Source organism: Equus caballus, chromosome 21, assembly GCF_041296265.1.
Source record: "Equus caballus isolate H_3958 breed thoroughbred chromosome 21, TB-T2T, whole genome shotgun sequence".
NCBI classification, from domain to species: Eukaryota; Metazoa; Chordata; class Mammalia; order Perissodactyla; family Equidae; genus Equus; species Equus caballus.
In genome coordinates, this window is record NC_091704.1 from 52,696,812 (window position 1) to 52,985,169 (window position 288,358).

A 288,358-nucleotide genomic window follows, 5' to 3' on the forward strand; every position below is an offset into this window, starting at 1 on the left:
ATCCTGCATATAATGTATGCTCAATAAACATGAGCTACTACATTATTTTTAATATTCCCATGTTCACCTTTCACCCACTTAAGGCTATATCCTATTTTTAAAATATAAAATAAATTCTTTGCAAATGTCTTATTTATGAAAAGGGTGGTTTCCTTTTATTTGTCTTACGTTGGTTACTGTTGTAGTGAACATTTTTTTTCTTATTCTTGGAATTGACTTACTCTATACCTATTTCTCTAGGGACGGTAATTAAAAATGTTTATATGCTATGAATTTTAACCCTTTGCCTTTTATATTTTCTTGCAAATTTTTTCCTAGTTTCATATGTTAACTTTGTTGATTTTTTGTTTTTGTTGTATTTTCTTTATAGATTGTCAAATCTAACAATTATCCCTTGGTTTTACTTTTCGTTTTTGCAGGCAAGTGGAAATTTGTTGATGTTCTGTTTAGAAAGGGTTTACTGATTTTTAGTAGAGGTCAGAACACTATATTTTGCAATTTCATTAACTACGTTTAACTCTTTAAACTACTGTTCGTTTATGCACTTTATTTATTTATTTATTTGATGCTGGGTGCTTTGCACTGAATGTTTGTGTCCCCCCCAAAATTCATATGCTGAATCCCTAATCCCCATTTGCGAGTGAGGTCTTTGGGAGCTAATTTATTCATGATGGTGGAGCCCTCATGATGAGATTAGTGTTCTTAGAAGGAAAGACAGGAGAAAAATGATCTCTCTCTCCACCGTGTAAGGACACAGCGAGAAGGTGTCCACTCGCAAACCAGGAAGAGGGCTCTCACTAAACACCAAATTGGCTGGCACCTTGATGTTGGACTTCCCAGTCCCCAGAATTGTGAAAAATAAATGTTTGCTGTTTAAGCCACCCAGTTTATGGTCTTTGATATAGCGACCTGAGCTGACTAAGACACTGAGAAGTTTTAATATAAAATTTATGTTCCAAAGAGTCAATTTAACAAGAGCCACTTTTAAATAGTTATCTTTCCCTTATTTATTTATGATGATTCCTAAATTATATTAGCCTATCTATTCTATTCCATTGATGTCTCATAACTATTTTTAACAGTGCCACACTATTTTGATTCTGTCTTCTACATTTTTGAATTAGAGAGGACAAGGCTCATGATTTGTTCTCCTATTCTAAAACGTTTTAGCTATTATACTCATTTTTTCATAAGAATTTAAAATATATATGTATATATGCATAAAACATCATAACTGTTGTAATTCAATGTCAATATCTATTTTATGTCTTTTGATGTAAGGGTATTTGTATATTTTAGTGATTTTAGAGAAGAGGACATTTAAAATTTGTATTGGTAAAATTGAAATATTTCTTAAATATCTACAAATCTTTGAAAAAATATATAGTATGGCTAAAATTACTGGTTATCTGATTATCATATAACTCTCCATTTGAAGAACATATTTATAACATTATAGAAATTAGGCACTCAGAGAACAAAGCAGAGTACAAAACAAAGGTACAAAACTTGTACCTTTCAAGCAGTATTGTGAATACCCTGGGTTATATTTATAGTACGAAACTGTTAAAGGCCAACATGCCTTCTATCCAACTAGGAAGATGAGTAACTCCTTTAATTAGCCTTAGCGGAAGTGATAAAAGTAGGAAGAAAACTTCAAATTTAGTCAATCTGGAAAAAGAGGAGTGCAAAGTTTTGGCAAAAAAATTATTTTATCTGAGCTCTCCTAATATCATCTCAAAACCTCTAAATAATTATCCCTTATCCACTTTACCTAAGAATAAACATATATGAGAGCACTACATCAGACATAGATCATTTTAAGGTTATTCTTGGATCATCTTATCTACAATGTTTTAAAAAACATAATCAACAGATAAGACTTTTACTTCAATTAGTGTTAATTTCTCGCTGAGAAAATGTATAAAACAATTATCTCCATAATGTCACTAGTTTAATATATCATACCACTTAATGAGAAGAGTGTATTCACTCAACAGTCATGAAACACCAATATTCTTTTAATATTAATTAATGCCTTTTCAAATACACTAACCTAGTAACGGAAATATTAAACTTCCTTATTTATGTTATTTCAAAATACATATACTATGTACATCCAGTACTAACAATTAAAAACCATGATCATGCCATTATCTATAAGTGAAATAGATGAATTATTTATAAATGAAATATAAATAAACTAGAGGTGAGGTATGTTTCCTTCCAGAAATAAAATATACATATTCATCTACTTAGTGAAAATATTAAATTTTAATTTCATCTTTTCATGGGTTAAAAAACCTTAAGCCTATTTAACCCTGTACATAAAAATTTATTCCAGCAAATCAATGATCACTCAGCTGGAAAAATTAAATATGTCAGATGAACATACTTGAATGTACTCCAGACCTTTATTTTCATTTTTATTTTCTTGTCTGGATTATGAATCTGATTTTTTAGAGACAATGTTTAATTCTCTGTGTAACAATTTGCTAAACAAAATAATCATTCTCTATGAGTCTTAATATTACAGAACTCTACAACAATAGCCAAAATCATAGCTCACTGAATTTCTAGGATTATTGCTTTTAGAGTCAGTCTAGGGGTAATGTTATTTCCTTGCCCAAAATAAGGTTAACAGAGGAAACATACAGCTTTCTATAAAAATAACACAGTATACATTGTTCTTAGTTATGAAGTTTAGTTCTTATTGATTTCAAAAGTAACTTTCTTTACACATACAATGGCATAATTTGAATATATATGATAAATTTCACTGAATAATGGCAATATACATAACTTTCAATCAAGATTATGTGCTAAATCCACCTATCGAAGACAACCCCAAACACACACATACACACACACACATACACAGAGATATTCACATCATGATAATTTCAATTCATAACCCAAGATTTAGAAAAGAATTTGATGGATTCAACTATAACATAACCATTTACATAATCCACAATCAGAATTTAAACATAAATCAGACCATGGGGCTGAAGTCTCAAGCCTCCTGACCCTCAGCAGGCAGACAACAGACAGCAGAAGAAAGATTCCCTCTGTAAGACAAGTAAACCTTCCCATTTAAAGCATAGTAGCAAAACAAGGTTCCCTGCTCTGAAACAGGCATCAGGGATGAGAACCACTTGCTGAGAAGTGAATGGAAAAAGCTACTGCTTATCACTTCCTGAAGCTACAAATTATTCGGGGCTCCTGGGAGAGGTGGGGATTGAGACAAACCAGGAGATTGCTTGGTGATTGACTCTACAATATCCACTATCGCCAAGTGGCAGGATCCCCAAGCTGCTTTTGCACTGGTGGAATTGGAGTTAGTTGAAATCATTGCCAAAAGTTCTAGACAGAGAAAATAAAACACAGAGAAATAGAGATGCAAAATGGAAAATTAATTCACATCTAGAATCAGTCACAACTACAAAACATATAAACAAATACAATGCCATGAAAGAAAACCTAGTTGATAAAATTTACTCCAAATTAAGTAAAGACAAAAATTTGATTTTATTAAAGTATAAGTTTAGTCTTCAAAAGGAAATGGATGAATAATATTAAGAAAACATAATGTCAACAAAAATTATGTTATAAAACACAAACAGGAAGAAATTAAAGATATATAGATAATGTATATATGTATATAAAATGAATACAGAAGTCATGAGGTGTTATTGTGTATGTGTGTTCAAAAAAAATTCAGATCTCTAAGATAAATGTAACAAGAATTTGAAAGACTGGACAGTGGGAGTAGCAATATTTTAGCAGAAATGCCTACACAATTTTAGAATTAAGAAAATATATGAATCCTCAAATTGAAGGAACACTCTAACTCACTTTAATACACTCATATTCTATGAGCCCTAGACAGACTCAATGAGAAAACTTTAAAATTATTATTCAGAAATATCAAAATAGTGAGACCCAGACAAGTGTCCCAAGCTTCAAATTCTTTTCTGTAGTATAGAAGTAGATCAGATATCATAAAATATTTTTTAAATCACCGTCAGTACTATGTTGCAACCTTTTCTGCTGTCAGCTGAGCGCAGGGCATTCCATCTTCCCACGTTCAGAACAAAGAGGTTCTGAATACAGGAAACATTAGAATTCAATTTGTCAAAGACCATTGCATCTGAATATAGTTATCATTAGATAGTGAAAGTGAGACTATTAGTGGCCCTGCCAGTTGAAATTTATCCTGTTCAAGGAAGAGGAAAATGTAGATGGAAAAAAAAAGTTCAATCTGAAAGAAGAGAAATGCTCGTGGTAATTTGTCAGGCCACATACTTCACATATCTAAATTACTCTTTTTTATACTGTAACAATTTAGGCATACTTTAAGGCTTCAACCACTATTTAGGACAACTGGAGGGATATTTATAAAGACAGCAGTAACAAACTCAAGAGTAAATAATGCCCATGTGGCTGAAGGTGTTCATATAACTTCCCAAGGAAATTAACATCCCAGAAGACAGTACTTAAGGCTTTAAGAGCTCTGACTTTCCTTTCTATACTGATCATGGCCCCAAAAATGACAGTAATGTTACCGGTTACTTCATGTTACAGCTAGTTCAGATTATTTTGTTTTGGGCAAGGGGAGAAATAAGCAGAAAACACAACAAAGAATTTATGACTAGCTTAAAGCAATTTGTCTCAAATACTCAATGTGCCTCATAGCTCTCCTTCTTTGCATGGGTCTATTCCCTTTGGAGATATATGTTTTGGATACTGAAATTAAATTGAAGAAAAATTTTAAAGTATAAACAATTTTAAGATTATGCATTAGGATTGCAATCAATTATATTTAAGTGTGGGATATTTAACTCAATGGGAATAGAAAGGAGAATTTTTGAGAAATCCACAGCTATGTTCTTTCTGATAGTTAAACTGCTGACAAAGCCAATATGTACCTGGGAACATCACTTAGTACAGCTGGCAAAAGTCAAGGGAACAGATATTTAAGTGGTAAACAGTAGAAGGTCACACGCTAGTGATTACGCACACATATGCTGGTAAACCAGCAGGGCGTCAGGGGAAAATACAAAGTTCAGTCGAGCTGATACAACAAGAATCCATACACAAGCATATCATTTAGCCTAGATTATCAACACAAAACATGTCCTGGCCCCTGTCTTTAATTGATCTGTCCTCATAAGGAGTGAGAGAGAATGTAATAAAAGTGGCATTTCCCCTGTCTGATATTATTTGCAGTACACAAGGGTCACCTTGCACTGAAGCTGTACCCTTTTAACTTACTCTCTGTCATAGAGGGATATTTTTATATGTCAGTATTTACGTAATAATTGTGCTGTTTTAAATCCATTACTTTTCAACCTTTTTACTCAACCTGTGGAGGACACAGATTGCGTGTTCTTCCCTGTAAAACAATCAAACCTACAAACAAAAAGAGACAGAAAAAGGAGCAGAAGTGGGCAGAGTGAGAGCTGAGAAAACAGAGTAAAAAGTTACTGTGATGATGGTTCCCGGCATGGGGACAGAGTATAAATTCTGAAGGAAAGATGCTCAACAAACAATGTTCCAGCAAGGGTGTTTTGATAGACATGTCAAGAGCGTGAGTTACTTGTTCTTTACATAAAGAATCTCATATACCCAAATCTCATTTTGTATTTTGTATATAATATTCAGCATCCACTGACTATCATTTACACTGCTTTTCAAAGTCATGCAAAAAAATAGAATTATTTTAAACTGGTAGGCATAAATGACCTTCTCACCCTGAAGCAGAACCATTATCATCTCATGGGACCTACGTGCTACATTTATACTCCATCGCTGAGCAAAATCCTACTCTAGCTCAAATGAAGTAAATGGAAAGATCATTAAACAGTTGTCAGTAGCTCCTGATGGATGCCTGGCCCTCCTTGAGCAGAACACACGCACCTCCATGACTGAACTGACTCTCCCAGTCAATCCATTCCTCCAGTATATGTTGTTGCTGTGGCTCATTTACTAGATTAGCAGAGGAGGCTCTAGGACAAATCCCTACTGAGACTGTTTATGTTGTTACTGGTCTACATGGAAACGTATGAGCTCCATTGACAATCTAGGACTATCTCAAAGTGTGCTTTATTCTGGGCTTAAATGTGTTATTAACCTCAGCACTTTTGAATATCTGTTGAGTGGCAAATGATTAGCGAACATATTTGAGCTCCTTAAGTTCAGGATTAGGCTTCTTGCTGCACCTTTTATGTTTTCTCACACTTCTTGAATTTAGATCATGTTTACTCATTTTTCTTTTCATTGTTCTCTGTCCTTCCACATTTTCCCACGCAAACTCCACGCATTTTAAACTAGCAATGAACTTTAACAATAAATGAATCTGTGGTGATACGTCAGGGACCAGTGATGGCTTCATGGAAAATACTGGTCTTTGTTACTCTCCTTTCCTACAGACAATAGATGTGCATTTTAAGGAGGACTTTATAAGGCCTCGACCTTTGCTGTTTAACATACAGACATCATTTTAATGGCAGAGATATTGCTTTAAGTATTTGCAGTGGGAGGCGTTTCTGGATGTAGCTTCTTGTAATATTCCTATCTCCTCCTCCCATCCCAGGCCAGATCATACTATATTTATGGATGCATATTCTACTCCCACAAGAGATTATTAGTTTCAATTACCTGCCAACTAAAATATTACACACAAAATATGTCTAGAACAAAGGCTCCAGGTATATAGTTGAATGTTTATAAAAAAAATCTGTCATTTCCTTCAAAGCTGATTCAGTTGGTGGTCCTGTTCATTCATTCATTCATTTAATTCGAAAAGTGCATTTATTATTTGCTGGATGTTAAGTGTGGTTCTAAACACTAAGTATCATCTGGGAACAATCCTAGTCCCTTCTGCTAGGGATTTGTAACCTGTTGGGGGAGGGATTGTGGGGGTAGAGAAAAAGGCAGGGTCAAACAAATCAAAAGGAAATTTTAATAGTGTGGCGATTTCAGTGTTCCTAACTCAGTTCATAGCTCATAATCCATACTCCACCTGTTCAAAATTGCCTTTCGTTATGAGCACACACAGAAATTCTACTATGGCTGTATCCTATTAAATGGGTCAGAAAGCTTAGAATGACCTTTTCTCCCTTGCTTTCCACATATGATCAAATCACAAACTATAGCCAAGTCAAACTTCTGACTTTCTTTTTAATCTAGTTGACTTTTTCTCCAGAACCTTCACAGTAGTTCAAGTGCCCCAGATCAGGGCACTAGTGCACTAGCAAGGACTGTGCCTCCCAAGTCACTTCTAACTCTCCCCTACAAACAATTCTATGAGTAAGGAAAGGAGTGACACCGACTATCCACTCCTGCATTATCCAACCCGGGGAGGGAAGGGTCCTGAGGAATGAGGTCACTAATGGTACGTTGGCTACAGGCTTCTCTAGAACCGCTGATTCAGCCATACAAGTCCCCATTTATTTCTGTCCAAAGAAAATCACAGCTATTCATTTAGGTCTGGTAGTATTATATAAATTGTAGAAGCTCAAGTTTGTGAAAGTCAGAGTAGAACAATCACCCCAAAGCTTCTGTCCTGAAAAGGTGGTTATGTCAGAAGCCAGAGTCAGCATGTATTGGCTCATTTCCTTCTAAGTCCCAATCATAGAAACTGGAATTGAATTATATTGATGAAGTTACTAAATCAGCATCTTTTTCTGTTCAATATATGCAGAACCATACTGTGTTATTCTTGATTTATTTTACATTTTAAATTAAGGTATTTTCAATAATTAAACAAATTCACTAAAACAAGGGCTCTGTCAGAGCGGGGTATTTTTTTTTAATTTATTTACTTTTACATCCTTACCATCTAGAAAACTATCAGCCACATAATAGGTGCTTAATAAATATATGTGAAGTTGGGGCCGGCCCGGTTAAGCTCGGACATTCCACTTTGGCAGCCCGGGGTTCGCCGGTGCGGATCCCGATGTGGACAGGCACCGCTTGGCAAGCGATGCTGTGGCAAGCGTCCCACATAGGAACTGGAGGGAGATGGGCACTGATGATAGCTCAGGGCCAGTCTTCCTCAGCATAAGGAGGAGGATTGGCAGTAGATGTTAGCTCAGGGCTAATCTTCCTCAAAAACAAAAAAAAGGAAAAGAAAGAAAGAAAGAGAAAGAAAGAAAAATAAAAGTCTTCCTCTAATAAATGTATGTGAACAAATACATATAAGTACTTTCTTCTCCTTCTCCTTCCATAAGAGACAAACAACAGCATTCTGAAGAAAATTCTTTTGCAGATTTCTACTTTCTTTCATTTCTCCCCATTTGCCTCAAAATGAGAAAATTAAGAAGCACACTTTAGGAATCATGGGGTAAAATTACTACCACTATGGGTTTATAAAATCCAGATTGCTTAAGGACTCTTTCAGCTGTCAGTAACAAAAATCCAACTCAAAAGATTTAATAAGCAACTAAATTATTGTTTCACAAAGCTGACAAAAACCCAATGATATATTCTTCAGACATGGCTGAATAGATGCTCCTATTATGTCCTCTGGGATCTGACTCGTTTTTTTCTCTCTCTCAGTAGTGTTTTTCTTTCCATTGACTGTATTCTCAGGCAGACTTCTGCATATAAATTGAAGATGCCGGTGGCATCTCCAGACTTACATGACATTATAGCTTGAGTTTCTAGAGAAAGAGAAAGTATGTTTCTTGATACATCACTCTGATAAATGTCCAAGGAGAAATAAGATGGATTCAACATAGTTTACGTGTGCATCCCTAAACTAGCCAATGGACTGCTAAGCCTGGCTCTCCCTCTGATCTCTGGGCTGGCAGCAGAAAGTCGGGGTAATATTAGCTCCACCCGTGAGCCAGGTAGACAAAAAAACATTGTCAATCACTCATAGCCCACAAGACACTGCAAAACCTCACTCCTGCTTTCTTCTCTGGTCCTGTCTCACCTCACTTCCTTTCTTGTTCCTCATTCTCTATTCTCCAAATTTGTTGTTAGTGCTGTTGAGTTGATTCTGACTCCTAGCGACCCTGTGTACAGCATAGTGGATTTTTGCACCATCCTATCATCTTTTGGTCCTGTATCAGACAATACTCTGCTGCTAGTCATAGGGTTTTCATGGCCAGTTTTTTTTGGAAGTGGATGGCCAGGTCCTTCTTCCTAGCCTGTCTTGGTCTGGAAGCCCTACTGAAACCTGTCCACCACGGGTGACCCTGCTGGTATTTAAAATACCAGTGGCATAGCTTTCAGCATCACAGCAACACCCAGCCTCCATAGTATGACGACTGACAGATGGGTAGTGTGGTTCCCTGACTGGGAAATGAAACCCAGGCCACAGTGGTGAGAGCACCGAATCTTAACCGCTAGACCACCAGGGCTGGCCATCTTTCAAATATATCAACCGTGTTTTTTTCTTAAATGCATCAAAGTGTATTCACTCCTGAAAGTTTTTACACATGCTGCTTTATCTGGAAGAGTCCTCCTTCTCCCATCCTCTTCATCCTGACTAACTCATATTTACCTGGCAGCCCTCAATTTAGTGACTACTTTCTCATGGAAGTCATCAAGGGTTTTCTAGTGTAGGCGAAATCCCTTGACACACGCCCCCTGCTAAAAGATGTATATGCTTCTTTTCAGAACTTGTCATTATTGTAATTACTTATTTTCTAAATCTTTGTTGACCTTTCATCCTTTTACCCGCAGGAGGACAGCGCTTTAGACTGTCATCTTCCTCAGTGTTGCTCCAGCATGTGACACACTGGCACACTGTAGGCGCTAAAAATATTTATTAAGAGTCAAAGAAATGATTGGATTAATTAAATATTGAATAATGGGCTAGTCCAGCGGGAGAACAATTTTCTCCAGAAAGGCTTAGATAGTAACTATTTTAGGCTTTGCAGCCACATATCCTTTCTGTCCTATATTCTCCTTTGGATTTTGTTTGCTTGTTCATTTGTCTCTCTGTTTGCTTTTTTTTACAATCATTTAAAAACGTACAAAACATTCCTATCTTGCAAGCCGTTCCAAACAGATCACCGGCCAGATTTAGCCTGTGGGTCATCATTTGCCAATCTCTGCCTTAGTATTCCAGTAGTTATAATTCTTTCTGTAATTGCATGATTACAATGAGATTCTAACTGAAACTCTATCTTTCGCTTTTCTTTCTGAGATGCAATCTTAACTTTCTAACCTACATAAATACCACTTCTGTTCTCTGCACTCAATCCAGGATTATATTGTTTTTCAAAATTATTTGTTACCAACTTTTTCTCCCTATAAAATATCTGTGCATTTCTTCCAATCTCCTGCTGTCTGTGCCACACTGTGCCTCCTCCATTCTTTAGCCAACTGCACCTGCTGCCCTGGCTTCTTATTGCTGTTTCAAATTTTTATGCTGTATCATCATCCCTTCTGCTTTCTGCAATAGAGAGAGTAATATTTCAGGAGAAGGAGAAGTGGTTATTTAAAATAAACCGAGTAAAACAGACATTCTTAGATTCTGACACCAGGGAAATAGCATGCCATCTGCCCTCCATAAGGAGCTCTTTGCCTGAGGGACATAACCGTATCACCCAGGTATGCTCTTCTTAATGTATAAATTGTACTGAAACCTACAAATCATGGTTGTCATTCTAGACCTTCTGTCCTTTTGCTGCCCTCAGTTCTATAGTACATTTTTAATCCTTTTTTTTCTATTGTGTTTTCTTTGACATCTCTCCCCTTGGAATACAACAATGACTAGTCTTATGAATAGAAAACTTAAAACATCTCACTCATTATTTTCTTGGGTACAAGTTTCTCAGCGTGAATTGCAAAAATTTTTTTTTTTATTTTTAGGAAAAAATGGCACATTTCAAGTGCACTGTTACATAATTAGAGGGTAGTTAGGCAAAACTCAAAAAATATACATATATAGGTATTTTAAATACCATCCCTTGTGAATGCATGATTTATAAAAATAAGTGAGCATGCTACGTCTTACAAACTTCAAAAAAGGAATCTGTCATCAACTTGAAAAAGAATCAAATAAACTGTGGCAAAAATAAATTGTTTCCCAATATTTACCATAGATATCTATAAACCACACAGAGTTTAACAGCTCTTCAACCAATATGACAAATGTTATATTAAGATCAATTTTATATACAACAAACTGCAGAGAACTTAATTTGATGAGTTTCTATGAATGCAGACACCCATGTAAAGACCATCACAAGTAAGATAAAACACGTTTCCATCTCTCCAGAAAGTTCCTTAATGCCCACTTCCAACTAACACCCATCCACTCATAAGTAAACCCCATTCTTATTTCTATCTCCACAGAATTAGTTTTGCTTTTTCCTGAACTTCATATGAATTAAATCAGAGAGTATATATTATTTTGTTTCAGACTTTTTTTCACCATAATGTTTTGAGATTCAGTCATGTTTTGTGTGTTCCAAAGGTCCATTCCTTTCATTGCAAAGTATTCTTCCATGGTGGAACTAAAGGGTTATGAATATACCCTAATTAGTACATCCATTACCCTGTTGAAGGAATTTTGAGCTGTCAGTTTTCAAGCATTATTAATAGAGCTGCTATGAACACTCATAAACAGGTCTTTTTGGTGGACTTAGGTGCTTACTTCACTTGGTTAAATATCTAGAAGTATGTTTGCTGCATTGTAGGGTAGATGTACCTATAACTTTATAAAATATTGCCACTTTTCCAAAATTGTTGCACCATTTTATACTCCCATCGGCAATGTTTGTGAGATCCAGTTACTCCACTCCTCATAAAAATTTGATGCATACAGCATTTTTAATTTTACCCTTTTCATTAGGTGTGAGATAGTTTAATATGCATTTTTTTCTGGTGACTAATGATGTTGAGTACTCATTCAGTTGCCTATTGGCCTTTCATATAATTTCTTTTATGTTTTTGGAACAACTTTATTAGTAATAGTAGCAGTAGTTTATAGGAAGCCTTTATATGTCCTAAATATAAGTATCTGGCATACATAGTCTTCGCTTGTTTATTCATTTATTTAAGAATTCTGAAAAGCAGAGAAGATTTTTTAAGTATTTTTTTATTTTAGAACAATTTTAGTTATACAGAAAAATTGCAAAGATACTACAAGAATTCCCATACACTCCACATCCAGTTTCCCCCGTTAATAGCACCTTACATTCGTATGGTACCATTTGTTACAATTAATGAAGCAATCTCAATATGCTATTATCAGTTAAAGTCCATTCTTTTTCAGAGTTCCTTAGTTTTTGTCCGAATGTCTTTTTTCTGTTCCAGGATACCATATTCCATGTAGTAGCTGCGTCTCCTTAGGCCCCTCTTGGTTGTGATAGTTTCTCAAATGGTTTTGATGGCCTTGACTGTTTTGAGAAGTACTGGTCGAGGATTTTGTAGAATGTCCCTCGAGGAAGATTTGTCTACTATTTTTCTCATGATTAGACTGGAATTTTATATATTTGAGAGGAAGACCTTAAGATAAAGTTCCATTTTCATCACATCACAAAATATGTACTATCAGCCTGACTTGTTACTGTTGATGTTGACCTTGACGACCTGGCTGAGGTAATATTGTCAAGATTCTTCACTGTAAAGTTACTCACACCCTTTCCCCCTATTGATTCCTTACAGTATTCTTAAGAAGAGACTCACGCTACACAACCCAAACTTAAGGAGTGAGAAATTATGTACCGCCTTGAGGGCAGAGTAGCTACATAAATTGTTTGGAATTCTTTGGCACTGGAGATCTGTAACTTATACCCCATTATTTATTAATTCAATAATTTATTTTTCTCAGTATGGACTCATGGACATATATTTAATACTTTTGGTTATAATACAATAATAATTTATGTATTTTATAGCTCAAAATTTTCTAGCTTTGGCTATTGGGAGCTTTTTCAGTTGGCCTCTTTGTCCCTTTGACATACTCCCTCATTTTCTTGTTTGTATATGTGTGTGTCTGCAGTTTATTTATTTAAAAATAATAGAGTTTATTTTTGAACGGTTTTAGAATCACAGAAAAATTGAGCAGAAAGTATAGAGAATTCTTGTATTTCTCCTTCCCTCCCTTTCCCAGTCTCGCCTATTATTAACATTTTGCATTAGTGAGGTATATTGTTATGACTGATGAGCCAATCTTGGTAATTTGTTAACTAAAGCCCATAGTTTATAATAGAGGTCACTTTTTGTGTTGTACATTTTATGGGGTTTGACAAATGCCTAATGTCATATAGCCACCATTACAGTTTCATGCAGAATAGTTTTACTAGCCTAAATATCTCCCATGCTCCAACTATTTAGCCCTCCTACTATCTGCCCTGAACCCCTGGCAGATTGTTCTCCTGTCTCTACAATTTTTCCTTTTCTAGAATATCACATAGTTGGAATCATACAGTATGGAGCCTTTTCAGACTCTCTTCTTTCACTTAGCAAAATGCATTTAAGATTCCTCCATGTCTTTTGTGATTTGATAGTCATTTCTTTTTATGACTGAATAGCATTCCATTGTATGGATGTACCACAGTTTGTTTATCCATTCACTTGTTAAAGAACATCTTGGTTGCTTCTAATTTTTAGCAATTGTAAATAAATCTGTTATAAACTTTTTTTATGCAGGTTTTTGTGTGGACATATATTTTCAACTCAGTTGGGTAAATACCTAGAAGAATGATCCCTGTATCATATATTAAGCCTATATTTAGCTTTGTAAGGAACTGCAAACTCCTTCTCCAGTGGCTGTAACATTTTGCATTCTGACCAGCAATGAATGGGAATTCCTGTTCCTGCATATCCTTACCAGCATTTGGTGTTATAAGTGTTTTGGATTTTAGTCATTCTGATAGTTGTGTAGTGGTACTTCACTGTTGCTTTAGTTTGCAATTGCTAAATGATATGTGATGCTAATCATATTTTCATATGCATATATATATTTTTTGAGCACCTTCTCACTTTCTGGCATTATAGGATGTTTCAGGTTTATTGTACATATTTCCTGCCTCCGTTCTAGAATCAGCCATTTCTCCAGGGAACTCTGGTTATTTTTCATGGAGAACGTATTAGAAACCAAGATCTGGGTGTTAGATATGCTTGTCACTACTGGGATATCATTGTTTCTAAGCCACCTCAGCTGACAGAACAAAGAAATTTATATGTGTATACTAACCTGTGTAGATACACGTATCTATGTTTATTGCTATAAGCAAACTTCTGTAACTAACCTAAACATGATTTCATACTGATGTCTCCAACTCTAATACATGACCATGTGGATCATTCTGTCCTCTTAGCTTTGCTTGACTTTAACTTCCCTCTTCATCAGTAAGAAACCTGGCTTCCACAATCTGTCAACAATATACTTATTTGTTCAATTACAGTATACTGTAGAGGGGTATCAGAATTGCTACCCATTAAGCCCCTGTGAAACAACTTTATCAGCCAGAATACAATGCTCATGTACTCTTGTTTTTGCTGTTAGTCTTACAAAATCCACCCATTTCCAAAATTACTTAAGTCAGTGTTGTTTTTCCTGACTCCCTTCAGTGAGGTTGTTTCATATATCTGTAGTATAACTAGTCTTTCTGGTCAAGTCCAGATTTCATTCTCAGATGCCCAGACCTCCTAAATGATATTTTAAAATTTGCATGCATAAAGGTTTACTCTTTGTGCTATAAAGGTCTATGGGTTTTAACAAATGCATGGTGTCATATCCCCACCATTACAGTATCATACAGAATAGTTTCATTACGCTAAAAATATTCCCTATATTTTACTTATTCAACCCCACTTTCACTCCACATTCTCAGAAACCACTGTTCTTTTTACTATCTCTATAATGTTGCCTTTCTCAGAATGTCATATAATCAGAATCATACAGGCTAAATGTAGTCTTTGCAGACTGACATCTTTCACTTATCCACAGGCACTTACAACTCATCCAAGTCTTTTTGTGGCTTGATAGCTCATTTTTTATTGGAGATAATAGTCCATTGTATGAATGCACTACAGTTTGTTAAAAGAACACGTATTTTGCTGCTGTTGGATAGAATATTTTATAAATGTCAATTAAATCCAGTTGATTGATGGTGCTGTGTAGGTCAATTGTATTTTTATTGATGTTCTGTCTACTTTATTTATCAATTACTGGCAGAATGCTGTTCAAGTCTGATTATAATAGTAGTTTTTTTTTAAATTTCTCCTTCAGTTCTATCACTTTCGGCTTCGTGTATTTTGATACTTTGTTGTTAGTTGCATAGATGTTTAGGATTGTTATGCCATCTTGGAGAATGACTCTTCTATCATTACATAATGTCTTGTGTTTTTTTGACAATTTTCTTCCAAAGTCTGCTTTGTTTGAAATTAATACAGCTACTCTAGCTTTTTTATTTATTAGAGTTAACGTGGTACATTTTTCTCTATCCCATTACTTTAACTTGTCTATGTCTTTATATTTAAAATGGGTTACACAGACAACAAATGGTTGGGTCTTATTATTTTTTATGCACTTGGACAATTTGTCTTTTACTTCGTATATTTAGACAATTCAAATTTAAAATAATTATTGATACAGTGAGACTAATATTTATGATGTTGTAACTGTTTTCTACTCATTGTTTTGTTCTTTGTTTTTTTTTCTTCATCTTCTGCCTTCTCTGATTTTAATAGAGACTTTTATTGCCCCACTTGTCTCTGTCTTTGCATTACAATTATATTTCTTTAAAAAATAATTTATTACTTGCTCTAAAGTTTCCAATATACATTTTTAACTAATCTAAGTCTAATTTCAATTAGTACTATTCCACTTCATACATAGTACAGGTACCTTATAACAGAGTACTCTTAATTTCTTCCTCCAATCCCTTATCATATTATTGCCTTTTATATCACTTACATACACGCTGTAATCACCCAGTACTTTGTTACTGTTATTCCTTTAAACAAACATTTATCTTTTAGATAAGAATGAGAAAAATAAAATATTTAATTTTATCTTCCTTTATCCCTTCCCTAACATTCCTTCTTTCTTTATGAAAATTTGAGTTTTGACTTACTTTTCCTCCTGAAGAACTTCTTGTAACATTTCTTGCATGACAGTTCTACTCTCCATGAATTCTCTCAGTTTTTGTTTATCTGAGAAAGTCTATTTCTCCTTCAGTTTTGAAGGGAAATTTTTCTTGACATAGAATTCTAGATTGGAGTGTTTTTGGTTTCTGTTTTTGTTTTTCCAATAGTTTAAATATATTAACCCACTCTATTCTTGCTTGCATAGTCGTATAGTTTCTGAAGAGAAATCAATTGTACTTATCCTTGATCCTCTTTGGTAAGGTTTTGTTTTTCCCTGGATTTCGAGACTGGCTCTTTGTCATTGATTTTCTGCAGTTTGAATATAACATACTTAAGCACATTTTTTGTTTTATAATTTATTTTGCTTGATGTTCTCCAAGCTTCCTGAATCTGTACTTTGGTGTCTGTCTTAATTTTAGAATTCTTGGACAACATTATTTGAAATATTTCTCCTGCTCCACTATCTTTTTTCTCCTTTTAGTATGACGACTTCACATGCACTACACCTATTAAAATTGTCCCACATATTTTGGATGTTCTCTTCCGTTCTTCTTCTTTATTTTATTTTTCATTTTTTATTCTTCATTTCAGTTTGGGAAGTTCCCATTGATCTATCTTCAAACTCACTGATTCTTTCTTTGGCTATATCTGGTCTCTGATGAGTCCATCCAAAGCATTATTCAATCTGTTACAGTGTTTGTAACTTCTAGAATATCTTCTGATTATTTCTTAACTCCCATCTCTCTCTGCTTATATTATCCATCTATTGCATGTTTTATATTATTTCCATTATAATCCTTATCATATTAATCATAGTTACTTTAAATTCCAACATTTGCGTCATATCCAAGTCTGGCTCTGATACTTGTTCGTGTCTTCAGATTTTATTTTTTCTTGCCTTTTGGAATGTTTTCTACTATTTTTTGAAAGCCAGACATGTTTAATAGGTTCTAGAAACTCAGGTGAACAGACCCTTAGAATGAGGATTTGTGGTCTTATGGCTAGGAGTTAGACTATTTCATGTTTGCTATAGCTGTAGGTGCCAGAAGCTTCAAATCCCTCTAGCGTTCTTTTTTGTTGTCGACATCTTGACATTGGGACCCCCCTCAGTGCTTCTCCTCAGAGAGACTGAGCTTCTTGCCCCTCTTTCAGCTGCAATGCTCTATAATTTAGCTGGAGCCCTGTTGGTAATGGTGGTCAGGTGTGGGGGAAGGCAAGCATTCTAAAATCTTATGATCAAATTTCAGCCTTTTAGGGAAAGACTCTAGGTTGTGACTTTCACAAGTGTTTTCCAAGTGGTATAACTTTTTGCCCCTTATGTGAGTCTGGAGGTCTGCCGGGTTTGGAAAATGGAGGAAAGCTCTTCTCTTACTGGAATTTGGCTCCGGCAAAATATTTTTACCCTGGAGAGTAGGCCTTTGCAACAGGGAATACCCTAGGGATGTTTCACAATGATTAATCTTTACCCACTGCCAGAGCTATGAGGGCATCTTTGAGAATGTGGAGGGGTTTCTGAAGATAAAGTACAGAAACTTGTGGAGACTCTCCAAGACCACAGCTCCAACAGCTTCTCACTCTCAAGCTAATCCATATTCAAACTCCAAAAATTTGTCAAAAATACCTTTAAATATCCTTGAAGTTTGTGGCTCCCGTGGCTGTACTACAGGCAAGCAGATCTCACCTCTGAATTTCTGGATTGGCCTGTTATTCCAAATTTCAAAGTGCACGCTTTGCTTTGCGGCCTCAGTTCTCTCATGGGTCCAAAGAAAGTCATTTATTTTTAGTTTGTTAATTTACTTCTTGATGTAAATACAGAGATGATAACTTCCAAACTCTTTACATGCTAAGACTGAAACTCTGAATCTGAATATTTTAATTTTGATAAAATCAAATTTATAATTTTTTTCTTCTACTTTTTTTTCCTTTCTATTCTAAGAAATCTTTGGCTACTCCAAGGTCATGAAGATTCTTTCCTATATTTTCTTTCACAGGTTTTGTAGTTTTAATATTTATGTTTAGGTTTTCCATCTATGTCACGTTAATTGTTGCCTGTGGAATTAGGCAAGGGGATTTAGGATCACCTTTTTTCAACAATTATTTTGTTGATGCAGAACCATTTGTTGAAAAGACATTCTTTCATTCTGATCTTCCTGCACTTCTGTCAAAAATCAATTGTCTGCATAAATGTGGGCTATTTCTAGTTTCTGCCTTCTGCTTCATAGATCAAGTTTACAAACCTTAGGTCAATACCACAGTGTCTTACTACTGAATCTTTAAAATGTTTTGTTTGCTTTAAATAGTCATTTATTTTTAAAAGTAATTTAAAAGAAGCAAGGACTGTCTTTTATATTTTACCATATATTTACTTTTTTGGGTGTTCTTCATTTCATCCTATACATCCAAGTGTCTGTCTTGCGCAATTTCTCCTCTATTCTTAAAAATATTTTTTAGCATTGTTTGTAGTGCAGGAAGTCCCTCAACCTTTGTTTTCTCTAAATTTTGTTTATGTTCAGTTTTGAAGGATGGCTACTTTGGATATTAAATTCTGGGATGACTGCTACTTTTTTGTTTTGTTCTATTGTATACTGGTTTATTTCTGATAAAAAAATCAATGGTTGGGGCCGGCCCAGTGGCACAGTCGTTAAGTTCACACATTCCACTTCAGCAGCCTGGGGTTCAGTGGTTCGGATCCCAGGTATGGACATGGCACCGCTTGTCAAGCCATGCCGTGGCAGGCATCCCACATATAAAATAGAGGAAGATGGGCACGGATGTTAGCTCAGGGCCGGTCTTCCTCAGCAAAAGGAAGAGAATTGGTGGCACATGTTAGCTCAGGGCTAATTCTCCTCAAAAAAAAAAAAAAAATCTACTGTCTTTCCCGTCATTTTTTTCTGGTATATAATGTGCATTTTTTGGGAAGCTAATTTTCAAGAATTTTCCTAGTTTTGGTTTTCAGTGATTTGCTCATATGGGCCTTTATTCATCTGATATGAGTTTTGCTGAACTTCTTAGATTTCTAATATAACGTTTTCACCAAATTTGCAAGACTTTCAGTAATCATATTTTTTTAAAGATTTTATTTTTTTCCTTTTTCTCCCCAATGCTCCCCAGTACATAGTTGCATATTCTTCGTTGTGGGTCCTTCTAGTTGTGGCACGTGGGACGCTGCCTCAGCATGGTTTGATGAGCAGTGCCATGTCCGTGCCCAGGATTCGAACCGACGAAACACAGGGCCACCTGCAGCGGAGCACGCAAATTTAACCACTGGGCCACGGGGCCAGCCCCAGTAATCATTTTTTCAAATAAGTTTTTTCTTTCCCATTCTGTTTCTCTACTCCTTCTGTTACTCCACTCAGATATATGTTACTCCACTTGATAGGTCTCACAACTCATTGAGGTTCTGTTCCTTTTTATTTTTTGTTTTGGTTTGATTTTCTCTTTTATTTCGAACTGGATCTTCATTCAAGTCCAACATCCCTACTCTTGCTATCTCCAATCTGCTGTTGAGTCTATAGATTTTCTTTTCAATTTCACATATTATAGTTTTCATTTCCAGAATTTTCATTTTTTACTTTGGTATAGTTTCTGCTTCTTTTCTGAGATCATCTGTTAGCTTATTATGACCATGTTTTCAATCAAGTCCATGGACCTAAGAATTTATAATACTTGTTTTGTATTATTTTTCTATTGCTCCATAACAAATTATCACAAACTAGCTGCTTAAAATGACACCATTCATTATCTTACGGCTTTGTAGGCCACCAATCTGGGTGCACTATATTAGCTCCTTCTAGGTGCATAAGGTCTCACAAGGCTGAAATCAAGGTGTCAGCTGGGCTGGGCTTGAATCCGGCGGCTCTAGGAAAGAATCCACTTCCAAGTTCCTTCTTGTTTTGGTAGAATAAATTTATTTGTGGCTGTAGGACTGAGGTACCCATTGTCTTTCTAGCTCGCAGCCTAGGGATACTTTCAGCTTTTCAAGACCCTTCTCAGATCCTAGAAGCCACTCCAGTTCTAGCATCTCACCCCTCCATCTTAAAAGCCAGGACTGATGTGTCAAATCCTTCCTGTACTCCATATCAAGCAGGTAAGACTATCTGCGTTTAAGCAGAGAATTTGCTTAGAATAGGTCCAACCAATAGGGTGTATATATATATTGTGTATATATATATATATATATATATATATATATGTATACACACACATATACATACATGTGAAGAAATTTATCATAAAGAATTTTCTCCCACAATTATGGAGGCTAGCAAATCCAGTTCTGCAGTGTGAGGTGACAGTAGAGCTGATAATGCTGTTTGAGGCTGAAAGCCAGCAGCCTGTGAACCCAGGAGAGCCAATGATACACATGAAGTCTAAAGCCAGTCTGCTAGGGAATCCTTCCTTGCTCTGGAAACCTATCTTTTCATTCTATTCAGGCCTTCAACTGATTGTTTGAGGCCCACCTACATTATGGAGAGCAATCAGCTTTACTCAAAATTCACTGATTTAAATGTTAATCTCATCTAAACACACCCTCCAAGTTAATGGTATATATATATATATATACATATATATATATATGAAATTAATCAGCACAAGTACAAACCTTAGTTTTATCTGCTTAATCTCTTTTGCCATGTTTCACAATGCAATCATTATTGTAATGTCTCATCATATGACAATCCTGGTAATTAGGGCAGAATACCCTAGTGGGCCATTTTAGGATTCTACCTATCAGATGTTTTAAAGTTTTTGACTGTTCATTTTAACATCTATGTTATCTCAAGTTGTATTTATATTGACTGCTTTTTCTCTTGAACTTTGATCACATTTTCTGTCATTTCATGTCTCATTACTTTTCACTATAAACTGGATAGTGTCTATGATGGTGGGGAGAGACTCTGATTTGTCATCTTCTGTTATCTTCTTTGAAGATATGTTTATTTTTTGTTCTAGTAAGAAATTAAGTTACTAGCTGTCACCTTAAACTTATGGAAGTTTGATATCATGTTTTTTCTTTTTAGGGCAACTCTTTTAGTCCTACAGTGTAGTCTTAATTTTAAGGTGTGGCAATTCTAAGTCTTAAGTGATAAATCTGAAATGTTTATCATGTCCCTTCTTACGTTTTGGGATTTACACTCCATGCTTTGTCTTTCCTACAGCTTAGGAAATTTAGCTTTCCGGTGGTTACTTTCTGTAAGTAAAAAGACTTCTTGATGTCTCCCTTTTACATGTACAGGTCAGGGTCCCTTTGAGGATTTAAAAGGACTTGCATGCAAATTGTGGAGTTGCCCCTTTTGGATGGTTTCCTTCTTTACAGGATTTCCTTCCTCAATTTCTAGCCAATTTGTCAGCCCAGATCTATATCTTTTCATACCTAAATTAATAAGACTGCATCTTCACACTTGAGGTCTAGTCAGCTTATGCCCCAGGGACTGAGGATTTCACTCAGATTAAAGCATATAAGAATTTCACGTAGGGTGCTTCCTTTTTTTCAAAGTGCTGCATTTACTCAAATTTCTATCTGATTTTCTTTTCCTTCCAGTGCTTCCTTTTTAGTGATTTTCTGTTTCCTTCCTTCAAAAAGCTGAATTTTATTTATTACTTTGCTTAATTTTATATTTTGTCCACATGTTATCTCTCTGTTAGAGGATTTGTCGGATACCAGCTGATACTGAGCTGTGTTGCTATTACTGAACTGGAACTTCCCATTGACATTTTATTTAAAAAGCTAATATTTAGATGGAAATGATAACAATAGTAGTCATAACTCCTAATTGCAGTTTGTCCCTAAATTTGGAAATTCATTTTAAATTTATTTAATTTTGAATGCAGACTATACACACACATAAACTTGCATATGTATTCATACATATGTATACATAGATAAACAGACACATCTTTAGGAGAAATGGAATTTCATACAACTGCACTTGGAAGAAGATTGAAATCATTATATGCCATTTAATTTGCACTATTCAAAATAAGTACAGCTGGTCTTTGCCTAATCATGAATCCTCAACTGTTCAAATTGTTTATTCCTTGAAGATCCAATTCAATTTCTATCTGCCAAGTAAAGAATTTTTCAACCACTGTTAACACTCACTGATATTTAAAACATGATTTAGCACTATTTTTCATACTGATGTGGCTTTCTCACTTGTTGAGTCACATACATTACTCATGCCCCTCAACTTGAGCACAAAATTCTTGAAGATAAGTAAAAAGTGAAAGACTGCTTTTAAAGTGGTTCATGGTGAAATTGAAAGTTTAAGATCAGTCCTCAAATAGATATAAGTTGCAGTTCTGACCTAATGCTTGGCTGAGTGACTAAGACGTTTCCTAAATTTTCTGGCCTCAGTTTCCCCCTCCGAAAACTGTACTTGAAAGTGTTCTTTAGATAGTAAGTTGGTCTATGTTATCATTTTTCTAGAATCATATGTTAATGTTGCAAAGATATTTTGTTTCCAATAATCTTTGCTGATTGAGTGATTATCCTATCCTCTTATTTTTCCATGTGTGCTCTGAATACCAAAAACTAATTAGATCTGTGTGCCTCTGTTCATTGCAACAATTTCAACAACCAAAATTTAACACTTTTTGAATATTCTTACTAAATGATATATCCCTGATATCAACAATAAAGATTGCAAAGCTATTTTAAGAAATGCACAGGATATCAAATTGGACACACCACCATGGCTGCAAAATTTCAATGTGAAATGAGTAGGCTGGTGAGAAACAGAATTTCTAAAACTTTAAATTTGATTTGAAATGATACCAGGCTTTATGGGTTTTGTACATTTCCTCAACTACCTGCATGAAATGCCTCTCTTTTGGTAAACAGATTTAGCATTGGAAAATTTAGAAATTTTCCCTTGATTGGAGGAAAGAAAACCAGGTCTCTTTTTTCTTTCCAAAACATAATTACTTATTATGCAAACCTTTTAAATTGTGAAATTTATAATTATAATAATCAGATTAAAATCAGAGAAAAATGGGATGGTGCTTTATTTAGTTTAGCATAATAAATACATTTATATATGATACATTTTATCCTTGGATGCTGACTTCCCAGCATCTGAAAAGTAGGAAATGGTTTGTACAAACACCATACTACATTTAGCCTATGATTTAGATGAGAAGTTTAAAACATTCAATTGGTTTAGTTATGTTGTCGTAATATCCTCCTATATTTTTACCACAGCTCTCTGTTCACTGCAGTCATCTTATTGATCTTTTCTAGGTGAAAACAAATCTAGAAAAATCTGTAGGCCATCTTGACAATTATGACAAGATAAGGCAGATCTTTCATAGTCATGTTTGTGCTTATTGTAATGGGATGATGAAATTCTGTTTTTGGATTAGTACATTTTTAATTCTGTGAAATTCTAATCAAACACAGATTTGCAAGAATTTAGGATTAACTAAGTGAAAACTTCAGGAAGATATACTAGGTTTTGATCAGTGCATTTTTAATTGTTGAAAAATGTGGAGAGGATAATTGGCAGAGATAGAACAAGTTTTAATTGGAAGTTGTTAAATATGGAAAGTTTTAATTTTCTTTTTAAAGGAAAAAGACATATTTTGTTACTGAATATGAAAAATGACTCGTTTTTTTCGTCTCCTTACTTTTTGCTCCAATTTTTTCTTTTCTCTAAGCTCAGAAACAGCTTAGTGGATTTTTCTAAAAGTTATGATAAATGATTTTGTCAGTTAGTTATCAGTTTATTTGAAGAGTGCTACATTATACCGTGGTATCGGTAGGGAACTTAATGTAAATAAAGGGCCATTTTCCCTGTTGTTATTGTTCTATGGAAAATAGATTACTAAAGATACATTTGAAAAAGAAGGAAAATAAAAAAATGATGATATTAATAATGGAAGCAAACAAGCGATGTTATAATTATTTAAATTCCATTGTACATACGCTGACTTTTAATCTTTGGTTCTGTAATACAGATAATTTTCATATTTTGTGTATGGTAAAAATGGATTTACATGCTTTCCTTTTGTTTTCATTAATAGCCTTTTTCTCAGTATAAATTAATTCTTTTAATTCTCAAAACAGAGTGGTGACGTAGGGACTATTATGTTCCCCCGTTTTACAGAGGAGGAAAATGAGTGGTAGGAAGGACAAATGACTTTCTCAGCATCTCACAGCTCATTGATGACCAAGCCAATGTTTGGACACTGGGATTTTGACGGCAGGATCCATGTTTTTAACCCCTTCGCCACGCTTCCTATCAGTTAATGGGCCCTTCATAGAAAAGAGCTCCCAAAAGTACAGGCTGCTAAGTATGAATGGACAGGAAGCTGAATGCTGAAATGGCCATGATGTGTGGTTTTGAAGAACCCCTTGTTTAGTTCCATTAGTATCTGAGAGATTTCTCAGCTACTAAAGTGGTCAAAGGAAAATAAAGACTGTTATTTGATTCTTTCTATGGGTACGTGCGCGCCTAAACTGCTAACCCCAAGGATAGATACAGGGGTAATTTTTTTTTTTAACCTGGGATGGCCCTGTTAAGATGGGAAGATATATACAGTTTATATGATGAAGAAGGAAAAAGAAAGAGAAAATCCATTAGCAATACACTCAGCTAAAGGATGAAAAGATCTTTGGGGTTAGCGGGTAAGGAGGGCATGTGGGAGTAGCTGCAGAGTATGAGGGCAGTTCATGGCAGAGAAAGAAGAAACATAATTTAAGAAATATTTTTGTGGACTATGGGTGTAATTTAGTTTTGATACACATGTGTAAAAGAATAGAGTTGATAAATTATTTTGGATCTTATAGGTGCAATCTGATTTTGAACTGCATGAAGAACAACACTGACACACGCATTGAGAGCCAGACACCACTATCCTCCTGGCTTGACAAACCTCTATTTCTGCTTTAAGGCAACACTGGGGCATATATCTTAGCATTTTCCTGAATGAAACCCATTCTGTATGGCCTTACTGAAAACTGTTGATTTGAGTGAATGTGTTTTGGGTATACTGGGAGTGGAGTTCTCTTACTACACAGGAGACGATTTCCCATCTAAAATCCTGTTAGACATCTGCTTCATACCAGCTCTGTCTAGGGAGCTTTCCCCCAAAGAAATCAAAAGGAGAGTTCTTGCTTATATTTTTTTTCCATGCAGAGCAATTTAGGTCAACTTCCTCAGTTGTAGGCCCTAGGTGAACGACTAGATTGGAAGGCTATCTGAACTAGTTTACAGTGATAAGCATCCAACAAAATTAGCCCCCTCTCTGGAAGGACGTGAATTACTAACCACTGAAAAAAATTACATTTGGTTATATGGATATGTAAACATAATTTGAATACATAAGTAAATACATATAAATTATTTTCAAGGAAATATATACGTATATAGTATTTTTTAAGCTAAATAATTTAATCATAAATATTTAAGAGCTTTTCCCCTGAGAACTCTAAGAAACTGAGTTTTACAGTTATATATCCTTTAGTTAAATCTTTGATTTTATTTAAATGAAATAATTATTTCAAATAGCTCTAGATATCCTTCATAAAATGAAGGAAATCTAAAATCCTTTTTAAATACTAATGATAACTCATTTTCAATGATTAAAGTTATGTTTGATTTACTGATAGTTGGTCTTCATATAGACATTTTTAAGATCAAAAAGAGAAATATATGTGGTTTCAAAGATAACAATATACTAGCTTTTATTTGCAAGACTTTTTGAAATGAACATGAAGATATTTTTAAAGGAAGCCAAAATATTAGGAAAGTTTTACTTTTTCCATTGAAGCAGTTGATTTTCAAGAAGATTTTCAAGATTAGCAAGCACGGTATGAAAGCAGCACTGTTTTGCATTAATAGGGAAGGTTACATCGTTCCCATAAAACTTTTAATGATTTAGAATACGTTTTCAGGCTGTCATAATTTTTCAACTTGTATTTTATTGTGGTGAGAACACTTAATATGAGATCTACCCCCTTGACAAATTTTTCAGTGTATAATACATTATTGTCAACTACACGTCCAATGTTGTACAGCAGATCTCTAGAACTTATTCATCTTGTGTAACTGAAACTTTATGCCTGTTGATTAGAAATTCCTCACTTCCCCTCCCCTAACTCTTGGCATCCACCATCCCACATGTGATTCTATGAATCCGACTGCTCTGCGCACCTCACATACATGCTCTTCTTTCTGAGATTGGTTTATTTCACCTAGCACGGTGTCCTCCAGGTTCATCTATGTTGCTACACATTGCAGAATTTTCTTCTTTTTGAAGGTTGAATAATATTCCATTGTATGTAGATAGCACATTTTTTTCAATGCATTCACCTGTCAATGGACATTTAGGTTGTTTCCACATCTTCACTATTGTGAATAGTGCTGTAATGAATACGGGAACGCTGACACGTCTTCAGTATCCTGATTTCAATTCTTTTGGATGTACCCCAAAGGGGGTTGTGGGATCATGTGGTAGTTCTACTTTTAATTTTTTTGAGGAACCTCCATACTGTTGTCCATAGCAGCTGTTGCAAGTTTTTTTCTTGAGGAAGATTAGCCCTGAGCTAATATCTGCTGCCAATCCTCTTCTTTTTGTTGAGGAAGAGAGGCCCTGAGCTGACATCTGTGCCCATCTTCCTCTATTTTATATGTGGGACGCCTGCCACAACGTGGCTTGATAAGTGGTGCATAGGTCCACGCCCAGGATCAGAAACAGTGAACCCCAGGCTGCTGAATCAGAGCGCTCAAACTTAACCACTATGCCACCAGGCGGGCCCAAGCAGCCATTGTATTTTTAAAGTGTTAACAACACTGAAAGTAATATAGAAAGAGATGGGGGTATTTTTTCCTCTCCATTTTATAGATGAGAAAATGGAGTTTAAGTCACTTGCACAACGTCACATGGCCATTGAGTGACAGAGCCATAATACCAAGAAAAGACCTACTGCACACATTCTCTAATGTAAAGTAATACAATGAAATATTTCACCTGTTTTCACATCAACAAGATGAATTCTAATCACAACCATTGTATCACTATCACGACACCAAGATGAGAGAAGAAAAGAGACATTAAAAAAATAACTGACAGGGCTCTGCATTACATACTTAGCTCTACAAATATACTGAGGTTGATATCTTACCTCCCAATTAAACATATCTCAGTTTAGGCGTTATCGATTAAGCACCAAAGACACATACAAATACTTCATTTAGAACAGTTGTAAATGAAACCGTGCTTACTCCTCTGGACAGACCCAGTCAGTGTCTAAATTAAATCAAAATTTGCCTAACTCAGGACTAAAAGTCAGTGGAGTTTTCCCAAAGGCTTTCAAAAATATGATTTAACATTTAAAAAACAAGTTGACTGCATTTTTTAAAATTTCAAGTAGTTTCTATATTCCTTTGTTGATACAGCCACAAATATAAAAGCTGGTATATTTTAAAGCAGCAAAACATAACTTTATACTGCATAACATTTTATATGTACTGTGTTATTTTACATATTCTCTTCAGTCCCTAAAAGCGTCATGGAGTGAGCAAGTGACTCTTTAGCAGTTTCACACTTATAATTGACCAGTAATGAAACTGTAAATGAGGGAAAAAATATAAGATGTTGTCAGATGGTGATCAATTTATAGTAGACTTTTTCCATGTAATGTTCTAGAATTTCACAATATTTAGAAGGAATTACCTTAGAAGAAATTTTTCCTAAAGGCATGCACATGGAGCATTTTCCAAATTGGCTTTGTTAAAATTTTAGGGGAAACAAGCTATTTAAAATTTTATTAATATTAACCCTTCAAAACAATGAGTAGTACTTTTATTATATCATATTGAGTACACAAGCATCTAGAAATAACTTCATGCTTGAATATGGTGCTGCTATAAGAATATGGTACTGAATAATAGTTTCATGTCTCTTTAATTCTTAACTCTCTGTGGATTTTAAAAACTGAAACATAAGCAAAACAAACAAACAAACAAAAACAAACATCCCTAAGCCTCTAAGGCTTGAGTTAATAGTCTCCCACAGGTCTTCGTTATAGCTCCTACCCTCATTCAGTACCACACATTAGGGACTCTCAGAACCTAGATTTGGATGAGGTTTCTTAGGGAAGCTGGAAAAGTAAAGGAACTAGAATCAAAAAACCCTCGGCTGCTTTCCAGTTTATACATGAAAAACAAAGGCCACTGGCCTCTGAAACTCTTTATTTGCTTTTGTACTCGTTGTTTGTGTGTTTGTTTTTCTTAAAAAAAAATACTACCTTCAGCTAAAACTCTGTATTATTTTTGTTTCTTTTTGGGCTTATTATTCTGTGCTCTACTGTACTTTCTGTAGCTAATGAGATGAAAATTTCTTTGGGGAATTGAAACATACTCTCGACCAAAAATAACAATATTTCAAAACTCTACTTTACGGGAAAATTATCATGATGAAAGTTTCTTTTTAGTCTGCATTGACCCATGTGCCTTAACCTTTGTCAAGTAAGCTACAGCCCACAGAGCTGCAATAATTCTGCATCGTACATAAAAACTGGTGTTTCAATCAGTGAGGTCACTGTAAATCAAAAGAAAACAGCCCAGGTCGTTGCTTGTTTCCCACTGTCCCTTTAATTCCATCCATCAGCCATAGGTTGGTACCCTAACCTTGGAGAGTGATCTTGAAAATGTGAATACTTATTTTCTTAAATTTGAGGAATGGGGTAAGACAGTGTAAATGGAACTGTGCAAATAGATCGCCAATCTTTCATTGAAAAAAATGATAAAACAGCAAAGTCTACAAAGGGAGTTGATGAATAGTATCACTCAAAGCCTGTACATAAATGTTCATTATTTGCACACACAGGGGTTCTTGAAGATTTATTCCTCTACTTCACACATACAACTCCAAGTTAGCAAGTGCCTTAGATCCCAAAGGACATGTGATTTCATGGGCTCTAATTCTGTGACAGCAAGCATAAGAATAAATAAATGCTTAAGTATCCAGTTGTTTGACTGTCTCCATTTTGCTAAAAATTAGCATTTTAATATCCAGCAAGGATTAATATTTTTCTGACTCAGCTTATTCAACTCTCAAACAATGATTTTTGAGAGGCTTGCGCCCAAAGTTCCTACCACACCTAAGATTTTGTGATTTAGTGATTTAGTTAACAATCAATATATTACAAAGGAGGTCATATAATGTTGTCACAAACTAAAAGTTAGAAGAAAAGATAATCAGGCAGGAATCAAGAGAACACTGTCAAATATCACAATTAGTCCTTTCTCAAATGTTTGCTACAGGACATCAGAAAAATTTTGTTGAATTAAAGTGATATACAAATACTAAGACATAAAAATTAATGATTTAAGCTATAACTAAAAGCCTTGTAACAAATGTGTGGAATAAATTAAAATTAGTAACTTTGTGATTTAATTTGGTGAAAAAAATAAGACCTATATAGAACAATCATTAATTAAATATTTGGAAAGAAAAACTGAACATTTTTGTTTTGACATCACTATATTCTATGTGCAGGAAAAGAAAAATTTCTGTTGATTAATGATGATCTTAACACAGAAAAAATCATGGTCTCTCTTGCATAGCTATTTATCACATCCCACATTAATTTTTAAAAACAATGAGGTTAACAAAAGCTATCTGTATGGCTAAATTTTTAGATGAATTTATTAATTGGCAGAACAGTAATTTAATGGTATTATTTTCAAAATTCTTAATTTTATAGAATATCCATCTTTGTTTGTTTTCTGAGGAAGATCAGACCTGGGTTAACATCTGTTGCCAATCTTCCTCTTTTTGCTTGAGGAAGATTGTTACTGAGCTAACACTGTGCCAATCTTCCTCTATTTTGTACCTGAGATGCCACCAAAGCATGTCTTGATGAGCAGTGTGTAGGTCCACACCCAGGATCCAAACCTGTGAACTCTGGGTATCAAAGCGGAGCATGCGAACTTCACCACTATCCAAGGGGCTGGCCTCAGAATATTCGTCTTTTATTATGAAACAGAATGAAGTATTATTTTTAGTATAAATGCCATTTTATATTTAGACATAAATTAGTGAGCATATTTTATTATTATGTTATTAATTCAGTATCTAAGTCATGGCTTAACTGGTACTAATGTTTATTAGTAACTATTTACTAGAACATTCTTTTTTTCACCCATTTGGTACTTTTCACACTACGTACTTATAAGAATTCACCCAGTTGTCTATGCCTGCATGACAGCATCAAAGGTCAGTATTAACACAATGAATCTTGTACAAACGCAAATTAGCCCACAGAAAGCTCACATGCCCAGGCAGGGAAGAATATATGTTTCTTTTGCTTAAGAATTTCTAAGCTGTTGGTAATACTTCAGATATTCGGTGATAATCCATAAAATATATGATCAAAATAATTTCATTAGTTGCCATTAAAATTACTTCTCAAAAGATGATTTAATGGAGATTTATGCTGATCACTAAATGTTTAAAAATATTACTTTGCTATAATGTAGTAAGAGATATACACATTAAAGTTATATTAAACTAAATATTATTTTACGTACGATTTTAAAATTTACGCCTATATATTTAGATACTTCATATGGGTTTGGAGAGAGTTTATTATTGAGATCTACTTTTCAGCAAGATGACAATTATTATAAATGTTTTAACTAAAAAGAAGTTAACTTTGGCATTATTCTGATTAATTCACTTTTTAATTTAGTATTGAGTGTACAAACCTCAGCCTCCCCATACCTAGTACAATGTTTCTCTAATAAACAGTGCTGACAGTTTTGAATTAATGAAAACGAGAGTAGTTATTTTTTTTTTAAAAAAAAACTGCCCCTCTCCCGCCTTGATTTTTTTTTTTAAAGATTTTATTTTTTTCCTTTTTCTCCCCAAAGCCCCCCAGTACAAAGTTGTATATTTCTCGTTGTGGGTTCTTCTAGTTGTGGTATGTGGGACGCTGCCTCAGCGTGGTCTGATGAGCAGTGCCATGTCCGCGCCCAGGATTCGAACCAACGAAACACTGGGCCACCTGCAGCGGAGCACGCGAACTTAACCACTCGGCCACGGGGCCGGCCCCGAGAGTAGTTATTTTAATATTTGAAACCTATCACCTAATAGGCCCAACATGTTCATTCCCACCTAACATCACCTAGGAACCAACTGCCATTGCTGAGAAAATCAAAGAGAACTTTATAATACTGAAATCTCATCTCAATGAATTTGCATATGTCTTCAAAATATCATTCTTATTTAGATTTCCAAATTAGGTTTTATCTAAGAAAGCATTGACTAGAAACTACTCAAGTGAAAAATGTGTAGTTTGAAGGGTGGTTAGGAAGACAAGTAAGCAGAAAACACTGACGAGATGAACTTCAGAGTGAGCAGCACAGAAGGAGGGTGTCAAGCGTGAAAATACCCATGGTCTCTCCTTATTCTGGCATTTTTAAATTAATGAAAACAATAAAAGTCATGTGTGATGTTGCAGGCAGGTCAAAGACAGAACAAGTCAACATATGTGAGGTGTGGAAAGGTAAGAAATGTTTAAAAATCACTAAACAGACAAGTATTTTTGTTGGCCCCGAACCTATTTTTCCCTCAGTTCTCCATCTCAGTATGGAGACTCCATTTTGCAGTTGGAGTCATTCCCTTTTTCTTTTTTCTAACACTAATACCTAATCCAGTAGCAAATCCTGTTGTATTTATTTTCAAAATATATCCAAAATATAACTATTTCTCACCAATTCCTCCATGATGTCATCATCTCCTACTTGAACAAGTCTCTTTGTTGGTCTCCCGGCTAGACCACTCTATTCTTCCCTTCCTGCCATCTGTTCTCCATCAAGTGATCAAAATGACCCATTTTAAATCAAAATCAGGTGATGTGTTCCCTCTGACCACCCCCCCCCCCCCACACACACACACACCTGCAAAGGCTCCCTATGGCAATCAGGAAAAAATGCAATGATATAAGAGACCCAGCTGGCTCCCTGATGCCAGCATGCATTACTGAATCCTCCATCCTTGATTTACTGCTTTTCAACCCTGATGATCTATGCTATTCCTCAAACAATTGAGCATGTTTCTGCCTCAGGGCATTTGCACTTGCTATTGCCTCTGCCTAGAGAGTTCTTCCCACACGTATGCAGATAGCTGGCTTTGTCACTTCATTCAACTCTGCTCAAACATCACATCATCAAAGACACCTTCTCTAACAGGATTATGCAAAAAACATACTCACCAGTCAGTAATCTCTCTTGGTCTCCTGTATTAGTTTTCTATCACTGCTGTGACAAATTACCTCAAATTTGGTGGTTTAAACAACGAAAATTTATTATCTTACAGTTCTGTAGATCTGCTTTCTGACAAGGGTCTCCCTAGACTAGAATCAAGGTCTCGACAAGGGCTGCACTCCTTTCTAGGGGGGATCTGTTCCACAGCGTTTTCTAGCTTGTAGACACTGACTGTATCCATATGTCTTTTTTAAAGATTGGCACCTGAGCTAACATCTGTTGCCAATCTTCCTTTTTTTCTTCTTCTTCTTCTCCCCAAAGGTCCCCTAGTACATAGTTGTATATTCTCGTGAGTACCTCTGGTTGTGCTATGTGGGATTATGTGGGACACCACCTCAGCATGGCTTGACAAGCAGTGCCATGTCCGTGACCAGGATCCGAACCAGTGAAACTCTGGGCAACCGAAGCCGAGCGCGTGAATTCTCTCGGCCACGGGGCTGGCCCCATGGCTCATCCATCTTCAAAGTCAGTAGCAGTGGGTCAAGTCCTTATGCTGTCATGTTATCTCACTGGTTCCATTCCTCAGTTTTCACATTTCGTTTTGAGCTGAAAAATGTGCTCTGCTTTTAAAGACTCGTGTGATTATACTGAGTCGCCAGAATCATGCAGGATAAACTCTTCACCTCCAGATCCTTAACTTAAGTACATCTGCAAAGTCCCTTCTGCTACGTAAGGTAATACATTCACAAGTTTCAAGAACTGGGGCGTGGGCATTTTTGGGCTTCATTCTTCTGCCGACCACGTCTCCTTACCCTGCTTTATTGTCACCTAGAGCACTTAGCACCATCTGTGGTATTATATGCTTGTTCATTTGCTTACTGTCTTTCTCCCCTTATCTGAATGCAAGTTCCTCGAGAATAAAGACTTTTCTGCTCTATCCCCAAGACCTAGAATAGTACCTGGAATCTAGGAGGCATTAAAGAAATATTTGATTAATGAATAGATGTCAGGTGTATTTAATAACTACAACAGATATTTATGACCAGGACTAGTAGATTCAACATTGAAATTAAGAACTATTACTCAAGAAATTTGTGATTTAGTTTGATTACAAGAATAAAATTTGCAGGTGTAGTGAAATAATATATGTCATGTTTTCATTATATCAATTTGTCTGCAAACCACCACATGTTCCACGCCCATCCAAGGAGTGGTGGGTTAAGGAAAGGAAAACGAACAAATCTTGTGTAGAAATTTTATAACAATATGACATTTTCATTCTTTAGGAGAAGCGATACACACAATAGCATATTAGCAGTTAAGGTAGATCACTTCCCACAGATTCCAAACAGTATGTGGGTAGGGGGTGGAGGGTCACTGGAGAAAAGAAATGATGTCCATACCTTTCATCCTAAGAGCTTTTGCACACCAATGTCTTCTAATTGAAAAGTGTTGGGGCTGCCCCTGTGGCCAAGTGGTTAAGTTCGTGAGCTCCGCTGCAGGCGGCCCAATGTTTCGTTGGTTCGAATCCTGGACGCGGACATGGCACTGCTCATCAAACCACACTGAGGCAGCTTCCCACATGCCACAACTAGAAGGACCCACAATGAAGAATATACAACTATGTACTGGGGGGCTTTGGGGAGAAAAAGGGAAAAAATAAAAAAATCTTTAAAAAAAAAGAAAAATGTTAACACTCATTAAAATAATTATGATTTAAATTTATTTCCTTTGACTATGTTCATAAATCTATCCTGATTGTTAGCATTTAACTTTTGATTTTTTTTTTTTGAGGGATTTAGTATAAACAAAAATCTACATATTTATTTCTGTTGGCTTCAAAAATGGGCACATGTGATCTTGCCTGCACTATAGACTGAAAGCCAACAAGGAGAACAGAAAGCGTAAAAGGTAATAACATCATGATAAAGATTTCGAAAGCTCTAATAATTCATATCTGCAATCTACTTCCCTCTATGATATGACATAGCCATTTACGTATGACTGTATATGGCGCTAAAGTTAAATACATCCACATATTGCACAGCTCACATAACTGTGTCAATACTGTTAATACAATAAAGATTTAAATTCTCCCATCTCAATGTGTTTATCAATTTCATAAATCTTTCAATAACTTCTTTTCATGTATAGTTTTCTTCTTTGGGAAAAAAATATAAAAATTAATTAAATGACAGATTTTACTGATCAGACAGACAAAGACAGAGACGCTGAGGAATGTACGTAGACCTCTAACAGTGAATAGGGTATGAGTCATAAACTCGTATTTTAGCATAGTTCACTTTATCCTCCATCCTGGTTTTATGGAGGGTGTTGACTGAAAAAAAAGAGTCTAGGTAAATGTTAAAGGAAGGAGTTTGTTCAGATAATCTAAGTGAGGAGCTTGAGTCCCAGGAAACAGTACAACGGAGTAGTCTGAGGAACTCCTCGGGGGTCTACAGATCTGAGTGCAGTTTTTCTACTTTTTAACAATTCAGCATACATGCAGGAAAGGGCTTACACATCTAATATTCGTATACTTTAAACATAACGTGAACAAGAGCTTTTTGGTTATACATCAAGCAAGGCTTGAAGTGTTAGTGTTATCTATGTTTGGAGGGTGGCAAGGAGACAGGTCATTACTTTTTCCCTCAATCTCTAAGAAACTGTTGCTGGGAAATGAGAGAGCAAGGCACCCTTTATTTTTTCTGTTGGGGAGCTGTCCAGCTGGTGCCTTCAGTCGTGAAGTGTGGGGTTGCGACGTCATTCTAACACAAGCTTAGGATGGCCACATGGCTGCTTCACAGCACAGCCTGGATTTCTGTACTGACTTTAAGCCTTTGCAGCTTGCTTGCTAGATTCATCTGTTAGACCAAGGAGAGGGGCTGCAGTCTCATTCACAAGGAGAAACAGCCCATTATTGTGGTTACAACCACCTTACCCAAGCCAGGACCAGAAGCCTTCAGTGATGAGGTCAAGCGTGGAGGCCTCCCTCTCCTGGGGCTTTGATTCAAACTCAGTTCTTTCCCACTTCTTCTAGGTCATTGCATATCCTCCTCACTTCAGGTCTTCCCTCCTTGCTAGTATCTTCTCCCAAACCCAGTGCAAGATATAAGGAGCTGAAAACATCTAGATTGATTAACAATGGAGTGAGCATGAACTTACCAAAAAAATGTCAATTAGGTCTGGGAGACTTACAAAGGGAGGCAGGAGAGAGAGAGGAAGGCAATTTAGAATTAAGATAAGAAAGAGAATTCATTTGATTAAAAAAATAACAATATAAAGTTTAAACATACTTTGATGATTACGATGTTCTGAATATCACATCTATATAAACACATTAAAAAGTTTTAGAGTCATTATAATGTTATTTGATACGAGTTAACTCATATCATATGATTGACTGAAAGTCACTGATAGTTTTGTTTCTAAAATGTTTCCCTTTATTTGGAATTCTATATGTATGACTACTTATTTTGTTAAATGATGTTGTTCTCTTGTTTTTCTTAAATTTGATGATTTTCTTTTCACTTTGGAAAAAGACCATTTTACTATCCTAGAATGATGACAAATAAAAAATAAGGTTAATAAAGAACACAAAACATTTCCACTCCTGGAGCACTATTTACAGAAACCAGCTTAGGAGTTTCACAAATGATCATTCTTACGCTTTGATTTATTTTGTTTCCTAAATTTAAATTTAATATTTTAAACTAGGCAGTAATTGAACCGTTAATAGTTTGAACAAATCACCTAAAATTTGCTTTTGATTGTGCATTTTTTGCAGAGACTTTTAATCCATTTATATTAATTGAATTAGGATAAGAAATGCAAAATGTTAAGCAACTCTACTTAGCTTGAGATCTTGTATCTGGTTGAATAGTTATTGTATCAATTAAATGATGAAATTTATGAAATACAAATACTTAGCTAAAAATAAAACTCCTGTAATCAGAGTGCTTTTATTTTGTGTCTTGGTTTAACCATGGGCTGAATCATGTCATGATTAAAAAATCTAAATACTTGGTAAATCTTGGAGGCTTTTTAGCCAAAAGATATTTCGATGCAGGGACCATAGCATAAAAAAAAATCTCTACATAAAAATTAAACAATGGCATAGTTCACTATATAAATGAGTTGTTCCAACAAAATTTTTTTTCCCCAGGATTTTCCTAAAATATGGTCTGATACCAAAGAATTAACAAATGGTTCAATATTTGTTGTTGTTTTGCTAGTGCTAAAAAGCTGGCAAAGATGAAGTACTTTCACTGGGCTAGAGAGGTAAGCTTTAGCACATTGTAACAGTTGAAGTATGTTTTGCTCTAGTCCAATGACCTATAGCATGAGCAAGATGTTCTTCAAGCAACAAAAGGGATACATATGCACAATATGTCTGATAAATTAGGAATCTATTGTGGTGGTGGTTACAAATATCTGCAGTAATGGAACTGTTTGGTCAATTAGGTGCCAGGAGGGCAAGATTTGCGCTACCAGGCAACACAGAAAATGATTTCTTCTACTGGAGTGAAGGGCATTCTATCATGTTTCTAATTTCACCTCAAGCTCCACCTCGTCTAAGAAATTTCTCTGACCCCCTTTCTAGCCCCTCTCTCTACTTGCCCTCTAGTTGGGTCAAGACCCTTGTAAACTGCAATAGAATCAAGTGCCCTCTTTCAGAGCGCTTTTCATGGTGAATACTAAGACAATCTTTTGTGAGATTAAATAATTATTCTTTCCTCTTACTAGAGAGTGAGCTCTGTGGGGATGAGAATGGAGCGAGCTATTGATTGCCATCACATGCCCAGTGCTAAGCAAAATGTATGCCATATTGTAGCAGCTCAATAAGAAGCTGGAGAGTGAATAACTGAATACATGAATGAATGAAATTTTACCGACTGATTTCATCAAGGCCTTATGCAGTACCCTGACATTAGAGATCAAATGTTATAGAGTCAAGCCCAGCTTAACAGGAGTCAAGTATACTTTACTGTCCTTGTTTACTAACGACAAATAGATTTATCAATGTGTTTGTCTGTAAATGTCAACGTTGATTACTGTTCAAACACTCACCTGTGATGGGACCTTTTTAGTTCATGGGTGACACCATACTGCATCAGCATGAGCAGCGGTTACTGAACAGATCAGTGGCAAAAATCATGTGCCCCAGTGCAAAATGAAAATGTGGAGGCCCTTGTTTAAAAATTATTAAGAAATTCAAGAGTGCACCAGCAGTGCATTAAACCAAGAGTGGACCCCTTCTAAGGGTGGCACTGTGTGTGACTACACAGAATACGTACTCATAAAGCCAGCACTGTCAATCAGGGAGAAGACATTTTTGGTTTTCTTTAGTTTTGGAGTTGGATTTTATGAAATTCCTCTGATTTTATGAATTGCCTCTCACTGTTTCATTCTCTCTTCCTCATTCTCTTCCATAATGTCACATGAAGGATTACACAGCGTTGAGGGTGAGTGTAATCACAGAGGGACTGAGGTAAGGACAGACATTTGCATACAAAGCAAGCTACCATCATCAATGGAGATTATCAGAAAAGAGTTCAGAACTCCTCCTCTTTCTGGTCTATTCTCTTGGCAACTCTGGTGGGACTTTATTTAATCAACATGCTGCTAGGATGGAGCATCATGACCAGGCATTTTCACTGCCATCTACCCCCTAGCATGTTGAATGCTGAAATGAAAACCAAAGCTGACATTCATCACAGTTGCAATACTCTATTTCGAAAATTTGAGAGTAACTACTTCTTCATTCATCACACACTTGGCAAAATTCCCTTCTTTCTTCCCATTCATTTACTTTTGTGTATCACTTGTCTTCATTTCTGTCTCTCTCATTAGGTGGTTAAATCCTTATTTAGCCAGGACCATGGTTGTAGCTCTCTCCCACAGTCTCATAAATAGCATAATGTTTTGCAGTGTTTCTGCATATAATATGTATGTGTCAAAAATAATAAGTGATTGTATAAACAAATTTTATGCATTCATAAATCATGAGTTTTAAGTCAGGGTTTCTTTCTTTTCTAGATTGCTTTAACATAACTATAGGCCAGTGATTCTCACATTTTAGCTCTCAGAATCACGTTGAGACATTTAAAAACACAGAATGCTGAGCACTCCCATAGTTACTGATTCGGTAGGTCTGAGATGGGACTCAAGAATCTGCATTTATAACAAGGTCCCAAGTAATGCTAATGTTGTTGGCCTAGAGACTGCATTCTGAGAACCATTGTTCCAGACATTAAAGAAGAAATTATTCAGTGACACATGCTAAAGCACGGTAAGGAAGCTTATTCAAGGGGGCCATCATGATGGACATGGGGACCACTTCAGTGGGGTCTTGCAGTGGGGAGGAGAGATTGGGCTCAATTCTGAATACAGCATGGGCAAGTGGGAATTTGTAGTCAATGAACAGAGTGGGGGTCAGTGCACAGAAAACTACTAAGAGGAAATATCAGGGGCAAGAGGAGATTCTACCTAAAGTGACCTGACAGTATTCTTGCTGAAGGCAGAATAGGGTGATCTGACATCACTGGGGGCTGGTGGAGCATGAGGAATCTAATTAAAAATCAAAAGTGATCAGATACTGAAGGTGGGGATTCTGGTTAAACTGAATTAGCAGGATTCTCACTAAAATTGGACAATGCAGAGACGAGTCCAAAAGTCAAGTTTAGTTGAAAAGGAGTTCAGGGGAGCCTGAGTAAAGTTTCATCAATGAGAGAGTCTTTGTCACAGGCCATATAATTGGTCCTATAGGTAGAATACCCAGTCATCTGCAGAATTTTTCCTAAGGATTAGGGTAACCACATGCTGGGAATAGGTGAGTTTCATAGCCAATATTTCTCATTGGATCAATAAATAATAATCTTGTGAGATAATTTTCCATATGTCTCTCACATTTCTGCACTAACTTCTCTTTGCTTTAAACTATTGTTTTAAGTTCATTTGTATAGGAAGAGCCTTGGATGATGAGATATTGTCCCCATCAGAATTGAGGGATTTGCATATTGTACAACGAAATAATGATAATGTCTCCCTTCGGAGTAAAGTTCAGGCAGTTTTGCTCAGTCTATTATATAACAAATGGAGTTCCCTAAGCTTAGTGTCCTTCAGCTATGATACAAACCCACTTCATGTGCAACATCCTCCTGAGCCCATCTCCAGCATCGGCCAAATGAGAAGCGGGGGACAGAAAAAACTGACACAAATATGATGACCACACTGCTTCCTGTGCCTTTTGTCTCTGACTTGAGAGTCTCATGTCTTCTGTCAGCATCCATGAAACTGGTATGTTAATTTGATAGCTACAAGTCAGGTAAAATATCACAAAGTTAACGGCTATTGACAAATAATAAGGTGCGGAAGGAGGAGAAGGAATGAGATGATATTTTAAGAAAGAAAAAACAAAATAATAGTTGTGATGTGTCTACTCTTTTATTGTTATTAGTCCATTGAGTCGATCCTGACTCCTAGTGACCCTGTGTCCAGCAGAATGGAGCCCTCCCGGGTCTTTTTGCGCCATCCTCTCACCTTCGGCACTACATCAGACAATGCTCCGCTGATATTCACAGGGTTTTCATGGCCAGTTTTTCAGAAGTGGGTGGCCAGTTCCTTCTTCCTCGTCTGTCTTAGTCTGGAAGCTCTGCCGAAATCTGTCCACCATGGGTGACCCTGCTGGTATTTGGAATACCAGTGGCATAGCTTTCAGCATCACAGCAACATGCAGCCACCACAGTGTGACAACTGACAGATGGGTAGTGTGGTTCCCTGACCAGGAAACGAACCTGGCTGCAGAGATAAGAGCACCAAATTTTAACCACTAGACCACCAGGGCTGACCAGTGTTTTATAAGAAGATATTTAATATATTTAAAAATATTGCTTTTTCTTAAAAAGATTCTAAGAATTCTTAGAATGGCTTTTCAGAGTGATGATGTCAATTAAAATGCTGCTTCACCACTCAGATCTAGTCTCTGCATTAACAATACAGCTTAAAATAAAATATAAAAATAAAAGATTATACCTTAGTTTACTAAATACAATTGCAAACACATTATACTTATGATTTATTGTTTTCCACTACTTTTTTTTATTTGAAAGATTTTTCTTTCATTCACTTTCTCAGGCATAAAATTAAATCACAACCAGACAATGGAAAATTCATTCCTGATTACTTTCACTTCACCAATGTTTCAACATTTAAAATAGGCCACTAACCTTATTCGGGTATGGATGGAAGCAGTCAGACTGAGTAAGAATTTACTTTTCAGTCAACATGAGAATTATTCAATCTATTTTTTTCTGTCTTGCTAAGAAGATAGGATTCAATTTACTTGTAAATCTTTTCATATGTAACCAAAATTTTTACATTAAAAATAGTAGGTAAAAAAACTCAAGCAGTGTGATTCAGGTTTGATGTAAGAAAGTTAAGAAACTAGCCCTGACCTTTAGACCTAAAGCACACAGAAGACAGTGGCTTATAAAGAAAAGAAGAGTCCGAATAAATTTAAGATCATGTGTTCTCTCATTAACTCTTTTTTTTTTTTTAAAGATTGGCACCTGAGCTAACAACTGTTACCAATCTTTTTTATTTTTTTTTTGCTTTATCTCCCCAACCCCCCTCCCCCCTCCCCCTCCCCCCTCCCCCTCCCCCTCCCCCTCCCCCCCCTCCCCCTCCCCCCTCCCCCTCCCCCCTCCCCCCCCTCCCCCTCCCCCCTCCCCCTCCCCCTCCCCCTCTCCCCCTCTCCCCCTCCCCCTCCCCCCTCCGCCCCATACACAGTTGTATATCCTAGTTGCAGGTCCTTCTAGTTGTGGGATGTGGGATTCCGATTCAACATGGCCTGACGAGCAGTGCCACGTCCGCACCCAGGATCCGAACCCTGGGCTGCCGCAGCGGAGCACACGAACTTAACCACTCGGCCACGGAGCCGGCCCTCTCATTAACTCTTGATTGTCTTTCAAAATAATTACATTTAGAAACAAAACCAGCTGTTTGATACATTAATTTGTCCTGGCTCAATCCTTCATCTTCCCATTTCCAAGTTACGTGATCTAAGAAATGTGGAGATACGGTTAAACAATCACAGTGACAGAGCTTACTGTGACAGAAGATTCAGTAACCATTCAGTTGCAGGTAACAGAAACCACTCTAGCTACTTTAGGCAAAAACAATAATAATTATACTATTATTTCATTTTGAGTAGTAGACGGTAGTTTACAACATGAATAGAAAGAGAAGGACTGGGTGAATATTAAGAGCATTTCCAGCTGCCAGAATCACACATCCATCGCTGTGGTCCAGTGGCCAATACCACCTCAGGTAAGGCTGAACACAAAACCATGCTTCCTCAGCTACTGTCCTGGGTGGCCAAATCAACGCCTTCCACTTTGCCTTTCTCCATATTTAACTCAATTTCTACTTCAAGGATGAGGAAGACATCTAACAAACAGAATATGAATCCCCCCAACTCCCACAGCCACCCCAAACACTGGCTGCCAGGGGAATGTAATCTTTAATTTTCCAACCCCTATAGTCCAGTAAGACAGACTGGAAGGAGATTAGAAAAAATGTTGTGTCAAACAAACTATACAAAATTATTTTTCAGCCAATGTATTTGAGGGGAGTGAAGCAGTGTAGACATTCTCTACTCTTGTCTCATAGCCATAGAGAAAGAACTGGGTTGGATTCACTTCCTGTTATGGTGGAAATTGATATTATCTTGAATATCATTCAAAGGAACCCAGGAAAGGCAGCTGAGAAGCTATTGTTTTAAAACAAGTATGTATCTGCTTGTTTGTTTTTAAAACAAAACAAGTATGTATCTGTTTAGTAAGTGACACCTTAAGGGCTGATGCTTATTGTTTAGTGACGACAGCATGACAACTTTTAGGCACATAATTCCACATGGAATGGAAGGTGGTTTTATTTAACTGATTTTAACCAAATTAGGTCTTCTACATTTGCGATGAAGACAATCAGCCTTGAGAGGGTCCCATTGTTACAATGGTAGAATGCCCTTCAATTTCTTGAGTGTTTTATGATTATAGTAAGGCATTTTCTGTGCAATTTCACATTTAGTTTTAAAAGTGTAGAAATGCATTTTTAAATTTTAATTTCATCAGCTTTTATTTGCTAATAATGGACATATGGCCTCTCCTCACATAGAGAGACATTTTAGTGAGGCACTGACTCATTCATCCCATTCATATAGAGCTTACTGTCCATTTTTCTGACTTTTCGTGGGCCACCGTTTCTTAACATTGGTGACTATAGGGAAGTTTTATCTAACTAACAGAGCTAGTTTACATAGGATTTCCGAGAAAATGCAAAAGAAATAAACAAATTCACAGAATCTAAAATTAACCCATTTATAGAGTGAAATAAAGAAGAAATTGAAAAATGATATTGTTTAATAAAATAAAATTCATTATCAGAGGTTTTCATTTTTAGCCAATGTTGTTTTTCTTCATTATTTTATTATTATTATTTTTTACTAAAGATTATATTCAATAGGTTAGTATATGTATCTCTTTATAAGGAGAGCATTAAGGAAAATGGGATAAATTTTAATACATTCATTGTTCAAATGTTCTCTCTCTTTCTCATTTCTGTTTCTACATCTCCTGAATTTTGGAATGCATTGATGTCCTTTTTATCATTTATTAAATAATTACCTCATCATAAAACGGAAAATGTAATAACCAGCAGTACCATTGTTTCATACTTCAAAGTTTTAAAATATTATCAAAATGACTTTGCAAGGATACCATTCTCTAACATTATGACAAAATTTTAATTTTAAACAAGGACAAAATTTTGGTTTTTCCTCTAAAAAGCCATAAAATATGCTACTATATGATACATAGATATGATGGCTCTGCTGCTGCTTGTATCCAAAATTCTGCCATCTCCCTCTCTAACAGTATCCATTGCTTTAACTGGGCAAATAGCTTTCCAGAGTAAATACTACATTTCTAAGCCTCCCTTGCAACAATTCATGGTTAAGTGTCTCGTTTCCAGCCAAGGAAATCATAGAAGATTCTAATAGAAGGGAGCAGTCTTTCTTTTTTCATTTTGCCGCTGCTTCTAGACGGCAGATTTGGGGGTGACCTCTCTCGGATCAAATACATGAGTTCAACTCCTTGAAAGTGGTTAAGCATTAAGACAGAAGGAACCTGAATTTCTCACGATTACACAGAGCACAGTAATCATACCAACTCAGAAATTTATGTAAGAAATGAATAAACTTCTATCTGGTTAAAAAGCTATTATTTGGGGAACACATCATTGCAACATGTATTTTCGTTAATAAAATAGCATTTCACATCTGATCTCAGCCTTTGGTTATTTTCTCAACTGGACCCATTTAAATGAAATCCAAACAACTCCTCATATTATGCAGCCATTTACTCTGAAACTAATATCAAACAAACACACAAAAATGGTTAATCTAATAAGAGGCTATCATATGTGTGTGCACCTGATCTGCTGTACTTAATTAAACACGGTGTAATTTATATAGAGAGTATGAGATTCTAAAACTTTTGACAACCAACTTTAACATATCCATGGCAGTATTATATTGAACATATACATCTTATTAACACAAACACATCCCAGAAAAAAATGGAATACTTATTTTGACCTGACTCTAAAGTTAAGGCATTCTGTTGAAAAAAACTATGAGTAAGTGATCCAGAGATGAGTGTAAGAATTCCAGCTCTGTTATCACACAACTTTTAGTAGGGTCACTACAATTTTCCAGATCTTAATGGCCTCATATGTAAAATTAAGTGTTTCAAAAGTTGCTTTCTGCTATCAGTATCATTTTGTTGAATGGGAATATTTGGCATATTAAAAAAAACTTGTTGGTAGCATTAGTCATATAATAAACTTCTGGTACACTAAAAGTGTTTTGAAATCTTATCTAGAACCCCTACCCATCTTTTTCTCCCCAGATTGAGTTTCTTTCCTTTCCCATTATGCTGACTGTATAAGGGCCCTACTGATGCTGGAATAATCAAACATGTACCCAGGAGGTAGTATGACATCTCAGAAACAGTACTCAATTGGAATTATAAATATAAATGTTATATATTTATATAAATAAATATAAGTTATAAACTGTCATTGTTTTAACTTCGTCACTAGTTATCTCTGTGAACTTAAGCAAGTCATTTAACATTTCTGAGCCCTGTTATCTATTTTTAAAAAAAGTCACAGCTGGACAAGATTGTCATCCTAATTCCTCCTCTAGTTTTAAAATTATTTTTATAGTATACTATTTTATAGTATGTTTAAATAATTTATTTACTTTAAAAAGAAATTTACATGTAGCCAGAAAAATATAAAGGTGTTCATTATTTTGTGGAGCTATACTGACATCCTTTGGTAAGGTTTTGGTTGATTTCAACTCAATGTAGAGATAGATAAATAGATGGACAGTTAGAAGGTTGATAAATAAACATAACCATCCAGGTGGATTTACACTCTGTTTACACAAACATTTGGGCATGAAATGCAAAGTTTTGAGGAAAAAGTTAAAGAAAAAGGAGACTGCGTCGAGTCCAAAGTCTAAATAATGTAATAGCATTAATTGCATATTTAAATTATGAGTAAAACATTTTTATCTATAAACTATAAAAACGCAAAGCAGATAAGACTAAGCAGACAAGCCCGGCTCACGGACATTTCAAAACGATGAACAAGGTGTGTTCTCATATGACAATAAGCAACAAAAATAAGGAATTTGGAGAATCAAGAAAAGTTCACTGAAAGCAAAAATAAATAAAAATTTTAAACGGCAACAAAAATCACTCCGGTAACGGATCAGATTTGGTTGCAATTTGGCTCGGCACTCCGTCAATACGCGTATTTCGGTAGTCTGGCGTAAGAATGGTGCAGGAACATATATGTCAGAAGAAGTGTCTATTAAAAAGAATTGCAGGAAGCAGTCCTGTTGCTGAGATTGCGTTGCGGACACAGCCGGATTAGATTGGGCTGATTACCTTCGCCTTGAAACAGAGAGTCTTTCTGCCCTGCGGGGGAGGGGACGCCTTTCATCCACAGCCCTCCTCGCGGATGCGCCCTCCCCTCGCATTCACTTGCAAATCGCTGTGTGCTTGCAAAAGCCAGCGCTTCCCCAGTCTCTAACCTTCCCATGGCGAGCGCTGCAGCTCTATCAGCAGAACCTTTCTCTCCGTGTGAGGAAGGGCTTTTTTCCCCTCCTCCTTTCCCTTTTTTTTTCTTTCCCCTTAATCAGAAGCACTGAATGAAAGCCAATCAGAGAGAGCTCGCCCTCCGTTTTCTTCGGTTCCCTACCGTCCAGAGTTAAAAGTGATGCTGAGAGAAAGCTTGAGTTAGATTGAAGTAGAATCAGTGATAGAAAATAACAGGAGAAAACAAACAAAAAAGGAGACCTTGTGACAGTTTCTCCAGGATTATTTTGGCTGGAACCAACTTCCGTTACCCAGAAGCTGATAAAAAAGGTAGGAAGACTTCGTTTCTCTCTCTCTCTCCTTCTTCTTCTTTTTCTTTTTCTTTTTTAACTCCCTTAATGCTTTTATTTTCTTTCTCTTGGGGGAAAATATTTGTTTTTAAGTTGTATTTAATAATTACTTCCAAGTAATTATCTTTAATATATGCGTAAGTTAAGCATAAAACTCTGCATATTGGATTCTAGAAACAACTGCTTTGAATACCTATAGCGGTAATGTAAAACTGGATAAATTATATATTATGCTCAACAGTGGGTCATGATATTAAAGTTGTGAATGTATTCACTCTGAACAAATGCTAAAAATATATTATGGAGTGTAATTTATCATGCTCATACTTGCTCATCTTTATTTTAAAAATCAGTTGAAGAGAGAACATTGTTGCTGTGAACTCTTAACATGTAACATTACTTTGCATTCCATACGAATGGATTCACTCTGCACTTATTTGTAGTCATAGTTCATTGTATCTTCAATATAAAGAGAAATGACAGGCGGAAGACAGATTCCTTGAAACTGTCAATGGTCCCTAAGCATCTACATAAATAAAATAGATTGCCATTCATCAGAAATAGAATAGGCATAATTCCTATATTCACATTTTACGTCTCAGTCAGAAGTATGAGGGGGGAAAGATGAAGGGGGGAGATGAAATGCATGTAGTCAGCAAATGCAGCATTTATTGTCTCTGCTGCAATAAAATCCATATTTTATGTGGTGTTAAATTAATGCAGCACATTGCAAGTCTAAATGCCTGTCCCCAACAAGTAACTATTGATAGCACTCTAAGTATGGGCAAAAGCAGTAGTCTGAAAGTATTTTTATGCCACTACAGTAAAAACCTCCCATCTCCTTACCATTAAAAAGGGGAGTTTACAGGTACAGTCAAAACAAACATCATTTAAAAACTGACCTATCATCTTTTGCTTCCAAAAAACAGTATAACTGTGGGTCTTCATTCCAGTAAAAGATTCTAATATCCAAAACTGCCCAGCCATTACTTTAGCTGTTAAGAGATGCATTATTTTTTCTTCTTTTCTTGAAGGATCTGTATTAAAAATAATCTGCCCTCTGATGCTAACAACTGTTCTACTTCAGTGTGTATGTTACTAGACTCTCGCCCTCCACACCATGCCCCTCTCTATCCTTCTTTAAAACGTAGCTACAAGAGCCTCTCTGTGGTGAATACCACTTGGCAAGAGTGTGCTCATTTTTTAGGTCTGGTATGGTGAGGATTTTTAATTAGTAGAACTTTCATGAAAACGTTATGTCATCGACAAGAGCTCTAGGTTCATTTTTAGTTAAAGTGATGAAGAAAAAAGGAAGAGGTTGTGTCATAGATAAATAGGTAAATGATAGGTTGCATAGGTAATCTGCCTGGCGCCCTTTCCCAGAAGAGTAGTAAATGTGGCACATATGTATTCAATGCATAAGCAAATAGTGGTTTATCGGGGGGTGGGGGGGCACAGCCAAGGGATTAGAGAGTGCACAAATATAAGCAGAGTGTGTCTGTGGCTTAGGGACACATCAAATACAAATCCATTCTGATGGTAAAAACAAAGAAATGCTTCGTGCGTTTGTGTTCACTTTTTTTCTTTGGGCTGTGTTTTTAAAAGTATGAGTCAATGTCTGCTTTCATTAAATCAGATACTTCTTTACTTTCAAACGCTTGCTGCTAACAAATTGACTTCCCTGGTGAATACATGTGCCTTCCCTGACTCCAATCAAAGAAGAGAATTCCATACCCTTAGATGTCTAGAAAAGGAAAAGAAGAAGGGAAATAGGAAAGGAGCGAATAATCTGTATGACATCCACATACATATGCATTTCTGTGAGGTCAGTGGTTAAATTGCCTGGTCCTGGTCTGTGCTTCAGATGATGTTCCTAGATGTTTATAAAAACTAGCTGTTTATTGATAAGAACAGTACTACACAGCTATTCAATTTAATATGACACTGCTAGATTTTTTCCTACACTGAGATTTTCTTTAAAAAAAAAGGAATAAAGGGATGGAACACTGATTTTCTACCTAGAGAGAGATACATTTCTGGCACATTATTAGGAAAGTTAGTGTAATCTGAAAGAGGTATGATTATTTTTTCTTGTTGAAAAAGGGAATGTTTGAAAATGAAAAGGTTTGTTCCAAAATTTGTGGACCCTGTTCACACTCTAGGATGCGTTTCTTGATCTTCACTTAATTTCCCATTTAAGCAAATAAGTGAGGCAGAGTATATATTACCTGGGAGATTTCTGGACACATGACTTATTTCCTGTTTCTTAACCTACTTTGCAGCCGGTGATAACACTGGGTCCTCCTGGAATATGTCATTTTTATACCCAATCATTCCGCTAGGCTGCAGCACAAGAACAGCGTTAGCTCCCATGATGCTGATTCAGCAGCCAGGTGAACCACATTTTTAAGTGTTATTATCAGTAACGGCGTTGCATAGTTAGCAGTTAATACCAATGAGAGATATAAACCCAACTACCTCTAGTCTAGCCCTTGAGTTTCAAAAGCATTAGCCGTAATATCTTCTTATTTCTACTATGCAAATTACATTCTAATACTGTTGCCACGTTAGACATGCTTGTAAATTACTGAAACAAAGTGACAAAGTATTAAGTAAAGAAATCTAAAAATTATTTATGCCAACCATCAGTAATTTTATGCAGATATTTGATCTCCAAATTTCAAGTCTATGTTTGAAAACTTCTACTTTTGATTAACCTAGAATATTATCTGGATAGTATTTCAGAAAAGTCACTTTACTAACCAGATAATATTTAACAGTCATGTCTGAAATAGGCTGAAGTTGAAAACTAACTAGCAAGAAATGTGCCCTCATTCTTGTTAGGCTTTTACAGAGCAGTGGAGACATTGGTGAAGCATTGTACTAAGTATATATGGTCCGTATTATGCATATTTTGAAAAAAAATCAGTCCAAGTAATAGCATTATGAATACATGTTTGAGACGTGAAAGTTAACATAGGAAAATCGGTTTTCCTTTTCTTGACACTACTGAGGATGAGTTCATCAATAAAATTTCATTTTGGCATAAGTACAATAACCTGAAATATGCATGTAGAAAAAATGTCCTGTATTTAAACATTTTTCAATCGGCTTTCTTTTTTTCTAGTTAAAGCATTTGGATTATGTTTACAGAGCACTAATATAACATTCCTTGCTTTTATCCCAATAAGTTCAACACTCAAAATTACAGATTTTTTTTCATGCATAAGAATGAGAAAATTTCACAAGGAGTGCCTGTTTTCGAAGATAACAACCTCAGCTCAGGGTCACTTCTGTCCTCTTCTTCCTTTCATGCCCTACAGCAGCCTCACCTCACTTGACATTTTAGGATGAGACCTTGAGCTCTTTGAAAATCCAGTTGTGGTGTCTTTTGTAAGGGTATCTAAAGCATATGAGGCCATGTTTGCCTTTGCCATGTCTTCTTTGTCACTACTCAGTCCAACTAACTCAAGAGGCAAACATCGTGAGAAAAGCACATCTAGCACTTTAAAATTGTAGATTTCTGGGAATGCATTATCCTTAATGTAACGTGAACATCGATCCATTAAAATAATCTGACAGTTTTAAAAAATTGTTTCAGTATAACTTTTGCTTAACTCTTTATTATAAGTGCAACTTCTCACAAAAAGTAACGATTTTGTAAAGAATAAAGGTACTTTGATTTCACTAATGTCTTTATATTTTTATCCTATTTCTCTCTTGCAATACCTGTGATGTTCTGTCCTCTGTATTACTAAGAGACATTTGTTAAACATTACCGTGTTAGTCGTGGATGTAGAGAAAGGGAAAGCTGAAAACTGAGTAAGAATGAATAAAATAAAATTCCAGTTTATCTCATTTTAGAAAATAAAATGTAGCCTTCCTTGAAAATAATGACTACCTGTGGGAGGTTGAAATACCTTCATATGACAATCCCTGGTAGTAAAGGGATATCCATCCTTAGAGAGTTTGTCAGTAACATTATAAAGCACTTTACCAAACCATGTGATCTCAGTTTTCAATTCCCCCTCCCTTTTATAGAAAGCAACCTTGATTCTAAATATCAATATAATGCAGAAATATGAATTAAAGTTAAATAACGTTGTGAGCTTCAGGACAGGATTAAGCAATAGGCTATAAGGTATAATGCAACATCATTTCACAACAGGAAATTCAGCAGTAAATGACATGTCTAAACACTTCAGAGCCTGCTGATTCTCAGAAATTTAGCACTGCTCTCTCTCCCTCTCTTTCTGTCTCTCTCTTCCTCCCTTTCTCCCTCCCTCTTCCCCCATCCATCTCCCTCCCTCTTTTTCTTCCCCCCTCCCTCATTAATGACAATTACAAAAGTCCTTGATTGAATTTCCCATGTGCTTTTTTATATTACCCTATATGAAATAATATTTCTGCAAATCTTGTGATTTTTATGATCAGTATTCTATCATTTGCCACATTATAAACTGGATTTATTACATTATCCTTTGCATTATAGCACAAAGTATATGACAGTTCGGTTAACTAGAGCGTGTCTTTTAAAATGAAAGCGATTCTTATGGATATGATAACACCTAGGCTTTTAAGGAATTGAAATTGGCACCAATGTAGTTTACTGCACTAGCAAGCAAAATATGGGAAATTCAGCATCTATTAATGAAATGACTTCTCCAAAGTATCCGAATGTAGAATGCATAGACATGAGTTATTATAATCAGTGTGTCAGTTATTGATTGGGAATCTTTGTTGATTTACTGTAACAGAGGATATTGAAATAGTTTGACAGAGTCCTGATTTAAAAAATAAATTTAACGTAAATTGTGTGTTTCCAGAAAGCAGACTTTCATTAGACATGTTGATTCTTCTTTGTTGTAAGATACAGATATTATCAGTGTGTGATCTAGAAACGTACACTGATATATAAGGAGGAAATGTCTATTCTGGATAATGTAGAGTCATGAACTACCATTGCTCCTTCTTGTTTCCAGCTGGAAATGAGGGAAACATATACTGGAACAATAATCAAGTTCAGCAGAATGTGTGGGAACTTAAAATAATCAATAAACTGAATAAAGTAAATGTTTTAACTTGGGTTATTCTGGTAATTCTGTACAATGTTCACATAGTATTCAAAAATACAAGCGTTTAAGTTGAAATTTGACATAGTTATATGAATAGAGCAAAGGCAATCAACATATTTGCCTAGGTTATTGAGTACCTTTTATGCATAATCCTGCTAATATCATAAGTTTTTAAAATGTGACCGATTACCCTTTTTCATGTAAATCTACTCCCAATAAAATGAAGTTAAATCAATTCCATTTGAAAACTATGTAGCTTCTGGGACTTTTAAAAGTAATGAATTTTTCCATAATTCTTGAATCAGACTTCAAATTTAAATGAAGTACCGTAAGGTTTCTGGAAAATTTGACTTCTAGGCATCAGCTTTAAATTGATAGCCTTATATTTAGGTAGATTTGAAAATATTTGGACTATCTGAGGGACTTTAATGGTTTGGTGTTTACCGTGTAAATCTTCTACATGTTAAGTATATTCATTAGTTTTTTATTTAAAGTATTTGCTTTAAATAAACTAAAAAATTAAAATTTTATCACCTCTAACTCATTGGCTTAAATCTATTGCTAATAAAATAAAGAATCTGAATTACATGTACTTTTAATACCAACAGTGTGGTGGTTATTTGCTTTAACAAAGACATAAAGAAAAGAAACCACTGGAATAAAAGAAAGTCTATATTACCTTATTTAATCAAATGAGCAGAAATTGAGTACATGGTGATTAACCATTATCCTAGTTAAGTAGAAATTTCTTCTTCTTTTTTTCTCCTTTTTTTGTCTTCCTCCTAAAGCTTGATAACTTGGGGGTTATTCCTGCTCTGTAGTGTTGAACCATATTGTGTCCCTAGAGTGACTTTTCAATATGTAGTCTCTGGAGAGTGAAAACCACGAAGACGCACATTTATTCTGTCTGCATGTAGCTTCCTAAATTTGAAGAAAAGCCATTCCCCATGAACAAGAACCATGGAAAGTCTTTATTTTTTATGCCCTCCCTTCACCAAGGTTTCCGTTATTCTTTTGGAGATTTGCTCAAAATTTCATCTTAAGTACAGGCATGTACTTAGAAGCCCTTTTCCCTCTTTCTCCCCTTCTACTCTTTTTTCCTGTTGGAGTGAAGAGCAGGGATTTTCTGTAGAATTTCTACACTAAATAAATACTTTTTTTCCTACTGACGTAAAGCTTTTTAGAAGGGTGCAATTAAAAAAAATGAGAATGCTACATTTTTGTAACACTCTCTTCTCTTCCAGCTACTCTCACTTTTAAAATATATGCTCTAATTTTCCAACATTTAATAACTAAATGGTTTTACATATTCTTTTTTTTAAAGAGATATCTAGCCTGCTTTAAAAAAAAAAAAAAAAAGATTGGCACCTGAGCTAACAACTGTTGCCAATCTTCTTTTTTTTCTGCTTTTTCTCCTCAAATCCGCCCAGTATATAGTTGTATATTGTTTTAGTTGTGGGTCCTTCTAGTTGTGGCATGTGGGATGCCGCCTCACCATGGCCTGATGAGCAGCGCCATGTCCACGCCCAGGATCCAAACCGTTGAAACCCTGGGCTGCGGAATCAGAGTGCGCGACCTTAACCACTCGGCCAGGGGGCCAGCCCTACATATTCTTTTTTTATTAGTTTGTAAAACTGCATTATCTTTGAAATAAACACAAGTATTTATTTTCAATACTAAACAAAAGAAATACTTGGGAAGTGAAATATCTCTAAAGTCTAAGTTAAAAGAAGTAATTTCTTTACGAAACGTTTTTTTCTTGGAGTTGGATTATCCTCTGTCAGAATATGAAATCTGAACCAAGTGAGGGAAAAACATCTTTTCTTTTTTGGTACAAAGATCTGTGTTAGGTGTATACCATCTCTTGGGCATCCAGACCAATGGAGATGTCAAGTTAGAGAAATGGTAACCATAATCTTGACTTCAGAGCAAAGACATTCATTCACTTCACTTTATAGATAGGGGCTGCATCAAACCCATTTCTAGGTAAGTCCAAGATGAAAAACGTGTGGATGAGAAGAGCCTTGTCCTTTCTAGGAAGCAAATGAAGACATTGCGTATAAACCCTGTTCCCAAAAAAATCACTATGGAAATTTTCAATTTTTGATAGTGCTAACAGACCAAGTACTATGATGATGCAAAATTCACAATCGTTAATTTACCTGTCTCTTGATTTTAGGCTATCATATATAGCTATTTATTCTTTTGCATGTGTTATATTTTCTTTTGCATTTTCCTTTATAATTTTAAATGATCTGGCGTCTAAACAGTAACTTCCTCCATTTTCCTCAGCTTCTAATTAATTCTGTTTATTTTGGAGGAGGTTGCTAACAGCCATTTCCTTAGTACCACACCCAGGGACAGGACGTAAGGATGAATCCAATACGAATTTTCTGCTTGAGGAGAAGTGGTCCTCATGTGAGATATTCACCATTAAATATCATATGATCTATAATAGAAATAGTAGATATGTTCTAAAACTTTCCATTTTTATGGAATAGTGGTCAATTAGATAGCAGGGTATCATTTTGCAGTCGCCTATTTCTCTGCCTAACACAGGGACTTCAGGTTTGATTTTCTGTTATATAAACAACTGAAGAAACCTCTCAGTATCTTATTTCATTCATTCATTCCTTCATTCATTCCTCCATTCACCAAGTATTCTTACTGCCTAGTAAGCCAGACACTGTGCAAGCAGCCAGAGATACAATCATGAAGAGAGAAAAAAACAAAACTTTCGTTGCAGTGAGGTAGTAAATGAATAGGCACAGGACTCATTATTGTATTCCAGTTTTGATAGTTATGAGAAAGATGACTACTATGTACTTTTAAAATGAATAATATGGGACTCTAGTTTACCTATTTGTTTAAAAGCTGCATTATTGTATTCAAAGCTACGTGACATCTTTCAAGAAGATATCAGAATGAGTTAGCAGCCTAGTTCAAGGTCTATTTTTGTGTAGCCTCAGTCATTCAGTGGAGTCCCCAGAGGGCATTCTGAATGGGCGCTTGGGTTACGAGCTGCCATCTTGGTTGGTGAGCTAAGTTTGCGCCTCACATTTGCAGTTAGCCAATCATCGTCTTGCAGCAAGGACTCAAATTAGAGACTAATATTCCGATCCCAGACAAGAAGCCTCAATAAAAAGGACATATCTGAAGACCAAGTGGACCCCAGCATTCTTTTGCTAAGAATTCTTATGAACGGAAGTTTCCACACTCCCTCAAGTAATTAAAATATGCACTCCATAGAAGCCACTGATTTTTGGACTCAGTCACTCTGTGAAAAAGTTTCTCTTATATAATACTCTGTTTTGCCGCAAACAACTGGTGAAGGTCATATTTAATAGGAAGACAACACGATGATATGGCTGTATGGCAGCAGCACTGAGATTGCTTTCTTCAAAGATGTAATGACTCTAACCTAAGTACTCTCACTAAGACCTTTGATGGATGAGAACATGGACCATGGCACCAAGCTGCCAGGGTTCAAATCCTGTGTCACTTACCATATATTGAATATTTAATATTCCTAGTAGTTTTTCCATCTGCAAAATGGGATTAATAATTGTACTTATATAATAGTGCAGTTGTCATGATTAAAAGAAACAATAACTGTAAAGTACTGACAACACCTGACATACAATAGGTGAATTCTAGTGCTACTTGTTATTGTTACTTATCATTTTTATTGGTTTGTTATTGTATGTAAATTCATGTGACCTATACTTTTTCATTATTGAGCGAGTTTTATTTTAATCATAGTACATGATATGACTTGGGCTACCACTTTAAAATCTTTGAATATTTTGATTTATATCATATAATAATAATTTTGTACTTGAGTTGAAGTGAAAACCACTTGGTGTTTTAATTCTGATTCTGTCACTAATTCTACTGACAACATCATAAATTCTTCATTCCAATTTCTTTTTGTTTGTGAAAATGGTGGTTTGAACCATGTAATTTCCAAAGACGCAGTTTATTTATTGTTCTGATTGGAAAGGGCTAATACAATCTGTGACTGTAATTGGAAAGGACTCAATGTATAACCATTACAAACATATGCATTCTCTAATGGTTTTAAAATGTCAGTTGCATGAAGATAGAATGTAACCTGAAAACTTAAATTACATTCTCAGAATCATGTATAGTAATTGCGTGAACTAGGGAATTAACAGATATGTATTTTGGAAATGATAGGAAGGACCCAAAAAGAGGACAGAAGAGGGAGAAAGCATTAGAAAGACGGAGGCGAAGAGTCGTGACTTTCATAAGCCACATAAACTCACTCAGGTGAAACATGAACCATTTCTGAATATGCTGCAGTAAAGGCTCCTTTCACAGATTCTCCTTCTTGAGGTCAGAGTAATGAGAATTAGAACAAGAATGATGAACATTGGCAGTGCATTACGGAAATAATCCCATTAAAGTTTTGATACCTATAAATCTCAAGAATAATTCTGCAGTCTTCTATTACAAGCTGAAAGGTCAGTGGGCTCCTGCTTTCTTTGACTAGGTCCCAGAAACCATCTGATAAAGACAGAATCTACTGCAAAATGTGAAAACTTTAACAGGTTTTTATTTAGACATTTTATTCTTTTCATTCTTTACATCCAAGGTGATATGAAGACCAATTTAAAATCACTGTTTCTGTTTTTTTATTCCTTTTTGTGGCTCTGTTTATATGGTAATTAAAGAAGCTTCTGGAATGAATTCTATGGATTACGTAAAGAAAATATTAAAGCCATAAAATATACATCCCAAGGAGTCCATAAATCCTTTTTAAAACTTAATTTTAAAAATCCAGAATTATATCACAGTTTTTATTTTTCAGTTTTATTTATAATTTGGGACTAATTAATATATTTATTTCAGAAATTCACTTATTTAAAGAATATACTTAGCATTTTATCTCATCCACCCACATGTAAAGAGGAAGTGAGTCATAACAGAGACTTCTAAACCAAACCAACAGGTATAATTTTGTGAACATCATAAAAACATAATTCTCATTTTTTGTCACAGCTATATATTTAAATTTATTAACTATTTAATTATATGTATATGTATGTATATGTAATATATAGCTATGTATAGATATATCTATAATATATCTATATTACTTATTTAATCAAAGTCAGTCTTCTTCATATCATCTTTATTGAAAGCTGTGATCATTTAATAACATTCACTTTTTTCACGGCTTCACAATATTTGGCTAAATGATTTAACTTGATGGCTGATTGATTAGGATAGCTAATTTAAAATATCCTATTAATGTTGTATGCTTTAGTTCATTTGATTTTCTAAAGGTTTGTACTTTCAGAACTAGTCCTTCTGAGGGCTAAAAATTACATCTGTTTCCTCTTTAGTTTTAAAATTATTTAATTATGCTAAAGAAAAAGTTCATTAACTTGAAAATATTTTCCTTTCCTTTAATTGAAAATCAAGGGAGAAAAAAATTGTGCAAAGCTAGAGGAGAAATTAATTTTTAAAACCTAAACAAGACAAATGTTGAATAATTAATTATGCAGACTAAGGAATCATTTCCTATCAAAATCCTTCAAATTTTTCAAGGTTTTCGTCCATTTAATATGTTGTTGTGAATGTCTGCATTTTAAAATCATACAAATTATACTTCAAAATTTAATCAGAAGGTTGAAATGAGTTTATGTTTCTGAAGTATTGACCCATTTATAGGGTAAATTGCTGCTAAGATTTCTGGTAAAATTCTATTCACTTGTCTAGAGGTAAAATAACATACTGCAGTGTTTGGAGCCACCTTGTGGCCACATCATAGTATGTTAGGCAATGCTCCCTGGTTTCAGATTCTTTTCTAACGCAACATTGCCCTCGGAGGCATTGAAACCAATGTGAACTTACATTAAGGACTATAAAATGGCGTAAAAAGTGGATCATGTTTAGATTAATCCAGTTTAATTTTTACATGTCAATATGAATGACAAAAATATTGTTTTGCAAAAATCTAAACAAAATATTTTAAACAGCGCTTTTGAGGCAAGGTGTAATTTTTAAACTAAAATGTATTTTTACTGTGTAGCTCCAAGTAAACTCTAATGCCTTTTTAGACGTTTAACTTTCTCAGGGCAAAATTCCTCCCAGCATCTTCTGGTCGGCAGCACAAAGAAACCGGGCACTGCATTATTGTGATTTTTGCATTTTGTAAAACTTTAATGTAAATATGCAGCCATGAAAAGCGAAGAATTGAAGCCAGCAACCCCTGGGCATTGAATAGGTTTTTCAGGGGGCTCGCTGAAAGTTCAGACAGACAAATTTGTTTGCTTTCATTTTTTCATAAATACTTCAATAATTTATAAGTTGCATCGTGTAATGTACATATTCACCAAATGTCAAGCCTCTTTTACTAGATTTTTTGTAGCCTAATAACACGCTTGCAGGAGAGGAGGACCCATGGTTACTGCTGCTCTTGTAATTTTACAAGAAAGTACCTGGACTTAAACAAAATAATACAATCATCTTCTAGAAGCCGGAAATAGGCACTTCTAGATTTTTAAGTCTGGATCATTCATTCATTGCTTATAAGGTCTTATTCCTCATTATTTACTTTATTATCTGAAGGTAAGAATAAAGAAATTTGATCAAAATGGATTTTCTTGTTACATTTCCCATAGCAATAGATGAGCAAAAAAGTCCTTTAATTAATTTGTGTATCTATACCTATATCTATAGCTATCCCTGTCTATCTGTCTATCCATCTATCTATCTAGCCTCTGTCTATCAATCGATCCATCTATTGATCTTCTATCTATCTCTTTATCTATCTGGAGACATTACATTACCATCCTAAAATATTGTTTTCATCATCATCCTCGTTGTCTTTAAAACCCCAGGAAGACTTCAGTTCCAAGATGGACGTGGGGTCACTTTTTACATTTACAGCTGCAATGTGAACAGCTCCTGAATTGACTCTCTTTGGGGCACTGGGATGAATAACTTTAAAAGAATAGAGCTCCATGGGAACTGAAGACAAATTTATAAAATAACAAAAAATCTAATGAAGATTGTCTTTATGTTATGTGTTAAAGCCATGAAGTGACCATCTTTATCAAGCAAATTATTTTCTCTCTGTTTCGAACATGCCAGGCTGCCTCTTAACGTAAAGCGAGTGGTCAGAACATGTCATTTCTCATGCACAGCCCAATAGTCTGACTGAAAACAAAGATTGCTTTGCTTGCCGTTAAACCATGTTCCCTCTGTCAACAAAAGTGCTTCTATTCTAAGAGATATTACTATTGATTCGCTTTTATTCTCAAAAGACTGCTAGGGTTTTTTCTATGCAGTGCTGCACACTGTGTATTATTTCAAATAAATAAATAAAGTATTTATTTCAACTCCAAAAGGAAGACAGAAATTGAAATGGTGTATGTAAGGGTTTGGAAATGTTTAAAATTTAAATGAAACTTTTTGATGATGTCATATTCACATTTAGCGCTATTGCTTGGAGGAAAGATTTTAAAGAATGACTAGTAAATGGATAATTATAAATATAGAGAGAAACATATGGAAATACCTCCCCAGGTGAGTAAAAACTAAGAAACAACCCAAGACGCTTTTAGCTAGAAATTTCTAGTTCCTTCTCAATTTTAGTCTAAAACATAGCACACCTATTTACCCAAGGTAATTTACCCTCAAATGACAGGGAGATTGCCGTTATTAACCATCATCCTGAGACCATTTTTACACTTCTTACCATTTTCTCACTGTCCTAGGGCTAAAAATGCATTGCCTATAAATCTTAACTTTTTTTTGCCTCAAATATGCTTATTTGACAAATCCTTTTAATTCTAACTGTATGAAAAGTATCAAACTGGTCCTTTCCTTGATTCCAGCTCAATAGTACAGAAGAGGTTCAAATTATCTCTTTCTTTTACGATTCAACTATATTGTAGAGTTCTTAATATATGTTATAGAGTTCACTAGGAACATGGGAAACAGTTGTCGATAATATGGTCCCTTCCTCAATGAGGTGAAAATACGGTCGGAGAGAGCAACATGTAAAGGTAAATATGTTATAAATTGTTTAGTGTTTTACTTGTAGGATGAATGACGTTTTAGGGGAAGTAGATGGGGGAACATGCCAATTTAATTATAGGGGAGATGAAGAGGCACTTGTAAGTACTTTTTCATTGGTTGCTGAAAGGTGAAACTGAAGAAACAGGAGGCGTGGTTCTCTGCAAATCCAAAGACCGATTGGCTGACCTTCTCTCTTCCCCGCTTCTAACTCTCCTTAAAATATATTTTTCTTAATGCATTTTTATACAATTATTCATTCAGTAATACTTATTGATTTTTGCATTATGGAAAAGGCAATATGTTAGGAACCAAGATATGGTAAAAAATAAGTCATATTCAAACTTCCTAACCTCGAATGACTTCTGGTGTTTTCCAGGAGACAATCAAAACAGAAATTACAATAGTCTGATAATTGCGAGGAACGGTATGAGCACTATGAGGTTAAAGCTGAGGGCATATGTCAACATTAGAGTACAAGAAAGACTTCCTTCAGGGATGAGATTAAAGCTAAACCCTTAAAGCTGTGACACTTTGTGTCACTCACTAGCTCAAAAATTTTCCTGCACAACTCCATTTTGAGCGATGCTACTACATGGAGGTGAATTATTCTCACGCCAGAGTTGAGCAGATCCACATGGAGTTTTACCTCTGCCACCAAGGAGCTTGGGAATCTTGACCAAGGTATTTGATCTGGCTAAGCCTCAGTTTCCTTGTCTGGAAGATGGGATAATAACATGGCTACTTCTTAAATATGCTGAAAGGATTAAATGAAACTATGCTTATAAAGCACTTAGCAAAGGTGTTTGGTTTGTTTTGCAATTAATAAATTCCTAATAAATATTACCAGCATTACCACAGCTTATTGGGTAAAATCAGACTCTTTAACCTAATCTGATCTGATTGCTCCTTCTTTTTTTAAATCGTTGTGGGTGCCTCTGCCTGAACTCCTGTAATTTGCCTTATGATGCAGACAAGTTGCCCAGCTCTCAGTTCTAGGAGAATTCTCCTTATTTTATGCATTATTATTTTATTATTATTTTTAATCTTTCTAACTTTGGATTGGTCACTCTGCCCTCAGGCTCTGCCTGCTGAAACTCCTCCTATTCAGGTATGTTTCAAATGTGACTTTTTCCTGAAGATGTTCTTCGGGTTCTCCCGCTAGACGGCCTCTCCAGCTTTGGAGAACTTGTAACTCTTTTTTGTATTATACCTCGCTTTTACCGTGGGTCATCATCTGCCTTGAGTTATTTTTTTATGCCTTATTTATTTTTTCATATAATTACTTTCTTAAAACCGGGTTCATTTTGATTTTTATCTACAACCCCAACACCTAACTCAGTATCTCCTGTATAGTAGCAACCGTGTGGTAAGGATATTATGCATAAGATAAGTAGGACATATATGATGGTTTACATTTTACCAGTAAATATACTACTGTAGAATAATTGAAAGAGTAAATACTCATTAAAGTCACAAAAGATGTTTTGCCTTCTACTGGACCATATTCTCTACCTCTTTAACTTAAAGACATTTTCTTTTTTAGAGGTACAAACTCTAAAGCAGGTTTTTTCTCAACTTGATTATTTATTTATTTACTTATTTATTATCCTTTTCATTTAACATGCACAACTGGCCTCTCCCTGGAACTAGACCTACTGCCTTAAAGTTTTTTGAGTTATGTTATGGCCATATATATTTTAAAATTCTTGTTGGGTGACTTGAATGTGCACAGCAGATTAATAATTGTAGCTCGAAAATACTATGATGTTTTTATGTCTGAGCCCATAAACTGATTGTAAAATCAGTTTTAAATGAGAAAGTTTCAGGGCTGGCCCGGTGGCACAGCAGTTAAGTTCACACGTTCGGCTTCTCGGTGGCCTGGGGTTCGCCAGTTGGGATCCCAGGTGCGGACATGGCACCTCTTGGCAAACGCCATGCTGTGGTTGGCATCTCACATATAAAGCGGAAGAAGATGAGCATGGATATTAGCTCAGGGCCAGTCTTCTTCAGCAAAAAGAGGAGGATTGGCAGTAGTTAGCTCAGGGCTAATCTTCCTCAAAAAAAAAACGAGAGAGTTTCATAAATACCTTGAAAATAGCGAGTGTTTATTCTTGAAAGTAGGAACATTGAAGGAGACATTACTTCTTTTGAAATATACAAATTGTTATTTGATTCTTTTTTAGTTGACTCTTGCTTTATAGCCATTTATTGTCTTAAGCACATATTTCGCACAGAGCTTTATGTTATACACTAAGATGGATATAATAGAAAAAGTAAGAGACATATGTTACTGAGATATAAAATAGCACAAGTGGTACCCTGGTGGTATATAATTAAGCACTAAAATAACTCTAAACCAGTAAATGCTAGGAATCATCAGTATAAATCAGAAAGCTGAGGTAATGAGGGAGATGAAATCCTTTGCTTGGAGGGTCTCTAGAATATATGGAAGGGGTGGGGATTCCAGAATTTGTATCACTATGAGTAACGACAGGATTGAACTGTCCGGGTTCTGTTGGTCACTAAGGAATCAAGCTGGGTTTATGCCGAGAAAACGACATTTATGAGGAAACTTGAATACTAGGTTAAAGAGTTCAGGCATGATTTAAAAGTTCATAAAAGAGATACTATTTTAAAAGTTCATGAGAAAAGGTGTTATTTTACCCTGAACTCATTGGGACGAATAAAGTTAAAAAAAAAAAACAATCAACCACTATTCTTGGCATTTTATATGCATCAAATAGTAGTGTTAATATAAACCTAAATGCTTCAAAATCAACCCAAAACTCTTGTTTCTTTAAGGTAAGCCAACCTGGGAGTGCCAATGGAATTTTGCTACTAAATAATATGTGTCTGATTCTGCCCATTCTTCATCCCTAGCAATTTGCTCGTATGTGCTCTCAAACACTGTATACTCTCAGTTAACATTTGGTGTCTGTGATTTTCCTCCGCTCCGTATAGAGTTCCTCATGGTTTGATTGTCGTCTACCACTTTCTCCCACTGGTGGAAGCGTAGTTTTCTCTAGTCTATGTTTGCTGACGGGAACTGGTGTTCCAGAGCTATTAAAATGACGGATGGTCACACTAAGGAATTCACATCTTTGATGTGTCAGATAGTTTTGTTTAAATTCCACTTCAATTTAGGCTCATTTGTGTGACCAGGGGTTATTTATTTCAAACTCTGTTTTGTTTTGCTTTTTTTTCCCTGAGAAAACAACTTGTTCTTAATCTGATGGCTAGTTATTGGAAAAATACGAAGTAGAACATATGTCTTAAAACTCCCATCCCTGCATTATCACCATGCTATAAGAGTAGTCAAAGTTTTCCCCACAGTAAAAGGAAGACCCAGGCAATATCAACTTCACAAATGGACTTATTTTTTATAGTTAACTGAGATTATACATAGAATGTGCTAGTGTTGTGTGGTGTACAGTGCATACTCAATATAATAATTAAACCTATCATTGTTCTTTCACTAATACTGATTATTTGTAGAAGATAGTAGTTCTGTTATTAAAAAGTTTTAAAGTAAATGATTAAATATTGGTAATACCCATCATAATAACTATCATTTATTGAGAACTTTCTAAGTGCTAGACACTGAACAGTGTGATTTACATCTCTTATTTCCTTTAATCATCTTAAAGATGACAAGAAACATTGTTGTCTCCATTTTACAGATGAGAGAATTGAGGCACAGAGAGGTCAGGTAACTTTCACAAATCACAGAGCTAATAAGCGAGAGAGCCAGAATGCAAACTCTATAACATGGTCCCTGCCCCTCTATTCTTAACCTCCACCCCATATTTATATAAGTCATGTGTGTATTCCTGAGAGGCGAAAATGTGTCATCTATTTTTTCTACTCCTATTTTCCTTTTTATAAAATTTTTATTTATTAATAACATGTTTATTGTTTCTTTTTCAATAAGAGAAAATTGACCTAAAAATAAGTGGAGTTTAGCATTTAAAAGTGTACCAAACATGCCATACTTTAAGCACTATTTTATTTTATTAATGCATAAAATTGAGTTGTCAAAATTTATGAGTGATGAAGAGAAGTCTTGCATTGTAGAAAGGAAAAGTGTCACTAAAAAAACTAACTCTAAAAGTAGTCATAAATTCCCCAGTGGACTTCATGTCATTCTCTTAGCATTATATACTAGGTTTTTTGTTTGTTTGTTTTCATTGGGAAATAAGTCATATAATGATATTTTTTAATGTACATAGAATATTTTTTAATATGAATAGGAAGATAGTTATAATGCTTGCCTCTGGGTACAGGGGTAAGAGATTTATGTGTCTACAGTATATACATAATTTTGTTAGAAAGTGTTATCGTGAATATGGATTAATTTTTCAAAAAAACTAATTAAAAAAAGCTTGTCATTCATCATGAAGCCTCGAGCGTATGAAAAATCAAAGGTTCCAAATTCTTGAACTCATCTTTATAACATAGGTAGACTCAGTCATTGTCTCTTTATATAAAGCAAAAAAAAATGTTAAGTGCATGTACCCATGTACACACAAACATATTACTCACTGAGTTTTAGTAAACTGAGTAGTTTTACCAGGAAAACACTCAATAACATTTCTTCCCTGTGTGGCTCTAACAATAAAGGGGATTCTATATTTCTTTAAAAATTCACTATTAGAGAACCATGTTGAGGTTGTTACATAAACCAGTATTTCTCAAACCTGATTCAGGTTACATGAGTTTTGAAAACTGTGAGCTTTCATATGGTAATATGAATATATTTTAATATAACCATTTATTTAAGGTGAATGATTATCTTGTAACAATGACTCTCATGTTATTTCAAGACCCACTTTTTCATTATGATCATGCTTCCTTTAGGTTTCTGAAAAAAGAAAAGAGGTGGAACTATTATATATCTTAGGGGTTTTTGCCAAGCAAGCTTCAAGTGAGGTTATGAAGAATTACTATATGAATTATTTGAAAGTTTTGCCATATAGAGAAAAGTGAATCTAGAGTGGACTTTGCTGTATTGCATTAAGCTCTAAAGAATTTTCGTTTCAATTCTCAGTGCCATATTCATGCTCATCAACCACTTCGTTTTTATGAACCAAAAGAAACTGATGCATAAAATTAATGTTAGCTTGAATGCTATTAGTTTTGTGATTTTTCCTTGCAATTGTTACTTTTTGTGCCATATTATAAGCACAAATGTTTATCACTTTACAGATAATTTATATAAACTCTTATGCTTAGTTTATACATGTTCCACTAACATTATTCTACAAGTCCTTCATATCAATGTAACAGCAAGGATCATGATAAAAGAACACGATTCAACATAAAAGCCCACAATAAATCTGAAATGATCTCTCTCAATATTTAGTAAAAATGTTGCAAATCCTAATCACTCAGTGACTAATAAGTAATGATGGTATTTTATTCTGCAGCTAAGGCTAACATTTTAAAATGTGATGGACCTCATGCTGTGAGACAACTTTATAGATCCCTAGCACCAACACACCAAGATGCTTTGAAATGAAGCCTTCCTCATACCAAAATCTAGAATGCATATCTGGTAGAGAAATAATCTTTGATACCTTTTCATATTTATGAATTTGTGAGTATATATATCAGAAAGACCTTGTAGCTAAATGTAGAGATTTAATCCAAACACTTGGAGAGAATGCACCCTCAGAGAGAGTTCAATATATGTGTCTAATCACATTTTCATAATGGTCACTTGGAAATTTTACCTTGGCTGCAAGAAATTAATTCATATGACAGTTAGTTACCGAGTACATATTGTGAGCAGAGTACTGTACCACCTCAACTCTTTTACTATTTAGCCCATCTTACAAAGACACTTGGTTCTTTAAGTTCAGTGTGAAAATCTTCAAGCTTGATCACTTCAAATATAACTGGAGAGAAAGGGGAGCCCTGTAGTTTGACAAAGATAAAATCAGTATAAATGGTATATTGGGCCACTTCCCTTTAATAGTCTAGAATTGATTTATTGTATGTTTTTATATCTAAACCTTTTATGAAGCTATCATATTTTCAGCCTGTGTTACTTTCCTGAGCACTCTACCTAATAAATAAAGTAGTATCGCACTTCCCGTTATTTGTCCTAAATTTATCTCTTAAACTCCAGAGGGTGCCCTTAGACCTAGTATAATGGAAGTTCGTGGATAGCTTGGCTTTCACACTATCCACTGTCTTCATGATTTAATAGATGTTAGAGTTTCCAGATTGAAGATTATAATTTTTAAGGTCTTCCTTTCCAAAGCTGCTCCACTCTTTTAATGATAGTTTAGTTGTCTTTCTGCGAGCATTTTTTAGCTTTATTATATTTCTTTGAAGTGATGCAGTCAGCATTGTGTGAGAACATTTAGGCACGTGGTTCATAGAAGTTCATAATAGAAAGCATGAGCATTTCAGAATATGGGTTCCAGTCCTGCCCTTTTCACCGATCAAGGGATCTTTAACACATGCCATAATACCTTAATACCTTAAAATCTTGAGTTTATTTTGCTTTCGTCAAATATTGGGCATTTAAAGAGTTGACCTCTAAGTTCTTTTCTGAATCTAGAATCAGAAATGAAATTACAAAATTACTATTTTTAAAAAAGAAAACAAAAAAAACCTTTTCGATCTGGTTAATGACACAAGGAGTAAAATGAAATGACTTAAACTTCACCTTTGTGTGGTGATTAATTTGGAAATAGCCACACAATTGCATATAACGACATAGGAACCCTCTCATACCTCCGTGACCACCATACCCCGGTCTTGTGTCACCTTGTTATAGCTTTCTTTAAATGTCTCAGAGAGAATTATGGTTTCTTTCCTCTTTCTTCATGTTCTTTACCCACAATTGGCTTAAACAGTTTTCAGTGATATTTGGTAATTTTTAATTCATTTAAATATTGATTGAGGCAGTGGAAAAATAAATTTATGTAAGAGAGACTAAAATCTATGACCTCATAGAGTTTACATTCAAGAGTAGGGATCAGAATATAAAAATCTAAATAGCAGAAATATTTAATATGACTGACGGAAAGAAGTGCTATGGAAGAAACAATGCAAAAAAGGCCGTGTTATTGGTCTAAAAATCACAACAGGATGCTGCTTTTCAATGGCCAGGTTTTGGCCTCTTCTATACCTTGAAGGACCTAATGAGTTGTCCAAAAAAGGGTTGCCTTGCGGATATCTGGCTATGTCCTGTTTTTTCCTTCAACCTGCTGTTATCCTTTGATAGTGAAGAAATGTTACAGAAATGTATTTCTTGGGGAAAAAAAGAGAGAGAGAATTTTCATTTCTCACTAGATAAGGTACATTTCAGAAAACGCAAAAAATAGTTTTGAGTGATACATTTTTCATTTTCATCGCTGATATAGTTGACAGTTACGTGAAGAAAAAAAAAAAGACATGCCATGAGACAAATCTCTAAAAACATGTATGCGGTTATTTAAAAGTACAGCTCGCCCTGCAATTGCATTTGGAATTCAGCATTGCCTTCTGCTTGCATTGTTTCTGATAGCTTTCCTTTTCTTCAAGGTAAGAGATCCTCAGACCAGAGGGTTGTTTTATTTCATAAATATTTTTGTTCACATAATGCTTAAACGCTGTTGAAAAACTCCTGCCAGACCTGCAAATCTCTCTGTTTGGGGTTTTCTTCTCTGTTGTTAACTTTGCATCATTTTCCATTCACGTAGCTTTGAGTTGATTGAAAAGAGAGAATTTCTCTGATTGTTTAAATGATTTCGGATTTGAAAGAAACACTCTGCTATAAGAATGCACATTACATTGACATTTCTCTTTTAAAATTTGTTATGCAATTTACACGTTTTGGACTGTCACTGCACGTTTGTTCCGTTGTATATTTTTATTACCTATTTTCCTCGTCGTGTGTCATATTTTATATGCAGTCATCAGACACTTTCATGCTCAAGTGGTCGTTAGCTGTGTGCTCTCCAGCTGTTTGAGACTGTTAAATAAGACTAGTGCCCCCATTGGGAGCGTGCCTGACTGCCTTGCCTGCATCTTCAGGAACCGCTGGCTTGGTATTGGTGGTGAATCAACAATGTGAGGCTGCGTTGGACCAGGAGCTCTATTTCCCAGTCCTATATCTTCCTCCTGTGTGACACAAAGGAAAGGTGAAATAATATTCATTTCTGGCAGAGGTATACTGGCTTTTTTTTTCTTCTTCTTTTCCATGTACTTGGCATTATGAGCGTGGCACTCTTTGAAGCTACCTCACATTTTTATATGTCCTAGAAAGTGCCAGAACTAAGGTCAAATATACAAGTCACATAACTTCTTTTGATCTCAGAATCCTCTTTTTGAAATGAAAGAACTGAACTGGCTGATTCTATTATTTTTTTTCTGAACTTTACAAAATGGACTGTTTCTAAGTAAGGAGTTTATTTAAAATATATATGAGTAAAATATAAATCTGACATTAGGGAGTTTTTTCCCTAACTACCTGTATTTTTATTTCTTTGTCAGTAAAATACATGAAGCCATGTTGATGTCACATAAATATTGGGAGCCGCCATACTGCTAGCATCAATAAATGCTCCTCTCTCCTAGAATTTTCAAGTGCTCAGACATCAAGAGGAGTAAGTCATAGTCTATATCCAAAAGTTTGTATTAGCAGATTTAAAGTGCATCATGATTATTCCTTTCAAAACCGACAGGGATTTAGAATGGTGATCCCTTCTCTAATCACAAGCAAGAGTGATTTGGCTAATGCGCATATCTGATTCTGCACATTCTCATCCATCCTAATGCATTCCAAATTCTGCAGCTTACTGGAACAAATCCTTCAGTATCCACAGAGCTAATGAATCTCATATGGCTAGCTCGGAGAAATGTCCCTTCTTCCCTCACGCTCTTATCTCCTCCCTCCGTGCGAATTCTCACAGCCCACTTATTATTGATATTTTCTTGATCTGCCATGTGTACTCCTGCCCACAACATTTAGAAGCTGAAAAAATTTGATCCACAATCGTTCACCACATCCGATGAATATGTTTTGTCAAAGGTCAGCTGCAACTTGTGAGTTTGAGTTTGTGCTGACATTTTCTGGAGTCTTCATCCAGACTGAATTGAAGAGCATTCAGATGGGTCTCCTTGTTTCTGCACTTGCCCTACTCAACCTATTCTCAACTTAAGTGAGGTTATGTCACTCCTCTGTGCAAACATCTCACTTGGTGTAAAAGCCAAAGACTTTGCAAGATCTGGCAAGGCCTCTCTATAGTCTGGTCCCCATTCCCTCTCTAGTCTCATCTCCTTCTGCTGTCCCAGGGCTGACATCACTTCTGCCATCTTGGTTTTTAGCTGATAATATAACATTCTGTCCTGTCCCTGCTTTGAGTGAGGCCTTTCCATTTTGATGGCCCTTCTGCCTGGAAAGATTTTCCTATACATTTTCATATACATAATACATATTCATATATATACACATTTCGTATACATATAGCATATATCTATTTTATATGTATGTATGTTTGTATGTATATATGTATGTATCTGTCTGTCTAACTTACATCTGCCAGGCTCACCTTTTTTTCCTTGCAGTTTTTATTCAAATGAGACTCCTTCAGGGAGGATTTCCCTGACATCCCTTTTTAAAATAGAAATCCTGCAACACTCTCTATGCCATTTTCCAGTTTTGATGTTTCCTAAACACTTCTGACACCCAGGATACTATATATTTTACTAATTCCATTTGTTCATTGTTAGTATCCTCCCAATGAAATCAAGCTTCTTGACGGCAGTGAATTTGCTTGTTTTGTTTCTGCTGTGTTCTTTGTTTATTGTGTTTATTGTTTAAATCCTTCCAATAAAATGTAAGCTCAGTGCTGGCTGAGAATACTGTTTGATTTATTTAGCTTGATGCCCTCTCAATGCATATGCTTTGGTTGAATGCGTAAGGAAATGAATGGGTGTGGGGATTCTGTCGGGCTTCTAGATGGCGGCCCATGCTGGAGATTTCAAGGAGACTAGATCACCTGTTTGGTTTTCTTGCTCCCCGCTGCTGCTCTCACAGCCGTCAGTTTTGTGGGTAGGGGTAAGAGGCAAGGTGTTTGTAGACACTCTAAGGAGTGCCTCCCCTGAACTGGCAGTTCCAACTGCCCTTGAGTACCACTGATGAAGGAGGCTCCTTTCTGAATTAAACTGCATCAGAGCTCCCAATATTTGCTGCATGCTGGCAGATATATCCCATTTTCAACCGCAGAATATATTAAGGCAAATGCTGATAGGTCCAAATGTCTTAAATATTATGCTGGCAGCTAGACCTTGACGATAAGATGAAACTAAAAAGAATTTTCCATAAACCTTCAAAAGTTGAAGCAAACTGTCCAGAGCTCGTCAGTCAGCTAAATTGATTGCTGCTTTATAAGATTTGGATGTTTTGTCTGTGCCTCTTCTGTCAACATTCTTTATGTCTAATGTGAATACCTGGTACAGGAACCAATTACAAAATTGTGGCAATGAGAGGAGAAAAAAACCTGCTTTGCCCCGTCACTGTGGTAATATATAACTGGCATATTCAGAGTCGATTGCCTAGAGTAATTCGAAACAGTATATAAAGGTTAGGAAAGTACAACTTTGACAAGTATATGTCCTGACCCTACCACCCTTCTAAAAAAATAGTTGGGTTTATAGGATTTTAAATCAAATGCAGTGTTAATGTGCTTCTTCATTTTTAGAGAGCTTTCTTTATTCAAAGGCCAGATTTTGAGGAGAAAAAGCACATGATCACATTCTATCTGTCTTATGCAAAGTTTTTTCTTATCTTAACTGATTCGCAATTAAGCCTGGTTCATTTTAGACAAAATGAAGAACTTTGCTTTTTAATACTAGTCTTTCTCAGTGTATTTGGAGGCCTGATTATTGAGGAAGATTATTTCATCTTAAAATAATAAGGGGTCTTTATAATGCATATAATTTTGTCAAAATATAATAGGTTTAAATAATTAACTACTGTATTTTGAGCTGTTTGACAAAAGGACAACAGGGAAAAATAAAAATTCAGGAATATTAGAAAAACTGTTATTATGTCTACTGGGATAAAAATTGAATACCTTAACATCTGTGAGAGATAAGTGCCTTATGCTGAGGTCAGTAAGGTAGGATTGAAAGGGAAAAAACATAGAAGTTTTTTTGGAGAAGAGTCTATGCTGATACATGTAAGTATACCTCATTCACTTTGCTGATAAAAGTAATTTTTTTACAAACAAATCTCAATTGTAATGAAGATTAAAAAGAAAAACCCCCGATAAGCCCAATGTGGTACCATTTAAATAGAAACAATACAAAATAAAATCATATGTTGTTTTTGGATACATAAATTTTGGCAAAAATTGAAAAAATATACATAAAAACACACACCAATTTTATAACAGTTATATTTGTAAAAGGAGAAGAAAAAGAAGAGTTGGAATAATACTTATTTTGATTTTTAAAAAGGAGTCATCTGAAGCAAAAATGATGCTATTGGCATGTCTAAATCTGATTTTTGGTTATTTGAATTTCTGTTGCAGTATTTGCTATATTTTAAAATACAGGCAATAACATAGACGTGTTTAAGTGCATGGACAAATAATATCAAATTGCATTTGTAGAACCTATTCAAAAATTTTGAACTATTTTCAAACATTCCAGATTGTGTTTAACTTTCTTTCCATGCATGCTATTGAAAAGAAAGAAAATGCTAGCTTCCCCTTTTCACAAAGTACTTATGATTACGTTTTTGGTCATAGAAACGAACAGTTTCAGAATTAGAAGGGATCTGCTATAGACTGAATGTTTATATCCCCCCCCCAAATTTATGTTGAAACCTTATTTCCAATGTGAGGGTATTTGCAGGTGGGGCCTTTGGGAGGTGATTAGGTCGTGAGGAAAAAACCCTCCTGAATGGTAGTCATGCCCTATTTGAGAGAGATTCCAGAGAATTCCCTTCCCCTTCTACTATGTGAGAACACAGCAAAAAAATGGCCATCTGTGAACCAGGAAGTGGGCTCTTACCAGACAACAAATCTCCTAGTGCCTGGATCTTGGACTTCCCAGCATTCAGAATGGTGAGAAGTAAATGTGTCTTGTTCAAGCCCCCCAGTCTATGGTGTTTTTGTTAGGGCAGCGCAAACGGACTACGCCAGGATCTTAGCAGTCATTCTTTCTCCACTCCCTATTTTATATACCTAGTCAAAAATGTTTTGTGATTTTCCTTGTATCTCTTGCAAGAGCTAAAAGGGCAGATTACAGCCCCCAATTCATCAGTGTCCAATTTCGATGATTAATTATCTGTTCATTCAAGAGCCCATCTCAGAAAAATGAACTATTGCTATAAGCATAATATTGGATAATATTAGGTTAAAATAATTTAACATGGAGGTGATGGCAATAATTTGGGGGTCACTGGAAACTGCACTTTTAGGAGTGTTACTGAAGGCTGATTAGTTTTGAAGCAAAAGTTCAAACGAATTGAAGTTAAACGTGCAAACTGCCTGAAGCTGGTTCCTGAGTGCTTCATTACCACTTGTTTTTTAAATCATGTCAATTAACATGATATTTACCGAATTTAAATATCACTATTAAAACTCGTATGACTATACCACTTTTATGCAAAAATATTAAATGGACAACACGAAAACTTTTTCTTTTGCGAACTTTATATTTTTATTAAAGTTGTAAATTTGTATTAACTATATCTTTTAAACTCTCGTCTCAATTTTATTCTGACATAGTGATTTCAAGGAAGGACTGGTTCCATCTAAGTGGTAACCATCTAACTGATTAAATAAGTGGTCCATTAACAACTGCTGGCCACTTGATAGAATCATAGAGGAGAAAAAAGTTATATTGTATAATTATGTAAGCAATGCTGGAGCATCACAATAATTTAATCAAATGTTTGTTCATGATCATAAAACTCAATATAGGAACATTTCCTTTTCTTTAATTGGACTTCTTCCTTTGTAGAGGTTATTTTATACTGAAATTAAATGATATATTAAGAAGTGTCAAGAGGCATTCCATAGTGTCAGTGATAAATTTCCTATCTTCCTAATCATCCTCAATATGAATTTGAAAAAACAATTGCTTGATTATTTAATTTTGAATTATTTGCAAACTTCAAAGGCCTCTGTCAAAATTTTAATTTTTATCATTCTTATTCTTTATTGTTTTAGTGTGTCCCGTAGGATTTTTCAGTAATGAACTAAAACAGTCAAACTTAAAAATAACTCAAAACACGAGTTTATTTTTTAATTGATAAGAGTATGTACAATAGTGATGTGAATTTCCTAATCTCTAAACATTTATGCAAATGTTAACTTGTCTCTCTAAATTCAAAGGGCAAGAACAAGAAAGGGTAACTGTAAGCACCATTTTACACATTTCAGTGAGATGTGAATTAGTCCCTCTTCTATGAAATTGGATATAAAATATGTGTGAGCATCTTACTTTTAGGAAGAAAATGTAGGCATAAATTATTTAACTTAAAATTCTTGGCATTGTATGTTAGAAATATGGATTATATTATTGAAGTTGTAGGATTTAAGTTATTCACTGGATAGAATTTATGGTTTAGACTTAAGATTCACATATTCAAAAGTTCAAATCCTTATTTATGCTTTTTTTAAAAAATTACTTTAAAATCTTCAAATATCAGGTAAAAACTATGACACAATGTTAATAAATAAGTCCATGGATAAATTTAAAAATGCTCATTAAATGTCCTGGGAATAAATTTTAATCTTACTGCTTCTAATGAGCAAGATATTACCTGTATCAAAACACACTCTTAGGAATTCAAATGGCAGATTTTTAGAAAGTATTAATCCCACTGAAGTGATCATTAAATGTCTTCATTACTGGAAGTTTATTTAGAAAGATCTCACACTTGCTGAGTTAGTAATGCTATCAAGATGTTTTCTCACACTTAATGTATTTGTTAAGATGGCCAACATTCTTCTTGTTTAAAGAAAAATTGCTTTTTCATCAAGAAAACAATTAAACACCATGTTAGGAAAAAATTTCATAAACAAAATAATACGTTATCTTGTATGTGGAGCTAAACCAACAAATACTATTTTATTTCCAGTTATACATCCATAGCTTGTCATAGGATGTTAGGATGATTTTGTTTGCAAATTTTAGTGAACCTCCAGTTACTAGATTTAATTAGATCCTTAAGAAAACCTGTTGGTCCAATTAGCTAGGAGGCCAGAGATGAGTCAACCTTATGGTTGCCTGAAATAGAGATTCTGTGCTGTTCAAAGACCCAGGTTCCTTCTGGCTCTTTTCTCTTCCAGTTGCAATTTTGAATTCATCCAGTGATAAAGCCCCTCATGGTTGTAAAAGTAGCCAGTAATAATCTGTTACATGTTTATGATTAGCAGGTGAGAGAGAGAGAGAAAGCAAAAGCGAGACAGAGATATCATTGAGAAGAACTGACGAGATCCTCTCAGAATTCTCTCCTTGAATCAGTCAGGAACAAGGGGCATGGCATTACTGGAAATTGCAAATTTTGATGTGGTTATGTCTTTCCTTGAGGCTCACGAGCTGACAAGGTGGGAGTGGAATATAAAAATCTAAATATGAGATTAAGAAAGAGGAAAAAGGAATGAATACTGGCTAGCTTGGGAATTTTCTTCCAGTCTCTGGGCATGCTTATTCCAATAAGATGCCTAAAAACTGCATACATTGCTACTGGATAGTTTGCGATCTCACTGAGCTGATCATGAGTTAAAATTAAATCAAAAGTATATTTTGACACTCATTTGTCCCCATTCTGGCTAGGGGACAGAAAATCTTTTATTTTTTGCATCAGAAAATCTTTTGGATCCCTAGATATTTTCACTAGCTTGAAACATTTATCAAAGTCCTCAAAATGTCTGGCTATTTCTCTCCCCCTGGTTCACAGTTAGCCCAGAAAATATTCACAGTCTCATTTGGGAAAGCTAGGGAAAAGATATTTGTGCTGTTATCATGGTCATCACTCAGGTATACTAAAATAATCATTCACTGGGCTCTGAGTCTTTGAAGTGACTCAGGCCTGGAATTTGGCTGAAGAGCCATACATCTTTGTTACAGTTGGAGCATCATTTTTCTGCCTGACCAACCAAAAGGTTTTTCAGATATATAATTCATGTAGACCTCTAGACTGCTGTACATATATTTCAGTCCTAGAGACTATGATCAATTAGCCACTGAAAAATGCTCTCTTGCAGTGCCACTATTAATTACCGAAATTACATCTTGCATCTGATGATTCACTGACATTATTTGTTCTCAACATCCAAGGATCTCATCATGCCCATGCAAATAAGAGAGCCTATTTACTGCAGAATCTCTTAGCGATGTTCATAGCTAACAGAGAACAACCTCTACAATGCTTTTTAAAGATGCTGATGTGCCATCATCCGTGTGTTCCTCAATACTCAGTTAGAAAGCGTTTTTCATCCTCTCTTAAGAGAGATAAGGAGTAGGTTGAAAGAATTACACGTGATAAAACCACTCTACCATTCTCATTTCTTTCATTAAGTGAAACTTTTATACACAAAATACTAAGGAGTTTTGGGCATTCCATATTTTAATTAGCTAACCAAACAACAAAGCAAACCCTATTATCATGAGCTGAGGTTAGCGCAATAATTCTAAACTATATGAGAAGGGCAACCATATTAATAAATGCTGCATTATAAAATTGTGTCCTGCAATCCTTGGTTTAGTACTTTTAAAACTTATTTATATATATATCTTCTAGATTTTTGCTGATACAAATCCAAAAATTCTCGCAATATTTTCATGCTTAATCATCTCTTCTAGAATTTGAGTTTGTAATTGTCTCCCTGGGGCATGTTGGGTTCTGATTCTAATTTCGATCAGGAGATAATTAGAAGTGGTGGAGGATGAGCATAATAAGAATAGTTTTCCCTTGTAAGATAACTCTCTCAGATGAAGTCGTTATTGGATTTTAAGAGCAGCAAAAAGAGCCTTCTTGCTCTTGGAAAGGCTGCCTCTGCTGACAATGAAGACACAGAGATGTTTGGGAGTTTGAGGATGCTTAGCCAACAGGATTCTACCACATTTCCTTGCTCCAATATTCAGAATCTTATTTGTTCTCAATCAGTTCACTAGCTTTCATACTGCAGTAATAATAAGACTGTGCATGCAACCAACTTTTAAATTTTATAGTTAGCAGGATCAAATTTTTCAGTTTAGTGCTCTGCCTTAGGTCTACGATTGTGGATACAAGATTACTTCATCAGTCACAAAATTCCCATGGTTTCTCTCTGTGCCTTGAACCAAAATTTAGCGCTTTGAGCTTCTTTGTTTCCTTCAAGCTGTCAGTACTGTTTGAAACAACCAGCTCACCTTCACAGTTTACACGTTCCTCGTGCTCTTTATATTGTTCTCAAAGCCTGGGGCTCAGAGGACATTTTATTCCAGGTTACCACAGGTCCTAATTTAATTAGGTATGTTGATATTGCAAACTATGGGATGATAAAATTTCATTTTTAATTTTAGCTGGATTTTTTTTTTTGAGACATTAGCTATATCAGGCCTGATAATAAAGTCAACATTTCTTGTATTGCCCTAAGGTTGTGTTGCCTACATCCACTTCTACCAATTTTTGAATCTTTTTGAATTTTGATGTGTCCAGTTTGTGGAGCCAAATCCACATGTAGGTCTTAGCCATAAAGGAGGCTAAGAATCTATTCTTTGGAATTCTTCCTTGGGATTCAGGAATTATAAGGCAGGACATTCAATCAACATTGGAAGGATATTTGAAATAGACTTCTCAGCAGAAATAATAACATATATATATAATACAGTGATTATTATCTTTCCTTTGGCCATTGTTTATTAGTTTTGTACTTATTTTCTCATTGCGCTTCTCATTTTTTTTTTGTTAATTGCTCAAAGTACTTGGTCCCTTAGAGGTATTAAATCCTTTATCATATGTGTTGCACGTATTTTTTCCAGATATCCACATTGTCCTTAAAATGTGTAAGTTTTTTGTTGTTATAGCTTTTACATTTATTATCTCCTTAGTGTATTAATTTTTTCTTTAAAGACTTTTAAAATGTCATATCTATGATTGTGGGATGAATTTTTATAACTACCTTTTGATTCATATTGATTTCGATTTCATTAGGATCCTAAGTACTTGTGTGTGTACATGTTTTCTCCAAAAGTCTCTCTGAAAGTACCAAAATCGTCTTTTTCCTACTGACATTTGGAATATTTGAAAATATAGTCAAAGCTTATACTTGTCAGCTTTTTCTTTGATGTTTTTATGCAAACAAAACAGAACAAAATCTTAGTACTTCTCTCGCTCCTGGGTCTGCCGGTCAGCTGGCCTAAGTAAGTTACATGACCAACACGAAAGTGAATGGAATGGGGGTATGGGTTTCATTAACTCAACAAGGAGGATCTTCTTTTCAGAGGTACGTGGCCAAGAGTATAGGTATGTAATCCTAGCAGAAGGAGCAAAGGAAGACTTACAAATGGTTGTTTAATTATTCCTTTGTAACGCCTTCCTTTAATTTATGGTTAGATGTTTTTCTATTCTGTTTTCAATCTAAGAACTGAAAAACATTAAACAACAATTTTACTTTTATACTTACTCTTTAAGTCATTTGGAATTTATGTTGACATCCTTAGGCTGTGAGGATCCAATTTTATTTCAAATAATCAACTAATTTCGTCAGCAAATTTGGCTGGATATATGTATTTTTCTGTTTTAAATTAGTGCCAACTGTTTCCTTTTTAATTGGGGAAAGCATTGTGAGTATTGAAAAATGTCGAATAAACCAAGATCCCTAAGTCATCAAAACTACCACAAATGATATTTGATTGTCATTATTGCCTCCAAACCAAAAATGAAGATGTTCTTTCAAAAGGTATATTGAGTTAATGCGTTCTAGTGAAAACTATGGTGAAAATAAAGATAGATGACTAGACAAACCCTTAGGATAAAAACTCAGACAAATATATGCTGAATACTGTTGCTTAAGGAAAGTGACTTTTTGAACTCTTCTGAAACTAAGCATTCTTACCTCTCCCTTCTCCCACATACCTCAAGTGCCAATTTTTCCAGCTAATCTCTATGCAATTATTATAGAATAGAACTTACTAAGTGATATCAATCACACACTTTAGTGTAAGAGAGCTTTTCCATATTTTCCTGAGTTTCTGTTCAGTGTGTTGCAGGAGAGAGCCCAAGTGTATGCTTGAGAATATACAGAATGTTGTAGAGCATATATGGAATGTTTTAGGGAATTTGGTGTGAGATTGGAGTCTGGAGTTTGGGTTATTGGATCAGCTATGTTGGTATGAACCCTTGGGAAAATAATTTACCCCTATGATGACTCATTTTTTGCATTGGATTAGATTAACTTCGAGGTCATTTTGAACTTTAGGCTTTTATGAAAATAGCTTAGAAATGAGAGAACAGAAGAACATCCTATAAAAAACTTGGCTTACGTTGTAAGTTTGCATATGAATTAATTAGCAAACATATGCTTAATGGCTCCTTCTTTCCAGGACTTTAGCCAGGTCCTAATTTCAGTCTTCCTTTTTTTAAAAACTTACACATTTTGTTTAGGGTTTGCTTTCAGCGCTTCATTAAGTTATTCATCTAAATATAAATATTCTGTGTGATATTACAATTTTGTGGCTCTTAATTGGGGGTCATGTTGCTTCTACTCCTCCAGGGATGATTTGGCAGTGTCTGGAGACATTTTTGTCCTTCACAACTGAGCAGGGGGGCATTGCTACTGGCATTGGGTGGATAGAGGCCAGAGATGCTGCCAGACATCCTAACTTGCACAGGATGCTCCCCACCCCCGCCCCACAACAATGAATTGTCCAGTCCAAAATATCAACAGTGCTTCCGCTGCAAAACCCTGATATAAATGCACTATGAATACAACTTGACGCATTCGCAAAGAGCTGGATTTGCCATTTCTTTTCAGTAATGACCATGCAAAGATTTTTGACTAAAGGGATATATGTTTTAAAAGGATGAGATATTAAATCCAATGGAATCATAATAATGAGGGATTTGTGTTTTTCTAAAATCGCTATCTTGCTTAGATGTTCTTAGATGAAAAATGTAAGATATATTCCTAAGATAGCTGCTAGAGGAAAAATAGTGTGGACGCTCTGAGGACCAATACAATCTATGGTTATGCCACAGACTGGACTTAGCTGATAGACAAATTGATCAACACAAGACTTCGGCCTTAGTCCAGTCGTCTAATAGATAAATGAATTTGATACTCTTTTTTTATCCAGAATCAATGAAAGAATCTGAATGCCTCCCAAAATATTCTAGAGAATACATTTTATTTTGTTCCACAGCTAAGTTCTCACAGAAGAGTACAATTGATTGTACAATACTTTTTTTCTAATATGGAAAGTTTTAGTTATGTCCAGATTTTCCAACATAATTTTAATCTAGTCATGGCTTCTACTTTGTATTGACTTCATTCACATTTATCAGTGCTATGATTTGTTTTTATATCTATTTATTTTATATTTTCTTCTTCTTTTTTGGTCTTTCACCTTTAAGAAATCCCCAATTGTAGAACCCATATTCAGTGTTCTTCCCTAAAAATGCAAAAATCTTGAAAACCATAATCCAGATTTATCGCTCAAAGAACAAATTCCTGATTCTCTTTAGCCTTGCAAAACAACACAAGGATAATTCTTCTTTTAATGACAAGTAGTGAACATTTGAATATTGCTTGGTCTTTGCAGCAAAAAAATGAGATAACTAAAGTCTTCTTTGTTTTGCTGAGGAAGATTCTGCCTGAGCTAACATCTGTGCCAGTCTTCCCCTATTTTATATGTGGGTTGCTACCACAGCATGGCCTCCAATGAGTGGTGTAGGTCTGCACCTGGGAATTGAACCTAGGCCACTGAAGCAGAGCACACTGAACTTAACCACTGGGCACACGACTGGGCCTAAAGTCTACTTTTTTACTAAACCTGGATACCTCTTAAAAATTACTATATATTGACCTCCCCCACTTCTTTTTAACTTGCTGAAAAGAACTAAATCCATACAATGTAGTGGAAAATATCCGGGTTTTTTTGAAACAGCAGAACAGATAAAATAATTATAGGTAACATTGCATAAAATGAGGGTGGCTCTCATTGATATAATTTGGAGTAATTAGAAGAGAAGGCATGCTAGTACCTTGGTAATGTGAAAGGATAAGTGAAAAATGCTATAGTCAACATCATAACTTCTAATTGCCAAGTGATTTGGGTAGTGAACATTTGCTATGGTTAGCTGATCACAGTGGGAACCACTTCTTCCTTCAGGGCATAATTTCCGAAAGATATGGCATGCTCAGCCTTGATCACTTTGTTGAATTACATATATGAATTAATTTATGACATCAACAATATAAACAGGGTCAATCTAATTGGTAGGCTTAGAGGTGAGTGCCCTAACTGTACCTGGAAACCAAGTGAAAGTTAGAGATGTCTGTTTATATTATTTACAGCATTATCTTCACCAAAAGAAGCTCCATCCATGATAGATACAGAAGGTTTCAGAGAGGCTCCCCGGTCTTAGAAAGGACTAAATTATTCGTTCATTCTTTGTTTCATTCTATTTGTTCTACGGTGTGCTGAGCACTGCTCTGTGGTTGTGGCTGCAAAAAAGAACAGTATATATTAGTTTCCTGTATTCATGTAGCATGTATTTTAGGGATAGATGACAAATAGTTAAACAATAGATAAAAATAACAATTTCACTGTGTGATAAAATTTATGAAAGAAATGAATGAGATGAAGTGAAGCAGAAATTTCTGAGGACGTGATATTTGAGTTGAGACTTGAGAAATATGAAATGTGATCAAAGGGCTTTCCACGCAGGAGGAACAGCAAGTGTAAAGATCCTGAAGAGGAAATGGGCTTGATGTATTGGTGGAAATCAATGGAGGCCAGTGTAACAGAAGAAAGTTGATCAAGAGAAATAGATGAGTTTAGAAAAATAGGCAGGGACAGTATTATAATGCATTGTGAGTAACTTGGGCAACTTGAGAAGATGAAGGGGGAGGAAACGGGGAGTTGTTGTTCAATGGGTATAAAGTTACAATTATACAAGATGAATAAGTTATAAAGATTTACTGTAAAACATAGAGCCTATAGTTAAGGATACTGTGTTGTGCAAAAAACTTAAGAGGATAGGTCTCATACTCAGTGTTCTTCCTACACACACACACACACAAAAGCAAGCAGATGCAAGAAATCTTCTGGAGGTGATGAATATGTTTATTACCTTGTTTGTGGTGATGATATCTTGGGTATAGGCCTATGTCCAAACTTATCAAAATGTATACATTAAATATGTGCATTTTTTTATGTGTTAAGTATACCTCAATAGAGTTTATAAGGAAAGACAGAAAGGATAGTTAAGAGTGTATGTCAATGGGTTGGGGAGGTGGCCAAAGTCACCCCTGACATCAGAACATCTGATTCCTGCCAGGTGCCTGGCTCCTGCGGTTGAAAGGTGGTGTGATGGTTGAAGCCAAAGCATGCATGTCTTCATCAGCCACTGTTCTAGGCAATAGGAAAGCAGGGAGGAACTACATAAAAAATGAGCCCTAATCTCTTAGATTTTCCTCAGAACAAGCAGGTGGCAAAATGAATAATGAAAGGCAAGATAAACATGGTTCTTGTATTGTGCCCCAGTTTAAACAGGTGGCCTCGATTCATCCTCAAATACATTTTATTCTAGTTGGCAGAGAGAATTATTGAAGACATGCCTAGTCTAATAGTTGTGACTGGTTCTCTGTTTACCTTGTCTGGAAAACAAGTAAATTCTCGCTTCTTCAGATGGTGGCTCCAACAATGAGAAGGCTGTGAAAGCAATGAGAGAGAAAACATGGTGGGATTGACCCCTCACCCATTTCACTGGCTTCTGCCATGTCATGCTCATTGCTTTGCCAAATACTTAACTTTTCAACCCTCTATTATTTAGAATTTAAAGCTTTGATACGTAAATCCTCAACTACAGTGAGATCAGCAAGGTGAGCAAATATTTTCCTGATTCTTACTTTTCCTGTTGCAAATTAATATTGTCCAAATTCTATACTGTATGATCAGGAGGAAGTGTGGCTACCATTGAAAGAGTATGAGCTCTAGAACTAATTTCATGACAATAAGAGAGATTTTTCTATTTCTTTGTGGTTTTAGAATGGAAATATATTGCATGTTGCATTATGCCAGGTCCTGTTATTCAAACATGCCTTGTTTTCATTGTCTTACTTCATAAATTTTCATTCTAGTGATGTGATCTACCCTTAGATCTCACAGAGTTTGTCCTATCGATAGCAAGTAATTATTTTTTTAACACTTTTGAATCCACCATGTTAGTATTATAGATATATGGTAATGCTGACCGTACAATAGAACCAGAAAACACCCTTATCAAAGTTATTATAAGACTATGTTCCTTAGCTGTCTATGTGACTTTACTCATACTCTTTGAGAATGCATATTTTTACCAGCAAAATAGTCTGTTAGTTTTGGTGTTTAGGTATCCCTCTGAGTAGATAATTCCTCAGATTCACAGTTGCGTTTATTTTCCTATTCTCAAACAAATGCTTCATTGAAAAAACTTCTGTTCATTGAATAGTTTAGTCAAGGAGTTTTCAGTGGAGGTGGGAGAGCAATGGAAACCCAGTTCAGGGCCCGGCCCCATGGCTGAGTGGTTAAGTTTGTGCACTCAGCTTCCACGGCCCAGGGTTTCGCTGGTTTGGACCCTGGGCATGGACGTGGCACTGCTCATCAGGACGTGCTGAGCTGGTATACAACATAGCACAACCATAGGCACTCACAATTAGAATATACAACTATGGACTCGGGGGCTTTGAGAGAAGAAGAAAAAGAAAAAAAAAAAAAGAATATTGGCAACAGATGTTAGCTCAGGTGCCAATCTTTAAAAAGAAAAAAAAGAAAGAAAGAAACTCAATTCAAAAAGGGCTTTCTGGGGCTGGCCCCATGGCTGAGTGGTTAAAATTCTGTGCATTCTGTTTTGGCAGCCCGGGTTCGCGGGTTCAGATCCCAGGCGCAGACCTACACTGCTTGTCAAACCATGCTGTGTCAGAGACCCACATACAAAATAGAGGAAGATTGGTGGCAGATGTTAGCTCAGGATGAATCTTCCTCAGCAAAGAAACAAACAAAAATAAAGAACTTTCTGCTAGAAGTCTTTTTACTCAAAAAATAGTGAAAATATTTCATCTGTACTATATATTATATCTTCATAAGAGACTGATTCTTTAATGACCAACAATTATGTGCCCTAGAATTACTTTATTTAAAGCTTGAAACAATCTCCAGGATGTCCTCAATAGGAACACTGTCCCAAATCCTACTTACTGAGAATGTCTTCACCAGCTGCCTCCAATCCTTCCAAGAACATTCTTTCATTTTTATGGCAAATGAAAGCTGTCATTTCATTTTTTTCGGTGAAGAGGATGATTGCAAGCAAAACAATAGAGTGAAGAATACAATGAAAACAGTAAACAAAATTTTGAAAACTAGTATACAGGAAAAAGAACACAGAAAATAAAGATGATTTAATCTCTCTTTTTTGCTAGAACGGCTATAAAAATGAATGATACTGCTGTGAAAATGAGTCTTATCTAACCACTCAGTTATTTATACTTGCTTATAGATATATTAACAGCAGAGAAAGCAAATGCATTATTTTTCCTGTTTTTTTTTTTAATGGTATTTTTGCTAACTGCAGCTAGAGCCAAACAAAACATGAAATACTAACGGTTTAATGCTGATACCTAAGCCACTCTCCACACATTCTCTACTGCTGATTTGCACTTCAATTATCCGTCTTCATTTGTAAGAAACAGGTACCTCCAGTAAGGGTAGAATGAAAATTATTACATTGTACTCTTTACCATTTTTTTGTATGGAAGTGCTCTAGGATTATCTTAGGCGATGACAGTGATACCCACAACCAGTTACTTGCAGTTTGTCTCAAAAACAGTAGGTGTGAGTTACGTGTTTCAGAGGGGTGTGTCCTCATGCTTTGCAAATAGGGTACTGCACAATCCTGATAAAGACATCCGATCATCCTTTAAAAAAAGACCCAAAATATAATAGGAATATTCCATCAGTGGCTGTCACAACCACATACATGTTTTGATGGATTAAAAACTACTCTACATTCCCAAAGTTCAATTTGTGTCATTTCAGTTTTGATCAAATGGGACCATAGCAATAAATTGAACAAATGAAAAAATAACTTTTTAATCTACTGTAAGTAATATGTGTATAAGTTTGAGGGCTATATATTTTCTTAGTTAACTTCTGAATTTCTAAGGACCACCATGTTTTTTATTCCAATATTACAGACCCAAAAAAGAATATTAAAAATGTATACTATAACACATGTATAAATTATTGGCGTTCATCAGCTGTATGAGTACTATTTTGTGTCAATAAAAGAATAAACTTCTTTTAATTCATCTATAGTGTAAATTGAAGGTGTTTTCTACATTCAAAGATGGTAAAATGTGGAAAAATATGCATCTTTAAATGATAAGATCAGAAGACATAGAGTTTGCATCAAAACCTTTTTTTTTTAAAGATTGGCACCTGAGCTAACAACTGTTGCCAATCTTCTGTTTTTTTCCTGCTTTTTCTCCTCAAATCCCCCCAGTACAGAGTTGTGTATTCTAATTGTGAGTCCTTCTAGTTGTGGCATGTGGGACGCCGCCTCAACGTGGCCTGACAAGCGGTGCTTTGTCCGCACCCAGGATCTGAACCAGTGAAACCCTGGGCTGCCAAAGCGGAGCGCGCAAACTTAACCACTTGGCCACAGGGCCGGCCCCTCAAAAATTTTGTTAAAGCTTTCAAAAAATTTCCTTTTTGAAATACCTTACTATAATTGGAACCACATTAATTATGGCATTTATTGTAGTTCAAGGAACTATTCTTACTTCAAGTGGGCCACTAGGACACTTTGTGTCTTTCCTACATGTATTTGTATAATCATAAGCAACTGATACTTTTTTTTCTAGCATATATCACCCTTTTAAAAAATTAACTTGTTTGAATATTGTCATATTAGTTATATATTAATGTATAACAAATTATCACAAAACTTAGATGCTGGATTTTATTTTAAAAGATTGGCACCAGAGCTAATATCTGTTGCCAATCTTTTTTTCTTTTTTCCCTCCGTCTCCCCAAAGCCCCCCAGTACATAGTTGTGTATTCTAGTTGCAGGTCCTTCTGGTTATGCTATTTAGGTACTTTAAAACAACATGCATTTGTTATCGTACGGTGGCTGTGGGTCATGAATCCAAGCATGACTTAAGATCTTTAAGATCTTTCACAGGTTGCAATCAAGGTGTCATGAGAGGGACTAAATAGATGATTGTTGGGAGGATTCAGTTCCTTACTGGTTGTTGGACTGAGGGCCTCAGTTCCCTGATGGCTTTTGGCCATAGGCCATGCTCACTTCCTTGCCACATGGTCCTCTCCAACATGGTAACTTGTTCATAAAGCCATGCCAGCAGAGAAGGCAATAGGGAGAGTCTACTAGTAAGATGTAAGTCGCAGCCTTTGGGATTAATATACCTTCACCTTTCCTGTATTCTGTTGGTTAGAAGCAAGTTACTAGGCCAGCTCACACTCAAGAGGACGGAATCATACATCAGTGTGAAGACCAGGAGGAAGGAACATTGGGGACCATTGAGATGTACACCTACCACAATTATTAATGCAAAATTTACTCTGAAAAATAGAAGACAGGAAGATTTAACAACTTTTCTAATGATCCTGTTTTATTCTCTCCCTTATAACTATGTTTTTACTGTTTTAAAACTTATGAACAGTCTATTGTTAGAAGATAATGTAATAAAGAGGAAAGAGAGAAAGACTGTTTTAAAATCTGAGTTTAGCCACTTACTGGCTGTATTACACTAGACATGTTACTTAATTCCTCAGCATTGTATGATTTATCAATTAAATAGGATTAATATTCAATATGACCTAGCTGAAGGCATCCTGGGAGGGAAAAATAATATATTACTTTCCAAGGATTTATTGAATGACTATAGATGCAAGGATCCATGCTAGATCCTCGGGATGAGAAACTAAGTAATAAATCGTCTTTTCACAGAACAGTAAGTAATCTGGGATGAGAAATAATATTTAAACTCTGTAGAAATTTGTCTGGCCATAAGAGTCACTCAGCCAATGTTGGCCCTGCAGAGGCCTTTTGTTCTTTTTCTATTTTCTTTTACTAAATATTGATTGTTGATCCTTCAGTGACAGCAAAGGAGCGATTGTTATCCTCAGGAGATCAATTGAAGGAGCAACAGTCCATCTTTCTCCAGCCCCCTCACCTGTTAGTTTACATTTCTTTACCTCTTTATCATTTCCCATCTTTCTTCCCTGCCCTCTAAACTCACGTAAGTACAAGGCGCTTAAAATCTTCTTGAGGATTTGGACTGAGGAAAATAAAATACCGACGATGAGAATATTGCCAGGAAGTATTTATTGATGTTGGTATGTGGATTTCACCAGAAATAAATTAAATCAATATATAATCTCTGTATTCAGGGATCATAATTCCATTTGGTAGAGCTATTTAGCATTGCCATTCAGAGGAAACGAAATGTTTTATTCATAAGTGTTTTTTGAAATCGAGGCCAAGCATTCATATTTCTGATATGAAAAAAACACATTAATATTTAAATATCTATCTCTAAATTTAATCAAATGCAATTAGCATAATGGAAGTAAAAATACAGATGACCCTAGTCAATACAATTTTTAAATGGACTATAAAATTACTGTTTATTGAAATTAAGCTTAAAGAATTCAATTTATATTTAAGAAGCTATTTAATATGATGTTATTTTCTATAGCCCAACACGTGCATCTTAAAAATCTTTTTCCTTATTTTTCCCATTTATATCATTAGAAATCTAATTCACTGTATTTTAAGAATTAACTTAGCATTTGTGAAAGTACCTTGCTCAGTGGTTGGCACATAATAATTGGTGAGATATAAAAGTTGATTTTCCAGAACTGTCTCAAGATAAAATTAGGTCTTACAAACAAGGACCAACTAGCTAAAAATGTCCAGTGTAGGTGTTTTAATATGTAATAGTTCTGGCTCCAGCACTACCTTAGAATCTGCTGATAATTTATACTGGGATCCCCTCCCTGCTCCTCTGCCCTGCACCCCTGTCTTGCATTACAATGGTTACCAGGTGTTATCGCCTGAATTCTGGGACTGGTAGGGGAAGAGGTGAAAAGACATTGACAGGCCGTGAGCAGCATGATCAGTAATTCTGATGGGCACCTGACCATGGAGGCAAAGCCAGCTGACCAGGGGAATTCAGAGACCGTCAGCTGTGGTACGGGTGACCCAGCGTGTACACGCAGAGAACAGAAACCCAAACATTTCAGGGAAGCTCACATAGCCTCCTGGTGGTGGTATGTGGTCTCTTGGATTCCTGTTGGTCTCTGTTGAGAAGTAGCTAGTCCCTAAAAACCTACACTATGATCATTTGAGGGTGATCGTTTTGGTAAATAACCCCAGAGTTGTGCTGGCCTCTGATGTAGTGTAGTTGGCTTAATATTTTCCACTAGTGTCCTGCTGCTAAAGTCTGTGGTCCTGCTGTCTTGCCTTTTTCTCTCTCCCTTCTAATGTTTGTTCTGGTTCATGAGTTGCTTCCTTAGAACACTCTTGATGGTATGGGGCTCTGTGAGGCTGCCCTCCGACTCACCCTCCTAGATGCATTCATCAGCCATTTCTATCTACCACCTGGTCTGTACTTCTGGCTTTCCCTCTCCATCCCTCAGCCAAGCCTCAGAGATGTTGACTAGAGGCTTAGAAGAGGAAGAAAGTGCCAGGAGCCAGGAGACTGACCCTTAGGTCACTTGCCATTCGATTTCTTTTCCTGAGAGCTCTTCTTCAGAATTCATAGTTGTTCCTGGCTTTCCAGTGGGGTGGGAATTCTACATTCTATCCTTAATTCTCTCCATACTGAGATTCTTAGGAAAGCTATATAGATTCGAAATTTACTGACTTTCAAGGCATTAATCCTACAAATAATATTGAAGAAAATACAATTTGAAGTACAGTGCTAAATAATCCACAACTTTATTCTGTCCATTCCCTTGGAGCCTAACACCCAAAGCCTCCAGCCCAAAAAATAGTGTTAAATCAGTTGAGGTATAGCAAGGAGCAATGTGTGTCATGGGAAATTTTTTAAATGCAGAAATTTTAATAACTTTAAAATGCTTCTCACTCAGTTTATATTGTTCATATCTCTATTTCTCCCTGTTGAATTTTAATCTTTTTAAAAGGAGTGTTGTTATACCTTTAAATCCTGATTGTGTATCACAGTATCTGGTTTATACTGAGTCTTAAATAGTTGTTCATTGAATCAACTAATTAAGTGATGGAATGATAAAAATTTTGATGGTTTCTTTTCACTGAAATATTGTGACAATGCAGTTTGCACTATGATGTTATATTTTGAAATCTTTTGCTAAAATATTCAGAACATAATAAATCAAGCCATTAAAGAGCAACACATATTGTGTTGACAGAGTAAGCAAAGTCAAGAGAGATGGCTCCCTTTGCTAACACAACCCATTACTGCTCCATATCTTTTCTCATTACCACTGGTTTAAAATGAGATAATTCTGTTTGCAATCTATTTTGTTTTGTAAGACTGTGTCTACGTTGTTATTAAAAAATACAAAATATTGTCTCACCTACAATATTTAGTGTCCTTTCTCCTCATACTAACATTTCTTCTCAAGGATCTTTCAATAGCACACTGAACATTCAAAATATTGTCAGGAAACTAAAATGTCTGGGTTGATGTTATCAAATAAAAAAAATAGAGGACTTGCTTTAAAAGATAAAATTACCTTTACAACAATACTGAGTTAATAATTTTTATCACCAGATTATCTTTAATATTTAGGTCAGACTAAGAGATAAGATATTTAAAGTATTAATAAAACACTTTCATGAAAATCATCACAGAATATTTGCTTTTGCTTCAATATGAACAAAACTTTCACTTGGATGACCTCAGATGAAAAATCTTTCGTAGCTCTGTGAATGATACATAATTCAACTTCTTTTGAGAAATCATTAATTTGACTTTTTCAGATATAATTTTAAAAGGTATGACTAAGGACATCCCTAAACAGTGAAGAATAAAATACAATATATGAATTCTAACTCATAGTTCTTGAGTTTCTCTGGGATTTACAAAGGATTGTTAGAAAGCTTAGCATATAAGTCATAAAAATATTATTCCTTATTTATAATTTATGTTAGGAATTTGTGTGTGAATAAAGTGGGAACCATAGAAGCCTGGTGGTATTTTTCATAGCGTTCGTTCTTATAAATAATGCAGCTCTGTTGAGTTTGTTTCCTTAGTTGGCTGGCCTTAAAGTCTGCCCTTCCCTATTTTGGTTCTGTTCCATCAGATACTTGTAAGTCTCAATGCCTTTGAGAATAACTCTCCCACCTTTGTGTCTGTCTCCAAGGGAAAATGTAATCTTACTTTAGTCATCTCATCAGCAGTAGGAGTTTCTGTGCTGCAGGCTTCGACATCAACACAAGTTGTGATGAGCCAGCCTGCTGACATCGATGAACACTTTATTAAATTACACACTCCCCTAAGCAGGCACAGGCTTTCAGAGCCCTAATATTTTATGCACTATTGCACTGACTCCCTGTTTGCTGAAACTGTGAGTGTCCAGGCCAAGCTGAGGGTATAAAGTCTTGATGAGATTATGGAGAATTTTTTAACAAGATTTGGCATACTCTTAGGTGTTAGGTTTAGTCTATTGTTTTGACAACTGATAACTAAAATGAAAGAATAATAGGAAACAAGATGGGGCATACAATCTAGGGCATCTTTTTCTTTGGAACGGCAGTGGCTCAGAGTAGAATAAAGAATCATTGATCTGAATAAAATTTCAAAATGATAAATCTTTTCTTGATACTGCATATTTATGTATGTAATTAGTATGTAGTAGGTTTTGTTTCCTGGATAATATATAAAATTGTGTGTTCTTAAGTGGTTTTAATTATTAAAATATTTAGCATTCGATAAAAGGAAAGTGTAATGAAGGTAAATATTGTTTTTAAAAAATGACATTTGTCCTTTTGTAGAATAGCCGTCCTACCAGGTGTGAGGTGAGATCTTATTGTGGGTTTGATTTGCGTTTCCCTGATGATTAGTGAGTTTGAGCATCTTTTCATGTACCTGTTGGCCATTTGTATGAAGGTATAATTTACAGAGAGTAGAATTCATCCTTTCTAGTGTAAAACTCTATGCATTTTGACAAGTGTATACAGCCTTATAATCACTATCACTGACAAGATAGAGAGCGTTTCCAGCTCACTGAAAAGTTTCCTGATGCCACTTTGTGGTGATTCAGGCCTGGCAACCACTAATCTGTTGTGGTTTCTATCTGTATACTTTTAGTCTTTCAATAATGTCATATAAATGGAATCACATGCTGTATATGATTTTTGAGCCTGGTTTCTTCTGCTTACATAATGCCGTTGAGATTTATCCATGTTGTTACATGTATCAACAGTTCATAAGTTTTTATTGGTAAGGAGCATGCCATTGTATAGATGCACCAAAGCTGGTTTGTCCACTCACTCATTTGAAGCCATTTGAATTGTTTACAGTTTTTGACAATAATGACTAAAGCAGGTATAACCATTTACATACAGGCTTTTGTGAACAAGGGTTTTTATTTCTCCTGGATATATACCTAGGGTGGGAATGCTATATCAAATAATAAGTGCATGTGGAACAATTTGAGAAACTGCAATTTGTAATACAATTTATTTTTATATTATTTATATTAATTATATATGTATATAATTTTATATAATGAATATTATATTTATATTATATTTTATCTGTATTAAATGTATGTATACTTGCCTTTCATCTCCTTGATTTGGGATTAATTTATTCTTTTTGTAAAAGTCTCTTAAAAGGAAAGCTTAGGTAATTGATTTGACAAGTTTCTCTTTGCTGAAATTGCTATTTAATGCTGTAAATTTCCCTCTGAGCACTTCTTTAGCCACATCACACAAATTTTGAAATATATTGGGTTTTTTCAATTTTTATTCCATTCAAAACATGTTCTAATTTCTTTCGTGACTTCTTCTTTGACCCATGTGCTATTTAAAATTTCTTGTTCAATTTTCAAATATGTATAGATTTTCAGATCTTGCTCTCTCTCTTAGTTACTAATTTAATCTGTTATAGTCAAAGAAATGTTGTATGATTTCAGTCTTCTTCAATATACCATGACTTGTTTTATAACCCAGAATATGGTCTTGTTACTGCATCTGATAAGTATACTTGAAAAGAATGTATATTCTGATATTTTGGGGAGGAATGATGAAGGTGCCTACTGTAATTGTATAATGGTTGATTTTTTAATTTCTTCTTTCAGTTCTATCAATTTTTGCTTAATGTATTTTGAAGCTTTGCATACACATTTATGATTGTTGCATTTTCTACATGAACTGGCCCTTTCCTCATTATATAACAGCTTTCTCTCTGCTGGTATTTCTTGTTCTGATGTCTTCTTTATCTGACATTAATTTAGCCGGCCCAGATATTTTATAAATTAATGTTTGCATGACAAATATGTTCCATTCTTTTACTTTCAACTTATCTCTAACTTTCTACTCAAAAAATTTTCTTTTATATAGTATATAGTCAGGTAATACTTCATTACCCACCGTGGTAGCCTGCAAGCTAGGATACTAAGCTTCCTAGTATTTGGAAGAACTTCACTCATCCTAGTAATTAATTCTAAAAATAAAATGCAATTTACTGTAAGCTTATTACAGTTTATTACATTTTTGTTATCCATTTTTTTTCCTGGTGATAAATCCACCTAATCAAAGTAAAAATTAAAATTAAATTGTCGTGCTTTATATCCATAGACCTTATTTGCACTGACTTTGGCAAGTGTTAATACCATGAAAAATGTAGTAAAACTATTTTTGTCCCCAAAGTTAACTAAGTTAATTTCTTTCAATTGCACAATTTCTTTTCAATTGTGACTTTGTAATTGTGCTTTATAATGACAAACTTAGAATGTATATTTGTGCTACACAACAGATGTATACAATATTAGGGGAGAAGAAACTGGAAAGGACCGCTACAAGCTTTAAGATCTTAAATTGTATTTCGTCTATTGTGTCTTCTCATGTAGTTTTATCATCATTTTCCAACTGCCGTGTATTCTTGTTCTTCAGAGCCTTCAGGTAAAGTCAGTGTTAGAGATACGAGCCCACTGTTTACTGTATCTATACAGCCTGCTTCATTTGTATTAGAATCCAAAGACAAAAAGTGAATCGAATGGTTTTTACAAATAGAGCTGAGGAGGGAAGAAACTGATAACTCTAGTCACGCAAAGCCCTGTACTTCCTTATTGCACTGTGTTCTCTGTTCCTCTGGATCCTTTATTTCTTCCCTGGTTGTATTGAAAAAATTGAAATCAGCTGGGTATTAGAAGTTTCGCTATCAGATGACACTTCCACAGTCCAAGATAAGTTATGGAAGTGGTCAATGGTTATGTTTAAATGGGTGAATATACATGTTTACAAAAGAAATCAGGAGATATCTTGAATGAATACAGGAGGCTTCCATTCTAGAAAGTTAGGACTTGACACATATTCCTTTTTTGTGACTGCTTATTCTCATTCCATAGCTGAGAGAAAGTGAGAAAACTCTAAATAAACTTTTAATTCCTTTTCTATATCCCCCCTCTCATCTCCCAGCCTCCACTTATCTAGGATTTCATCTTCCTAGGTGGTGGTAGGAGGCAGGAAAATAAGTTAAATTGCCCTCAAATGTAAATGCATGCTATATAATGCTTCCTTTGATTGACTCAGTCCATTAAAGGCCATTGAGGACACACACACGCACAAATTCACGTACGCACAAACTCATACATACACACACATAGCGATAAATAGGAGGATGCTTTTCCTCAAGATGCTGAATGCCTGTTTGGAGGAATAGTCAAAAGTCAGGTACCACCACGTAATAAGTATACCCAGGCAGAAATTCAGACGGTATCCTGTACACATGGAGGGGAAGTATACACAGAAGGTATACCAACTCTCTGAGGAGCTAGTACTCTGCTTGAAATTGTAATTTGCAATTAAATGAGTGAATGGCATTTTATAGATTGTGTCCGAATGGTCCAGAATTTAGATGTCCTGCTTTGTTTCTGGCACTAAGCTTAATGCACTAACTTCTTATTGAAATGATGAATCTTTCTGGTTCCCACAGTGATTGTGATTAAATATGGGTCAAGTATATAATTATTTCAGGGGGCCAATGCATAATCTCTTTTAATGTCTGAAAGCTTACAATTTCACTGGCTTCAGCAAGCATAGATTTTTGTTCTAGTGATTTTTTTTGGTACTATATTGGATTTGGGCACCAAATGATACAGTGAAGCAGACTTGTAAACTCTAATTCTTCTAACTGTTAAAGTAATCACAGGCTGTGATTTCCCCATTGGTGTTTGCACTTCCAAAAGAAAAGTCAGATACACACATATGAAAAGCAAAATTTCTTCAAGTGAGTGGCCATAAAACTTATCACATGAAAGAGTGCAAGCTGTAGGTTGCAAGATTTCCTATGAAATCCAAGAGGCATAGCTGGCAATTAATTAATTGTGGTAGGACCGGGATGGGGGTGTGAAGTTAGTGAGGGGAGGGGGCAGAAACCACTAAGCACAGCCATACTTTTTAAGGAAATTTTTAAAATCTGTTTTTTATTAACTAATTTACAACTTTAACCAATTCCAGTTTTCCTTCCAAAGACCCAATTCTTAAAAAAGAACAATTCGCTACTGAATCTTTGTTCTCAAGGGGACTTGAATAGCAAATTTGTACTTAAAATTCAACGTGTCTGTGATACGTTTCAAATCAAAAGCAATCTGTGGAATTTACATGTGCAACCACATTTTCATGAACGTTTTTAGTAAATATTCTTTACCCAGAACCTTACTATATGTCTCCAAGTACTTCCATAGCCTGTGGTTCCTAACCTCCCATGGTATCAGAAATCTCCCACTCTCTGCGGGTCCATCTTATTGTGCTCAGCAAAGTGGAAGCTAGTCAGGATGTCTTCTAGATAAGAGCATTAAAATGTAAGTTTTAATCATAATAACATCTATTCATTATTAAATTATGCAGGACATTTCAGAACAGTGCAGGGGGAATCTGGTGACCTGAGTTATGTTTCTGGTTCTGACACTAACTCTCTGAGACTGAGCACATCACATAACATTACTCTTGAAACTGTTCCCATATCTGTCAGATTAAGTTACAGGAGGAAAAATTTATTGCTGAAACTCAGTTCAAAAGTACTTGATCATCTGTTGCTGCTAAGGTCAGGGCTGGTTTCTCCATTAGGCAGAGTAAGCACAGGGCCTAGGGCCCTCAATCATTTCAGGGAGGGACCCATGAAAATGTTTTAATTTCTTTTAAAATCAGAGGAAAAGTTGAACTTTTAGATCAAAGACAATGCTTTACTATATAATATTAATATATGTGTCTTTATCTGTATGCAGTTGTAAAATATATTTTCTTTTATTATTTTCTCGAGGAAAAAGCCCCTGAAGGTAAACTGCATAGGGCCCATGAAAGCCCTAACATAGCTCTGGCTAAGGTAGAGGAAATTGTGGCTGAAGGATTAGATGATTTGGATTCCATGTTGTAAGAGGCCTGGACCTAAAGTTAAGTTTGAGCTTAGTCATCTTAGAATTGTGTCATATAATCAGAGCGAAATTATTTCATTATCAATGCATATGCTCTTCTCCCCACCCCGAGCTTTTCACATTCTTTGCCTTATTTATGGCCCATTACATATTCATGACCCATTATTCCAGTTCATGGAACACAATTCCATCCTGTTGTGTTGTCAGAACTCAGTTTAACTCCCACACTTATTTGCACACAACATGCACACACGTACACACAATGACACTCTGTCTCCTCTTTCCTGGGTGTCATCTAGGACATGATTTCCTCCAAAAGGACTTCTCAGACCACCCATGTTGGAGTAGGTGCTCTTTTCACCCATTCACACTGTTCATTCTTAGATGGGAATGATTCTTAGAATCATTTCAGTGTTGTTTACATTTGACAGCTTTCTTGTAGCAAAACGTGTGGCACATAGACAGCGCACCATGAACATGGCTGAGAGGCTCAGTGACCCCATCTATAGAATGAAAATTCTAAACACACTCCATTGAGATGTGTGAAAAAAGACACAGCTACAACGATTTCTACCACTAGTTCATTGGGGTGCTCATTATAACACAGCTTAATACTCCACATATTTCCAAAACTAATAGTATGTTTTAGAGTCTAGAGTCTATACTTAGGCACTGATACCTTTAAGAATCAAAAAAAGTAAGAAAATAAAGAAATAAACCTTCTTGTGTTGTCTTTTTAGTTCAGTTGAAAACTGTGAAAAAAATACTATTTAGCATTGAGCCAAGCATTATGAAAAATAGAAAATAAATTACGCTCCAGTCTCTCTGTCCTCAAGAAAATGAAATTTACCTCACGCAATGCTATTCCAATTTTATATTTCAGCTACAGATACATAATTTAGGAGTTAATCCTTTTTTGTGTAATGGCTCTCTACATAGAGATAAGATAGGCTATCTACAAATGGGCTTTTTAGTATTGTGCAAATATTAAAGCATAATTAGAGTTAAAAATTAGTGCTGATAAAATTTTCAGCTTCTTTTGTTTAAGTCTGATTGTCTCATAAATGCATGGCACAAAGATCTGTCTTATGCTTACTGTGCTTATCCTCATGTAATAACTATAATTATACTTGTAACTTAAGTAGATTTTTAATGACCAGTGATATATCTCCCCATGTTTGTACCTTTGGCTAGTTTTCACAAATGACTATCGCAAGTGTTTTTGCACTTTCAGGTATAACAGCAAGGACACATTTTGCAATATAGTTAATCCCAGTTTGGTACTTATTCTACACATTCATATAGTAGAACATGCTAAATGTGTAGTCATTGTTTACGCACTATTTATTGGCACATGCGCAGAAGGTCTTTGTAGAAGTAACTTTGAATGGAAATGATCTTTAACAGATTCTTTCTTCCAGTTATGAATATTTTTTCTTGATGTTCTACTAATAATGCATTAAATGAGGAATGACACCCTCTCTTGGATAGGAATTCTTAATAACACTCCCAAGCTCTCTATCCCCATCTCTTCACTTATTGCATTTCAGAAGCAGTTCAAGTGCTGGATCAAAGAAAATTGGGTACCAGATGGCTTTCATCCTAACATCTTTAAGTTACCCTGAGAGCGTTCTTGCTACCAATTTCCCCATAATGAAATAAATCCTAGCTACAGTAGAATGAGACTTCCAGGAGCAGCAGGTGTAATGTCACAGCTGTATTAGCACTACTAACTTGGTCGTGGATCAAGTTACATCTGGGACTGTCACACTTGCTGCTGAAGTTAAAAAGGCTGCTGAGAGAGTAGCAAGAACTCTTGGGTGCTGTTCCTTAGCCTGTTAGCAGAACATGGCCACATGAAGTTATGTGTCTCACTCAACAGTGCTTCTCTTTACCCTTGCCATATGCTCTATCCATCGACCACCCAAAATTGATGTGGGTTATAGCTGGTTTTACAAATTTTCATTTTAAGGTGTTAGCAGGTAGTATAGCTGGAAAAATGTATTACTGGTTTGTGTGCAGGTCACATTTCTGGAGAAGAAAATTAATTTCAAATGGTTTTGCTTGAAGAGGAAATTTAATCTGAGAAGAATAGCAAGGATCAGAGCTTCTTGGAATTCTGTCTGCACTGGTAACAATCCCCGCCATGTTTGATAACTTATCTGAGACTGGCAACCCTTTGTGTTGCGTATTTCATCCAACAGTCGGGTATTGATTGCCTGTTTGAATAACGTCTTGTGTGAGTTTTGTGATGTTGTATATAAATAGGATATAAGCACAATATGATGTAAATGATCCTTGGCTTGTTGCCGTGCTGTTTCAGGGAAAGAAACAAAGTTTCCTCTCACTGAAATATTTTAGGGAGAATGGTAATATTCAACCCAATTCAAAACATATTTATTGAACAGTTTGTGCAAACCCTATATTAGTAACTTTGGATGGAAGACATAAGACCCTGCTTTAAACTTACAGTCTGAGCAGAGATACATATATAAATAAATATTTAAAATAGAGTGATGAATATTCAGTGTGGAACTATACATTTTCTATGCCATTAGAGCACAGGAGGCAATGTGTAATGAACTCCTGGAAAATATGATTAGGCATATGGACTCATATTATTTGTGTCCTTCGCGTAATGCTTTGATTCGGTTATCTCACCTGGTGTGTTATAGTAGATGCATAAACTGGTATCAGCTGCTTAAAAAGGAAGTATTTAGTATGCACTAGCATATTTTAATTGTATAAACACACCTGAAAAATGTTCCTTTATTTCTCAGTGTTGAAATTTCATTAGACTGTATTGGTGCTATGAAACTCTAAAAGAATTAAAATTGTTCATCCATAGAGGTTTGAGTTTGGTCTCAATAATCTTTAGCATTTTGTTACAATTATAAATGGTAAAATTAAAGGAAAAAAAGGATGATACATTAGGATCTTAATCAACATAATCAACTGACTGGAGAATGACTAATTCCTTTTATTAGCCAAGTATGGATTGCAGCTTAATTGATCACCCGTGATGTGTGGAGACTTAAATAATCATGGAGATACATCAAAATGCCTATTATACTGTATTCTGCGATCCGCTGTTCTTAGCTTTCTATATAATAAAATTAACAGGTTATAGAGAAAATAATGGTAGTGAGAAGTATTTCAGAAGAGTATTGAACACTCTGTGATGATAGAAATGGAATAAGATTCAGTGAGCAAATGCTTTAAAATGTATCTATAAATGAAAACCTAGTTTGTAGTATGATCAGGAGAATAATTGCTGTAGTGTGTGCTGACTTGAATCAGACAGATTCTTCTAGTCAAAAAAATTCCAGGAAAATATTGATTATTTAGAAATAATGTTGTGATCTTCCCACAGTAGTCACCTTATATTGTATTTTCCCATCAATGTAGTAGGCCGCATACTAGGGTTGTGAGACATGAAACAGGAAAAACTTATAAACACATCCTGAAGATGATTTTAGGTTTGGAGAGGTCTCCACCTCTGCTGTTCAAAGCGTGTGGTCCAGCCACATGGGCATTGCAGGGGAGCTTGTCAGAAATGCAGGATGTTGTGCCCTACCTCGGACTTGCTGAATGAGAATATAGATGCCTGACAAGAGCCCCGGGAGACGTGAATATAGAAGGTTTGAGAAGCGCTGGTCTATAGGAATTACCAGAATGCAGAATGCTGAGGGATGGTCTAATAATTCTTAAACTTCATTTAATGTTCATACTAAATTATTTTTGAGATTAAAATAAGGAAATGTGGTTTTGCAAGAATTTCTTGAAAGTGAAAGTTATTAACCGGAAATAACATTATAGAATTTCATTAAATTTTAGCATTTTCATTCCAGGAAATTACTGTGGTCTCAACCTACTTGATTCCTTCTAATTATAACTCTGTTTATAATTTCAAACAAGTGCAACTCCCTTATATAATATTTTCATATTCTAAAATTCAGCTTTTATTTTTCATCATAAATAGTCCAATCTATTCAGGAGGCTCTTTTATGAACATATTAATCACTTAATTCAAGAAATGTTCACTGATACACCTATATAAACATAAAAATGTGCTATTCACCAGTGAGGGAAATTCAATAATATATGAGTATTTAGACATGATTCACAATTATATATTAGTGGGGGAGTAGTTTGTACATGTAGATATTTACACAAGAGGAATGAAATCACATGCTCTTCTAAAAACTTGTATATGAATGTTTATAGCAGTTTATGGATAATAGTGAAAACCTGGAAACAAGTCTAGTGTCACAGGAATGGATAAACAAATCATGGTATATCCCTATAATGGAATGCTACTAGGTAGTAAAAAAGGATGACATTTTTTGTTCCACGTGTAAGGAGCTTGGAAGTTACTCCTCCATCCTAAAAACAACAAAAAGCTGAACAGACTGAAAAACCAACAACTCTTCTTGGATATCCATAAGAGATGGAGGCCTCAAGACAAACTACTGCCCTCAAGATTGGAGACATTGGCAAATAGAGGGAAGCGCAGCTCACCAGCAGAGACATCTCTGCAGAAACCACCACAAAACCAGTCATGGGGCAGGAAACCTGAACTGCAATTGGCAAATTGCTGGAGACTTACTGGACACACGTCTGAAAATTCAAAACTCCAAGAAGCCCCAGTCACAGGGGGCCCTCCTCAATATTGTGAGATTTACCTCAGGGAGCTTGATCAGGTTCCCACAATAAATATCTGAGAAAAATCCCATTGTGCTTCCCACAGGGGGAAGGGAAAAGGAAACATTTTGAAATACCTTAGATCACTGTTCTTAACAAGGTCTGCCCTCAGGGGAAACTAATTAACGAGAGTCTGATCTGCCGGAGTATTGTCAGGTCCTAATTGCCCTGGGAGAAGAGAAAGATACAATCCAGTCTTCTCCAGCCACCCTGCCCCATCTAACGAGGGAGAACAAATCAGAAACACTTGTGAAGTTCATAGTCCAGAAGCACAGGCTCACTGATAGACAGTACTAATCATAGACTATGGAACCCTCTCCCTGCCCCGACACCTAACCATCACGTTACTAAAGAACTATTTACAACAGTTCCGTTTCCCAGTACATCACGTTGGCTATCAAGAAAAAAATTACAAGGCACAGCAAAAGGCAAAAAGCACTAATTGAAGAGACAGAGCAAACACCAGAACCAGATATGGCAGGGCTGTTGGAATTATCAGATGGGGAATTTAAAGCAACTATGATTAATATGCTAATAGTTTAATGGATAAAGTACACAGCATGCGAGAACAGATGGGCAATGTAAGCAGGAGATGAAAATTCAAAGAAAGAACTAAAATGTAATGCAAGAGATCAAAACACTGTAACAGACATGAAGAATGCCTTTGATAGGCTAATGGGTAGTACTAGGACATGGCTGAGTAAAGAATCTCTGAGTGAAAAGATACATCAATAGAATCCTCAAAAACCTTATACATTCATTCTTATACATTTGTCCAAACTCGTAGAATATACAACACCAAGAGTGAACCTCAGGTAAACTATGGACTTTGGGTGATTATGATGTATCAATGTATGTTCATCCTTGGTAAAAAGATGTACCACTCTAGTGAGTGATGTTGATAATGGGAGAGATTATGCATGTATGGTGGCAGTGGGTATATGGGAAATCTCTATACCTTCTCAATTTTCTTGGAACTCTAAAACTGCTCTAAAAAATGAACGACTGATAAACATACAAACAAAATGAAATAAAAATAGGAAATTATGTGAAACAAACCAACACTTAATTTGCCCAATGTTAATTCTTCCTGGGTATATTCTATGTAGCTAGAAGCCTATTTATTAGCCTTTTCAAAACATTGCTCCTTCATTATAAATACCACAAATAATCAGAGTTGCTCACAAATATTTTTAAGATTAAAGAAAGAGATGAAATGAGAAAGGCTGTTGCTTCAATAAGTTGTAAAGCTTTTATAGAAGAGAGAAGATACCCTGGATTACACACACTCTCCCCTAACTCTCAGGAACAGCGTAAGTTTCTGGAGACTATCATCTAGCATGTCCTGACAGACAAAAAGACAAACATTGCTTTGGTAAATAAATGTTCCTATTACTTAGAATCCAATCCATTGAGTTTCTGTAAAGTCAGTGCTTTGTGATCTAAAACCATTTTGTGCATCAGATAATTTCTATAAGTATAGCATTACATGATATATTTTAATACAGTCTACATCTGTCATGTTGGATGCTTCATGTGTTGTGGAGAGCTCCACTGTCATTTAATACACTCAAGGGAAATACTGCTTCACCATTAATCTTGTTTCTAAAGCATGTTTGCATTGACCTTTAAATCTTAATAATAAAACAAAAAAAAAGTAAACAGATTGCTTACAAATCATTGTGGATGAAAGCATAAATGTCAGAGCTGGAGTACTTAGAATGCATAGCCATATTAGAGAAGTAGAACTCAATCCTTTTAGTCCCCAAAGCACTTATTATAACAAATATTTTATCATATCCTGAAATAAAATTCATACCTAACAGGAAACAAACAAAACAACCTACAGAGAAAAATGTAAAATAATATCCTAACAATATGAATGAAGAATAAAATAATTATGATTTTAAAATGTATCTTTTCATACATAAATGTTGACGTATAACTAGAGAAGGTAATGGCACTCAGATGTTTGAATCAACTTATTGTTCACTCATTCATTCAAAGAGTTTATTGAGCATCTACTATGTGCAAGGTTCTGTTCTAGACACTGAAAACAGAAGCAAAGAGCAACATTCCCTTCCTTCATGGGATCAGAGCAGGGAAATAGAATATACACAGGATAAACAAATAAAGCACATGTAGCATGTTGGTATATATGAAATGTTAGGAGAGATTTCCAGAAAGCCCTCATGGAAGCAGAGATCTACCTGTGTCATATTTATGGGGAAAAGCATTCCAGGCAGAGGGCACAAGGAGAAAGATCCTGGTTGAGGAGAGGAGCATATGAAGTGTGTTGCAGGGTAAAGTAAGAAGGACACGTTGACTGGAAAGGAGTCAGTGTTGGGAGTGGCCTGGAGGATTGAAGCGAAACATGCTGTCAGAGGAGTGACCGACAGTCATGAAATTGAGTACAGAATGGTAGGTCCTTGCCAGACACTGAGTTTTACAAAGTGAGTTGAGACGTCATTGCAGCGTTTTGTGCAGAGTCGTGACATGATCTGACTTACCTTTTAATGGGATGTCCCGGGATATTTCATTGCAAAAATAAGTGCAGGGAGGGAGGTGGACAGCAGTCAGGAGCCTATTGCACTAGTCAGGCTGGGGCATCATGCAACTCTAGAATGGCATTGTGACAATAGGGGTGGTTAGAAGTGGACAGCTTGCCCAAGTGTATCAAAAGTATAGCTGACAACATGATGAAATCCGTCTACAAAACAGTATTAATTATATTACAAATTGATTTACTACAGTTGAGATTTTTTTCTACTCCAGGAAACTCTAGGTGTTCCACAGACCAATCTAAGAGGGAAGAGAGGAGAGGTCTTTGGCCCAAGGCACTCCTGTTTTTGGTTTTGTTTTTGGCTTTACTTCTAACTTAAAGCAGGATTAAATTTGAAGAAATTGTGCTGCGGTTTAAAAAACATTTAAATATCATTGCATTGTACAGAAGATGCGTGTTTTCTGTAGTTTATTTAAATCACTATTTTGTTTTCAGTGTTTTAATTTATGTTAAATTGCTCTGGAAAATTTGACATGCAAAATTAATTACATCTCAACTCTATGTAGGGATTATAATTTCTGAAAACCGTTCAAGTGCCAGGAGAAAAAAAAAATAAAAGCTTAATGTATTCCTTCTTTAGGATTTGTTTGAAAGAAATTATTTACCATTATCTTTTCTTAAATTGTAGACATGTCACTAGGCGAGTAATGCTTCCCAAAACTACTCATTATTTTATGTAAAAGAGGAAAAGTAAATATTTAGGTTGCTCTTATTAATTAATGTGTATCACTTTAGGTTTAAAGTGACAGGTAACATTCATGATGTTGTCAACTGACTTTTTTTATTTGTTTGTTTGTTTATTTCAAGGTTTTGGAAACATGTCCGAAGCACTGATGAAATGTTGGAAACCAGTTGAAACACAGTAAAATTCAACCCAATAAAATAGGACTGCTTTTTCTTCATCCACGTTGGGAATTTTCAAGAAGCGAACTATGACAATATATCAATTTTTGCTACTGTTTCTACTCTGGGTATGCCTGCCACATTTCTGTTCGCCAGAGATCACGTTCAGAAGGACTCCTGTGCCCCAGCAAAGACTTTTAGCTGCACATGTACCTAGGAGTGATGGCAAACTTCTGCATCGTCAAAAACGTGGCTGGATGTGGAATCAGTTTTTCTTACTGGAGGAATACACGGGATCTGACTATCAGTATGTGGGCAAGGTAAGTCTGCATTGAAATGGCAAATATTTACGCTCTTTCTTGATATGTCTCAGGAAAATTTGAAGATTATCAAGACCATCATTCTTATAAAGTTGATTCTCTAAATATCCCTAAAGCAATTTTTGTTTATGCGATACAAACTATAATTTGAAAAACTATGGAGTGAATGAATATAGAGTGATAAAGGTAAGAATTCATTTACTGGAATTGTTTCTCCCCAATACCTCATGGATTAAAGAGATACTAAAAATTGCAGCTTTAGGATTTGTAGTTAGAAATCAATGATAGTGAGAAAATTATGTCAATATAGTTGTTTAAAATGACAATGCATATGTATAATATACAGCACATATCGCTGTTGACTTCAGTGAGGAAGAAAAGATATTTAAAAGTTGTTTAATATGCTACAGAATGAGAAAACAAATGGCATTAAAAATATGACCTAGGGCCAAAAATAATTGCTTTTTTATAAGAAAACTTATTCCAGATATGAGTGTTATTTATTTTTATTCAAGTCCCACTATGATACATTTATATAAAGGAAAAATAAATAGGAGCACAAACAGATAAAGTAGTTTACTTATTGTGATATGATGTGGGCAGAGACGAGTTTTCATTCTATCCAATTATAATAGATAGTGAAGAAAATTAGTTTTGGTTGAGAATGGACTGAGAAGTGTGACATACAAGTAGCAATGAATGCTTTTATCTACTAGACTGTACTAAATTCCAGTTTTCTTTCTTAGCACCATCTGAGTCTAATCGAAGTTAGATAATGTCTTCAGAAAGAATTCGTTTTAGTAGTCAGGGTTATTATTTTTATGGACAATCTATCAAAATACGTCAGAGAAAAAAGAAGTTAAGCACACTAACAAAAGGAAAACAGATATAATCACATGTGAATACCTCACATGTTAACACTGTGAAATTGATAGGTACATTATTGTGTTGGTGACTTTTGCATTAACCTAAACTTTAATAGCTTCAGTCAAATAATTAAAACTGTGCTAAAAGTTTTTTTCTTCTAAGGAAAACTATTTTTGAGAGAATACATTTTCACTGATTTTAAAACGCTTTGATATGTTTTTTCATGTTCCAGGTATTTCAGTCCTTTTTAAATGTCTGGCAGTGTGGCCAAGATAACATTAAAGGTTAAATGTCAAATTGACTAGAAGGAGAAGGAAAAGAATCAGCAACCTAAGCAATATTACCAGAAATCACTTAGGAGCAGACTTGTCACAGGTCTCATCTGATTGGCGGTCTAAGATCAGAGGGTTAAGGTAAATTTCGTGGTTGCTGCAATAGGCAACTTTTATATAGGAAACCAACAACATGAAAGTGTAATAATAGAAATCTGGACTGTAGAAACTGTAAAGTATCAGTTTCCTTTTGTTCTTCCTAGAGGTAGCACTTATTTGGCTTATTTGCATCTGTTTTCTTCATCTTGTCCTTAATGAGGATCTAATAAATGTTGGTAAATTAAATTATCATTACATTATATACTCTCACGTGATAGTCAAGTTACTTCTTATGTATTTTCATTTGTTCTCTCCCAAAAGAATATCAATACCTTGAAATCAAGAACCTTGCTTCATATCTCAATTTGTCTCTAGCTCTTAGAGTAGAGCTTAATATTCAGTTGATTGAATTGACTTGAGTTGTATTGAATCAAATTCCCAGAATCATCTGATAGCGCTGGCCTCTTTGGTTGAAAACTAGTCCAGAAAATGACTTCACTATTGGCAATTAAAGCTTCTAAATGCTTAAGATGTATGCATCTTTATATACAACTGAAATTTTATTCTTCCTTGCTATGCTCTATAAAAGCAAACTCTTTAATGAGGACAAAGATGAGGAATTTATGGGATGTGTTCACCCGTTCCTTTCTCTACAATATGTGCTGAACTACTGGATCAACAGAAATTTATTAGATTCTGTAGCTATGAGTTTACTTCTAATGTCCAAAGTGTCTATTTCTTAGCTTATATTCCAAGTCTCCTCTACTTGTATTATACAATTACCTATTAATTATTTATATATTGCATTAACTACTTATATGATTAAAAACTTTATTGAGGTGTAAACATATGGATTTGTGTATGCCAAAAAGGCAATGTGCAATATAGAATATTTTAATAAACATACATTATAATGAATATAAGTTGAGGCCAAGATACATTTTCTTCGTGAAGTATACAAAATTCAAAATCCTCTAGATATTCTTTCCAACATTGTTTCTAATAAGTTTATTACATAGTCATCTTTTCTGTCAGAAATTTCACTTCCAGTTTTTACTACCTTTAGAGAAGGCTTCTTCTTTAGGCATTGATGCTCAGTGATTCAGTATCTCTAGGTTAGCTTAGGTGTAGTAGTCATACATGTCCTAATTACTCAACATGTGGGAAGATAGTGATAGACTCCCCATTGAGGAGGGTAATATTTTGAGAGCTCAGAATAGGAACAATGGAAAGAATTACACTGGTGGGAATTGTCACTGGTAGAAAGAGTGGACAGCACATGCATGAAGAAGGAGAAAAATTTTAAAACACCAAACAATTAGCCAACCAAATCCTATAAAGAATGGATGGCATTTAATTTTTCAGATGAAAATCCATTACTGCTTAGGGAGTTAAAGCAGAGAGAAGCTTAAGAAAAGCACATAACTCTCAGAAGACCTAGGATGTAACTCTGTTTGGGTCACTGTTTTTCTTTCAGTGGTTAAATCAGCTAACATCTCCTGGCCTTCATTTTCTCATCTATGAAATCAAACTGTATGATTATGTCAGTGGTTTGATATATATATTCATTTTATATACTTAATATATATCATAATTTATATACATTCATTTTTAATATATGCATTTCCATCTACATTCAGTTTTAATTTAATAATATTTTAAAATATAAATATAAAATATGTGAGTATTTTAAAACTCATTTAGGAAAAAAGAAGAAATAAAGAGAGACAGAAAAAGAGAAAGTCCAGTAGCTAAATTGTCAGTGCCATAACTGTTATTAAGAAATTAAGCCAACCAATAATGAACTCAGTGCATTTCTTTGTTCAGCTCTCAATGACGTAAAAGCATTTTCCTCTAAATCATTCAATCAAATAGATTCTAAGCCAACATATATTCAGTGTAAGTTCTTTTCCTTTTCAGTGAGATAATCACAAAATGGACCTTTAGGAAATTTCCTATACATGATAGAGATAACATGATAGAGTTAGAGATGAGAAGGTGTTAACCTTCTCTACCCTTTCTTTACCTTTCATAGCAAGGGGTTTAAAACTTGAACTTCAAGCAATTTTCTTTTAAGCTATGTTGCTTTCATAGCACAAACTTCTATAAACATATTAAAATTTCCCAATTTAAGATTTGAGAAACACTGTAATTATAAACTTTTTAAAATTAATGTAATGTCTTTCACATGTAGCTTTTAATCACAGTTTTCCATTGCCTGATTTAGTTGCCCTGGACAGGTCATTTCAAATTTCTAGGCTTCCAAATATTCAAATAAAATAAATAATGACATCAAACTACATATTTCTTGAATTTACTTTTAGGTGTAACAAATATATAGCTCTAAGAGAATTACTAATTTTATTTACTGCACAAACTTTGTAATTTATATAATAATTATTCTCAAGTGGAGAAAAGCATGTTAAAAATAAATTTTTAATCAAAACCAGAGATTGAGAAAAATCCCCAAACACCAAAAAATTAATAATATAATTAGGTAACAGTAATCTTGATTCTGAATCAGCGACTAAGATCATTCACTCTGGGAAGTAAAAACATAGTATTTTTTTAAATACTTAGGATAACTGTCTATATCTTCTTGATATCATGAAAATAACTGGGTGGAAGAAGGAAGGCTACCGGCATCTAGTTGGCAGAGGCCAGGGATGCTGCAAAAATCCTACAAAGCACAGGACAGACCCCCATAGAATTTTCCAGTCCTAAATGTCAATAGTGCCAAGACTGAGAAACTCTGTCCTACACCTCCTTAGTTTGCCAGAGTCTTTTACATTTTCCTAAACACCTCAGTCTCTATGTTACTTCTTTCTGGGTTCTTGCTTCTGAATCTGCTCTCAATTATCATCATACTTCTTTCCTTCAAAGTTGCCATTAGTATTTACTTTCTACAAGTTGGGTTTCTCTCAAGGTCTCCTCTCCTTCCTGTCCTGTCTAATCCTTAGGGCAGTTTGGCTTCAGCCTCTTGATCATCCTTCTCTGTAGACTTGTGGCCCCAGAAACCCACTGTGAAGGGAGTATTTATTCATTCTCTCAGCAAATATGTAGAAGACCTTCTACTACTCAGATACTACTCTGGTATTAAATATTCACAGGTAAAAATGTAATTTCTCTGCTAATAAAGTATCTGCCTTTAAGAGAAGGAGAAAATAATAAATAAGAGTAACAGGAAGTTATGGGGCTCTTTTTATCTCAGATACAGCACAGGTGCCCAAAGCCAAGAGCAAAAAAGTAGGTGCCAAATATCCCCATGTTCCATCTCTGCAGTACGTGTAAATAAAGTGGAGATAAAAGATTTTTGGGATTTGCATTACATGAATTAATGTTGTTAAACGTTGAAATTGGAGAGTCAAGCTATATGCTTTTATTTTTTATTTATCTGTTTATTTCTTTGAAAGGGTCGTTTGATGTGCAATGCCTCATAAAAAAGTGATCATTGGAAATTTCTAGAAGAGAGATCTCCCAGAAACTGAAAAAAAAATGATCCATGAGAGAATAACCCGGCTTTAAACAGCTACAAAGCCTGGAAATACCAACTGTGCCCACCATATTAGACCATGTCCCTTTTGCCCTTAAAAATATGGGTACGGTCAGGTCAAACCTGGCTACAGCAGGGAAAAGAGTAGTTAGAACTAGGAGAGAGAGAAGATGATGAACTGGCCTCTCCACTGCCATCTTCCTAGGGTGAGCTAGATCTAAACTGAGCACATGGAGAAACTTTGCATTACATGAGAGATCAGGGGGTTGGAAACACTCTTCTGGACGTTTTAATAATGGTAATGGTACTGTTCTTGAGGCTTAAAATTTCCAGGTAACTATTTTTTTAAATCCAAACATGTCAAAAAAGACCTACATAAAAAAGCATTTAGTTGCTCGATACGTAGAGACCTGATTTTAGTGGTGGGATGGGGGCAGGAGGGGTGTTGGTATACAGTTATTTTCTTTTTGAATCCTATTAATTTCATCTATAAAAGGGATGAAGCATGAAAGAAATACAGTAGGTAATGTTAGGCAGAAAAATTCCTGGAAGAAAATAAATCAGGATGATGTGATAGACATTGGCAGAGCTACTTTGGATTAAATGATTATAGACCTTCCCGATGAGGGGGTATTTGGACTTTTGGATGAATGAAGACATTATTTCTCTGATATGTAAAGACCACGAAATAAGGTGAATCAGAATTACAGGAGTTTGTAAGAACTTTTCATATTAATCCTCAAGCAACAGGTAATAAAGGCATTTTTAAATAGAGGCATGCACTGCAGAATCCTGATAATGTTTTCCAGGTGGACCACCTCTTGGTTTTTAATTCTCAAAATCCATACAATGTTTGTGTCTTTTAATACAATGATATTTTAGCCAGCAGTTATATAGGGAAACTATGCTTACATCCTCAAAACTCACTATAATATTTTAACAAAAAAGTATTTAGGAAGATTTTGAGTTGCATTCCAGATACACTTGGTAGAACTTCAAAACCACCCATAGGTGATTTGAAGATAACAAAGGCTGTCAAAAAGACTGTGCATCTAATATTTCATAAGCACTTAGAGAAGCCATGCTAATTTGCATTAACCTTTATGTGATTAGGTAACACTGGTTTAATCATTTTATATATTAACATTATAGCATGTTATTCATATATGGATATTTTTCTGTGCTTTAGTTATATTTTAGGAACGTGGTTTTGAATTTTGGATTAATGTGTAAGCATTATATTTGTTCCCATTTAAAGTAATAGGAAATAAGCTCCCTGTTAGCATTTTCAAGCAAATGTCAAATGTCAAATGTCAAATGTTGAATGTAAAAAAAACACAAGATAAATGGAATTAAGTATGGGATGCTCATATACAAGTCACAACCATAGTCATCCTTTTATTTATAAGTTCTTACTGGTAGTAGAAAAACATATGTTTACTAAACTCTCCCATGAAGTTATTTACATATCAGGTTATCATATATGAAGATTATTCATGTATATATGTGACAAGTTCATTTGATAGCTTTCATGAAACAAAAAAACACACACCCCCTAAACACATTCACCACACCCCATCGCTCATACTATGTGCTAGGGATTTGTGGAAAGTCTGCCATCCCTCTCTCCTGTTTTTCCTGTTGAGTTACTAACCCAGAGTCACTGTGACTGTTGTCGTCTTTTCTTTCCCACCACAGCCTTGTCTTTGTACATTTCTCTCTCAAATTCTCCATTTCATTAACCCCCTCACTCAGAAGCTTTTTCATCCCTTTTTCCTGTTTCTTCAGTTTGTCACATAGCATCTTTTAAAATCCACCTCTCTGTGTTTTAGAATATGTTTTAGATAAGAGATACTTAAGGATGTATTTTCTAAAAAATATTATTTCTGTGGCTTTTGGCCAGGGAATTCACAAAGACTACTAATAGTTGGAAGTAGATAGAAGGACTTTGACAATGATCATAGACTGATAATAATAAAAAACAGAGTCAAAGAAATTTTTCGGTGCCAAATAAATTTTGAAAAACTTTACCTATTATTTGAAAATAATCAAATTCAAATAGAAAATTTAAGTCTACAATTTAACCCATCATTTTTCAAATATAAAGCTTTTAAGAAATGTAATCATCTTGGAATGAAGATTATGTGAAAATTGAGTTGATGACTTCTAGCAAAAATTTGAGAGAACTCTCTGTAGATAAAAATGTATTTAATCTCACATAAACTTGCTCTGCAGAAAATATCTCAATGTAATTTATCAGTAACAAGTACCTATGTAATGGCCATGAAGCATGGGAAATTATTATTATAGTATTATGAAATTTCTACTAAAGCCCTCTCATTTTCTTTCCTGGAGACAATATATAATTATGTATTCCATTAAATTTTGTTCCCATTGTACTGAGGAATAGTTTTCTTTTCAGTAAAGAAAATGAAAAAGTAGGATGAATGTTCTTGTGTTTGCTCATCAATGTCTCATACGTGGTATATGTTCATATATTCAAATTCTCAATTGCTTCTTAGGAAAGCATGAATAGAAAAGGAGGGAACACTTTAATAAATGTTCTGAAGTGAAATATTAAATGTTCACATAATATAGTTAAATTTCTACCTTTAGTTTATTAAAAAATATTATTTAATCTAAATATTTGTTGTATTGTTATCATTATTATTACTACTGTTATTATTATTATTGTATTTATAATTGAGTAACTGCATTCCATGGCTCCTGGTACTTGTAACAAAAAGTTAAAATAAAGAAAGTCATATAAGTTTCCAGGGAGATGCACTAAATTTAGAAAAGGAAGTAGTAATTTTGTTGGGATATAATATACAAACCTTTCTCTACTGAGAACTCTCTTCCACAATAGTCAAAGGGCACTTTATGTAAATTTCAGATTTTCTTTTTAGTAAAATTCTTTCACTAACTTCACATTTAAAGCTGTACTTTATGCATTTAAAGATTACATAAACTCTAAAATTTAGATTTTTATATTAAGATGTTAAATCTCAGCCCAGGACTAAAATTATTTTACCAAATAGGAAATTTTACTAAATAACACTGTGTACTATTGTAGACATTTTTCTGCAGGAATATTTCCTATTTTGGCTGCTATTTAGCTTAAATTTCATCAGTGAACTTCTCGGTTCAGTATTGTATCTTCCAAATACACCCCAAAAGCTCCAAGACCACTGGGTTTTTCAATTTTTTTGACTCAAATTCTATCACTGTTTACAAACCAGCATCAAAGTCTACCAGCAAATCCAGTTTGTACCTGTTCGATTATCCTGAGTCCAGCAGAGCAGAGGGACAGAGTTGTGAATCACGAATGGACCGAGCTTCTGCATCCATGATAGTTGAGCTTCTGAAGGGAGACAATAAAGAGAGAAAGCAAAGATCAAGAACCTGACCTTTGATTATAAATCAAATAACGTAGAGGTAGAACATCCAAGAGGAGAAGGCGGATGTGGGGAGAAGGGCAGACTGGGGCTATCATAGAGGGCAAAGGAGAAGAAACAACAAAGAGTACAAGACTCATCTTGTTCAGTGATGCAGACTCATCAAGGAGAGAGGTGGGGCGATTTAGAGGTCAGTGTGGGCCAAAGAGAGAGTTATTGCATAATCTGAGGCAAAGGGGAGTCAGATGGCTTTGCATTAGCCTAGAAGGTGGCTACACAGTAATTTCTAGTAGGCAGATTATCAATAAGTTAAAATAAGTAAGAGTGAGAGATACTTGGAAACGATGAAGAGCTGGGGAGAGGATATTATGATATGGACAGAAAGAGAGGATGTGAATGTGCACAACAGGTGAGCTCTCTCTCCTTCTTAAGAATTAGAAGTGAAAATGTATTAAACTGATGGCCAGCATCCTACATAATTGCTAAACAAAAAAAGTATTTTCTTTTAAAACACCAGCAGGAGTAAACTCCACCCCACAGAAAAAAACAAACCACCTTTCTCGTCACTAATATTTAACACACTTCTGGAAGCAAAATAACCATGTAAATAATATTACATACAGTTTTATGTGAGAATAAACTGACATAATATGTAATATTCTGAAGTATCCTAACATAGCCTGATAATGGTACCTCTAAAATTTATTTTATTTGTTATTACTTAATATTCCAACAACCTCATAGAGTAGTTTTTATTATTGTCTCTCATTTAAAAGTAAGGACAACATCCTTATGTTCTAAATACGTTGTCTAAGGGCCTCGATCGAGTAATTTGAAGAGGTGGGATTCTGACCCAGAAAGAATGACTCCAGAGTAAATGCTGACATTGCACCCCACTGCAGCATTATTAATAACATTGTTATGGCCGGCCCGGTGGCGCAGCTGTTAAGTTTGCACGTTCAGCTTCTCAGCGGCCTGTGTTCACCGGTTCGGCTCCCGGGTGCAGACATGGCACCACTTGGCAAAAGCCATGCTGTGGTAGGCATCCCACATATGAAGAGGAGGAGGATGGGCATCGATGTTAGCTCAGGGCCAGTCTTCCTCAGCAAAAAGAGGAGGATTGGCAGTAGTTAGCTCAGGGCTAATCTTCCTCAAAAAAAAAAAATAATATTGTTATTAATATTATATGTGTTACCTCTCCAAAACAAGTATACTCTTGTTTAAGCAGTACAAGAATGAATGTGTTTGGTGGCTTGCTTTCTGAATGGTAGCAGTTCAAAATTAAAATTGCACAGGTAACGGATATTTCTGCTATTTTATACAGAAGTCAAATTTACTTTTGTGCTTGTGTGTTTATTATTTAATTTATATATGGATTGTTAATGCATGCACTTTGTATAAACTTTAGAAGGCAAAATAGAGTATATAGTTAAAACTAAGACTCTCACCAGGATCCTCAGGCATCCATAATTCTCTTTGTAAGAAACAACCATGTTTACCAATTTTGGGGGTGTTTTGGGTATATGTTCCAAAAAACATTTTAGAACTATGTAAACTCATATGCATGATTTTATTTTTACATAACAGGTGCTGTACTTCCAATGTCATATAGTGTGGGGTTTTTTTACTTGCGAATGTAGCTTGAGGCCTCATTCCATTTCAGTACATAAAGATATGGTATTTTTTTTTGTAAATTTTATTGGCTGCATAGTACTTTTCCAGTGGATGTATCATAATTTGTTTTACCATTTTCGTTTTAAAGCGTATTTAGTTATTTTTAAAAAATTATTTAGTCATGTAATAATATGATGTATTTCACACAGTGCTGGTATATCTTTAGGAATATGTCTAGAAGTGGAAATGTGGAAGCAAAGTCTTGAGAAATTTTAAATTTTCATATGTATTGCTGAATTGCTCTCCACTGATATTGTTTCCATTTAATCGTATCAACCGTAATGTGTGAAAGTAGCTATTTCCCCACAATTGTATCTAACCTCTGTATTATCATTACTTAAAAAATTTTTCAATCTTGTGAATGAAACATTTTTCTCTTATTTTAAGCAAGGATGAGCATTTCTCCGTGTTTAAAGCATTTTCCATTTCTTTAAATGAGTGCTTATATCCTTTATTAATTTTTCTACTGGCAAGATACTCTTCTTTTTCTTTTGGTCCATAATTTTTCCATATTAATTGTCCTTTAATTCTTTGTTTTTTGATTTTCAAATATAATACATACTAAAAGTTGAATAAAACGCATATATACACTTTAATGAATAAATATAAATCAAGTGGGGCGACCACAAGCTGGATCAAGAAATGGAAAATTGCTAGTCCTAAGAAACACTCCCTGTGGGTCTTTTAGAAACTCACCATTTCTCCTTTCTAGAGGTGACAAGAAGCTTCCTTTTGAGTTAATAATGTCTTGCTTGTCTTTATAGTTTGAACCTTTATGTAGCCATTCCTAAACACGTACTAGAGTTTTAAATGTTTCTGAAATTGAGTGTAATCATAGTTCATATGTTCTCTGTGTGTTTCTTCTTTCACTCAAATATGTTTATGAAATTAAACCATATTATTGTGCAGAGGATGCCTTCATAAGAATATGTTTGGATTTAGTTACACACTATCAATAGTGGATACATGGTGTTGCCCTTTCCCCTAGCTTTGCTTATTGCTAACAATGCTGCTATGAACCTATCTGTACACGCATCCTGACACTTATGTACACTGAATAACTTTAGAGTCTATATAAGTAGGAGTAAAATTTCTAATCTGTAGTGTGTGCCTAGCTTCAGTTTTTCCATGTGTTGCCATATTAGTTTCCCAAGTTTAAACCAATACATACTCCCACTGGCAGTATGTGAGAGTTCCTGTTATTCTGTGTCGAAACTGAAGCTTGTTATTTTTAGAATATTTTTCAAATCTGGTGGTTTAATTTGCATTTCCCTAAATAACAAGGAGCTTTCTTTGTGAAGAAAATTTTTAAGTGTTATACCAATCGTTTCTTCAGATCTTTTGTTCTTTTCTTCTTGATTGCTTCATTCCCAAATCCATAATAGGTGTGGAGGACCTATTATTTTCCAAACACTCTCAAGGTCACTGGGTCACATCACTGAATAAAAGACAACACATCCTGGGTCATGAAGCCCACAATTTTAGTGGGAAATTGAAAACAAACGTAATAAATATATTACTCTGATCCCATGTTAGAAGATGAAGAGAGCCATCAGAAATGAAGAGGTAAAGCGAGGTGAGGAATATGGGGTGGGACGCAGCAGGTGGTGATGGTTGATGCCTCCTCACTGAGAAGGTGATAACTTGAGCAAAGGGTTGTAAGGAAGTTAAAGAAGTAACTAAGCAGCTATCAATGGAATACGTTTTGCATGAGGAAGTTACTGCAAACACTGTAAACCAGGTGGTTCCTTGTGAATATTCAATGAAGGGCAAGGAGGTGAGTGTGGGTGGGGCAAAGGAAACAAGAAGCAGGTGGTAGAAGGGGAAGACAGAAAGATAATGGGATACCCAGATCCTACAGAGCATGGTGATGGAATAAGGGCCCCAAAGACATCCACATCCTAATTCTCAGAATTCGTGAACGTGTTATTTTAAATAGCAAAATAAGACTATGCACCTGTAATTAAATCAAGGATCTTGAGATGGGTGTATTATCCTGGAACATCCAGGTGATCCCAATGTAATCACATGGGTCCCTATAGGAGAGAGGCAAGAGGGTCAAGGTCAGAAGAAAAGAGATGTGACAACAGAACCAGAGGTTAGGGTAATGAGCTTTGAAAATGGAGTAAGGGGCCACAAGCCAAGGAGTGCAGACAGCCTCTAGAAGCTGGAAACTGCAAGGAAACATCTCCTCTGAAGCCTCCAGAAGGAATGGAGGCCTGCTAACACCTTGGTTTTAGACTTATGACCTCCAGAACTATAGGAGAATAAATATGTGTTGTTTCAAGCCACTAGGTTTGTGGTAATTTGTCACAGCAGCAATAGGGAACTAGTACATAGGACTTTGTAAGTATTCCGACTTTTACTCTGAGTGAAATGTGAAGATATTGTAGAATTGGTGGCAAAACACTGACATTATATGACTTAGGTTTTAAACATATCCTTCTGGCTTTAAAGTTGATACAATGGAAATTTCTCTAGTGTTATATATGGAGTGTTAAGGAGTGTTGTTATGGATGACTCAAAAAAAAAAATTGGCCTGAGTGACTGGAAAGATGGATTTGCTTTTATTTGGAGTGCTAGAGCATTAGGAGTAAGAAATAGAGTTCATCTTTGGGTGTGTTAAGATAACGGAGTTTTAGGGGCTGGTCCCATGGTCAAGTGCTTAAAGTTCTGTCTGCTCTGCTTCAGCAGCCTGGGTTTACAGGTTCAGATCCTCGGCAAAGACCTACACCAATCCTCAAGCCATGCTTTAGTGGTGACCCATATACAAAATAGAGGAAGATTGGCACAGATGTTAGCTCGGGGTGAATCTTCCCCAGCAAAAAAAAAAAAAAGGTAATGGAATTTTGAGATTATGCAAGTTCAGGAAGAGTTCTAAACTGAGACCTCTTAGGAGTTATCAGCATATAGTAGGTATTTAAAGTCATGGGACTGTATGGTATCAAGAAAGTGAGTATAGCGAGAGAGGAGGAAATAGGCTGTTTTCAGGGACAAACCCAATTAAGATGTGTGTGTGAGGTGGGGGAGGATGTGGGAGAAAAGAAGAAAATTCAACAGATAAAATTGAAAATGAGTGTTCCTTGAGCTGTAGGCAGTACTAAGAGTCTAGGGTGATTCAGAAGACAGGTGAAGAAAGTGTTTGGAGGAGTGTGTTAACTGCGTCAAGAGGTGCTGCTAAGTCAAGTACATGAGAGTTTTGAATTAGCTATTGATTTCAGTTTTGTGGTGATTACAGGTGAACTTGATGTTTATGGTTTCAGTGATAAGGTGGGTCCAGAATTCTTACTGCGGTGGATTTAAAAGGGAATGGAGAGAGAAAAATTGGAGAAAGTGCGCGCAGGCAACTTTAGAGTCTTGCTGCTGAGAAGCACTTTATGCCGCAGTATCTGGCAGGAGAGAGTGTTAGTGGGATCAAAGAAACAAATCATTTTTTTAGTTGTCTTTCTGTATTGATAAAAACTCCAATACAATATTGAATAGATGATTGTGAGAGGAGCATCTTTATTTTGTTTCTGATTTAAAAAAAATTCAACATTTTACTATTAATTGTGAAGTTTCTTGAGGTTGTTTTTAAAGATATTTTTGTCATACTAAAGAATTGCCTTTTAATTCTAATGTGCTGTGTTTTTAAATCATAAATGAGTATGAAATGTTATCAAATGAATTTATGCATCTATTGAGCTGTTTTCCCATTAATATGTTAATCTGAGGGATTAACTTAAATGATTTTTCTCATTTGAGCTAAACTTGCAGATCTGAAGTCCACATTGGTAATGATATAATTGCTTTATATTATTGTATTCCATTTGCTCTTATTTTGTTTAGAATTCTACTTTTATAAAATCATTGATTTTTATCCAAGATATCACCATATAAAATTTATTTTCTTTAAAGACTGTTCCTATTGTATTTAGGCATCAAAGTTATGATAGCCACATAAAATGAAACAGGAAGTATTACCACTTTTTCCATTAACTTAAATAATTTGTATGATTGAATTTTTTTATATTTTATTTTATTTATTTATTTATTTTTGAGAAAGATTAGTCCTGAGCTACCATCTGCTGCCAATCCTTCTCTTTTTGTTGAGAAAGACTGGCCCGGAGCTAACATCCATGCCTATCTTCCTCTACTTTATATGTGGGACGCCTACCACAGCATGGCTTCCCAAGAGGTACCATGTCCGCACCCGGAATCCAAACCGGTGAACCCTGGGCCGCCAAAGTGGAATGTGCGAACTTAATGCTGCGCCACCGGGCGGGCCCCTGTGTGATTGAATTTTTGCTTTCACAAATGTTGGCTAGAATTCACTAAAAATTCCCTTTGGTACTATAGTTTTATTGTAGGGAAATCTGGGCTATTGACCTATTTTCTTTAATGGTCATGGGACTACTCAGGTTCTCTGTCCTTCTTAGTTTTTGTAAATTGCATTTTTGGTGTGTATTAAATATTTTTGAAAGAAACAAAACAATAATGCAGAAAAGAGTCCCAAAGAGACTTTTAAAAATACACTATTTTTGAATCACTTTAATTTTACAAAAGAGTTGCAAAAGTACAGAGTTCCTGTTCACCCCACACCCAGTTTCCCCTGTTGTTAACATTTGAAATTATTGTAGGGCATTTGCCACAAGTAGTGAACAGCGGGAACAGATTATTTTTTGACTGCATTCCATAGTTTATCAGGATTTCGTTATATCTCCCTTAAGTACCTTTTTCTCTTCCAGGATCCCTCCAGGAGACCACATTGCATTTAGCTGTCTTGTATTTTTAGTCTCCTCCGGGCTGTGCAAGTTTCTCAGATTTCCTTTGTTTTGATGACTTTGACATTTTCGATGTGTACTAATCAGATATTTTGTAGAATGTCTGTCAATTTGTATTTTCCTGATATTTTTCTCATGGATATACTGTGGTTGTGAGCTCTGGGGAGGAAGACCACAGAGATGAAGTGCCATTCTTAACATCATGTCAGGCTTTAAATATCACTAATTACTGATGATGTTAATGTTGATTTGATACTGGCTAAGGTCTCCGCTGTAACATCACTTTCAATACTGTTCTCTTTGGGAACTAGTCACTAAGCATAGCCCACACTTAAGGGACAGGCAATTATGTTCCAAATCCATGAGGTGTAGCATGTACACATATTTGAAATTTTTCTCTGTGGGCGATTTGTCTCTTCTCTCCTGTTTATTTATTTAATAATTTATTTATATTCATATAAACATATGGATATTTATTTTTCTGGGTTACTCTCTATTACTGCTTGATTTAATTTGTTGCTCAAATTGATCCAGATTTGACGTAGGGAACTCTTTCAGATTAGCTCCTGTGTTCTTTTGACACACTTCGCCATTTTGTCTTTTAGGCACTTTCTTATTTTCTAGCACTATACAATGTCCCAGATTCATCTTATATATTTCCTTCCTCAGCACTAAAACAAGGTCTTCGAAGAGGATATTTTTTAAAATAGAAAGGTGTTGAGGAGATTTAACCTTCTAGAGTTTAAATCAAATTATATTATAATCCTAAGAAGCACTTGGCTCTGACAACAAAAAGAAAAGAAAATCCAATATGCTAAGAGAAATTCTAAAAGATGATATAAATTTTTATGAAATTTAAGTGTAATACACATCAGGAGCAACTCAGTAATAGAAAAGTCATCCTCACTTCCATTGCTGTTGGAGATACTGAATAACAACATAGGAAATTTAAATTCAAATTATAGCTGATTATAACAGAAGAAATACAGATAACAGGTCATCACAAAAAAGTAAAAATTGTCGTTAGAAATGAGAGAAATAAATCTGTTAAAAATAATCGAAGTTGTAAGAATGTTATTGGCAGATTAAAGAGAAACAGGTACACATGAATGATGGCTCTATAATTTGATTCAAATTATCAGGAATCAATATTTCAGACAATATGTAACAAACTATAAATGTTTATATCTTCAATCAGGTAATTCCAGTTTGCACAATTAAGAAATTATTAATCCCAAAGAGACAAAAATGTTTAAGGATATAGACCTTATGAAACAGCAAATGGAAACCTATCCAAACTCACAAGAGCAGGATAATTACTGAGCCATTAAGATATCTTAACACCATTTAAAACTTGCAGGGGTCTTAACGCACATACAGACTATATTAAAAATGTGACTGGGAGAGAATATTTTCATTACTGGAAAGAATATTACAAAATAGAAAGCATGCGCTGTTTGTAATAAAATGAATATATACGTCTGCTCACTCACCATCATTTATTCAGCTATCCAATAAATACCCATCTCTTTGAGCACCTACAATGTTTTGGATGCTGAGGATACAGTGTGACAAGTCAGATGTAGTTCCAGCCTTCGTGAAACTTTTATTTGACAAAAGCTCAAACCATTTTAAAACAATATAAATAAAGTCAAATGTTCATTAAGTTAATTTTTAGGCAAAATATCTTAATTCATAGAAAGATGAAAGCAATAGAGTGTTCTAAAATTTCCTACTGAGGATGCAGGATATCCTGAAGGCGAAGTTAACCTCTTTGTCTCAGATCAGTTTGAATGACTGAAAACTTTCCCTGAAAATACTCTTTTTTACAGTTACTTTCCATCCTGGTGGAAGGACTTTCTTGGTAAAACGTCAACATTATTGACTTCATTTCTAAATAATATATTGAGGTATTTAGATTATTGACACTTAATATGATTATTGATATGTTTAGGTTTGAATCTATCATCTTGCTATTTGCTTTCTATTTGTACCATCTGATTTTGTTGCCTTCTTTCCTGTTTTCTACCTTCTTTTGAACAAAGTCAATTTTTTTATTGTCTCACGTTATTACTTTTTGTCTCTGCTTGTTTGTAACTCTTCATTTTGGTATCTTAGTGCAGGAGTTGGTAAACTATGGCTAATGGGCTAAATCCAGATGGCAACCTCTTAGCTCATGATCTAAAAATAATTTGTATGTGTTTTTAAGGGTGAGTTTTTTTTAAAAAAAAAAAGAAAGGAAAAGAGGCGGACTTTGGTGTAAAGACGCTGGCCCTCAGAGTCTAAAGTTTTTACCATCTGTCCTTTTACACACAAACACAAAAGTTTGCTGACCCTGTCTTAGTGGTTTCTTTAGAAATAAAGTGTATAAAACCCTCTTTTTGCCTGGTAGTGTGGTACTGTGTCTGTGCATGCTGGAACCATGCAACGTGATCGCAATAATCATTTACAAAATGCTCTATTATCTTAAAATTTCTTTTTTGTCAAAGTTTCAGAACCCTTCTACTATTTGATATAAATTTATTGGAAATGAATAAAATAGAAAACTAATATTATTGAGTGTGCTATAATCTAAAAGATTATAAACATTGAGAATTAAATTGTTTTGTTTCTTTATAAAAAAAAGATGAGTAGTTTGAATAACGCTTGCATTCTTCTCACCATATACGTGATACAGAGTGAGCATCGTTTTTTATGCCGTGGCAAATTCTCACACTCCTTTCTAAGTGTTGTTGTGAAATATTTTGAAGATTCCCTTTAGTCTATAAGGTTACCTGGATGCTGGGTCGTAAAAGTACCACAGTGTGCATTCTCACTCTTCCTCTACAGTATGAATTATTGTATCGTTGTCTTTTATGTTCTTTCTTTGTTTAGATTTACCCACAACTTGTGCATTCTCTTCACTCTTTGTTTCTTCTTACATCTCAAACATTCAGTTAGGAATCACTTGCCTTTATTATGCAACAAGTATATTTATTAGTATATATGATGGTGATCATATCTTCAGCTTTCTTTATGAAGATATTTTGGCCTTGTGTTAAAAAGTTAGTTTTTGTGGGTATAGAATTTAGGAATGGAAGCCACTTGAGGTAACATTTCTCTGTCTCCTGGATTATTAATGGCTTGTTGCTTTTGAGAAATCAGCTGACAATCTGCCTCTCTTTTGGAGATAAATAGCCTATTTTTGCCTGATTGGTTTCAAGCTTTTATCTTGGAAGTCTCTGGTTTGCTTACATATTTTTAATCTGGCTCAAAATATTGGTGAGGGCTAGCCTGTGGTCATAGCTCCTCACGGTCAGTTGTTTTTCTTTACCTTTAGTTACATATGCATTTTCTTTCCTTTATTCCTCTAGCTCTACTTATGGGAAGGTGATTTTTCTCTCCTTCTGTAGCATGAGCATCAGGTTTTAAGTGTTAAATCTTTGCATGTTGAGTCTATATCTTTGGCCTTAAATTGTGTACCTGTTATCCAAGGAGGGCAACAAAGCTGAAAAGCAAGTTTTACCTTATAAACATATTCTCATAGAAAAAGTAGCCTTGTGCAATGTTCTACAGGTTTTTACTTTCCATTAGATTTTGTTCTAGCATCTTGTCTTGTCTTTATTACTTTCATGAAACTCTTGTTTATATTCTTTCCAGCGTTTTAAATTGTTTCCAACGTAAGTTTTTCTGAACAACTTCTCTACTGTATCTGAAAATGAAACTCTGAGAATTTTATTGAGTTACAAATATATTCTCACCAGTATATATTGTATTTAGCCATTTGAATATGTATTCCTAAACAGATAATTTGATTATTTTTATGAAATTAAATTTTTATTTGTTTTTGTCTTCTAAGATTTTCCCCCTGATTCTATTCTTGGAAACTTCTTTCATTCTTTTTTTTCCCACTCAAAATCTTTTTATTCCTCACCCAAAAGATTTAGTGTTGATTTCTTTCAAATAAAGGCATTCCCTTTATTTGAAAGAGGACCATCAAAATCAGGAAGTTAACGTTGATGCGTTGTAAACATCTACCTCAGGCCCCATTCAAATTTTGTGAGTTGTCCCAATAACATCCTTTACAGCAAAATGATGCAGCTCTCAATCATGCATCACATTTAGTTGTCATGCCTCTTTGGTTTCCTTCTCTCTTCTGATAGAACTCTCAGTCTTAGTTTGATTTCATGACCTTGACACTTTGGAAGATGACAGGCCAGTTATTTTGTAGAATGTCCTTCAGTTTGTGCTTGTCTAGTGTTTTCTCATGATTAGATTTAGGTTATGCATCTTTGGCAGGAAATCACAGAAGTGATGCTATTTCTCTCATTGCATGTTATCAGGTGGTGCAAGATTTCAATTTGTCCCATTATTGGTAAGAACTATGATGATTGGATTAAAATGGCATCTCCACTGTAGAGTTACTCTTGTTACTTATTCCCTTTTTTGTATATTATTTTAATTTATTTTTAAGACTATCTTTAAGAGCAATTTTAGATTCACAGCAAAACTGAAGAGAGGAACACATATTTCTGATACACCCCTTCCTCCACACATGCATGGCCTCCCCGTTATCAACTACAGTGGTGAGCCTACATTGACACATCAGAATCACCCAAAGTCCATACCTTACCTTACAGTTCACTTTTGATATTGTACATATTGTGGATTTGGACAATAATAATGCTAAGTATCCATCATTATGGAATCATAGGGCCTATTTCACTGCCCTAAAAATCCGCTGTGTTCCCCCTATTCATTCTTCCTCATCCCCTAACCCTGGTAATCAATGATCTTTCCACTGTCTCCATAGTTTTGTCTTTTCCAGAATGTTACATAGTTGGAATAATACACTACGTAGCTTTTGCAGCTTGGCTTCTTTCATTTAGTAGTGTGCATTTAAGGTTTCTCCATGCCTTTTCATAACTTTATAGCTCATTTCTTTTTAGCACTGAATAATATTCCATCATCTGGGTGTACCACAGTTTATGTACCCATTCACCAGTGGAAAAACATCTAGGTTATTTCCAAGTTTTCCAACTATCAGTAAAGCTGCTATAAACATTTGTGTGTAGGCTCTTGTGTGGATATAAGTTTTCAACTCCTTTGGGAAGATATCAAGGAAGATAATTGCTGGATTATCACAAGAAGAGTCTGTTTAATTTTGTGAGAAACCACCAACTTGTCTTCCAAAGTTTCTAACATTTTGTGTTCCCACCAGCAATGTGTGAGGGATCTTGTTGTTTCACATTTTTGCCAAAGTTGGATGTTGTCAATGTTCCAGATTCTGGCCATTCTGATGGAAGCATAGTGCTATCTCATTGTAGTTTTAATTTTCATTTCCCTGATGACATATGATGTGAAGAATCTTTTCATATGCTTATTTGCCATCTGTTTATTTTCTTTGGGGAGGTTAATATTTATGTCTTTGGCCTATTTTTTATTTAGGTTCTTTTTTTGTTTTGTTTTTTAAAGATTGGCACCTGAGCTAACATCTGTTGCCAATCTTTTTCTTTCTTTTCCCTCATCTTCTCCCCAAAGCCCCCCAGTATATAGTTATATATTCTAGTTGTGAGTGCCTCTGGTTGTGCTATGTGGGACGCCACCTCATCATGGCCTGATGAGTGGTTCCATGTCCACGACCAGGATTGGAACCAGCGAAACCCCAGGCCACCAAAGTGGAACATGTGAACTTAACCATTCAGCTGCTGGGCCAGCCCCAGGTTGTTTGGTTTTTATTGTTAAGTTTTCAGAGTTCTTTGTATATTTTGGATACCTGAGCTTGATTATCAGATGAGTCTTTTGCAAATATTTTCTTCCAGTCTATTATCTCTCTTCTCATTCTCTTGATGTTATCTTTCATGGAATGGAAGTTTTTAATTTTAATGAAGTCCAGCTTATCTATTCTTTCTTTCATGGGTCATTCCTTGGATGTTCTATCTAAAAAAGTCTTCAGCATGTCTAATATCACCTTGATTTTTCTCCTATGTTATTTCTAGCAGTTTTATAGTTTAGTGTTTTTAGGTCTGTGATCCATTTTGAGTTAATTTTTGTGAAGGGTGTAAGAACTGTGTCTAGATATATATATATTTTTTGCATGTGGATGTCCAGTTGTTCCAGCACTGTTCATTGAAAAGAGTACCTTTGTTCCAATGCATTTCCTTTGCTCCTTTGTCAATGATCAGTTGGCTATATTAATGTAGGTCTATTTGTGGACTCTCTATTCTGTTCCATTGATCTATTTATCTATTCTTTTATCAATTCCAGCTTGTCTGGATTATGGTAGCTTTATAAGTCTTGAAGTTGTTAGTGTCAGTCCTCCAACTTCATTCTTTTCCTTCAATATTATCTTGGCTGTTCTAGGTCTTTTGTCCCTCCATATCAACATTAGAATCAGTTTGTCAATATCCACAAAAATGATAAGATTTTTGTTAAGATTGCATTGAATCTATAGATCAAGTTGGGAATAACTGACATAGAAAATATTGAGTCTTCCTGTCTGTGAACATGGAATTTCTCTCCATTTATTTAGGTCTTTGATTTTGTTCTTCAGGGTTTTGTAGTTTTCCTCATGTAGATCTTGTACATATTGTGCTATATTTATACCAATGTTTTTCATTTTGGGGGGTCCTAATGTAATGGTATTGTGTTTTTAATTTCAGATTCCACTTGTTCATTGCTGGTATATAGGAAAATGATTTACTTTTGTATATTAATCTTGTATCCTGCAACCTTGCTATAATGACTTATTAGTCCAAGAATTCTTTGGTTGATTCTTTTGGATTTTCTACACAGACGATCATGTCATCTGTGAACAAAGGCTATTTTATTTCTTCCTTCCCAATTTGTATATGTTCTCTTTTTCTTGCCTGATTGCTTTAGCTAGAACTTTGAGTGTGATGTTCAAACACAGTGATGAGAAGGGTCATTCTTGCATTATACCTGATCCTAATGGGAAAGCTTTGAGTTTCTCACCATTAAGTATGATGTTACTTATAGGTTGTTTGTAGACATTCTTTGTCAGGTTGAGGAAGCTCCCTTCTTTTTTGTGTGCTGAGAGTTCTTAATATGAATAGGTATTGGATTTTGTCAAATGTTTTTCTGTATCTATTGATATGATCACGTGATTTTTCTTTTTTAGCCTGTTATCTCTAAATCTTCTTGACTCTAGTTTCTTATTCATTTTGCTCACTCTTCTTGGTCTAGTCTTCTCTTTTATTTATTATGTTTATAGCAAGTTCTACTTTTTTGTTGTTTCCAATGTTACTTCATTTTTGTTTAGTTTTACTCTTCTCATTTTTTCCTGAATTCTGTCTGTTTGTATTTTAACCCCCATCTGTGTTATTAGAATATCTTCTATCAGCTCTTTTGTCAATGCTTGGGCTCTTATGTAGAAACACATTTTCTTGTTACTTTTTTTAACAATTCATGCCAATTATCCTGAATGTCTTGCTTATTATTTCTATGTGTTTTTAAAAAAATGTACTACATAAATCAGTACCTGTATAGTATTTTGAAATTTCATATGAATTATAGTATATGATAAGAAAAAAATTAATACCTGTGTCATCATAATTTTCTGATGGCCTTTTTTTGTATATATATTTTGGTTCTGTTCTTTTGTTCCTTTTTTTCTTATTCTAGTATAATTATAGACGTTCTGAGCTGTTTCCTTTTTCTTCATCATTGAATGCACTATTTGTCGTGGGCTAGTTATTTATAGGTAACATGTGAAGCAAAGGATAGAGTGAAGGACAGGAATTCTCTGTATACGTGAATTTGATGTGAGCTATATATGAGTGTGGTATGAATAAATGGCAAGATTTTTGTTTGTTTTATTTATTTCTTTGCGGCCAACTCAAATTGGTGGCTCTAGAAGTTCAAAATGTAGATTTCTCTCCTCTCCGTCTCGTACTAATATAGCTTCCTGCAAATATGACTCTTCTCTTTGATTCATTTTACCCTGCCGTATGTGTATCAAAACTGATCCCCTTGCTCCTGCCATCAACCCACATAACCATTCATTTTTTTCTAAATAAGAGGGTGTTGATTTTTTTCTTGCCATGTGATATCAAATATTTTGTGAAATTGAACTCTACCAATGTTTTCTTAAATCCCCATCTCCACGTATCCTCCCTTAGTGTCTTTTTTCCTGACATTTTAAAATTCACTGCATATGGATAGCCTTAGGATATCATTTGATTTCTTCAAAGATGGGGCTGCTGTTATTCTTCCTGGGATCTCTTAAATTCCTTTAGGTGTTTTAAAGAAGAGAAAGAGGCAAACCTTCTCTCTATTTTGCTATTTCAAACTGGAAGTTGTAAGGCAGTTCAAAAGGGTTGCCTTTATTCCTCTAGCTCTGCCACTGGGGTTTCTCAGGTCCTTTTGAACTCCAAATTAATTTTGATTTCTGGCCCAGCCAGAATTCTGGGATAATACTGACATCTCTGTAGCTATCCAGACAAGTAATTTTGTTTTTTTTTTTTTGCTTTTTGTTTGTCCTGAAGACTGGTTTCGTAAGAGTATCATGGATTTTTGCACCACAGAAGTTTATGTAAATTTGAGTCCACCCTTTCCTGAATTTATGATTTGCATTAGTGTCTTCATTTTTGAACTAGATGTAGTGTAACTGAAAGTTTGGCCTCTGAACCCAGTGCCAATCCAAATAAGGAGAGGAGTGTCTTGGGTAAAAAGGAAGAAAAACACTTTTACTTTCTTTGCCGGGCAGAGGTGAGCAAAGCAACAGCTAGTGCCTTAAAAAGTGGATAAGGGTTTTTAAAAGTTTGTGAGGAATGTGGCTGTTTGTAGGGAAGGGGAAATAGTAAGATAGGGGAATGGCAAGTGGGCATCCCTGGTTGTCTGCTTTTGTTATGGATGGTGGATTCTGGCACCAGGAAGCCCAGGAGTTGAGGTCCGAGAAGCCTCAGCTTTCTGATATTCTCTGGACATCACTTTCCCTATAATAGACTTCAAGGACTCGTGATTAGCTAAAACGTGAGTGTGAGCCCGGCCACTTGGGCTTTAACAATTTGTAGCTTCTGTTTGCTTGTAAAGCTCAGGTAGTCAAAGGTTAAAGAAACAAATATTTACATATGAGTGTAGCTAAAGACACAGGGGTGAGGTATGGGTGCTTTTGCTTTTAACCCCGTATTTGCTGGGTTTAGGGTAGGGGAACCAATATCAGGGTCAGTAGTAATTAAAAGCCTATAACAAGAGCAGCAGTGATGTGCTGGAGCCAGGTCATGCCTGCTTGCAAGAGCCCACTGGTCATTTTTCAGGATGTTTGCATGCCAGTTAAGTATGGTGTGGTATTTACACCACAGAAATTGGCAGACACTTTAAGTCAAGCCTCCTGCCTCTGGAGAGCTAGTTGTTAGAGATTTTCCAGTTCACCACTGCATAGCAGTATTTTTTTTTTTCTATGAAGATATTGCTAGAATTGAATATGATAGTTTGTGGAATATGCTAAGTATGTTTTCTGGCATACTGTAAATACTCAATGAATGTTAGCGATCTCTCCCCTTTCTTGTCTTCCTGCTGTGCTACTCTAACCAGTGTCTTAACTTCGGTTCTCATGGAGTTTCTTCGTAATTGTTTCCTTGTTCTTATACTGACCTTGACTCAAAACTGAATAATAATGCTTTCCTGGCCTTTGACTTAAATTAATTTATTTTCCTGTCACATAATTCCTCACTCATTCCTTTCTCTGAGGCATTTTCTGATTGCTGACCCCTGTGGCTTTTAGCATTAATCAATCTCTTCTTAGTTTAATTGAAGCTGTTCCTATCATTTCTGACATCCTGCTTTTTTTCTTTTTTCCAGCTTCTTAAAATCTTTCCTTTTGTCTCTACAGTCTTCAAGGTTCATCATGAATCTCACTATTAAAATGCACCAAAGCATATAAATTTATTAATATATTTATCCTATATATGCAATCCCCAATTGACTGTTGAGGACCTGATTATGATGAATGCCGTAATAAAGTGAGAAGAGATTTGTTCTCTCTAAAAGCTCTTAAATTGGATCTTTACCGATACAAAATTCCATTTTGAGTAATATGCAACTTCTGCAAGAAGGAATGAGTTAATGGACACTCTTTCTTTTCTTTCTTCAGATAAAATTTTGAAACAGATGGGGCTGACCCAGTGGCATAGTGGTTAAGTTCATGTGCTCTGCCTAAGTGGCCTGGGGTTTATGGGTTCGGATCCCAAGTGTGGACCTAGTACTGCTCATCAAGCCATGCTCTGGTGGCATCCCACAAAAAGTAGAGGAAGATTGGCACAGATGTTAGCTTGAGAGCAATATTCCTCAAACAAAAAGAGGGGAATTGACAACAGATGTTAGCTCAGGACCACTCTTTCTCACGAAAAAAAAAAATTGAAACAGGCTATCAGGAACAAATCTTTATTAAAATAGGTAATAAGCCAACAGGACTTCAAAACCGGCAGCTGCTAGTACATTCTTCATCTCACACGATGGTGAGTCTAGCTAGGTCATAATTTCCTTTGGAAAAACCGGCATGATGTCAAAGCATTCGCAAAAGTAGCTTGTTCCTAATTAGTAAAATTTAAATGGTGCCAGAGAAAATTAGATTAAAAATATGAAGCACAAATGTATCACAAGCTCACGTTTTCTGGATATTCTGTATAGACAGTTTTTAAATCTTGAGATCTGGTTAGATAGAAATGACAACAGCATTTTCCGAGTACAAATCCCTTTGCATTAGTCAGATAACAAGCAAATAGTATATATTTTGGGTATTGTATAATGCAGCCTTTTTCGGAATACATATTAGGGAGTTCCTTGGCATAAACACCTGTGGAAGGGAGAAGTAAGAATTAGGATTGGACAAAAAGAGAATTGATCAGTGATGCAGACCCGACAGTCTCAGCCCACCTTATGGGTCTCTGGAGCTTAAATAGCCCATCAGGATCTTCTTTCATTGACTGGAAGTGGCCGGGCCCTTACCCCTCTACCTCTGTCGGCTTCTGGATGTGAGTTTCCCGTGGAAATGGTGACCTGAGCTTGAGGAAGCTCTCTCGAGTTGAAGCAATCCAATAATGGGAGTTCACACAGCTGGGACAGCATTCTGCCCATCGAGGCAACTCCACGCTCAAACCAAAGATAAATATTTTCGCCTTGTTGTTTTCAGTTAAAACAAAATTGAATACAAATATTTTGTCACCTTAAAATCAAGCGCAAAAGTTTCGAATTAATCTCTCTAAGAAAGTAATGGATTCCCAATGCAACAGAAAACTCAAACATTTTCAGACAAAAATAAATCTCAAGGAAAGCACACCCTTGCTCACACAAACACATACACAGAAAAGAGTATGTCCCCAATAAAGAATAAAAGTTTGAAAAGAATACATATATATTTGAAATAAATTTACTGTCTACTAAAATTTTGTAAAAAAAATAATCTAAATTAAGAAAAAGTATGGAGTCATTTTAAATAACAAATTTTGCAAATTATTTTAGAAATTATGTTAATGGTTCTGAGGAAAACCTATGTTTTTGACAATAGAAATTATTTTCAAAATATCTCAATGCATCTTTAGAGGCATGCATTTATTGAATTTCTTTATTTTATGGTGATACCCTTTTCTAATTTATTTATTTTTTTAAGTGAGATAACATTGGTTTAGTATATTCTGTAAATTTCAGATGTATATCATTCATTTATTTCCGTGTAGACTGCATTGTGTTCACCACCCAAAGTCTAATTACCATCCATCACCATACACCTGTGTCCTTTTACCCCTTTTGCCACCCCTGTTCCATGCTTCCCCTCTGGTGGCCACCAATCTATGCTTTATATCTATGTATTTGTTTGTTGTTGTGTTTTTTTAATCTTCCACATTTGTATAAAATCATATGGTAAATTGCATTTCTTTTCACATTTATATAAAAGGCATTGCACATCATCAATATTAAAATTAGTATACGAGTAAAGTTTCTAAAATTGTTTATTTTATTATTGTAGTAAAATATACATAATATAAAATATGTAAAATTTACCATCTTAACTTTTTATTTTTTTGATGAGGAAGATTGTCCCTGAGCTGACATCTGTTGCCAATCTTCCTCCTTTTGCCTGAGGAAGATTATCCCTGAGCTAACATCTGTGCCAGTCTTCCTCTATTTTATATGTGGGATGCCACCTCAGCATGGCTTAATGAGCGGTGTGAAGATCTGAGCCCAGGATCCAAACCCACGAACTCTGGGCCACTGAAGTGGAGCATGAGAAGTTAACCACTATGCCACTGTGCTGGCCCCCATTTTAACCATTTTTGAGTGTACAATTGGGTGGCAGTAAGTACATTCACATTGTTGTGCTACCATCACCACTTGCCATCTCCAGAAAAGTTTCATCATCCCACAATGAAAACATCCATTAAACAATAACTTCCCTTTACCTCTTCCACTGAGCCCCTAGTAGCCACCATTTTATTTTCTGCTTCTGTGAATTTGACTCTTCTAGGTACCTCATGTAAGTGGAGGCACACAATATTTGTCATTTTTTGTCTGGCTCATGTCACTTAGCGTAATATTCTTAAGGTTCATTCATGTTGAAGTATGTACCAAGAATCCATTCCTTTTTAAGGCCGAATAATATTCTATTGTATGTATACGTCATATTTTGTTTATCCATTCATCTGTTGGTGGACATTTGTGTTGTTACCACATTTTGGCTTATTGTGAGTAATGCTTTTATGAACATTGTTATGTAAATATGTTTGAGTCCCTGCTTTCAATTCTCTTATGTATTTATCCAGATGTGGAGTTTCTGGAACATATGATAATTCTATATTTAATTTTTTGAGGGACCACCGTACTGTTTTTCACAACAGCTACACCACTTTACATTCCCACCAGAAATGCAAAAGGGTTCCAATTTCTGCACATCCTTGCCAACATTTGTTTTTCTGCTTTGCTGATAATAGGCATCCTAATGGGATCTCGTTATGGTTTTGATTTGCATTCCCGTAAGGATTAGTGATGTTGAGCATCTTTTCGTGGGTTTATTGGCTATTTGTATATCTTCTTTGAAGAAATGTCTAATGAAGTCCTTTTCCTATTTTTTAATGGGGATGTTTGTTTAAAATGCTTTCATTTGAATAATTTTTTAAATGTGAATTAAGACTATGTTCTCTATTCCCAAGATTCCTTTATAGAGGTGATACATTCAATACATTAATGTTTCCCCCTATGATTTCTATTCTATATTATTTTTACAGCAATCTTACTTTTTAAAAAGTTTTTTGAAGTTTCTTATACTAAAAACTAAGACTAAAAATATACAGTTAAGGCAAACAATCTCATAGATATTTTTCTGGAGAGTAGATCATGAGACTCGTGTTGAATTACATGCTCTGCCACTAACTCTCTGTATGATTATGGGAAAATCATTTAACTCCCTCAGATTCTGGTTTGATTATCACTAAAAATGGAGTATCGGGGTGAGACCAAATTTGAGACACCATTATATTCTGTAATTCTATGTTAACACAGCTAATAAAATAAAAAGCAAAGAAAGGTCGAAATGCACACATAGTTACACAGTTCTAAGGAGGGGAAATAGGGTTTGTTGGCATATTTAAACTTTCTCAATAAGTCTCTTCAAAACAAGCATTTTAAAATTTTGAGGTGTGATTTACGTATAGTAAAACACGCTGATCTTGAGTGTGGTCTGATGAGTTTTGAGAAACACATATACCTCATCAACGACATGAAGATAGACGACATTTCCATCATGCTGGAAAATTCCCGTGTTCCTTCTCAGTCAGTCCTCTACCCCTAACAGGCAACTGTTGTTCTTACTTCGTTCAACAGAGATTATTATTTTCTCATTGGGAATTTCTTGTAAGTGAATTTATAGAGCAGGTAGTCCGTGGCTTCTTTTTCTCAGCATGATATGTTTTGAGGGTTTTTGCATGTTATTGCATCAAAAATATATTTAAAATATGCCAGGTTATTATTTGGATTTTATTGGATCTATAGATTAAGTTGGAGAGAATTGACATATTATATTAATCTACTTGCACTGCTTAACAAAATACCATAAACTGATGGCTTAGACAACAGCAATTGATTTTCTCACAGTTCTGAAGCCTAAAGGTCCAAAATCAAGGCCCAACAGATTCAGTCTCTGTTGGGAGCTCTCTCTCTGGCTTGGAGATGGTCACCTTCTCACTCTGTCCTCACGTGACCTTTCCTCATTGCGTGTGTAGAGATGGATGCTGGGAAGGAGAGGAGAGAGTGAGCTCTCTGGTGTCTCTTCTTATAAAGACACTAATCCTAAAGGATCAGGGCCCCACCCTTATGACTTCATTTAACCTAAATTACTTCTTTAGAGGCCCCATTGCCAAATATAGCCAAACATAGGCCTTCCACATGTGAATTTGAAGGGGACACGAACATTCAGTCCAAACACATCTTAACACTGAGTCTTCCAATCTATGAACATATGATATCTTTCCATCTATTTTGGACTTTAATTCTTTCAACAGTGTTCTGCAGATTTAAGTGTAGTGATCTTACATACATCCTGTTGTGCTTTTCTCTGAGTGTTTTATGTTCTTTAATGCTGTTGTAAAAGGTGTGCTATTTTAGATTCCATTTCCCGAGTGCATTTTGCTAGTATTTAGAAATACAAATTATATTGTATTTTTGTCCTTGCATACTGTGGCCTTGATTAATTTATTTAGCAGATCTAGTGTTATAAAAAATAGATTGCTTGGGATTTTCTACACAATCAGGTTGTCTGAAAAAAGATAATTTTACATCTTTCTTTTCCTTCTATTCCATCCCCTTCCTCAACAATTCAGTTACATCTGTTTGGGACAGAGCAAACTAGACATCCACTTTCACAACTGAAAAAGCCTCAGTTGCACAGAAGGAGGTTTCAGAACAAAATCAGGATAAGTAGGAATCCTTAGAAAAGGCAGCAGGAGGTGGAGTGCCAGAGACTGAACACAGTAAGGAGATTATATAGGGATTTGGACCAGTGTAGGCAGACAGAGTCGGAAAAGGATCAGGAGGGCGTATACACACTGGAGTGAGCCAGTGTAAGATTCAGAATATGAGCAAAGGAAAGCGTCCATGCACAAGATGAACCAATATGATGTGTCACAGCCTGGGGAGGTAGCTGAAGTCTCCAGAGAGGGAGATGATTGTGGCAGATGTGGGGGGTTTGTTACATACAGGAAGAATGATGGAATAAGTCAATATATTAAGGATCATCATAGCAAATATTCTTTCTTAAGTAAAGGGAGTTACACATAAGGAAAGGAATAAAACTCAAATCACTTCTGTGCTGTTGGATTGCAATTAGAGATATTGGTGTGAACTCATGGTTTTCAGTATATTTATATATATATCGATATAGAAATATATATCTCTGTATATGTATAGTACGTGAGTATACAAGTATTCCTTAGTTGTGTTCAAGGAGAGAGCCTTGGGAAAGCAATATCCCAGTGACAGTGAGTGTACCAAATACCCCAGATCTTTGCTTCTAAATATCATTTAACTAAGAGGAACAGAGACCTTTTGAGAGATGGATGATTGCACAGCTGGAACAGGGTGTGTACAAGACAAACCTGACCCATCTTCTTGTGCCAGAAAGCAAGTAAGTGCTCAAGGAATGAAGGGAACTTGTGTAAAGGACACAGAAGCAGCTCGAATAGGATCCCACTGGATGTTCAAACTGGGAGCTATTTGAACATTAAATGTTAATAAAGGATTATAACCTACTGGAGAATATAGGAAAGCATTAGTCCATGAACATATAATTGATTGGTTGATTAGAAAATTTTATGAGGAATGGGATATTTACATAGATTTTTTTTAAAGCTTCCTGTAAAACCTATATTAAGTACAAAGGGAAAATTTATAACTTTCCAGTTGAGAAGAATGAATCAGTTGGTCAAAGTGAATACCATCAATAAAGAGATAAATTGAAACTCAGTCTTGCTGACAGAATGTGGTAAAAACATAACAGCATTTCTGTGAAAATCCTGCCAAAAATGCCTCACCCACATCACAACATGAGGAAATATCACCCAAAGCTCAGTTGAGGAAGATACTACAAAATAACTCATCAGTGATTATTATAATTGTTCAAATCATGGAGCTGAGGAAAAATGAACTATTCCAGCCTCAAAGATACTAAAAAGACTCAACACCTAAATGCAGCACATGTTTTGAGGTATATACTTTTACTACAAGAGATGTTATTGGAAAAATTTTATTGCAAGTGATGTTATTGGAAAAATTGGTGAAATTTAAACGGAGTCTGAGAATTATATTGACGTATTATATCACTGTTACGGTAGTGATTTTGATAGATGATTTAAGACATGTAAGAGAATTTACTTGTTGGTAGGAAATGCCAGCTAAAGAACTCAGAAATGATGGTATGTCAAGTAGACAACTTAGTCTCAAATGGTTAAGAGAAAAAGAAGTTCTTTATACCGTAGTATCAACTTTCTATGAGTTCGTGAGAGTTTCAAATTTTTTTTTTTAAACAGCTTATTTCTCCCATGGCAATTAGTACACCTGTGATTTTATTTTTATTTACAGATTACAATGGTTAGGATCTTCAGTATTATGTTAAATGAAAATGATGAGAATCGAAAATCTTGTCCTGTTTTGACCTTACGGGGAAATCATTCTGCTTTTCTACATCGTATATGATATTAACCATAGAAATTTTGTAGAATAAATAGAAAATAAGGTTTTGAGCTACTTACAATGAAAAAAGTAAAACAAAAACACACAGTCAATGCTAGGAGTCTTGTAGACATTTTTCTGGAGAGGGTTTCAGGAGACGTGTTGAATTCCATGCTCTGCGGTAATTATCAGTATGATTATAGGCAAATCATTTAATCCCTTGGGTTTCTGGTTTTCTCATGACTGAAAACAGAAAAGTTGGATAAGATTAAATTTGAGACATCATTACATTCTGTAATTCTATATTAGCATGGCTAATAAAATAAAAAGAAAAAATACACTCATAGGTATAGGAAGGAGAGATAATAACTCTTGATCATTTAACCTTTCTCTATCAATCTCTTCAGTAAAAGTATATTTTAATTCTTTAGATGTAATTTACATATAGCATGTTTCCTTATAAAAATTATGAATATAGTATATTTAAAAATATTAAGTGTGTATTTTAATTTGCATGAATAGTATTTTGTTAAACTAATTTCATTTTTTTCTTATTAACACTACATGTAGTTTAAAGATTTATATGTTGTTTCTACGTCTACAGTGTTGAATTTAACTGTTGCACTGTGTTTCATTATATGCACCTGCCAAATTAAATACAAAATAACAAACAAACCATTCATCAGCCCTACCCAGAAAGATTCCAACTCAATTGGTCAACAACAAGAGCCAGATGTGTTTTTGTTTGCTGGTTTTTGTTTTTATGTTTTAAATTCCTGTGCATGGTCCACAGTGGGAGCAGAAACATGAGCCTGGCCTCCTCTGAAGTTCTGAATCCTTTAAATAATTACTGTGGTCATTGTCCCGTGGCAACATGGTTTGTTGCTCCAAGCTTGAGTTTCCTCAGCATGTCTTAGGGATGAACCAACCTTACTGTCAGTTGTTCTATGCTATAGTTTTAATTTGCTTTAATTTTCCATCATTCCAAATAATAGGCCCTTAATCTTAAAATGTAGGAACTTTCCAGGAACTTTACACCTTCTGTTCTAATATGACACAGTGGTTTTATTCTTTAAAAGCATAGGCATATTCCTTCATTTTCTTTTAGTTGTTGGAGAGAGGGGGTGAATAAAACTTGGGATAAGCCTAATAAATTACACAGGAAAAGATAAGGGAAAATAATAATGCAATAGGGTCATGAATGATGGCTTGTTTTAAGCTGATCACCAAATTACACTTAAATTAAGAGTAAATTTACTACACCACTGCTATAATTGTATATAGTGTTGTCTTTTTGTTTTTCCCATTGAAGTTTGTCTTCATAATTTCCTCATAGAATTATTAATTAATTATTTATTTATTTAAATTAAGACTTTGTTTAGAGCAGTTTTAGGTCCACAGTAAGATTGGTACAGAGATTTCCCATATAGCCCCTACCCTGACACATGTGTAGCCTCCTGATTATCAACATCACTCAACAAATTGAGTCACAGTTTGAGTTACAACGGATGAATCTATATTGGGTACATCATAATCACGCAGATTCCAAGGTTACACTATGGTTACTCTTGGTGTTGTACATTCTCTGGATTTGGACAAAGGTAAAATGACATGTGTGCATCATTATATTATCATACAGAATATTTTCACTACGCTAAAATTCTCTGTGCTCCACCTATTCATCTCTTCCCCGCCCCCAACCCCTGGCATCCATGATTTTTTTACTGTCGCCATAGTTTTGCCTTTTCTAGAATGTCATATAGTTGGAATATAACATTAGGAAGCCTTTTCAGATTGGCTTCTTTCATTTAGTAATATGCATTTACGGTTCCTCTGTGTCTTTTCATGGCTTCATAGTTCATTTCTTTTAGTGCTAAATAATATTCCATTGTTTGGATGCACCACAGTTTATTTATCCACTCACTTACAGAAGGGCGCCTTGGTTGCTTCCAAGTAGGGTAATTATGAGTGAAGCTGCTATAAACATCCATGTGCAGGTTATTGTGTGGACGTAAGTTTTCAGCTCTTTGGGTAAATACCAAGGAGTGCTCTTGCTGATCATGTGGTAAAACTATGCTTAGTTTTGTGAGAACTCCAAACTGTCTTCTCAGTGGCTGCACCATGTTACATTCTTACCAGTAGCAAACAAGAGTTCTTATTGCTCCACATCTTTGCCAACAAGGGTGTTCTCAGGTTCCAGACTTGGGGCATTCTAATAGGTGTGTAGGAATATCTCGCTGTTATTTTATTTCGCATTTCCCTGATGACATGGTGTGCAGCACCTTTTCATATGCTTATTTGCCATCTGTCTATCTTCTTTGATAAGGTGTCTCTTAGGGTCTTTAGCCCACTTTTTAATTGAGTTGTTTGTTTTCTATTGTTAATTTTAAGAGTTCTTTGTATGTTTCGGATAACAGTCCTTTGTCAGATGTGTCTTCTGCAAAAATTTTCTTCCAGTCTGTGGCCTATCTTCTTATTCTCTTGACAGTGTCTTTTGCAGAGCAGTGTTTGATGTCAGTGAAGTCCAGCTTATCAATTCTTTCTTTCATGGATCATGCCTTTGATGTTGTATCTAAAAAGTCAGCAGCGTAGTCCAGTTTCTCTAGGTTTTCTCCTATGCTGTCTTCTAGAATTTTTATAGTTTTGTTTTCCTTTTAGATCTGTGATCCATTTTGATTAAATGAAAATTTATAACAAACGTGCTTCTGAAGTGACTAATATATAGTATGAATTTTATGTTAATTCCCCTGGGATTTCTACTTTTAATTTCACAAGTATTCAGTTCTATTCATATTTTTTACTCTCAATATAAACATAATGTTAACACTCTTTACAAAATTGAAATACATTTAATACTTTTAAATATTAGATAATGAAAGTAATATTAGTTACCATTTATTGAGGGCATAGTGTATGCTAGTTATTGCTAGGCACTTTAGATGCCATAATTTATATGACATTCTTGCAATATAAGGATTACTATGCCTACTTTACCAGGAGGAAATTGAAGCTTCGAGAAGCTAGCTATTATGTCTGGTTATTTAGCTAATAAATTATACAGCTAGGAGTCAAATCTAGTACTATCTTATCAAGAAACTTGGATTATTTCACTATGGTGTACTAGCATATTAGTAAATAGATGTAAAATATCACAGAGGAAACACACCTTTTTTTAATTTTACTCTTGTGGGTAAGGTTCTTATTGAATACATAAATCTATCAGCGATAAATTTCAACCTGAAATTGCTTTACTTGTAAAATACTGCCAACCATTTACAGAGGAAACAACCCCGGAGTTTCAACTTCAACACACATTAGCAGCCAAGACTCCTTGAGAACATGGCCTGATCTCCCAGAGTCTAAGTTTCCATATTTTTAAAGGAAATAATAACATCTCTTCATGCAAGCTGTAATTTTGGAAATCAAAATTAGATGATGAATATGCAAACTTTTTAAAATCCATCAAGCCCTGTCCAAACACACAGCATTATTGCAATTTAGGGCACACATTAATGAAAAAACACAATAGCTTCTAACAAAAAGCATATTTAATTCATTGTAGTTTTAATTATATGAATGAAAAGAGGCACCTAAAGGCAATATCCAGAAATGGAAGTGCCAGCATAAGTAACAGTTATATCTTGGCCATCTCCTCTCTTGATGGTTGGGCTTCTTTCCCAAAATACTTTCCTACTGGCCTGTTGAATATGCCAGACACTTGTAAGCCAAAGTGAACAGGTAGATACTGAAAACTACACACACACATATAGAATTGGAAGTATTTCCAAATGTAATATCATTATCTTATTTTAATTTCATCAACAGAAAGTAAAGAAAATCTTGCTTTTAGTTGAGCAGCTGGGATCATGGATTGCTAAAGTAAATCATCCAAACGTGTTAAGTTAAAGGCAAGACACAAATAGTCAGATGTTCACAAATAATGAAAACTAGTAAGTCTTTTAAGAGCAATGATATAAAAGTAGAAAAATATTAAATGTCACATCTTTAAAACTTGGAAAGTATGAGCATACATTTAATTTTAATTTGCTCTCTGGCCAAAAACTATATAGCAGCTGAAATCTGGCCTATAAAATGAAGAAATTGATTTTTTCCCTCATTTTAATCAGTTAAACAGTTCTAAATGAAGATTTTTATTCTCCTTTTTCTGAATAGTAATTTTCAAATAGATTATAATGTTTCTTTCTTATGAAATTTGGACTTTATTCTCAAAACATCATTTTGCAACCAATTGTTTTCTTTTTTTTAACCTATCAATTACTCCTGTAACCTGTTTCTTTGTCAGAAGCCTCCATTTTTGGCAATACTTTAACCAAAGATTTTCTTGTATCAGAGCAGAGTGTTTTTCTCTCTCTTGCCCATAATTTTCAGCTGACCAGAAACCCTTTGAGTTTTCTCTTCCAATAAACACGTTTCTCAAGATAGAGTACTCAGTGCGAATTAGTCCCACAGTGAAATGTCGGAAGGAAGCGTTGTTGATTGGATATTGATCTCGGGTCAATTTATGCATATTCTGGCCATGAATTCAGTGGGTTAAAAAAATAAAGGTAATTCATTAAGAATGTTTCTTTTATGTGCGCAGATATTCAATTGTGTGCACAAATTAGTAGCTAAAAAATGTCACAACCAAATAATAAATTTTGGCAGATGTCTATTCATGACTAAAATTGGCTTTATTTACAACTTGGCTAAAGCAGCTGTGTAGGATGATTTTCCTGAAGAGTAAAATGACTATGGCCTATTTTATTTACCTGTTTATTTCTACTAAACCCTGGGAAAGTAATTCCTTTGACACCTATTTCCTAACAGCATGTTTATTTGTGTGCACTAGTAAAACAATAGGGAATTAAGTGTATGTTTTTTGAAAAGAATTATCCCACTAAAGAGACCAGTTAAAACAAATAATTCATACTAGCCAGAACACTCCCCCCCACCCCCCATACACCACCCTAAGCAAAATATTTGCTTTTAAAGGATAGGATTAAAAAAAATCATTAAAAATGAAAATAAAGGAAGATCGCTGGAAGAGACAGGACTAAGCTCATGAGAAAAATACACTGGATCTTAAAACATGTAAATGTAAAATATTTCCATAACTAATATGCTGTGTTAAATTTTGTATTGGCAGGTCCCAGCAGGTTAAAAACAAAGACGTCTCCATCATTGAACACCCTAATTCTAACGCAGAGTACATGCTTGATAAGTATTTTTTGAACCAAACTGCTATAAATTGTAATAATCTGGCTATCTGTTCTTACAATATTTCTTTGATTTTTCTCTGTTCCTTTTTCTCCTTCGGTTTTTATGTTATCTCCATTTTTTGACTCTGACTTTTTCTTTGTTCAATCTCAAAAGCATACCCTGAGAAGGGTAATGGATTTTAATACCTCTTAAAATATATATTTACTCCTTTTAGGGATTGAATAGAGTTTTCCATATAAAGTATAGTGATCTAAAATAAAAATGTGGTTTTCTAGGGGCTGGACCCGTGGCCGAGTGGTTAAGTTTGCGTGCTCTGCTGCAGGCGGCCCAGTGTTTCATTGGTTCGAATCCTGGGCTCAGACATGGCACTGCTCATCAAACCACGCTGAGGCAGCGTCCCACATGCCACAACTAGAAGGACCCACAACGAAGAATATACAACTGTGTACCAGGGGGGCTTTGGGGAGAAAAAATAAATAAAATTTAAAAATAAATAAATAAATAAATAAATAAATAAATAAATAAATGTGGTTTTCTAAATTAGTCCTCCAGACTGCTTATGATATTTTAACTTTCCATCCCAATAGATTTTATTATTGTGCTTAATTTCTTGTAATTGTTATGTTATAATATCCTTGCTTGCTAAACATAAATAATAGTTTGGAAAAACAAATTTTTTTTCAAAGATTGGCCCTGAACTAACATCTGTGGCCAATCTTCTTTTTTTTCCCCTCTTCTCCCTAAAGCCCCCCAGTGTATAGATGTATATTCTAGTTGTAGGTCCTTCTAGTTCTGCTATGTGGGATGCCACCTCAGCATGGCTTGATGAGCAGTGCTGGGTCGGTGCTCAGGATTCAAACCCGCAAAACCCTGGGCTGCTCATGCGGAGTGTGTGAACTTAACCACTCCGCCATGGGGCTGGCCACTGGAAAAATATTTGAAATTGTGAATATTCTGGAAAATTCAGAATCCTAATCAGAATTTATAATAATTAAATACTAAACAAATGTAATTAAGTAAATTCTGTATGTAATTTTTGTATAACCAAATATTCTGAAATGATAAAATATACCAGCATTATTTTAAACAGCCTCAGTTACGGAAAGTTTGCCCAAAAACTTAAATAATTCTCCACATTGCTTATTGAAAGTCTTACAGATTTTCAACACTTAAATGATCTTTGGTTTACACTGTTCTTACTTGTTACTCTCAGTTTAAAAAATATAATTTATCTTTTTAAAATTTTTCCTGTGCTTATTTTGCTTAATATCACATAAAATTACATTAGGCACAAAAGTAGTTTACTTTTATACTTTGCCTCTTGTTTCAAAAATCTTGCGTTCTGCGAGTGGTTAAAAATTTTAAGCAAAATATGAAATTTCTCTTATCATTTCTCAAAAGAGTTAAAAACAATTAAATTCAATTCTTCCTTGAGAAAAACAATATGCGTCATTAGTTGCATCTTCAATCCATTCCATTCACCTTATTTGGCTTAGTGACTGTACCAGTTGTTAAGTAACTGTTAAATTCTGTAGGGATGGTTCAATTGGAACATCATCAGTTGCTTTGCATAAGCTGAAGTAGTTATTTATTCTCATAGAGATACTTATTGGCAATCTCAAACCTTTTTTATTTTTTTTAACTGACTGGAAATAAGCTTTGTAAATTCATCTCATTTTCTTTTCCTTTGACTAATGGCTAAAGGATACAAGCAAACAACTTAGCTGAAAAATGGAATTAAGCTATGGAATTTTAGTAGTGTGTTGTCTTTATTTTTATGTGAAGATCACAAATGAAATTAAGCAAGAAATTATATGGAAATATATTGAATCCTTTTTTCAACCAGCAATTGGTTCTATTTTACTAAAAACAGAATGGATATAAATTAAAAATGGCACACTGGGAAAATAAGAATGATTATTTAAAGGTATTAAAATAGGAGAAAAATCAAGCCATTCATTGTTGGCAATAAAATCAAATTACAAGGAATGTAAAAAAAGTAGAAAATTTCACTTTAAAAGATTGTCAAGGAGGTATTGGTGGTAAATAGAAATAATCTAAATTGAAGTGTAGAAAATAAATACAAAATAAAAAAAGAATGGATTTTTGTAACCCCATTTTTATCTTTGTTCAACGTTGTAGAATATAATACTAACAAAAGAAAGCTATCTACCCCCCACCAAATCCCCACCACACATACACAGTAACATTTTTCATAGAATTTAGGCAAAGGAAATGAGGTGGTTTAGGCAAGCTTGAAGAATATCTTCAAATATAGTTTTTAGTTATGATTTTTAATAAAAAAATTCTTGAGAAAGGTTTTACATCATTTCAAATAAGTGAGAGTATATATAAAAATATTTTTGGGGAACAACTCTAGAAAACAAGTAAATATGTAATAATTATCAATGTGTAATAATAATAATAATTAATTATGCTCAATTAATTTCCTCTATTACAGCTTGTCATACATTGGTTTCTATTATAGACCAATGGGCTGCTCTTTAGTAAAGATGTATTAAATATTTTACTAATTTTTATTAATATTTTAAATCTATTCTTTATAATTTTCTAGTCATTAAATTTAAAAAATCATCCAAGCAATTACTATTTAATGGTTAATTCAATCAAAAGTTTTGTTTAATCCTTAGTGATAGAAGGGCCTGTAAGAGATTTTTCAGGAAGGATGGCATTTAAACTGAGTGATTTTAATTAAACCATATAAAGAAGGCCTATTGAGTTAATCAAACAAAATAACTACGTTTTATAGATTTTAAATATCCTTAAGGTTTGGAGATTCTACAGCAAAAAATAAAAATTAACACCACCTTTACAGTTATATTTTAACTAATAGCATAAACTAAAACACAATTATTAGTAGGGCACTTGGAGCCTACACGTTCAATTTGATTCAGTAAAATTGCACTATGTTTTTAAAAAAATAGGCTTCCTTCAACACAGTAGCCTAATCACTCTTACTTATACCTTTCCAACCTACAAAAGAAGAAAATGAAACAACGTATAGATTAGAAGCAAAGGGAACAAACTGACGAGCCTTCAGATGAACAAAAGTTACCAAGACTTTATGGGGAACTGAAAGTGGAGTGGCTCACTGTGATTGCTGCACCAATCACCAGAACAGAAGTAGACGTTAATGAGTGTAGGAGAGAAGAAAGCTGAGGTGGAAGTGAGTATTATTTTCAATCTTAGTTTGGACCTGTTGGTTATTTAGTTTCCTGCCTCCTCCACAATCAGCTGTATGGACTGGCATCTGTTTCCTACCTCCCCATCTCCTACCTCTACTAATAGCATAAGCAAAACATTCAATCAGATATCTTCCTAGAAGTGATTCTGGCCCTCACGTTGGGCATTACTAATTCCCAGTATTATGCATGGTAGCGGAGGTGGGAGCTCATCTCCTTCACGTTTCCCCTTTGCACAGTTTATTTTGAAGTTCCCAATCGCAATAGACGTATTCTATCCTTGTTGAAAGACAAGTTTTTCATATTTCTCTCACATTTCGTCACTTCTCAATATTAACAGCCATTTTGCTGGATTGATTTACATTCCAGAACAGTGCAAATAGAAAGTAGCTTACTCTCCAGTGGTATTTCAGGATAGAATATAAAAACCTCTCTCTCCTTTCCTCAATAAAGATTGGCTTACATTCCAGGAAAAAAAAGGTAATGCTAGAATTGCCCTTAGGAGTTTCCTGGGCTCAATGTCTCTCAGCTATGACACAGACCCACTATATTCATCACCACCTTGGGACTTAGGGAGCAAGGGGAATTGATACAAACATGAAGCTTAGGCTGTCCTCTATGCTTACACTAATACATTGTCTAAATTTATTTACCCTCATTCTGTCTTTAGCTTCCAAATCTATGGAAGTGTGGGACGAACCTAGCAGCTGCCACCATGCATTGCTTAGGGACCGCTTGGCTGCTTGACGATCCCATTTGGACAGCGTGTACTCCTCATGCTCATTTAATGGTCAGGCTTGTAAGGAAGGAGATAAGTCATTTAAGCCTCTAATGAACCCTTTAAACAAATGTAAAGGAATAACAAAATGTCACTAGCACTTTAGGAAATCCCGCAGCACAAAAGAAGAGCCTCATTTAAGAAATAGAGCATCACTCTGGGGAAACAAGAAATGAGTCAGAGAAGAGTAAAGAATTTTAGAATAATTAAATTGTATCTTCTAAAAGGATGGAAAAAAATAGGACATTTTGATAAAAATAATCATTTGAAACAAACAAACATTTTATTTCAAATGATAAATAAAGCAAATTTTAAAAGGAGGTGATACAGATAAAACAGTCAAGGATAAATCCAGAGGCTTCCAGAGAAAAATAAATCCATAGGGCTTACACAAAGATTGGGTATTTTCTAATGAACGACTACAGACTCCTTAACAACAATACTAATATGAAGAAGATGAGTAGTGTATTCCATATTTTCAAGAAAAAATAATATCCAGCCTTGACTTTGCCCAACAAGAGAATACATATACATCCAGTATTTGGATGTCACATCAAAATCAAAGGTACAAACAAAAAAAGAGGAAAACATACTAGAGTTTGGAGAAGCAAAGGATTCTGGTGAAGAAAGCTCAGAGGCTAACAGCTGGAAACAAAGTTTGAATGTCAAACCGTCCCTTTGGGAACATGTCAGAAGACTCTGGGAGATTGTCTTCAGAAAGATAAAACCCGTTTAACCTCAGCAGGTTGAGAGGAAATTTAGACAGTTGTGGAAGAGTTTGTGTTTGAAGTAAAGAAAAAAAAAGCATAGAAAACTAAGAATTTAGACAATTAGTATTTGTGAGGAAAGGAGAAACTTAAAAATAGTGACAAGATATTGTATTGGAAAGGAAAATTAATCATCGTGGGGCTGGAGGAATAGAACCAAAGTCAACTTTATGTTTTTAAGAGTTGACTTTAATTGTATTAACAAAGAAAAGTTGAAACTAACACATGGAAAAATACTAACAAAAATAAAGAATGATTAGCTATATGATAATAGGCAAAATAATTGCTAAAGATATAGTGAGATATTTTTTCAGATTATAGGAAAAACTCACAAGAAAATTATGAAATAGTGTTTAGTGGAAAACTTATTTGTTATTCTGATTATATAATTGTATTGATGTCGATCTGCATGTACAATCAGTTCTTCAAATCACCAGAATTAATAACAGTGTTGCATACTAGAAGCAACTATATAATTTGAAAAGTATATAAAAATGATCCTACTCCACAGGAGGAAGTCTCTAGAGACCTAACAGAGAGTCTCACGAATTCCAATGTTAACAGTGAGCTAAACATCAAAATAAAATGTCAAACTATACTGAAGGGCATCCATATGTCCCTAATAAATGGAGATATGCAAAATATTTGAGAATATGAAGTGTTCATATGTTTAAGTTGACACTCTTTCCCAATCTGTAAGTTCATTGCAATCCCAATCAAATATTTAGCACAGTATTTTGTTCTTCATGATTTTTGTTTTTTTTTAATAGAAAGCGTAATGCTGATATAAAAATACAGTGGTAACAACCAAGAACCTCAAGACAATTTTTTAAACAATGGATAAGGGTGCTTCTATTATGCGATAATGGTGCCAATAGACAAATGGAACAAAACAGTAGGCTCTAAAACATGTCTGTGGTTATATAGAAAAAAAAAATGTTTGGAGGAGCGTCAGCTTTAGTAGTCATTCATGCTTAGAGAAGAGAGGGCTTGGACCCTGAGGACGTGGCTGGGTCCTGCCTGGTCACTGCTGGTGGAGGGCATATGCAGGGGCCGAGACCAGGCAGTCTGGTTCTCTCACGATGGCCTTCAAGCCCAAGCATGAGGCCCCAGCCAGCAGCCACAGCAGGGGCCAAGGGAGACACTGGGGCTGCAGTGTCCCAGGTCAGGACACTGCACAGGCCGTGGTCACTCATAGTGGGCTGCACTAGAGGCTGGTCTGCTTCTGCATTGGCAGAGGGAGGGGCATCTCTTTGTTCCTGCAAGTGTCCTGAGACTGAGGGCCTCACTGGCCCCTCGATGGCCCATCCTCGGGCCTGCTCCTTGTCCGTGGGTGGCTATGACCCTTCTTGGGGGTTTTTCAGTTCTGCCTTTTGAGCTCCGCCACTCCAGGCTCCAGGAAGAAGAGCCACCAAGGATGAGAGCCCGCCTGGGGCTGGCCAGTGTGGCCTGACTGTGGCAGCTCATCCCGGGACACTGTCCAACAGTCCAGCGGGGCCAGCCTGGGCTCTGACAGTGTCGGGGAGTGACGCAGAGAGGTGGCCCTAAGGCCCAGGCGGCGCCTGGGGTCTGGATGGCTGTGGCTGGGTGCAATCTGGGCAGCTGAGACCTTGCTACTGGGGAGCCACGTCCATCATGGGCTTTGGCCTCCAAAGGCGGTGATGAAGATGTTGAGCATCACGATGAAGAAGACCAGGCCGGTGGCCAGGTTGTTGAGGAAGTCTCACTTGTCATGCTTGGCAGGGCTGTTGAGGTTGCACTTGGTGAGGAAGATGAGAGCACACCCACACAGATCTGCAGCATAAGGGAGCTGGCGGTGAGGACCACCAGGGGAACAAACACAGCGAGGACGGGGGCCTGGCGGCTTCCAGGTGGGAGGTGTTCACCTTCAGCAGCGTGATGTCCAGCATGCCCTGGGCCATGCTCTTCATATGTATGTAATGGTCAAAACTATATGTAAAAAATAAAACATGTGGTTATACAGAAAATTTTTAGGTGACAGAGTTGTAATTAAAATCAATAGTTTAACGAATAGCTATTGTATATCGTTATTAGAAAAAATAAATCTAACGCTACACACATACACACACACATAAAACATTTTCATGGTAAAAGTGAGCTAAATATCAAAAGACAAGCTTTAAAAATATTAAAAGTGAAGAAACTATATAAGACCATATGTATGTCTTTGGGCTAGGGAATTATTTCTCGAATAAGATACAACAAGGAATCACCATAGAAGGAATGATTGATAAATTTGACTACATTAAAATTAAACATTCTTTAGGACAAAGGAAACTATTATGAATGTTAAAAGAAACATCTCAGACTAGAAGAAGACATTAGTAATGGTATGACCATAAATTATTAATATTCAGATATATAAAGAATTTCTTAGAAATTGAGAAGAATATGAAAACAGAGCAAGAGAAACAGAGGGAAAAAAGATATGAATGAACAAAAGAGATAAACTGAAAAGCCTATAAAAATGAAGTAAGGAAGTGCGTCTCGTTCCAAGAAATAGCTAGTGCCAAAGCCTGGGGTAGAAACAAACTTGCATGTTCAAGAAATAGGAAAGTCAGTATGAGTTCAAGTGGTTAAAGGGAGAATGAAAAGAGATGAGGTCAACGTGACAAGCAAGAGCTACATCATTATGAATGTTGTAAATTAGAAGAAGGTACTTAGATAGTGTTCTAAATGCAATGGGAAGCCATTGGTGGGTTTTGCAAAGGGTAATGGCATGCAGCAATTTGCATTTTTTAATGATCACTCTGGCTAATGGGTGGAGAGTAACCATAGAAGGATAGAAATAGAAGTGAGGAGGCCACTTGGAAGCTTCGGTGACAGACTATGGTAACTTTTATGGGACTAGCAGCAGTGGAGGCTGTGAGAAGCACTTGGAGGTATATTGTGAAGTCAGAAAGGCTTTGCTTATGGCATAAATGGATAGAGTTGGGGGCAGGGGATCAATGACTCCTAGGTTCTTAGTTTTTGAACAACTGGCTTGATAATCACACAGTTTACTGAAAATGAAAAGAGTTGAATTGTAAGGAGAACAGAAATGAAGCATTCTTTTTAGGACAAGTACTATTAATACTCAAATTGTAAAAATATAAAATATGGAAGAAAAAAGTGCACCCCAATTTCAGGATGGTGGTATGTGTAAGGATGTAAGGAAAGGAATAAAAGGACAGAGAAGGCTTCAACTGTATGAATTACAGTTTATTTTAATTCCATTTTATTTCTTAAAGCAAGGAAAACCTGACATAAATTTGGCAAAATATTGACATTTATGGAATCCTTTCACTCACTTGTTTGTTTTATTATTCTCTATGTTTTTCTTATATTCCATTATGATGTCATCCATTTTCTTTGGGAATGATAGCCAGATTTATAAGCCTGGAGTTGATGGTAGATGAAGGTGGTGGAGTCAGATGGAAAGTGGGAAGACATCAAAGATAAATTATGCTAATTTTACATTGAAGAATAATGAAAATGCAGAAAAATGTGCATATCAAAACTTCACAATTCAATGTGTTTTCACAAATCAGTTTAAATTAAGAATACTTTAAATCTTTCATCCCCTCTTCTCTATTTCTATTATGTTATTGTCATATAGTTTATTTCTAAATCCAAAGGTATTGCTATTGTTTTGTATATCCAGTAATCGTTTATATCTACCACATAGTTACAGTTCTGGTGTTTTCATATCCTTCAGAAATTTTATTAGAGATCACTTTCTTCCATCTGAAAACCTTGTTTAATATTCCTTTTGTGGAAAGCCTATTGAGATAAATATCCCTAGGTTTTATGCAAGAACATACTTATTTCGCCTTCCTCTGTGAAGCTTATTGTTGCACAGTGTAGAATTTTAGGTTGCTAGCTATTTTCTTTCACAGCTTTAAGATGTCATTCCATTGTATTTTGGCTTCCATCATTTCTATTGAGAAACAAGCAATCGGTCTTCTCCTTGCTGCTTTGAAGTTAACGCATCTTTTTTTCCTGAACTCTTTTACGTAAGTTTTTCTATGCTTTCGAATTTCAAAAACATGACTGTAATGGGATTAGTTGTGGTTTTACTTTTATTTATCCTTTTGGAGTTTCTCAGATCGTATTGAATCTGTTGGTTGATATTTTTCACCAACTGAAAAAACTTCTTACCCATTTTCCCTTCAAATATAGTTTGTGCTCCATTCTCTCTTCTCTCTCTCTCTCTCTGGGAATTCAATTTCATCTCTGTTGCAACTTTTGATTCTGTTTCACAAGCATCCGATGATCTTATCTATTTTTTTTCATGTTTTTTCTCACTGCATTTCAGTTTGTATATTTTCTATGTACCTAACTCCATGTTGGCAATCTCCTTTTACCTTCCAAAAAACTAATCTTGTGTTTTACTATATTCAATCTGCTATAAAAACTCTATTAATTTAGGAATGCCAGATATTGTATTTTTGGTTTTAGAATGCTTTTTTGATTCTTTTTTCATATTCATTTTTCATCTGTTCTCTCCATCTTATCCTTACCTTTTCAAATATTTTATGTACATAGTTATCTTTCAATTTTGTCTCCTAAATATAATGTTAATCATCTGTCATCTCTTTTTAGTCTGTTGCTGTGAAGGTATTTTTTTAGATTTCATTTCAACAAATGTCTTATGGGAAGACTGGGCAATACATTTGAGGAGCTTCATTTCTCCAATATTTTCACTCCAGTACCACATGAACTCTAAAATCTTTTCTGGTTCCTTTTTACCCTGGAAGTGACCCTCTTCTTGGAACAACCACGTATTCTTCCTTCCAAACCCAGGCCCAGACTGGCAAATTACCCTGGGGAAAAAGGAGCTGCCAGTCCCCAGTTTGTTACCAAACCAAAGTCTATTCGCTTCTTTGGTGAGATGAAATCAAAGCCTTCACCAGAAGTAGTTGTCACACAAGTAAAATTTATTTGCAGCAAATAAAGAGACAACAGGGAATTGCTTCCAAAGCTGTGGCTTCTGAGAAAAGGAAAACAGGTAGCTTTTATTTTGGATGGGGGATGAATACTCAAAAGTGAGGTTTCATCATCACATGCAGAGGTGGGTATTTGCTCGCACATGCACAGTTTGAAAAACATGCTTCCACATAGATCACATATTCTGCTAATAAGGCCTAAGCTCTGCCTGGGGCAGAGATGAAGCAAAGGTGACTTGGACACTTCTCAGCCTGTCTGTGCAGGCATCACTCTTGAGTGGTGTTTGAACTGAGTTCAGGACAGTTGGTGATTACATCTCCTAGAATGACTAAAAAACAACTTTGAGAAACAATTAAGTGCTTCTGAAACCTCCTTTGAGTTATTTGGGCAGTTAGTTTGTGACAAAATCCCTTCTCTAGTTTAATCCTGCTCCTCATTCTTTTTTCAAAGATTGGCACCTCAGCTAACATCTGTTTCCAATCTTCTTCTTCTTTTTTTTTTTTCTTCTTCTTCTTCCCACAGCCCCAAGTACATAGTACATATTCTGATTGTGAGTGCCTCTGGTTCTGCTATGTGGGGTGCTGCCTCAGCATGACCTGATGAGTGGTTCCATGTCCATGCCCAGGATCTGAACTGACGAAACCCTGGGCCACCGAAGCAAAGCGTGCGAACTTAACCATTCGGCCACAGGGCTGGCCCCTGCTCCTCATTCTTGAGGGTCATAGGGTGAAGTCATAGGGTGAAGCTTCTTCTGTAACTGCTTCCTGCTGAACACGGGCATTGTCATAGAGACTGGTAGAGAGGCAGAATTTTTCCCCAGCTAACTTTAGATACGTTTGTGGGTCACCAGGTATTACCCAGAGTTGCTCGTATCTTTGTATCACAGCCATCTATAAATTTATAGCTTCAATACATGTAGTCACAAATTATACCAGACAATTAAATATGCAGGATCCAAAGATCAAAAGAAGAAGGATACCCATGAGGAGGCCCAAGAGCGGGAGGAGCCAAGATAAGCTGGGAAGGACTTGTTTAACTCTATTTCACATTTGTTCTGTGAGGTCTGGCTGGCTCTTTTCTATTAGCCAAGTGGTCTTTGCTAGTAACCTGGTTACCCTTTTTTCTGTAGTGCCACTAGCATTAATATAGAAACAGCCAGATGTATTAGCTGAGGCACCGACTTCTTGCTTGGTCTGCCACGATGCAACAGAAGAACACAAAGCACCCATGATGCTATAGCTATCTATAGCATTCCACAGTGAGCCAGACATTCTAATTTTTTATGTTCCTACTGGGAGTAGGAGTGAGTCATATTAGAAGAGCCAAAGCACTCAATTCTGGGTGTCCCAGGCAGGGCACTGGTGAGTGTAAGAGTTAAAGCTATTAACAAGGCTATAATGAATGTCTTCCCCAGTATTTCTACAGGAGTAGGTTGACAGTTCATTGGGATTTACTTATCTTCATGGTGTCTCTGAAACAAGAGTTTCAAATTAGAGAGTGGTTCACAGAAAAACTGGACATCATCCGTTGTCTGCGACGATCTCTCTCTTGATGTTCAGGTGTGGGTTCCTTTTTTTACCCACTTGTGGTGGACCCGTGAGGTGACTCCTTCTAGATTTAGGGAAGAGTGAGCAGTTAGTAACACCAAGGGAGGCCCTACCCAAATAGGATTTACCTGATCTTGGAGTGAATCGCTTTTCCAAGTTTTAAGATAGACACAATTTCCAGGTTCCTATGGGTGGAGCATGACCTCTGTGGGCATGGGAAGACAGAAGTTTCTGTATTAATTGAGTGTATCTACCACTTGCTCCAGATTGATCATGTGTTTGATTGCTGTGGAAACCTCTGGGTCTGGGTTTGTGAGCGAATCTGAATCTTGAGGGAATGGCCTCCCATAGGGTCATTTCAAGGGAACTCAGCTTCAGTTTGCGTTTTGGAGCTGCCCTTTTCTGAGTGAGCACTATTGGCAGTAATTTTAGCCAATTTTCCTGCATCTCTTGGCACAGTTTACCCAAGATTTTCTTTAAAGTTTGATTGGCTCGCTCAGTTTTTCCAGATGATCATGGTTTCCATGGAACATGTAGCCCCCATTTAATTTTTCAAACTCTGGCTACTGCAGAGATTATCTTTGATATAAATACTGGCCCACTGTCACTTTGAGTTGATCTAGGCAACTCAAAATGGGAAATTATCTCTTTTAGTGATACCTTTGTTACCTCATTCACCCTTTCTGACCTACAAGGAAAGTCTTCAATCAATCCAGTAAATGTATCCATAAACACCAAGAGGTATTTGTAGCCCCCCTGGGGCTGTAGGCATAACAGTAAAATCAACTTGCCAGTCTTCCCAGGGTAAAGGTCCCCTAATTTGAGTTGCTCTGGCCAGGGGAGGTACGGGAGGTCTGATTTGTGCATTGTTCCTCTGGCCACAAACACATTGTGCAGTTATTTTTTCAATAAATTCTTTTATATCTTGGGTGCTTATTACCTTCATCACCCATAAGTATAAGGTCTCTTTTCCATAATGGATAGAATCATGAGCACTCTTAAGGACCCCTCAAGCTATTTGCTTGGGGACCCAAATCTTCCCTTGTTGGTTTATCATTCAACCCTTAACTACTGGAGACCACTGGTAACCCTGTGTAGTGGCTTCCCGTACTTTTTCAGGGGAATACACTTGATGTAAACTCATAGAAGGGCAGAGTGGGAATTAATGGTAATTGGAGAAGCTCTCCTGACATAGCAGCCCTTTTTGCAGCTGTGTCTGCCGAGTTATTCCTTTCATGGCCTCTCATTCTCCCCTTTGATGGCCTTTGCAATGGTCCACAGCTACTTCATCTTGGGGCCCTGTACCACTTCTAACAGTTTAAGGATCTCTGGCCTATTTTAATTTCTTTACTGCTGCTGTTAAGAAGCACTCTCTTTCTAAATGGCTCCATGAGCATGAATTAAAGAGAAAGCATACTTAGAGTCTGTATGTATTGTTATTATCTTTTCCTTTCCCAGTTTGAAAGCTCTAGTTAATGCAATTATTTCCGCTTTTAGAGCCAAGGTGCCTGGTGTCAGCCCGTTGGCTTCTATGGTTGCATGCAGGGACACTATTGCATGACCTGCTCTTCTTTGTCCATTGTTCATGAAGCTGCTCCCATCTACAAACAACCCTTCCTCTGCCTTAGCTAATGTTCACTCCAGAGATCTCTGTGACTAGAGTAAACCTGATCAATCACTTCTGAGCAGGCATGGGGAATAGGCCCATTGGCATCAGGGAGCAGGTAGCTGGGTTTAGAGTGTGACAGGATTTTAAAGAAATCTGAGGGGAGTCTAGCAGCATAGCTTGATATTGTAGTATCCTATTCTGGGATAACTGCGGATGTCCTTTAGTTTCTAGTGGGCTAGAGAGTTGATGGGGGTTCCATACCATCATAGGTTGGCCCATAGAGTTTTTCTGCTTCCTTGATTAAGAGACAGGTGGCAGCTATAGATCTCAAACATGGGGGCCATCCTTTTGCCACGGTCTCTAGCTGTTTTGAGAAATAGTCTACCGCTCCTTTTAGGGGTCCCAACATTTGGGTGAGCCCTCCTATAGCTATTTCCTGTCTTTCTTGAACATATAGGTCAATCGTTTTGCTCAGGTCTGATAAAGCCAGTGCAAGCACTTTCATTAGCAAATTTTTAAGCTTATTGAAAGCTTGGTCACATAGCTTATCCCATGCAAAGCGGTCCATTTCTGGCCCCTGTAGTTTATCATAGAGAGACTTAACAATTAATCCAAAGTTAAGAATCCAAATGTGGCAAAAGCCAGCCATCCCCAAGAATCCTCATCACTGCCTGCGCGTCTTTGGTGGAGCAAATTGACATATTACCATTTTTCTCTCTTGAAAAAGGCTGCATTACCCTTTTGAAGTGACAAACCCCAAATACTTTACAGTCTTTATAGAAATTTATGACTTCCCCTTACACACTTTCTATCTCTTACTGACTAATAAGTTCAACATAACTACAGTTTTTATTGGAGATTTCTTTAGTAGGGCTGGCTATTAGGATGCTATCTACATACTGTAACATAGTACTCTGTTCTAATTTTAGTTCCCTTAAATCTTGGCCTAGGATTTCCCTAAAGATAATAGGGGAGTTTTTGAACCCTTGGGTTAAAGCAGTTCAGCAGTACGATTGCTTATGGTGGAGTCTGGGTCCTCCCATTCAAAGGAAAATATCTCCTGGAACTTGGGATCCAATGGGATGCAGAAAAAAAGCATCATTTAAATGCAGCATTGTATAGAACCTGCTGTCCCCAAGGAGGTTAACTAGCAAGGTGTAAGGATTTGGCACTACAAGATGTAAGTCTCAGACTCCTTCACTGACAGCCCTAAGGTCTTGAACAAATCTATATTCCACTACTCCTGGCTTTGTAACTCGCAATATTGGAATATTCCTTGGGGATCTCCATGGCCTGATCAATCCCTGTTCTAAAACCCTATTGATTACAGAAAGGATTCCTCTGATGGCCCCTGGTTTCAAGGCATTGTTTTACCTGGGGCCAGTGATCTATCTGCTTCAATGTTACCTTTACTGGCATGACACTGGCTGCTTGTCCCACCTGTCCTGTGCCCATGCTTCTGAGTTAACTTGGATTAAGACACTTAGGGGACTCTCTTGCTTCTCAGGGGCTGGCGTCTCCTGTAATAGGGCCATGAGCTCAACTCCCTGACTTTTAGGGTCTTGGATCTCTAGTTTATCTTGTTCCCAGTTTATTGAGGCCCCTAACTTAGATAACATGTCCCTCCCTAGAGGGGAACAGGGAATACAGAAAAGAATCTTTCAGCATTTTTGATCCTGATTCACAGCTCAAGGGCTCCAGAAACCTTTAGGTCTCTCCTTTTCCTGATATTCCTTTTATGTCACACTTTTGTTTTGGAAAGGTTTCCCTTTGAGTGTTCAACGCTGAAAATGTGGCTCCAGTATCCAGCGAGAATTCAACCTGCTCTCCTCTCACTGCCCAAGGCTTCTCAGGGGAGATGAGGATTTCATTGCCTGAAGCCAACCAGGGAGTCCCATGGCCCTGTCACATCTCATCTGTAGTCAAAGGAAGCTGCCGTGGCTCGGTCCTGTTCCATCCCTTCCCTCTCTGGGGATCGTGTGGATAATCCTGCCACCACTGCCCTTCCTCTTTGCAGTCTGCACACTGATTAGCCCCCAACTTTGTTGGTGGGCTTCTGACCCCTTGGTGGGGGCCGGAATCACTCACCCATGGCATCTTACTCCTCTCCCTCGGGTTGCCTTGAGTAGAGTGGAGGGCCACAGCTGACAGGATGGCTCACCTTTTCATCTTCTTGTCTTCTTTTTTATCCCGGTTGTGGAAGACTCTAAAGGCAGCCTCTACTAACTGTGCAGAATTAGTATCAGGATCTATAGCCAACTTTTGGAGTTTCCTACAGATGTCTGGAGCACTTTGAGATATGAAATAAATATTAACAACCACTGTACCGCCCTGGGTCTCAGGGACCCAATTCGTATATTGCCTGAGGCAGTCCTGCAGCCTCAGTAAAATGGCAGAGGGGTTTTCCTCAGGGCCTTGTTGGATCTCCCTTAATTTAGACCAGTTATTGGGTAGCTGGCTTACCATTTCCATGGCTTGCAAAAGCAGACTACAAGAATGTCCTAACTTTTCTTGATCTTCAGAGTCATTGAGATTCCATCTAGGGTGAACCCCTGGCATAGCCTGTTCACTAGACCTGCAAATGTCCGATCCTGGGTCACATTCATTATCTACTTGTTCTCTAGTTTTTAGCAGAATAGCTGACTTTTCCTTGTCTGTGAGGAGGCTAGTTAACAGGCTTTGAATATCTGCTCAGGTTGGATTATGTTTGGAGAAGATTCCCTTTGTCACATTCATGAATTCCTCTGGATCAGCCCTTAATCCTCTAGTGTATACTTTCCAATTGTATACATCAGAGGTGGAAAAGGGGGGAAAAACATTAATAAGTCTACCCTCACCATCAGGGACCTGTCTCAGGGGAGATATCCCAGGTTCGTAACTGGTTGCCAATCTAGTTGTACTATCTGGAAGAGGAGGGAGAAAGGTCTTTTTTTGTTGGAGAGTCAAATTCCCTGTAGGGGGATTGCCCAGTGGGGATAGTAAAAGGTTTGGCCCTGAATACACTGGGTTAGGGACTTTGGGGTTACGGCCTCTGGTTTGAGTAGGGATGTGATCTGAGTAGATCTCTCAGGGGTCATCAGCTGCCCTGATGGTGGGGCTGAAGCTGGAGTGTGTGAGCGGAGTGGACTGTGAGGTTGACCTGCCTTAGCCCCACATTTCCTGACTTGGAAGAGTAGATCCTCCTCATCAGAAAGATCTTGTAACATGGGAAGTATTTTCAAAGTCTTAGGTCCAACTTTTAATTTTCAAATTCTGTATTTCCTTTGTAACCCTTCATTTTGATATAGTGCCATGAAGCACTGGACATGGGGCTTTCTTCCCATTTCTTGTTTTTTTTTTGAAAAATAGATCAAATTGTAGTAGCTGTTAAAATTTAGAGTCCCATGCTCTGGTCATTTTCCCCATCCTCCAATGAATATTGAGGCTAGGCTGTATTACATAAAAAGATCATCTGCTTTTGGATCAACGCAGAATACCTGATTACCTTCCACTTCTGGAGGATGCAGTCCAATAGGCTCTCCTCTGGGATGGAGCTTTCCCCCAGCCCTCATATTCTAGAGTCTTTTCTTATGGTCTGTTTCCAACTTCCAAGAGGCAAGTTTTAGTGGTCACTGGTGATACAGATGCCACAAGATTTTGCCTAAAGATGTAGCACCCTAGTAGCCTGAAAGTAGACGCAAGATAAGTAAAAGCTAATGTTTGGGCATCCAAGTGGATCTAGAAGGTCAAGTACTGGGGATTGAGAGCTGTCTATAAGGGATGCCTTTTGAATCCTTGCTCCCACCAGGCACTCCCAAAGAAGTGGACTGGGCAGAGGGTCTGGAGAGGCCTGACTAAGGTATAAGATTTCAGACCAAATGTCTCACTTTAAGGAAAGAATGAGCTCAGTTGTAAGATCTTGCTTTGTGAGCCCAGGAAAAGGTCCTCTCTTTTGTTGACCAAATCTTGTAAGTAGATGACGAAAGAGACAAAAGTACCTCACTGAGACTTGGGGAGGTGTTCTGGGAGGGAAAGGACACCAGTTGAAATCCTTTATCAGAGAGTGAAAGGGCAAATAAAACTGGTGGGTGCATGGGTGCTGCATTTCACCCAGAGAGTGACAGTAAAGAAAGCAAGGAAAAGAGGGGGACCTAGGAGTCCAAAAAGCAGGACTATAGAAAAACAAGATCAATGTCAGGCATCCCCAACCAAAAAGACGGACTCAGTAACTCCAGAGGGGCCTCAAACCCACACATTGTCACTCCAGGACTCAAATCTCTGGGAAAGACTAGTCAAGGGTCGAATTGCTCCCATTTTACCAGACCCAGAGCTCTTAGGTTTCCCAATGGCTGGGTCAAGCAACCCATCAATTCTATAAGTTAGGATTAAATGTATTTTGTGGCACAACTTAAGGAAATAACTCGTATAGCTGTGCCATGGAGTCAGCACCACTTGCTTCTGTCAAGATATCCTCTGAGCAAAGTGCTCAGTGTAGCTGCTGGGTCTCCCCATGGGGGCAGTGATGTCAAGCCAGTGGCACAAGCACCAAGAAGGGAGTCCTCCTCGTGAAGTCCAATCCTCAACTCCCAGTAGCGTGAACAGGGTAGCCTGAGTGTACTACTGCAGCCCACTGCTCTATCCCTTGGAAACCAGGTGGCCAGAGGACTAGAACCTCAGGGATAGAAGTCCCTTGATGGTCACCAAATTTTGTCATTGAACCAAAGTAGGTTCACTTCTTGGTGAATTGAAATCAAAGACTTCACCAGAAGTAGTTGTCACACAAAGTAAACTTTATTTGCAGCAAATAAAGAGACCACAGGGAATCCCTTCCAAAGCCATGGCTCCTGAGCAAGGGAAAACAGGTACCTTTTATTTTGGATGGGGAATGAATGTTTAAAAGGGAGCTTTCATCATCAGGTAGAGGTGGGTATTTGCTGACAGTTTGGAAACATGCTTCTGCATATATGGCATCTTATGGTAATAAGGCCTCTCTTGCGGTGGAGTTTGGACTGGTTCAAGGTGGTTGGTGATTGCATCTCTTAACATAACTAAAAAACACCTTTGAGAAACAATTAAGGGCTTCCAAAACCTCTTTTGATTTACTCAGGGCAGTTCATAGGTGACAAGTTCACTTTTGTGCAATTCTATCCTTCCAGGTTTTGGTTTATTCAATTGTTGTTTACACTGCCATACAGCCTTGGCAATATGACATTTTTTGTAATCTATCTGGCTGTTCTATATGTTGTCAGTTGGGATGTTCTCCTATTATTATTATCAAACTACCGTATCCTACTCTTAAGATAAATTACGGATGTCTACAATGACTTGTCATACGATTTCAGAGAGAAATTTGGATTTGCATTTCTATCCCTGGCTCTTCACTGAAAAATTTAAATTTGTCCTCTGATAATCTATGTATATATCATATTCCACTGATCCAATCTTGTAGTTAACTGGAGTTTCTATCTAACTTGAAGTCCCAATCTTTTTCAATATGAAGAACAGAATTTTCTTTGCATATGTTTATACTTAGAATGTAATTGCTGATTCCCACTTCTCAATATGGACTTCTAATTCCATTAGACTCCATTCAGAATATTAAACCTTTCCAAAGAAGTAGCACAAAATGAACTCTTTATTCCTCATGTCTGTGACATTTGACTGTGATGTCCATTTCCTTCCACAAATAAATAATTCTGTATTATGTACTGTAAAATATTGGGAGTCCAAAAGAAAAGAAATTTAATTCTTATCCTCAAAATAAATATATTTGTAGTTCCATGAAGACTTATAAAAATAATAGTTCAAAATTTGTACAGGTGTTATGAAATTTTCTATATATGTATACACATATATATATAATTTTATATATATATTTTATGCATACATATACAGACAAAATTTTATATTTTACATATATAAATATATACATATATGTATATACACACATTCATACAAACACACACAAATTATAATTGGGACACAAAAGAAAGAGATTAATTTAGCCTTACAGGAGTTTGAAAAAGTGCTTCATATAGGAGATAAGTCATCAAAATAGGATCTTTACAGATGAGTAAGAATTTGCAGGGTGGATAATTAAGGTAGTGGTGGAGGAGACAAGTTATAAAGGCATGATATTGTTTCATAAATTTGGGGAGTAATTTTCTTCATTTCATGAAGATATGAATGTCTCTCAGCCAAATGAGCAAACCCCTTTCCTGAGGAGAACATCTACCTGATTTCTCTGTTCCTTCTTTTGTATAAAAACATAGAAAATTGATCTGGCATAGGAGTTTTTTATTTAATAGTCTATGGCTACCTTTCAGGGGGTATTTGTGTTTCCTGATACAGCATATAACATTGTTTTTGTATTTTGTACCCAAACACATACACACACACAAACGTAATTTTTTTTCCTAGGATATCATTCATAGCCCTTTTTTTAGATTCTCATTTCAGTCAGTGCCTCAAAAAATCCAATAACTGTAAAGATTCAGACCCCTTTTAATTTTCCCCCTCCTTGATCTTAGCCCCTGTAGACAGCAGACAGCTGCCTGTGTCTTCTCCTTTGGGCATCCAATCATATACTTGTCATTCTGTAGCTTTCAAGATAACAGCATCTTTGCAAGCCTTAGAAACCAAACAGCTTCAATGCTGCCTCTATGGCAAAATTTCTGAAACTTCTGAGTCCTAAAATACCGCACTTAGGATTCGCATCATTCTATTCAATTTAGTTTAGTTCAACCAGTTAAAGAAACATTGATTTAAATAAATTCCTTCAATAAACACCTCTTCCTGTCCCTCTCCTTCCTTTCACACCTCCTGTCATCACACCTTTCTTGGTGAAAAGGAGGGAGGATAAATTCTCAGCTGCCTCTGGAGCCCATAGAAAAAAAGTGATCAGCCTTTATTAATTATTCTCTAATTTCTTTTCACCTTATTAATCAAAGATGAATCTCTTGGCTTTAAATATTTTACATTTACTTAGCGACTTTTTAGGCATATATTTACATATATCCCTATATTATAAATCCAGGATGCTTAAGAAGAGTTCTTCAAGTTGTGGAGAAAAATAAGGAGTGAAATGTTCAATGTCATGTTCATTGACATTGAAGGGGATACTTTGCATAATTTAGTGATTTTCGAATCTATAAGAAGGAAGATGCCAGGCTTCTAAAGGAATATGAACTTTTTCTAAAATATTTCCCCTATAACTCTCTTTGGAAAGGATAAAGTAATACATTAGAAAGAATGTGCCCACTGTGTGTTATACATACCATGTAAGGTCTTAAAGCAGATAATGCCCTGTAAAAGTATGTTCATGCAAAACTTAAATGCATACCTTCAATGCAATCTTGGCATCCTTACAGTACTGGCAAAGAAATGTACCCTAGTTGAGACAGTTCAAGATGTGAGTTAGCAGCAATTCTAGCAGGAGTTATCTTCTTTAATTTTATAGCACTCTCTGCAAAGAAATCTGACCTGTTGTAGCGTCTTGAGTAATTCCTATTGCTCCAAATAGAGCACCCAAAACTCCAAGATGATCCCAGATTGGACTCACCAGTCAGGGGGCCCATAAGCACAAGACCAACTTTCAACAGGCTGCACTCTTAAAAGATCAAGTAAAAAGAGGAAACCCTAGTTATTAAGTCCGGAACTCCCCTGGAGCTTTTCCTCTTGGAGGAGATCTCTAGAGAACCCTCTCAAAAGTTGAAAATAAATCACTTTAATTTTTTTGGCAGAACCTAAGCTTTGCAGATGTCATTTTCCATCCATCATTTAATCCTCTCTGCTCACCTCTAGTCCCAGAAAGAAATTGTTCAAGAAAGTCTTTATCAATCTAAATCCTATATGTGACGTATTTTTAAATTATCGTAATTGTTTTTACGATCCATTCCATGGATAAGCTTTATTTCTCCTCCCTATTTCTATTTTTGAAGGAAAAATTATTTCATTGGGATTCATAAAAATTGGTCTATATTTTCCTATATCATTAATATTAAAATAATACTCAGTCTCACACTGTAAGCTTCACCTACTCAATTCAAGATTTGCCATCCCTCTTCCCTCTTTTCCCCCAGTCTCAACAAAATGAGTAAGTACTTATTTCTGACCAGATTGTGTTTACTTGGTTTAACATGCTTTCAGCTGCTTTCTGATGCTGGGCCATGTTCACCAGTATTTTTTTTTCTTGGATGCAGATTTAAAGTTGTTTGATTTAGTGCCTTATTTTCCATTTGACATTATGTTACTCACTAGAGCAATTAGAGCAAAATGCTAATGATGATGCTACCACACAGCATATTTGCCACATTCTGGGTTGTTTAAAACAAATATAGCATATATTGGCCGTTTGAAAGAACAGCAGGCATAAAATTATCACTGTACATTAGAAAATCCATTCAACAATTTCTGAAATTTTCGAGTTAATAGACACACACGAAAATGCGAAATTGTCAAATCAGATAGTAAATGTTACAGTCTTTGTGGTTCATTCATCAAAATTTATCCTTTAAAGAACTAGTCTAACCATTATAAATATAATTCTAATATAGTTCTACAAATATAATTCTAATTTCTTCTACTGTCTTTTCTCAATTTTTGCAATGGAACTAAATACCAACAATTACCAATATCCATAAAGGTGTCAATATTATAAATGAAAAAGACTCTGATAGCAATATAAATTCCTCTAAACTAGTAATCAGACTTTTACTGGCAGTATTGGCAGATATGTTTTTTCACTTTGTAAAACTGTTCTTTATTTTTTTTCTAGCCAAGGTGAAAAAATAAGGTAAAATCTTTTATCAGTTATCTTTCTGGTAACAAATTACTTAAACTCTCTATACTTTGTAGACAGATACTTTGATTATTTTTTTAAGAATATTTCCTCATTTAATATGAGACACTGAGAAATAAAAATGGACTGATGTTAAGAGGAAGGTATTCCGCCAACACAGCACCTATCCTGAAGTGTTATCTTAATTTAACATCTGTGTGATAAAAAATTGATTGCATCTCAATTTCTTCCTCTTAGAAAAAAAGAAGGCCTTAAACTAGATAAGCCACAAGACCCCTTTTGGTTTACAAACTTTCTTCTAGGCAAATATCTTAAGATGACGAATTATATGAAATGTTACAGACTTATCAGAAACCTGCCACATTTAAAATTACCAGGCTTGCATGATATAATTTGTGGTTAAAATATTTCTTAAAATTCAATGGGCTGTTTAGTTTTAATTATTAATCTACTCACTGTAAGCAAATGAGTTATAATTAACCACATCTAAATTAAAAAGTTAAATAATAGGAAAATGACTTTTAAATGTGCAGCACAGTCCCAGTTGTTCTATTTCCATTAATTGTCATGCATCTTGCCATGTCCTTTATCTGCTTGTGAATTTACAAGGAACACAGCAGGTTGTGAATTTTTAATAGGCTTTCCTCAAGGAAAGAAAAGGTCAGTATTAACATAAAATTCTTCTTAAAGATTTGTGGCACAAATGTTTCACACCGGAGAACAGGTGTTACTGAGAAACTAAAGCCACAATACTCTGACATTTTTTCTATGTTTAAAGAAAACTTAATGTCTCACATAATAAAATAGCACAAGGTCAAATCAATATAAAAGTTATTTCAAAAGTAGACGCTGTAAGTTATTTGGCACATGATCCATAATCCCACTTCTCAGTATGTAAACAATTAATTTTGTTCAATTAAATGTTTAATAAATGTAAGTATTGATATCTAAGATCCAAGTAAAAAAGGGAAAAGTAATGGGAAAGCTACAGTTGTAAGGACTAACGCTTGTCTGATCATTATTTGTAAATGAGTTGGAATGTGAAATAAAATTCTATCATCCACACAAGGAATGAGAGAGAGTGACAATACTAGTGTAAGGATTGAAAAAGTATCCAAAGGAAGGGATAATTAAAATAATAAAGAGAAATTTAAAAAGATGACGGGGAGCTGGGGCAGGAGACTATAATTAAAGAACTTTGTCCATGGTGTCTTTCTGTAACTGTAAGGAAATCATCATCCACATACCTGTTATTACTTAGCTCTTGCCTCCCATCGGTTCCATCTAGAGGAGGAAGCAACTCCCCAAGTCTGGGGAGCTCTGGAAGTGCATCTCTCTGCCCTATGGTAAATGTCTGTTGTAATTTCTTTACTTGTCCAGTTCTTAAATATGTTCATTTAAATTATATTTTGATAAACATGAGCTAATTTCAAGCCCTCAAATATGGTCATTTTGGTCCTTTATTCTAGTGTTAATGTTCAGTTATTCCCCTCTGTAAGAAAAGAAGGTACTTTTTTTTCATGCAAGCTTTCATGGTTCATAAAACATTTCTTGTAAGTCTGGCTTCTTAAAACCAAAACTTACTAATTTGTATGTCTAATTTGTTTCTCTTTATTATATTCCCATTGGAGAAGGTAGCAATCCTTTCATTTCTGATTCTCAAAACCAGTCTGACTTCCAGCCCTCATCTCTTTGATTCCCCATACCGTGTTCCATTTTCTAATCCAGCAGAAACTCCCACAGCATGTGGTCCAATTACAGGATTTAATTTTCTCTCTCTGTAGTATGAGTGAAGGTAAGAATCCTGCTGTGATTCATATTCCAAAACTGAGCTCTATAAAAATTAAAATCTCACCATACTAGTAACTTTTTTGCATGTCTAACTGATTAGAATAACAGAACCGGTCTTAATAATTCCCGTCTTTCCTTATATCCCTCACTACCCTGAATCTATGTTCTATATTCATCCAGTATTCTTTATGAGATGTAAAGTTTGTAAAATGCAAAAAATTTCCCAGATTGAAACCTCTACTCATTCTTTATCAGGTAGTTTAGGTGTTATATGCTTAAGGAAATCCTCACTCATTCCCATGGGCGAATTTAGGGGCTGTCCTGTGAATTTTTATTACACACAGTATTTGAATCTTCCATGGAACTACAATGGAATTGTTGATTTACTTTTAAAAGTACCTTATTCTTATGAAAGTAAAGAGATAGTTCTCAATTAAAACTGCTGAATAATAGATAATAAAAATCATAACTGTCTATTACAATCCACAAAGTTATCTGATCAAATGATTGATAATATCAATAATCTTTTCTTGAATTATTTTGATTGCCAGACAGAACAAGAAATATGCAACACTTACACCTGCCATTTGGAAAATTGCCACTGTGTTGTGCATTCATATAATTGGAAAGTTTCCCAGCAACTCTGTGCATTTTCAATTACTAAAACGCATCAGTCTTGTGACTTTTTGAGAGTGGTTCCCTGGACAACACAGTCTTATATTACTTCTGAGAGCCTTTTGGTTAAAAGCAGATATTTCTTGAGTTTTTCAACCTTACTCTATTGTTTATAAATAGCTGAAAATGCAGTGAAAAACTATTTGTTACCTGACTTCTTTTTCTCCAAAGTACATATCCATTTGGGATTTTTCTTTATCCATTATATCTGTAATGAGTTATTTGTCCAGAAATCAGAAAAAATGATATTTGATCCAAATTTGATAGCTAAATGCGAATTACTATGAACCATTAACCGAAAATTAGACTGCTTTTGTAGACACAGCAATAACCAGTGATACAATATATTAGGCATGTGTGTGTGTGTTTTAAAATATTTATTTAATTTAAACAGTTTTGATGTCCATATAAAAATGTTTCCTGGTCAAGGTCATTGACATGAACTCCCATAAAGAAAAGAAATAAAATTTTCTTTAAATAGAAACTAATCAATTTAATGTTTCTAGACATAATTAGATGAAAATGTTTGTTGATGCAAGTAATCTAAAGAGCAAAAATAAAACCTATGTAGGTAAATATCTAACTCTATAATGTTTGGCATAATTTAAGGATAATGTATCTTATTTTTAATTCTCTAGGCTACAGGTTGGTGTGCCTACTCTGATTTATGAATATACTTTATATGAATATTAAAAAGCAAACATGTTGGTGATGATGTCTAAGTTATAATAAATGCTTTGTTGAGATCTAGAAAATCTACACTTTATTTTCATATTTCTTACCAAATAAAAAACAAAATAAAAATTTAAAAAACAGAGTCTCTTATTGCAAATAATAAAACTGTGATCATAGCATAGAAAATGTTCATTGGTTGGGTGGTACAATTAAAGAAAAACTTATAATCCTTGTGTTTTACAAAGCCACGCTCTGTTCCTCCAATGGCCAAACCCCTCCCTTCAGGGTAAGAGTTCCATGGGAGGTAGGGGATATTCACATCTGGAACCTGCACATCCATTTCCAGACTGTGCTCAGGGTACTTGGGACCAATTATTCCCTGCCCAAACATTCCTGAGCTTGCTTCAAAGTCCAAGGAGGGTTTCTTCTCCAGGTCAGTCACCCAAATGCCAGACTCGCTCACTGTTATATGCATCCTTAACCCCTAGTGGGCATCTAGTAAAAGACACCATAAATGGAATTTGCCCATGACACTGGGCTCCTGGGCGAGCATTTGCACTGGGATGGGTTGAGCACTGGACTGAGATGTCCACATGAATGCATGCTCTTTGACAAGATGACTTGGATTCTGGAAGATTAGTGTTGTGGGCATAGGCTGGGAGCAAGAAACAGACTTGCCCTGCATTGTCTTGTTCCTTCACAGAACTTGCTTAAGTTTGTTGAGAAGATAGATTGGACAAGGTAGGAGGCTAGATAGAACATAGATTTTTTTTTGGTGAGGAAAATTGACCCTGAGCTAGCATCTGTTAGCAATCTTCGTCTTTTTGCTTGAGGAAGTTTGTCCCTGAGCTAACATCCATGCCAGTCTTCCTCTATTTTGTATGTGGGATGCTGCCACAGCATGGCTTGATGAGTGGTGTCTAGGTCCACGCCCAGGATCTGAACCCGCAAACCCCAGGCCGCTGAAGCAGAGTGTGCGAACTTAACTAATACACCACCAGGCTGGCCCCTAGAACTTTAAAATATATAGCCACATGTTATATAGACATCTATTTGTACTCTTACTCTGAGGCCCGCAAATATTTATGGTGTAGTCACTGTCTTTTGTATGAACCAAAAAATGATGCATAGTGTTTCTCATGTAGGAACTATGTCTCATACAATTTTGCCTGTCTCACAGTTCTTAAGATATCACTAATATCCCAATGGAAATGCAATAACTAATAATAAATTTGTAGGAGATGAGTTTCCTGCATAATGTGAGTAAAAGAATTTTCCACTCACAGAAATAGGTGAGAGAAACAATGTTTACACCAGCATGTCGAGACTGATGACTTATGTCTTTGTCAGGAGTTATTTGCCTATGAAAATAGTTATTTACCAAGCAAAGCACAGAGAATAGCTCTGTTTGGCTTATTTTTATTACTTTTTTCCATTTAGAATAAAAATCCTGCTGATATATAAAAGGCTAGTCCTGTTGTTTAAAGTATATAGATGAGTGTGATCATACGTATTCAACTCTCATTTCAAGAACTAAGATAACTGACCCCATTATTCAGTGATGGGACACGAGAGACCTTCTTTGAATTCTTTCAGCATTATGTACCTTTAGACATTCTCATGGATATACACTTTTTTATTTCCCCTAGCTTCATTCAGACCAAGATAAAGGAGATGGATCACTCAAATATATTTTATCTGGAGATGGAGCTGGGACTCTTTTTATTATTGATGAAAAAACAGGTGACATTCATGCCACAAGAAGAATTGATAGGGAAGAAAAGGCCTTTTATACTCTACGTGCACAAGCTATTAACAGAAGAACTTTGAGACCAGTAGAACCAGAGTCTGAGTTTGTGATCAAAATCCACGATATCAATGACAATGAGCCAACATTCCCAGAGGAAATTTATACAGCTAGTGTTCCTGAAATGTCCGTTGTAGGTAAGTTCATGTACAACATTTATGACGGTAATCAAAAAGTATAAAAATTAACAAGAAATTCATAAAATTCTATGATCAAGTAATTGAAATCATCTTTGATTCCCAACTAAGAGTACATATTTAATTTCCTAATTTAGGAAATGATCAGAATAAAAGGGATGAATGCATTTTTCACTTCCTATGGATTTGTAAATCTTTACAATGCAAATCAGTAGACACTTTCCTCAAAAATCCAAGAAAATACTATTGAACTTAGTAGAAAACTGCAAAAATACAATTTTTTGTCACATGGATTTAGATAACAGCTGTGTAAAATTTTGACTCCAAATATATTTTAGGTACATTTAGAGCACCATAGATATAATATAGGGTCTTTGCATATGTTCTCTATGTATTCGTTAGTCATAATTTGCCTAGAGTTTGTTTGAATTATCTAGATAATAAGAATGATGTAATTGATTAGATTAACTAATTCTTTCAAATTAAGTATTTGAAAACATCCTTTCATTATAACTATTATATATAAAACTCTGCCAGTATAAATCTCTTATTCAAATAAACCAGTTGAAAATCCACAGTTAATCACACACAGATACAGATTTAAAAATTTAGGTTGTGGAACCTGTAAAACAGAAAGTATTAAAAAAACTAGAAGCATAACATTCAAGAAAATGAAATTTCCCTTTTCAATGTAAATAAATAGAAGTTGTATTTGTAGGCAAAGAAAGTTAAGATGGCTTTAATTTTTTAATCAAATAGAGAATGACAGAAAATTAAACATCAGGAAACAGTGATAACATTTTTAGAAATATGTTTATGGATTTAGTAGAATAAATGCGTTTCTCAAATGTGGGAGAAGTTGTGCAAACTGATGAAACAGTTCTGATACATTTTTTCTTGTAACAGTTATAAAAGCCAATTTGCAAGTCTGCATTTCTCAAAAGCATTGTTCTGGGGTTATCATTTAATATTTACTTCAGTAAATCCCAAGGACTTTTGACAATTACCTGACTATAAAGCCCTTTTAAATATCTTGAACTTTATTAAATAGCTTTTAAGAGTTCGTGGAACCTGGGATCATCTTGGTTTGTTTCTAAATTTAGAATTTAATCTATTCATAAAATTGTATTCTAGAGCAGATGTTAATTATTTTTATAGTTAATTAGTGGAGGGGGAGAAAGAGGAGCATACATACTCCTTTGTGATTAGACATGCCCTTTACACAAAACAAATCTATTATGTGACAATGAATTTAAATATCAAACCTGAGCATTTGTAAAGTGACTGCATTTGTTATAATCTGATACACTGTAGCATTGTCTATTGCATGCGTGAAATACACCTGTTAGCTAAATATTTTTGTAGTTGAAACCAGAGTTTGCATGTAATAACGCTATATATGTGATTTTCCTCTAAATTGTATAAATGTTTCTTTAAGAGGTCATTATTAAAACCAAAAATCGTTCAAGTCTTCCATGAAAACCAGTGCTTTTGCTCCTCCTTCTGGTACTGTGCAGAACTAAGCTGAATTTGGATACTTCAGGTACTTCTGTGGTGCAAGTCACAGCTACCGATGCCGATGACCCTTCCTATGGGAACAGCGCCAGAGTCATTTACAGCATCCTTCAAGGGCAGCCGTATTTCTCTGTGGAGCCCGAAACAGGTCAGGAATCATGAATCAGTGTTTGTTAATTTAATAGTCTTTATGCTCTTTTTACGTAGAAAGGAGGGGGGAAAATACGAACTAAACCTTAACGTTAATACTCACAGAAGAGTGATGATGCCACTCTTAAAGATTTAAGAACTCAAAGTTGAAAGGTTGAGTCAGCTAATGGAAGTATACCTGTTTTATGTGTTTACATATGGGTTTAGGTCTTTGTATAGCACACATGGTGTTCTTTTGGAAATAATAAAAAGCACCAATTGTGAAATATTTACACTGAATCACTTTTGCAACTTCTAGATAATAAAAATTAACAGCAAACATATATTTTGTCTTTCAAAAATCACTACATTAGGTATACAATTTGTGGGCTTAAGCAACTAATGATTGAGATTTTAATAAGGATAACACAGTCTTTATATTTTCTTCAAGGTATCATCAGGACTGCTTTACCAAACATGAACAGAGAAAACAGGGAGCAATACCAAGTGGTGATCCAGGCCAAAGATATGGGCGGCCAGATGGGAGGCTTGTCGGGCACCACCACTGTGAACATCACGCTGACAGACGTCAATGACAACCCCCCTCGCTTCCCCCAGAGTAAGCTGCCTTTAATGGTCTTTCTGCAGGGCAAAAGCCTTAGCGTTAGAAAATAAAAGAAAGGAAAAAAGCGATTGATCATTTAATCTAAAACACATCAAAAATGTGCTACAGAAATGAAAAAAAAAGAAAAGGTAAATATGCTGATGAATTCACTGTTAATAAAAGATGACAATTAAATATTTCAGATATACTTCAGAGACAGGGAGATCTATGACCACAAAACCTCTCCGTATACGTACTCTGCATCTATGATTGTAATGCCAAAGGAAATAATGTTTTACTAGAAAACAAACTAAATCATTCTTCTACAGTGAGTGTGTTTATTTCCACATGGAATTTAATAAGGAAGATCCTAACTTGAGGGTAAAAGTGTTCAATGAAAAATCTAATTTGTCATATTATAAAGACTTAGCAAGAAAGTGCTACATGGGGGAACCTTGCAAACTAATCAGACTTGCACTTAATATGACTGCGTCAGATTTGCATTGAATACCTCTGTGTTTGGAATAGCCATCATCCTAAAACATTTTGTATTCCTGATCTATTTATAGATCTATTTTGTGTTATAAAACTAGCCGTTCATATTTTCACAATAGGTCAAGAATAGGTTAAGAGCCATTAGCTTCCAACCATGTAATACATGTATTTGTTCTCCTTTCTTATACAAATTTGGTAGACATGCAGCTAGAGAGGATGATATTAGGTCTCAGTGGACACTCTCAAGACTCAGCCAATTGCCTACTAATCTAAAAGATCCTATACTTCAAGATAAAATGTCATGTTGCTGGGAATGTGGCATAAAATGCAAGCTCTACTATGGTCTATATCCTTGATTTTTAGCATTTGCTGTGTATTAACTTCTAAATTGATCCTCCAATTTTAATTAGCTTTTGGGCTATATACCATTGTGATAAAGTATTAAAATGTAGCTTTTTGTGTTATTTATGTCTTTACACTAAAGACTATTATGCAGAAGGAATTATGGTCTAAGAATTGACTGTGTTATTTTGACTGTTTAAAAGCATTTTACCTCTCTTCCATGCTATTTTTATCTAACTTTGATTATTAATATTGCATGATTTGAATTGAATTGTTTAAAATCATGTGTGTGGAAAGATGATACCATTCAGATAGAATTTTCTTGGGCAGACTAATCGTATGCTTATGTATTTGTGCTGATTCTTTTGTTAGATATTTATGGTCCCTGCCCCTCAGGTCTGCTCTTGTTGTGTTCAGCCCAAAACACAGAGAGAAGGCCGTTCCTTTATGCTCTTTTCAAATCATCAGGATTCAGCTCCAGGTTACCTCAGAATTGGGAGAGAAAAGAAAACCAATAATAATCCTTTATAGTTCTTTTGAACAAGCCTAAACACATGCTTAGTTACATTAAAATTCAAATTTCAAATTTTATGTGTATATCTGACCACCTCTTAGTGTAAGCCTGTTATCAGGAGAATGAATATGCAAATCCGGGAGAATAACTGATTAATTATATAATCTACAATGAGCAAAAAATATTCCTGTAAAAAGCATTTTATCAATAATAAATAGCCATTGAGAAATATTATATTTTAAATGCCCAAGAACATATATACACGTGTCTAAAATGCATTCCATTTAAAAATGATGCATTCAATGAGAAAATTAATAGATTCTAGTTAAATGGAAAAATTTGACATTTGAAAGAATAATATCCAATGAAAATTCATTTTATTATTTTTTCATCTATTATAACACCTTTATTAATTCATTCAATAATTATTTCTTTTCCTTTTGTTAAGTCAGAATTTGAGATTGGTATCTGGTAGGCATGTTACACAAGCCAGGACTTAATAACAATAATAATTAATAATAATGTAATGATAACAAAAAGAAGCAGCAGCATAACTTATATTTTCTGAATGGTATTTTTATTGGACACTGTATCAAGTTATTTGTTGACCTGCTTCATTAAATCATAATAATCATTCAGGTCAGTCTTATGATCTCCATTCTACAAACGAGAAAACAAAGGTTAGAGGCATTAAGGCTAAACTGGAAGTAATGGCAGAGGTTGGTTGAAATCCATGTCCAACTTCAGATGTACAACACAATACATTTAGAGAAATTTTAGAGCATCCTGTATCTTGTCTCATTATTTTTTAATTATAGATGGAAACATAATTTATGGGTTTTTATTTTCTCAATTATCTTTTCTGCTGTGAATATTTGCAACCATATCTTACTATTGGGAACACTCAGTCATGGCAATTAGAATGTTACTTGATAGTCTAAGTCATCTAACATCCGGAAAACTACTTTTTCATTTCTAATATCATTTCATTAAATAGCCAAAGTTTGGAGAGAGTTCCACAGTTTATGAAGACTTTCATATGTAGCATATCATTGAAAACTCACAACTAACCTGTAAAGACCATTGTTATTATCCTTATACCCAATGTACAGAAAAAGTAAAGGAGATTCAGAGTAGAAATGACCAAGAGAACAAACCAGTGCTGCCTAATAGAAATATAATCCACACCAAAACTGTGTGCCACGTATGTAATTTTAAATTTTCTAACACCCATATTAAAAAAGTTAAAAGAAGCAGGAAACCTTTATTTTAATCATATATGTTCTTTAACTCAATACTATCCTTTAGACGTATCATCAATATAAAACTTATTCAGATATTTCATATTCTTTTTTCCCATAATTCTTTGAAATATCCACTTACATCAAGTATTTTCCGGTTACATCAAGTCTCAGTTCAGACTAACCATATTTCCAGTCAATAGCCACGTGAGGGTTAGAAGCTTGGCAAGTGGCTGCCATATGGAACAGCTCAGGAGCAGACTGTGGAGTCATTCTGCATGAGTTCCAATGCTCTTCTTCACTTGGTAGCTTTTTCACCTTCGTCAATTAAACTGACGTCTCTATTTTTCCATGCCGTTCAGTAAAACTCGATAGCAGTGCATAAAACCATGGAGTGGTATAAAACGAGATAATTTAACATCTCTGAAGCCCTTGAGTCAGTGGCTGGCACTGGTGTACTTACGTGTTCAGTAACATTGATTTATGTAAGTGCTACTCTGTTGTTATGATTAGTCAATATTATAAAAGTAGGGTCAGAACTTAAACTTTCACATGGATTGGCTGATCCAAATTTAACATTTCCCAATATGCTGCATCTGTGGAAGATAAAAATCTCAGTCATTTGGAGGGGACAGGGACAGACGAAAACCCAGATATTACGCTTCCTTGTTTAGCTTATTTTATTGTGTAGATCTATAACAATCATTCTCAATCAAGAACAATTTTGCCCCCCCCCCAGAGGACATTTGGTAATATCTTGAGATATTTTTGCTTGTCTCACTGGTAGGTACTACTGGCATGTAGTGGGTGTAAGGTAGGAATGCTGCTAAACATCCTTAGAATTGACAGGACAAAGAATTACCTGGCCCAAAATGTCAACAGTCCCGTAGGTGAGAAACTGATATGTTATATGAGGATCTGTTCAAGTGAAGTCATAAATTCCTTTATCTACAACTATTTCTTGAGAACACTTTTGCATGAAACACTATTTTAGAAACAAGATATATGAATTTTGTAAAAAAAAGAAAAATAGCCCTGGTTTTTTTCCCTATGACCTTTTATGAAAGTAGAGGAGACAGATCACACATAAGTAAAAACATTGTATAAATACGAGGTGTTGGCTCAGTCCTGGATAAAACGTGGAACATGTGTGTAACGGGAGGATAAGGGAAGCTCTCATTCAAGAGGTGATATTTCACTCGAACATTTTAAGATGGAATAGACCCAGCCATTTTAAGATGGGAAAATCCTCCAAGCAGAAGAAATAGCCTGTGAGAAACCCTAAGGTTGGAAATTGAATGGTGTTATGTCAGGAACTGCAGACCAGTGTGGCTGGATCATGCCAAACAACAAGGAGGTTGGTGGGAGACTAGAGTAGAGAGCTCTGCATTCACAGGAACGTTGACAATAGTAAGTTATTATGGGAATTGACAAACACATAACTGTGTGCCTGATATAAGCTATCATTTGATCTTCTGGTTTTAGAGGTACATAGATATGTGAGCATTAACATAATATGTGCACCTTAGTATGATTCTAAAAGACAAGCAATGGTTTAGAAGGGTGAGGTGAACCTGAAAACTGAGTTCCAAAGTATTTTCTGCTCTTTTGCTATGGATATTAAATTGTATTTTGTACTCTCAAAAGGGATATCTCTGTCGAAATTGTTTCAGAATCATGGGTCATTTCAAGTGACTTAATTTAATTTTAAAAACAGTACGTGAAGAAAAAAATCGATTGCTTACCTTCCAGTGACTGGTACTGTGTTTGCAGTTAAGCACATGAAGATTAATAAGTCTTGACTCCTGCTTATGAGTGGCTTATTGTCTAGCAGGGGAGAGAATATTTCAGTATGAAATGATAAGTGTGATAAAGGAACTATGCACAGAATGTATACTGTACAAAGGAGCAGTATATTTCCAAATATGGGAGTTAGTGGACGAATGCATCCTCTACAGTAGAAGCTTTTTGTGGAGAACTTCGCTCTTAGCCTAAATCTTTTCTTTAACCTACTCCTTAAAATTACTGTAAGCCATAGGGATAGGAAAAGAAGGCAAGCTCATGAAGGTAGAAATTAGCAGAGTTACCAATTTATGAAAGAGCATATTCTGAGGAGGATGAAAGGAACATGGTAAGGAACATGCTTCAAAGTGATGGTGATGAAATAATAGATGCTTTTCATGTTTGCAATTTCCTTTTTTATATATTTTTATTTTTTTATTTTTTATGTTTTTTTTTTTAAAGTTTGGCATCTCAGCTAACAACTGTTGCCCATCTTTTTTTTAAATTTTTTATTCTTCCCCTCAAATCCCCCCAGTACATAGTTGTAGATTCCAGGTGTGAGTGCCTCTGGTTGTGCTATGTGGGATGCCGCCCCGGCATGGCCTAATGAGTGGTGCCACACCCCAGGATCTGAACCAGCGAGACTCTGGGCCACCAAAGTGGAGCGCGTGAACCCAACCACTCTGCCACGGGGCCGGCCCCAATTTTTTATATATTTTTATACTTTTATAATTCTAAAAGGAAACAGAATAGCAAAGAATGGAAATAGCAAAAATGACAGTTGCTTTGAAGGAGTCCAATAAAATGAGTACTAGATAGCAGCTACTAGAATTGACATAATGGCGGTAATTGTGGAATATCCTTTCCAATTGGTTTTAGTAGAAATCATTTTGGAAGAAGCTGGAGGATACTAAGTTGAAAAATAAAAGAAAGAAAGAAGAGGATTGAAATAATGCCTGCAATTTAAGAAGCTAAGATGAACAAGAAAATAAAATAGAAAAGGAATATATTGCTGTTGTTAGAAAGCAATCCTGGATTAAGAATGGGTCAGTAGATAATTTTGAGTAACTCCTGTATCCCAGGCTGTAAGGAATTAGGCCACAGCAGCCAACAATGGACCTGAGCTACTGGTTGAAGGTGTAGACAGTGACGTGATAACCATGTGAGTGTATAATATGATTTCCAGTTATGCAGTAAGTGCTCTGAAGAACATAATGCAGGTAAGGGGCTAGAGAATGATGGGGGTGCCATTTTAGGAAGGATGAATAGGGGAGGCTTCTGTAAGGAGGCCTGAATAATTTCAAGGACTGAAAATGCACAAAATTAGGTAATTTAACTTCTCTAGACCAGTTCCTATATATACAATACTTATAGTGTTACAATTAAGAAATAAGGTTACATAGATAAAATATCTTCAGTAGTAACTGTAACATAAACTAGGTTCTCAATACATCTGGATTTCCTCTCCTCTTTTCCTTCGCAAGGAGTATGTCTGTTGTTTCTAATCTTCTTGTTTTCCTTGCTCTGATGCTATGCAACTGTTCTTTTATGGCCAGCCAAAGATTAAATGAAAATACCTTAAGCCTGGAGAGACCTCTAAGCTCGGCGACCACAATAAAATGGTGTGCTTACCTCATATGAACAAATGAACATTTCCATGATTGAGGACTCCAGAGCATATTTTCCTCCTCTCCAACCAGTCAAACATTCAATGGTCCTTGAGTTTTGCTAGGTTTCATTGTGTTGACATAGGTAAATGTTACACTTCCTCACCTTAAATCTAACTACTTGGTATTCCCACTTGAATATTTTAGTCTCTTTCACCCCATTTCCTTCCTTCTTTCCCTATAATCAGAAACACAAAATAGGCTCCATGGAAAAGGTCTATGAAAAGATTAATTATTGGGACCTGATTATTGTAGGGCTTGGCAAAACCAACTGGGACAAGAGGATTTGTGCCCAAATGGCCATTTTTTAGAGTATCTCTTGGAAAATGTTAGGATACTGATTTTTAATGTAGACCAGAGTCAGTGATTAAGAGGGATCTGATCTGCAGAGGCCAGGCTAGTCCTGGCATCTTTGCCTTAATACAGCAGAAAAGGCTGCATGATAAGACTCTTACATCCATTCCAAAAAAGGAAAAAATCAACCTCAGAAAGGAAGGCCCAGGCCTAGAGAAAAAGTTTACAAAGCAGTTATGCAGATGGTCAGGGTCCCAGCCAACCAGCTGGTGCCCAGGACTTGGCTCTAGTTCTTGCGTGGGACAGCATTTCACTAGGACTCAAGAAGAAGAAAGGAAACTAAGCATCTGAGACCAGGCAAAAAGTTCCAACCCACAAATGAGTCAACTCTGGAACATAGTTCAAGACCACAGCTCTTTATGCATTTAGGTGCTTTCCCACACATCTGTCAGAGAGCAAAGAGAGAGAGTAGACTCTTTTCACTTTCTGCTTAAGAGTGGGTATAGGTTCCTGAGAAACCCACCTGTCATAGAAACATGCCCCTAGTCTACTTAGCATTGAGTCACAGACATGTTTGCACACAGCTTAGGTGGACAAGTAGAAGTCAGGGACCAGTGACAAGTACATTTATGTAATGTTAGTTGAGCTGAAACTTTATGAGGGGCAAAAAATTTATAAACTGCAAACAAAATATTGTATGATTGAATGATGGCCATATTTGTATTCATTTATGTTTGACCCTCCTAAGATAAGTTTCAGAATATTATGTGTATAGGTAGTCAGTATGAAATTTATGAGAATTTGGTAAATATTTATTATGTAAGCTTCCAGGTCTATCCCAAGTGCACTCAAAAAAAAATGAATTTATTCCTGTCTACTATATTTTTGCCATGAATTATTGAGAATAGTAACAAAAAAATCAGTTCTTCACCATTTGGTTATTAGTTCTAAAACTTAACACAGAATTTCTTGCTTATAGGAAAGACTTTATTAAGATAAATTATAGGTGATGGGACACTTTGGGTGTGCAAATAAACTTAATGGGAATCTAATTTCCTGAGTATTTTGATACCATCTCTTTATATTTCCCAACAAATTATATCTAAGGATTATACGCAACTACAGCCAATCGAGAAGCAATAGTAAGCAATTGCAGAATCACTCAGAGCCTAAAAAGATTTCATTTCTATGTTTGTTTTATCTGAATGATCTTGTGTGGCTACTGACTTTATTTAACCCGTTACGTTACATAAATATTGATTGCCTGGTTTACCTCAACTTAAAATAAAACAGCAGTATAAAAATAATAGTAATAGACACAGTATTACAGCATGTACTAAACACTATAAAATATAATGTAAATATTAACTCATTTAATTTTCACCTTACATAATATCGTATAGTTATTTACTCCTTTTTATTAGTTAAAAAATTTTGAAACACATACATTTAAGTCAATGGTTGATGGTTCTACAGCTGGAAAATAAATAAAAGCCAGGTTGGGGACGTAGATTCTTTGCCTCAGAAATCTGCACTTCTAACCACTACACCAAGAAAGAAATTGGTACATCAAAGACTGTCTTTATCTTCCCTGGTGCATCTTGCCTTTAGTTAATTCCATGATTCGCTACTTCTATATAGATTATAGGGACAACTTCAGGTGGGGCATACCAAAGATGACTGATTCCTTTGCTGAGATCCTTATACTGCTTGGACAGATAAGTAAGTCTGCATGAGACAAGGCCTTTCAAGGAAATGTCTATATGATATACATGGGGATTTAAGACACGTACATTCGGTGAGCTGTGAGACTAGCGTAGTCCCTGCCTGGTACAAGAGAGGTTTGATTTAATAAGTGCTGATTTTCGCTTTGTAAATAGAGTCAACCTCTCCTCTACTGGGGATTCCAAAGTAATGTAGGCCCCGGGCTGATCTGCATATTTTAAAATTGTCAAGCACATTTCAAATAGAGCAACAGTCAGGTATGTCCCAAGGAAGATTCTTTAGCATGAGAAAGAAGGGGATGAAATTAAAGCTGTCTCTTTTTCCCTTTTTTTATTATCTAGAAAAAACTGAATATTCTTACATTCAAAAGCACTTTTCTACAATTTGTATTGGTTAGATAGGGCTGAGATTTTTACTGTGACCACCAAAAGACCCTCAAATGTTTGTAGGATTTTCCCCATGTTCCCAATACCTCTAGTTTGTAAGAATTACAAAGAAATAATGTTATTAAAGCATTCCTTAATTTATTAAACACTGACTAAAGCCCTATATGTGGCAGGAACCATACTAGAAAATAATAATAAACTAATAATCTTGCAGTGAGAAATAAGATACAGAATATATCCATAAATGGTTTGCATTCTGGAAAGTTACACAGACACAAACTCTCTTTCTCACAAACACACGTATATAGACTTTTATTTTATTACATTGGGGTTGCTCTCACACACATTGTCTCTCTCTTTTTCTTTCTTGCTTCCATATGTAGATATAGGTTAAATATATATATGCGCAAACATAAGTATATATACACATATATGTACATATATATATAAGCTTTTGTACATACATCTACTTGGAGAATGATGCAATAACATGCTATAATTATTAAAACCCAAATCATAAAATGATAGACTCTTTGGATGTAAGGGGATCAAGAAAGAAAAAATTATTTAAGAGTTTATTTAAAAGTTTCCAGGCAGGAAAACAAGGGGCATTAAGAGAGAGAGCGTTTCTGTTAGAGAGGACAGAATGAACAAAGGTGGAATTCAGGGAAATGTGTGTGATTTGGTATGACTGGATCCCAGGATTTGAGAGAGATGAGAATGGAAATACAAGCAGTGTTAGCATCATGAAAAGAGGTGAATACAAAAATAAATGTCACATCTATTATCTAAGGGAACATTTTTTAGGAGAGCAGCAGGCAAAGTTCTTCATTTTGCCTAATTATTCTGGCAGCAATGAAGCACATTGCTTGGATTGGAAGAGCGCAGGAGTCGGTGAGAGTCTGAACTCATGCCAAGGAGAGGAGGGATTTGAGATATCTGTAAAAGGCTGATCCATAGGACTTAATAATGAGCTCAATAGAGGTTTTAAGGGAGAGAGGAGAGCAAAAGATGCTTTCTACGAGAAAAGCTTGTTCGAAGAAAGAGAGTGATTTCAGTTTGATTTGAACATTTTGAATTGAGATGCATGCAGAAAGATAGTGGGTTTTAAATATCCAGTTGATCTGAGGTACACATGTGACATGTAAGTGAAAACAGACATGTATGACCTTGGCTAGGCTAAATGTTTCGAGTGACGTAACTGGGAAAATATAGAATTTTCCAAGTGTGATAAAATATATAATTCTCTAAGAAAAATAGTGTACATGGAAATTATACAAAAATCCACTTGGAACTCTCCAGGTATTCCAGTGGAAAGTTGCCTTAGGCTAAACTGCTTGGCATTTTGCATAGTGGGATTCAGAGTCCCCCTGTATTGTGGTATCCTCTAGAACAAACTTGGAAAATACCCCTGGCTAGGTATTGAAATAGATATATAGATACAAAACTAGCTGTGCAAATATGTTTAGACTCAATTAGGCTGCTGTCACAGAGTTTTTAATACGCCTACGATTTCAGGCGAGACGTCGCAAAGAGACTGAGCACCTAAGACGACGTAATATGATTATGAACGACTCATTTAAGGTTATCCTAACCTCCCCCAATCCTATATACTTTTTATGTTTCTAAACATTGCAATTGTGTGTGTCTATTGATGCCAATTAACTTGGAGACAATTTCAAAGAAATGTATCAAGATGGATTCCCTAGTCTCTGGGGATCAATGGCAGCTTCTCGAAAAGCTTTGTCTTGTTGCTTTCCTCAATGGCATGAACAGGAAATTGACATCATACAGCATCTCCTTTTGCTCGAATTTAACTTAAATGCTCAAAGCTAGGTTGATGATCATGTCTCCAGTGCTCACAAATTTAGGTTTCTCTCTTTCCTCTGGTGAGACCCCCACTTGCAAAGCCTCAATCCTTTGTCAGTCTCTGGTGTGCCTTTCAGCTCCCCTCTTTTCTCCTAAATGCCCATTTAGCATTGCATAATTTCCTTAACTACCCTGCAGTTTCCTCCAAGGAGCCTTATCTTGTTTTTAATTTCTTCCTGTTAAGCTCATTAAAAAAGATCTTTTAAGCATTATACAATGGAATGGTTTATAAACGTGTATAATTGTGTCATTTTTCTTAAAGTAAGTATTGTTGGAGATTATTATGCAGCATAGAGATATTACAATAAGATTACACACAAAGCAAATAAAAAAAATAAACTAATGTTAAATTATTTTGTTGATTCATATATGTGGTGCTTTTTAAAATCTCAACTCTGGAGAAGTAGAGTGCTTATGTAAAAGTGAATAGAAACAGGGCAGGGAACAAAAGGGAAAGACAAATTAGATCTCTTTGAACCTCATTTTTTTAATCAACAAATAAAACAGCAGCTATTTGTTGCCAAGCTCAAAACCTGGGTTTGCCCTTATTGTCCTCTCAGTTGTGTCTTTTGTTCCTGAGGAAGTCACTCTGTCACATCTCTTACTTTGCCTCTCTTATTTATATCTTCCCTCCAAAGCCTCTTACATTGTCAGTTATTTCTAATTCTAGTACACAAATCTGTAGTATTTGTAATATTCAAGTGCAAAAGTCCTATCGATCAAATTTTTGGTAGAATAAATGACCTGGAATATTTAGTCTTGAATCCTATAAAACCAGAACAACATCAAAATTGTTTGAAATCTTTAATAGTGAAAATTCAGATGTTGTGTGAAGTCATCAATGACACTTATTTAAGTGCACTTATTTAAGGAGCCACATATTTTGCCCAGTCCTTAGGAAGCCTTCTTTGCGATATTATCTTTTAGATTTTTACCTCTAAATACAACTTTCTGTATGTGATCCAGAAATGGCAACTACCTCTCTCCTCCTCATTCATGCCTTTGTGCTTAAGTCGATAACCAAACTAAGAACAGGCTCACCGGGAAGAAATATTTATCTGCCCTAAACATTAAAAGAGAAGCGGACATTCAACCTGACACCTGGGAATGAATTTAAAGCAACTATAAATTGGAATTGATAGGAAAGCATCCGACATAATTACAGCTCCATCAACTGTAAGATAAAAATAAGGAGCATGCAAATAGATGTCTTTAGGGAAAAATGAAACTTAAGATGGGTGACAGGTGCTCCTATGCCCATGTCAGTGTGTGCATACGAGTCTATGTCTCATTCCTGGTGTCCCTTCTCTGTGCCTCCTACGTGGGAAACAGTCTTGCAGCCTCTTAATTAAGGTAATTTCCATTTGCTTGACAAACTGTGATTCTTGTGTTCACTAGACAAATCTTGGAAATAAATAAAAACTATGAATGAATAGTTCTTTCATACATTTAAAATCTAGAAGTGTACTTTTTAACCTTGAAATAGACCCAATAAAGCCTGTCCCCGAATTGGTGTCTGAGCATAAACATTATTCCAAAGAAAGCATTATTAAATTATATATGTTGGGCATTGAGTAAACATTTGTTGAATGAATTAATTAGGAAAGTTGCCATACAATCAAAACAATCATGAATATGTGCATTGTATGTGTGTATACAACATATATATCTTTGTAACATAGCCATTTGAATTATTTAACAGAAGAGCTAAATCTATACTATTTTGATGAATGGACTCAGTCTTAATCATGACTTTTCTGGAAAGTATGGAATACCTTGAAAACACTTTTATTAATGTTTCAGGGAAAAATAAATATATACATGTATGTGAGTGTATGCACACACGCACTCACAATTCACCTACTCACCCACCTCTGTGTGTGTGTGTGTGTGTGTGTCTGCGTATCCCTTGCAACAAATTACTGAGGAAGAGAATTGAAGTACATATATATATATATAAAATAATTTAGGCTCCTCATCACATGAACCAATGAAGCAAGATCACTTTCCACTTTAAGTCTCAGAAGATACTGAAAATTAACATGGCTAATGCTTACTCTAATCAAAACCAAATACACTTTGTAATGCAGACAATCTCTGCACCAACTGAGAAACAAATCGGTTTGGATCCTTGACCAGAACTATAGTGATGAATTCAACGCAGACAGATTTCCAGAATCTAAGCGTGTGCCTAAAAATACAAGCAATCTCAAAGAAGTCCAAGCTAAAAATAAAAAGTGGGAGAACAAAGTCCCACAGACAATGCTCACAGTGAAATCCATGTGACAGTAAAATTAATGGAACAAAAAAATCGTTTTTTCTTTTGTTCTCTCTCTGGCTGTTAAAAGGAGATCCATGATATGGAAACTTTTCACTGTAAACCCATAATCTCTAATAACGTCAGGAAAATTTTTGATTTAATTTTTTTGAAAATGACTATTGAAGTATTAAATTCACAGATACATTTTTTCAAAAAGGAAAATAAGCCACCCTTTCCATTCCTCCTTGCCAACAGCTCTAATTCTCACAGAAAACAACTTTAAACTGTTACTCTCTAGTTCGTTTAGCTTAAACTGCAATTCTTTAAGTAATATTTTCTTGTTGAAGTATTTTTATATATTGCCTTTTGACTTCCTCTCATGGTTAATGAAAACAGAGCTCAGTAACATCTCAAAGTATTCTCCCCTAAACATAATTCCATCACTTTTTTTTCAGTTTCTCTATTGGTTATCTTAGCAAATTTAAGTATTATGTTATGAAGTTTCTTTTCTATCCACAATTGTCAGCCTCCCTCTCTGTCTTTTTGTCCCAAGAGCACTCTCACTGAAGATATATATTTTTATTGTCCAAAAATAAAGTGTAATTTTCAAAATGCACTTATCAAAATGCTATACTATTAACTGTGTAAAATTCTGGTCTTTTGTGCCAAATATAGGGCATACTCTGGCTCTCCAAAGTCTAAGAGGAAAAGGCCATTTTATTTCCCATGTAATAATTTCAACTATTGAGTATTAGAGATCCTCCTTAGCAAAGTTATATTTTCCAAGATATTACAGGTCTGTGCTTTTGGTGTGCTGTGTGTACAGCTGCTCAAAATTTATTAGTGAGCAGCCCTATAGCATTGGCTTCATTTTGGCAGCATCCAGAGTTGCAAAACTAGAGGCTTCAGGATGCCTGTTCTAACGTGGGCTGGCTAATTTCTATACCTCAGGAAAACCTGCCATCCCAGATGTTTTGTTCTTACTTTCATAATTTGGATACATAGCTTTCTGGATCTCATGTATTCCTTTATCTTGGCTTAGCCTGTTATTTTCCTGGAATACATTCTTCATTGGGTTATTTAAAAAGGCCCAAAGGGAGATAAATTTGCTCAGTCTAAAACTATCTTTATCAGATTATCACACTTGATTAATGGCTAGAGTGAGCATTCAAGGTTCAAAATAATTTTATCATCAAATTTTGATGACATTGCTCAATATTTTTTTAGGATCAGAGATTGCCTTGAAAGGTTCATTGACATTTTTATCCATGTATTTTTTTTCAACCTAACAATTATGTATGTATTCGTTTTTAATTGCACACTTCTTTCCATTTATCCTCTAGCTCATTAATTCTCTCCTTGGATCATTTTAATCTTCTATTTAACCCATTCATTATTTTTTTTTAACTTTAACTATTATATTGTTAGTATCTATTTATTGTATTTGGCTCTATATCAAATACGCCCAGCCGCTTTTCATAGTTATTCTCTAGTGAGATTTTTATGATCACTTATACTTCTTAAAGCTTATTAAGTATTTTTTTTATATTCTGCATGTGATGATTCCATATGGTTGTTTTGTTGATCTGATTTCAGCTAGAGGGTCTTATTTTTGTTTTTTGCTTTCAGAAATTCTTTTTCTAATCATTGCTGCTTTTAGTGTTTTGGGTTTTTGCTGGCACTCACTCATATTTCCTTTTGTTGTTATACATATATACTGTTGAAATTTCTAATCATTGAAATTTGTGAGGCCTGATACTGAATTCTAAATAAAGATGTTTGCTTCTGTCGAGGGTCAGGGTTGCTACCAACACTTTTAAGTGAGGCTTGACTTGACAATTATTTGTGGTGTATATGGGTTTGCTTGTTTTAAATTTTCATGTAGTATATGTAGGAGAATATAAGTAGAACCATTTTAAAGCATCACAAGGACTTTAAAAGTAGTTTGCATTCACATGTATGGTCCTTGAATTTTTTGCTATTTGCTATATATACAGAGAGAGAGATAGAGAAAGAAAGATTATACACATGTGAAAAAATATATATATATATACACATACATATGTGTATTTGTGTGTGTGTGTGTGTGTGTGTATATATATATAGTGTTTATGTATCCCTAAACAACATATTATGAAACAACATTATTGAGTTCTGAAACTGACTTTTTCCACTTCATATTATGCATTTAAGATTCATCCATATTTATCCCATGTAACTGTAGCTCACAGTTTTCACTTTTGCATTATGTTGGGATGTGTGATTATATAACAGTTTATTTACCTATTCTCATGCTGTTTGACATTTGGGTTTTCTTCTTTTTTTTTATTTTACAAACAATAATTCTGTGTGACATTTCTGCAACTGTTCTCCTCATACACCTTGCTGAAATTTATTTATGTTAATATTTAACTTCACATTCTGTAATCTCATACGGTTTCCTGTTATGGGTTGAATTGTGTCCCCTAAAAAATTTATTTTGAAGTCCTAACCCCCGGTACCTTAAATGTGACCTATTTAGAAATAAGGTCTTTACAGAGGTGATCAAATTGAAACGAAGTCATCAGGGTTAGGGCCCTAATTCAACATGACTGATGTCCTTATAAAAGGACACAGAGAGAGACGTGCACAGAGGGAAGCTGATGTGAACATACAGGGATGCCGGCCATGTATCTGGACTAATGCATGTACAAGCCAAGGAATGTCAAGGATTGTTGGCAAACACCAGCAGCCAGAAGAGGCAAGGAAAGATTCTTCCCTAGAGCTGTCAGGGGGCGTGGCTTTGCCAGATAGCTCAGTTTCAGACTTCTAGCCTCCAGAACTGTAAGACAAGAAATTTCTCTCGTTTTAAGCCCCCAAGTCTTTGGTACTCTGTTGTAGCAGCCCTAGGAAATGAATGCATTTCCCAAAGTCATTGTGCCAAATTTAACACCCATCAGTTCTGCATAATAGTTCCTGTTACACCACATACTTTTAACACTGGGTGTTGTCAGACTTACATTTTTGTTAACTTAGTAGGTGTCAAATGAAATCACATCATGGCCTTAATTTGCATTTGCTTAATTAAGATCCAGTACATTTCTCTCTCTGTCTGTCTTGTTTCTTCTGCTATAAATTGTTTTCCATTCACATCCTTGACTAATTTTTCCACTAGTTTATCTGGCTTTTCTCTGGTTCTTTAGAGATACTGTTTGTCCATATGAGTGCTGAAATTATCTTCCTCCTGTTATTTGTAACATGTTTCACTTTTTCTATATTGTCTTTTATTTATAGAAGGTGTTAATTTGAGTATAGATTGACTTATCAACCTTTTATTTTATGCTTTATTGTTTGTTGTATTTTAGAAATCCTTTCCTTACCAAAGATCATTAAAATATTAGCCTACGTTTACTTGTAAATTAATTTAAAGTTTTAGAAACATGTTTTTGTAAGTTTAGGATTGTGGTGCTAACCAAAAAGATACAGGCTCAGAATTTTTAACGAAAATTTTGCATGTGTGAAGGAAATAAAAAGGGGCCCATGAAGGATGAAGTTGGAAATTACCACATCTCATTGTAATCCCTCTCCCAGGTAGGTTACAGCTGTCTTTGGTGGTAAAATAGCTTGATTAATATACGAATATGACTTAGTATTTTACAGTTCAAGAATTATTTTGAAACATGCAGGAAAAAGAGAGGAAACTTACGATGTTCATTGGAAGGGGACATCTTGTGATAACCAAGGCAGAGAAACCTGCAACACTCTGGCAGGGCTGAATTTTTCTTCATTTGGAAATTTAAAAGCTTATTTATAAATTTGGCTGATAAAATATTCCATTAAAATATTAAAGATCTATTAGTTTAAGATTATTTATATGTGTGCATGTGTATGCATACATGTGTGTTGGTATGTGTCCCTAACAGACACTTGACATGTTGTTCTATATCTTACAGCAGCTGACTCCATCATTTTCCTTCCTTTGTGGTTTTATGAGCTACATATTTACAACTAGATTTTGATTGAGCTGTAATACATCTTTCCAGGGCTGTTAATGTCTCTCACTTTTCGAGAAGGCACTTGAGGAAGAAAGGTATAAGAAGAGGTGGCCCAGAAGGATCCTCTCAGGTGGCGTAATCTCGGTGATTTTCTTGTCCTTCCACAGATTCTCCCTGAAGTAACTGTACGCTGTCCTATGATCCTTCACCTCTCGCATTCTGGATGCCACAGTGTCATCTTTTCTCCCCTAGCAGTTGAAGCTGCCTATGTGTGTAAAAATACAGCTCTGAAGGTCATCTGAACTCATACTATGAATGCAAAATGTTTTTCAGGAGGGCTTGTGTCTGGAACCCTTCCACTGACTGTAAAACACTTACTAGTCCTAGTTTGTTGTGGAGACCATTGGCTGTTGATTATCCACCCTGTGGATTACCTGGAGTTTGATATAAGTCCTCCTTGCTTCAAGAGGCTATAAAAATAAAGATCCATTTTGTGAAAATGGCAAATATCTTCATACCAAAAAGGGACTTCAGTCTTCCACTTATTTCTCTAGGTTCTCATTTCCCTTTAGTTTGGGGCTTGTACTTTTTAATACCTTTACATGTACATCTCTATCTCCATCTATGATCCACAAATTTGATTGTTTTTCAGCTGAAAAGTTGTACTGAATTATCTAGCTTGCATTGCCAGAAAACAACTATGATTTAATGCGTTTTAATCAACTAAATTATTGTTATCTTATTGATGATCAAATTTCCAAAATACTGACCAGTAGAACCAAGTTGATTGGTTTCTTTGTACTTTTTAATGATCCCATTAATCGCTGATATCTTGCTTAATTTCTGTCTCAAAAAATCTTAATCTCACTTTTCTTTCCACTCCTCAGACTTAGAAACAGCAAATCTCCAAGAAGACTTAGTTTATATTATTGAAAAATATTTATGTTAGTAACTAGTGTTTGGGTATAAGTGTTGTGTTTGGTGCTAGTGGAATGGAATTGTAGGCCTTTTTCAGTGACAACAATTAAAACAAAAATGTCCTACTTTATAACTATGAATTTATAAATAAAGATGTATGTAGTCAGTTCCAAGATTATAGTGTTTCTATTTAAATACTTTTATTCTAATATACTACAGGATTTTCTCTTATGCTAAAAAGTCTTAAATACTAATATTATAAAGCATAGCACCCTAAATTCCTTTTGAAAGATACAGATATTTTATTTCTAAAGCAAAGATCAACTAACATGTTAAAAGACAATAACATAATTATTTAAATTTTTATATTAAAGACATAATTAGATTTCTTATTTCAAATATAGATAATTACCTTCCTTTGGCTTTTTCAACGTTATGAAGCAAGAGCTACTCCATTTATTGAAATTTTTGAATCCTGACTATATTAAAAAATTATGGTTCTGGGGCTGGCCCCGTGGCCGAGTGGTTAAGTTCGCGCACTCCGCTGCAGGCAGCCCAGTGTTTCGTTGGTTCGAATCCTGGGCGTGGACATGGCACTGCTCATCAAACCACGCTGAGGCAGCATCCCACATGCCACAACTAGAAGGACCCACAACGAAGAATATACAACTATGTACCGGGGGGCTTTGGGGATAAAAAGGAAAAAAAAAATTATGGTTCTTTCTCCATTAAATGAAACCAGGACTAACTTAGAGACGTGGTTCATTTCAGGGTTTGGGCAGGGAAAATATAAAATGAACCCGTAACATTTTTGTGATACCAGAGACTAAAGGAGAATTTGCACAAAACAACAAATAACCATATTATTAGATTATAGCAGATAGAATAAATGTCCTTGAGTCTATATTGCTATAATAAATAATAAATAAATGGATAAGTAGAGGCGAAGGGGCAGCTTTTCTTTACAGAACAATTCCAAATAATAAATGCAGAAAGAATGAAGAAAACAGAAAATCACCATTAGAAAACCACAGCATTAATTATTGCAGGCAAGATCACTGATCAATGCTAAAATTAATGGGCAGACTTTTGAGGAGAAACAGGATAGCTGCAAAATCTTAAAGTATATATCCTGAGATATATATTGATTATAAAGAAAAATAGAGAGGCTAGCCCAGTGGTGCACGGGTTACATTCGCAGGTTCTGCTTCATTGGACGAGGGCTCACTGGTTTGGATCCTGGGTGCAGACTTATGCACCGTTTGTCAAGCTATGCTGTGGCAGGCATCCCACATATAAAGTAGAGGAAGATGGGCATGGATATTAGCTCAGGGCCTGTCTTCCTCAGCAAAAAGAGGAGGATTGGCAGCAGATGTTAGCTCAGAGCTAATCTTCCTCAAAAAAATAAAAAAAGAAAAATGGAGAAAACTGGCAGAAACACCTTCTTAACCAAGTTATCATGGTTAACATCAGTCATAAGACATATTGACATCACATGCTCTCTGATACCCGATACACTGAGAACACATCACTTCTATGATAGAGCTGACAAAAATGCATAATCTCAACCTAATCGTGAGAAAATATGACACAGACTCAAATTGAGAGATGTTTTACAAGATAACTGATCAGTATTGTTTAAAAGTGTCAAGGTTGTAGAAGACAAAGACTGAAGAACTCGCACAGACGAGAGGAGGACAGGACAACCAAATGCAAAGTAAGATCTTTGGAAAGACTTTAACGGGAAAGATGGTGAAATTCAAACAAATTCTGGAATTTAGTTAATAGTAAAGTGATTAGAGTAGTGTGTCTCATAAACTAAACTTTATATAAGTGATTGTGAGTTAAAAATTAAAAATGAACTTGCTAAAGGTTATACAATTAGATGGGCTGGAGCTTGAATTTTAACCCACATTATATAACTATTGGACTCTTCTCATCTGGCTTTGGTATCAGGGTTACAGTGAACTCATATAATGAGTTGGGAAACAGTCCTCATCTTTTCTCATTTTCTTTCTCCAGGAAAATAAGGAATTTTCTGTACCATGAATGTTCCTTGAAAATATTTGAGTTAACTGTTTGTATTTTGGAGAATAGATCATTTTAAATTATACTTTATTTCCTCTTTAGTAGATTTGTATATTCTTAATTATTTTTAGGCATTTACCACTCTAGCTAAATATTCAATTTTATTGACATATAGGTGTTCATAATATTGTCTAATCTTCTAAAGCACTACATTATTTGCAGTTATATTTCTTTTAAAAAATTCTTAATAAAATTATTTGCTTTTCTCCCCTTTCCATGAAGTTTTACCAGATATGTATTTATTTGGTAAGCCCTTTCAAAAAACCAACTTTTAGCATTTTTATTCTCTTTTTTGTATATTGCTTTCAAATTCATGACTTTGTTTTTATCTTAATGATCTATTTATTTGGCAAGTATGATGTCTTTCTTTTCCAGTTTCTTATATTTACTGCTTAGCTCATTAATTTCAGCTTGTCTTTCTCTGTTTGTCAGCATGTAAAGTTATAAATTACCTTTTCTAAGTAGAATCATTTTCTCTGCACCACATGTTTTAATTTCTTTTCATTGCTTTTTCAAGTTTTTTGTGTCCAAATTTGTATCTTATTTGAACCATCAGTTACAGAGAATTTATTTTAAATTTCTTCTTTTAAAAATTTCAAGAATATGATTAGTGGGGGTTATCGTTTTTGTGTTAAGCTCTACCTTAATTGTAGCATGGTCAGAGAATTTAGTAGATACTGATTTATTAAAATTTATTCAAACTTGTCTAATAACTTAGTACTTATGAAATTGGGTTCAATGCTTCATGCCTGCTTGAAAAGAATCTGTATTCTCTAGATGGTGCATGCAGGATTTATATATACATCAATCAAATCATCCATATTGTTTGTATTTATTTTGTAAATATTCCATGTATTTATAATGTTTTTGATCTGGTTGATTGAGCATTAATTGAAAAAACATTAATGTAGCTGTCCTTAAAATATACTCTAGATTTGAGAATAATCATGACACTGAAGATTTTAATAGAAATGAGGTTTTATAAGACATTATACCCCAAATAAAGAAATTAAGAATTTATCTTGCCAGGGAGGGGAAAATTCCCCTTTAGCCCTCTTGGTTCTTTTGTGTGGTCTAATAATTAAATTGACACAGAACAGATTAACAGGAGGAAAAAAAACAAATTTAATTTTGTAAGTATGGAGGTCTCATAGTCATGGGACCCAAGTAGTGACCAAGGCAGGTTGTTAATATACCTTTTAGACAAAGAAACAATAAACTTGTGAAGAACTGGCAAGATAAAGAAACTTAAAATTGGGTACTAGTTAGTGAAGAAACTAAGTAAGAGTTTGTTTAAGCAGTCTTCTTGTCTCTGAATTCCCTATCTCTGGTGATAAGGATATCTCTACCTCCTGGTACAAGAAGGGTCCCTTTTATAGGGATGATTTATTTCCCACTTTCAGGGGGCCAGACAGGAGGATCAGAGTGTCCTTCCTGCACCAGTTGTTTCTCAAGAAACTTTAATACAAAATAATCAATATGCTAAAGTGGCATATTTGGCTGCAGCCTACCCTAATTCCCATTATTCCTAACATCAGTAATAAGTGCTTTCATCAGAGCAACGATATCATTTTTAGATTTTAGAAAGGCTACTTCTGCTACAGTGTAATAAATCAGTTTACTGAGGTGCTGCTTCTATAAGATTTAATTTTTAAAGAAAGTTCTTGCAGTAAGTAGGCTAGAGTTAACAATGTTCTGTGGTAGAAACAAAGCTAGTGAAATAGAAATATATCAAAAGGAAGACTCAGAGGTTGCCAGGCCAAGAGTTATGGGGAAAATCTATCATAAGGAGGAAAAGTCTATTACATTGAAATAAGAAAAGCGTATTGGAAAAACCTAAAGGAGATCAGTGTTATGGAGAGTATTAATTAAGAGAAGAGAATGACAGGGAAAAGGAGCCAATTTATGGAGAGCTGGCCTATGTATGTTTTATTTTAAGTACAATGGGATCAATCAAAGAGCTTTGAAGCTCTGAGTAATTATTGATAAGATGATTGCTTTCAAAAGGGTAATATGGCTGCAGTGTGTACTGAGGGCGTCTGAGATTTGATTGGATTTGGCCAAGTGGAGGAGCTGATAGACTAGTTAGAAGTTCCTCATTTATCAATACACAAATAAGTGGATGCTGCCACTACAGTAAATAATATAATGCCAGCAGTGGCAGTGATAAGAAGAGTGACTGAGAGTGGTGTGTGCACTAGGGTTATTTTCAGTGAGGTTATTGGTGAGAGCTTCTGACGCGGTCACCGTTGAACAGTCCCCTGAAGGAAGTGAGCAAGAGAGCCATCTGAATATCCAGGGACAAGTGTTTCTGGGAAAAGAAACAGCAAAGGCAAAGAAAACCAATGAGGTGGTTGCCAAGGAATGAGTTGAAGTTGTTTTCAATAGTGTGATACCAAAGATAGAGAGAGAAAAAATGCAAAAAAGAGAGTCAAAAATATACTCTAAGAGACTTACTGGAGTGTGACAGAAACTGAGTCTTCATGCTGTCTCCTAGGGAATGACTTACCAAGCTAAGCAGATAGAGGTGTGTATATTAGTTTGCTAGGGGTGCCATATCAAGATACCTCAGACTGGGGGGCTTAAACAACAGGAATTTATTTTCTCACAGTTCTGGAAGCTAGAAGTCCAAGATCAAGGTGGTTTCTTCTGAGGCCTCTCCTTGGCTTGTACATGGCCATCTTCTCCCCGTGTGTTCACATGGTCTTCTCTCTGTGTCTGTGTCCAGATCTCCTCTTCTTATAAGGACACTAGTCATATTAGATTAGGGCCCATCCTAAAGTTCTCATTTCACCTTAATTACCGCTTTAAAGGCCCTGTCTCCTGATACAGTCACATTCTGAGGTCCAAATAGGGGTTAGAGGTTCAACATACGAATTAGGGGGAGAGGGCACAGCCCCCCAAACAGTCAGCCCATAACAGTGCCATTTTCTCAGATTTGGTAAATTGTGTTATGATTATATGACGGTAGTGGGGGAATTCTATGAGAGGGAAATAGCATGTAAAAAGTAGAGAGAGAGCTATAGGAAATTAAGTTTTGACAAGAAAATTGAAAAGTCCAATTGGGTGCAAATCTTTCATGGAAGTGACTACAAGAAAAATGCATTTGGAAAGATATACTCAGGCAAGAGCATGACTGGCTAAGAGATCTGAACTTTATTATGTATATTAAGGAGAATTACTTAAGGTTTATGAGCAAGAAGGTGCTATAATCAGAAGTGTGCTTCAGGTCGATTAACTTGTCAGTAAAGTGTGGTTTATGATCAGGTGCTAAAACATAAATCTCATTAGCGGTAGAGGTTGTTCATGCTGGAAGCACATTGTGGTGAACCCGGGGCTTAGATCAATTCTGGTTTTGCACTGGAATGGAGAGGACCTTGTCAGAATTTAGCATTTTTCCGTTGACACTGTGAAAACCATCTTTGTATTTCTCCCACAGACTATCCTTTGTTTCTCCTATCACAAGTAGAAATAGGATTTCTCCCCACTGTGGCTGATTTCATGAATTTTGTGATGTTCTGCCCTGCAGCTGAAATAAACTAAGAGTAGTAATAACTAAATACAAAAAAGGAAAAATAATTAAATAGAAATATTCACTGTATATTCTGTGATTTTTCGTGATTCTATAAACACACGTAGGTACATATCTTCACTCAAAGCTGATCTTCAGTTATTTGTGCAAATGCAAAACAGACATGCTCCTTTTCGAAACCAGAATTCCTAATACAAGTAGAGGTTGGTACTCACTATTCATCATATGCACAGACAAAATCCTGCGAAGTTCCACTTTTTCTGTTCCTAGACTGTAATATTATCCATTTTATGTGTATTTGCCTTATTAATTAGTCAACATTTAATATAGAAATTTAAGATTTCTAATGATCTCCAAGGCACACTTTACCTTTCAATATTGTATTGAGAACTCTTTCTCTCCCTCTTTCTCTCTTTTCTTTATGTTTTGCAGACACCATCCATCTTCGAGTTCTTGAATCATCCCCAGTTGGCACAGCCATTGGAAGTGTAAAAGCAACTGATGCTGACACTGGGAAAAATGCTGAAGTAGAATACCGAATTATTGATGGTGATGGAACTGATATGTTTGACATCATAACTGACAAGGACACACAGGAAGGCATCATAACTGTGAAAAAGGTGCACAGCATCAGCATAAATAAGAAGCTGCCTGTTTAGAAAGAGGAGATTTCATTATGTACTATCCACTCATGCATTATCCATTAGGAAGTATCACTATCATCTTCAAATATAATTTTCAAGTATTTCAAATAAATATCATGTTCAAATAAAAATTTATATGGTGCATAAATATGAGGGACATAAAGCCAAAGATCTCCGTGAACTTTTTGACCAAATGTTGTTGTTGATTGAAACATGAAACCTGAGGTTTTACAAGATTTAAAAGGCTGGTTAATATATGTGTGATTATATTTCTGAGCCACATTAATAAAAGCCCCCCACAATAACATTGTCTTCTTAAAAAAAAAACAGTTAATAGCTAATAATGGCAATATATCACCACAGTTGGAGGCATAAAAAGTAGCATGCCATCTATCCAGATGTATGAAGCAATAATTAGAGTTGCTATTAAAAAGAGACAGCATGGATTGGAAGATAATTTAATTGTTCACATTTTCCCTTCTGCTACATAAATTAAACTTTTCTGCTAACATATGCTCAGTGATACAGTTTAAAGGTAACTAGGTTTTTATTGCAGAGTGAGTACCATCATTATAAGAAAAAAATGAGGCACAATGAAAGTTAGATTCTAATGAAATATCCAGAACATTCTATATGCGTAAAATAACCACTGAAGCTCTGGTTCATCATGACACTTTCCCGAGATGCTATTGCAAAGCTGAGGTACACAACAACTGTTTTTAAATGAACAGTGGCCAGCCAAGGGGAAAAAGCAGCTTTCTTGTTGGTTTTTCATGACTGGGAAGTAATAGTAATGCAAATAGAATCTGCTGCTTCTCAGATAAAAAAAGAAGATCGAGGGAATCTGAATCAATAATGCCTTTTTTTCTAACACAACATACATTTTAGAATAGGTGACCCATGAGGGGCTTAATTTTATACTTGTGACAGTTAAATTATATCAATATCTAAGTTCCTTCTTGTTTCATATTGTAACCTAATTACCAATTTGCCATTAAAATTTTTGTCTTTTCTCTTTACCCATGGTATTCCCTATCTTTAATGTTTCATACAACTGTTGAAAGTTTTACATTAGTCTTCCAAATTTCATAAAGTTTATGTAGTACCATGAGCCCATTAAATTGCATGGAGGTAGCACAACATAAATTTAAAAAGATAACTGAATTCTTTTTCTTAGAAAAATTTAGCAGTACCCAACACCTCAGCACACACACACGAACACACAAATACACACGCAACCCACCAGCACATTTTTTGTAGAGAATCACCTTATGAGATAGGTTTTAATATCCTTTCCACTTTTTTAAAGATTTAAAATCTCATTTTCCTATGTTCTGAAGTATTACATATTGCACACATAAAAAGTAAAAATTGAATCTTCTCTGATATGTAAAGATTATATTTTTTTAATTATTTACAGTTAATGAACAACTTGACAGAACTCAACCAGGCTTTAAAAGTCATCCTGTAACTTGGAAGGAACATATAATCCAGTTTCCCTCACTCTAATTTGATGATTTATTTTTTTATACAGCCACTTGACTATGAGAGCCGAAGACTTTACACCCTGAAGGTTGAAGCAGAAAATACCCACGTGGATCCCCGTTTTTATTACCTAGGACCATTTAAAGATACAACAATTGTGAAAATCTCTCTAGAAGATGTGGATGAACCTCCTGTTTTTAGCAGACCCTCCTACCTGTTTGAGGTTCATGAAGATATTGAAGTGGGCACAATCATTGGTACTGTAATGGCCAGGGACCCAGATTCTACTTCAAGCCCCATTAGGTAATTATGCCTGCGTCTAAGATGAAAAGAAAGGGAATTGATGTAAATATAGAGACCATAAAATTCTATTGAAAGCACTTAATGCATTGAAAATTACAAGAATCTCTCCATAAATTGTACACAAATTTGGTGACCACAAGTGTTTAAATTGTCTTTGTTTTGGGGGTAGGGCATGCACAAGTTTCATAGTTTACTTTAGTTTTAATCATGCCCTTTAGCCTGAAACTTGGCTTGTATAATCTGCCTGTCTCTGGAAGGTATTTGACGTTCTGACCCCTGGTACAGATAAAGGGCACTATGTAGGCTGTGCATTTACAATGCAACCAAATCATTTTCTTTGTGCTTTCAGGTTCTTAAATAATATGTGAGGTCAAGAAGAGTTTTAATAGCTAAAAGGCATATAGCAATGTTTCTATGCAGTTATATTATGATTTTAGAAAGTCCCCTGTACTACTGCCATCAAAGAGGGAAGTTTTTTTGTTATCATTTTGGCTATATCAAAAACTATTAGAACATTCCAGAAAGATCAGAGTAATTTCAATGTCTTTTCGTTTGCTTTCTTATGGCAGCCTAAAACCATGAGATGTGACAAACACATACAAATGAGAAAGACTCAAAGTTACCACTGACATTTGTTCTGTCATTTTAGAGAAATACAGATCTCTATATACAAGATTCAATTCAGCATCAAAATGACTGCTCACTTTAAACTGTTAGTCCATCATGTGCTTTGAATTTCATTTGTTTCTCTAATTCTCAGCTAGCTAATTTTACTTTCCCCTTGTTCCACATGGACCAGTCAAGTGGGAGTTCAAATAGTTGTGCAATTTCCAATTTCACTCTTCTCTGACTCCTAAGTCTGCAGCAGTGGAATGTAGGAAACCTCTAATTTGATGTGCCATGGGACTCTAGCTGGACTTAATGTTAAAAATTCTGTAGGTTCTCATCAAGTGAAGTCACATTTTATATAAAAATAACTGTTTGGTTTATATAATTTTACCTAAATATTTTCTTATATTCACACACAGCATCACAGGTGACATACTGGCAGCAGAAACCTGTACATGGCAATCATGTACAGCTCCCATCTGCCAGCATGACTTCCCCGTAAATGCCTCTTCCTCAATCCATTTATCTTCATTGAAATTGCTGCATTCCTTGGATTTTTTTTTCCTTTGAAGCTTTTAAATAACCGATATAGACATTTAATTTTCCCCATTAAATACTTAGCAAGTATTTCCTTGGCATAGCTCCTAACTGACTTTAACAGGCTGTGTTCCATGTTCCTGTTTTAAAATGGCCTTTTTTAAAGGAAATATAATATTTTAAAAAGAGTTCAATTTAAATCTAGTGGTATTATTAAGTGGCAACATAAAGATATTTCTCTACATAATGAAATAGATTTTGCATCCTCTTATAGAATAATGGTTATCATATGTCAAAATATGTCTATGGATTTTTGAATCCATAGACATGAATATTGACATTGGATATTTAATCAGGATACAAGTCTAAACACCAAGAGGAAAGAATACATTTATGTATACTATATGCCACAGAATTAATGACTTCATTGCTTATTAATGGCATAGTCTACACCATGAGGGTTGTTGTATGAATTTATGCTAACTTGATGTAGGAAATTCAAATGAATATTCCTGAATGTTAATCTTGATAGACCATGCAGGTCAAAAAATATATATATATATATAGAATACAAAACTGAATTCATATTGTCTTCACAGAGAGGGCTAGAGTTGATTAAGGAGATTTTTAAATTACTGATCTGTTCTATTTAGAACTGATTTAAAATAAAAATCTAAAATAAGCAGTCCTCAAAAGTAAAATCACATTAGCTGTGTTCACATGTTAAATTGTTCTTCTAATGCAATTTATTAAAAACCTGGCATAAGGATTATAAATTTCAATTTATTTTTGGAAATATTATACAAGTTTGGAACACTAAAAGAGAAAAGAGTTTTATGGTACCTTTTTAATTATTTTGTATTATTACTCACAAAACACAATTTAAAAATACTATTTCATATATCTTTCCTTAAAATGAATGACAGTTGTGGCTCAGGAAAAGATATGCCATAATTGAACATTACTCCTAGTCTTGCCATTGTTGCTTTGCTTTGTTTTCTTTATTCTTTAATATGGAGCATTAAATATAACTGGAATTATGCTTGCTAACTCAAGAACTATAAAACATTTGTAAGGCACTAGGATTGTGAACTGACAGGAACTGATGAAGGGTATAGCTATTTTAAACTTTGGCTGACAGTCCCCAGAATAATAGGATTTATCCCAACTGCATCAACCTGATTGATAAACCTGGTGTTAGGCTTTAGAATGACACCCAACACAATGCCTTTAATCACTTTGCAGAATAACTGTTTTTTAAAGTCAAATACTAAGACTTTATTTGATAGAAATGTATAAAAACTCCTATCCCAAACTCTTCTATTTTTAAAATGTCTCTAGTTAAAATGTATACATTTTATAATGATACATGTGGTTAAGAAACTGAAGCTACGCGTGTATCATACCATGAAGCTACTAAACACCATCATAAGTTGATGACCTACTACTCTGAGGAATCTAACATTGTCTCCAATTTTCTCACTAAAAAAAAGACTTTTCTTCTGAGAATGATCTTTTGCGTTAGATTCTTGTAGTAATTCCTCAACAGAATTTTCACGCCCTAGGTAAAGTCAGTCGGTAATGTAACCACCTGTAATGCCAACTATTTTGTGGAAAAAATACATCAAGGACAGTTGAATATGGCAGTAGATAATGATTTAATAACACAAACATTCAGAAGACCAGCATCTGAATGCAGAACAAAGTGCCAACTCTGTGTGTGTGTGTGATAAATCCGTGACACAGTCTGCATTGTGGATCAGTAATGTACTTTCCTGAAATTATTATAAATCACTATATGTGTGTCTTTGCATTTTACCATTTTCTCCTGCAAACCATCAATAATACTGCCGTGTATTTTTCTCTCCCGTCTATGTTCAGATTTTCCTTGGATCGCCATACTGACCTTGACAGGATCTTTAACATACATTCTGGAAATGGATCTCTTTATACATCAAAGCCACTTGACCGTGAACTATCTCAATGGCACAATCTTACTGTTATAGCTGCTGAGATTAGTAAGATGAATTTTATGTATATAATATTTAACATATATTTTTAGGTTTTATTTTATATGAAAAATAATTCCTTTTCATTGCACACATGAATTGTAATTTTAATTGTAAGATTTTAAAAGGCTTCTCAATACCTATAGTTTTTTTCAATCGTTCTATATATATTGAGGGATAGCTATAGGTATTCATAAATCTGTATTTAATATTAACTAATAAAAATGATTGAGAATTGGAAACTAAAGATATTCTCTTTTGGGGAGAAAGAAATTTTTTTTTCTTCTTTTTCTTCCCATATCCCCCCAGTATATAGTTGTATACTTTGGTTGTCCCTCCAGTTGTGGCATAAGAAATTATTAAATTTGTTGCACGGACACTGAATTAAAATCTATGCTAAATGCTGATCGTGTATCATTGAACAGTGATTAGGTAGATATTATTACTTCCTTTTACAGATGAAGAAACCAAGGTATTGGCAATAATAGCTAACATTAAACACTCTATGCCAGGTATTATTCTAAGAATTTAAATTAATTTTCTCCTGCTAATATTTTTATTGACCTTATTTAACAGAGAAGGAAATAAGGCTCCAGAGGTTTTAGCAACTTGCCCAAGGTCAAGACAATGCCAGAAGTAGTAAAACTGGGATTTGAAACCAATCATTCTGTTTCCAGATCCAGTACTTAATTCTATACCTAATTTACAAAATTTCATCCAACTATTAACAGGCAGAGCTATGATTCAAAACCATCTCTCTCTCTAATTACAAAAGTTCTTGCTCATACACAGGACTGGCTACACAATTTGTGGAGCCTATTATAAAATGAAGCTATCAGGCCTCTTGTTAAAAAATGGTTAAGAAATTTAACATGGCAAGAGCAGAACATTAAAACAAGTGTAGGGCCCTTCTCAATGTGAGGCCCTGTGCAACTGCACATGCCATGAAGCCAGCCCTGTCTACACATGCAAACCTGTTCATGGTTTCTGATTCCTGTACTATGATGTACATGGAATAGAGCAACTCTTTAACTGTTTTAAAAAGAAACATTAATTAGGGACTGAATCATGGTGAAAAACTAATCCTATAAATTCCACATCTGAAATACTAAGCTGAATCCACAAACATGTATCAAGGTCAAGCTATTTGAAGTAACGGTTCCAGGACTTGGAAGGCAGAGCACTGGGGCTGAATCACCAAGAGTCTGAGAAGGATGGGAGTAGGCTAGACAGAACATCAGGAAGGAGTTCAGTTTCAAGATAAAGTAGTAGATTTAGCTTTCTCCTTAAATCTGGATCTGGAATACAGATTAACCCCACCATCCAAATGATCCAGTTCTTTTGTAGTGAGATATAAATGGCTGTGTCTTTTAAGGCTAACTGAAGATTTTTTGAGATTTTCTTTTAAGGCAAGTTTTAATTTCTATGTCTGTCTCCATATCACCATGATTAGATGTGTCTGACAGGATCCAATCTGGTCATTCCAGAATCACAATTGTTTGTGCTCGCTGCCTGATTCACGATCTTTATTCAAACCCAATGAGCTAAGAATTGCATTTTCCATTTCAGATACTTCGGGAAAGTTAACTTCTAAAGCTAGTTGAAGTAATTACGATTCTGTAAAAAGCTAAGACAATTACTTTCTTCTTTTTAAGAACTAAACCTATTTTTTGCCCTTAAGTAAAATCAATCTATAGAGTAACTGCTGGAAATGCCTACCTGCCAAACCACAGACAGTCAGGGGCCCATTATGCTGTTCTGTGTATTAAATGGAATGAGGGGGAGAGGGAAACAGCATATAGGGCATTGTTTTTACTAGATTTTAAACACTGGGTTTATGGTAAGTGTGTCATACGCCAAGCACTGAGCAGGGCAGAATGACGTAGGAATGTACTTCTTACCAATGTGTTTCCAGGCCCTGCCTTGAACAATTTAATTCTACGTTTCATAGCAGTATATCCCATCATATGGCAAATACTACTCCAGGTAATTATTTTGTGCATTATATCATGCAATAACTTCTCTTTTTCTTCTCTAAAAAATATTTTTAGGGGGCTGGCCCTGTGGCATAGTGGTTAAGTCCAGCACGCTCTGCTTTGGTGGCCCAGGTTTTCAGGTTCTGATCCCAGGCATGGACCTATACCACTTGTCAGCCATACTGTGGTGGGAACTCACATACAAAGTAGAGGAAGATTGACACAGATGTTAGCTCAGGGTGAATCTTCCTCAATGAAAGAAAATATATATATTTTTAAAAACTATGCAGAGAATAAAAAATCTAAAATTAAGGTCACAATGAGGGATTGTAGAACACATTGTAAAAACCAATGAGTTCCTATAACCACATCTGAAAACTTAACTATAATCTTTGCAATGCATTCTGAGAACTGTAAAGCAAAGTTTACGACTGAAGGACTCCATTATCTAGACCTTGGTCCTTATTTGTGGAAATTCTTGCCCTAAACAGGTAGAAAAGATACACCTTTCTAAAGCCTGGGATATCTAGATAGTGATTTAAGCTTTCCTCTTCTTGGAGGTTTGGAAAAGCCTGTGAATACATAGACAAGGTTTCACCTTAGGACACACAATTTAAGATCCTTTATAGCTGATACATTCTTGCTACAGTAGAGCTTGCCTGGATGGCTCTGAAAGAGACTCAGGTGGTAAATATATGCCAGCTTCCATTCAGTATGATACTTCCTTGGAATGCTTGTATTTTTATTTATACATAAACTGCAGCATCTGCCAGTAAAAAGATTAGTATAAGCACTGTTTTTTGAATAGGTGACTCCAGGCCTGATGGTTTACAAAGCACATTTATCCCTGTGGATTTAGCTTTTGATTTGAAGAGCCTTGAGGTATACATAAAAAGGCTGGAGAATCTCCATATTGTATTAGGGATGGGACTGGCAGAGCAATTTTTTAGATATGAAACTTTTCTGTCTCTTGGCTTCTGTGGCATAGTTAGAAAGTGAATTGCTACCAACAAAAGAGGTATTTTTATGTCAAGACCTTATATTGAAAGAAAATATTTTGCTTATGTCTGCCAACTGTATAAGTAGGTTAAAGTGCACATTCTAGAAAATATGGAAGAATCGTACCTTCCCACTCTTCTCTATAGCAAGAAGTAACTTTAGGTAGTTGAGGATTCGTTTGTAGGTGAATACTGTGCATCTGGCTATTAGCAAATGGTGTAGAAATAGGAGAGGTAGGAAAATAGTGGAATAGCACTTTTCTATTTTTTTCTCCTCTCCTCACTTATCCCCACAAGTACTCCTCTTCAGACCCATCTGAATTGTAGGAAAGCTAGTTAACACATTTTTATTGTGTGGATGCTTTGTGTAGAGAAAGATAGCATAAGCTCTCAAGTTATGTAAGGAAATGGAGATGTGACAGTGATAATAAAGATGATCTTAATAATAACAGTCAAGGCTTATTGAGTGTTTACCAACAAACTGATACTTGGATAAGAACTTTTCTTGCATTAATTGTCCTAGTTTTTCAAATAACTCTTCAAGATTGGAAGTTCTATTTTGATTCATATTGAGTAAACTGAGGCATTAGGGAGGTGTAGTAAATTGGCCAGTCTCACCATGAATGAGTGGTGGACCTGGAAATCAAAGCAGCTGTTTGACTCCAGCTTCTGAACTCTTAACCTTCTGACACACTAAGAAATGAACAATATGCAACAACACGTTAGCAAATATAAAATCAGAACCTGAGAACTGAATGCAGAGGGGTTAAGAAGACTGAAGAGGAGTATTGAAGAGGGGATATGTTTTAAACTTTCTCTTGAAAAGAGGAAGGAAAGGTAAATACACTTCAAATGGAGTTAGAATTCTGTCTGCCTTCCTTCATACTATTTCAGCCTTGTTAACGTCCCTGCTGAGGAATCAGTTCTTACACATCATTTTTAAAAAGTGCTGATTTCGTTATTTTAGTAACATTATAATTACATGGAGAGAAAGGAGGAGAAATAAATTATTTTGGGTAGTGATATACTCCCTATCTGTACGTATCTGAAAATGATTTAGATAAAATTAGAAAGTTAGATAAATTTCACAAGGGTAAATGATATTACTCATAACTCATGTCGGTAGAGGTATTTAGCAAGATCGCTGCCTTCCCTCAGCTTGTCTGCTATTTTTTGTTCTGCTTTGTTTTTAGATAATTATCTCCTTTCTCCTTTAATATTGTTCTTCATCTTGACTCTGTCAAAGTTCACACAGAAGTTGATTATATCCAAAGACTGAGATTTTGATACCTCCAAGGCTGATGAATATAACCTGAATTTAAGAAGTCACAACACTCTCAGATAGCAGTACAAGTGCCTTAGAAAAATCCATAGCGGAAATAATGCAATTATGACTAGTATGAAGTTGTTGCCTAAGGCTAAGTTAAATAGATGTTTACATTTTTAAATTCCATTTATAAATCAAGATAATTGTTAAAATGCGTATTTTATGTGAAAACTTTGATGCTCTTGATTTTAGCATTTGTAGCAAAAAAATCATGGTTAAGATACTATTTGTTACTATTGAGCTAATTTTGTTATGCAATATTGAGACTGGATTGTGGAAATGGGGCCAGTAACAGTAATATCAATGAAATATTTGAACTCTCATATTTCATTGTAAATTTCCATCCAACTGTAACATTAGTAGCCATATATTAAAATTTCCAAAAGGAGAGTTGAGAGTAGCTGTTGGAATATATTTTAATGATAATAGTCAGAAGGGTTGGTTGTAATATAACAACTACCACTTAGGAGCTAATGACCTTGGGCAACTTACTAATTTATTTAAAACTATTTCTTCATCCAAAAAATTGGTAAATATTAAGTAATACAATAATGTACAACAATAATTTAATAAATAGTTTTTGTCATTGTTTTACATTTGGACAGTAAAGACACAGATATAATATGAATTCAGTGACACTGGGTTGTGCTTTTATAAAAATTCTCCAAAATAATAGTAGTGCTCATGAGCCCAAAAATAACTGAATTCATGACTACTTAATTAGGCGTTGTAGTAATTTTCCTTATTGCATGTGCTCATTATGTTAGTGGAATGAATGCAGTGCCTGTTTGTATGTGAGCACTCAATATCCACAAAATGCTTATATGAATTAAATCTGGTACACAAATCTGTCTTCCTAAACAAACTTTTCCTTTCCCTGTTCTAGACAATCCCAAAGAGATGACTCGTGTGGCTGCTTTTGTGAGAATTTTGGATGTTAATGACAATGCCCCACAATTCGCTGTGTTCTATGACACCTTTGTATGTGAAAATGCCAGACCAGGACAGGTGAGCACCTGCACGATTTAAAAGGAAGATTTTAACAGCATGTTAAATATTTTATTTTCACAGTCTTGACAGGAATGAGGAAACAGAGATAAAAACACTTAGATATAGTCCCAATAATATAATTTAAAAAAACACACAAAAAACAGAGGCGATGTTTCTAAGGGCTGAAAATGTTTTAAATAACAGTCTAACAGGTTTCATATTTCCTTTATAAAGGTAAGATTTTACCGTTGCCACAAAAATCAAGGTATAAGAAGAAATAACTTTTTAAACTTTCAAAAAACAAACACAAACAAAAAAGAAACCAAAGGAAAAAACCCAACGCTGTGCCATCAGATACATATTGATAGCTGCCAGAGAGATGGGAAATCAAAGTTGGGAAAAACAGAGACAAATAAATGGGATCCGAGAAAATTCCATCAATATTCCAGTGTACGCAAATACCATTTCCAAGCAGGGCCAAAGAATCTGCTCCGTAGATTATACATTGCATTTCATCATTATAGCAACACATAAAGTGCTTAATGACTTAGTTTTTGTCCTTTAAAACATCCTTTCTACATCAGCTTTGTTTATAACTCTTTAAGCCATTTCCTCAGTGGACTCATTTTGTTGTCTGGAAACCTCCAGCGTATATGGCTGACAGAAATGCTCTTAATTGGTTTGAGTGCTATCTTCACAGAAGGAAGCTGCATGTTATAAATAATAATTGCGAATCAAATGTGTTTTATTAAAGAAAGAGGAGCCATCGCAAAACTGTACTGTGTTTTGACATCATTTGATGCTCTTTATAAACATAAATGTCATTGTTACATTTTTATGCAAATTGCTTTGTGGAATAGCTCAAATTCTTCCTTCTGAAGATTCTAACAGAATTCAATAGGCTGTCTATTGTTTGAAATGGTAAAATTGCTGCAATTGGATTCATTTATTTTTATTTGAAAATGTTATGGAAATGTTTAATTTGGAATATTTAAATGACTTAGCTATGTCTGACCTATTTCTTAATGAAACAGTGTGTGCCCTAAAAATACCATTCCAAACAGTCTTGTGCTTCGCAGGCTCAGCATGATATAAGTTGAAGCCTTTTCTCCAAGAGATAAATTACCCACTTTGCAACTGCTGCATACATTGCTCCTTCTGTGGTTATTCTATTTGATTTTCAAGAGATATCTTTTCAGAGCGTTGGAGTCATTATAAATACTGATTTCCAAATGAATTCAAAATATCCAAAGTAAGGGATTGTGTTTGTTTACTTTCTTTATGCCTTTTTTCTTTTTCTTTTTTTTTTTGACTATATCTGGCTCAGTAACTTTATACTTTTTAGACTTTTAGAAGCCAATTGGCATATTAAAGGAAAATAATTAAATGAAGCATGATTTTAATAAGAAAGTCGTTAGCCAATTTTGACAAACTTGATAGGAAGAACATGTTTAATTATTTTGCCTAATTGTAGGCTGCATATGCAATAGCTTCCCATAGTAGTTAATTTTAATAAGACCAGTCAGATGTTATTATGGTCTCGTAGGCTGAAAAGTGGTTGCTTAAACTAAACTGTTATATACTTGAGGGAATTCTAGGTTATGACATCCTAGCAGACAAAATCAAAGTGGCTATTTGGTAAAGTCCTTCTTCACTGAGCCTTCCTTGAAATTCACTTGTTAACTCTGTCTCCCTTCCTCCTAAGGAAGTAGGAGCTGGTTGTGACTTCGGGGAGTGCTCTCGTTATTTATAGAGTATTTCAATCCACCCAATACTCCTGTAAATTAAATGCCCTTTAAGAGTAGCACTTAGAACAACTACATGGAAAATATTCTATTCATTTGCTGTGGGGACAAAATGAGCAGACAAAAATAAAGTTAATTGCCACCTCCTCCTCCTTTCTTGCCTATTCCTTGGTCTAAGGGTAGAAGACTTTCCCCCTTGGAAAGGATGCAATTTACAATCGATGTAGTATTAACAGTTCCCGTTTGTGCCTGAACTTGACTTCTTGACTCCCCAACTTTTCCATCTCAGACAGAGTGGGAGCACCTTGGGAAAGGGCAGAAGTGGGGACTGGCTCTTTCTCTGTTTTTCCATTTTACCTCACATGTACCCCAACTCCTTCAGTCCATAAAATATATTTCAATAATTTTTAATCTCTTTGGGAAGGAAATAGCATTTCAGTCTTACAGGAGATTTCTCAGAGAATCTCCCTATGGAGGAGTGCTGATTATATTTACCTATGCATAGTATCTAAGCTCCAGGCGCTTATCAAACCCAAAATATCTCATCATATATTTCCCATAGAACAGTGTTTAGTTACTTCCCCAACAACTAAAAAGGGTGGTTTTTACCAGAAAAAAAGGAATTTTTTTCCTCAATGGAAACTAATAGTCTTTCCACTGAAAAAGCTAAAATATTAAAACTTAGAGACCAGTTTTCTAACTTTAAGTATCTTAAAATCTGTTTGCAATCCACACTCCATTATAGTATGATCACTGAGACACTCCTCAAGTTGATTTAAGACTATTTTCGACTAGCCCAGTGAAAATACAAACCCGTTATATAACTTCTAAGGAGATAAAATATAAATGACTTATCTGTGTGTATTCTTCATAAGCTCACAATGATTACTAGACATCACCAGTATTTTTTTTTCCTAATTGTGACAACCTCTTTTATTGGAAATGGGTCAAAATGAGTTTGTCTCCAGTAAAGATAAAATAGTGAGTGCTTATATAGAGAGACAGGGGAAATGGTTTTATCTCCTCGTTGCCAACTTCCAATCTCTATCACAACTCTTTATGGTACATATACCAAAACAACATACTGTGATTTTCGAATGTATGCCTGGAAATGAAAAGGAAGACTAGACAGAAAAGTAAATTCTGGATATGAAGAGGTTGGACACCAGAAGCCAAGTTGTGTCTGAAAGAAAAAAAAATCTATCTTGTAGAGGAAGTAAGTGCCTCCAACTGCAATAGAGAAGTCTTTAGGTCATAAAAATATGTTGTAATGTGATATAGATTTGCAACATGTAATTCTATTTTGTTTGTATAGTTAATGTGAGTTTGACTTTTTCCCTTTGTAATATTTAGCGAAAATATATCAGTGAACCACTGATTTTGAAGTCAGCAATGCTATCATCTTTTATTGAAATAATACATCTTAACTGAGAATTTTTATGTAAATCTTTATAATTTCTTATATTAAAGATGTGACCATTTTGTTCTCTGAAATGTATTCTTTTGATCCAAAAAATGAACTGGAAATTACAATTCCAGTTGTATATATATATTTATTTATTTTGAGACATTGTAGTTTTTATTTTAAAAGACCATTAGCTCTACTTTCACTTTTTATCATTTTATGTGTCAATATGTGAGGGTTAACATATTAATCTTAATGATATATATAAACATAAGAATTTCAGTAGTTGCTATCTTTATTGATATATTATTTCATTTATGCCATTTTTTCCTCTTCAACTTATTCTTATTAATCACTATTTAAAAGTAAAATCCTTTACACTACTTGATAAATAAGAGTCAATCAAGAAATGTTTTTGTAACTGAACTGACACCTCTTTCAGGGGACTAACCAACATTATTTTAACATTTTTCTCTTGAATTCCTTCATATATGTACCATCTTTTGGTTTTTTATTGAAAGAATAAGCCATTAGTCATATATTCTTGCTTCTATTTAACCTTAAATTACCTCTAAAATCTTATAAAGTAGTTATGCTGTATTTTAAAAATTATTCAAAGTTTTAAATAATTTTTTTTTTGCTGCTTATTTCTAGACAATAAACATTTACCTTTGGTCCAATTATATTTCTTTCTTTTTTTTTTAAATATGGCTGATTTTTTTTTTTTTTTTTTAAAGATTGGCACCTGAGCTAACATCTCTTCCCAATCTTGTTTTTTGGGTTTTTTTTTCCTTCTTCTCCCCAAAGCCCCTCCAGTACATAGCTGTATATTCTAGTTGTGAATGCCTCTGGTTGTGCCATGTGGGATTATGTGGGACGCCGCCTCAGCATGGCCCGATGAGCAGTGCCATGTCCACGCCCAGGATCCAAACTGGTGAAACCCTAGGCCACTGAAGCAAAGGCCAACTTAACCACTTGGCCAAGGGGTCAGCCCCCCAATTATATTTCTTGTATCACTTTTGAAACAATGGTTAGGGTTTTAATTAAATAAGGAGTACCTCAAATTTGCCACATTTTTATTTTTATACGACACTTTAAAAGAACAATAATTTAATAAAGAATAGCTAAAATAATTTCTTAATTTTTCTAATTATTTTACTTAATGTTTTAAACTTGAAACCCTTTTTTTCTTTAAAGATTGGCACCTGAGCTAACAACTGTTGCCAATCTTCTTTTTTTTTTTTCTGATTTTTCTCCCCCAATCCCTCCAGTACATAGTTGTATATTTTAGTTATGGGTCCTAGTTGTGGCTTATAGGATGCCAGCACAGCATGGCCTGATGAGCGGTGCCATGTCCATGCCGAGTATCCCAACCAGTGAAAACCCAGGCCACTGAAGCCGAGCACGTGAACTTAACCACTTGGTCACAGGGCCAGCCCCTGAAACCCTTTTTAAATCAACAAAACATCAGTAACATATTTCCATCAAATATCCACACAATGTTAAATTGAGTTAACATAGTAAAAGTATGTTAAGCATAAATTTGTTTAAGATTTAGTTAAGCATAAATTTGACCATTTATATAGGCATCAAAACATATATTTAACAACTTTTGAGGTCTTCTTGCAAAATTAAAATATGCAAAATATATATATATGTAAAATATATATATATAAAAATACATATAAGTTAAGGACAAGTTGGATATATATGAAAAATAGTATTTGGCTATCTGTGACATATGTATGTGTCATATGTATATGTGTCATATTAATCAATCATATAATTTATTCAAAACAGTGGTCTGATTATAGTATAAGGTGTTAAATTTTCTACTGTGTTACTAGATAGCTCTTCTTATATTGTCTCTTGTCCTAAAATAAATTGAAGAGTTGACCCTTATAAAATAACCATTCTCCATTGTATGCATATGTTGAATTTAATAATATATAACTTTATTGACAGTGCAAATGAAGTGAACTGTTACTGTTAAAGTAGATAATGATTAAGAATTTCCTTTAAAAAGTTATGTATAATATTGTCTATAAAATCTCTACATTCTTTGAATTGTTCCACTTTAACTTTTTGTTGTTGTTGAGGAAGATTGGCCCTGAGCTAACATCTGCTACCAATCCTCCTCTTTTTGCTGAGGAAGCCTGGCCATGAGCTAACATCCGTGCCCATCTTCCTCTACTTTATATGTGGGATGCCTGCCACAGCATGGCTTGCCAAGCGGTGCCATGTTTGCACCCGGGATCCAAACCAGCAAACCCCGGCCAGGCTGCCGAAGCGGGATGTGCGGACTTAACCACTGTGCCACCTGGCCGGCCCCTCACTTTACTTTTGATGAGGAGGAAAGCCATAATCACAATAATTTTCTAAAATTTGCCTACATCACATCAACTCTTCCAGATCAATGTTTAAATATGTATGCAATAGCCCACTCATTTCAAATGCTATATCTAAATTAATAAAACTCCAAAGAATATAATATGACTGTTTCCTATTTTGAAGGAATGGATACTATCTAGGACAAATTTAGAGAGAGACAGAGACAGAAACAGAGAGAGAGAGAAACTGAGAGAGGGAGGAAGGGGGGAGAGAGAGAGACAGACAGACAGAGGGACTGTGTTAAAATCAAAGTAATAATAAAAAAGATGGAATAATTCAAATAAAGATATATGCACAAGGAAGAAAACTGATTGCCTTTAAAAAAACATTATATAAAGTTGGATGTTAAAAGAATTACATATTATAAAGCAGATTATACCCATGGAAGTTTGAGAAATATGTATTTTTCTCTTTTCTGCAGCTAATACAAACTATAAGTGCGGTAGACAAAGATGACCCCTTAGGTGGACAGAAATTTTTCTTCAGTTTAGCTGCTGTCAATCCAAACTTCACAGTACAGGATAACGAAGGTAAAGTTTAGAATGTGTTCATTATGATTTAAGGTGATATTAACAAGAAACTTCCTTGAAATTGACAATTACCATATACATTATCTATTGATTTATTCATCTGTGTTACAAAATTTTGTTTTCATCAGATATGTAATGAGATAGTATGCAAATTTCTTGACTTACACTGTTTACTCTCTTGAATTTTAAAATGATGAAATATATGAAAGAAGTCTCTATATGGGTACTAATGAAAGGTAGAATTTTGAAAACATTAAAAAGGCTAGAAATAATCAGTTCCTGTAATAAAAAGGGTAAGACACATAGGGTAGAGAAGTGAATGATTCAAGACTCTTGTGCAAACTTCAATGAGATTTAGCAGCAGCAGATTCACCAGAGCCAGAAAGGCATACAAGACAAGTGAAGAAGGTAGCCATATTAGCCTATGAGGGTGTTAAGAGCAAAAGCATGGCTGCAACGGCAAGAACTGTTGTCCTGTGTAACATACGGATTTTATAATGTCACTGTGATAAAAAATACTGAAATTATATTTCTTGCATTCTCATAAAAGGCAGAAATATATTGTAGAGGAAAAAGAAATGAAAATGGTTACTATTTTTAAAAAGTAGAACAGCTTTATTCTTTGGACAATATGTATGGTAATTATTCTAGTCTAAACAAAAGTATGCAATTAGAGCTTTTCTCTCCGTAGTACATTTATGTTAAACTAATTTTATCAGCTAGTTCTTGTTAAAAAGTCATACTTGTTGTAAAGCAACTGCAGATATAGGTATTCTTAAAATAAATCTAATAACTACATTGGCATATTTAAAATACTTTCATAAAAGTGTATGTATGCTGGCAGAACCAGGAGGCCATATCACCTCTAAGTGGCTTTCAGAATATCAGAAAGTAGTTTAAGATAATGGAGAGATTTACATTGAGCCCACCATTACCTGAGATATTTGATGTAGTAGAAACTTTGCACAAATCAGTTGAAGAGAGGGTATCCATTGGTAATATCTGTTTACTAAATCTGTGTTTCTGAAATGTCGATGCTTTCTATCCGTCTGGACACTTAAAATAATTTTTATTGGGAAAATTAACATAGAGTTGGTAGATAAAAATACCAAATGCCCAGTTAAATCTGAATTTCAGATAAACACCAATCATTTTAATTTGCTGAATTTGGCAACCTAAACATACAACTTAGACTGGACATCCTCAACACTGAATTGACAAAATTATATCTCTTTCTAGTTGTATTTTTATTTGTTTTATATTCCTCTTAAACTGAGCCCTGGATCCCAACAAGCTCCCTCTCAATTTTAAAAGTAATAGAGACTCAACTTAATATTGTCTTATCCCAGCATTTCACAGTTACTGGGGAATCAACTCAAGGCTAATCTTAATTAATTTTTGACAAAGAGTGCCATTTTCCTGTTAGAAAGAGTTCCTGATCCTAAATAAGTTACTCAAAGCAAGGGCTCAAGCCATATGACTATGAACCTGAACATCTTACTAAACAGAATACATATCGCTAAAGTCTGATGGAATATTTGATCTAATCCTGCATAAATTCACTATTTTCAGTTATTGGGAGGCTTTTGAAAGGAATTCCAATGACATAGACATCACATTCATGTTGCCCTTCTTGAGAAAATACCCTTGCATTTATCTACATGCTCATCTTAAAAATCTTTAACTCTATGGCATCATTTTTTAAAAGATTAGTATCTGGCTTCTGTGATACCACACTTAGAGCTTTTCATTCTTGAGATTCTCTCACTTTTCATTATCTTATAGGTCAAAAGCATTGTTGTATGATGACTTTCTGAATATTTAATCAAATAACTTGAATAAATGGTTACTGTAGGGTAAAACTTCATTTGCTTCTTCAATATATCAAGGCTATTGTAAGCAAAATTAAGATTTAGAAACTTTTGAAAAGTTTGAAAACAATAAGGCAAGAAGATTCTAAAAATACCCACAGGCATATAAACGTTTATCTCAGTGTGGGTTTGAGAATGGAGGAATTGTATCACACTACTTCTTAGAACATACACCAAATTGCAAAATTATCAGGACTGTATTTTATTTTTAAAATTTGCTCATGTACATCTATTTTGCTAATCTACTTTCCTAGTTTATGCAAACTGATATATTAGAATTTAACTTCTCATTAATAGTTTAGGAAATTATTGTTTTAAGTTCAACAGCTACACCTGCAAGAAATTGTCACTTTTTTTCTTTTTTTGTGTGCTGTCCAGTTTGTTTGCTTTAGCAATTGGCTAACTTGCTCCCTTCCCTACAGCGGCTTTTTAAACAGCCCTATGGGACTGGCTAAACAACACTAAGTGCATTGGACAAGCAGATAGGAAATTATCATCCAAGTATATATTGATTGTATTTTTTAATATTGGTTATATAGGGCTCAGAGAAATCTTTTCTATTAACCCTACAACCCTCATTTAAGGACACTTGGTGAGTTATTAGATAAAAGAATTATCAGTGGCAATATACTAGGTGGTAGGATGCTAGCCTTTATTAAACCCTACTTCTCTCTATGGGTCTATCAGGCACTGTACGTTGTCATCCACGAATACTTTGAGTTATACGTTGTATTCACTTTAATGGGGAAATCAAAGTTGAGAAATAGGTAACTTGCTCACTGTTGTTCATAAACAGGGACTCTGGAAGGTTTGGGACTGCCTTATTAATTTTAAAAGTGCAACGACACAAAATTTACCCAATCATATTTTTCTTCATGAATATTCGATTAATATGTGTTTTTTGTGTGTGCATATGCACACATGCATTTGTAAATAAAAAAATCACCTTCTATTTTTTCTTGGTATGCAAAATATTTATGTTTTCTGAAAACTCTGAAAAACAATATGCTATCATCTATGTAGTCTTGGTAAATAATTCACTTATAAAATTCACTATTTTGAAAACATTATCCAAAAATTAGTTGAAATTCTAATAAATAAGCAATCATAGTATTAGATTCCTCAAACACTGTAATGTATCTTCTCTCTATTTTAATTACATTGTGTACATTTTATGGAAAAATTGATAGCAATTTTATACATTACATAAACATCTTTCTATTTATGTGTAAGTCAAACCATAGTGATCAGGATGAGACAAATTTACTGTTTCAAGCCATTTGTAATATTTTAAAATTTATTTTAGATAATACTGCCAGAATTTTAACCAGAAAAAATGGATTCAATAGACATGAAATAAGTACCTATCTCTTGCCTGTGGTGATATCAGACAACGATTACCCAATTCAGAGCAGCACAGGGACACTGACCATCCGCGTGTGCGCGTGCGACAGCCAAGGCAATATGCAGTCCTGCAGCGCTGAGGCCCTGCTCCTCCCAGCCGGCCTCAGCACGGGAGCCTTGATCGCCATTCTCCTCTGCATCATTATTCTGTTGGGTAAGAAACTTTAAAGAAAATGTGATTAGTTCCTAGATTGCTTACTTTCTTGTGTTTGTAAATAAGAAATGTTGCTATTAAAATATGCCCCCCAACTAACCCCAATGTTTAAGATAGACATAAATAACTGGAATGTTGTTTATGTTAAAAATATTTTATCTGATCAGATAGAGACCTTCCTTTTTTACTTTTTATATTTTATATTTTTATTTTTTTTTTTGCTTGATGAAGATTCACCCTAAGCTAACATCTGTGCCAACCTTCCTCTATTTTGTATGTGGGTTGCCACCACATCATGGCTTCTGGTGAGTGGCATAGGTCCATGCCCAGAACGCAGGCTGCCAAAGCAAAGCATGCTGAACTTGAACACTAGACCACAGGGCCAGGCTTGAAACCTTCCTTTTTTAAATAATGAAACTGAAAGTTACAAATATTCAAAACATTTCCCAAGGTCACACAGTTTCTGAGTAGCTGAGCCTGGTGCCTTGCTATTAGTCACTGTGTATACAGTATATAGTTTTTCAGTAAATCTCAAGTTCATTTCCACTTTTTTTTCCTCATTATAACTGGATGGAGGCCTCAATATCTTACCTCTTCACTGAAATAATGCTAAAATAGCCATTTACCTAGTTCTCTTGTCCCTGAAACAATGATACTTGATTTTAGAACTCAGCACAAATTTCTTTTAAACTGTTTTTGAATTAAAAATTAGATTAAATTTACTCTCTAGTTGAATTATCTTAAAGCTAATGTGAATATTCCTGTGACCCTAACCAAAAAAACATTGTATCTAACATTACAAGAAGCTGTGAAATGAACTTGGATTTTGGAGCCAGTCTTAGTAAGTTTCATTATCTTCATCATTAGAACCTTTTTTACTGGGTAGGATCCCATGGTTGATAATAAACAATCTAACATTTAAAATCTTTGCATCACAAGTTTTTGTGTGTACACGAATACATGAATTTAGGCAAAATAAAATGTCATATTTTCTCAAAAACTTGAGTAAACATTGATTTCTCTTTTTGGTGGTGACATATTTATTTTTAATCACTTTGAAGGTCAAGAACCTTTATCAATAGATTAAAACTTTCTTTTTTGTAGCATTAAAAAAGTCCCTTGTTTGCCCTCTCACACAAGCCTGAAAGCAAGTAATCTTAACCATTCTATGTTAATGAAAAAGAAAACATAACTTAATACCCCTTCATATAATAATATAATTGTCCTGGTCAGTTCGGGCTGCTGTGATAGAATACTGTAAACTGGTAGCTTACCACTGAAATTTATTTCTCACGGTTCGAGCGGTTGAGAAGCCCAAGATCAAAGGTTGAGAAGCCCAAGATCAAAGCGCTGAGAGATCCTGTGTTTGGGGAGGGCACACTTCCTAGTTTGCAGATGGCTGTCCTTTGTTGTATCCTCACATGGTGGAGAACAGAGACAACAATCTCTCTTGTGTCTTTTTTGTAAGGGCACTAATCTCATTTGTGATGGCTCCACCCTTATGACCTACTTACCTCCCAAAGACGCCATTCCAGATACCATCGCACTGGGGATTTAGGCTTCAACTTAACGAATCTTGAGGGGACACATTCAGTCCATAGCAATAATAAATCCCACATCCTTTAAATGTTTGTTCTAAAGAGGGTAAATAAATATAGCTGTTTCTTCATATATATATAGATACATGTATACACGCCAAGCAAGATATTTTCCCTCTCTTTTCCCATTTAATTGAATTCATATCTGTTTCTGCAAATCATCATTTTAAAGGATTAGGACCAAAATGTTGGAGGATAGCATATGAGAGTGGGAAATTAATGCAACTGGAGAAAATTTGATATTAACTTTCTCCTATTACCATTACTATGATTATTAAAATGATTTTTATGTGATTATTATTATTGACACTTTCTCATGGAGGTAAAGAAATGTCCTTTCTGAGGGAAACACATTTCTCCTTGTGGATCTACATTTAAGTTGCATCTCGCCAAAGTTTACATATGGTTTTTGTAGTTAATTCAATGTTGTAAGTTGAATGCACTTTGCCATCATGTGATCCAACAGTTTTTTTTGGTCTTATGCACAGCATATATTTCCATGGAAAACTTCATAAATTTATAAACCAATCTAATGTCTAAATAATGTGGTCTTTTTTCCCAGTAATTAAGGCCTTCTTTTAACAATGTAAGAAAAAAAATTATGTAAATCCATCAGCAAAGCTATTTAACAGAAACCAATACTCCATATCTTGTGAAGAATGCTGCTTTTTTAACATTGTTTAGGGATGTGAAAAATATGTTTAGGGATGTGAAAAATATGAGCATATTTTTGCCCTTCTTAATTGCTTTATTTGAAGCTGAATTCAATCTGTCTTCTTTTTTAAATATAACATATTATGTCACTATTTCAAAGTACAGATGATGTCTGTCCAGTCAGGAGCTATCTTTAAACATTTCTTAGAAAAATAGATAAAATAAGTCACTATATTTGAGAAATATCACATATTCCTTTAAAAATAAATTATAAACACTGTTCTTAAACATGATTCCCCTGGCTGAATCCTTCAACACTCCCCCCCCCCCCGCCCCCCACCGATCTGTTGGAAGTACAAAATTAATCTTAAATTCTAACCTATCATGGAAAACATAAATAATTGAAACTCCTTTATCGTACCTCCACTGGTTATTTATATAGTGTTTTAGATGGCCCTCTAATGTATCTTCTTTTCTTTTTTCAAGTTATAGTAGTACTGTTTGCAGCTCTGAAAAGACAGCGAAAAAAAGAGCCTCTGATCTTGTCTAAAGAGGACATCAGAGACAACATTGTGAGCTATAACGATGAAGGTGGTGGAGAGGAGGACACTCAGGCCTTTGATATCGGCACCCTGAGGAATCCTGCAGCGATCGAGGAAAAAAAGCTCCGGCGAGATATTATGCCGGAAACTTTATTTATACCACGGAGGACTCCCACGGCGCCGGATAACACGGATGTCCGGGATTTCATTAACGAAAGGCTAAAAGAGCACGATCTGGATCCCACCGCACCCCCCTACGACTCCCTTGCAACCTATGCCTACGAAGGAAATGATTCCATCGCGGAATCTCTGAGTTCCTTGGAATCAGGTACCACTGACGGAGACCAAAACTACGATTACCTCCGAGAATGGGGCCCTCGGTTTAATAAGCTGGCAGAAATGTATGGTGGCGGAGAAAGTGACAAAGACTCTTAACCTAGGCTGTATGTTCCGTCCCAACAAGAGGAAGTAACTTTACCCACACCGTCTCCACTTCACAATATTTGATATTCAGGAGAATTTTCCTGCCACTCAGCACAATTTTTTCCCATTTACTTTTTAAATTTGTCCATTAATTTCATTAATTCTTTCCTGTAGGACGTCTCATGGAATATATACGGCATTTTATTTAATCTCTTCCAAGAGCCAAAGCTATGGAAATTCAGTGTTGTCCATCTTAGGAAATAAAAGATAATTTCAGAAACATGAACAGGATAGTTCTCCTTTAAGTAACCTCACAAACAAGCCGCTTCTGTTAGATACACGTCCTGCCCTTGCAAATGAAGCTTTTAAAAAGGTGAAGAAAAATTTAAGGTATATCCTATTCTGTACATTAAATTAAAAAAAAATGTACACGTGGTGTTAGTAGGTGTGATATAGAACCTGGTATACAAACGTTTGTGCAATTTCATTTCATCAAATTCTATCTGCTAATGTTTTATATTTATATTTTTGTATTTATTTTTAAAAAAATAAACCAGTTTTTACAACTACCTTGTCTCCAGCTTCTTTCTTCCCTAAGAGGAAAAAATTTCTCTCTGGACTAAATATCTTGGTACAAAATTACGTTGAATGCAGGTAAGCACACAAAATCGTTATAATTACTATTGAGAGCTCTAAGCAAATTAATATGATTTAGGTAAAAGTTACTTTTTCAATAAGTCCTGTTATGCTGTGATTTCTGAAAATCTCTTCACATTAAAAGTAATAGTCATTTATAGACCACTTAAAAATTTACCATTTAAACAAATTTAAAACAGCCATCCTTATGCTAAGTATCCCCAAACACAAGCAATGCAGTAATTTCACTTTGTTCATATTCACTAAAATTGTATCTGAAAGAATAAAACATTGTCTTATTTTTGTGTGACATTTGTGCTATTGAGGTTTATAGGCAATAATAGTTCACAGATTTCAGACAGAAATAATCCTTTAATGGAAAATATGCTTACCTCCCATGGTGACTCTGAAAATGCCTGGTAATGACAGTAATAATGTTGAGTATTCCATTAAGATACAGCATTGTAATTATGTCAAGTTTTAGAAAATGCATTACATGTTTATTTGTAACAAAGTCTGTTTTTCTGTCGGTGAAGGATTCAATAGAAAGTTTAAAAAAAGTACTGGCAGTTAATTATCTGGAGTTCCTGAGATTCATGGAGGCCAACTGCCACTAACTGATCCCTCATTGCTCAAGATCCAAACATGATTTATTTATAAATGTAACACTTTGTTGGGTCTACACTAGGAAGTCGAATTCCCCACTGAGTATATCGTAAACAATACAAAGATTTGTGTGCTTTCCAATTAGTGAAAATGCTATGCTTTTGGAGTGAGTCAGAGAGCAATATTGACATATCCTTAATGCAGAATTAATTATTTCAATCATCTTGAATGGTATTTTTTTCCTCAACTTTCAGGCTGAAAAGGCACACATTCCTCTGACTGCAAACGTTTTGGTTTGCCTAGTAATTTAATTATGGAAGAAAAACAACCCATGCGGTCTAGTTAAAATTACAGTCACATTGTAAAGCTAAGTGACACATCAGCCATGGTAAAACGTAACTTGGTCGTCTTCCTATATTCAAAAACCCATTCATGTAACCAGAAGACTGGTTAAAGGACAAAGTTTAAGTCAAAAAGAAACAAGAACAAAAAAGATTTAATCATATAAGCTGAACTGAAGGAAAAGAAAACCCTCAATATCCTAGAAGGACTGTTTATCAAATAAAATCAGCAAAAATGGAAATGACAAAAGAAGGTTTTTCTTATGAGCATTTCATATGAGTTATAGTTAAAAATATAATATTCATTTGATTGAAAATTTCCAGCACTAGCTATTTTTATTTACATTAGATGTCAGTAGTTGGAATTCTTATTTGAATATTTTTAATTATCCTCATTCAGATAATTTCAAGCTGACATTAACTTGATCTGTCCTTTATGTTATTTGTCATCCAGTGTATAAATATAAAGAATTGTGCCAGTTATGTCAAGCATCACCCACTGTCACCCAAAGATTCTCTTTAAGGAGATTGATTAGCAGGCTTCTTTGGCAATATAGGAACCATATTGTACAGAAATCATTTTTCAGAGTACTGAAACAGTTCTCAGTAACAGATATCCTAATTTTTTTAATAATGAAGGTGATGGGTTAAACAGTTAATATCTTGGAAACACTGAAATTAAAAAGTATGCCTATAAAGACCTGCTCAGACTCTTGCAGTAGTCTCCTTGCTCTTCCAAAGGAATACCCAATATGGAGATTACTCTATGTCCAAATGTTATTTAATATGGGGAGTGGGGAAAATGTCTCTCAGGATCATGTTATTGATTTCATTAGATAACTGTGGACCTTTTACTTGTTCGTCCATTTATTTCTTCATTCATGAAATATTTGGGGCATCTTTTGTGAAAATCAAAGGGTGTTCTAACCCCTAGGGATGTAATAGTAAATCATATATAATTTTTATATATGTACATAATTCCTGTATTCATGAAAAGGAAAAAAAATGGCAAACAGTTATCAAAACACTTAAAATTTATAACAAAATACCTAACTTTTACTATTATTATTATTTTTTTTTCCTGAGGAAGATTTGCCCTAAGCTAACGTCTATTGCCAATCTTCCTCTTTTTGCTTGAGGAAAATTCGCCCTGAGCTAACATCTGTGCCAGTCTTTCTCTGTTTTGTCTGTGGGTTGCTGCCACAGCATGGCCACTGACAAGTGATGTAGGTCCACACCCAGAAACCAGACCAGGGTCACCAAAGTGGAGTGCACCGAACTTAACCTCTAGGCCACAGGGCCTGCCACTACTACTATTAATTTTTTTAAACACAAAGAAAAGAAAGTATTCTGTCATCCTTTTTCATGTTTTAAATATTCAGATAAGTGAAATAAAATGATTTATAAACTTTGGTAATTAGAAATGCTGATTAAGTTAATCCATTCTCATTGGTTCTGTTTTCAACAAAATATCAAAGAAAGTTTATGCAATGATAAATTCATGCTCTTAGGCTGAGTTCCTCTGTATATGTCAAGTAGCTACTATTGGACAACTGCAAGAGCTCCAGACATGTTTTGGTAGACTTACACACATGAATTATGGGTAATTAGCTGTCTAGGATAGTCTAAAAGAAGGAAACCTAAGATTTAGGATTAAGGATATTCATATGTCTGGGTTCATTTATCAATACATCTACATAAGTATCTACTTATAATGCATTCAATATGCCTTCACCAGCCACACCCACACCCCGAGGGCCACCTGTTGCCTGGCACTGGAACTGTAGGCTGCAGCTTTCTGGCCCCATGGATTTGCGCCTGGGTGGGTAACCCGAAGCGGCACAGCAAGAGTGCTGGGCAAGCTGTAGCTACTTGTGGCCATAAACAGAACTTCCCTGACTCACACACTGCCCCTCCACATCTGCTAGAAATGCAGCCTGTCCCTGAGCTTGAAATAATAGTAAACCCTTGGTCTCTTTTTATCCCCTGGCCCAGCTGCTGGACCTCTCCCATTGCTCTGAAAAAGCGCAGTATTGGCCCAAAGGGTTCAGGGCCCCGACTTGGTCACCTGGTCATTCTGCAGGTTGTAAATAGTATACAATAGTAGCGTCTAGTCATTTCTTTCCTTTGCTGAGAGCACATGAGGAGCCAAGTCTTTCCCCTTTTCCTCCAATGTTGTGCTCAAGCCCAAGACTTTGTGGTCATCTGGATCCTACCTTTTCTTGCAAATCCCACATCCACGAAATCAGATTCATTTTCCTTTTTAAAGCATACACAGAATCCCACCACTTCTCATCATTTCGATTCCCTGACCCATCACCGACACCTGTTTTTCTCAATTATGAAGAGCAATTAACTTCCTAACTGGCCTCTCTCTTGCCACCTTGCCCCACTTACACTACTATTAGCATGGAGATCAAAGAAATATGTTCAAAATGAACTTTCCACTTGGTTGTTCCCTGGTTTTAAACTCTACTCCTTCCTCATTCTACTCAGAGTAGAAGACAAAATCCTTATAATGTCCTAAAAGCATCTCCATACCCCTCTGACCTCGTCTGCCACTTGTTTGCTCTGTTCCAGCCTCTCCCTCTCTGCTGTTCCTTCCTGCGTCCATGTGTTTACACTGACCATTCCCTCTTCCTCCAGCTGGTGTCCTTACCTCCTTCAAGTTCTTTATCAAATGCTCTTTTCTAAGTAATGTCTACCCTGTCCACCCTACTCGGAGTTATAGTATTTCCCTGGACTTTCCCATCATTCTTCCGCTGTGTCTATTTTCTCCCAAACACAACCACCTTTTTAATTTCAAAGTTATGTGACTTACTTGTTTACTATGATTATTTTCTGTCTCCTTCAGACAGAATGTAAAATTCACAAGAGCATGGATTTTATCATTTTTGTTCATTGTGATGTCTGATAAACAGAATTATGTCTATCTGTTTAGCGGCTCAATGGACATTTGTTGGAAAAATTAATAAATGTACTATTGGACTTATCACACATTATACTTACTTTTAAATATATATGTATACTTATATATATTATATGCATATGATATTTCTGCCTTCTCCTTTATATGGTGAGCTACTCAAAGTTATCAGAGGCATCTTAGTGACTTTCTTGTTCATTTTCTGGGAACCCTTTTTCTTCCAGACTGGTACAGCACTGGGCTATCGTTTTAAGGATAAACAATAATTAGCTAATAATTATTTTGGCTAATTGCTTTAGGAAATTGAAAATAAATATTAAAGCATACAAATCTGCGAAAGTCAAAATATTGTTTTAAATGAAGTTATATTGAAATGTGTTTGGAATATTTGCAAAGTGCCAAAGATTATGATAGTGAGACTTGACATAAAATAAAATAAAATAAATGTTAGAGACAGAGCATGACTGTCTTTTCAGGTTCCCTTCTTGTGTGGTTGGGGTCTGGGTCATGATTTTTGGGACCTTAATAGTGCTGCAAATAGGCCAAATAAAGAGACTGTTGATCAGGGAAAGGTTTGAGAAAGATGATGATGAAAAGGAAAGTTGAAGCGGAACAGAAGACCAATCCCCAAGAAAAACTCTCCTGCCTTCTTGCCAAAAGGCAGTGGGGTTTAACTTTGTAATTTGCTTGCTTCTTGTATATTTCGTTTGTTTTTTACAGGCTGTAATTACTGGGATAAAGAGTTAGATCTGTATTTCTTGATTACTTTTAACGTCTCACTTGTTGAAATTGCTAACACATACCAAGTTATTGCCATGCAAAGAGAGCATCTTTCAATTTTACCCAGGCATGGACTCTGGAGACAACCTTGATCGATCAAGAACTCACAACAAAATCAAGGAAATGAGCGGAGAGAATTGGTGTGAATGAGCAAAGATGCTTGGAGTCAAAGGTTCATTGATGGTTAAAAATAGAAAACAACCAAACATATATATTTTATATATATATATATATATATATATATATATATAAAGTCTCAGCCTCTAAGAAAACCCCAGCAAAACAATATGTATATAAAATTTATATATATATATTATAGATAATATATAATTTATTTTAGTCCACTCAAACATTTATTATACATATTCCAATCCCCGTGATAACCTCATTATTTCTTTAAGGTTATGAATACAGTAGTAACCTCCCCAACTAGCTATTTCATTTCACATTTGGAAACCAACTAAGCAAAAGAAGAGAGAGAAGGAACTTTTCACAATTGTAATTAGTACAAGTAAAACCAAACAAAAAGGCAAATGAAGATACTTTGCTTAACTTTATTTTCTACTATTATTCCAAATGCGATTATTTTAGAGTATGCGTAAAGTTGCACAATGGACATTCCTTATTAAATTAAAAGATTTATATTGGAAAGGATTAACGATTAATAAGTGCATAATAGAAAACTGGTAGACAGTTTGTGAAAACTCTTTTCCAGCTGTGGACTTATCCTGAATTTGGAACATGACATTTACAACTCCACAGGAAGGAGAGCGCAACAACTCCATTCCCAAATTTATCTGAGCAAACCTCCTACACAACGTGAAATATTTAGAAGCATCCCTAAGACTCTTGCCATGATCTTTGTCTCTATCCTTTTACAATCAAGAGGATCTAAAATTTTTTTTATCAACATGTAAAATCTATGCCATTGTGATGGAGTTTACATTTATTTCCATTATCCCCACTACTAATGTAGCTTAAAATAAATCTCTCCTAAATGATTTTGTTAATGTCAGTACATCTTTGTACAAAACAGCCAAAACTTAGTGATTGATTTATTTCTGGCATATTCTACTTTTCTTTTAGACGAGTAGGACTTTAGCATTACAAAGTTATTTGTTTGAAATTTTTATTTATTTTTTACCAGCTTTATTGAAATATAATTGACATATAACATTGTATAAGTTTAAGGTGTACAACAAAATGATTTGATACATATATGTGCATCTTAACTACGTAAATTGCATATTTCTGTTTCTTCTAAGAGTTAAATTTTATTATAGGCAGAATTTGATTCTGCATTTGAAATAACTCTGAGCATAGAAAATATTCATTCAAAACAGTGTAGAGCCTTTAGCAGTTCCAACATATGGAACATTCTCTTGGCAGATCTATGTAATTTAGACTAAAGCAATTCCTTGATTTTGTGGTTACATTTCGTTAAATACGTAAACCTGATAAAATGCTCGTTCTAAGGACTGGACACCTGAGTAGATATTACATAAATACTTGTTGAATGATTGATTAATTTTGGCATTCTAATACTTTGTTTTCTAATTTTGGCACTGCGGAAAATGTCAGGTTCCATGCCTTCCCTACCCTCAACCAAAAAGGCAACATGTTTCATTCATATTTGAAAAAGCATATTCTAGAAATGTCACAGTAACCTTTTAAGATGACAGTCTCTGCCTAGGAATTCTTGACAGCAGCTATGCACAATTATGCCAGCTATATATTGAAACTTTCTTACATCATCTTCCCAAAAGTGATAGCCTGAGCAGACAGCATTTAGATGGATGGGAGGAAAGGCAAACTCGCTGCACTCTTATAAACTTTGTGTTTTTGAGACAGGAATAGAAAAAGTGAAAATCAATTTCTGGTTTATTTATTGGCAAAGTGAATCGTTTAAGTTATTTAAAGATAACCATATTATATCTCATTTTCCCTGTGAAGCTAAAATCTCGTGGAATTACTAACATAGAATATTGAACACAATTAATTCTGTAGCTTGATACATTCCTTAGTAAAAATTTTTCAATTTTGTTGAAAAATAAGAAAAATAAAGACAAACAGAAAGATTATTCTCCAAATCACTTAAAATATAATCATGCATCTCTTAAGTGGTAAACTTAAGTACATAAAATGTCAGTGATGAACAGTATCTTTAACATGTGTGCTTGGGAAACTTATTCGCAGAATTATAAGGCTCTAATTTACGATAATAGTAATGATTAAGATGATGAAGGTGATGATGATAGTGACTAACATTTTTGTCCCCATTATATGCCAGGCAGTGTTGGCAGTGTCTTACATATATTAACACATTTAATAGTCACAATGACTCTCTGAGGTAAGTGCTATTATTATCTCCATTTTATATGATGAAAATACAAGTGAAGATTAAATAAAATTGCCTAAGTTCCTATTCTTTTTACACAAGAGAACTGGGAAAGACAAGTGACTCAGCTTTAAGTGGAGTGCTCTTAAACCCATACTTACTATTGGTGAGGATAAAATAATAATCCTTGATATCTCAGGGCAGTGATGACAGTGAGAAGATTTCTATCAACAGTGTTGTTATGGAAAATGAACTTTTTAATAAAAAAAAATAGTAGTATTTGAACCACACACATTTCATCTTAGCTTCATGGCTGGCGCTAGACCATCGTCTGGGCCAATAAAATCTGTCTAATCGTGATTTCTAGGTAATTTGGTTGGGATTTGTCCCCCAGGCTTTCTAATACAAGAGGGTCATATTGCACAATATGTCATATGGATGCCACATCTTCCTGGTATCTGGAAGGGTCCTTGACATCAGGGTAGCCCTTTCTTGAAGGTACCCCATTTCCATTTAACAATGAGGCCTCAGTACCCATGCTGAGACTCTCCTGGGTTGAATTCCTGACCCAAGTCAGGGTGAAGACTTGTTTGCAAAGCAGTACAAGCTGGGAGCCCAATAATGCCTCTGTCTCTCAATTGGCCCAGTAGGCCAATAAAATTTGCTGCTCGAGTGGCATGTACCCAGATGCTGTCTGGGGCAAGCATTTGGTCCAGAACCCCATAGGCAGCTGTGTTTAGTCTAGAGATTCCATGAGGCATCGTCAGTGACTCCACTCAGAAGTATGAGCCCAGAGGGACTAAAGGCAGGCCCTGCTGTATGGTTTGTTGGGCCAGCCACAAGGCAGTTTGTTGAGGTTCTCTCCAATGGAAATAAGCCAATTTGCATGTAATAGCATAAATAGACTTAAGTAGAATGAGTAAGTGTGGAGTATATTGCCACTGAAGGGTGCAGCGACCTAATACGTGTTTGGCCTGCTGTAATGTAGTGGAAGGCTTGATTGCGAGTCGATGTTTTACAGCGTGAGGAATTTCAAGGCCCTCAACTAACCTTTCTTTGTGATCACCTGAGCTCAGTGGCTGGTCCTTTGATCTTATGCTATAAATATTGTGTTACTAGGTGTAAGTTTTCCCCAATGGCATCCTCAGAAAACCCCCATAGAAGAATGTCATTCTATATAATGCCAAAGGTGGCAGTGGGTTAGTTTGAGTGAATTTAGATCTTGTCTGCATGGTTATATATGATGGCTAGGCTACTTAGATAACCATAAGCAGCCTGATAAAGGTATACGGGGTGCTCTTGAAACTAAGCAAACTGAGGTTGTGAGCCTTCAGTTATTTGGACCAAATAAAAGATGTTGGCTAGATCTAGAACAGAAAAATAAGGATCCTGAGCTTTCTGGGTGTTATCTATCATCTCTACAATATTGGGAATGGGAGTCTTAATGGCAGGAACCTGTGCACTTGTTTTGATAGTCAATTGTTAATCTCCATTGATTAGAGGCCAGCTTTACCACTGGCCAGATAGGGCTATTAAGGGATGAGATGGTGGGCCTAATGAGCCTGGTGTCAAGCATATCTCTAAGGATGGGCAGAAGGCCCTCTGTGCCTTGTTTCAACTGAGATTGTGGTGTATTTACTTTTTTCACTGGAGAAGGAATTTAGGCAGGTTCCCATTTATTAGCTCCCATGAAAAAGGCTAGGAATTTGGGTTTATTATACCAGACGTGTAGCTGGAGAAGGGCATCCATACCTATAATAGATAAAGAGAGCCAGGAGGACCATCATCACTGGCAACTGCTTTAGAAATATGGTGGCAGTAGACACAGCCAGCTTAATATGTACTGTCTTTACAGTTTTACTTGCTATGCCTTGTAGGACATTTCCTTGGAGAATCCAGAAGGGTTACCTGGAGTTACTATGGGAATGACTTGGGCTCCTGTATCTAATATGTCCGAGAATGTCTGGTTATTGCCTTTGTCCCAGCGGACCACAAGAGTAGTCAATGGGTAACTGTACCAAGAAGTGGCACAAGCTCCAGTCTCCATGGTAACACTCTGTATTGCTGCCAAACCCACAGGTGGGAGAAGTTGTTTGGAGAAGAGGGAGTATCTGGACCCTTTGAAGGCCTCTGGGCCATTGAGACTAGACTCTGTAATGAAGTGATCAATTATTTTAAAAAGAGGAGTTTGCATCAAGGCTGCCCAGATATAGGCTCACTGGGGACACCCAGTTTCTGGAGCTGACAGTATAAGGCACTCTGCTGTTTAGAATCATCCCTGTTGGGTATTGCTTCCCAACATGGTTGGCATGGGGACTCCAGGACCAGGCGGTGGGAAGAATGCTCTGTGAAGTGGGATGCCGGGCCTGGCACTCAAGGGCTGGCCTTGAGGTTGTGGAATGTCTTGGTACTACAAAATCTGGGAGTTTGGGTGAGCATCTCCCTCATGGCGGGCCATTGTGTCTATTCCCTCCATGGCCCCCTGAATCCCATGGGAAGTCCCCAAGTAGTGGAGGAGCATAAGCCTTGTAATTTGAGAGGGTAGGGGGCTGTATGTGAGAAGAATTCTCTGGAGTCAGGGTTGATTGGGGACTCCTTAGGATTGGAGATGAAATTTAGGTCATCTGGGTTGCTATCTTAAAAGAAGTGATAGATCCATTAAACCATATTAATCTTATAGAGAGCCAGACTTCATCTACTATCTTCCATTGGCTTTGAGCCTTTGAGGTAATAACATTGATAGAAGGGTGAGCTCAGCACCAAGCCATAAAAATCCAAGTAAGGAGGGGAAGAGAGTCTCTCTGTATATCTTTAGGTCTTGTGCCTTTGGGTTTGAACTTTCCCTTATCATTAGAAGCCTGGATTGTGGCCTTGTGATTGTCTGAGTCAGCAGCCTTTGCTTTAAGTCTGGTTGACTTAGTCCTGGGGTGGCTTGTGTAAGTGGAGGGTTGAAGTCACCAGTGTGTCTCAAGAATTTGGCCCTCAGGTTCTGGGGGCCTTTTAAAGGTTATGCATTTTTAGGTCCTTGGAAACACCAGCTGGTTGCCTCATTTCTGTGGCAGTATACAATAGCTCAGAGCCAGGGTTAAACACTCTCAACATCTAGTCAGCCCCCTTTTTTTACCCTTTTGCTATACCAAGTCTTTTAAAATATTTTGAATCTCCAGATTGGTAAAGGTATGAGTTTCAGTTTTTAATTCTCTATTATCTCCCACTGATTTGACCTTACAAATTATCACTGGAAAGATCTGCAGTGGATGTCCCCAGTGGCCAGACTCCCAGGCAGCCCTTCCCCCAGGGTGTCCCAAATGACCTCCCTGGCACTGGGGTCAGCCTCCACTAGTGCAATGGCGGCAGGATCAGCAGGCCCGGCCCTGGATTTGGAAAGTGTAGAATCAGCACTTTGGCATGTTGGTTGGCCATGGTGCTGAGTGGTGCCCAGTCTACCTCTATGGACATTTTAAGTTTAGTGAGATGCTTATTAGCCTCCTTGGGGGTTTCACGGGGCATTGGCACTAGGTGTTCCAGCCATCTGTATTGGGCCATTGATGTTGTGCTACTACAAGCCAGGGGTGGGACCCACGATATCTCATAGGGTCAGGGGATGAGATGTGACAGCAGCAAGGTATGCAGCCACAGAGGGACCTCTGGGCTCAGCTGCACTTGCCTTGCCAGGGGCCATGACTTCCTGAGTCAGGGTGCCCCTATCATCCTGGTGTTGCCCGCAGACACAGGGGTCAGGTAAGGGGAGTCTCCCTCTCCTCCTTATAAGGATACCGCCTGGCACCTTTATACAGTAGCACGTGCTTCCAAAGAGGTTGCCACTCTCGTGCCCCGCCCATTAACCAATGCAAGGGACCCTACAAAAATCTTAGCGAGTTCTCCTAACAGTTGCCAGCTGGGTGTGTTCTTAGAGTCAGGAAACACATCTGAAGCCCAAGACCCACTGGGGGACTTTACCCTCTCCCTGTGGGATGTTAATAAATACACCCATAGCAGCTCAAACCTGCTGTGATAAGCAATGCCCTGAGGTTCAGGAGGAATCTGGTGGCTTTTTTTCAGAGCTTGTATGGGAAGCCAAGGCAAAATTTGGCACAGTCAGTACAAAGCAGTGAAAAGCAGTGCAACTGCAAGCCAGTAAGCAATGGACCCCTCCCAGAAAGAATTACCCACCTGGGAGAACCAGTCCATAAGCCATTTGCAGCTAAAATTCATTCCCTGTGGTTCATTGAATGCTGGACTCAATCCAGCCCAGTCCTGAAGCCAGCTGTTATGACTTTGCTAAATTAGCATTTGTTAAGTAAAGCCCTGGGATGTCGGATGGTGAGCCCTGGTTGGAAAAGGCAAAGTGAAATAGAGAAGTTTATTTCTCACAGGTTCTGGAGGGGATACACAGCACTCCTGGAGGGCCACAAGAGGTCAAGACGGTACAGACAGAGAGAGTGGGGCAGGACCTGGGGCACATGACTTTTTCAGGGTCTGCAGGTGGAGTGCTTTCGGGTTTCTGGCTTAGGGCCAAATGAGTCAATTTAAACCAAAAGGAGCCAGGTTTTGGTAAGCTTCATGGGGGCCTTATTTAAGGGGAAGAGAAGTGGAAGGCCCTGGAGGAGGGGAACATGCTTATCACAAGGGCAGCGGGAGGAGTCACATCAGGACCTTACACTTACTTGTGACTCTGAGAGGGGTTATCTAGGGCATGCACTTGACAGGGTAATCCCTGTCAGCTCAAGGGCCATGCAGGTTGGCCACACAAAATGGATGCAGATGTAGCAATATTATGGAGTAGTTTAGCTAAACTCTCAACAATGGGCCATCTTTGAGTTTTCAACCTTTCAAAGCGTTTCTTTTGAATCTTTCGTATTTGAAGAACAATGTGGCTAAATAAACCCTTGGCATGTACTTTGTTTCCTGAGTTTCTTGAAAAGGTTTACTACCCCATTGCCCAGTTTTGTATGGAGCATTTGGGAAATCTAATGCCAACCTAGTTTTCATTGACTTCTAAGCAGCTTGATTTTTTTTTTTTTTTTTTTGAGGAAGATTAGCCCTGAGCTAACATCTGCTGCCAATCTTCCTCTTTTTGCTAAGGAAGACTGGCCCTGAGCTAACATCCATGCCCATCTTCCTCTGCTTTATATGTGGGACACCTACCACAGCATGGCTTGCCAAGGGTGCCGTGTCCACACCAGGGATCCAAACTAGTGAACCCTGGGCCACCGAAGTGGAATGTGCAAACTTAACCACTGCACCACTGGGCTGGCCCCTGATATTTTTGCCTACAGTTTCCAAGAGTTTTTTTCTTTGTCTTAAAGTCTAAAACTTTTACTGACACATGTCTTAGGATTGATTTTTTGCAGCCCAATTTTTCTAAGGTATATGCTGGGCAGTTTCAATAAGTTTAATTAAGGTGTTTAAAGTCACTTCTAAAGGATTTTTTGCATTATACCTTTATATAGTCATTCTGTTTTTGTTTTCTTCTTCAAAAACTCCCCCTATACGGGTATTGGACCTTTTTTGCCTGTCCTTCATTTCAACAACTTTTACCTCTGACCCTTTCTATTTCTTTCTTTATTTCTTTTTCAATTCTCCTCGTTGTTTTATTTTATTTCATACGTTTGCTTTGTTAGATGCACTTGACAACTTTGTAATTTTTTGTTTCTGATATTTTCTGCACCTTTCTGAGACCAATGAAATTGCTCTCCATTTATTTCTCTTTTTTCTATTATTCTCAATTTTTGGATCTGATTCTAAGGGATTTTTTGATTCTTTTTAAAATCTCAGAATGTTTATATTAGATATTTACTTCAATTAACAGCCATAAAATTTACTTCTGCTCTGTGTATCTTGGGCATACAATAATCATTGGCCGAAATATTTTGATGTGTATGTATTTTCTCTTTTTACCATAGCTCTATATGGAGTTTGTTTGATTTATTTTCTAACCCTAAATATTTCATGGAGACAGTTTGTATTAGTTTTCTATTGCTGCTTTTACAAATTACCACAAATTTAGTGGCTTAAAAATGACAAAAGTTTATTATGTTACTGTTCAATAGTTCAGAAGTGTGACACAGGTCTCACAGGGCTAAAATCAACATGTCCACCAGCTTGGGGTCCTTTCTGACTGCCCTAGGAGTGGATCAGTTTCCTTTCCTTTTTCACCTTCTAGAGGTCAATCGCATTCCTTAGTCAGGGTCCCCTTTCTGTGTCTTAAAATCCCAGTGGTGGGTTGAACCCTCACAACACATCACTTGGACTTTCTCTTCTGCTTTTCTGTTCCATTGCTAAGGAGCTTTATGATTCTGTTGGGCACAACTGGAAAATCGAATACAACCTCTTTTTTAAGATGAGCTGATTTACAACCTCAGTTTCCTAAGCATCCTTTTGTCATGTAAGGAAATATATGTACAGTTTTCAGGGACTAGGATGTTTCTACTGGTACGAGCCATTATTCTGCCTACACAGGTTCCAAGTCCAATAGCATCCACTTCTGTCAGTTTATATTGTTTAAATGATGACCTTGTGGATGATGGAGGTAGTGGGTGAAGATGAGGGGTTAGTGAGTCTTGTTTCTACTTGATTTCTGTAGAATACTTAATTCTTCACCCTTCCCATTCTTTTGCTTCTTCTTGCTTTATCTTCTCATCCAGAGAAATGTTTCTGCCTGTCTCTCACTTCCTCTCCTTCTCTCTTTCAAGCTACCTTCTCGCAGCTGATGTTATGGACTACCAAGTCCCAGATGTGACTTTTGTATTTTGGAACTTAGTACTGGAATTTCTCTAACTGAAGGTCTTGAGGGTAATTTAGTGTATGATTTGTTGAAGTTCTCCTCTTTCCCCTCTGCCTTTTCAAGGAGTCTCTTAAGTCTCCTCTCCCCGCCTTGGCTCTCTGTACCAAGAAGCTTGCAGCAGTGTGGGAGCACTATTAGTAAGTGGTGTTTCTCTCTCTCCTTAGAGGTAATACAATTTTTGTGATATTTTCTGTTTCTTAGTAAGGCCAAAGGTATGGAATGTGTGTGTGTGTGTGTGTGTGTGTGTGTATGTCGCTACTCGTTGGTCTTATGCCTTTCTTGGGAGAATATGGTGAGAGAATCAGATTCAAACAAACACTATTTTCCTTCAGAACCAAACTTCTCTTGAGTATTATTCTTTACTACTAAAGAGCTAACACTCTTTCTGAAGAATTATCTATGCTATGAATCCCTTTAATGAGTACTAAAATATCCTAGTAAAAATGAATTTTAACAGGGTTTTTAATGTTTTCTAAGTGACAAACCCTACTATCAGTCGCCTTTTATTTCTTTAACTTTTAAGTACTTGTTAAGATATGACTGGCTAAATAAAACTAAAGTCAAGTTATTTTGGAAGGCAAAAATATGTTTCTTTAGAACTAAATAAAATCGCTATATTAGAATATCTCAGAAATAGTAAAAAGGCAAAGCAAAATATGTCATATGCAAATTTACGTTTTCATATATTAATCCAAAGATCATGCAGAGACATGAAACAATTATTTCCTTTCTCAATTTCCAGTCTCAATTTCCTCTCTGAATAAGAGAGCTTTGAACTAGATGATCTCTATTTCAACAATTGTAGTTTTATATCTAATATCTTCAATTGCTTTTTATTTCTAAAATTGCTTTTTACTCCTGCTTAATGTTTCTAATATCCTTTCTTTTTTCTTTTCAATATTGTACACACACACACACACACACACGTTTTGATTCTCTTTTATTGGTGGTTTACATTCCTCATAGTCTTTCACTGTGATCATCTTCCTCACGTGTTATGTGCTCATTTTCAGTGCTGATGGATTTTTGTTTCACTCTAGCTAACAATGTCTAACTCGGGCTGGAGAAGGGGTGGAAGTCTAGTACCTATGTTGTGCTTTTTTAGTTAAAATTATAGCACTATTATCAAACTTTTGTTTTATTGCAACCTACCATGGAAAATATATTTTTCATAAAGTATTTTAATAAAGTATCACATGCTTGTATTTATTAAAAGATATTTATTGAGTGCCTATAAAATACCAGACACTGGTGCAATCTGACTCTCTGGGTATCAGGATGGAGCAGAACAGACCAAAATCGATGTCCTTATGGAGTTAAGATTTTACACAACATTTTACACAAAGATTCTAAAAGTTTAACTTACAAATATTTTATGAAAACACACTTGCTATCACTCATGTGATACCTTGATGTTTCAATTCAGTTTCTTTTTAAGTAAACACACTCAGTGTGGCCCACTAAAATGCATTTTTGATCTACAAATAAGTTATGTTTAGCAGTCTGAAAAACACCCTCTTGGTGAGGGATAAAGGGCTTGATCTCTCCCATTTTTCTTCCACAGGTTTTCCTATAACTCCAAATAATTTCTCCTCACCTCTGTTCCAGGTAGTACACAACCCTTAGCCTGCAATTGCCTGTTGTGATTGACAAGCACCTGTATATGGTGTATGCTGGGAAGTAGATCGAGAGAAATGAGAAAACACACCAACATTCCTTACTTTACACATTGCTGGTACCTAGTTCCAAAGCACTCACCTTCTCACTTTATGATATGCAATGGCTGTGCTTTCTTGTTGTCAATGAGCTCACAGGCAAGCTAAGATCCCACTTGGTCAATTTGCAAAGGAACAATGGCACAAGTATAATAATTCCCCAGCCTGTCCTCCATCATCAGTGTGTGGCCTCTTGTCCTCTCCCACTCCAGGGCAGTGATTTCTCCTCCAACAATGTTGAGCTCCATTTTTCCTGTTCCTCCCACATGGGCTCCCCATATATTCCCACAAAGTTGTCAGAATTCAGTAATAGTTGCTAGCCCCAGTTCCTTCAATCTACTCTTTCTCATCGGTTCAGGGTGGAGTCTGGGAGCTGACATACGTTACTTAGTTGGTCAAAAGCTTGGATGTTGGCTCAAGTCTTTCCTAGCTTTAACATTCTATCTTATATTTTGTCTCATAGCTTCTCAATTATTTGAGAAAAGTGGATGTGAAATCACAGGAAAAGGATAAGCTTAAAGGAAATATTAGTTAATACTCACTTTTATTTTGCAAAAGCAGAGAAACAAGAAGCAACGTTTATATTTACCTCCAAGTACATTTATGATTAAAACTATAATTAATAAGAATATTTTAGGATTGTTTCACAAGGAAGGAAAAAAACACATTATTCTGTTATTATAATGAGCAAAAAAGGGGCCTACTTTTAAAAACATAATATTACCTTAAGAGCAATGAACTAAATCTATCTCCTTAAAATGATCTGCATAAAAAAGTCACCAATGCATTAAAAATAAGCTTTAAATTATGTAATTAGATAGGGCTGACCTAGCTGTGGAGGAATAATGACAACAATACTTAAATATCTAAACATGCTTTTTAAGATGTAGTTGAACATATTGAAATTCAAATGAAATTTTCAAAACGTGGTTGAATAACTGGAGAACAACCAGGCTTTAAAATGTATTTAAATATATACTGAATTTTCTTGTTTGTTCTTAACGATCTTTTTAACATTTATTGGTGTATCCTGAGAGACATATACATCTGTTAAACACACACACCTGTACATATGTATATATGTTCATACAAATATACGTATATATGTACATCCCCTTATAATGCTGTTATATGTATACATATAAAACTGTTATATGCATATATGTAATTATGTACCTATACAGTTATATAGATTTCATGTATGTGATTTTTACATATAATCCTTCCTTGTAGCAGTTTTTTGTTATAGATCAGTAGTCATAGATTATAGTCATATTTTGCTTTAAGGTAGACTATTTTTTTTAATAAGGTATAATTTAAGTATAGAACTTTTTGCGTTTTGCCAAATATGTGCAATGTCTAATTCCTACACTAATTAACCTATAGAACATCTTCCTCATTGCCATGTGTTTCTCAGGTCCTGTTTCAGTAAATCCATACTCCCAAGTCCCCCAGGGCAAAACAAATTTCTGATTCCTATTGCCATCAAATAGTTCTGCCTGTCTAGAACTTAATATAAATGAAATCATACAATATGCACTGTCTTGTAATTGGTTTCTTTCACTTACCACAAAGTTTTGAAATTCATTCATGTCATTTCAGGCATCAATTCTTTGTCTCTGTTATTGCTTGATATGAATTGTATGAATGCCACGATTTCATACGTTCATCCATTAATAGATATTAATGGATATTAGCGTCATTTTTCCCTTTTGATTACACTGAAAGAAGCCTTTGTGAATATTCTCTGAGAGTAACTGCTGGGTCATATGTTTAGTGGATTGAAATTGGTGGGTCATAGCGTAGGTCTTGCTTAATTTTATAAGAAACTGCCAAACTATGTCCTGAAGTGATTGTAACCATCTTAGACGCCCAGCAGGAATGTGTGTGAAATTCAATTGCTGCATACGAGCTAACGTTTGATACTATCAGACTTTAATTTTAGTCATTAAAGTGACTATGAAGTAATTTTTCTTGGCGGTTTTAATTTGCATTTCCATGAAGAAGTCTCTTGCACATTTTATAAACTGTTAGTCCTATTATGGAATTATAAGATGCAAACTCCCCTCCAACACACACACACGCACACACACACACACAAACGCAGACATACCAATACTCTGCATACGAGTCTTTTGACAGCTTTACATCTAGTAAATGTTTTCTGCCAACTTATGTCTTGCCCTTTCATTTTCTCAATATATATTTTGAGGAGTAGAAATGGATAATTTTGATAAAGTTTACCAATTTTCTTCTATATTTAATGATTTTAATGTCTTTTATAAGAAATCTTTACCTACTTATAGGTCACAAAAATATGATCCTAAGTTTTCTTCTAAACCTTTCTATTTTTCACATTTATGTTCAGTTTGATCCATTTCAATCTAACTTCAATGTATCATTTGCAGTAGGAGTATCGACTCATTTTCCCTTAAACAGATATCCAGTTGTTTTGGAAAATTTCTTGAAGAGAAAAGCCTTTCCCCAGTTAATTACCTTAGTGTTTGTATCACGATTTAATTGGTCATATATGTTTATGTCTACTCTGGACTCTCTAGTCTGTCCCATTGATCTATTTGTCTACCCCTACATTCTCCTAATTACCAGAGATTTATGTGACTATGGTATTAAAATCAAGTAGTTACAAGTTTTCCATCTTGGTCTTTTGCATTTATATGTCCGTTTTAGGATCAACTTGTCAATTTCTACAAGAAGGCTCACTGGATTATTTACAGGAGTGATCTTGAATTTGTATATTATTTTTCAGAGATTTACATATAAATAATATTTAAATCCTTTAAATTTACGACATGACCTGTCTTTCCATTTATTCAGATCCTCTTTAATTTCTCTCTGCTCTACTTTATAGTTTTCATTGTGGACTTACCATATTTATTCTAAATTTTTTTTATTAGAATTTGCCATAAATAGTATTGTTTTTAAAGTGCTAATTTTCAATAGTTTATTAGTATACAAGAATATAATTCATTCTTTCATAATGATTTGAGCCCTATAATCTTGCTATATTAGTTTATTAATAATCTTAGGGATTTTTTTTTCTGATTAACTAGTATTTTACATAAAAGCAATCATGTTTTCTGCCAAAAAGATAATTTTCTCCTTCCATTCTTAACTGAATAATTTTCTCTTGTTTTGTTTCCTTGGGAACTCCAACACAATGCCAAACAGAAATAGTTGCCTTGTTGCCATCTTAGGGAATTTGTTGTCTATCCACTTAGTAGTATATTAGCAATAGGTTTTCCATGAATATCTTTTATCATATTAAAGATGATCCCTTCTATACCTCGGTCACTGGAAGTGTTTATCGTAACTGAGTTTTGAATTTTGTCAAGTGTTTTTTCTATCTATTGAGATGATATCAACTTTATTCTTTATTCTGCTAATATAGTAAATTACACTGATTGATTCTGAATGTTGAACACATCATTCTAAGTCATTTGCAGATGTCAACTCGTTCAATCCCCATAACATCTCAGTGAGAGAGGTACTATTAATTTACCCATCATCACTCAGATAATAATTTGTCAAAATAAGAGTTGACACTGTAAGTTTAACACCTGAATCTATGCACTTAACCACTACTATTTTTAACAGGAATCATTACTAACCAGTCACTGGCAAACAATCATTTGTTACTCTTTTAGAAAATGCATACAGTACAAATCTATATTACAAATAAGATTATATAAGCATTTTGAAACTTTCAAATGATACAATAGTAAACTAAAAGATAAACTCTTCCTAAAATCTTCTCTAAGTTTGGGTATTTGGGGAATTAAGGTGTCTAATCTCCCTTACCTTCCTGAGCAAGAAATAACAAATGTCTCTTCTTGGCACAGAACCTCATTCCTGTCAATTTCACTTGGTTTAATAATGAGAAAAACAGTAATATATAAAGACTCACTGTCAGTTTGGCAAGCATTTAAACATGTGATACATTATTAAAACCTAATGATGATCATTTTTTTTCTACGTGGAAAGTTGAAAACTGTAACAGACCAGCCACTTGAGGACTCATTGAATTCTTTATTTCCTCAAGCCAGTATGTGAACACATTTTTTTCCTCTGATAATAGAAGATTATCAATATCAGAAGATAATCAGAAGAGTACAGAAAATATAAAATTAAAATGAATAATAACATTTGTATTTTCATACTAAATGAAGTCATTTTTGAGGCTTTTTCTTAGGAATATTAACTGAATTAAAATACAGTTATTTAAATTATTTTCCAAGTACACTTAAAAGATGCTGATCTCTATGATAAATAATACTTTACCTTGTATAGCATGATATTTCAAAGTATAATAATATGCACTATTTCATTTAATCTCTGATTATTCTTGTGTGTGTATGTGTGTGAGGAAGATTGGCCCTGAGCTAACATCTGTTGCCAATCTTCCTCTTTTTGTTTGAGGAAGATTGCTGCTGAGCTAACATCTGTGCCAAACCTCTTCTATTTTTTGTGGGGTGCCACCACAGTGTGGTTTAACGAGCTGTGCTAGGTCCATGCCTGGGATCTAGACCTGAGAACCCCAGGCCACCAAAGAGGAGCACTTGAACTTAACTGCTATTCCACCAGGCTAGACCCCAAATCTCTAATTATTCTTATAATCACTAGATCCTATTTCATACTTACTGTATCAGCTATGTTTCAAAAACACTTGCCTTCTGCTGATTTTGAGTTGTTTATTCCCCTACTGATTCCCTTTCTTGAGTAATTTTTGTCAGTCCTTAACCACTAAAGATGATTTACAAATCAACTGATTTCTAGGCATCGTTAACTGCTGGTCTCAATTTCCTTAAGAATTTTGTTCAAAGGTCATGATTTCAAAGATAGGATAAAACTGAAACGGGCAGCCCCTTCGTCCAGTCAAAATCCTGATCCTGCTGATTTCTGCCATCCCTGTGTCTTGTCCCCAACAGGAAGTAGCATGTTAGCGCTCCCTGCTGTTCTCAATCAGCCAAATACTGCTTCGGTGTTGATGGGGGACTTCTGTCTTCCCAGTGTGGTGTTCAGACACAACTTGATGCCAAAGTAGATCAGGGCTTCCACAATGAAAGCTCTAAGCAGCTTGTAATTTAATTTATTTATATGCAGCCATAGACTAGTGTGACAGAGTCTAGAAAGATACCAACAACACCCACAGTGTTTGACCTAAAATCTGTCTTCCTCAATTACCATTACCTTTTCTAAGGTGAGTTGATCCTTGGAAGGACACTAGTCCTTTCCTAGATTTGGCCTCATTTGGGGGTATACTTAACATAAGCTTAAAAAAAATTTAAGACTTATGGTAGAATGGAGAAAAAAGTGCCTAGTTTTACCTGGAGATGGTGAAGGTTTCATAAAGAAAATAAGAACTGGGTTCCAGTCTGAATAGTGTACAAGAGTCCTCTCAGCAATTAAAAGTGATAAAGCTTCATGGGAATGCAAAATGGCACCACCACTTGGGAAACTAGTTTGTCATTTTCTTATAAAATGAAATATACTCTTATCATATGATCCTGCAATCGTGCCCTTGGTATTTATCCAAGTAAGTTGAAAACTTATATCCGTACAAAAACCTGCACATGTATGTTGATATCAGCTTTATTCATAATTGCTAAAACTTGGAAGCAACCAAGATGTCCTTCAGTAGATGAATGGATAAATGAACTATGGTACATCCAGACAATGGAATATTATTCAGCTCTAAAAAGAAATGAACTATCAAGTCATGAAAAGACATGGAAGAAACTTAAATGCATACTGCAAAGTGAAAGAAGCTAATCTGGAAAGGCTATATATATTGTATAATTCCAACTATATGACATTCTAGAAAAGGCAAAACCATGGAGACAGTAAAAAGATCACTGGTTGCCTGGGATTGCAATGAGGGAGGGAGGAGAAAAAGGCAGAGCACGAGGATTTTTAGGGCAGTGAAACTATTCCATATAATAGTATGATGGTGGATACATGTCATTATACACAGAAGTTGTAACCCTAATGTAAACTATGGACTTTGGGCTATTATGATATGTCAATACTGCGCTGTTGCTTGTAACAAATGTCACACTCTGGTTGGGGGATGCTGACAACGGAGGACGCTGTCCAGTGTGGGACAAAGTGGGATATGGGAACACTGTACTTTCTGTTCAGTTTTGCTGGGCACTTAAAACTATTCTAAAATATAAAATCTATTTTTTTAAAAAAATGGTAAAGCCATTCAGCCAAAGAAAATGTCTTCTCTAAATCAAATATACATTCAAGGGTGGGTCAATGTGTGAGGTGTCTAATAGACCAAACTCTGAGCAGTACCATATTGTCACTGGAAATGTAACTAGGTAGAGAAAATTATTTTTGCTAGTATTTTGTAGAATGTAATGTTGTACATATTAGATTAAATAAGATAAAATTGTCAAAATCAGACTTTTTTGACCAAGAAAAAATATTAATGTTATATGGCTCAATCTAATACTGGAAAGTTAATGCTGATTTGTGGTTTCTATAGGAGGGTAAGTCACCCCTGCAATTTCTCTAGGTTGGTGGTCAATAAAGTGGCTCAAAGTAGGGCAAGTCCAGCGGACCATTTGTGATTTGCTGAGAGTTTTTTCTTGATTACTGAGAAGACTGGGGCCAGAGGTGAAATGCTTGGAAAACAAAAAAGGAGGAGAGTTTACATAATGGCACCAAGAGTCGAACTGTCCAATATTTGGTTTCTGTAATCAATATGTATTCAAGAAATATTTAGAGACTATTTTTGTGAAAGGGCATCCATTTATACACTAGGATGACTGGGTGTTTCAATTAAGTCTATGTAAAATCAAGGAGACTAAAAAGAGCATGGGGAACCAGAAAAAAGAAGAACTTCAAATGTGCTGGATTCCAGGAATCAGTCAGGGAGATATGAGCTGAAAATCATGAAGGATCTTGGGATCCATCCAGGCTTATAGGCCATTCCCCAGAGGTATTGGAGATTCATGGGAAAATGAGATCTGACTTATACTTTAGAAGTAATTTTATCTGCTGTGAAATAAATTGATTAGTTGGGCATGTTAAAGAAGGCAATGTCCATTGAGATGTGTTGGCCTTAAACAAATAGACAACCAGTTATTTCTTCAGAAAAAATGGGTTTACTCTGGATCAACAAAGAACTGCAATTGGAGTCTGCAACCATGGCCAGGTACGTGCAAGTCCCCCAGCAACAAGGGGAGGAGAAACTCTTTTATAGAGAGGAAGAGGAATTTGGGAGAGCTAGTATAAACAAAGAGTTTGAGGTGTACTGGCTTTTCATTGGCTGAGTTGTGGCCACCTAATTGGCAGAGCTCCTTGCTGTTAAGAAGAGGAAGTCTTTCTTCTCCCACTTGGGCTCTGCTATGGATGTAGGGCATGAGAGTTCCCCCTTTTGGCCTCCCGACTCCATTTTAATGATGTTTCTGTTTATTAACTTCCACAGATGAATGCAATAGGCCAGTCAAGAAAAGATAGATGTGGAACCAAACAGTGGTAGTAGACATGGAGAGTGAGGGAAATTGAGAAAATATTTATTGGAAAAGAAACAGTTAAAACAAACAGATGAAGAAAATACTGGAGAGTTTAAATGAAGGGAGTAAGATTAAAAGAGGAGACAAATAAGACTGAAAATTTGTGTAGGGATATTGGGAGAATGTTGTTGCCATTCCCTGAGGAAAAGAAACAAAGAATCAAAGAGAGAAGCACATTTTCACATAAAAATCTTTATTAAAGCAACAAATTGTGTATAAAAGAGTACAATGTTCAAGATACCGAAAGATGAGTGAGTTTACAACATGAACAATATAATGGTGGAGATTGTTAAAAGATTGAAACAAAATGAAAAAGTGAGGAAGACATACACTCTGCCTCTCACTTAACATTCCATGAATGAAATAAAAAAGTATTTTACAAATAAGAATAAACCTATAGATGTCCAGCAAAACAAGAAACTGTGAAGCTACTTGATAGAAATACCGAGAGGAACCCTAAAGGTTAGAAAGTAGACATGCTCAGATCTCAAACCTGAATAAATCACTTCCCAGAACATGTACAGCAGATTCTTGCTGCAAAAGTAGGAGCAGCATCAGAGAGTTCCGTGCTGAGTCATTGCAGGCAGGATGCAGCAATGAAGTTGGGAATGTTTGTTGTCAAGGAGACTGATAGGGGAAATTGATTTGGAACAGCTAGGCCATTTGAGTTTCTCCCATTTCTACTCAGAACTAGAAGGAGTGGCACTTGATCTTGAGCTGGAGCAGTGAGTGTCAGCCCTGAGAAAGAAGAGAGGAGAGATGTTGGTGGGATCTAACACCCAGGAGGGAGGGAAAAGCTCATATCCAAAAGAAATGACCCTGGCACGTACCTCTCAGCAGTAGCAGTACATTCTGGCCATTTTATATAACATCAGGGAACAGATCACAGCAAATTAGAACTGGAATAGGATTTCCTGATAACAAGTAAATTAAACAAGAGTCACAAAATATTGGAAAAACTTTTACAATGAGGCTAAAACAACAAATTAAACCAATAAAACTAAGCAGAATAAAGATAGGAAATAAATTCTAGAATGAATATAATAAAAAAATCTTCAGAGAGATGTCTTTAGATACTGTGTATATATAAAAAATTAACCAATGAACTTGAAGATTCCATTTTTATTTTCAAAATAAAGTAAATTTCTATTATATATAGAATATTGTATCAGTTTAAAACAATTGTCTTCTTTTAACAGAGAAAACGTATAAATTCCTTTATAAAGTGGTTGCCTTTACCTTATAGTCTCCTGAAAGTTCTTTTCAGTTAGAAGCACGCCTAAGTATTTTCAAAATAAGGTTGATTGCATAAGAGAAAGAAATAGGCATTCTTTGTAATACAATGTTAAGACACTCGACAAAATTTTCTTGAATTTGAACTTTTATTTTAAGACTATATATGCTTACCTAAAATGAACAAAACCTTATAGTTCATGCAGTTGTTTTTTTATTATATGAAAATTGCCCAAAGGCGTAGAATGGAATATTAACTTTTATATTGGCACCTAAATTCTGTCTTTGCTAATTGAGTATGTCGAGTTCACGTTCCAACTTGCATTTCTGAATATGATTATGATATTCATTTCTCTCTTGCTGAGAGTAAATTCCATGAGGATAGACATCATTTTTCATTTGTGTTTTCTTCACAGAAATTGTGCATGGGATCTACCATACAGTAAACCTTCCAACAATGTTGTATGAATGAATGAAAGAATTATTATTTTCAGGTGTACATCATTATATTTCGATTTCTGCATAGACTACATCATGTTCACCATCCAAAGGCTAATTGCTATCTGTCACCACACACATATTCCCTTTTACCCCTTTTGCCCTCCACCTTCCCTCTTTCCCCTCTGGTAAACCTCCAATCTAATCTCTGTATCTATGTGTTTGCTTGTTGTTTTTATTTTCCACTTACGAGTGAAATCATATGTCAGCCTTTCTCCAGCTGATTCAGTTCACTTAGCATAATACCTACTAAGGTATTAAGTCATTATAAATAATACCTTAGTAAGTAATACCTTACTAAGGTACTTAATACCCAAGAGAGTAATTACCTTACTGTGCAAATTTGTTACTCAAAACCAGTTTTTAAAGAAATAGTCTTATAATCAAATCAATTGTAGAATCAGACCCAATTGGAAAGTGTTCAGGAAGTAGGTTACCTCAACATTTTCAAGGAGAAAACAGAAAATTACCTCTTCCTCACACTGTGCTCTTTCTTGTTCCACTCCTTTCACATATGTGAAGATAGGGAAGATTGTTCTTTTGAAATTATTAGGAGATTGTCTGACACCTAGTGGGCACTCACTAAATGCTTGTTGAATTATGTTACGAAAGTACAAGAGAGAAAAAAATGAGGGCAATGTCAGAAAAGTATATAAAGCATCTTAAGATGCCTAAAACTATAGCCAAGATAGGCAGAAGGGCTGACGTCTCAGAAGCTTCCTGGAGGCATGCTTTGAGAACGTTCTTCTGGAGACTAACGCGAATATCCTGAATTTTTATAGCTAAGAGGAGCTTCAGAATAAGACATGCTAGTCTGCATATGTGCACGCATTTCAAGAGTCGGATAAATTTATAAAAGTAACTTATAGTTAGTATTCGGTGAGTAGAATAACCTAATCGTAATTTGTAATTCATCCACATAATTTAATGATTTAACGTAATAGTAAATGCCAGGCTCTGATCTGAATAGAATATATTTTTATTTCACAGACTGTTATTGAGTTAGCAATTCTATGTTTATTTAGAGGCTTAAAATCAAGAATAATCATGCCACACAAAGAATCAGTAAAAACACAGCAGAATAAAGAAATGAACATTTCACTTAGAACAGATTAGGTGAAGTGGAACTAGGGCAATGAAAGTTCTAACAGTAGTATATGTTGCACACTATTTTAAATAAAAAAGGCCAAAATTTTATCTAAAAAAGTATTTTTTCTATGCTGCTTTAAAGTTGATGGTTATACATTAACATATCTCTGCATTTTTATTTACAGTGGAATGATTTTTTTCATGTAAGATGGTGAGCATTCTTAGATTTTGTAATTTAAACACTTTTTAAAAGATAATCCAATGTATATACCCAATGTGTCTTCATTGCTTAAAGTCACTGCCCATCCACTCATTTTTGGCCTGAAACCATATACAGATGCAAACACGAATAAGAAGGCGGCTCTCACTGAGAGGAGGGACGTTGTGTTCAGTCATCGATGTGTGTACCGGGTGTGCAGGCTGCCAAGCACAGTTTACTGGACACCTATGTGCCCCTGAAAGAATTTGATGTGGCCCAATGCCACAAAGGCAGATGGAATTCCAGGGCCTCAGAAGTGAATATATAAATCAGCTTTTATGTGGACTTGCTCTTCCTTTGAAATTAATTCATGTACACTACAGTTTGAGCAGAGTATGCAATCCTGAAGTTGCCATCATTAATTAAATTTTAGTTTGTTACTAAAATTGGCGTCAATTAGTTGATTATCAAATTTTAAGTTGTAGTGCAATGTTGTATAACTATACCAACACAGTAGAGTCAGCTCATTTTCCTGAATTAAAGAAAGAAAACTGAGAAACATCAGTTAGATGCCAAAAAAGGAAAATACAAAAGGTTAGTTTGTTTGCCCATTTCAGTATGAGCAAAAATCATTTTTAAGCTAAATTTATTCAGTAATGTAATATATACATTACTGATTATTTTCCCTCTGTTTATTTTTAGACTTAGCTCAAGTTATACATAATCAGCATTGCATATATCAATGGTATTTTTTCTAACACATTAAATCACATGAATATGTAAACATAAGAATGATATATAATTTGGAGTCAACATCGAGACAAACCAAACAGAAAATGAAATGAATGAGTCCAGCACAACATTTTACAAAGTCAATTGTACTTGACAGGACAGTCCACCTATTATTATATACTTAAGCTGAATATTGAAAAGGATCCATAAATCTGTCATAATATTTTATACTCCTGACCAACCATATGCATATTTATATTAATAAAATGAGGAGACTAATCTTTATTCATTTGGCAATAACTTACTGCCCAGTGCTGGTGCCCAGGCACTTTGTTAGCTGCTGCATATACATGGCTAGGTCAGACACAGGTCCTCACCTGGAGGAGGTCACTGTGGAGTGCGACAGAATTCACAGAGCTGTGCCCTATAGAAGCAGGGGAAAGACGACTCAGTGTCCCTGGAAACTCATAGGAGGCTTCTGTGTAGAAGATACCAGTCCATCTCAAACTTGAAGGAGGAGCCGGGCGTTGTGAGTGGATAAATGCGGACAGACATTTCACGCAGCAGGGATGACATTTGAAAAGGAAGGAGGCAAGGAACAATAATTCCTTTTTCCATCCAGGCTTTTTACTCAGGGAAGTAACCTGTTTATCTTTGCTTAATGTCTTGTAGGACTAAAACTTACCTGATTCAAAATAGACCAGTTCTTCATCCTCCACAATCACCTCTTTTCAGAATCTCTCTACCAGCCAAGTAATCATTCAAAATAAGCTATAGGAAACAATTTTATGCTCTCTCGTCTCTCAGTTCCCACGTACAGACCTGGCTCTCACATGAATCTTCTCTTCTCCACATCTACTTCTATTAGGAGATGGTAAAGCATATGGATGACACGTTCGTTCTCAGTATGGAGGCAGATATCCAGGTGCTCGAATGCCAGCTCCACCTTTTACTACCTCTCAGACGTTTTACATGTTATCAGTTAAGCAAACTACATCTTGGTTTCATCAGCTCTATAATAATGGTTAATTTTGTGTGCCAACTTGTCTAGGTTACCATGCTCAGTTGTTTGGTCAAACACAAATCTAGATGTTGCTGTGAAGTTATTTTTTTTAGAAGTGATTTACGTTTACAATCAGTAGATTTTGAATAAAGCACATTATCCTCCATAATGTGAAGGCCAATCAGTTAAAAGCCTTCAGAACACAACCTGAAGTTTTCTGAAGGAGAAGGAATTCTGCCAGAAGTCGGTAACATAGAATTCTGCCTGCGTTTCTAGCCTGCCACCTACCCTACAGATGTCAGACTTCCTAGCCCCCACAATCACTGGAGCCAATTCCTTAAAATAAATCTCTCTCCCTCGCTCTCTGCCTCTGTCCTTTCTTTGTCTCTATCGACTGTTTCTATATAGAATATATGGATATCCTATTGGTTCTGTTTCTCTGGTAGGAGGTACTAAATAAATTCAGATAATGTTTTTGTTTTTATTATCAATATTATTATTCTGCTGCCTTTGTTTTGTAGACTGGATGGTTCTCATACTCTGTGAAGAGATTGTCTAGCCTGCAGTGTCTTCCTCTCCCGATGAGTCCTCTACACAGCTGCTGGCACGATCTTCCTGTTGAATAAAGCCCTAAGGAGAGTAATAGCAGTAGGAATAGCAACAGCATTGATTGCTGAAATTTCAGTAGAGTTAAACACTATGTTCATCACGTAAACTTTATTATTTTAACCTGACAAACCCATAAAAGGTATATATATATATATTTATATATCTCTATATTTCAAACATGAAAACCAAGCCTTATAGCTGTCAAGTAATTTGTCCAAGGTGAAACAGTTATTACAAGGTGGAAGCAGGATTCGAGCCAAGTTCTGCCTTACTCCAGTGCCCACAATTCAACCACGCTTAAAGGCCCCTTTCAAATTTAACACTGAAAAGCTTTTCTCCAGCTAAGCTACCTGGCCCATACCCTTCACCTTCCTTTTCTTCAAATAATGCTTTGCTCACTCTGCTTGAAAAATCCATGCACTTGAAGATATCTGTTTTTTGCGCCTTTTCCCTATTTCCTACCGGGTACATCTCGCAAAGTGCTTCAAAAACTGTAGGATTCTGATGAACCCCAATCTTCTTGGGAAAGCGCAACTGACAACCACTCCACCTGAAGCTGGAGTGCGGCCCCTCCTCCTCTGTGTTACCAACGCAACACGCACGCACGTCTGTGACAGCACTTATTATATTCTGCTTGGGCTATTTTTGCCTGCTCCTTTAGAATCTGTAATATGTAAAGTCAAACAAGGACATGCCCTGTTTATCTTTCTATTCAATTATCTAGCAGAATATCTGACACACAGAATGAACATTTAATTAATGAATTCATGAACGAAGTAGGTTTGGGAACACATAGTGTAAAATTTAACAATAAGTCTTGACTTTTAAATGTCAGCAATGTAGTGATTAAAATAAAAATTTAATTATTATTTTTTTAGCATAGAGGCTAAGAATGTGGATAAGAAGAACTATGTAAAAAAATGAAGTGAAAAATATATGTCTTGATTGAATTACATGTGAGAGGCTTTATATTTTCTTGAAATTACAGCTTTTGCAAAAAAGAAAAAGAAGCTATTTCGTGATTTAAATTGATTGGACATACTAGAACTTTTGAAATCCATAGGATAATTATACAAATTTCTACTTAGCTTTATATCTCTGACCCAAGAGTCAAAAAGGAAGGAAAATGAAAATTTTTAACTTCAGGCAAAAATAAGCATCCCGCTAATTACTATGAGTCTATTATATTATATAAGCATGAAATTCTGATACTAATGAGCTACTTTATGTAAGCCTAATTATCCCAAAAAATGGAAATGGATTTGTGCAAATGCAAGGACTCCATAGCAGTTATGATAGAAAGTATGAAATACAGGTTGCTATCAAATAGAACATCAGCATGTAAAGGCTGACAACTTTGGTTATTTCTTCATATGATACAAATCACAGCCCTCTTGCATGTGAAACAACATAAGAATTTTTTAGTATGAATGTGCATAGTGGTTTCAAATTCTGCAGGCAAATAAACAGTGAATTTCCTTTTGACACCAATTGATTAGTCGAAACATAAATGCATGGAACAACTAATAATAAAGGAAAGCTCTATAGGGTATTGTAAAGAGTAGGCTTTGTTTTTGTTTTAATAAGTACATCCCAGGTTCGGTCTCTGACCCTTTTCTTTAGTATTTCTAGGCTTAAGGACACACTTATATCCCTTGTATGCCTCTGTTTTCTAATCTGTAACAGGAGGATCAGAATAGTTCTTTTCAGATCTCACAGAGCTGACATGAATGTCAAATATATTAATCCCTATGAATGTGCTTTGAAAATAGGAAAATACTAGGCATACTTTGCTAATGTTATTAACATTGCTATTTCTATGATTTTTGACTAAAATGGGATATTATCCCAGAGTTTAAGGTGAAGTATAAAGATTGAAGAAATCATGAAAAAAAGAAAATTTAATGAGTGTTCCTGGAAAATGTGATTTTTAACTTGGGCTTAGAAGTACACAGTATGCTAGATTTTTTGGAACAGCATTGTGAAAAGTATGCCTGGAGGAAAGAGTTTCCTTGGAAGGGTAACAAGTCATAAATTCCTCGGATTGGCTGATTTAATCCAGATATCACTAAATGACTGTAGAAGTCTGAGGCTGAAGCAGTACATTGTAAAGGAGTCTTGATAAGGTCAGAAGACTCAGAGATAGAGCGTAAGCCATTCATGTTGGAGAAAGGCAAGATGTGAAGTTGAGACTTCTTGCCAACTTCAGAGACAAGAGATGGGACTGAGTTTGAAGTCCCAGATGATTCTGGAACAACACTAGAGAAGGAAGGCACAGAGAAACAGCTTTTCCTGATCTTTTCATTCAGGCTTTTAAAGCAGAGGCCTGTTCATTGAAGGTGAAGATAAAAGGGAAGAGAAGTAATTCTTTCAAGTAATCTTTTGCCCATTTCCCCACTTGTTCTTTAGGCAAGTGATTCTTAAACACATTCCAAACGTCCTTGGGATACCCGTGGCTTGTGGTAGGTGTTGGCGGTGGCTCCTTCTGTGCCATGGTGTGACTGCCATTGTGCCATGTACCACAGGCATCTGGGAGGAGGATGACTTGATTTTCAGCTGGATATCTGAAAAAGCAGGATGCCATAGACTGAATTGTGTACCCCCAAAATCATATATTGAAGCCCTAATTCTCAATGTGATGGTATTTGGAGATGTGGCCTTTGGGACGTAATTAGGTTCAGATGAGGTCATAGGGGTGGAGTCCTCATGATGGGATTAGCGCCTGTAAAAGAAGAGACCAGAGAGCTTGTTCTCTCTCTCTGCTATGTGAGAACTCAGAAGAAAGTGGCTGTCCTCAACGCAGGGATAGGACTTTCACCAGAATCCAACCATGCTGATACCCTGATCTTGGATTTCCTGCCTCTAGAACTGCAAACATAAATTCATTTGTTTAAGCCACCTGTGGTATTTTGTTATAGCAACCCAAGCTGAGTTAGATACAACACATTCCATGAAGTAGGCTTAGATCAATCTAGGATTTAGAATCTTTAGAGAAGTGTTTCTGACCAGAGATCTCAGAACTAGAGATCTTCTCATCACTGCTCTCTTTTCCTTAAGGTTACTGTGAGTGGCACTGTCACTCTTCATTGGCTTATTCAACTACAATTCCAACTCATCAAAAACAAGATTTTTTGGTCTGGCCCCATGGACTAGTGGTTAAGTTCTGCATGCTCCACTTCCGTGGGCTTGGGTTCAATTCCCAGGAATGGACCTACACCACTCATTGGTGGCCATGCTGTGGTGGTGGCCCACAACCAAAATAGAGGAAGATTGGTGCTGATGATAGCTCAGGGTGAATCTTCCTCAGAAAAAACAAGCAAGATTCTTTGCATTAATTTAAATACGTGGCTAAGTAAAGTGAAACTTAGCAAAATGGGAAGAAAAGCAGAATGTTTAAAATAGGACCTTTGGCTGCAGTATAGAGTCTAAGGTTTTTTCTTTATTTTATTCAGCAATTTGAGGAATATATCATAATGAGATGAAGGGAAGATTTATATGAAATATATTCATTGTGGTCATATTTTTAAAGAGAACAATTAGAGATAACAATAGTGTTGGGAGAGAACAAAAGTATTTACTAATTTTATAGAAAATTTCTCAAGTAGAATACTTTAGAACTATTGAATCATCTTACAGGAAAATTGCATGAAAAGGGACACATGTAAATTTATACACACACACACACACACACATCATAAACTAAGTGCCACTGTAAAATATCAAGTTGTCATCTACAGTTATTTCTGGGAAGGATAATTTTCTGTGATTATTATTTTTTCAAACTCCCTGTGGTTTCAAAATCTTTACAACAAGCATCTAGTACTTGCATAATAAAAAATGATTCTTAAAACTAAGGGAGAGAGGTGTTACATCAGTCTGATGTATAGCAAAAGGAAAGCCAGTTTCACTTGATGTTTAAGGTAAATAATTTCTATATTACATAACACTCAAACACTATACAGTGCTTGTATGTAGTTGTATTGAATTAGGATACATGCAATCAAATGTTTGCAGTGTCCTCCTTAACAAATGCTACTATAAAAACATTAGGTTAGGGGCTGTCCCCGTGGCCGAGTGGTTAAGTTCACCCCCTCCGCTGTGGCTGCCAGGGGTTTCGCTGGTTTGGATCCTGGATGCCGACATGGCACCGCTCGTCAGGCCACGTTGAGGCGGCATCCCACATGCTACAACTAGAAGGACCTGCAACTAGGATATACAACTATGTACCAGGGGGGATTTGCGGAAATGAAGCATCAAAAAACCCAAAAAACCAAAAAAAATTAGGTTATTTCTATTACTATTTTAAAACTGATCACAATTTAAGAATTGCAGAACTTTTCTCTTGTGAAAAGTCTCAGGAGTTTAGCGATCAGAAAACAAGACATGATTAAATGAAATATAAAATAATGCCAAGTTCACTGCCTTGTAGAGACTCTCACTATGTTAATGGTAACAAATATTAAGAGAAGAGGATTGTGTGATGATAAAGAAGACACACAGGATGAAGGAGAAAGTGAATTCATCAGTCTTTAGGACTTAAGCAAAACCTCCGTTTCCTGATCTTTTAAAAACTGGTGCATGCTACTGCAGAACCACTAGCGCACGTTTCACTGCATTGTATTTAATTATTTTATTATTGTCTTTCTCCGCTGTAGTGCGAGCTGGAGGAAGGAAAGCATCTTGTGTATTGCCCAGACTGTATATTCACTATGTAGCACACTGTCTGACACATTGGGAGTAATCAATCAATATTTTGAAATTAATTATTGAGGAAGAATAAGTAAGCAAGCAAAATGGAGTAGAAGTGAGAAGAGGTAGAGAAAAAGAAAGAAATCAATGTTGTTGACGTTATTATGTTAACAGTATTATAGAATGATTTATTTATAATTTATATATATTTATATTTATTTGTATACTTATTTAGATATATTTATAATTTACATAATTTATACTTCTATTTCTGACTAATGAATTGGGCTATTTTGTTTTTCTATTCTTTCTTTGACTTTTCTAAAGCAGTGTTTTTGTTCTAGATGTAGATATTTGTGACATCCATGCCAAGTTTTCAGGGGTTGTTAATAATGTCTCTCAAAATCAGATTGAGGTAGCAGAAGGTAAAAGACGATCTAACATCTTGTAAATTCATGCCATGTGGAAAATATAATTATTTAGCTTTATAGAAGTCAATCCACCTAAAATTATATCAATATTTATTTTCAGAAGTTGTCACACAAACTTCTTTTTTATTCAGCTATCCTGATGAGAGTCAAGAGAGCAAAGAGCAAGACAATGTAAGGCTCTGTTAACTACTAATAGAAAAAAGCAAACAAGCACACTGAAAGTGACAAGAATGGTAAGTAAAATTTACCGAATTGACAGAGGGTTATTAAGGGCAAAAAATACTTGTGCCAAATGTTAAAGTAAATGAAAGTACCATAAATTCTCCATCAGAACCTATTAGGAAATACAAGCAAACATTTTTCTTTTTCTGACTGTACAGTCAGTTTAAAAAAACCGAGTAGAATATTGTTCCAAAATGTTGCCCATGGGATGTCGAAACATGAAGCCAGAGGAACTTTCAATTAGTCATGAGCTGCCTGAGAAGTCTTGCTTGATTGGGACAATGGACTTGTTTCACTTTAGGTCTGTACTGTTAGGTAATGGGAATTACTCTTTGAGATATTGTACACTGTGCCAATTCCAATACACCAAGAGCAGAATGGCTGTAAATTTCTGGAAATCTATTCTGGGGCACCATAGGGAAAAGCTACAATAAGGCTTATGAAGGTTAAATAGACCATATATTTTAGTCGAGGCTACAAATCTATACCAACCTCAAGCCAACAAAAACAGGTAATGTCTCCAACTGAAAAGAAAAAGAAAAAGGCTTGTTTAGGATTATTGTAGAAGATAAAATCTTTTTTAAAAGTGATGAAATCTACGACTTCATGAGAACTTACTTTTGTTGCACTTATTGTATTTGAATCCCTTTCTGTCTTTGTATATTCTTTTAATGTTTATGTTCACCTACCTGTAACTGTGTTTTATTTCTTTTAAGGAAAATAAAGGCCCTTTGATAAATGACTAAGCTTAATATTTTCTTGGTTTACACCATCTACACCATTAACTTGCATGTGGTGGTCACAAAATCTTTCAATGGTGATAAATGGGGTCTGTGGAAAAGATATGATTAATGAAGTAAATCAAAGGTCAACAGTGAAGAAGAAATCTCCCTCAGATATTCTGGCAATGGAGAAGCAGCCAGAACACTTTTAAGAAAGAGGGATGTGATAGGAAGAAACCTACGACGGAGAAGATATTGATTAACACTAAGTGTTAATTGGCACATGTAATGCTGAAGAGGGATTAGCTTTCCTATTCTATTTGATTTCATATTTTTTATTGATGATGTCGCCTCTACTTCTGCTTTCTCTCTCTAGTTGATTCTCAAATATTTTGATTTATGATTGTTTTTGAATGCAATTGTCTGTGGCATTTTTACATGCCTTGCGAGAGCTTTTGTTCCCAACTCTATTTTCAAGGATGTTTGTATAGCAAAGAGCCTTGGAAGATAGAAACAGTGTCTCCCAGTAGGGGCAGAGGGCACATGTTTCCTGTTGAGTCTGACAAAAAGAGTGTCTCCGTCTGGGACATAGTTTGGGCAGGTTTGCTAGTACCCTCCTCATAAGATAGGGGTTTTCTTAAGCTTGGAGTTCCTCAGTTGTTGTGCAAATCCACTGTATGTGCAGTGTACAATTGTGCCTACTTCCAGACTGCCCTAATGGGACTTGGGGGGCAAGTGGAAGCCAATGCAAATATAAAATCATGCTGTCTAGTGTTCAGTGAAGAATAAACTCCTTTCTTTGTGGCCCAGGAGTCTCATGTCCTCTGCCAAGAATCTGTGAAACTGTGGCCGAATTAACTTTACTGTTCTTTACATTTGTAACGGCAAATTCTTCTTGCGATTATTCACTTTGAGGAATAGCAAAAGGAGAACACATACAGAGTATATTTATGGCCTGCAAACCCAATGATAAAATGCAAAGGTAATAGCCTTTTGAATGTGACTAGAAAAATAAGTTTATTTTAAATATTTCAAGAATTTCCTCTTTGAGTAAGAAAAGTCTCTAGTTTTAAACAAGTAGTTATTTTGGATAAATAAGCTAATAAAAAGTACGTAATTTTTATGGGACAACATTTATTGATGGTCAAAGATGAATAACCCTCTATTTTTGTAATAAACTGAGTGGTGTTCTTTACTCTAGGAAACCTAAGCTAAGAATAAACTGGGACCATTCGAAGTGGTTGCTTCAGAGCCTGCTGTTTCAGATAACATCTTGAAATCAGGATTTCTCCCTATTTCCCCATTTTGAATAAACAACTGGGGAAGAGTCGTCAATGTTGATCAAAACTACTGTTGACTATTGGTCATTACCATCTGCTCTGTCGCAGCCACATTTGTCATGGAGGTGAATGTCCAGACATGAATCCTTTTGTCCTGCAGAAGCAGGTGACCATGTGGTTGGCTGTTACCTCTCATTCCTTCCATGGGAGCTACACAGAATAACTCCACCTCCTCTATTTTTCCAGAACCTGATATTGAGTGATCATTCCTAAAGGCACATTTTTAGGGTTGGGGGAAAACCCTCCAGATAATTTAACAGCCAACTAAAATGTTGCAGTAATATTTCTGAATATTTCTTCTTTCTCACTGGTCTGCTTTTTTCTGATTTACCTATTAAGAGATACTGGGGACATTTTATTCTGAAAGGGCCTCATTTATAATTAAAAAAATATAAATCCTCTTACAAAGTCTAAATTCACAGTGGTTTGTGATGAGCAGCAGCTTACATTTTGTTGTATGTTATAGACAGTAGGAATGAGTGATATTTTTAGGCATCATAGTGTTCGGTCTCCTCTGTGCATAGTGTGACTCGTATTGAACAGACCTAGAATATTATATACATTTCTTTATGATCATGGCCCCCCTTCTTGATTGTCTTTCATAATTAAACAATCAAATGATTCCTTTCGTTTACCTTTACACATTAATCTTACTTCAGTCCATAATCAAAGAAGTCTTCTATTTATCTAAATATGAGATAGTCATCAACTCATTTATCTACAGTGAATCTAAGTGAGATTCTGTGACAGAATTTCCAACTCTTTTTTAACTCATCTTGAGTATTTAAATTTTTTTCTCAACCTTAAATATATTCCTTTCCTCTCCAACCAAAATGAGGTAAATGTCAGACTTTGGATTTGATTTAAATTTACACCGAGCTCTTTCATCTCAAATGCACACATCTCATCTGTGACTGCTTATCATTGAGATGACTGAAAGCAATTGCTTTAAGTGCCTAACTCAATATATCTACAGCCCTCTGTAGAACTTCGGTGCCACGCTCAAATATATCACCATGCTCCATGCTTCTGTGATTCTCTCTATGGAGAATATAAGTCTCGTAAGACGCGTACTTGGCATTTGTCTTGACTCACTGTATTAACCTAACCCCGCTGCCTTTCTCTCACAGCACTGGATGAAGAAATTACAGTCAAGTGCCAAAAATTGAAGACTTGGGAAAAGAATATTAGCTTTCCTTCCTATAACAAATACTCAATATTTTGTCTTGGGAAAAGAATAACGAAATATTGAGTATTTGTTATAAGAAGGAAAGCTAGTATGCACTTCCGAAGAAAAGACGATTCTAGAGTAGAGTTTATTCCCTGAAGCATTAAAATGTTTTCCCTTCTCCACTCAACAGCCTGTGTGTTCTTTGACCCCAGGTGACCCAATATAATTTATATATTTAATTTTTATCTATGAGAATATGACAGAAATGATAACCAAAACTGCCTTGGAGTAACAAATCAATTTCAGCGTGTGAAACGTAAATATGAATGTCAAAAATAGTTTTCACCTTAATGATATTATGGATTAATATTGTCACAGCAATTTGTCTAAGGTAACCACATCAAATTTAAACTTGTCACATTCCTCCCTATACACAGAAATTTCCACCATATAACACTTTCAGTGGTCTGTAAAATAATTATAGATTCTGACTCAAACTAGAAATAAGCAAAATAGGTTAGTTTAAGAAATTGTTTTCCTCAATAAATTCCAGTACTCTGCTATAGAAAGGTTGCCTAAGAGTCTAAAAAACTATATAAAATATTGCTGTGCTTATAGAATATCATTACCTGCTGTTTTAATAAAAATTGGATTAGCTTAATATCCACAGCAAATCAAATACTGATTAATTTCAATTTTTGGAGAGTTCTCTCATAAGTTTTATCCTTTAAAATTATTCCTATATTACTGAATCCAGTGTAAACATTTGTCACTAAATCTTCCTGTAAATCAGTTCCAAGTAAGGTGGCATTTACTGTTATGTTACATCTTGAACTCTTTCTAAGCAAGATCTATTACCAAATTGTCATTGAGCTATATCCTGGCACTGATGTCTTAGTTTATAAGCATATTTCTTACCCTCAAGTTAACGGGACTGGGGCACACTGGCAGTGGAATAAGGGGAGGCAGAGAATCCAGTGACTCTGCCCCTGTCAAAGTTCAAGAACAGTTCTGCCTTGTGCTTCTGAGAAAGGTCGAGAAACTTTTCTTTCCAAGGCAGCACCTCTTGTCTCCAGTCCTGCACCACTCCCCTCTCGAGCTCAGAAGAGGCCAATGTACAAGCTTTTAGTCCCAATTTGAGGGTCAGTGTGGAGCGGCAAGCTCCTGCCAGAGCTGGATTAGGCAGCTTCAGTGCACATATGATGAACTTGCTTCTCCATTCCTTCCTGCCAAACCGTGTTTTCATGAGTAAAATGCCGACATGTTATTCTCAGGTCACTGTCCTGTTAAGACTCAGGGGGCGTCTTAACGTTCAGTTAGCGTACCTGCAACAATAGCCCTAAAGGAAACGGAGAATGATTTTCTTTGTTATTTTGTAAAGGTTTAGTCATTTATAAAGTATGTCATTTTTGAATGCCTTTTGCATGGAATATTCCTGGATTTGGTGTTGTAAAAATAAAAAAATATATATTTACCCTTAAAGAAGAAAATACTATCAGCAAGAGTGAAAAATAGACACAACCATAACACAAGGGGATGTGGGTCAGAATCATTAGTTATGGAAGGGGATGCAGGTAAAAGTTGGAATTGTCCTTCAGGCATTTGATGGAGGCTAGATTTTGATGAGGGATAAGATTGAGCTAGCATTCCAGAGAGAGAAAACAATAAAAGCAAATACTTGAACAGGAAAATGCTTGGCAAGTTGTAGAGTGAAAGTGCAATCTGGTTTGAATGCAGCACAGTTCACATTAAGCTGTAATAGCTCTCAAATGTGGAAGCTCTTGAATGTCCCTCATAGGAATTAAGATGCTATCCTGAGGGCAGGAGGGAAGCCACTGAGGGAATTCTGAGCAGCATCACACCTTATGAAATAGCATTTGGGATGGACTGAAGGTAATAAGGAAGACTAGAGGAGTTAAAGAAACCGTTACAGGAGTCAGGTAAGAAAGGAAGTGTCATCTGAACAGAAAGATTGGTACAAAGTGCAGAGGAAGGGATGTTTTGAGAAGACACTGACTTCTTTAGGCTTTATTATAAAGTGAAAGAATCCACCAGAAAGATATATTGATTTTAAGTCTATATTTACATAATAATAATGCTTCAAAATTTTTAAAGCATTAATTGCTATAAGAAAAATACCCTAATCCACAATAACAGCAGGAGACATTAATTTTCATTAACTTATAGATCCAGCCGATAAACATAATTAGTAATGATATACAAGACTTGACTACACAATTAATACACTTGAACTACATTTAAGATATACAACAGCATGTCCAACATTGACAGAATGTACATTATTTTGATGTGAAAATAAAATGTTTATCAAAATTGATCATATGATAGATGATTGTACGCTACTTTTTGAGACTCAATACATTTCAAAGATGTAAAATCACTTGGAAGATGTTCCTCGGTCACTGTAGACTTAATGACTACTAGATACTTTTTGTTTGAAAATGAAGTGATACAGTTCTAAGCAACTGTTGAATCAAAGAAGAAATCACAAAAGAAATTGAAAGTAACTTGAGCCGCATGATCATAAAGAAATGACATGTCAAAGCACGGGGATGCAGGTAAAGCAGTGCTTAACCAGAAGCTTAGAATCATAAATGCATATATTTTAAGGAGAAAGACTAAAAATCAGTTATCTAACATTCTTTCTCATAAATAGTAGAAAAAGAAATCTAACTCAGAGACGGTAGAAAGAAATATGGATAGATAAAAATATCAAATAAAAAGAGAAAAATAAAATTCTTTAAAAAGATTAAAAAAACGATAAATCTTAAATACTGCTGGAGGCAGTATCTACTCAAGCTGAACCTATCAATTTAGCATTTCTAATTCTACATTTAAACCTCCCAAATGGATATGTTCAACAAAAGACGAACCTAAATGTTCATAAGAAGCTTTTCTTAATGGCTGTGAACTGGAAATTAGCAAATGTCCATCTACTGTAGAATGGATAAATAAATTACAGTATTTATAAATAATAATCTAATATAATAATATAAATAAATATAGAATATATATTTATATAATTGGATACTCTTCAGAAATGCAAATTAATAATATATAACTATACACAACTTGGATGAATCTCACAGATAGAGTGTAGAGCAAAAAACCCAGCACAGAGGCATGCATCATAGCATTATTTCATTTATCTGAAGTTGAAAGCCATGCAAAGCCAAACAATATTGCTTAAGGCAGAATAGCAATAAACCTTGTTGGGCTAGGAAGTGACCGTGATGAGGAAGTAAGGATGCCATCCCAGAGAGACTGGTAATGTTGTTTTATGTCTAAGTGCTGGTTACAGCAGCAAGTTCCCTTTGTGAATCCTGAAAAATGATGATGTGCTTTTTTCTGAAGACATTTTATAATTTAATAAATTTATCAAAAAAATAAAGCAGTCACAACTAGTGTGTATAATTAAAAAACAACACATTTGTATATGTACTCCACTATGGATCATATGCTAGCACTCATATTCAATCGAAACCCATAATATTACAGTTTCTAAATATGCCTGTTTCATCATTTTGAATTTGGAGATGTCACTTCCAGAATAAAATCACAGTATTTAAGAGTGACATAATATGAAGATCCTTGCATGGTTTCATGTGTAGATTACAGTTCTTTATCAGATAAGTGTTAACAAAGACTCTTTCATGCAAAGAACCCAAGGGTGATAGGCAATTTGATTTAGATAAAACATTGAGCGAAAAAAAGAGAAAAGACTAACACTTTAAAAATAGTTTATTTCAAAGAGGCAACAGTTTTATTTTTGGAGTCTTTATCTCATAGCGCTGATCTGGACACATACCCTCAAATAAGGTTTTACTAAATAATTTTTCTAGCATTGCTAAATTTAACATGCTAAAAATTAATTGAGTAAAATATTTATTTGAGCGTATGTGCTCATATCATCACTGTGAGATGAGTAAAAACTCTAAAAATGAAAATAGTGTCTCTTTAAAACAAGAGAGACCAACCGGCCACCTGCTGGCAAGTTGAGTACCTTCAGTTCCTGCTGACAAGCCATAGGTTTGTCTTTATAGGGGTAAGTTTGGATATCCTGCCTGCAGAGCCTGAAAGATAGCATCTGACCTGGGAGACCACTTGATGGCAAAGGAGTAATGGAAATTGCCTCCACTGGTCAATATATATACAGAACTGTCTCAAAGAAGCTTGCATCATAGAGCACAAGAGCAGCCTTCTAAAGGCATAGCTGAAACTCCATACTATGAAAAGATGTGCTGTCATCCTTTAAGATGTAGTGAACTCACTAAATTAGAGACCTTAATGTGCTACTGTGCCATCAATAGGAAGAATGAGTGGAAACAAAGAGTAGAAACAGGAGTGATTCCATTTAACATAACTCTAAATACCTTGCTGGGGTATTTTGTGCTCACTGTATCCGGAATTGTCTTCTCCACAAAGTTGGAGACCCTGGTCCCCAAAGAGGGCATAATAGTAGCAGAGGACATGGCAAGGGTCCCACTAGACTATAAACAATGGCTGCTGCCAGTGTACTTTGGATTCCTTGTGTCCAGGGACCAGCAGGTGAAAATAGGAGTCACTGTCCTGGAGGGGTGACTAACCTTGATCAGCAGAGAAGGTGTGGCTGCATTTATACAATGAGAGCATGAAGCAATACGTGCAGAACCCAGATGATCCACTTGGTGCCTCCTGGTACCTCTTTGCCCCGTTGTAAGGTGAATGGGCATGTGCAGCAACTCTGACCTGAGAAGGGTATAATTGCTAAGGGGTCAGGCTCCTCAGGAGTGAAATCTTGGGTTATACCACTAGGTTAAGCCATCAAGACCAGAGGAGGTGATAGCTCAGATGAGGGAGGATTTGAATGAAGAGTGGAGGAAGTTAAGGATGAGTACCAGTTACAGTCTTGAGGGCAACCGCAGGAAGTTCCTCCTACTCTTCTAAATTTCCCCTCCAGAAGAAAAGCCCATAGGAACCACAAAGGAGCTTCTCCCTGAACTTATATGGATATAGAGAAGTAAGCAGTATGGACAATGGAGGCCATAAAAATGCACTGCTCATCTCTCATGCCATGGGATCCTCAATGACTGCTGATCCTGTGTCCACAACTATATTTGGGCCATGGCCACACTTCTTGTAGTCTGCCATGACCTAGGAAGGCAAGGGTACTAAGGTCAACCCATTACAAAGAGAACAGGACACCTCTTAGGGGCAAAATTGGCAAGGGATCATAGTCCATCTGCCAATTGGTCTTTGACAATTGGGCTTACCCAAAAGAAAAGTAAACTTTCTTCTTTCTTAATCACAAGAGGTAGTTTTACAGCTTGGGTCAAGTGCCCGTGGAAGTTAGGCTCCTATCCTCCCTCAGAGACAGAGATAGGGGCACTACCCTCCTTCGAGATGATATTTCAAAGGGATGGCTCCCAGGTCCTTGAGAAAAACAGTCTTGGGTTGTAAAACTGGCAAGAGACTATTACAACATTCACATCTCAAAGGAGCAGAGAAAGAAATTATAATGACATTTTTTAAAGTGAAGGATCTCAGAAAATGGAGGGGATAGGCCTCTGTTTAGGCTTTGGATTCTGTAAGGGTCAGGGCAGGAGGGAGGTTTGGAACCTAGAGGCAGGAAGTAACCTGTCTAGAGTTTAGCCCAGCTGAGGGGAATGTCCATGTCATCTTGGTCACCTCTCAGGACTCTTCTCCCCTTCTCTTGCTCCTCTGACCCCCACAAACAAATTTCTTTCATGTACATCTGTCCTTGGAGTCTTCTCAGTGGACACAAACTAACCAACACAATATTACATGCATCTAATTCATGAAATAGACTATGTTGCTCACAAAATAATGTCTGCCATGCAGTATGTGGGAGTATCAGAGAGCTTGTTGGCCCATAAATGCCTTGTTGGAATAAAAACTTGCTCCAGACTGACACAGTTACTGTTCCAAGGAATGAGTTTGGTGAACACAAGGTACCAGATTTCAGTTCCCCACTGGTCCCCTTATTCTGGAGCCCTTGGTTAGAATAAAAGTCATCAGTTTTGGTTATTATTATTATCTCTGTTGCCACTGTTCCACGCTACGATCTTATCTTGCCAATTGCAGTGGTCTTCTTGTCTTCCCACTTCATGCTTCTTATGCTCTGAATGGAAACACATGCACGTGCACACACACACACTGCACACAAACACACACACATGGACTCAAGCATCCTCTTTTAAGAGAGTCATAGTATGTATTCCCTTAAAGTTTCTGTAGGATTTAAACAAAGGTGATTCTAAAGATAAATACTGTATTTACCATGAAAAGCAGATTTACACAAAACTGGATATATACTTTATTGATTATGCATTGCCATGTGAGTAATATAGGCATGAAAAATTATAACTTCTCTCAATATTTATATCATTTTGCAGGTTTTATTTTTAGGAACTTCATTTATCCCACTGATGTTAATGATGACTTATAATAACTGCCAAAACCTTTAGTCAATCATTGGTATGCTTTCAATTATTTGAATATATTGGGCATGAATAATTAATTTTTCAGTTCTCATTTTAATATTTTTCATTATTCATCCTGCAGAAGTTTCCCACCCCCATCTGCGACACACACACACACACGTGCACACACACACGCAGGAGCAGTGCCATTTCTATCATACTTTCTTTTCCTTCTCACTGTATTATGTAGTGTTAGGGAAATTTGAGAGGAACTCATTTAATTGGGGCCTATAATATGCCAGTAACTGAGCTAGGGATCTCACATATGTCATCTCATTTAATCCTTCTAACACACTGTGCGATTGGCGTTATACCATTCATATTGGTAAAGAGATTAAAAGCTCAATCTGAGAAGACAAAAACTCACTCGGGTTCTCAATTAGAAAACTGTAGAGCCAGGAATTAAATTCAGATATGTCTGACTCCACAGGCTGTGCCTTTCCACTCTATGAATATCTCCTTTTCCATTATACTATTAAAGTCATCAACCAATGAGTGCATATGAACTTAGCAGTAAATATTACAGTGGCATGTTTATATATTTTATTAGCATTAAAATAAGCTAATGGTTATTGCTATATTACTGAGATATATGTTGCATAGGCTTACTGGTTATTGCAATATTAATAAGATAGGAAAGAGAACTTTTGTAGTGGTGGTTGCCGTTTTAAGAAGATGTATGAAGAAGTTTATAGGCTACAAAAAAAACAAATATGCTGAAGGAAAACACTGTCATAATGCATGTTCTAAGACTAGCCCTGCCTGAATGGTTATGGATTACAAAAGTAATTGCACTGGAAAGTTTTAATGTCTGTTAAATGTACAGTTAAGAAGATATAGAGAAGATAGACTTAAATGGTCTCCCTGTCTGCAGGCTTTCTCCGCTTCAGGCCATCTCCTAGAATCCTCTTCTTCTTAAATGTAGCCTTGATTGTACTAAGTCAGTTTTCCAAGTTCCATTACTTCTATTTCCTTCAGCACTGACAGGAGAATAAACACCATTTCTGTAACTTACATAACAAGCCATTCATGACTTGACTCACATTTAAATTTCTCCTTTCCAGTCCTACATTGTTGCCTTTTTTGAATAAATTTGACTTACTCCCTGTGCATAAACCCTAGTTACATACTATGTCTTCTTCTAAATTACCAATGTCTGCTGCCACATTAAAAATCCCTTCTATCTTCTTTTAACCTGTTCAAATTATACAACTTGCTAACACCCTGTTCCTAGCTTATCTCACCCATAAGCTTATGTTAGAAACATTTCTAAGTAAGTGGGATTTTTTTCAGCACGCATTTTAATTGTATATTTCTCAGATGTAGGAATACAAATGATTTTCCTATAATAAATATATAATGAAACTCTTTGGTTATATTTTATGGTTTGTGGATTGATTCCAGTGTGCTGATAATATAGTCAGTGAAAAAGTCAGCTTTGGTTATTTCTTTCTAATTCTTAGGTGTATCTTTAGCGTATCTGTGTATATGTGTAGGAGGGCTTGTAAGGAGCTGCTGGCCCAGGTGCTGGTCCAGGAGTATCTGACTGCACTGTTAGGACCTTCAGCACAGTAGTGAGCAGAGGTGATGGGAGAGGGCACCTGAACAGAGTTCCTGATTATTCCAAAAGGGAAAAGCTTACAAATGTTCACCACTAACTGTGTCTGCTGCAAGGTTTGGTAGACTCTATTAAGCTAATGAATTTCCCTTCTGTTCCTAGTTAATAAGATATTTTAATTTAAATCATGGTTTGAATATTTTTAATGCCTTCTCTACATATTTTGAGATGATCATGTTATTTTTTTGAGGGATCTGTTAATATGGTAATTTGCATTGCTAGCATATATAGTGTTAGGTTGTTCTTGCATTTCTGAAGATAGATGCAATAAGATCATGTGTGTTTGCTAACTATTACTAACCTACTTAAGACTTTTGTATCAAAATTCATAAATGAGATTATGTCATTATTTTTCTTTCCCGTTCCAGTTCTAGTCTGGTTTATTGATAGCATGATGATGCTCTTGAGGCCTAGCAAGGATTGTTAAGGTAATTAAACAAGGAGGCCATGAGACTGAGTTATCTCTAATGCCCTGGTAGCCTACACAAGCAAACCAGAATCTAAACCAGAGTTAATGCCCTCAAATCTGAAAGAACAAAACTTAAGAACAATTAATCACAGACAGCCAACTTGACTTTCTCAAACAAGGCAATTGCTTAAGCAATAGCCAATCAAATTCCTTTGTTTTGCTTCTGTGTTTTCTCTACAAAAGCCTTTACCCCAGCTTCTGTCAAACGCACTAACCAGTTTTGGCTTCCCTCTGCTTGATTGGAATTGATGTTTGCTTAAATAAATTCTTATAAATTTTAATGTGCTTCAGTTTATCTTTTAAGAGATTTTTGCTTTAAAGTCATGTTTTCTAATGATATTATGACAGTGACAATTTTCCTTTACTTAGAATTTTCCTTGTACAATAATATTTTTAAAATATCTCTACCTTATGTGTGGCAATTTAGACATTTTGCTGATTGTAATTTTCAATATATTAGGAATAATTTCTACAATTATAATCTGTGTTCCTTTACTCAGTATTTTTATACTTTTTTTTTCTGATATCTTGGACTTCGTATGTTTATTTTCCCACCCATCTACACTCTGGTTTAAAACTTATACGTTCTTATTCTTTTCTTTAAAAAATTACTTCTGAAATTTTATCGTTTATCCCCGACTTAACTAATTTTAAAAATAATATGTAAAATCCTAAAATAGTCTGCTCCAGGGCAGCACAAATTTGGGTATAATACAATTGGTAATGAGTTTCTTTCCTCAGCTATTCCTAAGATATTCTATTAATGTTTCAATAACTTACTCTACATATTGACATGCTAGGATGTAACTGCTTTTAAAAATTTCTCAATGTGTTTAGTTATCTGTGGTTTCACTAAAATATGCCTACGTGCAGATTTACCCTACTTAAAACTTGTGCTTTTTGAATCTTAGAAGTCATTTCTTTTTATTTCCTAATTTTTTTTTAAAGTATGCTTTTGGGTGAGGAAGATTGGCCCCGAGCTAACATCTGTTGCTAATTGTCTTCTTTTTTTTTTTTTTCTCTCCATATATCTTAGTTGTAGGTCATTCTAGTTTTTCCTATGTGGGATGCCACCACAGCATGGCTTGACGAGCAGTGCATAGGTCCATACCCAAGATCTGAACTGGCAAAGTCTGGGCCGCCAAAGCAGATTGTGCAAACTTAACCACTTGACCACGGGGCTGGCCCCCCTCAAAAGTCATTTCCATACCAAATTATTCCTTTGCCTTCTCCTGATTCTTTGTATTTCCTTTTGATGTAATTCCAATTCGACATGCTATACTGTATTCTGGTTCATTATACTGCCTTTTATGTTTTTCCTTCTATTGGCCTGTACTGTAACATACATCAAAAATTCAGGTCTTTCTACTTTTTCAGCTGAGTTGAATTTGCTGATTAAAATCCAATAAGTTTCTAAGTTCAAACTCAATAACACTCTTAGAGATCCCATTTAAATAATTTTAAAATGATCTTCTCTTTTGGATTCTTATATGTTTGAATTTCTTAGATATTTCATTTATTTCTCTAATTTAAATCAATTAAACATCCTTACTAAAGAGCTTATCAAATGTTTCTATAATCTGTAGTTCTTGGGAGTTTAATTCTGTTATTTATTATACTTATTGATATATCACTCATATTATATTTTACCTTTTTTCCCTTTGGCCTAGATATTAATCCTTTGTCAATATTATATATGTTGCAGATTATTTCTTCCAAAATGAATTTTTTAATTATTGTATATGTAAGTCTTAAGTTCCATATTGTTATTTTTTAATATTGATATAGTTAATTGTTAGATGTTATTCATAAAAGCTCTTTCTTGGTTATAAAATCTTTTTTCCAATATTTTTTCAGTTTTACTATTTATAATTAGCTCTTTAATTTCTATTAATTTTTGTGTATGCAAAATCTAAATCTAAATTTAATTTCCCATATGCAGAAACTATTACCCGACATCAATTTTTGAAGAGCTAATATTTACCCCACAGATTTGAAATATCAGATTTATGATATAATAAATTTCCATGTGAGGAAAAAAAGATAACCAGCATGAGTTCTAGCTACCTCCCCCAAATGGAGATGCTTCAGAAGTGAGAGAAAAAAGGAGTATGTGGATGTGGAAAACTGGCATAAAAATGTGCGTGAAAATCCTTTAGAAGTAGAAGACATTTAAGAAAAAACGTTACCCAAGAATACAGTGTGTGTGGGGGGGGGGGGATTATCAGAGGAAGGTAATAAGTAATGGAAAATCCTTCTATGCACTGCTTTGTTTAAATCTTGGACTACTCCACTGCCCCATCACAGTTTACAATCTATTGTGTATTTTGTTACATTAATGAGATGTTGAGGTGAAAATAATCTCAATAGAGTCACAAAAATATTTTGACAAAATTTTATTTTATATCTGTGACTTTAAAAGATATATTCTGTAATAAGGAACAGAAGGGAACATTCTAAACTTCTGATGCCTACATTACACACACTTAACACGATCATTGAAATTTGTGGAGTAACTAAAATGCATTTCTTGTAAACTTGGAAAAAAAATTTACAAAAGCATGTCTGCCTTTACTGCTATTGTTCAAGTTGAACCCTGAAAATGTTTTAAAACAAGAAAAAATGGTGTAAGAATATACTGTGATGCCTGTTAGGGTGAGAAGATAATTAAATTTTTATTATTTGCAGATTTTATCAGCCACATTAAAAAATCCATGAGTCCCAGCAAGTTATTTTATAGATATTGACAAACTGATTCTAAAATATATAGAGAGAAGCAAAAGACCCAAAATAGCCAATATAATATTGAAAGAGAAAAACAAAGTTGAAGGACAGACTCTACCTAACTTCAACACTTACTATAAAGCTATAGTAATCAAGACGGTGTGATATTGGTGAAAGAATAGACTAAGAGATTAATATAACAGAATAGAAAGCCCAGAAATAGACCCCCACGAATATAGTCAACTGCTTTTTGACAAAATAGCAAAAGCAATACACTGGAGCAAAGATAGTCTGTTCAACAAATGGTGCTGGAATAACTGGACATCCACATGCCAAAAAAAAAAATGAATCTAGACACAGACCTTACATCCTGCACAAATTAACTCATAGTGGATCACAAACCCAGACATAAAACACAAACTAAACTATAAAACTCCTAGAAGATAATAACATAGGAGAAAACCTAGATGACCTTGGGTGTGGTGATACCTTTTTAGATACAATACCAAAGGCACCATCTATGAAAGAAATAATTGATAAGCTGGACTTCCTAAAAATTGAAAATGTATGCTCTGTGACAGACAATATCAAGAGAATGAGAAGACAAGCCACAGACTGGGAAAACGTAGTTGCAGAAGGCACATCTGATAAAGGACTGTTATCCAAAATCTACAAAGAACTCTGGAAAATCAACAAGAAGAAAACAAACAAACTGATTAAAAAATAGGCTAAAGATGTCAACAGACAGCTCACCAAAGAAGATGTACAGGTGACAAATTAGCACAGGAAAAGATGCTCCTCATCATTTGTCATTAGAGAAATGCAAATTAAAACAACAATGAGACAACACTATACACGTATTAGAACAGTCTAAACTCAGAACACTGACAATTCCAAATGCTGGTGAGGATGGAGAGCAACGGGAATGCTCATACCTTGCTGGTGGGAATGCAAAATGGCTCAGACACCTTGGAAAGCAGTTGGGCAGTTTCCTACACAACTAAACATACTCTTGTCATACGGTTGAGTAATCATGCTCCTTGATATGTACTCAAGGAAGTTAAAAACTTATGTCCATACAAAAACCTACACATGGATATTTATAGCAGTTTTATTCATAGTCACCAAAACTTAGAAGCAACCAAGATGTCCTTCAGTAGGTAACTGGATAAATAAACTGTGGTACATCCAGACAATGGAATAGTATTCAGCTCTAAAAAGAACTGAGCTATCAAGTCATGAAAAGGCATGGAGGAACCTTAAATGTATATGACTAAGTGAAAGAAGCCAATCTGAAAAGACTACATATTGTGTGATTCCAACTATATAACATTCTGAAAAAGGCAAAACTGGGGAGGTAATAAAACAATCAGTGGTTGCCAGAGGTAGAAGGGGGAAGAAATAAATAGGCAGAGCATAGAGGATATTTATGGCAGTGAAAATACTCTGTATGATATTGCAATGATGGATATAGGTCCTTATACATTTATTCAAATCCGTAGAATGTACAACACTGAGAGTGAACCCTAATGTTCTTTGGGTGGTTCTGATGTGTCACTGTAAGTTCATTCTTGGTAAAAAAATTTAGCATTCTGGTGAGTGATGTTGATCATGGGAAAGGCTATGCCTATGAGGGGGTAGGGGGTATGGGAAACCTCTGTACCTTCCTCCTAATTTTTTTGTAAACTTAAAACTTCTCCAAGAAAATAAAGTCTTAAAAAAATGCACCAGAATCTGAAACTAAGAATTGATGAGAGTTCATCATAATTGCTAAATATAACATCAACTTATAAAATTTAATAATTTTTATGTAAAATGGCACTTACTATTAAATTAAAAACAAGAGTATTATTAGAAACCAAACAAAGTACAAGATCTATGGATTAATACATAATGAAGGCACAGGACAATAAGAAATATTATGTCAATGAACAATATAAAAATGATGAGAATAAGAACAGACAGATAAACCAGCACGTGGATCACAAATCTTAGTAAAGGAAAGTTTCAAGTTGCCCCTCCCCCCAATAACGGCTAAGTATGTTTAAATTCAAGGAAAAAAATTCAGCTATCTATTTTTAGCAACTCTGCACATTTACAATTTTAAAAAAGTCCATCACCAATTAATTTCTTTAGAGAAAAGAAGTAGAAGTCAATTTAGCTGGTATAAAAATATACTACAAAGCCATATATTAAATAAGTTTGTTCTGCCAAAATGTCAAGAAAAAAAGAGACTAATGGAACACACTAGAAAGCTCAGAAACAGATGTACATTGGTAGATATGACAATGATGTTACCTCAAATAAATGAGAAGGGATGAAATATTTAGTAATTGGTTTAGAACAATCTGGCACACCACAAGAAAGAAAAAATTAGCCCATATTTTGTTGTAAAAATATGCAAAATGAATTAAGATTGTGAAGCTAATTACAGAAAATGCCAGAAGATCAATTGATAAATAACATGTAATCTTGTGTCAGGTAAATAGCTTTTTGGAAAGAGAAAAAGTATAATTCATAAACAGGAAAACATATTGATTTTAGTGTATAAAAACCAATGATTTTATTCAATGTATAATTCTATAGGATAAGTTATTAAAGCCACATATTTGCACAATTTATATAATAGACTCTGTATGATGCTTAAGAATAACTGGAATGCACTGCATAAGGGTACCGACTATGGAGTCAGATTACCTGTTTTCAAAAGGTTGTTATTTTTTTTGTCATTGGCATTTTTCTTTGTGAATCAGCTTTTTGGTTCCAGTGTTATTTTGGTTATCGTATTTTTATGAAGATTAATCAAGATAGTACATGGAAAGTGATTAGAACAGCGCATGGAATATAAAACCTCTTAATAAATTTAAGCTCTTATTTTGTTTTATTATTCGAATTATCATCTTTTACCAACAAAAGCGTACAATTTAGATCATCAAAGGCAAACTTAAAATTCAAAAGGTAAATACAGGAGAACAAATAGAAAAATGGTCACAAATATAATTAAGCAATTCATTGATGGGGAAAACAGATGATTAATAAGTACAATATATCAATTCTTAAAAGATGAAAAATCACTATTTTTCACATTTTAACATGCCTGGAATTGGCATGCCACTTACATTTATTGTTTCATATGGTTTAATTAACAGACTTTTTAAGCTGTACATCAGTAATGGAGAGTGCATTTAAATTGGATGGGATCTTGTCACTTATAAATAAATGAAGAAGATGAAAGCTCCTTAAATTCACAATCAAAGAAATCCAAATTTAAGAAAAGAGAAAACTTTATATTCATGATATTGGCCAAATACTAAAAAGTTAAACACCACCAAATTTTGATGAGGATTTTGGAAAGCAGAAAGCATCCTGCATCTCTGATGGGAGTGTAAATTTGTCTACAAAACTGGAAAGCCATTTGGCAGTACATAATAAAAGTAGTTACATGTATACAACAAGACTCATCTGTCTACCTAATCTCCAAAGTATACATCGAAGAGAAGTTATTACAAAGGTACAAAAGAACACTTGGACATTGGTAACTGCAGTGTATTCTTGGATATGAAAGAGAATTTGGAAACAAGTTTTCATTATGGGGGAATATCAGACACACACTATGGAATATAGTGGACAGCAAACTAGATGTATACACAGTAACATAGATTGAACTAATACATGTAATGATGAGTGAGAAAAATCAAGAAGTGAAAAATGCATATGGCAAAATATTCGTGTAAATTAAAAATTACATACAATATCTAAAAAACACAACTAAAGGTATACGTTCAAAGGCATGTACTCAAGGGCACATAACATTTTTTGAGTAGAACGTGTACTGGAGTTAGGAGAACAACAATGGAGATTAAGGATAAAGTGGAAAAAATGAAATAAAGCAATTGTCCATTCTTGGCTCACAAATGATAATGTGGTATGAACAAAGATACAGCTGTGGCATTTTAAGTTAGAATATAAATTAATGAATGAAATAAAGAATATTTTTCTGGTTTTGGGCTATGGATTCTGTTTCATTTATGTTTGGTTCATTTCTGCATCATTAGCACATATTTAACTACTTTTAGTCATTTTAAATAGTGTCCGAAAGGTCTTATTCCCTCAGTTTATTCATCATTTTCAAATCTTCTGGTTGGAGGACGTCATTGAGAGTGCTTGACCACCTGTTGCGGGACTGGGGTGATCAGAGGCTCCTCACACCCTTCCCTGTCCTTGGAATGTATGTTCCACCCACCATCCCCAGCTCTAGGAGCTGTTTCAAGGACACAGCCTTAAGAGAGCAAGGTGTTGTTGAGAATATCTGGACGGTATATGTGACTGAACCCAGGTAAGGCCTCTATATAAACTTTTAAGATTCTGGCAGACGGATGTGGAGATCTGCTCATCTTGCAGCTACCCAAGCAAGCCTCCTGTGTAAGTTCTTTTGCTTCTTAAACTTGCCACCTACCAATCTGGAGTGGGGCCTTTTTCTTCAGTCTTTCCTTTCCTTCTGCGTACAGGGACTAGTTTTAAATTTCACCCCAGTGTCCAACCAAACTTTCAAGGTTTCAAGCCAACAACTGTAAGCCAGCCAGGAGACCAAAGAAATGGATCTTGGGAAAGAAGCATCATTGGGGAAAATCCTGAGTTGGCCATTGACCTCTACATGGGGAGGGGTGGCCCATACATTAGATGCTTGTGGACAGCCACATGCCAGCTGGTCTGTCTGAGGAAGTGCATAGAGCACTGTGACAAAGAAGGGAAACAAATGGCTACCCCAGCGGGCTGCCTTTACTGAGGGCAATTTGGCTGGCTACGGATCTATTGGGGCATATCAGGTTCTGTCCCCTTCCAGAACTGGGACCAAAATCCTAGGTGTACTCTCTCCTTTTGTTGTCTCTGCCACAGTGCCCAACCCATGCCTTCTGAAGTCACAAATACATTTAACTCAAATGGTAGCCCTGCTTGGGAGATGCCCAGAGGTTTATTCTGCATCATTAGCATTTTTGCCTTCTCAAAGGTGGCTTATTGCTCTGATCTCCAGTCCCACATGTGCCCTTTCTTTACCAGGTGGTATAAGGGATGGAGGCACTGTGCCAGGTGGGAAATAAAAGTCCTCCAAATGCCTAAAGTCCCTACAAAGGCTCCTTCATGTTCTTAGGGGTTGGTTAGGCTTGCATCTTATCAATCACAGCTCCGAGGACAAGACGTGTCTATCTGAACAAACGACTCTTGAAAACTTTATGGACGTCCCTCTGCCTCCACTTTTCTGTGGGTTCACCATCCATCCTCTCTTTTGCAGATGTTCTGGCAAAGTCTGCAGGATGTCCCTCAGCAGAGGCAAGTTATCACGTGTTAACATTGGATCATCAGTGTAATGGGCTCATTTTGCTGATGTGGGGAAGGAGAACAGGGCCGGATCTCAGGCTACCATCCCATGACTTACAGTGGGGCTGTGCAGATAACCTTGAGGAAGCGCTTAAACGGTCCATTTCTGTCCCTGCCATGTGAAGGCAAACTGATCTTGTAACTCAGCATGAAACAAATCATCATCATCATTGTCATCACTATCAGGATTACATTCTTGTCGTACTTACAAAAATACTTCTACTATAAATTCTCATGAGGCTTGAGTATTCCAATCCCATTTCATATGTTTTTTATTATTTTTAGGAAGGAAAAAATTTATACACTTATTTTTTATTTTTTATTTTTTGAGGAAGATTAGCCCTGAGCTAACTACTGCCAGTCCTCCTCTTTTTGCTGAGGAAGCCTGTCCCTGAGCTAACATCCGTGCCCATCTTCCTCTACTTTCTATGTGGGACACGTACCATAGCATGGCGTGCCAAGCAGTGCCATGTCCGCACCCAGGATCCGAACCAGTGAACCCCGGGCTGTGGAAGCAGAACGTGCGAACTTAACTGCTGCACCACTGGGCCAGCCCCTATACACTTATTTATGCAGATTTATTTCATAATGTGTTATTGTGTCTGGAAATGAATTTTCAGTAAAGATTTATAATGGGATAGACTGAGGACTTAATTTAAAGAATGAGAGTATTTTTTACATATGCTCACTATATAAAATTATACATGTATTTTATATATATATACACATTGTGTGTGTGACCTATGCATTATGTCCTCATCCACCCCAATGTTGTCAATTCTTTTTATATGTGGAGCAATTACATATATAGAAACACTTAAGTGGACATAAATATGCATTTGCATGCATATATGTAATATGTACATGTATATGTCATACACATGTTTAATAGAAAACCTGCATTTCTTAATCAGTTTTGTCAACTATCAATCCTCAGGGAAGTGAAATGGCAGGTCTACAGTGGAACAGTTAACATAATAACATAATTCACCAAATTGATTGCTGGTCGATTAAAAAAGCCATCACTTTGAGCAGTTTATTTCACTAAATTGTCCGATTTGTTTATTTCAAAGTGTTCACTTGAACACTGTTAGATGGATGTTTTCTAAAATTCAGGAAAATTGGAAAACAAGGTCTAATTATCATTATGACAAGATAAAAGACACTATTTTTGTAACTGGCAAAATATCTTTTGCACTATCATGAAATAAATATCCATGTTACAGATTGTGAATTATACCATTTGGAAATTATTGACAAATAACACAAATATCAATAAGCAAAATGCAAGAATACAAATCATATTAACAAACAAATGTTATATACATATAAGTACAATGTTTTAGTGATATTATTATATTTAATTTCAGATATTTCTGGTTCATGTACAAAATAACAAAAGTAAAAATATATATAGTATCCTAATAGGGAGCATATCTTTGACAATTTATAGGGAACATTTTTCCATTTTCTTCTTCTACAGTAATAACATGAACTAAAGACAAAGCATCCTGCAGAATCGATGAAGATAAACATGTTCCTTCTCCCCTTCACTTCATCTGTTTATCCTACACTCCTTTCAAATAAGAGACTCAGGAATCCAGGAACTGTTCCCTGATTTGGCTCAGAAACATAGACTGTCAGGATGAAAGAGGATTCAGGTTTTAGCAAAACCGATGCTGTACTTGAAGATTAGCCATTAGCTTCGAATACATGCCAACAGCAGCAGCTGGCCTTTAAAAGGCTTGCCTGCTCACTTCATTTCTGCTCATTGATTTATCTAAAATGAGTGAGGAAGAATAAACAACAAGAAAGGAGGGCAAACGTTGTTTATGTTCTTTGCACCGTATTGGAGTCAAGAAAGTTAATTGCTTTTATCATTGAAGGATCAGTAAATTTAAACATGATAGTGAATATTTTGGACCGTATTGGAAAATTCCTCAGACAACAGATTGCGTATATCATGTACTACATGTAAATATGTATGTATGTGTGTATAAGCATACATGTGTACATGCATACATACATATATATCATAAGGAGTTACAATTAATTTGAAAAGTAAAGATATTGGATTAATTTACATAATTGCATTACATAATTTACAAAATTGCATAATTTACAGTCCCTCTTGAAGCAAGATTATATAGCTTAATTGTATGCACAGATGCTGATAGTTAACAATAATAGTTGGTTGTCAACATGATTTTAATACCTTATATGTTTTGGGGCTTTTTTAAAAGGCACTGAGGAATTAGATGCGTCCACTTAGGTTCCCCTCTCTCTCCATACCCCGCATGCTTTATTCATCATAAAATTCTTTAGCATTCACTCAGATGGTGGGCAGTAATGGCTTATAGTGAATAAAGATCCATTTATTGCATACAATATGACAATTAGTCAACAGAATGAAATAAAAATTATATCTTAGAATACCAGCAGCATGCTAAAGGGATTAAAAAATTCTTGTCATTCTAGGAGTTGTAAAAAGAGCTAGAGATGTTTCCTTTGGGAAGTAGAAGTTGTGTTCATACTGTTGATGGCCTGTGAGGTGAAAGAGTGACATTACCTTGAGAGGAATTCCCTCTGAGAAGGTATCTCCCAAGAGTTTAAAACTTCAATATAAGGAATGGGAGTTAAAAAAAGCTTCTGGTTCACTGTTAGGTAAGATCATTCTAGAAATGATAACTATCCAAAAGTGGATTGGAGGATTTGGAAGGCTGGCTCTAGAGGTGTTCAAGGATGGGACTGAGGACTGTTCTGGGGCTTCAGTCACCACACATGTAGCAGAACACGTGTGGAGAACACTCTTAAAAAACGCACTTTGTCAATTCTAAAGATGAGAAGATTTTATGAATTCAATTTTTTTTAATAACTTAAACACTTTTTTCCCATCTCCCTTTTACTTAGTGATGTTTGACATTATACTTCCAAATGATATAGTTTAATTTGCCATAAAAGCTACTCCAAATGGCAATGTGTTGTCTTAAGAAGCAGAAAATATGGAAATTCAAGAAGATATCTGCAGTGTTTTTAACAAATCTGTGAGTTGAATAAATTTTAAAATCATTAAAAATAAAGTGAGAAAAGTTCCTCCTCTCACAGGATTTATCATTTTGGGAACATCTGGCACTTGGAATACAGATATTAAAATAAAATTCATGAAATTTTATAATATTATTTGCAAAGTATAATTGATCTTTTTTAGTAGATTTTTTCAAGTTAGCCATTCTGTTTTCCTTTCAAAACACATATTTTATGTGACCAAAGCATTTTATGCTACAATAAAAATATACTAATAAGAGAGTTATATTATGTGCTTTTAAAAAAATTGAAAGTAACTTCACGGTATGAGGAAATTATTTGGGGAAAACCAAAAAATGTACCATATTCCAAGGAGGGAAATATAATTAAAAAGCTAATCTATACCAGATAAAATCTTTTTTCTCCTTTCTTGGAGAAGCAGCTGTGTAGTTGTCATATAATTGTGCCTTTTGAACAACAAAATGCATAATTAGTGGTCATTAAGACAGTGAGGTCATTCCATGCACATGCCAGTCTTCTCCATGCCCCGTGCAAGGGAGTTCTTGACTAATAGCAAGAACAGAAATGACACTATATTTTGAGGGCCATGAAAAACTGTGTCCAATCATAATTTAGAGTGGATTTTCTTCAAAGTTCTTAATTACAGGTCATTTCAGTGAGGTGACAGATGGTACAATGGTAAGTGGATAACAAGACACAACGACAGGTGGCAGAGATGCTGAGGGAATTTTTTCTAAGATACTGTCAGTCTTAGCACTTTGGTGACATTGGGATTCCCAGGGCAAGATCGTGGGAGGGGTTAGTGCTGATCTTCTTGTCATTTAAGAATTGTTAGTTGCCTTAAAGGAAATGATCAACTCTATTAATTAGCACCTTGAGAAAAAAACATGCTAAAAGTACATTGAAGTGTCTTTTATAAACAAAAGCGTATTCCTCATGGCCTTTAAAAGTCTTTTTTTTTTTTTTTTTTTTGAGGAAGATTAGCCCTGAGCTAACTGCTGCCAATCCTCCTCTTTTCACTGAGGAAGACTGGGGCTGAGCTAACATCCATGCCCATCTTCTTCTACTTTATATGTAGGACACCTACCACAGCATGGAGTGCCAAGTGGTGCCGTGTCCGCGCCCGGGATCCGAACCGGCGAACCCCAGGCTACCAAAGCGGAACTGCGAATTTAACCACTGTGTCACTGGGCTAGCGCCTAAAAGTCTATTTAAGAATAAAATCTTATATGTCTAGTGAATCAAAAATAAGTTAAACACAAAATATTTGGAGAAATCAATTTGCATCAGCCAGGAAGTTTCTAACACATCAACATATACCAACATATTTTTAAAAATTTCTACAGAAAAATGTCTCCTGATCTCTATTAAATCCATCTCTGTTGGCCTGACTACCCTCGAAGATGAAAGGAGATGGATAGGGGGTAGGATGTCCAGCTAACTTTGCATTTTTCTTACTTGTTGCAATGAATTAGAGTTACATATACTAACCATGTCTAAAACTCTGAGAATGAACCATCATGTGTCATGATTTAGGAACTTTGTAATGCTCCAAGTTCTACTAGAATAGTAGCTGAACACTTCAGCACAACAGTAATGTAGAAATACAAACTCAGAGAACAGGTAGCGCTTCTGTGTTTTAGAAATAAGAATCTAGACTCTTTAAGATGTCTACTTTTTTCTTTTCAACTGTGACTCTCCTTTCAAAGCAATGAGTAACATTACTTTTTAGCAATAACAACAACAATAGTAATAACAAAATGTGTTCACAAGTTCATCATGAAAGCACCCAATGATTCTTTGGATATTATGTCACTAAAGGTGCTGTAGTTGGGCATAGGGAGGTAAGCAAATTAGATGGGCCAAGTGAGTACCTTTACAAGGATACAAAAAAAGATTTCCATTTTCTAACCTAAACTTACATTAAATTGATTTTAAAACAATGGCATTATTGTATTTGCATTCTTGTGGAATATTCATTTAAGAAAAACACACGACTAAGGATGAAGAAAACCTTTTTCCTTTGTTTGTGTAGGAAGAAATATTGCCTGTTCTCACAGTTTATTCTGACACCTTCTATATAGCATATTTGGGACTTAGTAAGACTAATCAAAGAAAAAAATAAACCGCCTCGGCAAACTACACTGTAATTGTTTTTTTAAAAGAAAATATCACATAATAATTCCTTTTAATATTCAAATGAAAAATAATGCAAATTTTATTGAATGTATTAGAATATGGCTAACTTGAAATGGCGTCCTAGCATTATTATCTTGAAAAGGCTCAAGAAGGTAATAAAGATTCATATATTAATTTTACATATGTCCTACAGTTTCTATTTTATTAAGATATTATAACAAACCTAAAAAATTAAAAGTATCCAATAATATAAACACAGCACTTTTGAAAACGAATCACTGATCATTTCTCAAAATTAAAATTTTAATAGATTAGACAGATTTTCTCATTAATCTATTAATCTATCCAGGAAATCTCTATTACAGAAAAATGTTATATAAAACCGCAGAAATAACAACCTAAATACAGTTGCTATTGTTGTCTAGGAGAGACATGCCACGGGTCTGCATCAGGAAAGACACATGTGGATTTAAGGGCGGTATCTATTCTAATTGACCTGTGCCTCTTCCTGGATGGTTGTTAAATATTATGAGTACCTCTGCTGAATTTGGCCAACAGTTGCCATGAAATAGTAGAGATGTTCTCATCTGTCTTTTATGTTGAATTCCAATATGTGGGTTCCCATCTCATGCTAGCGCAAGAAGATAGGTACCAGGATTGTAAGCAGCTTTTTGCTGTGATCAACTAGGGGTGCATTTTCCTTTACTGCATAAAGAGAATTTATATTTAAGTCAAGATAAGTATATTCACAAAAGGCATTCCATGCTTTATGTGATAGAAGCCACTGTTTATCTACAAGAAAGCATGAGTAAAAACTTTGTATTTTGCAGTTTAGAACAGGAAAGCACTGCTTTCTTCCATTTGGAGAGTTCTCTCTTCTTTACCCAGAAAAACACTCCAGCATCAATAGAGCTCATCAGAATTTTCTTCAAGAAGTAGCTTATGTATACTCGAAAACTTGGGCAAACATTTGATTGAGACACCATAATTGCAAATCATCGCCTATGGCAAAACAATTTAATTTGCAAAATTTTCAGAGCATTCATCCTCTTTACCCTCATAACAACTCAATAATACCCCTGGGTGACATAGATGCTTGGTTGATTCCCCAGCAAAAACATTTGCAGGCAAATGAGTCCAATTTTCTTTGATAAATTGAGTTAGTTTATGTTGTCTTTTTTTAAAAAAAGAATATCAGGTGTTATGGGTTGAATTGTATTCCTTCAAAAAGGGTATGTTAAAGTCCTAACCTCGAGGACCTCTCAGATGTGATCTTATTTTGAAACAGGGTCGCTGACGATGTAATTGATTAAGATGAGGTCATACTGGAATAACATGGAGGCTTAATCCAATCTGACTAGTGTCTTATGAGCAGTCGGCCATATGAAGACAGAGAACCTCTGGGAGAATGTCTTGTGTTGATAAACGCAGAGACTGGTGTTATGCAGCTGTAAGCCAAGGAGCACCAAAGATTGTTGGCAAACCAGCAGAAGCTAGAAGAGGCAATGCAGGAGTCCTTAACAGATTTCAGAGGCAGCCTGGCCCTGCTGACACCTTAATTTCAGGCTTCTAACCACTGAAACTGTGAGACAACGCATTTCTGTTGGCTTAAGACACTTATCTTGTGGTACGTTGTTATGACAGACTCAGGAAATTAATATAAGTGGCTAAGAAAAGGTTCACTTAATTAAAACTAATGTTAAGCTATTATATTTTATGCTAGTCACATTCCTAGAAAAATTGCTTTTTGTGTTGGTTCCTGTTTCATAATAATAAAAGCTTATAATTAGAATGTAGGATACAGGTCTCTCTTTTTCTCTGATATTTGTACATTAATGCAGTCTTTAAAACGCCTAAATTTAGAGCTGGCCCCATGGCCAAGTGATTAAGTTCACACGCTGGGCTCTGGCAGCCCAGGGTTTGCCAGTTTGGATCCTGGGTGCAGACCTAGTACTGCTCATCAAGCCATGCTGAGGCAGTGTCCCACATAGCACAACCAGAAGGACCTACAACTAGAATATACAAATATGTGCTGGGGGGCTTTGGGGAGAAGAATTAAAAAAAAGGAGATGAAAAAAATAAATGCCTGAATTCATGTTCTTACATTAAATAGATCACAAAAACAAGACACAACCCTCTTAAAATGTTTCAGATTGTTACAGGATTCGCCAAAGAGCCATTTCTCCTACACTAACTCTTATGCTGATAGAGCAGATAAATTAAATAGTCATATCTGAAATGGACTACCTATAAAGTATTTCTGTTAATAGTCAATGACTAATAATAAATAGTTTAATGTAGTTTATTCCTTGATTTTTCCATAAGATTGTCTATTTTCTATTAGACAGTTATTAAAGTTTTATTTAATATATGGTTGAATTAAAATATGAATGCAATATATGTAAATCAAATCATCATGCTATATACCTTAAATTTATACAGTGATATATGTCAATTATTTCTCAATAAAACTGGAAAAAATATGAATGCAGGCAAAACACGGAATAAGAATAATAAGTAGTGATTAAATTATGCTTAATATATTTGCTTTTATAAAATGCAGAAAGAAAAGATTCAGATGGAGGAATTGTCTGTTTTAGTGGGGGTAATAGAATATTGCTTGAGATATAGAGAGGAACTTACTCTTTTGATTTTGTTTTGCCTCTGAATTTACCATTGTAGTTACATACACGGGCTTGGAGAGGGAAACAGTGATTGTCATCAAATTCTTCTAGTATCTTCATTTCAAGAATGCTTACAGGGTAGGAAACACCAAATGTTGTCACTAATAGCATCATCCTTAGTTTGGAAATGTAAGGAAATTTATATCCAAATTTGACTCGTGAGTCTGATCATAATATAATTTGCCCAGGGAGTGCTAAAGCAGTGCCTCATAGTGGAATGATCCTGTTTGGATTATATATGGATGGAGCTCTGGGAAAGCCATGTCCATCCAGGGTTCTGATGCTGATGTATCAGCCTTTGGGTGTACAAGCTCTACAGATGTTGAAAGATTTCCAATTTAAAGTCAGGCTGTTGAAATGATTTCATGCAAATTTTGAGGGAACTGTAAATGTTAGAACATATTGATCTCTATTTCATTAGAAAATTTATCCAAAATTTTGAGAAAGAAGCTTGCATTATTTTATGAACAATCTCAGAGATTGTCTCTCTGGCACTCAAGGAAATTGATGTGATTTGCCCTTTTTACTTCAGTCGAAAATATCTTTAGACCTGATTGAAGGGGAAAGAACCTAAAGAGTGGGAGAAGAGAAATATATTTATAAATAGAACTCAAGGCTTCATTAGTTGTTGTCCGCAGCCACAAAGGGCAAGGAATGACAGGTGCCGCCAAGGCTACTTGGTTGTTTAAGCAATCAGAGTTTATTGACAAAGGGGAACAGAACAAAGGAGCGGGGAAGCAAACAACAAATCGGTACTTACAACATCCACACCACAATCAGCTGGGGAAGTCCCAATATTTTGTATGGTGGGCAGGAGTGCCGATTGTCTCGGTCTGAGGCAAAACGTCCTCTCCTCAGTCAGACTTCTAATTGTTCTCTGCTTGTAACTCCCTTTTATTCTAGTATTTTCTGGGTTCTGACTCAGAGTTTCAGACATTTGGATACTTTGAGTTATTTCTTCTTGTTCCCATGGATGGGATGTTTTTATCTTTTTGTTCCCACGGATGGGATGTTTCTATAGTCCAGCCAGGTGCCCGTTGGGGTGGCCAGCCCAGATCAGGAACATGATGCAAGACATTTTCTTATTAATTTGTGCCTTGGGGTCAGAGTCAAGCTGGCCATCTCCTGCTCTGAGCCCAGACACATTGTTTCACGTAGGCCCCAGATCCCGGTGTCCCTGGAAGGTGGGGAGGTCAATGAACTCTGTACATTAGTAAATAAATTATTGCCTGTAATACAAGACAAATCAGAGTCTTAATAATTGAAACTCTTTACTACAGTTTACCAGGAAAGAAATAATTTTCATAATACCTTTAGGTCCAGGTGACCCTATGAGATGAAAAGATACAGATCTTCATTTTTTAAAAGTTTAGTTTAGATTAACCTGTCACCATGGATGGAGTACTGTCACGAGTCAGGTGAAAGTTCTCACATTGCTTGGCATGGAGCACCATTTTGAGCTACTACTCTAACACACACTTGAGTGTCTCTCAAACCGTCATTTGATCTTAATTCTGTTCCTCTTTTATTCAAACTTTGAGGCATTTATCCAAGTTTCTGAACAACCAGATTTCCTCCTTTTTGCTTTTGAGTATAGATATATATTTTATATTTTTATTATTTCTCAATAACATTTCATAAATGTATTGGGTTTGATGCACAAAGAAGAGATCGTGTGGACTCAGCTCACCATTTGGAAACTAATAATCCCTAGATAGGTTTAATTCCAGCATTTGATAGATGTCATAAACTAGGACTGCCTGGCCTGAGAGCAATATGTATTAATCTACTAGTTTTAATCTACTCCCTGACCTTACCATTTCAGAGGTATCTTGTCTCTAGCTCCAACCCTGGTATTTCAAAACACACTCCAAGTTGAATCAGCCGAGGGGTGTTTGGAAGTTACAAAGTGATGTACTTGAATTTCATGTTGTACCTGATGCACAAGGGTTTAGTCTTGGACCAGAAAGAGAGAAGTTACTGATTAAGATGAATTTATTCTTTTTATAGCCAGTTGACTTAATTATTGACATGGATGCTTTTCAGGGGATCTTGACATTTTATGCCCAATTTAAAGCAAATATGTTTTGTAATTTTGAACCAACAAGAAAAAATAATTTTTGTATCTAATGAAATAAGATCAGTTGCCCTAATATCTACCTAAGGCAGAGGATATGCAACTGACCAAATTTTAAGAAGTTGATCTGCTATTTATATCAGAATACATTTGCAGGTCAACTTTGAACAGTAATTTGTCCCCTTGGTTTTCTGGAATCTTACATTTTTACTAGTGAAAGCTCCCGACACATCAGGAAGCAGAGAAGCACCTTGCACTTAAACACTTTTCACATCTATTATCTTTCTGTGTTTGAGACTAGTCAAGTTGTCAGCCACAGATGAAAACAGACTTCCCTTTATGTAATGATTTCTATGGTGCTAAAAATAGTACGTCTCCCAGCTTGCCAGTATGTGAGGAGGCAACTACAGTTTTCTTTCAGAATCATAGTGTGAAAGTTAATATAAACTGGACTTTACTGTCGTTCCTTTTAAAGACATCTAACAAGGATCCACAGAAATCTCTTGCGGGGATATTGACCCAAACATTCTGGACTTGTATTTCATAAATCAGAAACCAAGCTGCTTCAAAAGGTTCCCAGATATGAACTGATATTGAGATTTTTTCCCAGTGCCGTGATGCCCTTGGGTGGTCAAAAAATTTATCATCCAAACTTGCACATTTTGGACTGAATGGGGGCTTTATTAATTGTGCAAGAAAATAACCATAATGGAAATGTCTTGGGCAAGCTAGAACATGTGGTCACCCAATTTGTGACTTCGTGAATTCTACCAACAGCAAGAGGGCTCTGATGAGTTTTGCCTTTCAATAGACAGAGCCATAAGGTCTTGAAGAAATATACCTTAGGTCAAGAGTTTCAGGTCAAAGTTAAGTTTTACAATGTGCTTTTCTACAGTATGCTGTAGGAGCATCCAATATAGATTAAGTTGGACTAACTTGGCTCCTCAGAATATACATGGCCAAATGCTACCTCTTACGTTCTTCTGGGATCTATTTGGTTTGATTCAATAGTGTAAAAAGTGTGTGTGTGCACTCAGACATGCGTGTGTTAATTATTAGGTACATATGCAATACTGCACAGGAATTTTCTTGTTTTGAAGCTACTTGACTATTAAAAAATAAAACCCCAGACTTGGCATTTCTTAATTCTATGATCTAACTAATTTAAGTAATTGATCTACATGGTGAACACACATAAAAATTTCTTTACAAATACTTTGTTATGGTGTCATAACATTTTGGGTGTTTTATTAGAAAATTAATATTGTTACAAATATATTATTAAGTAATATAAAAATAAAAATGAATACTGATTTGCTAAACTTGATTTTATCATATCGTTTATACTTAAGCAAGTGACATTGGATGCTGAATATTCTTTCCAGATGTTACACATATGCACAAATTCTAGTACATACTAAACAAAAATTATAGATGAATCTCTCTTTTACTCCTACCACCTATTGTCAAAGCTATTTTAAAAAGAGCTCCACCCAAGAATTTATTTAAAATTCTGTGATATTTTACATAGATTAGGTATCCCTGAATTATGGGGCCAGGAGGGCCCAGTCTTAGATATAACTGAAATTTAACATTGCTTTTAGTCTAAACAGTTATAACTTAATAGGCCAGCTGCCTGAAAAAGAACCCACATGAAACTATCTTTATGTCCTTTTATGGAGCAAAAATCACTGTTTCCGTACAGAGCCAATTTTAATAAGGTAGAGGGCCAATCTAACAGTTACTGTTTTATTTTGTAACTACATATATACATATATATAATTTTTAAAAGTTACATATAGAAATATTTATGATATTTTATAGCCTAGCATTTTTTTCCCAGTTGTATCATTTAACCTATAATTGTGTAACAAAAATTCTTGAGATGACATCAATTACTCTCAAGTGCAGATTAATCAACATCCCAAAGTAGAATTTATTTACTTTACAGATTTAATGGGTATTTTGATGTGCAAATTTGTATTAAAGTTACTTAACCAAATTTTTATTTTTTAATCTTCATTATTCTAACAGGAAGCTCGGCTTATGTATAATGCCTTCATAGGCTTAGGTATTTTGAAATTTAATTATGCATTTTTCTTCTTTACAACCCGTATTATGGTCTAATTAAGTTTGTTTGGAAAAGCTATAATCATTTAATAAAAGCCAATGGTTTTGGTTTATCCTTTGCATACATATATTAATTAAAGAAATGTTTCTTTTTGTTTTTGTTTTCTTTTCAACAACATGAAAAACGCACGCACTCTGATACAAGGTACAAAATTAGAATAAAATAGATTACAGGCTGAAATGGATTGTAAATCAACTTCTGTACTGTGAATATTTTATAGCAGGCATTTGCAAACTAAAAAATCTGACATTTATACAGCAATGCATGCATAATTTCCCTCTTATATGTCATTTCCCTGAGATGAAAGTAATTTTAAAATGCAAGGTCAAAGAAATGATTACCCCCAACAAATAATAATAAAAGTTAAGGACAAGTATCAGGAAGCGATTTGACTTTTTCCTATGCTGTAGAGCATTTAATATCTAATGTACACCTTCAGATAAGACTAGGAATGTTGAGGTAGGAAATCCTTGATGTAATATGGAAATAACTTCAAGGTAGATAAATTGTTCCACTGATTTAATGGCTGTTATTGTTCCCTGGCCAAAACACAGTTGGAACTGTTCTTGGGGGACCGCAGTATCTCCTATATCTGATAAATGGTATGACCAGGACAACCTTAGTCTCAGCAGGAAAGACACTGAACAAATTGTCAGCATGATTTACATACAAGTTGTCAACAGCATCTGGGTTGCTCTGTGAAAGAATGATGGGTAACAGATGTTCTGGGAAATGCTACCATCTGCCCTCTCTCAAAATACATCCCCTGTGAAACAATGCATTTGAATGGATGCCACAGTGATACCTTTCTTTTGAAGAACTTAGCTATCTTCGATATTTCACTGCTCCTTCTGGCCGTCACGAAAGCAAACGGTCTTAAGAGTGTAAACGCAATCAGGATAAGTAAGCAGACAGGTCCTTGAAAAGGTCTTTAAGTTTAGTCACATAGTTTGGAAAGAGAATGGTTGATGACTTTCCAGTGGGTATGTTGGAAAAATTCCACCAGGAGGACAGGAACTCCAATTAATTCTGCATATAGATTGGTGATGTCACTCTGGTGTATTATATTTAGATATTTAAATTCTAAAGTGCTTTCATGATATTTTAAAAACTATGTGCTCTACAATTACAATAATATAAATATAAGAAAAAATATGTAATTCAATAAATTCATGCCTGTATTCACCTGTTGTATAAACACTCTCAGCAATGTATCAATGTGTTGAAGATTAAGTGTGCAATGGTTAATAACAGGTCAAGGCTTTCAACAGCGAACATTTAGCCAATTTCTTAACCCTTTTCGCCCTAGCACGAATTATTTATTTAAGTGAAAGTTTTCTTTCCTCTCTAGAGATGCTGATAAGATTTGCGCTTGCTGGACCTGGGACCCTATATGCAATGAAAAACTCCTCAGAATTTAACCATATTTTAAAATCTTATTAAACAGTTTTAGGCACTGAATTATTAACAAGAATATTATTCTTAAACATACAATTAACACAAGGAAGCATTTATAAAATTTTCTTCCCTTTGTGAATGTGTCGTATTTCAAATCTTCATCTATAAACTCTTATGCTTATGATAATACATTTATTAAAAATAGGCTAATAGAGATTCATCTTAAGGGGCATTTAAAAACATGTATCACAATAATAACATAGACTTTTCTTGGTTTACTATGACTTATTAATATAGAATTTTTATACTGACGAACTTGAAGAATTTTAAAAACTGAATACCCTTAAAATGTTAAGTGATATCTTATTTATGTTGCATATTTTATCACATTTAAATATTTCAAGTTTCTCCTACAAGTTTGTTAGAGATGACAATATCACGGTAACCAGCACATTAAGTTTATGAAAGTAATTTAATCTTAATAGTCATTCTGAATAAGAAGAAATATATATTTCTTTTTGGTTGAATGTCTTGTGAGAAGGCTAGTCTAGCCTGAGAGTGGAATTGTGTTTCCTCAGATTTACAGAGGACTCTCACATGGCAGTCAAAATCTTGATTTAAAAAAATTAAATTAAACACACACATGCAAACAGAAGAGCAATAACCAGTCAGTATGTAGAAACATCCCTGAAACCTGGCCGTAGCTGATTCTCTTTCATGTTGGAATTCCAGAAAGAACTCTTATCTTCTTAGCTTTTATCTTTTAATCTCATCTTATCTTCTCAGCTTTTCACCATCATCTTTGATAAAATCTGGGAAGGAACTGCCAAATTGAAAGATGGCACATTAAAAGGAAGGGATTAGGCATGCTGCCCTCTTCCTTCAGCTAAGGCTCTAGAAAACTATAAAGTACCAGAGAATTACCAATCAATTATGTTGTCATAATTTCATCCAATTTAGTTCAGCAAACGCTTACTGAGGAACTCATGAATACTGCTGAGTGTTAAGGAGGACACCATATAAAACTGCAATTCGTGTCCACAGATGGTAGGGAAGCGAGACACATCTTATATAGAAATACATTGTGGTTGCCCTAAAAATTAAGATTAGATGAGCTAATCTGTCAAATTAACTTCATAGTTTGTTTCTTTGCTTGTTTTTATCAGCAACGAAGCTAGGAACTTCATGATCATTCATTTATCTATGAGAAAGGAATAAATTTGGCTAATTTTCCCATTTTTCTCTCAGCCCTAAGAAAAAAAACTACTTACTTTTAAAGATCTAAGATATGTAATGAAAACTATATGTACTCATGCCAGAGATAAAGAAAGATTAGGGACATAAGAGTCATTATACATAGAATATCTTTCATAAATAAAAAGACCAGATTCCATTATAACTCATGTCTTTAGGATCTTCAAAATTTGATCAACAGCAGCTTCTGTGGTGTTAACAACTTTTCAAGTGGGCTTGATTACAGAGCGTTAGTCACAGATATAAACAATCATTCAATGTATATAATTATAATATATAGTAGAGTTCAATGGATGCTCTTTTATTAAAGATAGCATGCAAGGTACAGGAGATTGAGTGCAATGATAGCCAACATTCTCCACTCTTCTCTCTCATATCCGTGTTTTTTGCCATGTCTTTGCAGCTCCTCTTACTAAAGAGGTTGAGTCTTTTTTCTTCAGTCCTGAATTCTAAGTTCCATAATGTAAGTCACTTAGGCCAATGGGATGTTAAAATACGTGATGCATGCAGCAACTGGAAAAAAGTGCTCATGTGTTTCCATTTTCTGTCTTGTTTTTCTTGGAATAACATGAGAATATGCTCATGCTTGCCTGCCAGAGGATGACAGACCACATAGTTTCCCCAGGCAACGCTATTTTAGGTCATCTGAAAGTGAGCTAATCCATACATGTGTGAGTAAACCCTAGCAAGATCAAGAGACCAAAGACACACGAGCTAGCCAGCCCAACTGAAATCAAAGGGATCCCCCAGGCGTGTGAGTTAAAGAAATGGTAAATGATAAATGTCACTGAGGTTTGTGATTGTTTTCTACACAGCATAGTCATGATAGTAGACAACTGATGCACAAGGGCACAGGTTTTGTTTCGTTTTATTTTGTTTTTGACTGGGATAATTTCTTAAAAATGTGATTTAACTGAATGTCTTTAGAAATGCATGCAACTTTCAATTAACAGAAGAGTTAAACATATATTATTGTTTTGCACCTGGCCCAAATCACACTTTTATGTTGTTTGCTTAAATTGTGTAACTTTTACTTTCATAGTCCTTGATCTTTAAGGGTATTTCTAAAATTCTTATTCTTTGGAAATAGTAAAGCACTTGACACAGACTTTGATTTTACAAATTTAGTTGTCTGTGAGCTAAAAAGTCTCCGGGTTATCTGCCAAATTAAATATTTCAAGAACAGTCTCTCAAATACAGTTCACACTGTTAACCTTTATTGTAAGATTTGCTAATTGTCAGAACTGATGTCGTAGAGAAAAGTCCAGAGAATATATAATGTAACCTTTACATAGTAAAAGAAGAAATTAAAGAAGAAAACAAGCAAAATCTGCCTCTGGTTATAATAATGATGAACAATTTTTTACAATTAAATTTTATTTTCAGTAATCAAAAAACTAGTTCTGAAATTAATAAATTAATTTATTACAATTTTCTTTTCAAATATACTGAAAGAGTTAAGGTAATTGGATTTGTATTTTGAGGTAGTCAACATTATTTCCTTTCATTAGTATTTTGAACACTGTCCTCTTCTAAAATATTATCTTAGATGAAAACATATCAGGCTAACAAACAGCTGTAAACCTACTGCGCAGATAACTTTCCAATCACTTACATTCTGTGAAGCCTATCACAACACAAACAGCTCTTTTCCTGAGATTCTTTACCTGAACTCCTCTAAACCTTATTGGTTCTTTTATCATCCTTGTTTTTCTCTATCCTTCCTTCTTTTATTTGGAATATATATTTATATATTGAGTATAAGCTGTGAGCTTGACCTTTACAATACCAAGATTTAAAAGTCCCCTGTCCGCAAGAGGTTTGAGTCTGGTTAGGAGGCGGACTTTTAAACAAATTAACTCCTTCAAGTCTTACCTAAATTATTGATTTTACACTAAGATTACCTTATCGTGCATTGCTATGCATTTCCAAAACTGGAGACCTGCTCCTCACTCGATTATACACTTAATAATCAACTCATCGAGGTTAGTGACTGTGCTGTACAACTCCGTACCTTTATCCAGTAGAATTCAGCTGTTCAATTAATTCCAGCGCCCTAGACCTGTGCATGACAAGCAATAACTCCCTTGCAGGATGCAGCTCTGGGGCCCAGAGTGCATATTCCCTGGCCCCTGTGATTTCAGCTGCGGTCGTGCTGCATATGCTGCCTTTCTGCTGTCTGCTCTGGGGTCTTCCCCAAAGCTACAAGAACCCACTCAGCCTAGAAAAGTGTCCTCTGGATTGTGGAAGAGTTATCCACGGGAACAACTCTCAAACAATTGGGGAAGGGAGCTAGTGGATAAATATCACAATCCTTCTGTGCTTCAGATGTAAAACCTTAGGAGGCATTCTGCATGCTTCTCAGAACGTCCAAGAGGACCCAGACTTGTGTTACCAACACTACACAGTACACGTTCTCCTAAGTTGCCTTTTCTTCCTTCCCTCCCCACTCACCCTGATGTGTTGCTCTAGCTTGTGGGCTCTACCTCCACCTGCCTCCACCCAAATTTTTCTGTTTCAGGGGAAACCAACTAAGACACACCTTAATAGATACTTATTGATAATAAATGGATCACCCTGTTTAGAACAATATTTTACAAAGAAGCTAAATGAATTTTCTCAGACAATAATGTGTCTTTAAAACCCGCGTTTCCATAAGTCCATGACTGGTTGGTTAAGTTACTAAGTGATAAATTTAATATGGGACATGGAGATAGGTAGACTCAGTTGTCTTTGATTGTTGAACCAACGATTATGAATTCCTTTCTCTTGCTATACAAAGTAAAAAAAAATTAAATATTGCCAAATAATTAATAAAAAATGTCCACTTGAACTGAGTTGAGGATATAAAATCGAAAAATACATTTTGCATAAAGAATTTAACAATTGATGACTTCTGAATATTTTCTCATATTAAAAATAGTGTGAGATAATTCTTAAGGAAAAACACACACAAAAAACAAAACGTTATTTCATGGTTAAGTATTATATAATAGTCTTTTATATAGATATTATTTTTACCATCAAAGGAAATAGAATTTTATTTTCTCTAGTCTTACTACATCATACATATTTCTCATGCTTCTAAAGCATATGTATTATTACCATTTTACATGACTATAGATCATTACATCCAGTTGAGGTGTTATAATATAACTAGCTGCATATATTTGAATATCTAGCTTTATTTAAAATTTTTGCTAGCATATATTTCATATATTTTTTTCATTTGTGGAACAAATTTGCTAAGATGTGTTTATAGAAATGAGCTTAATATGTACAATGTATATTTCATTCACATTGGCTACCAAAGTATTAAGGAAGCTCAAACTTTCATCAGTCTGTAAGTGTATCAGTCTATAAATGTATCAGTTTCACTGTAATTGCTTCAATGTATATTTTTCCTTCTTCTTTTCTTAAAATTATCTTCTCAAGTTCATTGAATTTGCTGCAACATTGAAATGTTGTTTCTATTTTTAAATTAAAAATGAACATTTAACTTCTAAAATACTCCATTTGTACCATTGAGCATGTTAATACGTATTAACTTTGTGTTGTAACCTATCAATTAGCCAGTTATTTATATTGTGTAAAATACTATACCATTCATAGCATAAACACTTCACATTTCTTGTGTGAAACTGAGTAAGTTTATGTTATGGATATAAATCTGGTTTTGAAAAAGTATTTAAAAAGTTAGGATGAATATTTTATTTTGGGGAATACAAATATGAAATGAAGGTTTTCAAAGAATTAAACAATATTTAATATTTAACAGACAAAATGTATTAACAAGATGGAAATTTCCAATAATGTCTTCTGGTGTATAGTAACAAAGTCGTATGTCATTGGATTAAATATGGGAAATTTTATGTGAATGTGAAATTAATCATAAAAATGGATCAATCAGTTGTAAGATAAACTACACAGAACAGAAATTTTTAAAGGATGAAAATATACAAATTTCATTTTTGAGGCAGAAAAGTAACATGGGTGTGGCAGACAATTTTATTTATTCTTGACATTTATTTACTTCTGTAATAATATTTAATTTTCTGTTCCCTGTTTAAAAAATGTTTTCTTTGTTCCTTTTTAGAGAAACTGTATTTATTCTACTAGTTTCTTTTTAAGATTTTAAAATATAACTATTTTTCCGGTTTATAAATACCAAGGAAATAATTTTAGTAAGCTTCATTTTAATCTGTTTCCCTAATTTCATAAAACCTAGAATTTAAAAACAAATTAGTAGTACTATTTTCTGCAGTATATATATATATCTATATATATAATATATATATTTATTATTGCTATGGATGTACATATAAATATCTTAAATTTAATCTTCTATTTTAAATAGTTTTTTTGTTCTGGTCACTGCCAATTCATTTAAAATGTAGTGCCTTTGTTTATAGGGACTGTTTACTGGTGTCATATGGTTGTTTTTATTTTATGTAAGTGCACTATTTCTCCAAATATTTTTCCAACTAGGTTCTCATCTTAAAGATATTTTATTTCAGTACTGCTCTAGACTGAATGTTTGTTTCTGCCCCAAATTCATATGTTGGAATTTAATCCCTAATGTCATGGTATTTGATATATATATCATATATATACACATATATATTTATATGGATATATGCATAATATTTAAAAGAAGCAGTGAGATAGATGAGATTATAACTAACTTACAGAAAAGCAAACACAGACTAAGCACAGACTAAGAGAGAGTAAGTACTCATCTCAAATTACAAGGTTAATATATTGTAAAAATTGGTCTGTGTGACATCTCTGGTGGGGCTCTAAATCTTTAGAGTATGCTAACTCTGTTCGTAGTATCTTAGGGCCCCCTCAAATTAGATATTCCTCTTTAAATGTACATTGATATGACTATATACTATAGCAACTTAAAATCATTTATTCGGAAACAATAAAATTCTGAGAGCTAATTTTGCCTCAGTATCATATAAACCCAATGTTATGTTGCTAAAATATAACATCCATCCAAAAGAAATACAATATTCTTTTAACTTTTCACTATTTTTCATCATTTGAATCTTTTTTCTGAGTCA

The 288,358-nt window shown here is 35.4% G+C and overlaps 1 protein-coding gene across 1 annotated transcript; it reads left to right on the top strand.

Moving 5' to 3' along the window:
• The first annotated feature begins 45,134 nt into the window (after positions 1 to 45,134).
• Positions 45,135 to 214,829, top strand: CDH10 (cadherin 10). Its single transcript, XM_005604335.4, has 12 exons — positions 45,135 to 45,781; positions 101,815 to 102,170; positions 165,036 to 165,330; positions 166,874 to 166,993; positions 167,426 to 167,593; positions 191,098 to 191,285; positions 192,844 to 193,097; positions 196,125 to 196,261; positions 201,440 to 201,561; positions 207,506 to 207,614; positions 210,792 to 211,043; positions 213,782 to 214,829. The coding sequence occupies exons 2-12, from the start codon at positions 101,940 to 101,942 to the stop codon at positions 214,270 to 214,272; spliced, it is 2,367 nt and encodes a 788-aa protein (XP_005604392.1). The 5' UTR covers positions 45,135 to 45,781; positions 101,815 to 101,939; the 3' UTR covers positions 214,273 to 214,829.
• Positions 214,830 to 288,358: the final 73,529 nt, after the last annotated feature.

Bases quoted from the DNA above. Each gene is read 5' to 3' on its own strand.
- CDH10 (XM_005604335.4), top strand. From the start codon at position 101,940: ATGACAATATATCAATTTTTGCTACTGTTTCTACTCTGGGTATGCCTG. The intron at 191,286-192,843 runs GTGCACAGCATC...TTTTTTATACAG, and splicing joins GCATCATAACTGTGAAAAAG to CCACTTGACTATGAGAGCCG. The intron at 196,262-201,439 runs GTAAGATGAATT...TCCCTGTTCTAG, and splicing joins TGTTATAGCTGCTGAGATTA to ACAATCCCAAAGAGATGACT.